This window comes from Cygnus atratus, chromosome 11 (genome assembly GCF_013377495.2).
Source record: "Cygnus atratus isolate AKBS03 ecotype Queensland, Australia chromosome 11, CAtr_DNAZoo_HiC_assembly, whole genome shotgun sequence".
NCBI classification, from domain to species: Eukaryota; Metazoa; Chordata; class Aves; order Anseriformes; family Anatidae; genus Cygnus; species Cygnus atratus.
Genome location: NC_066372.1, coordinates 9778490 through 10066847, shown reverse-complemented (window position 1 = coordinate 10066847; position 288358 = coordinate 9778490). Strand labels below are relative to the sequence as shown.

The 288358-nt window shown below is 43.3% G+C and overlaps 1 protein-coding gene across 2 annotated transcripts; it reads left to right on the top strand.

The window, feature by feature from the left end:
• Window positions 1–87533: 87533 nt before the first annotated feature.
• On the top strand, window positions 87534–278055 carry NEO1 (neogenin 1). Of its 2 annotated transcripts, none has more exons than XM_050712986.1 (29): window positions 87534–87656; window positions 143069–143386; window positions 160825–161100; window positions 164930–165083; window positions 171114–171250; window positions 203489–203643; window positions 204479–204599; window positions 226708–226927; window positions 233543–233697; window positions 234217–234365; window positions 235444–235582; window positions 239626–239675; window positions 240590–240734; window positions 241159–241269; window positions 244638–244832; window positions 245651–245746; window positions 246885–247108; window positions 250959–251097; window positions 253797–253904; window positions 256980–257174; window positions 257888–257920; window positions 261888–261956; window positions 262796–262943; window positions 265061–265299; window positions 266000–266092; window positions 270324–270482; window positions 272055–272309; window positions 272626–272762; window positions 275198–278055. In XM_050712986.1, exons 2-29 carry the CDS (start codon window positions 143116–143118, stop codon window positions 275279–275281), a joined length of 4257 nt encoding a protein of 1418 aa, XP_050568943.1. In that variant the 5' UTR covers window positions 87534–87656; window positions 143069–143115; the 3' UTR covers window positions 275282–278055. The 2 variants fall into 2 exon arrangements, with proteins under 2 accessions (XP_050568943.1, XP_050568944.1); XM_050712987.1 differs by having other exon boundaries at window positions 226768–226927; window positions 275198–278025.
• Window positions 278056–288358: the final 10303 nt, after the last annotated feature.

Genomic DNA, 288358 nt, shown 5'->3' with positions numbered 1-288358 from the left:
TCCCGAATGCTTCCATGCGAGGAAGGGCCCTCAGAGAGCCCGGCTGCCCAGCAGGAGGAACGTCTGCAGCGTGCTGGGTGAGCAGGTGAGGGACGTGCAGGGCAGGCTCCGGCTCCTGTCCTGCGTCGCAGGGGGCTCTGATCCCCACCCGAATAAAGAGCAAATAGTGGCAGTGAGCTGAGCCTCTGAGCTGTGATTAGAAGCCCTTTGCTGCTCTGTGCCAGTCCCCTCTCTGTGCAAAGGCCGAGAGGGGAATGCCCAAGCTCCAGAGGTGCCAGAGGGGGCTAAAAGGATAGGGCTGGGCTAGGTAGCTCTCTGCGACAGCGTTACAGCAGCTGGTTTTGGGGCATCGCCAAACATATGGGACTGGATTTTTGTGCTGAGAAAGTTTGTGTTTTAATTCATGGCCATCTTGGCAGTGTGTTCATGATTCGTAGCAATAAAAGCCCTGGGAACAGGAAGGGAAGAGATGCTTAACCGATGTCAGGGAGACCTTTGCCATCAACAGGACTCGCATGCTTTCTGATGGGCTTTTCACACCAGCCTAAGTGAATTTGCAGTACACGAACTTGCTGTACTCTCTCTCCGCCTTTGCCTGAGGGATCTTTTGGGCAAGTTGATTGCACCAGGGATTTTACGTAAAGGAATGTCTTCCCACTTCCCGTGCTCTGAAAGACCACTAACTCTAGGGCAGAACCTGGCAGCTGATCGTACGAAAAGAAGTGATCATCAGCACCAACAATTAAAATTGAAGTGGAAAATGCGTGAGGTGTTTGGGCTAGCATCTGGAGTTCCTTTTAGAAAGCCCTTGCAAGCAAACACGAATGCTCAGGGCTGTTTTACATCCATCAGAGCCCTGCTGCATACCAAAGAAAAGATTCGTTTTTGACAATGGTTGTCAGCAGTAAGAGCTGCAGAACTGGTGCTAACACAGCCTCACTCCAAGCACAAACTGTTCAGCATCATTTCAGGAAACAAGGTCTTCATCGGGCTGGCCCAAGCAGGTTTTATGAGCCTCCCTCACATAACAAACCCATGTGGGTGCAATGGGGGAGCATAAGTGCTTTTGGGAGAGTTGCTTCACTTCACAGTTTCTGAAGGCTTCTGTTAAATCATAGCCTGAACACTCAAAACTAGCAGCTCGATGGCTTTGCCTCTCATCTCGTAGTGAAATGATGGGTGCTGAGGTGAGAAGGTACCGCTGGGAGAGACCTGGGTAGGCACCGGTGTACACGGAAGGAAACAGAAAGACTCTAGCTTGGATTAGCAGTGTCTGCCTGCCTCCAAAGTGGGTTTCTCAAGGCTGAGAGCACTGGGGTATCCCTACAGGCTGATGCTTCTCTGGAAGGCCTTGAATCTGAAGGTGCTTTGTCACTGGAACTGCGCCATGTGTGGGCTAAGCAAAGCTATTTGCAAAACTCTAGTCAAATGCAGGTAATTCCAGCTGGGTAAAACACCCAGCACTTGTGGGAATAGATCTTCAGTCATTTCTGACTTCCTGAAAACAGATTTTTTCAAGTTTTTTTTTTTTTTTTCTGAAGCACTGTTTTGTTCAGACATTTTGCTGGATGACATTTTTTTAACTGCAAAATCTTCTGGAACCAAAACTAAAAAAAACCAAAATGATCTGTTGGGTTGGGCAGTCTTGTGGTTGATCATGAAAAAGGGTTTTGGATATAAATTTTTTTGCTTTGGCAAAAGAACCTGACAATATCTGTAGTTATGGATTGTCCCGAGAGTGTTTTTTCCCTGTTTCTTTGTTGTTGTTCGGTCTTCAAGGAGCCCTCCGGATCCCTCCGACATTCCTGCCAGCTGAGATGTTGGGGATTTGTCACGCAGAGGGGGACACACCTGGGCCCAGCAAGACCGACTGGGTGCAGAATGAGGGCAGGACTGGCTCTGACAGCAGATTCCTGGTGACACAGTTGAGAGCAGACGAGGATGGACATCGTTTACCCCCTGTTTATGTGAGCAAAGAGATTTCCGTGCCTCTCTCTGCCTGGCCTTCAGCACCAAATGGGTGAGTGTGCTCACTCTTTTTGCCTTGTTAATCATCGTACCTGCATTCCTTTCCAACTACTGGGTCAGCGTTGCCATATCATGTGTACGGAATACATTTTCACATCCTTGCTGTTCCAGCTAGCTGCCCATCCCCACATACACGTACCCCCCCCCCTCCCCATGCTATTTCTGGCCTCGGAGCACTTACCACCTTCCTTGAGAGATGCCCATATTTTCTCACGTCCTTTTCAGCTGTTCAAGTAGTGTAACAAACACTTTCTTCCGTGCAAGGGTCTGCGAGTGCGAGGCACGTTGAGTGCGAGGCACGTTGTGAGGGCACTGGGAAAGGCTGGTTGACTTTTAACCCTCCCGTCTCTTCCACCAAAGCCTTTCTTGTCCTGGATTCAGCCCCCAGACGGGCTTGGGCAGTCGCGTGGCTTCCCCACGGTTGTCCTGGGATCGCAGGCAGGCTGCGCTGCGCTGACGCGTTGCTGTTCACAGACACTTCGAAGGGGCTCCATGGACAGGAAGCAGGGCAGATTAGAGGCACACTGAGGCTTTTATTTTATGCCAGGGCTTGAAAATGTTCTTGTTGGTATTTCTGAGGCCCCGTTTTCAACCACTCTTTATACATGTATATAATACAGCAGGAGGCCAGCTTCCCTGACTCCTGTGAGCCACGCAGTGAGTTTCCATGGGATGAGAGTCACAAGACACTTCACATGCCTCCGAGAGCCAAGGGGCTCCACGGGAGGTGCAGCACCGGCTCCTTCAGGTCTGCTTCCCTTAGCAGCTGGAGGCAGCTCGCCCAGCAGCCCCTGACCAGCCTCGCACCCCACGCACTGCTCTGCAGCCTGAGGCTGGCTCTTCCTGGGGCGTGCGGCTCTTCCAGCTGACACAGCCACCCTGCTTCGTGCCCTAGGGCCACGCCAGCTCCCCCCAGTGAGCTCAGGGAGGCAGTGTGTGCGCACAGAGGTCCTGGCAGGCTGGGGGAGTGGGTGGCGCAGGGATTTTGCTGCCTCTTCTTTCCCTCATATGTTTGCACCCATTCCAGACATGCGTCAGCTCCACTCCCACAGGAGCACTGGGAAGAACATGCTCCAGCTGCTGTTCCTCCATGGTTTCTCCCCAGCAATGTAAACAGTTTACAGGGGACTTTGTAAACAGCAGATTTGTTTAGGATATTGTCTGCATTCCCGCCCCAGCCTTCCCTTGTTTTGCGGCATGGGGGGAATGCTGAGCTGCTGGCTGGAGGTCCGCAGCTTGCATCATCAGAGGGGGAAGGTGGTGGTGACCGAGGGGAAGGCATTGTGTATGCTCCTGCAGTCTCTGTGAGCCTGGTGGATTTGGGGGATCACACCAGGGTTGCACGCACGTGTTTCTGCATCCAGCAGAGGAAAGCTGGCATGGGATGCGGCTGCTGCTGAGCCTTTTGCAGGACACAGTTGCATGAGAGAACAGAGTGTATGTGAACAGAGACCTTGCTTATGCAGTGCCCAGGGCACAGGGAGAGATGAGAAATCTTCCAAGATAGGATCTTCATTTCAGGAAAGCTCTGCCTATTTGAGGAGTTTCAGAAACTTGCTGACTCCCTGGGGAAGCTGATTTTCTACCCAGGGAAATAAAGCTGTTAAATCAACTTGGCCTTCATCTTGTGGGATTAACATATGAAGATGTCTGCTCTCCTTTCACAGCTGTCCGCACAAGGATTCGGCTTGTGCTCATCAGTAGATCAGCTTCTCTCTGCCGCCCCTTGACCTTTGTAAAGAAGCAGAGAAGGGAGAGAGCAATTCTACCTGAGCTTCTGCATCTGCCACAGGAGCTTTGACAAACTTGAGCTGTATTACTCACAGGTAACCATTAAACCTAAGATGCACACACTGAACATAAACAGTTGCAGAGGTGAATGAGGGAAGCTTCAGATAGAGATTGACGTGCCAAGAAAAGGGTGTAGGGCTGGGGTAAGAAGAAAACATATTTAGAAGCAGTCAGTGGCAGTTGGGTCAGTGAGAGATAACCTCCAAGGCCCCCAGTTTCTGTTGGGTGAGTCCAGCCTTCCTTCCGCTGGTAAAACATCGCTTCTGCAACGTGGCTGTGAGAGGTGGGTACCAAACAGGAGAGCATATGAGAGGCTGACTTTCAGGAGGCATCTGAGGACAATCAACAGACCTCATAGAGGAGGGAACATGGCCTGAATGTTACAATACGCTTCCTGTCTGTTGTTTTTTGATTTTCTGTTGTTGTGCTTAAACCTGAGCAGTTTAAACTTGTGACAGGCCCTTGAGCTGCTACCTCAGCCATTCCCCACTGACAGCAGGGTTAGCTGTTGGCCAGCCTGGCTGCCCTGCACCGGGCTGTCAGGAGCTGACAGCTGATCATTCTGCTGTTTGTTTGCCCCGCTCCCTGCCAACCACAAGTTCGAGTTTTGAATTTAAATATCCTGAATAGAAAGGACGAGATCTCTAAATGGCACCTCCAGTTCGTTGCCAGGGAGGTCTTGCATCCAGAAGACACAAACAGCTCAACAAAGCCAAACCTAAGGAGAAGCAATCAGACCACATTTTCCACAGCATTGGCTTCCTAAGTATATGTCTGCTGGTTGTGGCTCAGAGACTTTCTCCTCTGTTAGCATGGCTGTGCGAGGGACTGGCTGACCCACTGTGGCCACGTCCTCATGTTCACCATTAGTAGGAAGAAAAGGGCAGGCAGTTCTTCCAGCTGACTGCTTCTGCTTCCCTCAGAGGCGTGGATGTATAGTACAGACTCAGCTTGGCCCAGGAACAATCGTGAAGGTTGAATTTTGGTTGCCTCTGGATTTTTTAAATACCATGTTAAAGCCCTGTTTTCCTTTGGGGGATGTGGATAGTTGAGTGTTGTCCAGCAGAATCTTGTTGACTTTCTGGTGAGCTTTAACTGTAAATATTTGAACAAAAAATTTTCTTGTCTTAGCCGTAGCAAAATTTAATCCTTCTGTACATAATGAAATCTGGCTTAAGTCACAAGTGAAAATAAGAGTGGTAGTTTCAGGTGATTCCCCAGTGGGTGTCTGTCCCCATCAGCACGCTGCCCATCCTGGGTGGCAGCCTGCTCATCAGGAAGGGCTGGGAGGGCAGCTGGGATGGCTGGGCAGGACAGAGGTGCATTGGCTGAGTTTAGTATGCTCCTGAACAGGAAAGCAGGAGGGCTACGGGTCATGTTGGGTGAAATGAGACAGAAATGAGACGGAGCTGTCAGGGGAGTTGCCAGTTCTCACCTCTTCCCTTACAGGGTCCGTGATGTGCCTGTAGCTTGGGACCAGGCTTGCTATAAACCCCAGTGCTTAAACAGATTGTCAGCCCAGCTTTAGGTGAAATCCCCCTGTGCTCAGCTTGCTCATCTGCTTTACTCCCTCTTCTTCTTCCTTTGATCGCTCACCTTTGTCATGCAGAAGGATGGTGAAGAGGAGGCAAGAAGCTCTCCAGGTACCTCTTCCTTCCCTCCCACCTCCTGTCTGCCTAATTCGTTCCTGGAGAACTCTGCTATTGCATGGGACAGGGATGCTGAGCTCCCAGAGGGCAGGCTGAGTCCGAGGGGTGGAAGAGGAGCACAAATTACTGAGGCAATGTGTGCATTACCAAAGCAGAAGTGGGAAGAACAAAAATGTCCAAGGGGGCTGTGAGGCAGGTGGGCATGATGAGAACGCTCCCACAGCCCCAAAGGACCACCCAGGACTTGTATGCACTGGGGCTGGGAGGAGGCAGAAAGATTCAGTACTACCAAGCTGACCCAAATGTGCAACGTGATCCTCATAAAAACAAATTCCTTAAGTAAGAAGTCTGAGAGGGCTGGGCTTCCTCAGAGCCAGCAGCGTTAGTGGTGCTGGGGGTGAGTGGAACAACAGGTCAGGAGCAAGGGGCAGAGCCATCTGCTGGGGCACTGGGTCAGGATCAGGGCACTGGCAGAAGGGCTCTGCAGTTCTGCACAGAAAATAGATTTAAAGCGTTGATGTTTCCAATGATCAAGGAACTGACAGCTACCTCCTGCAGCCCTCAAGTGCCTTGAAATCCCACCTTCCTTTACGATAAACAGGTGCCTCACTTAGTTAGATAGATGTCTTGAGTGGAAACATCTGGAAGCCCCCAGTCTTCACCCCAAATTCACCCTGCTCAAGACACCCAAGCAGGCAGGACTGTTCCTCTTGTATGCAGACCCTCTGCCAAGGGGGGTGAGCGCAGGATGCTTTTAAGGCTGTGCTCCCGTGCTTTGACCTGGGCTGAACTGTGTCTGGGAACCCGTCAGGGAGGGAGGTGCATGTCTGTGGTCCAGCCATGCCCCACTGCCTGTTTCAGGCTTTGGATTTGGTGTAGGGACCAACTCCTGCTGTGCCTTGTGCTCCTGCCATTCCTTCTGGGGGAGGAGAGCTCTGCTGCGCTGCTTTTGGCCCCTTAAAGCAGCAGAGTGCCCTTAGCAGCAAGGCTCAGGCCTTAGAATAAAGCTCTGCACGAATGTCTTCAGGCTTCTGGGCACGTGCTCTGCCTCCCCGTGTGCTGGATGGGCTCAGCCGATCTTATGGCCGCCTTCTGGGAACGGGAGGGCAGCAGGGTCTGTGGTACTTTTGTGTTGCTGCCTGAGCTCAGCGGTATCACAGACCCCGCACTGACTGCAGTGCAGCTTTTGCTGAGGGCTGTGCCAGAACACCCCTAGAAAGTGGCGTGAAGGGGAAGGATGCGCAGCCCCGCTCCTGGCATTTGGAGTGGCTTTTTTACAAATGGATACGGGGAGGAGGCAGGTGAAAGAGGATGGCAACACCTTTGGGGATCCAGGTGCCTGCCACCACAATCGCGGAGCTGCGGCGGCAGAAGGTTCCCGGCTTTGGAACCGCACGTAGGGCAGCCAGAGTTTGCAGGGTCAGGCCAAGTAGGTCCTGCCTTTGCAGGTAGGGCCCTGTGGGTTTCGTTTCCAGGCCCCGTGACTTTGGCAAGACGAGAGGTTGTGAAGGTAGGGCTGAGAGCGTGCTTGCAAGATGGCAAGTGCTATCAAATTAAGCAGGGAAGATGATTGCTAATAAACTGGGCGTGATGATACTTGGCAGGGGTGGGAAGGGCTGATGAACGTTTGCAGAGCCACTCGAAGACCTGCAAGCACCCGGAGCGCTGTAACCTGCAGGAGTGTTCCCAGGGCCGGGCGCACGAGGGCCTGGGGAGCGCATCGCGTGTGTGCGGGCGGGGGCCCCGGCAAGCTGTAACAATTCCCATTTAGGTTTGACCTTTTGCTGGGTATTAAAGCCTGGCTGTGGCTCAGTGAGATGAACGCTGCTGCAAACCCAATTCCTCAAGATGAAATATCTCTCCGGTGGGTAATTCCAGCCTCATTTGAGGGTTGTTGTATTATTTTTTTTTCTTTCCCGCTGAATCATTTATTCCTGGTGTCAGGAAGGTGCAGAATGACTTTCCCCACTGGCTTTCAGAGCCTCATTGATTCAACTCCCACTCCTGCAAATCTGCTAGACCAGCAGCCCTTGGCCTCTCTGATTTTCCCGGGAGGGGGTTGGAGAAACAGAGGGTCTCAGGACGGGGGGAGCTCTGCAAGTGAGCCCATTCACAGCCTGGGTGAGATGTGATCATATTTTAAGCTCTGTAGTCCAGAATCTATGTCTTGATTTGCAGGTTTGTCGCCTTAAGTGCCTTCTCAGCACTCAGCTGTCGGCATGGGGAAGGGGGAAATACGGCCCCTTAAAACTGCAGGTGAAAGCAGGTTTTGTGCTGGAAGGATCGGGGGGGGGGCAAGGCTTGGGTCACCCCAAACACCTTCAGACACTGACACGGGTCACAAAAGGCAGCACAGGCCCTTGCCTGGCCGATCAGTCCTCAGGAAGACAAGGGACAGGATTCATTGCAGCTGCTCCCCTGGAGCAGGGAGGTAATGACAGATCAATGGTAGATGGAGGAGCGGTGAGCAGGAGCATCTGCTGCAGCTGGCGTGTGTGCAGTGCCTGTGGGAATGCCTGAGACTGCACAGAGCACCAGAGACCTTTGGCCCTCCCTCCTTTCTGGTTCACTGTTGCAGCTTAACTCCTTTGCTCATGGTGGGTAGGAATCCGGTCCGTCCCCTTCGGCAAAGGAAAGCAATCTACTCCCCAAAATGTGTCCTGAACAAATCCAATCACTGGTGTGTCTGCCAGGCAGCAGTGAGCGAGCCCAGGCCTCCGCCTGTCATCATCAATCCGTTTGCAGTCCTGTCTCCGGGTTCCACTTCGCAGAGCATCCTGAAGCATGCGCCGGGTCAGCAGCAGAGGCCGTGACTCCAGCCTTGTTAGGGCCCTTTCTGTCTGGTTTGCAGCCTGTTGTCCAACAATTCAGGGCTGTTTTCCCGTGGCTGTGGCACCAAATGCTGCCTGCGTGCCATCTTTCCAATGCATCTGCAGGGAGGAGAGCTGTGATAAGAGGATGAGTGGCAGGGAAGGGCTGCCAGCTCTCCCTGGGGAGTGAGTCTGGAGCTGTGAATCCCAGAGGAAGAGAAGTGTCTCCCTGCAATAAGGTGCATAACCCCCGGACAGCAGCAAGATGTCTCCTGCCTTTTCCTGGGAGCTGACATAGGTGATGTCCACCTCGGTGCACGGCACTGGTCACTGTGGTCCCCACCCTGAAGCACATCGCTCTCCCCACGTGCTGCAGCAGATGTTTGGCATCCTGGGTCTGAAACAATTCATGGTTTCGCATCGAAGGCTGCAGTCAGCTGGAGAAAGAAGGCACCATCCTAAATAGCTCCCGTCCCCTCCTCTTGCACCCCCAGCAGGTTATAACCCCCTCAGACCTGGCAGCAGTCATTCCTCAGTCAGGTGAGCCATCACGTGTTGGCTTTGGAGCTTTGATTTTGAATTTTTTGCTCTGTGTTTTGTTTCAAAGGTTGTTTTTGTTTCTCTGCTGGCTGTTCAGATGCTGTTGTCTCTTGATGGCGCTGGGTTGCCTCACAGACCCCTGTACCCTGCTCAGGGAAACCCTCTGCAGTCCCCATCAGAGCAGCAGTCACAGTGAACACACACCAGGCTTTTCTCTTCCCAAATCTCGTGACTGCTTCCGTGATGGCTCACTCCCAGCCTGCTGTCATGCACTGTCACTGCCTGGTGATGCACCGAGACCTGCTGTTACTCCAGAAGGGGGCTTTTTACTGGCGAAAAAACGAGGCTGAACTGAGCTGTCTCCTGGCCAGGGAACCACCCAGGTACCATTTGTGAGTCCTGTGACTTCTCACCACTTCACCTTCTGTGAGTGCTGCTGTGAACACGGATGGGGTTGCCTTCAGCCAGGATCTCTCCCTCTGGCTCTGCAGTCCTGGAGGCAGAGGTGAAATCTGAGCTACTTCTGCCTCGCACAGCTCTACAGAGTTTTGCTTTGCACTGTGATGTGTTGTTTTTTTTTTTCCATCTCCTGAGGCTATTTCACCCCAGACCCTTTGGAGATGACACTCTCTTTATCTGTGAGCCTTTCACTTATGGGATCAGGCCTGAGTCACTGCTGCTTTGCGCTTTGGTATGGCACTGAGTGAGGTGAGGCAGCCAAGTGGGTGTGAAACACTGCTTGACCCCTCTCCAGCAGAGAAGTAAATAGAGCGGGACAGCCGCGACGTGGACCCAGGGCTTGAAGCAGGGCTGAATGGATGCCTCGTATCCAGCAAAGCTTGCAGCCAGGCGCTTGCTTACTAAGCTCCAAGCGTTGATTTAAGGAGTTTCAAGTTGTCTGACCATGCCTATTAGTGCTTACACGATTCTCTTGCCAAGTGATTGCAAATGTTTCCATTCGTTCTGCGCTTGGCCCAGTTTCTCGTGTTTGTTATCCTAGATGTGCCCAGGACATGACCCTCCCACCCTCCTCAGCACTCATTCCAATTTCATTTAATTTCTACTTCTTCCTATGAACCACTGTAGCATAAGCACTGTTTAAAGGACAGATAAATAAAGGGAGATGGGGCTTTGCAGCACTCTGACCTCTGTGGGATCAGGTGTGGTGCTCTCAGATCAGGTGGGCCCAGGCAAATGTAAGAACACCCAAAAATGCAAAAGGTGCTGGTGGGGACTGCAGGGGAGCTGGGCGTGTGGGAGAGCTGGAGGCTGCAAAGCAAGGAGGATGCTTGGTCCTAGTGGATTTTTAAGTCACAGTTTATTGCAGTGCTACACAGGAACAAAAAAGATCAATATTTATTAGTCGTAGAAAGCATAATTTTGCATGAAAAGCATCGATCAGCGTGTCAGCCGAGACAATGTCATTACATCTTCTTTATGATTTGGTCAACATCCCTATATGAGTAAGGACATCATTGCCCTAGACAGACAGAGCCGGGGCGCAGGGGGGTGAAGTTTAGCATGGCGCTGCATTTGAGGGGAGCAGAGCAGGGGCTGCAGGGGCTGTGAGGCACAGAAGATAGGATTTTGAAATCCCATCCAGGAGGAATAACCTTGAGTTCAGCCTGCCCGTGGCTGCTTCAGTCAGGTCCTAATTTTTGAGTCTTTTTCCCAGTGAAATAAGCAGCTTGCCAGCTGGGGTCAGGGTGAAATCTCCCCCCAGAGGGTAGTATTGCATGGTTATGGGCAATATGGGGTGTTGCTGCCATCCTTTAAGGCAACACAGCGTATGTGGGGAGGATGCCTGTCAGTCCCAGTTCTCCTGCAGACGTACTTGTGCACGTGGACTGACCCCAGAATAATCTGACAAGTGAGTAGAGGTGTCCAGTGTCGGGCATGGGCCATGTGCAGCCACCAAAGCCATTTGTTTGACCCGAGCAGCGAGTTCAGCAGCTGGGCAGCCAGTCTGCGTGGGCAGGCTGCTGGGGCACTCGTGGCGTGGGGAGCTGCAGTGTAGCAGCTGGACGCAGAGCCGAAGGGAAGAGGCTTCTGGGCTGCTACCGAAAGCTCTCCTTGCTGTGGGTGCAGTGCTGGTGCAGCAAGATCCCCTTGTGCCTCTGCACAAGAGGTTCAAACCTTGCCGTTAACTGGAGCTCCACAATGGGCATGGAAACAGCAGACCCTGTGGTTTCGCAGAAAGCCTGAGTCAGGGCTCCTGGGTCAGGGTTCCCAGCAGTGCCGTTGGCTCCCTCAGGGCAAGCCACAAGTCAACCGCACGCGCTGCAATTGCAGAACTTGGCTTCCACTTAGACACCAAAATAATCGGCTCACCAAGCTGGGGGCATGGTTGGCTTTTCGGAAAAGTCCTGCTGCAGAAGTCAGGCTGGGAGCAAGCAGTTCTTCGCGATCCAGCCCCACGCCGGATCTGAGCCAGGAAAGTGTGCCCCTGGCTTGGTAAAAAGATCCTGACCAGTTCACAGACTGGTTGTGAGACTTAATCTAGGTGTTTGTAGATAAAAGGTGTCGTCAAATGAAGATGAGTGGCCCTGCCTGGCTGTCTGGATGATGGATGAGGTGCAGTTCCATACAAGCAGAAGGGACCTCCATGTGGATCCTCAGATACAGTTCTTAAGACGGTTGTTCCTGCTTCCACAGCCTGCCTGACCTGGCAGGCGGCCCTTTGTTGGCATGAGAGGCTCTTGAAGAGAGAACAGCCCAGAAGGCTGGGCCCTGTGCAGGACTTGAGGGCACAGATTCACCTGCCAATGCTGGGCACCCGCTGGCAGGGAGCTTGGGGGTAAGGCAGGAGCATCAGCGCAGGTAAAACCAAGCCGAGATGTGCACAAGGAAGGGAAGTCACGTCCAGGCGGCTTTCCACGCTAGCCTGGCCATGCAGCTCCGTGGGCTCCCCCAGGCAAAGGAAACGTGCCGGTAACTCTGCTCAGCAGGGAGGCCAAAACGGGTCAGTTGGGGCTTGTGGGCAAGGATGTGCGGGCAGGTCAAGGCAAATCGACCGGTGTGCACAGGTTGTTGCAGTTCCATCCCTGCTCCCGGCCAAGCAGAGCCTTTCCTTGTTGGGTTGAAAGAGTGAATTTCATGGATTCGTAGAATATCCGAGTTGGAAGGGATGCACAAGGATCACATCTCAGTCCTGCTTTCGCCTTGCCAGCTGCGGCACTCAGAGCAGGCAGCTTTACTGCATGGTATCTGAGCGAAAGAACCATTAATTTTGTATTAGGACATAAAAACTGTTTGAGCTGAACAGACCGATGGTCCTTCCAGCCCGGTATCCTGTCTCCACCAGAAGCCAAGGCCGGATGCCTTAAAAGAAGGCATAAAAATCCCATAATGCCCATAATTGTGCAATACTACCCTATGGGGGGAGATTTCCCCCTGACCCCAGCTGGCAAGCAGCTTATACCCTGAAGCAGGAGAATCAATAGCTGTTATGATTTTCATTTGAGCTACTGTCGCTGCGGATGCTGTTCTTATTCACATAAATGTCTGATCCTGTTGTGAAACTCTCTAATGCTGTTTGTTATACTGCTTTTTTGCTATCCTGGCGGGGAGCTGATGTTCTCAGGTCTGGCATTCATGGTATGTCCTCGGTGGCCTGCTGCAGACAGGGGATCCAGAAGCTTAGCCCCTTGGCCACCACCCCAGCATGTTCATTTCCCCTCCCTCCTGCTCTTTATTTTGTACTGATGCTCCCCATGGCCCAGCCATAGAGTGACCATGATGGGGAGAAGAATTACTGGCCAGTCCCATGTCTGTGTTGATTTTTGGCTGAGGCACTGCCCTACAAGTATGGTGTACCAAAGGTAAATCTCTTTGCCTCTGGAATATTTGCAGGATATTTCTTAGAGAGGGATTGTGGGGCTAATTGCGGATGGGTTGATCTTTAGTGGGCTGTAACTTCCTCACAGCTACTGCAGGGGATGGAAGCACTTTCTTGTCTGGCAGTGCGCTGTCACTTCTTTTCTCCTTGCACATTCCTGCCAAGTCTCCTGCTGCTAATGCTGGGCGAAGCCTGCTGAGAAGCTCGGTGTATTGTCAGCAGCTGGCCACCAGGACCGAGGCTCACTGCAATGTGTGGGAGAAGACCTTGACGTGACTTCAACTCTAAATGAGAACTTCTGGTTACGTTTTCACTAAGTAAGTAAGTTCACTACGCCAACTAGCCACCTTTAGGGTGAGATGTCCAGCCCAGAGACTGCTCTTCCGCTTGCCTGCCTTCTCCCAGCCCCTGCCAGGCCTGAGCATGGGAGAAGCTAAAAAGAAGGGTACCCAGGAAGGAGCGGCAGAGGTGTGTTTGCCTGCTAGCAAAATAGGAGAGGGGAATGAAGGCAGGAGAGCAGGTCTCGTCATGTAGAACGGGGAGGAGGTGACACAGCCCGTGATAATTGGACCATTAAATCTAGCAAAGGCACCGACACTTACACAATGTGGCTCAGGGAAACAAGTGTTCTGTAGTAACAATAACTCTTCAATAGCAAGCAATAATAAGTAGCTGCAGTCATTTTTCTGCTGATCCAGTGCTTAATCCTGTTGTTCACACTCCGGGTCAAATTGTCCTCGAAGCACAGTGCAAGGGCCGGGTAGGTTTGCAGAGATGTTCAGGCAGGACTCAGAAGAAGCTGTGGCTCAGGGATCAGTTGCACTTTGCAAATGCCTCTCAAATGTCCGCTTTTGCGTCCTGTGCCTCCTCTCTTCCACCTCCAGAAATCTCTTCATCGGAGAGAACCATTCCAGTCCCCGAGGTCAAACCCCCCGTATGCAGTGAGTTACCAGCTACAAAGAATAGCCAGGACTGCCTGAGACAGTTGGCTGTCAAAATTGGTTTAAAAAACCTTGGAGGTTAAAAATCTGGCTTTAACCCTTATTTTCTTGTAGGTCTGGGGAGCAGGGCTTTCATCCTTTGTCTGCTTTCTCAGATTTTCATCTGTGAGAGCTGAGTGCCATTTTTGCACTAACAAAAGTGGAATTTTGGCTGTTGAGGCAGGGCCCCAGGAGCTGGGGACTGGAAAACACCACCCTGAAAACACCACCCAGTAAACACCACCCTGTTTCTGAAAGCTTCACAGTAAAGTGCAAGCTGTTGGCAGTCTGGGGCTTCCAGGGCTGGTACCCATCTGGACAGTGTCTTTTTTTCATTACTAATCCACCAGCTCTAGTCCCAGAGTTTATCAGACCCCGCTGGACTGTTACATGTACTGTAAGGTACGGGTGCAAAGTTGACCAGGGCTGCTTAGATCTGCTGCTGAGCTCGTGGTGCTGGGTGGGGAGGGCCCTGGAGCTTGAGGCAGTCTCAAGCTGGGATTAAGAGCAAAAACAGAGAGAATTTACCTCGCCACTTGGGTTTTTCAGCTCTTTTCCTACTAGACAGAGGACAGAAAGGGAAGACCCATTTTCAATCCCATGTCTGGCCAGACCTAATGCTGCCAGTATTCTGGCTGTACTGCTGAACTGCAGACAACTTTGCTGTGCGTTGTTTCTGTCTTGGCTCGGTTTGGGCCACCGGGTTGCTGTAGAAAAACAACTTGCAAGTGTTGGCCATGTATTTTATCGGCCTGACAGTTCATTGTGGTAGGAGAGGAGTGCAGCCCTTTGCTGGGCAGGGGCTGAATTGGGACAGAAGGAGATGTCAGGTCGTGTGACAGGGGTGTTGTGGGACGCCTGGCATGTGGCTGGAGTCTCCTTGATACACGGTGAGCTGGTCACGAAAGGTTCGTGGCTCCCCATACCTCATTCCCTCCCTGGGGCCATCTGAGCTGGTTATGATTTTCAGAGATGTCTAGAAAGGGGAGATGTCTGGGATATGTTTGTTTTCCTCTTCTTTCTCTTTGATGTCTCCCTAATAATGGGAGACTTCTGCAGCTTGGGGTTGACCTTCCCTGCTCGGTCTGGACCGGTGCTCTCCTGGTGAGTAGGGAGTGATGGCAGGGGAGGGCAGGACCTGTGATAACTCAGTCTGGCAGCCCCAGTCCTGTCAGCACCGATATGATGGAATGGTCTTGATTGCCCCAGAGCCCCAAGGGAGTTGATTGCTTCAGTCAGCTCTTCTTTCTGAAAAGGGTTGTCATAAAAAAAAAAAAAAGATAGAAAAAGGTAAGGGAATGTAACTGTACGTAGCCCTGGAAACCTGGAGGAGAGGACAGAAACTGCGATCTAAAAAGGTGTAAGGCAATTTAAGAAAAAAAGGTTGAGGTGATGCAGTCCCTGCAATCAGTGCTGGTGTTAGTGAGTCTGGGCTTGATCCTGTGCTTCCTACTGATGAAAGTTCTGCTCGTGTCTGCGTCTGAAGGTGTTATGCCATGTGGAATGGGAGCAGGGAGGCCCCAGACATCGCTGAGCCGCGTGCTCAGCCCTGCTGAGGAAGCCCTGAGGAGGAAAGGGGCACGGGCTGCAGGGCAGTGCAGATGGCAGTGTCGTTTGGGCTCACTGCCCTGGGACACCAGCCTGGACTCGGAGCTTGTCCCTACAGCTGCAGGCAAGTGCTGTCCTCTCCCCCCACAAAGCTCCAGGGACTCGTCGCTCTTCCTTTGGGAGGCTCTGACAGGGCAGAGGCTTGCTAGCAGCCGTGTGGTTTCTTCTTAACAAAGAAATAAAAGAGGGGAAATGGATTTTCCCTCTGCCAAAGATTTACACACGTCTGTCTCATCCCGCCCCTTCCCCGAGCGCCCTGCAGCTTCGGGCTCTGCGACTTAGCAGCTCCATGGGCTTTGGGCTCCCCGAGTTCAGACCCTGTGGCCCAAGCACAGCACGGAGCGTGTTCTGCGGTGGCACCGTGTGAGTTCAGGAAGCCGTTCCTTGTTCTTTCGGCGGTGGTGGTGGTGTCAAGGTACTGTCCTCTTCTCTGCATATGGTTTTCATCAACCTCCTATTAAGTCACGGCAGCTTGGTAGCAGAGAACACATCCCAGGACACATCAGCTGCTCTTCTGCAACGTGCAGTGGCAAGGAGCAGTGGTGTGTTGCAAAAGGATTATTTCCTCATTATCTCCACATCAGCCTGACGTGATGGCAGGACGCTTTAAGGGGTAGGGAGCACCTTTAGTTGGTGAGCACAGCTCTGTTTCTCTATTTCCTTCCCCAGTGAAGGGGCAGCTTGGTGCTGGAGTTGGCTCCGGCCAAGTGTTTTCTGCCACTGGTTCTTACCAGTCCTGTGGCATCCCCAAATGAGGCTCAGGGGATTACAAAGCAGTCAGCTTTTGTTTTAAGCCTGACCTTGGCATCAGGCTGTTAGCATGGCAAGGCAGAGAGATGAGCTAGCTGGCATCCTGCCTGTGTGTGTGGCAAGGGCTCTTTAAAGCCTCAAAGGACGCATTAGTTTGATGTCAGAGGCTTTGTTTGTGGCATTCCCCGGCACAGTTATCCTCCCTCTGTGTGCGTGTGCATGTGTACACACATCTCCTCCCTGGCTGAACCTCTGATGCTCCCCCATCCCGTGTCCGAAGAGTGCAGCGAGGCGGCGTGGATAACTCCAGTGAGACAGATGGAGCTGGATCCAGGCCTCTGTGGGGACAGCTGCGGCCCTGACAGTCCCCTCTGGTCATGCACCTGTTAGGAACTATACTTAGCACGGGAAGGCTTTCCAGAAAAGAGGACGCAGGGGAGAAGTGGGGAGGCAGAAGGGCTGGGAATTTGGCCTCCGTCTCTCCAGCAGGTCTTGAAGCTCCGAAATGCCTTTCAGTAACAGCAACCGAAAATGACAATCAGGTGAAAAGCAGGCAGCATCCCGAGGCGTGCTGGCTCTGTTTGGAGACAGCCTGAGCACGTGATGGCTTCATAGGTCCTGGCCGAAGCGCCGGGAAGCCTGGCGTGCTGGTCCAGCCAGGCCCAGCAGGTCACTCGGTGACTGCCACGTGGGAATCGCGGTCGGTGCCGAGTGAAGCACATGCTGGGGCCACAGGTGGAGCCTTCGCTGGTGCAAGACTGCACAGACTCCCATGTTCATCACATATCACCCAGGACTGTTGCAGTCCCTCCAGAAGTTGAAGCAGCTCCCGTTCCTGGAGCACCCAGCACGCTGCCCGCGTGCCCGGGCTGCAGCCTGGCTGCGGTGCCATTGTCCCTGCACGTGTCCACCTACCCATATGGCTTGCAGACCCGTGTGGCATGAGCAGGGGGGGAAATCCTCCTCCTCTTGGCACCGAGCAAGGTTCTCTGTGATGGGATGGGAGGCATTTCAGCTCTTCTGTTTATAAATGAAGAGCCTGGAGCTAGGTGCCTGTGTTCTGATGCTGACTGAATGTGCAATAAGCTTGCCTGCTCCTTGCAGCAGGAGCCGTGCAAGGAGGCAGGCTGAGCTGTGGTATCTCGCCTGAGCAGAGGCAGCAGATCCAGGTAGGCTCAGAGCCCATGTTTTCTTTCATCTTCCCCTTTACTGGGTACCGAGCTGCGTTTTCACCACCCAGCCTCCCTTAGGCACAGGAGGTGCCTGGTGGCCATCTCTGCCACGTCGCTCGCGGAGCGCAGCAGCGGCTGACGCAGAGCGAAACTCCAGCAGCACTTCCGACCCGCGGGAGGCTTGGGATGAATGGGAATCCTGCAGCTCTCAAATGCCTCCCGAGCCGTCCCGCGGCAGGCCCAGCTCCTGACAGGTGGCACTGCCTCCCTGGAAGGACCCCGTGTCGCCTTCAGCTGCTCTCCCGCTACGCCTACCCGCACGCCCTCCCTAATGCCCGCACGCTGCACAGGCAGTTAGCGTTGCAGCATTTGTGGCCACCTGGGCTGCTGCTCGATGTGGGGGATTTGCTGTACTTAGTGGAAAAATGCATCAGGAACTTTAAACTGCTCTGTGGCTAAATGGGGCTCACTTTTCCGGTCTCTGCAGCTCTCAGCTATCCTCCTCTGCCCTGTTGCTGTGTCCTCTTAGCAAGAAGTTCTCTTTAAAGAGAAAAACTATTGCATTGCTCATAGGAGCCACCAAACACTACAGGTTTCACTCGGCATCTTTCCTGGATGATGTTCTTAGTGTTTTCCCAGCCTCGGGGAAGATCTGAGTGTGAAACCAAGAAAGGAAGAGGGAATCCAGCATATTTTGAGGATAGCCACAGCATCTCCAACTGATAGGATAAATCTGTACAATTCCTGGCTGCCTAATCTGGCTCTCAGTGGCGTTGGAACAATGTGCATTAACATCGTTAGCGTGACAGTGCTGCAGTGAGGCAGGGGAGAGCTAACATCCCCGTTTCACTGGTGGGGAGGTGAACCCCAGACAGGCTATGGAGCCTCTGCCAGGTGACACAAGGAATCCTTGGGGCGTAGCATCCTCCTCTGGGCATGTGCCAGGGGAGCTGAGCTTCTCTTTCCGGCACGGGCAGGCTCCCATGGGCTGCAGGCTGGCTCTGGGCAGCAGACAGCATGGGGACACCTTACCACCTCCACCCCGAGCACCCTGCCACTGTCTTTTCTCAGCAGAGGTGTGGGGTCCTCAGGGAACTCCTACATCTTCTTCATTTGGTATCTCCAACCACACAAGTACCTTCGGAGCCAGTGGGAAGGCAGCACTTATCTGCAGGGCTGGCCCATCTGGCATAGATTCCTCTTAGCTTGGCTTTCTACATCACTTTAGGTGCCTAACCTTACAAGTAAGGGAGCTACAGGCCACTGAAACAAGGGAGAGAGACGAGGGGCTCCATGAGCAGCTCCCGAGTGGTCCTGAGCCCTGGCAGCAGGGGTTGCACCCTACCGGTACTGGTGCCTGCTGTGCCAGCTCCAGCTGTTCCTCATCTCAGTTGTTGAGGTGGATTGAACGGAGGTGGTAAGGTTGGGATAACCACCGGGTAACCTGTACGTTGCTTTACCTCTCTTCATATATGCTATGGAGGCTTTCCTGGAACTAGAGGCACTAGGCAACATAAATTGCTTCTGTCGATGTGCTTTATTGGACTACATCAAAGTAGAATCGATAAAGAGTTAAAAAAAAAAAAAAAGCCCCCAAAACAGGCTTGCTAAGCCAGACCAAGTCATAAACAGATTAGAGTGCTGCGGAGGTCAGGTTTCAGCTGGCATTCGTGAAAATAGGGGGGTTCTGGCATTGTCGGAGGGTGATTCATTGCACTGGAATATTTCAGGGGAGGAGAGCCGTACAGGAGCTGCGAACACAATGCTGCAAAGAGAGGGGCTCATTGTGTGCTGGGTTTCTGCCTCCAAGTTCACTCTCGCAGATTTATGCTGATACCACGTATATCAGGAGAAGTTATCTGTTTCTGTTTAACTCGGATGAAAGCCCATGTGTGGTTATTGCATTCTAAGTTTGCTAGAACTTGTTAATAATTTAGAATAATAAAGTCAGTCAAATTAATTCACTTCAAAAATTGAGCTTATTTGCATTGGCTTGTCTTTTTTGTAACAGATCTCTCTGCGGGCATATGTTTGTATAAGCTTTTGTATGTGCTTGTGAGTGTTTGTGTGCGTACGTAATTTCCTTCACCATCTTACAACCCAAAGAGGCTGAGCTGGATTTAAACATTGTACAAGAAAAATAGTTTTCTCCCTGCCTGTGAATATATTCAATGAAGGTTCACCCCAAAGTGAAGCCAAATAGCTAAGAAATAAATCCGCAGGAAAAAAATGGGATTTGTAATGGAAATGCTCCCTTGTCTTAAATTATAGCTAGGCATATGTGAAGCTGAAATGCATGCTGCAGCATCCAGACGGTGCCTCAAGCTGGCCGTGCATTCCCAGAAATAAAGAAAAATACCCCAGCCTACCTGCAAAGTGACCTTTCTCCTAGCACCGACTTGCAGCTCAGAAGCTTTTGTGCTGGAAGAGGCAGGGTAAGATACATGAAGTGACAGATTGCTACTGACAGTGAAAGGCTCTTTCAGCTGCATTTCTCTACAGCCACAGTGATATATCCAGGGGCTTGTTAGAGAACAGCAGCACCAGCCAATAACCGGTTGGTCTAAGCCCTAGAGATAGACCGTATGTCCCACACTCTGTCTCCTAATCACCGAATGTAGAGTGAATTCAGCTGCAGCATCGCCTCTCTCCCTGCATGTTATATAGGAAAGAAACGCGCCCGTGTATTTATCTGTCTGTGGCAATGCCTGTGTCTATAAATAACAGTGTTTGTGTCTATGCATGCGTGTGTGTGTGCATATTTATGCATGTGTGTGTTCATTGTGGGTGCGGCTGGTTGTAGAGCAGCCTGGAAAATGGAAATCCTTTTGTGCAAATCACGCGTTTTTGGAGGAAAGGAGAGCCAGGAGACCGCGGGTGATGAATTGGCCTTGAACTGTGATGAAATTTTTTTTTTTTGAGGCAAAACAATTTCAGGGAAAGGGTCTCCAAAAAAGTCCAGTTTCGGGAGGTAACTCAATTGAATTTCTGGTTCCTGGCTGCCTGCCTGGAGGGCCTCTTGTCACTTCTACTTTCTTCCAACAAGGCAGAAGGCGGAATTGACAGCAGCCTTCCCGCCAGGCTGTTAGAGAAGCAGGGAAGCCAGATGCTTTGCCTCCCTCTTCCCTCCCCCTTGTGCGGCCCAAGAGCCAGAGAGTTCAGCTGCTTAACTTTTCCATCTTCGTTCTCCAGTGTTCCTGGTCTGACCCAGCGGGGATCCTGTGGAACGAAATAACGCCTGGTAGTCAGCAGAGTCGGCGTGTGCGCACAGAGGGGTTCGTAGCTGCTGAGGGATAGGGGTGTGGGCGTGTCATACAGCCAAGTGTCATCATACTTCTGTATACAAAAGTAAAATTATACTTTCATATACAATGGTTATGCACAGAGACGCGTTGATGAAGATGAGCTGATCTACGAGCCCCTCCCCTGGAGCAAAACCATGGCAAATGGTTGTGTAATGCAATTTCAGAGCTTCCATTGCTGTACTTCTAAACCCAATCTCAACCCATGCTATTTGTGTAACTGCGAAGAGGTTATGTTATAGGCAATATCTAAAATATTGTTATGATTTCTCCTGCAAGGACAGAATGCTCAGCCCCTCACTTTTCTTCTTCATATAGGGTTATTGCCTTCAGATGGTAAGAAATTTAAGAAGGTTTCAGTTGCTGTTGAATTAACATTTCTATACGCATCATTTAACTAGATAATTTGCTGACTCTAAAATTTCTGTGTAATCAAATTGATTGGCTGTTTGAACATTCCTAAGTGCTAGTTGAAATGATGCGGAGAATGGGCCCCTTTCTTTAGATTCAGGGCAGCAGCAGGGTGAGGTTATCTCGTGCAGCGTCCTGAGGCCTGACCTGCTGCAAGGCAGGGCTCGTGCATTTCCCAGCACACACGACCTGCAGCGCTCTTGCCCTCCCTCATCTCTGGAGACTGCTGGCTCTGCTGAGGGGCATCCAGACATCTCAGAAGCAGTGACATCATAGGGTTTTGTTAAAGTACATACAGCCCTCTTCTCCTTCCAGAGTTTTATTGTCTCTTCGATGCTCAGAAGTTGTACCCGGTGAGTGCTTGTGCACTCCTTCCTTCCAGCTCTGGTCTCTTGTTCTCTCTGCCACCTGCCCTGGGAGGGGAGAATTGTGATGGAGGCAGCTTTCCTCCTTGTTTGGCGCGCGTTGCCGCTTGTGCCAGCTCAGGCAGGAATGAACATTGGCCTAGGGCAAACCATGAACATTTGTAGCCTGCAGCAAGGCAAAAAAGATTGCCCAGAACAGCCTTTGGAAATATTTTAATTACCCTTGGTGAACTGGCAATCAACTAGCTTGAGGTAAAGATCACAAGTGGAGACAAAATCTAAGGGGAATTTTTATGCTTGGAGTCAAATTTCAGCAGCATTTTTGAAGCAATTCTAATTGGTATGGTTTAACAGCCATCACCAAACATCCCCAAATCTAAACAGTTCTGATGTATGTGGAAACCAAATCACAGTCCTGCAGCTCTACTACAGTATTGTGAGGTGGATGAACACAGGGCTTATAAAAGAGTCTGGGTAGCAGCCTAACCACAGAGGTCTTTCTGAACAGCTTTATAGTCAGAAGACTTTTTTAATGGACTGTTTTAATGGAGTGAATCAAAAATCAGGTTTCATGTTTTGTTTCTGCAGACTTGCCAGTGAAAGAAAAGCTCGGTGGCTTTCAGATCAAATCATCTTTGCCAGCCAAAGCAGTGTCTTCTTCCCTGCTTCTAAGAGGCATGAACTTAAACAATGAGTCTCAGAGTGGGGTGTATCTACAGTCGTAGCTGTGAAGAGAGGTGATTATTCCTCCCTAATAATTCAGTTTCGCATAAGGAAATTATCACACACACAGGGGCGTGCACCTTCCTCTGTTCTGCCAACATGCACTGCTAGAAAGATTTATTCCAGTAATAAGGTCTTTGCAGTGAAACTTAACAAAAATGAGGGGCCAAGTTTATTAATTATATATTTTACAGTTAATGAAACATAATATTTAACAGAAATAATTGCAGGCATCTGCCTCAATGGCACAACTCATTTTCAGTAATAAACGGTTTGTGTTTCCCTTTGTTGGACTGATCAGTTACAGAGACAAATCCTGCCTTGTGCTAAGCCCTTCTTATCTCTTTTCATTTGCAGGAGATGAAATGTTCTCCTGTTCAATGTACGCGGAAGAGACCAGAGCTGAGCTGCTATCATCGTAACAGTAAAACTACAGCGAGATCTGAATTCTTTGTTCATGTTTCATTGCCTGCTTTGAGGAAAACAGTGATCATGAGATCAGACATCAGCCTTAGGGTGAGTGTAGATACCACCCATGCCAGCTCTACCAACAGACTGCAATCTATATCTGGTTCACTCCATTCCCGTCTGTCCCTCGCAGCCCCTCTGTGGGCTCTGGTAGACAAGGCTCCCTTGTTGTACAGGGCTCAGTTATTTCACCCCACAGCCTCTTCCATGTCTGCTGAAACATCATGTAGGAGCACTCGGCACGCTCAGCTCAGCTTGCATTCAGGACTTTTAAAAACCTGCTCATGGATATACATTAGCTGTCCATGTAGTAACTTGACAGGTTGTCAGAGCATATGCTCCTTTGGTATCTGCTATAAAGGGTGGCTGGGTGTCGTCTTGTGTGCCCTGACATTTGTAGAGCAGGGAGGTTTATTTTGCAGTATCACTGATAATTTCTCTACGCTCCTAACAACTTTCAAGCAGGTTGGCAGATTCTACCTCATCTAGGTGTCCATCTCCCATTATCTTCTGCTACCTGAGGTACCTCAGAGCCTGTGACATGCAGTTGAGTGATTTTTATTCCCTCCACTTGAGGGAAGTATCTTACAAGATTTTACACTGGTCCACTGCAGTTGACTCATGCCACCTATTTTTGAAATGCAGCCAACAAGGTAAGAGAAGATTGAAAAAAAAAATTAACAACATGCAGATAAAATTAGGACAGAAATCAGAAACAGCAGTCAGGTAAAACATTGTAAACAGACAAACCTGGCGTGCCCACTAAACACAGAGCCATCCTGGGTCACAATGTGGTGTTCCTTCTTTTATTTTTTTCTTTACAAACTGTTGATGCGGTTGGTGGGTTCTCCCTGTGGGGTTCACTGCAAATAAGCTGTGACAAGTGAAGTCATTAGCTCTAATAGCTATGCACACCTCAGGACAACAGTCCTTCATACATAAGAGGTTGATGGGAACTCTTCAAGGAGGTGTTTATCTAATGGCATGCCACAGGGATCAGGGTTAGGTCCAGTCTTCTTTAGTGTCTTCATTAATGAGCTGGAGGAGGGGAAAAACAGCAGGTTAATGACATCTGTGGATGAAACAGAGAGGGAACGATGCAGGGGCCAGGGGAGGTCACTGGCACCAGCCCATCAGAACTGAGGAGAGCTGGGTTGTATCTGCCGTAGGCTTTCAGTCTGGCTTCACGTTTGCTGATTTTGTAAGTGAAATGTGGTGTCTGGGCAAGCAGGGAGGTGGGTTGGGTATTTGTAAGGGCATCTGTTCAGCCAGAGCGTTGGCTACTCTGCTCTGAAACACAGGTTTTCTGCAGATCCATCTTGTAAATATTTAAATGCATGAGTAGCGGATGCAGCAAGTCTGGGTAGAGACTTGTGAGCGTGGAGGGAAATAAAGTGTGTGTGAGATGCATGTCTCCTTCTCACGTGTCAGCACTCGCATGTGCACGTCTTCCAATACCTTCCAGACAGATTGTCATCCAAAGAGTTCTGCCAGTCTTTCAGGCATCAATCACACGAGCTCTGCAATAACCCTGCAAGGTCAGGAAGCACTGTCAGGTGGGGAAAAGCCCGCGTCTCTGTGATCCTCAGAGGAGCAATTTGCACCTGAGCAAGGAGAGGTGAACAGAGGGCAGCAGTGACTCCTGCGAGAGCGCACATTTGCTGCAGTCAAAGCTTCCCTGATTTGCCTAGAGCCAGGGATGGGAGCCAGGTCTGCTGAACCCCTGTTCCCTGCCTTGACCACTAGAAACACTTCCTCCCCACAGAAACCTCACCATGAAACCACCCACAGGAGAACGGCTTTGTTATTTGGCAAGGAGAGCACAGGCTCTGCTCTACCCAATCCGCAGGCACATTTTTGGGGTTGCGTGTTTACTGAAATCTTGGCTTTGCTGGTCTGGAGAGGATAAAAGTTGATTGTTCACCAGCCAGGGGTTGGCGTCTCCCTGCCTGTATGTGTAAATATCTCTGTGCAGCCATACCAGGCCATAGGGAATGTTTGTGGTGCAGCAGCCTGCTAGTGTTAGAAGCCTTGTCTCTCTTCTGCGGTAAACACGTCTCTTGTTACCTGTTCTCACTGAAGCTTTTCTAGCTTCTCCTATCCTTGGCCACTTTGGCTTCAGGGCCTCGTGATCACTGGATTGATTTATTTATCTAATAAGAAAACTTAAAGAACTCCTTGTTTTCCAGAGTGCTCTGTCCCTGGCACTGGCTGCCTCGGAGGAGCCAGGTCATGCTGGAGGGAAACAGGGCTGCCGGGTGTGAGCATCAGCTCTGCCAGCGTTGCTGTTCCTTCTGCCTCTCAGCCTTCTCCCAATACCGCCCTTCTCCTGGATTAACAGGAAAGATTATGTTGCTCTTCAGGATGCCCAGACCTTGCCAGTTCTGTCCCTCAGCATGTGGAACAGATCGTATAAAAGGGAGTTCACCCCCCAGCTCTACGAACAGGACCATATGAGAGTACAGAGAAGACAACAGAAGACCAGGGAGTGGGCCTGCCATCCGTTGCTTCCCCTGTGCAGGTCCTGCTCGGTGTCACAGCGCGTGTTTGCTGCTCCATGGACCCACGTCCAAGTGTGGCTGCTCAACACGTGGCAGATCTCCCAGGGTTGGCTGAGCAGATCTGGGCTCATGGGGCAGAGCAGAGCCTCCCTGCACCGCGCTGCTGGTGTGTCAGGTCCCAGTTTTGGTTCAAAACAGAAGTTGGAGATCGGTGCTCTGGATTCCACCTGCTGCTGCAAATCTGAAGGCAGTTGGCTCCTGGCTGGTGCAGGAAAGTGTTGTCCCACCCCACAGCTTCACACATGGTAGTAACAGGTCTGATGGGACATTTTGCTGCTTCAGGAGACTCGATGTTATTCAGCTTCCTAAAATGCTGCATTCTGTGATACCTGTGTGACACCACTGCTTTGAGCAGAAGTCAGCCTAACTGGTTCATCGCTGATGTTTTCCTGTCTGTTGGTTTTACAGGCAAATAATGAAACCCACTTCCCATCACTCTCTGACCTTGGTTTTGCAGAGTGCTCAGGTGCATCTTAAAGACTTTGTGTTTCAGGAAGCAGGAGGCTGGCACAGCTGCAGCTCAGTGCCTTGAACAGTTCGTTGCATTGTTCATTTCCCTGAACACGTGGCCCTTCCTTCAGGAGGAAGGCTGTCTCTTCACAGTGTTTTTGTCCATAGAACTGACAACGTTGGGGCTGTTTTACACATCAGCAACAGAATGAAGAAAGCAGAGGCAATCAGGACCCAAAATAATTATGTTTATCATCTGTAATCATCACACAGGGTCTAACTGCACATAAGCACTTCTAGCTGGCTGCCTGCAAGAACACAGAATGCAGGGAGTATTATTAGAGGATACACTGGCTATTGAAAAGGATACTAGCCAGCTGCTGAACAGGGCAGCAGGGGATTCTCTGGACTGCAAGCACTCCCATTTATTATTACATCTGTAGAAAACGAGGGCATATCCAGTGCTGAACCCTCCTCTGTGTGCATGTGTTAGTGGGTGTTGTTTCCAGAGTCAGGCTGCTGGGGAAATAACAACCCAGCCCCTTTCTGGCTGACCCTGGGGGTTCAGAAGGTATAATCTGGAAGAGCCTACAGCTGCTCAAGCCTTTCTCCACGAAGGGGATTATTCCAAGGGAGCTCTCTGATGTTTCCCCTTGTGGCTCTGTCTACTCCTCCCTAGTTTCATGCCATTCCGGAAACACATAACCCCAAGCAAGGTCTTCAGGGCTGAGTTTCCCGCTAGCAGAACTCTTCTCCATCACACTGCTGCACCGGCTGAGGCTGCCGAGCAGAACTGTCCAAGCAACTTCAAGTGATCTCAGTACAGAAAACACCCCTGAAAACATTTGCTGCATTCCCAAAGGAGAGCAACAAAAAGCAGCATTCTCCCACCCATATCCCTGCAGCTCGGTCCAATCTCTCCTAGTGCTGCACTGAGAAAGGGCTAAAGAATGTCTTGGCTGAAATGAGCACAGAGAATTGCTGCACTTGGCCGTTTCGTGGAAGGTCTTACTGAAAATCTGCTTGAACGTAAAAACCTTAAGGCTGATAGCACAGGAAGAGTTAAAGCCAGATTTTGTATCCGTAGTGGAATTAGTTGGAATCCCATCAAAAGCCTGTGACAGTTCATCTGTTGAGCAAAGCATGTGAGATGCTGCACGTTTACTTATTCTGATGCTCAGGGTTATAAAGTGGCTTTCTAAAACCCTTCTTTTCCATGATGATCTCCAGATGACGATGTAAAATCTGTCCTTGCAGGAGGCCAATCCCGAGGTGTCTGTGTGTGTACAGGAGGGCTATTTCTCATCCTGAGTATCTGTCAATGGGAACTGGTGTTTCTCTTGCAGACACCCCCCCTCTGCCAAGAACTCTTCTTTAGCAAGGCTCTTATGAACCTGGAACTTTTTTAAAGAGTCAAACATTGATATAAGTGCACTTCTACTAAAATTCAAATGCAAACCAATTAACATTTCACAGCAGCACTTTAGTTTTCCTGCGGATTACTTTTCCAGGGGCACCCTCTACTTCTGGCTTACCTACAAGACTCTGGGAATGCTGTCAAGACAGGAGCCGTTCTGCATCTAAAGGGCAACAAGCACAGGGACTGAGCCACATTCTTCTGTTGTGTGGGCACCTCGTGCCAGTGAGCCGGGGAGGAGAGCTGAGCTCTGTGGGGTGCTCTGTGCCTGGAGGAGAGTCCTGCTGTTAACGAGGCAAGTGAGATTCTTCATGCTGTTTCAGGGCCATATACTCCTACAATCACGGGATAATGTTGGGTGAAAGGAGCCCGAGGGAGTCTTCAGTCCGTGCCCCTGCTCAAAGGCAGCTTCAAAGTTAGGTCCAGGTGATCTGGGCCTCCAGAGAGGTTTTGTTATATCTTCAAGGACCCCTATCCAGTGCTTAGCCACCCCCAGTGTGAAAAATGGCTGCATGGATGTTATCCTGGAGCTGTGTGTGAAATCTTTTCTAAAATCTCTGTCTTTTTCAGTGATATGGTGTCTTTTAGTGATATGGTTTAGTGGAGGTCTTGTTAGTGTTAGGACAGAGGTTGGACTAGATGATCTTGGAGGTCTCTTCCAACCTAGACGATTCTGTGATTCTGTGATTCTGTGTCTTTAATGCCCAGGAGTTGGAAGGAGGCCAGAACACATCTTGTCGTTTAACTTGACAGTATTCATCCAAACTGATTGGCTGTTGGGAGGGCAGGGCAAGCAATGCATGGTTTTCTAGGTCTTGCTTCCCTCTAATCCCAAGCCACCCTTTTACTCATAGCATCTGCACAAAGGAGGAGATTCTTTCCTGACTGTGGCCAAAGAGGACTTGTTCCTTGTGGAACCTCCGTGTGGAGTTGAACAGAGGAGCAGTGAAGTGATACTGACTGTGATCTTGGTGCTACGCCGTGCTAATGGCTGTCAAACTTCCTGCACAAATCACAGTGAAAGATTTTGAAGAAGACAAGTAATCAGCTTTGTGGGTGTTCCTCCCTTCCAGAAGTATGAATAAGGAAACGCACGACAGCACTTCCTTGAAAATCTGGTGGGTGGACTGTTGCTGTGAGCTGATAGAAGAAGATGGGGGCTGCTTTCTTCATAATGAATGAAAGATGACAGATGGGGGAAGGCAAGGAAAGGCCTTCAGCAGTAATATAATTAACTTACTTCTGAGAACATTGGGATGGTTTTTTTTCCCGATGTGAAGGAAGAGAGGATTTTTGGCTGAGAGTCTTGGGGAAATGGGAACTACAGAGGTAAATATGGTTGGTCCTCAGTCCAACCCAAAGCAAAGACCTTATACCAGCTTCAAAAGCAGTGAGGGAGGGTGGCTTCCCTAGTCTTAGAGAAGGTAGGGTGCGTGGGGCTGGTCCTCCCTCCTCTTAGCTTCATCGCTGGCCTGGAGTTCTCGTTTTGGAAGAGAAGGTGAAGAGCCAGTCCCCCTTCAGACCAGTAATGACTTCACACCCTGACTTTTTCCCCGCAAGCCTTTCCTCTTACACGCTAACAAGTCTGAGCCTACTTCATTGTGCCTTTGGTAATTGTGCTTTTAATTATGCTCTGTGTCTTTGACCATCTGTTGTGCTTTTTTCAGAATCTGTTTCAGTTCTGCTATCCCCTTTGAGATGAAGGGACCATGAGTGCACACATTATCCAAGGTGTGGATGAATCATAGATTTTTCTGTTCTGATCTTTTTTTTTCTTTCCAAATGATTCATACCAGTTGATCTGTTTCTTGATGGTTAAGTTGACATTTTCATGGTACCAACAGCTTTATGTATGTGGAAAAATGAGGGCCTACAAAGAGAAGTGAAAACGATGTCCGTTGGACAGGAAAAGACAAGATTTTTTGGGAACACTGCAGGAGTCTGAAGGGAGAGGTTACAGTACCTGCCAGCAAGGAGCCCACTTGCAAGAGCAGCCAGCACACAGCTGCTGGTGTCAGGAAGATGCTGTAACTTGCCGACAGACATAAGAGCAAGCACAGCAGACCTCTGCTTTGAGCAAGAGTCCAAGGGATACAAAATTCAAGTCAGGAGAGGGAGCTTGAAAGGCTCCAGCTTGAACAGAGGAAGAGAAGCAAAATGAAAGGTTAATGAGCCAGAGAGCTTGTTAGGAAGATGGAGCAACTGCAAGCTTGGGCTTGAGAGCTGAGGTAACTGCAGAGAAGGCAGAGCTTTCGGTGGGTGAGAGGGACAGGCAAGAGGAACACGGCTGGACCAGAGGGCTGAAGACTGCAGGACCAGAGTGGCTGGAGCTGGAGGAAAACCAGAAGGTGACACTTGCAAAAATTTAGGATATGGGAATGAAACTATGGTCTGAGGCAACTGTTTATGTGCTTCTAGCACCTTTTTAGTGTGTGTGAGGCATATTTTCCCTTCACAGGGAGAGCACAAGTGCACATGGCTTCCTCTTTATCATGTCAGCACTAGTTCTGGCTTCTTTCTGCGGGTGTGCGGGGCTGTTCTAGCCTGTCCTCTGCTGTCAGTGCGATATTGTGCTATCTTGGGCTCTGATACCCAGGAATATCGTGTTCTCAGCAGGATGCCCTCTTTGTCTGTACTCTTTTCCAGCCAGAGCAACCCTCAGTAACCTTAGAGAAGTCTTATTCCAGGATCATCCATTGACCTCTGGCAGCTGCTCCTCATCTCGTCTTCTGAGCATCCTTTACCTTCGACTGCCTTGATGTGATTTCCTCATGCCCTTTTTGACCTCCCTCTGCCCCCTGGGTCTGACAACTTGATGCTTAGACATCACCCATCATCACTGCTCCCTACACGAGCAATGAGAACCACCTGATCTTCTTCTGGCTGTCTCCTTTCCAGCTCTCTGAGGCCTTTCACCTCCAGCTTCCAAGCATGGGAAGGAGTCATGGTATTTGGCCTCACAGTTATCAGCCCAGCAAAACTGTCCCTTCCTGACCCCTCCAGACAGGATGTCCTGATGCCCATTTCATGACATGTTCTGTTTTAGTGGGGTTTTCTTGCTCTTTTGGCAGAGATGAGCTGCCAGGAGTCTCCAGGAGTGCTGTAAGCTATACACTGATGTGCAAGACCTGCCTCTGTTACCCTTCTGCTCTTGCTGTTTTCTTATGCATGGAGGATGGTGAACAGAGATAGCTCACCAAATTACCTAAGAGGCTTTCTCTCTTATTCCAGTATTCTGCAGGCAGGTTTCTTTCCGATACATCCCCGTGCCTGCAGGGTTAGGTGCTAAGCATCAGTCATGTGAGAGGACTATAAATGAGGTTCCTTCAAAAACTAGTTCTGTTTTGCTTTAGGCCATAATGGGAAAACTGCTGTGTTTCCATTAAATCCCCTTTGTATCAATCTGGAGAGCTCGGCTGTGGGTGAGAGGTGCTGGGATCCCAATAGGCTACTAATTAATTACCAACCCCACATTCTTTATTGGCAATGCGGGGGCCTTCCAGCATCGCCTCCTGATAGTTAATTAGGGTGGAAGCCAAGCAGAGGCTTCGTTTCAGTGGTGATCAGTTAACGTTCCCTCTGGCTTTATCCCTTGCAGACATGCCTTGGCACTGTGAGGGGAAGCCAAGACTGAGCATATGGCTTATTGCAGTGCTCTGACCTTCCCAGAGTGCCAGCGATCTGGGGCAAAGCCAAGCGGCTGGATTTTCGTCAAGTGCTGCTCAAAAGCCTACCTGATGCCATGGAAAGCCTCCGTGCCATTTCTGGGAAAACAAACCCACGGGGGAAGCACCAGCAGTTGCTGTTCTCTCATGTTATTCCTTCCTGTACGATACGGGCAGCTAAGAAATGTCTTCTGGTGGTGCAGGAGTAGGAGGAGACTGACTAAATCTCCTTTACAGGGCTCAGTGCTTACAGGTGGAAAAGAGGAGCATAGCTCCATGGATGCTTTCTGATGGGCACCTGCTGGTGCCCCTTCCATGGCTCTGTGAATCCAGGGGACCATCAGATAACGGATTGGGATGCCTGAGGGCACACTTCTACAACCCCACACGCAGTCTGTTGGGATCCTGTCATCAAAGGACAAAGCACATTTGGGATGAGTTCAGAAAATCTCCAGCCATTCCAAGTGTGAAATCTGCAGCTGGCCGGCCTGGAAGAGACTTTGGATAAGCAAAACATAACTGCTCGCAGTGGCTTGCCAAGATCTGGGTGGGAAAAGCCTTCCTTTGAAGAGGATTTCCCGTCATCTCCCAAGGACTCCCCAGCTGCTGAGCCTTTTTTGTTGCTGTGGCCTCGTGTCTGGGATTTGCTTTCCTCAAGACCTTGAAGCCCATTCCCCTCCCCGATTTCTTGTGGAGTTCGCTGCAGCCTGTCTCCGGTAATGCAGCTGTTCTCTCCTTCGCTGGAATCTGCTTTGAACAGAAACGATTTCTACTTTATTTTCCTTTTGCTGTGCAGCGACCTAATTAGTTAACTCTATATTGCAGCCTCTTACTACAGCACTTGCCAAAGAGCTCATCAAAGCCTCCCTGCCCTGGCGCTGGGGGAGGTGGATTATTAGTCCCTCTGTGCTCAGCCTTGGAGGAGATGTTTCCTTCTCTTGTGGACTAGTGACTCTTTAGCCTCGCCATTCGAGATCAAAACCACAGACAGCTGGGAGCGCGCTGGAGTAACGTGCTCTCAAAGGCAGCGCTTTGTTTCCTTGAAGTGCCTATCAGCTGCGCCTCTGATGTGCTGAAGACAGGCTGGCTTCACCCCGCAGAGGAGAGCAGCCTGTCTGGGAAGTGGCTGTGGTCACTGGTGACATGTGGCCTTGTCCTGGCATCCCCGGGGCACCCTCCTTGCTCCTCTGCTCCCCAGCATGCGCTGCTCTCAGCCTGGCTGATGGCCTCTGCTGGGTCATCTCTGCCCGTGCCAGCCAGGACGAGGGCAGCTCGCAGTTCTTCCAGATGGTGTGCTTGTGGCTAGCACAAGTCTCAGCCTTGACCAAGAACTGATGTCTTTACGGGGGATAAGCCTCAAAAGGAAAAGGCTTCGGCAGCTGAGGTGGGTTTGTTACTTTGGAAACTCCCTGGGCTGTGAGCTCACCTCCTGGGAAGTGTCGGCACCATGAGCTGGGATGTGCTGGACCAGCAGAGGCTGAGCATGTGCCGTGGCACGATAATGCTGATCTGGTGTCTTGTGCTTTTACCCTGGTGTCTGCTGCCGTGACGGTGTCTAGGTGATGTCAGCGAGTGTTTCCATAGAGAAACTTCACAGATCTGAGATTCCTCCAGGCCCTTGAGGCTGCACTGGAATATCACAATATTAATTCTTGGTGTAACTGGATCCACTTGGTCTTGGGGTGATGAGAGGAATATCTGGTCTTCCTCCTGCCTTGACAAAATAAGGCTCTAAAATTGCCATGTTTCTCTTCTCTATATACATACCACGTGACAAAGACTGATGTAGACAAAATATATCAATGCTGGCTGTGATTTCCCCAATATGTGATGTCCTAGAGATGCAGTAGTGTGCTGGACAGGAAGGGATATGTGAGCGAGCAAGAGAGCCTGGTTAAATACCCCTGTCCTGCACTCAGGTTTTACATGCATGTGCCTGAGCTGCGTGCAGAAAACAGCTGCACAGGCCTGACTTTGCCAGTGTCCAGGGCTGCACATAACACTGCAACACCGGGAGGGGAAGCCAGGGCGGGATTTCCAGTGGTGAGTAAGGAGAAGGAGCCAGAAATGGAGCAGGAAGTGCTGGAGGGGCAGTGGTCAAAGTCAAGGGAGCCAGACCTGACTTGTGCTCGTAGAGGCATCCCAGTCATTCCTTACGTGAGCAGCTCTGCCCACAGCCTCAACACAGCTGTGTTCCCTCAGCAACACAATCCCAGGACCTGCAGGGATGTCCTCCCCTGCCCCAGAGCTCAGGTACTGCTGCAGTCCTTGGGCAGGCGCAGGGCACTCCGCTCCCTCCAGCACAAGTGGCGCTCGCAGGGCTGTGCGCAGGCGGCTGTTGGTGCCAGCATGTGCCTCTGCTCCTGGGCAGCAGCTGGTAAATCCATTGGCTCAGCAGGTATGTTCGTGCTTTCTCAGGAAGGATTGGCTTTTCAGAAGAGAGGGGAAAGAGAACAGAGGAAAAACTGGAAGGGGAGCAGGAGGAAATAAAAGGAAATAGAAGACAGAGGGAAAAGGCAGCAAATGGCTGGAAGAATTAGAGATGGAGTGTAGAAAGGACTGCATGTCCCCAGTTGCTTTGAGCACTCAGCAGATCCTGTGGTGTGTCTGCTTTATTACTGACAGAGTTCTCCCTTCTGTCGGCTTGTTTCTTAATTGCTGGTCTTGTAACTGCTTGATTTATGGCTCTGTTCATCGGTTCTGGCCCTCGGGTATAACATGCTTTTCCTTCCAGGCTGGGAAGTGAATAACGAATTAACAGCCCGCCTTAGGTTCAATGAGAAGCTGAGCATTCAGGGATCTTTATTGTGATGCACGTGCCAAATCTAACTGCTTAATTTTTTACTTCTCATTCACGGAGGCTATTCAACATCTCCTTCCCCAGGGCAGCAGCTGTGTTGTGGATGCTTGGTGCCTTTGAAGTGTCCCACAAGAGAAGCCACCAAGGAATGGATTCGCAGTTGGTTTGCACAGAGAACTCAATCTGTTTCCTTGCAGCTTGTTCTGAAGCTGACATTGTGTGCCATACACGCTTGTCTCGGGCAAACGTCCTTTCAATACAGCCGAGGGATGAAGATCAAGGCAGAGAACAAACAGTCCCGCTGAGCTGGAGCTGTGACCCCCCGGTGTGCGAGCAGCCATCATGCCAACCCCTGGCTGTCATCCCCATGTTGAGAGGTTTGTCCTAGACAAACCCTGGAGTAGATTGCCTTGAGTCAGGGCAACTTTAATCTTCTATTGAGTGAACCAAGTTCCTCTGCTTGCACAGTCCTTGGTGCCCATCCTGTGCCTTCCGCGCAGCTCTGATCCACGCGGCTGCGTAATCGCACCACGATGCACTGGGGTTACAGAACGGTACATCCTGGCCTTGCCGTGTTAAGGTTTGTCCACCCCTGGAGGATCATGGGGTGGGAGCTCCCCTGGGTTCAGAGCATGTGGATGTTCTCCTTAACCAGGTCCCAGGGCCAGGAAGTAATGTGGTGTTCATAAAACACCTCTGCAGCACCACAGACACACTGCAGTGGAGACCTGTGCACCTGGCAGCGTGGCAGAGACTTCACGAGAACAAAATGTCTGTGAAACAAAACCTTGTGAAGGAGGAAAGCTCATGCACGGAATGGAGGAACTACTGTCGAAGTGTGGGAGCTGTTCTGTGAGCATAACGCTCTGCAAGGACTACCTCAGGACTTGCAGGCCTCAAGCAGATAAAGTTTAAGCTGACAAGTCCCCTCAGGACTTAGCAGCTTTCTACCTTCCTGCCCTTGATCAGCCTGTTAGGATGCTGTTGCTGTCTGCGAGCTGCTTTGTGGCTGCAGCAGGTAAATCTCATCGGCCTGAAAGGGGGGGTCAAGAGAATAGGTTTGTGCCCTCTGCATGCTGCTGTAGGAACAGGGGGCTCAACTCTGCATCACAAGAGGCCACGAGTGAAGGGCAGAGAGCTCAGAAAGTCATGTGGAGCATTAACAGAAAGGCCTACAGCCCCTCAGGTGCTGTACAAACCATTAGAGGGAAAGTTGTAATACATCTGCTCAGTCCTGATCCAGTCCTCATGTGTCTGCAGGAGCTCAGCACGCAGGAGCTCTGCTGGATGGAGCATTTTCTCTTCTGAGAGTCCTGTGGCAGTGAGAGAGATTTGCTGGTGTCTGGTTTTTCTCCTAGGGCACATGCAGTAAAGCAAAGCAGAAATAAACCACACAGTCCAGCATTTCTTTCCTAGGAGCATTAGCAGTACAGCTTGATCAGATTGTCGTGGCCATCCCGCGTGCTTTGTCTCTTGCTCTTCCTTCCCCTGATGGGTCTGCAGGTCCATGCCCACAGACCTGAAGAACACCTGCTGGGCAGCCGGGCCAGTGTCTTTGGGCACCGAGTGCTGGAGGTGTTTGACTGGGCCAAGCCTGTCACAGTGGTGCATCTGTCCCAGGCAGCCTAACGCCACCGTGGTGTATTCTTCACCTTCTCACAAGGCTCAGGAACCTGTCCATGCCTTGGAGCACACTGGGCCCCCACCTGTGCATGTGCCATATCCAACAGGATCCCTGATGTGACCGTAGTTTTGATTAAAATCCACGAGGCCACCCCCGGCTGCCTCCTTCCAAGTAACCTCGCAGGCCTGTCAGGAGGCAGCAGGTCTCGGAGTGCAAGGATCTGGAGATGGGGTGGCAGCGCTCCTCACGGACACGAGCAGCTGCTTACCATGGCTGTAGTCAGCTGCTTCGTCCTGCCAAGGAGTCCAGGATCCAAGAGCACTCGGAGAGGAGACCAAAAACCCCTCTTGCTTGCAGTTCACACGTCCTATCACTGAGAATATTAACTACTAATTGCTAAATAATCTGAATATACGCTCAAAGTCCAGGTGTTATCGCTTACTGATAAAAAGGCTTCAAACTGCCTTTGGTTCTGCGTGTGAGCGTGCTCACTCCCATGCAGAATATTGGTTCTATTTCCTAACCTGCGTGACAGGCAAGATGGTTCAGATACAATAACCGCAAGAGGTTCAAGGTCCTGGCCATATCTTGCATCTGGCTGATCAGCCATCCGAGGCTGCATGCCAGCAAGCAGAGATCAAAGGAGCAGAAGTGTGGGATCTGTGCTCGGGGTGGGTAGAGTTGATGCCTGCACCCTTCTTCCCCTCTGGTGCAAAGGTTGGGGCAGTTTCTAAGCCTGGGACCAAGGCACTTCTTTTCTGGATGCTGCTGTGGGTGGCATCACGGCACAGACAGCTTCTCTGTGGACATGTTCCTACTGCTCACATCGCACGTGGGGCTTTAAATGGGATCAGAGTGAAATATTTCTCTTTAAACTCTATATTCACATGGCAAGATCCTCTCTGTCACCTCTGACCTGCTCCCGCCTGGCTGCTGGTATGGATCTAAGTGCTACAGCGTTCAATCACCTTCCAGACAATTGAGCAGGAGCTGTTCCAAACGCCAGCGCTTTCCCTCTCCCCTGCCCTGGAGTAGGAATTACCTTGAGCAGGTCGTAGCGGTGTGTGCAATAATGACTGTAGCAGTGAGCCTTGTTCCCGTTGCCTGGATGCAGGTAAAAGAAACTGCTAGGAGAAAGGGGAAATTTTGTAGCTGAAGATGTGATCAGATGAGCGTCTGATCCATCTTTAGACCCCCTTTTTTCTAAAGTTCCTGTATTTCAGCTAAAGCTAATGCCTCTCTGCTCTCAGGTCCCTTCCTGCAGCGCAGGCAAGTAGCTGTTCGTGCCTCTGTTCTGCACAGCACAAAGTAAAAGAGGCTTGTGTGAAGACCCTGCTGGCATGCTCTTCTTGCTCTGAATGTGATGAGGTCGGGGACCTGACCTTTTGCAGGAGGTGGCCTCAACGTGCATGTCCTGAGGTCGCGGAAGGCAGCCCCGTGCCGCTCCCAGCCCCAGCGGGCACTTCTGTCCGCCCAGCCATGTAGCAGCCACGAAGGGATGGAGCTGGGTTTTGGGGGGTGAGCTCAGGGGCTCCTGCATAAACCACTGGAAGAGTTTTGAGTTTTAGGTCATAGATTGACCTAAAAATTGCAACCAGGAGAGTGCAGTGGACAGCAAAGGCTTGTGGACCTCGTGCCAGCTGGGTGAGGAGGCTCTCTTGTAGCTGAGTGCCGTAACAAAGGGCTGGGGTCAGAGCTCTGGGGCTGATCCATGCCCCTAGCACAGAGAGCAGGCTGCACACGTCATTTTGGTGGCTGCTGGGCAGTGAAGACCTGGGAGCCGGGTCAGTGGAGCTGGTTCTTGCCCAGGCACTGCTAGTGTTGCTTGCCCGGGCTCTCCCTCACTTAGGTTCACGCTGAGTCTCGTGGATCACCCCTAAACATCCATCCCTCACAGCAGGGCACGGAGGCAGAAGCAAAGCATCGGTGTACACTTAAAGCATGGAAAACGACAGCCCTTTCTGACGGGACTGGCTCGGGGAGCATTCACAAGCAGATCACTGCAGCGGGTCTGAGCAAGGCGGCTCTCAGGAGTGGGATGGTGACAAGGCGTGAGCAGCAGGCTCAGCTCAAGCTGGCGCAGCTGCAGCTGAGCTGGGGGTTTTCTGCTCGCTTGCCCCGCCGTGCACTCTTCCCTTGGCAGCGGCTTGGAGCCTGCATCCCTTCTCCCTACCCACAGGACTGATTGCAAGCTGGAGGGAGAATCTGGTGGCAGCCCCCACAAGCAGTTGGGTGTTTTCCAGATCTCTCCTACTCTCTGTTGCAGCTCTCAACTTGCTTAGAGTCAAGGACACACATTAACTCCCTGCCTGTCTTTCTCTCCCCCACGCAGCGCATTAGCTATGCTCTGGCTTTGCTGTCTGACAAAGATGTGCTCTGCTTAGTGAGCGAAGGTTACCTGCAGAGTGACGGGAGCCTTCCCTGGCCTTTGTGGTGATTGAAATACTCATCTGCTTTTGGTTTGTAGAGCTGGCTGGGGACGCTGCACAGCTGAGCATTGTGCCTCCAGATCCTTGGATCACCCCTGCTGCTGGGAAGGGAGAGCTTCCCTCACTTCCCATGTGCTCTGCATGGATCACTTGCGCTCTCCTTTCTTTCCAGCTGGACCACAAAGAAAGTTGATAATGTGAAGACCTGTAAATCGTAGCTGACCCTCTCTCTGGCAGCCCAGATTCCTGCTTTTTTAGAACCAAGGCTCAGCCACTGAAGACAACCACCCCAGCAGTGGGGTTTTTGCTTGCACAGAAGCAAATGCAGAAGCTGTAGAGCCCAGGATGAGACCAGAGCTCCTAGGCTGCCAAGAGCTCTGCTGTGCAGAGGGACTCTTAGGACCATGCCACCTCTTCTTCCTAGTCTGCAAGGAGACACAAGGCAGGGAGTGATCCGTAAAGATCCCTTTGCCCTGGCTGTAGCACCAGGTCCCCAAGTACGTCCCCAGGAGCACACCGCCCCGAGGAAGGCAGAGCCCCGCGCGCTGCACGAGGCGAGGAGACGCTGCCCTCCCCGACAGGCATCGCTAGCGCAGAGACGTCGGGTTCTGGCAAGGCAGGCACGGGGAAAGGGAGTTGACTTTTTCCTCTTGGTTGCTTTGTTCATTGTTTAGGTAGCGGGTGAAAGGAAGCCTTTGCTGCCTGGGTTAAGGAAATTACTGTTTAGCTGAGAGCTTATGTGTTCTTTGGGGGAAGAAGATTGTGTTTGCCTTTGGCAGGGAGGGGTTATTGTGTAATGGCAGTTCATTTTAATTAGTTGCTTTTCTTTACCTTGGCTTTATTTAACCAGAGAAGGAATTTCTGAAAGGAGACTTTTTAAAAGAGAGGGAGAAAAACAACAAAACAAAGCCCAGATTTGGGCTGGGATTTAGGATCTATGCTTCCAGATTGTCCCTGGTGTGGACCCATTTACCAAAAAAAGCTTTTCCCAGAGAGGCAGAGGAGGTGCCTCATCTCTTTCCCTACACTCTACATTCACTTTAGGGAATGAACAAGGGAAGTGTCTGTATCTCTGTGGTGGGATTAATGGCAATATGGAGATGAGCTGAATGTATAATGGCCAATTTTCATAGAAGAAGGGGCTTGTACCAGCAGCAGTTTAGCCCGTATGTCTGTGAGGGCTGTATCATTTTCTTTCTTATGAAAGCACCAAATAATCTTTCAGGTCTTCTGGGATATGCCATGTAACTGGTGCTGCTGTGAGGGTGTTTAGGCTCCTGGTTATGTGACTTTCGTGAAAACTGGGCATTAAACGGGAGTTCAGTCTGGGACAGAGGATCCCTTCATATCCATGCTCTTTAACACCTGTTTTTTTTTCTTGCAGTCTCATGGCGAGGGGGCAGGAGCAGGATTCTCCTCCTTGTCCCCTGGCCCTGTCTCCAGGTGCAGCTGTCCGTGAGGCTGGGGCAGCGCTGGGGGCAGCGGCTCCCCCCAACATCGACATTGCTGCCGCGTCCTTCCCTCCGAGCTGGAAGGTGACAGTCGCGACAACAGCCGGGGAGCAGGGACAAGCAGCTGGGCTTTGGCAAGTGGCAGGGCAGAGCAGGGGTTGCTTTCATGCAGGCCATAAGGAAAGGAGCTCTCCCAGTACAAAGGGAGTTTAAAATGTCTCCACTAAAGTGCTCCCGGCGGCCCAGAGATCTCCAGCCCGTACCTCCGGGCTGGCAGCACTTGCTGGCAGCCTGTTGCCCTCGGAGCGGAGCTAGGTGCCTTCTGTCCCCTCTATTCTCTCTGAGGGCACCTCCCCGCTGCTCGGGTCTGAGTGAGCCTGGGGTCACTCCCACCTCAGGCCTCTTTTCCCTTCCCTTTCCAGCTCCTTAAACAACAGAGGTGCTGAGGGAATTTATACCTCTGCCTGGTAACAAGACAGATCAGTGAGACGCTGTCACAGTTTTGTGAGGGCTCCATAGATTTTTATGGCTTTTCAGTCCTTGGGTTCCCAACCTTCCTTTGGCTTGTAAATTGCCCACAAAATGCAGACACAGCTCCTATTCTGTGAGCTCCTTTGATGATTTTATTTATATCTCTTGCTTTGTCTTGTCTTTTATTACAGGGAGACTGCAATTAATTATTATCCCATCAGCTTCTATTTAGGCTGACAGTACAATGCAACACAGTGTCCAACCTTCCCCTGCCTCTGTGTGCACAAGTGGGCAGCTATTCTCGAGAAGAACAAAGGCGCTGGCAGTTTTAGAAAGGGACATGCTGCTAAAGGGCAGCTTAAGGGAGTTCAATAGCACCAGCAGAGCATAGTTGTGACCAGGCGTCCCAAGTTAGTTGTGATGCTCCTGATTTTACCTTCTCATCCAAAGATTGTCACTCGTTGAGCAGGTGTAGGCTCATGATGGTAATTTCAGGACCCCTTTCCTATCCAGCCTTTGACACTGGATTCTGTATGGGGAATATCAATTTTCTCTCCTGGCTGTTCTGCCACTAGAAAACCTGCAAAACTGTTTTCACTCTTTCCTTTTTTTTCGGGTCTTGCAAAAAGGTTTATTTGTCCTACAGGCCCATGGATGGCATGACACTGTTGCTGAGCAGTGCTGGTGATAAGCTAAAGATGTTTTGACAAGATTCAGTGCCAGGTGAGTGGAAGCTGCTGTTAAACCAAATGTTTGTTCACTTCATTCCTTCTTATTTCTCTCACTGTCTCATTTGTTCATTTACACCTGCTCTTGGCAGTTTTTGGCAGTGTAGCTCTGACTCCGACCTCCTCAGACCAGCTAATGACAACGAAGCAAAGCCTCTGTGCCAACATTCTGGTGAAAATGTCAATGTAATGCTTCTACAGCGGTGTCCTCTCCGCTTCTCCCCAGCAGAGTCCACTCCCAGATCCTTTGGAAGAAGCTGCAAGATAAACCCCATGTGGGCTGTGGTGCCATAAGTTCAGAGAGACATTTCTCGCTCCTGTCCTCCACAAATGACATGTGCTTACTAGCCCATGCCGCTACCAGCAGTTAGCTGGTTTAAGTTTTGGAGTCCAAGCTAATGTAGCTGTGGGGCTCTGTGGGAAACGAAGGGCATGTCTGGGCGGGGAGGCCAGGCAGACTGAGCTGGCTCTGCCATTGCTAATGCCAGAATGGAAGTGCCGGGAACTGCGGGGCTGAGATGCTGAGTTGGCTCAAGCTTAGGACTGTCTATGTTCACCCCACTTAATTAGCCTTCCTGAGAGAGCACATTCACTGGCTTGGGTGCAGTTCTGCTCAGGTGTTCTAATCTCCTCCTCAAAGTGAGCGTGGATGATCTTGCAACCCTGTTCTGTGTTGTGAGAACTTAGCTCTGCTCTGCATTGCTTCAGGTCTCTTTCTCCCGTGCTTAGAAGATGAAGCCAAAGGTAAGAGCAGTAACTCTGTGACTGATTCCACATCACCCATTTAGAAACCTTGACTAGGTGGTCAAGTGAGCTGTTCTTCCCTCCTCCACCCCAGCTGCATCCCAGATACAGTCCTACTGACTGTGATTACTGTGATAAAATTGCAACTAAACCCTGTCAGCTCTGAAGCAGGAATGATGAGGGTTGGTCTTTACATCAGACATGTAATTACCTGTCTACAAAACCATGAAAATGTGCAAGGGAAAAAAGAGGGAAAAGCAAGATCTCTGTCAAATGAGAGAAAACCTATCATTTGCCCCTTTTTTTCTGTTTTGTTTTTGTTTTCCTCCATTCACAGTAATACATAGCTGGGCTTAATCCAGCTAGGAACCTGCTCAGAGGTCACACTGCCTGGTAAGCTACCTTGTGGCTGCTGGCCCTCCAACCTGCTCAGAACATAGGGCTTCTTGTTTGAAAACCCTGGAGAAACTCAAGTTTGCAAGATTTTAAAATCAGAAAAATCCCATTTCCTGCATAAGATCTTTTTTATGGTAAATGAATACTGAATTGCAATCAGAATGCCACTACTATTTGTTAAATGCAAGTTGCTTAAATAGTTCATTTTTCTTACTAATTATACAGTACGTGGTTAGCTTCAATGATCACATGTAATTAAAGGGGAACGGTTTCTGCAGCATTGTCATGACTTTGACAGTGCTGATAGAGAAGAGGCCAATATTTCCTGGTAGTCTACAGATTATGTGCTAATTAGGGGGTTTACATGGAGTGGTATGTTTATCCTGTGCTTGGAGCCAGACCCTGAACATGCGCAGGATCTGATTTCCTGGAGGTCCTTAGCTTTGACTAAGGTCCCAAGTTATCAAAGCTTCTGCTTAATTTTAAATATGTGCTTAAAACCGTTTGAAGTCAATGATGCTTAAGTATGTGCTTCAGCTTTAGTCACACACTTGAGACTTCTGCTGAATCGAGGCTGCTGGCTAGTTAGGGATAAAGCCTGGCTGGCACCTGTTCTTCCCCAAGGACACATCTTATCCACTCGATTAACTGATCCAACGTAGCAGGCTTCGAGCACCCTGGTGACTGTCACGGTTAACTTTATTTCATTTAAAACACAATAAGCAAATCCCTAAGAGTTTAAAAAGTTTTTTTTCCCCTAGAAACTAAATGAGAGTGTATGTAGGGGGAAAAAAATATCATCTCTGGCTATATTATTTTACCATGCCAAACAGTGGGGGAAGCCTTACAGAGGGTTGCTGTATGGTGGAAAAGGGTTGGTTTTCTGTGCTCGCTTTAATGCCTGGACCTTTGTTCTACCTTTTAGCTGTGACCATTTAGTAACCACTTGACTCACTTTGCCCTCAGCAGGATGTTGCATGTAGCTTCACTGTGTTGAAGAACAGTTGAAATTAAAAGTATAATTTAATGATTCAGTTGGTAACAGACAGATTTCCTGATAGCCTGCCTGTGGAGTGGACCTTTGTAAGCACCCTTCTGTACAGGAGCGCTTCCTTAGACAAAAACTAGCTCGGAGGCAGGACGCAGTAAATTCCCAAGTCATCTTGTCTGCAGTCTTTAAATCCTGTGTGTTGAATCTCTACTGAGTATTCAGCCAACAGCAAACTGAAAGAAAACTCTTTTAATGCAGAGTGGTTTGTACCTTTACTAGGGAAGCAGATTTAGATATCTTTGGACAGAGGGCCCTGGAAAATACCTGAGCTGGTCTCTTCTCGGAAGAGTTCAGGATTTAAACATGCAGAGCAGACTCGAGGTGGAGAGGAGGCTGGCTCCCATAGGAAGGTGACATGCTTGAAGGAGGCACAAGGGGCCACTAGCACAGCTGGGATTACACCCCTGGCCCCTGTGCAGCGCCTGTGCACTGCAACAGTAGAAATCCTTGCTGGCTTTGCTTGTTGTGGTTTGATGACTGCATTCAGATGTGGAGGCACATTATTATCTACAAGCTGTCGTGATGGGTAAAGAAAGTGTAACAACCAATTCTGTGTACCCAGAAGAACTGAAAAAGCCTCCCGAGCTTCCCTTCAGCTCAGGAGAAGGAGGTGCCTTGGGGGGGAGGCAGGCAGCTGAAGCCATGGGCTGGGGCAGAAAAAGAAGAGAAAGCGTGTTGTGGCTGAATGTGTCGGTGGAGTTTATTTCTCTGGACTTCAGCTCTGTTCCTGCAAGGAAATTTTTCCTACCAAAAACCCAAGCAATTCCCCTGAAAGCCCTGTTTCGGCAGACAGAGATCTCTCAACATGATTGCAGTGTCCAGCTACAGGTCCCAACCAGACAGTGGAGCAAGGGAAGTGGAGGTTTCAGTTTGAGAGAAAATTCTCTGTTGCCCTGGGGAAAGAGCAACAGGTCTTTCTGCTTGGTCTACAAAAACAGATTCATTGGACCTGACTCTCCTGTTAGGCAGGGATAGGATAAGAAATGATGGATTTGAATTGTGGTGGGAAAAGATGTAGGTTACATGTCAGGAAATTCTTCCTGCAGTGAGGATGGTTTATGGAAAAGCTTTTTTTTTTTTTTTTAATAGTTTTGTTTGATGTAGAAGGTGATGCAGTGGTTGGGAGCTACTGAGGTAGACCTTACTGGTGCTCCTGCTTCATCAGAGTCTGTAGAAAATCAGATCAGATGAAATCCTGTTTTGAGTGTCTCATACCAGGCTTAATTCTTTCTGCTGAGGCTCTCTGTGAAAGAAGTCAAGTGTCCTTGACTATAGCAGCCCTCTCTGGAGAGATAATTCTTTTGTACGTCCAATTGTAACTGTACCCTCTGGCTCTCTGAATCTGGCCCATTCCCAAAATGATGCAAAAATGTGTACACTCCACCACAACAGAAATAATAACAGGAGGCAAAGATTCAAGAAGAACATTGTTCTTAGGAAAGCCTTTTGGTAGCCTTCATTTACAGCTAGTTTGCAGCTGTTTTTTTAGAAAGAATAAATGTACTGTAATGGGAGTGAGTCAGCATGGATATATTGCAGGTAAATCATGTCAGACTAATTTGATCGCTTATGCTAATGAAATAACTATCAGTCTAGATAGCATAAATCTATCTGGTTTTCCAGAAGGTTTTAACAAAATTTTGCATGATGGATTATGGTACAAACCCCCTAAATGTAGGTTAAAATAATCCATTATTGAAAAGGATAAAATAGTGGCAGGAAGACAGAGCCGCGGCTTGGAGTGAAAGGTGGGCGTCAGTGGGGAGGTGGCAGAGGCATTGAGTCCTGCAAGATCTTCTGCTGAGGTGTTTTAATATTTTTATTAAAGATGAATGCAACACCACAACAAGTAGGGTCATTAAATTTCAGATGACACAAAGCTGAAGGGATCAGGCAAGCCTCAACGGTCTTTCTTTGCAGAGAAATTGCTTTTTGGCAGTGTTATCTTGCTAAATTATGTAAGTGGGCTCAAAATTGCAATACGATTTTGACTGGTCCAAGATCTTTCCATGACAATTACAGTACCTTTGACAGAGAACTGGAGGTGTGACCTGGACTGCAGTCTTGTCAGTGGAGATGGGCAGTTTATATCACAAGGTCTGCTGGAGGTATGGGGGTGAGGAATGACCGGCAGGAGGAGTGAGAGAGATTTTTCCTTCATTTCTGGATTTTTTGAGTCCTTTATGCACTCTTGGTGTAAACATTTGCACAGCAGCATTTGATAGAAAGTTCTGTAACAAATAATACATTTGATGGAATGTATTATTGTTGTATATAAAATATATATTGTGTTTGGCCATGCTTTATTATAGTATATAAAATATGTATTCCGTTTGTAGCTGATGTAGCAATTATATCAGAGAATTTATATTTGTGTGTGAGCAAGGACTAACGTAAGCATGCAGCTGTTCCTGATTACCTGCAGATAAAGGAGGGGGAACTGGATAGGAACAAAACATTGCTGTTCTCATGCAGGCACGTTCACATGCTGAAGAGTTAACCAGAAAGAGATGCTACACTTCTAGTCCCTAGCCTGTTATAGTACACAGCGATGTGGAAGTGTAGCTGTGTCTATGTGTATGGTTAGCTCTTATCACTTTTATTCCTGTCACAGCCCTCATCCAAGCCACTGACCGCCATGCTCATCTGGGTCTCTGCTTTTAGGTGCTCTTCATTACACGACATCTCGGCAGCACTGTGCCGGTCTGGGCAAGAAAGGCTCTTCCTCCGCTTCAGCCTGCTGCATCGCTCCCACCGAGCGTGAGACAGCTGAGCTGTCCAGCAGACAACGCTCAGCGCTTTCCAGCAGCTTTCCGACCAGTTTTTGAGGGTAATGCGATGCCTCTGCTGCTCTGCTGATGGTGCTACTCGCACTCATCTTTCTGCCACTCTGTGGAAAAAACGTCCAGTCTTTGGAAGACGTACGATAACCAGCAGCTGATTTGTTGCATGAGGTTCTGAGGAAGGTAAGAGTGAAAATACAGGAGAGTGGTTTTTCCTCTATTTTGGTCTCTGATTTAAATCAGCTTCTGAGGCAGCATTCAGAAAAGTGATGGTTTTAGATTGAGATTCCTGCAGTAGGAGCAATCTTTTGGGGGTAGCCACCACCTGCATTTCTGAGTTGGCGTAGTTGTTAAAAGGTGACCAGTTACACTGACAGTACACCCAGGTGCCATGTTCCTGATTTCTCCGCCACTAAGAAGATGAGTCACAAATCTCCAGACATCTGTTATCATTAACAGAAGGGCAAAAATATTAAAATGTAAACCATAAAATAAATCTGTTGAATAAATCAAAGATAGAACCGAAGGAGAAATATGAAATCCCTGTGTAGCAGGCATAACTCATTCTCGCCGACAGTTCAAAATCAACTGTAGCAGGAGAATTTAATGATACCATTGTTTAGTGAAATTAGACATGACACTAGCCAGTTACCTTTTATTTTGGTTGGTTAGGATTTGCTATTGTTTGACACTCATTAGAAATCACAGTAACCTGTTTTTAGGGCAGTCAAATTAAGATTCCCTCTCTCTGTACAAGATTACTCATCATACCACAGCTACATGGTAATTGGAAAATAACTAGTGAATGAGTATGCCTTATACAACCTGTCATCTGAGCATGTCAGGTAACGTACTAGAGGTGATCCTGCAAAGAAATTGGTTGTACACACAACAGCTAAGAAAAAAACTGTTGCAAGAGATTAACGCTACAATCACTTATCAGATGCAAAAATAATTATTAATCCTTAATGACACTGGTAATTTCTTTATGGAAATTCACCTGCCCTTCTGTTTCCTTCAGTGCCTCCAGCATGAGAACACGCTTTTCAACCTGAACCTCAGCCCTGGCTTTTCTTTACTCTAGAAATTACTGTGAGTGAGTTTAAGAAGCCCTAGGGTTTGCTGTGCCAAGCCAGACTTTGATGGAGAAGACCTGTGAACTTGCTACACTTGCAAGCAAACAGGGTGAGCTGCTAGCTCCAGGTGTATTGCCTTCTGTCTCCTGCCAGAGGAAACCTTGCTTAGCTAAACCATGTAGCGTGGGGGAAAAATTGAGCTAATTCTTACAAAGGGGCCATGTACTGCAAAGCATCATGAAGTCTTGCAGGGAGATGAGCAAATGCAGGGAGAGGTTTAATAGTGGTTGTGCTTGCATTAGCAAGCAGCAAGGTGCAGTAAGAGCAGCTTTGGGGAGTGAAACGTTTGGTGCTGGTCCACTATGTGCATCCTGGGTGATTTGTTTGGGATAGTTCTAATCTGGCCCAGTGGCTTGGAATACCCAGTAGCACTGGGACATGCTAGGTGAGTTTCTGGAGCACACTTTGCCATTTAGTTGTGGCTGAAAGGAATCTAATTCTGCAGTGTGGACCAAAGTGCAGTAAGGTCACCTCAAAGGGGCTGCCCTAGTCCAAAATAAGACAAATGCCAATACAGCTGTAGAAGAGTCTTCAGGAAGCCACTCAAACCAGCCTCCTGTTCCTGGAAGTGCCTAAGGAAAGATAATCTGAACATGCACAGCCTGTTTTGTTGTTTTTATACCATGTTCACTCTGAAATGCTTTTGTTCTAGGGAAGCAATACTTTGCAATCAGGAAGTTGCTTGTTTTGTGATTAGCATTGCTGCTTCACCAGAGGGAAGGGACGGCACTGTCTGGACAGACTGCGGATCTGCTGAGGGCATTTGCTTCTGGTACTCCACCCAAGATCCAGTCTACAACTAGAAAAGTTGGCTGATTCCCATGGGTGACTTTGGATTTAGGAGCCGAGAGATGTGTGGGGCACTGTGTCAGGTGAGGCTGGTCCAAAGCGTAGTTCACCCAGTAGCTGTGACAAGAGTTTCCAGTCTCAGTTTGGCAGGAAGATGTGCAGGTAAGATTAGCATTATCAGTTTATTCTCTACAATGCATTCATTTGTTTCAAACTGGAAAACACACTCCTTGCATCACCATGCTCAGCTCTACGTGTTGCCTGCATATTCAAACAGAAGATGGACTTTCACTTTTGATAGTTCAGCTTACAAAACTAAGAGAGAGAGGAATAAAGACCCTTCTGCATCAGTGTGATTATTGATCACTTTTTATTTTTGTTCAGATGCCAGGTCTGGATTTGAAATAGAAAAGTAATACACTGTTTCACGAAAGTTACTTCAGGATGGGGCCCTGAAGGAGGAATGCAGAGTGCTGTAAGACGGGGCTGGAGAGATCAGACAGGAACCAGGAGAACAAAAGCCGCCACTGTTAGAGATCTGGGAGCTGGTGCTGGATGAAGCGGGGCCTCCCGCTGTTCGCTGCTCACTGTTGCTGTGGCCAGGCTGGCATCACTGTGCAAGGGGAAATGCAGGCAAAGAGCTAATCTATTGAAACAGAAGGACAGACTTAGCTTGAGAAGATGAGCATGCTGAGCTGGTTTCTGCTCTGTTACACCCTGAAACCTCGCTGATATCTGTAGAGCTCCCCAGCTGTAACAAGGAGCGGACGGGGGTTCTTTATGCATTTTCTCCAGAGCCAGACTGGTGAGGATTTGGTGAGGACTGGAGAAACTGATACTGAGATTTGCAGCTCTGCAGGAGGGAATCTGTGTTTGCTTAATTTGGGAAGAGACAGTCATATAACTTACAGTATGTAAAGCTTAAGCAGTGGAAGTATCCCCCAGAGCACAGTGCGGAGTTCGAGGCAGCTAGGAAAAGTCTTTCAGGCTGCCTGAGTCTTTCCACAATGCTTTCTCCAAGTAGTCACAGAGAAATGCCTGCTCTGAACAGCTTGAGCAAGAACTCGGCTCTGGGACCAGCTGGGCTTACAACAGTCTTGTTTTGTCTTACAGCCAGTGTAATTTCTCCCAGAAGGTGAATCAAAGAGTGGCTTCTGAAACACAGCTAATCCCATAATTTCACCTAGTTCCCTGGCAAATGCTTCCAGTACTGAATGGCCTCTGCTGCTGTTTGTGTCTTGTTTCAAGGTTAAATTTCTAATTTCCAGCTTTTGCTGTTGTCTTAGAAGAAGCACCATGGTATCCCAAAGCCCTCTCCCACAATTGCCTTCCCCTATATCGGTGCCAGGAGCAGAAATGAGATCCCTTCTTAGCCACATCTTCGGTAAGCCAGCAGGCCTGGGCTCCTTTGGAAGCATGCAGGACCCAGCTGCTGGGTCTTTTTGTGTTGCTTTGCCTGAATTGCTTCTGTGTTTTCTCTTTCTCCTTGAAGGGAAGAGCACAGATTGGGCACAGCTTTCCAGCAGATTGTCACTGGTGCCACAAACGAGAAGGATCACCCCCTGCTGGGGTCTGTGATTGCCCTTTCTGAACACGGAGGGATCGGAGATGTCCCTTATAGCAGCTTGCACCGCAGCTGGGGCTAAAGCAGAGCTCTGGGATGTCCTCTAAGTCCTTTTCAAGGCAACTGCTTTCCGAGGCAGCATCCTGTAAGTGTAACCTGCATTTCTGGTTTCAGATGCCTTACCTTGCATTTGACTTTTTAAATCATGTTTCACTGGAGTGTGGCCAACTCCCAGTTACTTCAGATCGCTGTGTATTGATAGTCCAGTCTTGCTTGTTGTTTCCCTACCGCCGGTCTTGTTGGCATCTGCAAACTTTGCCACATCAAGGATTTTTATAGCGTCATTTAGATCACTGATAAAAATATCGAATAAAAAACGGTAATAGGAGTTTCACTCTTCTTTTATCCCAAATATTTTTGCCCAGCGTAATATTGCTGTACATTTATTGAATTGTGGTTATTGGAACATCCAGTAAATAAGCCTTTGAAGAACAGCCAGTTTCCAGAAATGCTTTCCACCTTAAATGTGTATTCCCAGTCCATTATGCCGACAAGTGAGGTTAAGGCTTGGGAAAACAGAAATGTTAAATGCAAAGGTGTGTGCGTCACTGCCTGGTGCCAGATTGTTTGCACAAGTGTAACCAGATCGTGCCCTGTGGTATCTAGGCAACTTGCTGGGTTTTAGATCAGCAATTAACTCTTCTTTGGCTTTCAGAGGTCCAGTAGAAGGTTTTCCCATGTGGACTGCAGCAGTTTCAGAGCTGAAGGCATTATTGTTTCTGAAGAACAGTGGTTCGTGGCTTTGTGAGAGGTCTGGGAGCTAGCTGCTGGGTTGAAACCCACCCCAGTAATGCAGCTTTGCTTCCTGCCCTCCTGGAGAGGAGGAAAGAGTGACAGCCATGCTGGACCTTCTCCTTGTGGTGGTGCCCTCCTTGTCAAACAGTGCTCATACACATTTTGAATGTTTCTTTTCCTGTAGAGAGGCCATTGTGGAGCCAGTGCCAGTTATCAACCTGGATCTTGGTGGGGAACAGGGCTGCTCTGATTGCTGTGGAGTGAGCTGGATCTACAAGCTTATCCAGAGCCAGGCGAGGTAGGTGCCAGTGTTCCCAGCAGTACAGGACCTGTTGAAGGCTGGCTCTGAAACTAAGGGAGTTTCAGGCTGTGTAAGAGTTGTTAATGGGGAAAGCACTGACATGGCATAAAGGTACCCTTGCCTGAGCGCTTCAGGTTTTCAGGACCTCTGGGGGATGCAGCCCAGGAGCTTGTTTAGATCCCAGGTTATGAGGGTTTCAAACCAATGAATTTGTTTCTATCTATCTCTTTTCACCTCCTAAACCAAATTCAAAGCAGCTACCACCTGACTGTGGGAGGTGTTGGCGTGGTAGGAGTTTGTACCTTCTGCAGAGCTTCCTAAGAGAAGGGTCACTGCTGCAAGAGGGGACAAAGGCAGCTCTTCTGACAGGGGCTGTGTAGCAAAGCTCTTTACACAAATGACATCTCAAAGTCTCAGAACTGCTCAGAGTGCCCCAGCCAAATATCCCCAGGCTGGTACAGCAGAGCACAAAGGAAATCATTGATATTCAGAACTCGATCTTTAGCTACACAGGACCTGAAAGCACAGGCACGTTTGTACCTCTGGGGAGAGGTACCAGGAAGTGGGGCAGCCTTTGACATGGTAACAGGAGCTCTCACTTGCAGAGCTGGAGGCAGAATAGTTGTCATTAAAAGAAGGTGATGTGGCCTTCATGGAGACATTTGAGCTGGTCTGGTTCACAGACCCCTGGGTCTTGAGCCCTGAACCAGTGGGGCTGGCTTGGCACAATGCATTCTGAAGGAGGGCTGCGGCTGGGGAGCTCAGGCACTGCCAGTGGGAGAAGGTCATGCAAAATGAATGAAAGGTCCTCCCTTTGACAGGAATCAAGGAATACTTCTGACTGTACACCAGTACCATCCAACTGCTTGATTTACAACCGATTGCTCGTGGCATGCAGGCAGGAGAAATTGTGAAGGGAAAGCTCCCTCTCCATTCAGCTCAGTGCCACCTGGGAAAGCTTTGTGCAGCCTACTCCCCCACCTGGGTCTGCTTTTCATTATTATTTTTTATAGCCAGAAATAAGAACCTTATTGACTTTATTCATCTCCTGTCAGATGCCCAATCAACATCTGGCAACACAGCAATTCCCAGAAAGTGCTGACCTAGTGGAGCAGGACCTAAGGGAAGGTCCTTAATCCCCCCTCCCATCCCTGGCTGCCCTTTTAATTATCTTCCCAAGCCAAGGTAGGTTGTGTACCTCCACCTCACTCCTGCTGCCTGCTTGTGTTTCAGAGCACCAGGGTCATGGGAGCTCTGGATGTGATGCTCTCATTGGGCTTGGAGTCCCTGGCAGGCTCACGGGAGGTACCAGCACTGGGGGGAAGCTGCCTTTCTCTGGTGGTCCTGAGAACAGACTTCTTGTGGGTTTGTTTCTTCCTTTAAAAAAAAAAAAAAGGAAAATGAATCTCAGTGCTGATTTCTAGCCAGGTGTTCCTAGTTGTGCTGGCTCCCTTGTCCAGGGAACATTTAAGCTTTTGCTGTTCTAACAGCCCACAGGCAGCCTACTGTGAGTGTCCCTGGGGAGCTGTAGTATACCACTCCCACAGTTTATATCCATCCCTGAGCTTCCCCCAGCTTGCTTTTCCATGCAGGTTAGCTGTCAGTCCTGTAGAAGCACTAATGAATGGGGAACAAAACAGATCAGAGGCCACGCAGGCAGCCGAAACTGTAGCAAAGGAGGGTGACTGGGGAAGCAGCCTTGGGCACCCCCTTGAAGAGGTGCTGCGAATCTCAGCAGTGTGATCTGATCATAGCCGTGGTTGCAAGGCTCCTGAGAAAGCATCTAGGGCACGGAGGACAGGGACAGGAGGAGCTGCGTGGGAGGTGGGCTGTCCTGACAACTCCTGCTGGGTCCCGTAGAGCTGACAGGGAGGGACTGCATCCTCTGTCAGGGAGGAGAGGAGACAAAGGGATCAGAAAGTTGCAGTGGGCCGTGAGCGGTGCCTGGCCAGTGTAACGGGGGTGCACGGGGCAGGGCAGAGAGGAGCTCAGCTTTCCCTCCTCCCATGCGCTTTTGTTTGGCTTTGCAGAGGACCCAGAACCTCTGCATAAAAGTGCAGGGATCCTTCCTGAAGGGTTTCTGATAGAATTTCCTGCAGGTTAGAGGATTTTAAGGTCTAGCAGCAGATTGACTGGAGAGGAACACATTTTTATTTACTGTGGCGTGTTGGGCTCGTAATAAAATTCAGGTGTAACAAGCCAGAGGCAAGTTGTGTTCTATTCGGAGCTGAGCCCACGCGCAGCTGCTCCAGCAGGTCCAGCAGGTTCCCTGCCCGATCGCTGGGCTCCCACAGCAGATCTCTCGAGCCCCCTTTTCCCACACGGTCCCGCCCTGACTTCTCCCTCAGGTGTGGGTGGCTTGCTTTGCTTTGCTGCATTGTGGTACCGGCCTTTCCACGTCTTGGCTTTTCTTCACTCCCTATCTCCTAGATTCAAGCTCCATCCAGTCGCTTGAGATGGTTCCTCCCTCTTCTCTGCTTGGGTCTTCTCCCCATGTTTTGGTCTTTTTCCTTCTTCCACCTCCATGGGAAGTTCCCTCCCGTTGCTGTGGGTTCCCAATTTCTCCGAACTGTAAGTGGAGCTTTTGGGGGAGAAAGTAGCCAGGACAGACAGGGGAATAGTTTTTCCCTCCTAATGCCAGAGCCCAGCTGGGCCAGCTCCTTGGCTACTCTCCTTGGAGTAGGAAACCTTGCTGAGAAACCAGGACACAAACCCCTGTGGCCTTCATCCACATCGAGTGCCTGCAGCCTGCTCCCTTCCTGGCCAGTTTTGGAGCATGCCGTCCTATCAAGCCCCCTGTCAGGTCCCTGCAGCTGGGTAGCTTTGGTTGTCCTTGGCTCCAAGAGAGACGGATCCTTTAGAGAAGGGGTCCCAGCCGTACTGCGTGATCAGGTGCCCACTCATGTGAGCAAATGCCACCAGTGGGAGCCGAGGCATCGTAATCCAGCCCACAATGCTCCTTTTGCTCCTTTAAAAACATTTCAGCAGCTCAATTAACTTTCCACTTGGGTGTTTTCTTTTCCCCCCCTTTGCTTTCATGGTCATTTAAAACAAATAAAGTGAGCAGAACATGGCAGCGTGATAACCACCATTTAATTCCCTTCCCACGGGTCTCCAGATTATTTGGTGATTCAGCGGCAGCAGGGGGAACATTTACGGAAAGGGAGGAGGGAGCTTCCCACAGGGACAACAGCTCACAGAACAGGGCCCCTGAGCATCTCAGAGGAAAAACGTGCCTCTGGTTTCCTTTTAAATGCCATGGATATGGTGAATGCAGCGCGAGAGCCCGGGCCTTGGAACAGAAGCAGCCACCCGCTCCCCCACTTTTGTGGCATTCCCGTTCTCATTCCATGTCTCACTGCCCTCGTTGTTCTCGCATTGTGAAGTGTGGGTGACGACCAATGTTCAGGATACATTTCACGCTTCTGTGCAAACACAATATGAGATGAAGAATTCATACCCTTAGACAAGGAGACGAGAGTGTATTTTCTCATAATAAGGAAAAGCAGCCAGATTGGAGCCTGCCAATTTCTCTTCAGTGCTCCCGACTTCCCTAGGAAGTTCAAACAAGCCTATGCTTTTAAGCTGGCAGAGGGAAGTAAATTATATTTAAAAAAAAAAAAAAAAGAGACCAACAAAAATAAGCAACACAAATCCTTTTGGATCTTTTTTACATTATTCTCCAAGCCTCTGCCTTGGTAGGTGACTTTTCCAGCTCCTCCATTTGATCTGCTGGGACCGCAGCGGTGGGGAAGGAGAATGCTGTGTGCTTTATGTGCATGTGAGCAATTAATAGTGGTGCGGCGTTTCACTGGAGCCGCATGTAAAGCGCACCCCAGGAGGGGAAAAAGTAACAACTAACCAGACTCTTAAGCAGGCCAGAGCATTTGCTGTCCTGTAGGAAAACACAGTGTGGGGGTTTGCTTATTCATCAGCAGCTGTAAATAACGGGTGCTCACCTTGAGTTCTCATTCAGCTATTTCTTTATCTCCCCAGCCTCTGTGCTAGCAAAGAAAGGAAATATTTACTGTAGTTTGGTTGACAAACTGTGTTTTTATAGCTGTTCAAATTTTAGCTTTTGTTTTCTCCCTAAAAAGCAGTGTTTTCCCAGCTTTGGTTTCATCTCCCCCACCCTCAAGAGCCTCTGTCTGGAGCACCTTCTGCCAGTCTGACACTGAAAATTAGTCCTGAACCATTTGCCTGAACCTGTCAACCCCACATCATAGCCACACATTGTGTATGCAGGTGGTTTGGCCTGGGAAGGAAGCATAATGCACGTTAGTCATTTAATACATTTAAAATCTAATCTCTCAGCACAGCATAGTCAGCAGCTTTTCTGCTTTTTACCCCTTATGCAGTACGCTGAGATGTGTTTCCATCCCTGTGTTGTCCTGTGCCCGTGCCAGGGAAGACATCAGCTCGCCCAGCACCGGGCTGGAAGGCTCCAAATTCCCTGCAGCAAAGGCCACGGTGGCCTCAGCTCCCCTGTGCTCCCCTCTGCCTGCCCTGTGTCTGTCCTGTGAGCCCCTGGAGCCCCTGGTTTCTTCATGGGCACAAGGAGGTCAGGCACCAGAGCGTCTGCTGACAGCTCCAGCGGTACCGGGGGTCTCTGGGCACGTGCCTGGCTTCGAAGGTTCACAACATCCCTTCCTTTCATCCGCACGTCAGGGCTTTGGGTCGATCTCGCTCAAGCTGAATCTGAGCCTGGAGACCCCGAGGTTACCGAGCATTTCCCTCCTGCCATCTGCTCTTGAGAGCACTCCCATCTTCTGTAATTTCCCAGGGAGGTCGAGGCAGGCTGGGCAGCGGGATTTGGAGACCGCCGTGCACCTTGGCAGTCCCAACAAGCCGTGAGCGGCCAAGACCTGCTGCAGCGCGTTGACCAGGAGAGCTGCAGATGCTGGATTCCCAAAACCTGTGCTTTACCTAACGTCCTCAGACCATTCCTGAATTAAAATGATCCAGGAAATGCATTTTCAGACTGTCAGTGAAATGCATTCATCACCCCCCGAATATGCACCACATTGTTAATGCTTGAGGCCAAATACCATGTCTTTTTTAATGCCTACAAATGTAGTGCATGTTGCTGGCTCTATATTTATAATAATTATAAAAGTAACGGGAGTAGCAGTATTCCTATAGGCTAGAAACGGCCAGGCACAGACAAAAAAAAAAGAGTGATTCATTGTTGCAATTAATGCTTATGCTTGCACCTGTGATTAATTAGCCTGGCGATAGTGCTATGCAAAAGATCAGGGTGAGAATTAATAAGGAGACAAGTGCCGACTTTTAAGGTGGTTAAGACTACCGTTTAGTGCTCCTTCCCTGGGATGCCCATTCCTGTTTAATTACAGGCACTGGCACAGCCTTGCTGTGCACCAATAGACCCTCAGGCGGGGTGTGCAGAATATTTATATATCAGTGTTCTGTAGCAAACTTCAAAATTAAATTCACATGCAGGTCTCTAAATATAATTCTGAAATGTCAGAGATGCTCAGAAGAATGCTGGCACCGATGAGATTGCTGTCAGGAGCAGACAGCAGCGTGCCAGATTTATACTGGTCTCAATACGCAGGTGACTTTTCAGCTTTTGTGTCTGGTGGAGCCTAGAATACTCTGATGGACATACTAAATCTGGCGGAAGGCAGAGAGACAAAGAGGAACGTGTGCTGGACATTCCTACTCCTGCAGGTGCCTGTTGCTCACCTCCGCATCCAGCGCGTGCTTTGATTAATGCTGTTTTAATTGCAGGGCTCGCTGATGCTCGGTGTCACTGCACAATTGGGAGGATAAAGCTGCAAGGCTGGCCCAAAGCGTGCACCCTGTTAGCACAACGCCGTGCCCAGGGAGGGTATGGAGAGGAGCGTTGACAACTGGAGCCCAATCAGACGCCAGTGGGGAGCAGAAGGACAGAGGGTGTTCTGGAGATCTGCCCAGGGAAAAGCTCTCTGCAGAAGGCACCGTAGCACCTTGCCCGGAGCGTGAAGTCAGCTGCAGTTTATCTTAAATGACCTTTTGCTGACTTCCATCTTGCAAGGTATTTCTCCCTTTTCCTCCCATCCTCCTTTCCCTTCCTGCATAGCCCTCTGAGAGAAAACAGCTTTTCTCCTTTTTAATAGGTGGCTTTGGTGGGTGAGATGGAGCAGGGGCAAATCCTGTGAGCCTGCGAGTTCCCATGAAGCACAAGCTGCTCTGAAGAACCTGCTCTTTAAGGTGAGCTACGCTGGCAAAGTTTCTTCTGCAGGTTTTATCCATCACTCCTACTGGCTCATTATCTTTCCCGTTGGCGTATTTGCGCCTCCCACCACCCCAATTCATTTTTCCCAGTTGCAGCAGCTATTGACTGGTTTATATAGGTGGGGTTTAACCGGTCCTCCCTCCGGCTGCTCCTGAATCGCTGACGAGGCCGCTTTTGTCTGTTCACACATCAATCTGAAAGCACATGCAAAGTTATATCTTGGCTGACTTAATTGTTAGGAGCTGCAACCCCAATGTCTTTGTAAATAAAATGGTTTAATCTCATGGGGCATGCCTAGTGGAGAGAGCCGAATAAATACATCAATATGTAAATAGATCCACAAGAGGAGGATGAACTGGGACTTTGCAAAACTGATAAAGCATCTTAGGAGACGTGTTGTCACTGCACTTCTTGCATATTCTGATTAAGCAGACAGGAATGCTGGATCTCAGCCCTGGGTTGCAGGAGAGGAAGGGAGGGGGGAGGGAGGAAGTGTGGGCACGAGCACACCGTGACTGAAATTCTTGTATGGATTGAGTTGACTTGAATATATTCCGGGGCTGGTCTAATTGCTAGTTTAGTCTCAGGCTTTGATTTTCCTGTTCCTTTCACATCGCTGCTGCGGAGTCTTCCCTGCATCTCATGCAGCCGTGTTGGGGGCAGCATCCAGACCAAATCCAACCTCTGTTAGAACAGAACAGCAAACACCTGTCCTTTCTCAATCCTTCCTCAAAACGTTTGCAGGAAAGTGTGGCATGAAGGTCGGACTTCTGCTGCGTGGGTGTGTGCCTGCGTAACGGCAGTCAGGGCTTATTCTGAAAAACAAAACCTGAAGCTATTGGGACACAGTGTTCATGATTGGCCCTGCTGGCCTGTCCCTCAGCAGGGATCTTCTTAGTGAGAATTCAACGAAACACAAACGGGAGAAGGTGCCGTGGCCAACTCATTCACGTTGACACGCGGCCTGCAGGATCCTGCCTGCTGCAGGACTCTCTCTGTGAGGCCAGCCCGACGTTTCTGCTGCTTTGCATCACCCTTGCACTCCCACCGCACGGGTGGGAATAGAGGCACGAGGCAGGGAGCCCCACCAGGCGCTTGGTTCACGAGCAGCAGCCGTGGGTCAGGCAGAAATGTGTCGCACATCTTGGGCACTCGGGCACTTCTGGACCGATTTCCAGGGAGAGAAGGGGAGGAGAAACTCCCGCCACATAGTCTGGGGCTGCCTCCCCTTCTGCGGGCTGAGCTCCAGCCCTTGTTTTGCAGCGCGCCACGTGGAATTTTATCACCTTCAACAATGAAATCTGTCACCTTCAAGCTGCTTTATTGTAATCTGGGGACTTGCGCCCTGCCCGCTGGAAGCCCGTGCTGGGCTCCCACTGCAGTGCTCCACATCGCTCCCCACGCCATCGCCAACATCGATCGATCGGCTCCTCGCTGCAACCAACGGCGTTAACTTTAGGGACCACATTTGTACTTGTTTTCTCACCGGGATCGGATCGTTAATTGATCTTCTTCTTTGCCTCCCTTCTCTCATGTGTGTATCTCAATCCTCTTCTTCTGGCGGCTGCTTCACCCCCCTCCCTGCCCCCTTCCCATTTGGAGAACAGAAGCCAATCAGACGTGCGGTATAGGCAGCATTCAGGAGGTTTCCTGACCTGATATTTTAAAGAATGTGATGTACAAACGCATCCTTTAAATGATGATACCTCCATGTTGCATCGGTTATAAAAATACACCCGTCGGAGTCAGATTAACCAGCATATTTTATCTTTCAGAAAGCAATTTAACAATCATCTCAGGGCATGGTACTTCAGCAGCAGATACAGCTTGTGGATCACAGCTCCTGAACTGTGTTGTGGGTGGCTTTTTTCTGGACAGTTTGGGAGCCCTGGTCAGGCAGGGGGGAGATAAATTGACCCTATTCGTCTGCTTAACAGACATATTAACATGTATGTTAGGATCAGAATATTTCTATTTGCTGTTTTTCTGTAGCTTTTATTGTAGAAGCATTTCTGTTTTAGGGAGTGAGTTGTTTTCCTTTGAAATGCAGTTATGTACATTTGCATGCACATTTATATGGGCTAATTAAAAACTTACTGTCAGAGTTGCTTTTCTGCTAATGATCACTACAGCAAAATGGTTGTTGCTGTCTGCTTTGATGCAGAAATCTGAACTTTTTAAGAAATCACTTGGTCAAAGCTTTGGGATTTATGTTTTCAATGAATAATCAATTTTGCAACAAAAGATTTAAACAAAAAAGGGTGTTCATTGAAGTTTTTCTGCAGGAAAAAATCGATAGCATGTATTATTAAATCTAAAGAGGCTCATGTCCTGAGTTTTATTGTGCCACATCTTATAATAGCCCTTCAGAAGCTTGAAATGGGATTTTTTTTTTTCATTGAACAAAACGTTGCATTCCCCCTGCCACATTTATTGCAGGCAGCATATTGAAAGGTGCCTGCACCCAGCAGTTCGGGCCTGGAGGGCTGCTCTCATCAGTCTCCGTCAGTGACATGAGTTATTTCATGAGCCATGGAAGTAATTATTTCAAAAGTGGATGTGCAGGGGATGACAGCAACAGCAGAGGTGTGAGCACCAGCCAAGGGGGCAGCATGCTTTCTCAGTGGCCTACAAGGATTTCCAGAGCCACCAGCAAGGAGACAAGGAAAAAAATCCCATCGCTCTGCTTCCTTTGAGTTGCTGGATTTGCCAGAAGTGGGACTCACAGGCCAGTGCCCCAAAGCATTGCTTTGGCCGCCAGGCAGGGTGGGGATAAAGCAGTCGTGCTTCAGTCATGTTTTCATTCCCCGTGGCCAAGTTCCAGTATCCAAAATGGGATTATTAGAACTGAAATGCAGTTGGGTCTTGCCTCTGCTGACCTTCAGCAGCTGCTGAGCTGTTGAGCTCTGGGGTACCGAAGTGTCGGTCTGATACTCCTGTCCTGAGCCCATCCAAAGCAGAGACTGCCAGCTGACGTACCCAGACGTGGAGATGTTGTGACAAGCCAAAGGGAACCTTTCTCCAAGCACATACAAATAAGTTTTGCAATGCAAAAATAAGCAGCGATGCAGACAATGTACTCCTTTTTTTCCTCTTTGCTTTAGGAGAACTGGAAGAGGCAAGGAAGGAGTGGCTCTTTATCCCACCAAGGGTGTTCTCCACGATTCCTGCTGGGACCACTCGCTGTACGTTCTTTAGGTAGCAGCTCTTTTGATTTTCTGTCCGCCTTGCAAGTCACACTGAGGTGCCTGGAGAAGGATTTGGTGATTGCTTATGAAATCCATTCTCCCTTGAGGATCTGCTCTTTCCACTTTGATAAACTTTTAATTCTTGCTTTCTAATAACACTGAGGGACTGTTTTGTGGGCCTGCCTTTATGAAGGACTTGTGATTGATGTTCATCTGTGCTTGCAGTAGACCAGTAACCTCATTTTATTTTTGACAGAACATCAGGACAAGCACTCTGTATCCTTCTCCCTTCTTGGTTACTTCTAAATGAAAGAGAAAGTAAAGCAGCTATTATCTGTCCAGGTCTGTCAGTTTGGCTCACTTGTACTCTCTCACCATATCACTAAACTTCTGACACTGTTTCTGTCCAGCATGGCACACAGGCATGTGTTTAAAGGACACGGTCAGCTTATTTTTGATATTGCTCTGTTATCTTGTTTTTATTCTCGGTTCTGTACACTCGTGCCTGGGATGTTTGGAAGTAACTGCTGTAACTTCGTGTGGGAGTAGGTTGCTTAGATATTACCTCACAGTCAATGTAAATTTAGAGCAGATAAGGCTTGGACCCCAAATGCCTTTTTTAACCCATTGCTCTCTTTTTCCAATTCCATTCCCTCTGCCCTCTCTGATCTATTTCTAGCAGTTTTGAGATAAACATGACTCCTGTTTTATGCTTCAACTGACCTTACCTGTAACACCATGGCAGTTTGTAGATGGCCAATAGAGAGATCTTGCACTTACGCAGATGCATATATGTCCCCCAACACGTATCCACCACTGGTGACGGATTTGTTGGTATAAGAAATCCTGGAGGAAAATGCCCACAGTGATGAATTCACAGAAAATACAGAAAATACTATACCCAGATAGCCAGGTGATATCATTCACCAAACTGTGACACTGTTCTCAGAGAGGAAATGTAATTTCCCTTAAAAAATCCATTTTTTTTCCTTAGAAAAAAGGACATTCAGAGCACCTTTACTGAAGGAGAGAAAGTAGAAGAGCCTTTGTGCATGCCCTGCTTCTTGTACTCTTAAGCTGATTCTAAACACAGGTTTGGTTATTTCTTATATCTATATCTATATTTTCTCTCTGCTTTCTTGCTTTGAAATGTCTGTTTGAGTTCTCAGTGAAGAACAGCTGAAAGATCAGGAAAATGGCTTAAGAATTCAGCAGGCTGTAAGCTATTTGGATTTAAAACAATGCCTGGGAGAGAGCTTTTTACGCTGCCTTGCTAAGCAATCCTCCTTCTGTCACCGACTGAGGTTACCATCCTTTGTTCGTCATGTCGCCTTCCCTCTAACTCTCCGGTGAGCTGTGGAGCCTTCAAGGGAAGGAGAAGAAGGATGAGCGAGGCTTCTGTCTTGTTTCTTTTTCAAATCCCGCAAGGTCCTTCTTAAAAAAAGAAACAGAACAACACAAAGCTCGTGGGCCATATGCCGTTGTTTTAGTTGTGCTTCTTGGCTTTGTTTCTTCATCATTTCCTCCTCCTCTCCCCTTCACAGGGCACTGTTAGGCACTCAGGGAGAGCTGTGCCAAGGCAGATGAGCATCCCCAGTCTCGGCCACAACACTTGTAGCATCAGAACCTACTCGCTTGACTACATCCAGAATCATCTCCAGCACACGCAGAGGCTTCTTCCTTCTCCCTCCCAGGCTCTGCAAAGGCAAAGCAGTTGCTGGCGTGCTGGGCCGTGATACAGCAAGCTGGGTGCCCTCGCGGCACGGGTGGGCAGGCGGTGGCAGGAGGGCCCCATCACGCTCGGGTTCCTGCTTGTTCCCCCTGCAGATGCAGAGACAGGCGGGAGGGAGCACGGGGTGCCCCATGGCGCAGGCAGTGGCTCGTCTTTTTGCCGTTGGTTTGCAGCAAACCGAGGAGGGAGCTATGTCAAACACACAGCACTCCCAGACAGCTCAGCACCACACACGCCGGGAGCAGGTGAGGCAGCCAAGGGGCTTGGACAACTTTTTGTCACGAAGCCCTGATCCAGGGGCATTGGGAGCAGGACCCTTAGCTGCAGTTCACCCTTCACCTCCTGCTCCTGCGTGGCTTTGCCTGCAAGGAGAGTGCCCTCAGGACATGCAGGCACCACTTCAGGAGTGTTTCTGAAGCCGTTTTTGTTCAGAAATTCCTGTTGTTGTTGTTTTTGCTGACCTAAGCAGGCTGTATCTTTTCCAAACATTTCTGACGTTTCTCACAGAGTAATCTATTAATGTCGCAGACAAGGATTCTGCTGACTTCAGTTTGGCTTCTGTTTCCCATTGGGCAGGCTCGTCTCTTTATGGGGAAATGCCTCAAGCCAAAAAGAGAGGAAAAAAACCAGCCCCTGAGCTAACTGAAAACAGGCCCAAAGGGAAGCGCTTTCCAGCCGCATTGCCTCTCGCTGGCTGGCTTCTGTTCTGTGCTTGGGGACGTGCCAGACTTCAGTGCCTCCGTGCTTTTGATTCCTGTTTATCCCCAGCAACATGATTGTCTATAATTATATATAATCTCTCCCTTGTTTACTCTTCTTCCTCCAGGTCTGAACACAGCTCGATGGCAGTTCTCTGTTCGGCCTGCCAAGGCTCCGGCTCCAAACTGCTTCTCGGCATCCTCCACCTTCTTTTTGAAAAGTAACAAAGACATCTGATTTCCTCCCACCCCTTTTCCGTGCGCCCCTCTGCTCCCTCCCTCCCCCTCCCTGGCACTGGGGTTATTTATACAGAATGTGGAAACAATTTGCAGGAAAGCGAACAATGTAACCCAGAGTGAGGGAAGGGAGACAAGTTTAGTGTGCACACTGAGGGGCCTAGAAGCGAGGCGCTGTGCTTTTGGGGTGAGAGGGAGCAGACTGTTTTCCTTTCTTTCTGCTCCCCTCTTTCAGTGTCTCACTGCGTCACTTTGTCTTGCCAGAGCCAGGTCCAAACCAGAGCAACCAGATCTGACTGCGTGATTTGGAGGAAGTTCAGGTTGGATCCCCTCCCTGCACCAGAGCTTGTGCTTAATCCTCTCGGAGGTTTTGCTCTCGGATCATTTCTGCTCCCGGGTTAGCATTAATGAAGAGCATGTGTGCTGAGAGGTCCTGATCCAGGCCCTGAGAGCTACAGCACTGCTGCAGGCACTGTTTTATGCTGGGGTGTTGCACCTAGCTGTTCAGCTAGTTAGGCTGAATGAGAAGATTCCCCAAGAGTGAACAAGGCAGAAGCTTTGTGCAGAGTGTGATTTCACTCCTCCTCCCCTCACCCACTAAGGGTGAAGTTTTCAGAGCAGCCCAGCACCTTGTTAGCACAGATGTGAAAGCATCTTTGTAAATCTAGCAGTTTGCTTTGGTGCCCACCACAGAGCTGAGCTCTGCTGGAACTTGGGAACAAAGCACGTGCGCTTCTCAGAGGTGCGGGTGCCCTTTGTCCATGGGTGTAAGCTGAGCCAGCATTTCATCCAGTAGCCTTGAGCAGCTCTGAGGTCTTCAGATCTCCCTCTGCACGGGGCCCAGTTACCATAAAGTGCTTAGAAAGAAGCCCACTCATCTGTTGAAAAGGGCATGCTAGTGTTGCAGAGGGAAGGAGATGTTCTCCACAGGTTGCACACCTGAGCAGAGCAGCTGCCTTGGCAAGCTCCTCCCTTCCCGGGAGCTCACAGCTTCTTTTCTCAATAGCCTCAAGACTTGGGACGTGATCTGTGCAAGTCGTGCTGAGCTGAGCTGGTGGGGCAGAGTCAGGAAGCTGCCAACTGGGGCATCGTGCTCCTCCCTAAACCAGGCAAATTTCTGACCCTGGACTGGTGGAGTTTGGTGACCCGACGGCACAGGAGGGAGCCATGCACAGAGGGACAATTAGAAGGAACCTGCAGTGGGTTCTTCCTCCGTGAGATCTCACCCTCTCCACCTCCAGTATTTCCTTCTCCTTCTCAGTCTTTGTCCATACACAGTGTGAACTTCCAGTGTGTGTGTCCTGTAAAATTCGCATCTGCTCTGCCACACAGAGTGGCAAATGTCTCTGTGGGCAAGCTGACCCTTCTAAAACTAGGGACACAGCATGGATACCATCCCAAATGCTGTAGTTGATCCCTTCCTTTAGCCAGTTCTTGGCCCAAATTAGCAAATTTTGGTGAAAAACACAGCACGAGGCAGGAGTGAGGTTATTCTGGTCACCTTTGTTTTCTGATGTGACCTCATCAGGGGCAGTTCAGCTCGTCTCTTTGGGGTCTGCTGGTTTTCCTTAACTCTCAAAAGGGCCAGAAGCAGCAACGGTTTCTGTTTTCTCTTCCAAGCCAGGCACCAACATCGTGAAGCCCACATCTGGGAGCAAAGAGTGACTGCCACCTTCTGCTGCTCGCCATCGGCCAAGGCAGTGCCCAGACATCGCAGCGCAGCCCCTCTCCACCATGCGAGCCAGGCGCAGAGGCTGTGGCACAAAGAAACACAGGGTTTGGAGGCATTCACTCTATCTGCACCCGCCTCTGTTAGCACAGCGTGCTCCCCGACCCGTCTGCCTCCCATCCATGCAGCTGCCTCTCACAGAGCATGTGGATGTCTGCAGCAGCCTGCCCAGGCTTGTCACACGGTGTGCTTAGCTGACTAGCAGCGTGCTGGGCTATGGAGAGCGTTTCAGTGCCTTAAGACTCTGAAGAGCCCCCTCTGGTCCCTCCTGCAGCTGTGCTTAGCTCAGGCTCTTAGGAAAGCAGCTCTGTTTTTTAGTGTTGTCTCTGGGCGCTCCACTGAAGGCGATATGGGCAGACAGGTTTCCAGTCTCTTTGACTCCCAAGGTCCCCCTTTTATCCCTGGAAATGTGGCCTTGAGTTAAACTGCATGGAGAACTGTGAACTAAGCAGCTCACAGCAGCTGTACAGGTTTGGGCAAAGTAGAGTCTTGTACCTCTACCTTGAGAGACTTGAAAATGCAGAGAGCAGCAGTGTAAGTTCAGGAGAACAGTCACTGGAGCACGTGTTTTTCCCTTTCTGGTTTGATTCTAAATGTTTAAATTCTCGTAATTTGGGTCTCTCCTTGGAACGATTGTGGTGCTGAAGCCATCCTTAGCTTTTTGGAATTTCCTTTGTCATCTTGTTCTTGTTTATATTATTTTTAGGACTATTTAGAGGAAAACATATTTGTATTCTTCGTTTCATGCTGCTTGCTTACCACCTGAAATCCTCATCTGCTCTTCGCAGTTCCCAACACAACTGTGAGCAATATCCCGAACAGAGCATTCCAACTTCAGGTGGAGAAAAGCAACAGAAGCAGATGGGCTTGTAAACAGCAGAGAGCCGGCTGTCCCACAGAGGTCCTTGCAGAACAGAGAGGAGCAGAAGGGTTAGTAAACACTGAGCAACTTTCATTTTCTGGGCAATGTCAATAGCTGAAATGTGATAATCTGGGGAGGGGAGGACAGCGTAGGAACAGCAACTATCATATTTTGGCACAGTCAGCTATTCCCAGCAGAAGCTGTTCATGTCAGAACTTGTAGCAAACTGGAGAATATGGGAAGGGGGGGGGGTATGTTTTCCAGCATCAAGGAATTTGTGGGTGAAGGAAGCGATTTCTATCAGCCCTTTTACACTAGCATTTTTATCTTGGTTTCTAAAGAAATATCCTACTGTTATGCTGTCATTCTTCCCTTCCCTTGAATTACTTTTGAACGTGTCAGTCAATCAGAGTGATACGAAATTCCCATGAGTTACCTGAAGGTTTGCAGCTGAGTGGAGGAAAAAAAAAAACAAATTGCCATCCCCACTAGTGGAAGAAGCCCCACATCTGCTGGGAGAAGCAGCAGCAGCCAGCTGGCCGGGCAGCACACGTGTTGCTCCAATCTAGCATGTGCTGCCAGTTGTCCAGCCAAGCACATGGAAGTGAGCTGGAAGCGAGCTGGAACGCTGTAGGGAAGGGCAGGGGGGAAGATGATCTGTGGGATCTGGTTCCCTAATAACTGGGCTTGCGTATTTCTGCTTCTCAGGGAGCCGCGTGTGGCTGCACATGTTCCATTAGCGGAGTGCCGGTGAAGAGAAGCAGGGTGCATCAGCCCCGTGTGGAGGTGTGGGGAGCAGCTCTGTCGGTCCTGCTGCCTCTGCTCTCGCAGGTGTGCCACGGGGATGGTCGCAGGGGAGCTGGGAAGAAAAGCCCGGCGCTGACACAGCCTGTCAGGGCCTCCAGCCCAGGTGATGACAAACCTCCGAGTGCTTCTAGCTGCCCCTGAGAAGCAGCACATGAACTGTTTCCTGAAGGAGTACAGATCCCTGGCTGCATAAAGGCTGGTTTTCCTTGTCCTTCGCTCACCCTGTGTGTAATAGCGCGTAGGAGTGATGCAATCAGGCATACTTCTTCCCTGTTAGAGGGCTGGGGACTCCTTCTGTCTTTACTTTTCTTTCATGCTTGGGCAGGACCCTCTTTCCTGTCATTTCTGGCTGCTCTTTGCTTACTGATGAACCCTGGGGGGTTCAGTTGCTTAGTTTAGAGCCAGGAAATGAATGAAGAAGGGCAGGAGAAGAAAGAAAACAGAATAAGGAGGCTTACTTCCATAGTTTATTGGGCCCAGAGAGATTTCTGTAAACCACATGGTATCAGGTGTAAAAGAAATGAAAGATGATAACCAACGTGGAAGAATGGAGCAGCCCAAACCTCCCACAACCCGGTGAGTCTCCAGAAATGTTGGCAGGGCTTAAACAGCAATTTACTCTAGCTGCAGGCAAAGAGCATCCCTTCCACCTTGTTCGTGTCAAGAAGAGGTCCTGATTCATGGGATCTGTTTTTATTTCCTCTGACAGGGAGACTACTGTGGATCCTGAGGAGTCTAGCAGTCACCAAGATAAGAGACCTGTGAAACATGGTTCCAGGTGAGGATTTTAGAGAGATCTGTGTTTGATTTAAGGTTGAAGAGTTGATATTTCTATTGTTGGTGGGGATTAGGAGGGGAGATTACCAAGTCCCCAAGTCTTAATGTAAAATGCTTAGAATCTGGAACAGATTGCCAAAAAGACACTTAGGGATGACTAAATGCACAAAGCAGCTTGAATACCCCTACCACCAGATATCATCCAGTCCAGGATAAAACCTCTGAAATGGGCAGCACTTATATAAAGTACATGTCTGGGGACTCAAAATACAAGAAAACAGTATCTGAGGAGGAGGAGATAACACTTTCTTCTCTGTTTCCTAGGAAGGAAGGAGAAAATGCCAAGTTACTTTTTTTTTTTTTTTTTTTTTACTGACAATGGACAGGAGTGGACAGCTCAGGATTTTTTTTCTGAGCTGGACAAGAACCACTGCAGGTTAAGGTGATCCCCGTAACCCGACACAGTGGGCTCACTTCATCCTGCCACAAGTGGTTCTGGCATTTCTAGCGAGATTTGCAATTCTAAGAAGTAACCTCAGAGGTTAATTGAAGTCTGAAAATAAGTTTGTTTGGTAGATAGGCTAGAGGGGTTTAATTACATGTTTAGATCTGTGTTACTTTAACCATATATTTTACCTGGGAAAGGAAACTGTGGTATTGGGAACAACAGCTTCAAGCAGTTTGTATTTGGAGATGGAAAATCATGGGGACTGGCAGATGGAAATGAGCTCTGAATTAAAGGAATCTCTTTGTTTGTTTTGGGCCCAAAATAACTGGACTATGTGTAAGGCCTGCTTTTCTGAGGATGGGTGCTCAGCAGTTTGGTGACAGGCTGTCAGAAGGAAGCTATCTGAAATGCAGGCTATACACGTCTGGATTCTTTTTGCCTTCTTTCTCTTTTCTGCCTGGTATGTCATATTCTCCATGCAGTTTTCCAGATCAGAGTTACTCTTCCACTTGTTCCCCTTTGCCTCCTACTGAGTCAGTTCCTTTATTTTCTACCATTATTTGTACTGTAGTCACTCCCAGAATCTGGGCAATCTTCCTCAGAAGTCTCCTTGTCTCCCAAGCTCACCGCCAACTCTCCCACTAAAGCTTTTCTTTCTTTGTTCTGCAGAAGACGAAAAGGCCAGGAAAGTGTGCCGTGACACCCATTCAGGTGCCATTGCCCTGTAATTCTTTACAAACTCGATACGAACGTATAGTCACTGGGAAGTGCTACAGTGAGATGTGTAAAGGCTGAATTGGTTTTAGCACATGAAAGGGAAGCAAGTGCTGTGGCCTGGTATCAGGCACCGAGTTCTGGTTTTGGTTTGGACACTGACTCACTCCCTGAGCTCGGGGAAATCGTTTCCCTTCTCTGTGCACCTGTTTCCACTCCCCACCTCTAATTGTCTGTCTGGTTAGGCTGTGAGCTCTTCAGGACACAGCCCATCTCTCGTTATGTGCAAGCACAACGCCTTGGCACAATGGAGCCTTGTCTTGGTTGGGGCCTTAGGTGTTAAAGTAGTACAAACAAGAATAAAAGGTATGCCCAGACGAGACGGCACGGCAAGCTTCCCAGACATGCTGCCCTGCAAGCATGTTTGAAACCCGATGTGCTGGGAGCTGTCTCTGTTCCCAGCTCTCGGCTTCTCTCAGCCAGCCAACAAGGCATTAACCAGTTCCAGTTACAATGGGGAGGTGAACAGGCATGGTCCCTGTTCCCCTGGGAGCCATGGGTGAAATCACTAAGCCCATTTTGCAAACTCAAGCAGCGTCTGATAGGAACCCGCATCCCATGCAGCCACGGACCTGCCTGAAGCTTCGCCACCTCCCTGCAGGTGAAAAGCTCCGCATGCCAGCCCGAGCTCATCTCGCCCCATTCGCAGCCTGAGTCAGCTCCAATTTGCCAGCGGAGAAGTGAGCAGGAACATTTTCTCCTTTCCTTCCTCGTCTGAGGAGCTGCGTGCATGTCTCAGGCTTTTCTTCTTGCCTTTCTGCTTCTGCATAGCCCCTTCCTCCAGTGGCTTGTTCGTTCCCAGTGCTCCACCCCATCTTTTGCTTTCCTCCCTGGTTTGAGACAGCATCTCGCTGGTCCTGCCTCACACTCGGCGAAGGGGTATTAGATGGATTCCCCACAGAGTATAAATTGAATGGAGAGAAGTGGCTGGTTTCCCAGCAATAATTTATCTGATTAAAAAAACACTCCCCAAACTCCCCCCTCCTCTGCTGGCCCTACACCCCCTCCAAAAAGAAGACTGGCACTCAGGCTAGTGTTACAACTGCATTATTCAAATCGCTGGAAGGGGGATTTAGATGGGAAAATGACTGTCAAAAGATGGCTCTCTGGGGAAAAAAGCGGGAGCTCTGAAATTTGGATCATGGGTCGGTGTATGGAGGAGGCAGAGAGAGTAAATAATTCTGAGTCAAGTACCTCTGTGCTTTATAGTTCTGCCCTCATCTAACAAATATTTTACAGATAGGCACAGATGCATCTGCTCACACACGTGTCCCTGCACACACCTCTCATAGAAGAAGCCATCAGCAGCAATTCCGGGGCAAAGCAAGCTGCTCCTCCTGGTCCATTTTTTGCCTTGATTCAGGGCTCATTCCAAATAAAAGAAGAAATCCACTTCACAAAATGTGCGTCTCCTTGTTTGTTACCTGTGCAGGTTTTATTCCTTTCAAATCAGCGTTATCCAAGGCTGATAATTTTCGCCTCCTGCTGAAGCCAGTGTTCCTTTCCTCACATAGGTGGTTGTAACTGGGGAGCAGAGGAGTCACCCTGCCACCCCTTTTCAGCACAGAACCACAGTGTAGCTGACCTCAACTACATCTTCCCAGCCTGTCTGCATTTCGCTGTTGCCTTTTTCTTTGAGGGAGAGAGGCAGGTATTTTACATTTCGTACTGCTTCCACAGTACGGAGTGATTTATAACAGGAGCTACCTTATTAATGTCAAGGGCAGAATTGCTACCGACATTCAAGCTGCAAGAGCGTATGAAAATCATTTAGTTAGCTGTGGCACGATCCCAGCACCGAGGGCTGTTAGCTGATGTACATTCCTCTCTGTGCTCGCGGCCTTGGCCGAGCCTGCCTGATGGTTTCAGGGCAGTGGGTGAAACATGAACGGGCCCATTCTGAGCTGCAGCTTTGCAACCATGGAGCAACCTTAAGCCAGTCACCAGGGCTCAGGTTTCCTTGATTTTTGACAGGAGTACTACTCAGACAAAACCTCTCTGCTCCTTCTGGAGGATTTACACTGCAACAAGTCTTCATTTTTTCCAGATGTTTTACCTAATAAATCAAGGAGTCTCATCAGAGGATTCGAATCCAAAAGCTGTTACCATGACTTCAAAGGCGTAGACTGGAGTGGAAAGAAGCAGTACAGACATTTTATACCAGGCTGTAGTCACCGATCATGAATATACACTTTGGTTCCAGGATTCTTCTATGGATACCAAAACTCCACTGTGATTAAATATAATGGTACTGCTCTCCTTCAGCCAGCCTTTGCTGAAAAGGAATTCAGCTGAGGCACCCGCAGGCTGCGTGGCTGGCAGATGTGGTGCGCAGTGACACAGGGTGCGGCTGGTCCAGGTGAGCTCTGCCAGCCCCCATCCAAGATCAGGGACAGTTCACTCGTGTTTGAACTCTCTCTGGCCTCTCAGGTCAATATATGGCTGCGTGTTTTCTGTCAATGCTAATTTAAACTATTTTCATGTAAAGGGTTCAGACTTCATATTCTTCAGATGTTTGGGAGAGAAGAAGATAAAAAGATTGCATGGCTGCAAAACACGACTGTGATTATTCATGCCAGTTTGTTTCTTGAGCAAGAATGTAACTATTTTTTTTAATATAGCGAACCCTTCCTTTTTACAATGGTGTCTTTTTACATAGTGTCATTTTCTTTCACTGTTACATTTCTAAAGATACATGCTCCAGCATTTGAGAAACTGTAGCATTTGTGTTTCTAATTACTTGATAGCACAGTGTACTGCAGGATAGTGTAACGGAGAAAAGCAACTGAAAAAAGAAGGAATGTTCCTGCAGTAGGTCAACTGAAGACCTAAGAGACTGCAGTTTGGTTCCCTGCTTTCTCAGAAAGCTCTGGCATAACTCCAGCGGGTACTTGCTGCAGGTGACATGAGCAGAGCACTTGGGTTGTGGTACCTGAGGATTCTGTTACTTGAATAAGTTGTCACCAAGGGGCTACACTAATCCCTGTCTTGTGCTGGTAGTGTGTTAAAAGCATGCAGAGGGCTCTTAGTGCAAACCAGATGTGTGGTAAACTGCTTGTGGGTCAAATCTCTAAGGGAATCAGGGACTGTAGTACCTAGAGTGCTATGAAAAGACTGTGCAGCCCCCAGTAAACACTATAATTATGTAAAACTGACTTGGGACCTGAATTTACTCCAGTTAGACCTTCTTTTATGTGTCCCAGGCAGCAGTGAGCAAGAGGGCGTTTGGTCGTTCAATATCCTTAAACCAGATCTTTAAAAGATCCCCTGTGGTTGCCCAGCAGGTTTTCATAGAGGATGTTTCAGTGAAGGGGATGTTCTGCTGCATTCTGGTGGAGGGCTGTCAGAGCAGGCAGAGCCAGGTACGTATCTCCTAAAAGCAAGTTCAGATTAAAAAAACAAAAATAAAAACCCCAAAAAAACAACTCATCTAAATGTTAATAATAAAATTACATTTATCCTGATACAGTTTGTTCCTGCCACAGACTTCAGAAAAATTGCTGCTTATCTTCCCTCCCCCAGGATGCTGAAGCCCAGCACCACAAACTGACATGACTGCCTGGGATTGGTGACATCTAGAGTGATACGTGTTGGATCATCAGAAGAGAGTGGGAGCAGCACAGCTTGGCTTCGGGAACCTAAAAATAGGTACTATCATTTCTGAGCTGAAGCCTCCCTCCTCTTTCCCCACCCAGCCCTGCCTGTTTGGCACATGCAACACATAATCGCAGTGTTCACTGTGTACCAAAGAAAAGCCACATTCCTAAAACAAGCAGTACGTTAAGTAGTGGACACACTTTGGTGGCAGGGTATGTTACAGCATGGCTCCTAAGTTAGTATCAGTGACAATGGTTTGCAGATTTTCTGTTGGCAATGGGTCTAGGAAAGGATACAGCTCATCTGCTGCATTTCCATGTGGAAAAGCATCAGCAATGTTCAGAGATAGGGAGCTTGAATTTCTTTCACTGGACAGCTGCTCAGATACTTGTAATTGAGTGATTGAGTGATGAATGTGGCACATTTGATTTTCCTCTGGATCTTTTCTCTCTTTATTGTGCAGCTCTGTGAATCTCAGTCATGCTTTCACCTTTTTTTTTTTTAAAGTCTACTCTCTGGAGTAGGTATTTGTCAGCTTCTGCCAAACCCCAATAAGCTATTTCATTTCAAACAAACAGTTATTCAGGAAGGGTGAAGTTTGATTCACAAAGATAACTCTCTTTGAAGATGTCTGCTCCTTTGGTAGTGACTGATTTAAATGGGTTCCATTTCAGTATGCCTGTTATGCTGTTCTCAAGGCCACACAAAGGAGGAGGAATGGTGTGAGGCCATATAAATCAGGGTTTGTTATAGTGAAGTCAAACACAACTGCACCATGGGGTGTTAATAGTGAGCAGGCAAGAAGTCAAAAGCAAGTCAGAACCAACTAACAAAAGCCACAAAGCTAATCTGTCTGGTTCTTGATGCTTCCCAAAAGTGCAGCGTCTGCATGCTCACGTTCTGTTCTAGAAGGAGCTTGGGGTGTTAGACTGATCCATATCACCTTTTCAAAGTGCTCCAGTAATTGGGTGAGTATGTTTGGTGTAACATCTTTGGCTCTCAATTTCTCCCATCGGGGAAGATCTAAAAATGAAGCTACGTGAGCACATTGCTAGGCCAAGTCTTCTCATACTTACTAGCACCAGGCTCACTCCACTGAATGAGCTCAGCTGAAACGTTGGTGAGGACGAGCAGGCCGCTAAACACATGGTAAGGGACCTGCTGGACTGCACTTCCTTTGAATAGTGCATTGTTGTGTGGAGGAAGAAATCTGCCAGTCTTTGCGCATGCAAATAAGAGTTTCCTCCTTTCCGAGCAGTGCTTTGTGGGCAGAGTGGAGGGCAACCAAGAAAATTTAACTAGATGGAGAGGTATAAAAAACCTTCTAGCGCACAGCTGAAGTGAAGGCTCTCAAGCAGTGTTTCCTGTATGCTTGAGGACAGAGATATCACACGCACCAGCCCCTTTCTTTAGAAAGCTTTGTCTTTGACACGGCTGCTGCCATAGGCCCAGTGTTGCATCTCATAGTCAGGTCCTCACAGAATGGGATTTCTGCCCTGGGCCTTACTCTCCAGAGCAATGGTCCTGGTGACCTCTCCTTACATGCAGATCATTTATGTGTAGGTTCATTGTGGGTTAAATCCTGAGGCTTTTACTCCACTGAGTTCCTCTTGAAGCCCATGAGAAGTGCTGGAATAAGAAGTGGATGAGGATCTTGGTGCACAGCCTTTGGCGAAAGTGCCAGTGCATGTGTGTTTCCCTCTTCCTCAGTCCCATAGTATAGGAGCACTTCAGGTGTTTGGAAGTCTCCCTTCACTCTTTCCTTCACCTGCTCTTGCTAAGACTCAGGGCTGCGTGCTGGACCACGAAGCTGGAAGGCAGGTGTGGAGCTCACTTGGCACCGCCACACATGGAGCGTATGTGGGGGCACATCTTTCTCTTCCAGAATGGCTGCGCCATCTCTGCAGCGTCCCAAATACCTCGTAGCCCAGAAGAGAAACTGTGCCCCAACCTCCTGAAAAGTACTGAGCTGTCAAGCCAAAAAGGAGCTGTTAGTGCTTTAAAATGGGCCACGAGGCTTCCTTCTTACAGACCGAATTCAAGACAGTGGAAAGTTTGAGGGATTGAATGTAGCTTGTTGGCCGGGATCGTGTATGATCGCATGAGTCCATTGGACAGACTGCAGACACGTGCATGCACATGTGCCTGCAAGCACATACCACTGTGGTTTCTGTATTAGTTTTTGTTATTTCTCAATATTCCCTTTAATATTTAATGTATTTATACTGGTTGCTGGCAATTACAGCAGTGAGAGTGCTGACTCCGGTGTCCCTCTGGGACATGACATTGGCTTGGGACAGCACAATGCTTTCCTGTGGGTCTGCGAAAAATGTTCTGTCCTCTACCCACCAACCCCGAGAACATTCCTGGCTCCTCTGATAATGTCCTTAACTGCAGCACTGACATAAAGAATTTCATGTAGAGGAGCGACCTGACACTTGCAAACTTTCTTTATTTTCCAGGAGTTCTGGGTCTCTAGAGCCTATTTGTTGTAGCTCTTCCAAGCAAGAAGGACTTCAGCTGTCTCAGTCCCGTACCTACAGTGTCCCTCCATTCCACAGATCATTTTTTTGGGAAAAAAATGCATTTGGCAAGACTAGCAAGGAGGGAACGAGAGTGCAGACCAGGACAGTCTGGCATAACTGTGGTGCCCTGACACAGTTCTTTTGGAAGACAGAAACTGAAACAGGAAAGGGAGAGTCCTGGTAGGGAGCAAGAGCTGGGTGAAGTCCAGGAAGGAACAACATAGGGTGCTGCAGGTCACAGCTGAGCGGAGCTGACAGATCTGGAAAGGGTGACACAGGAACGTGCTTTGGCTAAGGTGCAAGGGTGCAGTATGGATCCGTGGAGGTGGTGCGTTGGTGACTGCAACGGCCATGGGGAAACGATGGGTCAGGAAGGGCTGAAGTCCTTCAGCTGGAGAGTGCCAGGTATTGGCCAGCGGTGTTCACGTCTCCCTTTAAAATCAGGTCAAGCAGAGTCCAGATTTCTCCTGCTAAGCAGAACAGCTGTATTTAGGAAGCCGCGGCTCTCACACAGCCAGTCTGTCTGTGGAAGCTGGGAGCGCTGGAGGGCAGAGGAGGGGACGCACTCAGACACAATCCGTGTGCACACAGGTACCCTCCAGCTTGATGCACAAAGCTGGATTTTGCCTTTGTGAACATTTGCCAATTATAACATATCATGTGCGTCAATAGTGCCTCTAACTTGCCTTAATACCTTTTTATGAGAATAAAATTTGTTCTTATATGGTGCTTTTCATGCTTGAGGCAGTTCAAAGCACTTCGCTAAGCACAGTAATGAGTTAGATCTGGGGAGCGCAGTGATTGTGTAGGCAAATACAGGGACTATTATGTGCTCTGCAATAATTCACAGAGCCGCCTATGCTAGAAACTGTTTTATTTATTGTAGGGAGGAATGTTGGCTGGATCTCATGGTTGTCCTCTGGAAGATTTTAATGATCTTTAGCTTCCATACAGAAAGGCACCTCTGAGAAACTGGAGCCAAGAGACCTGGCTTGAGGAATGACACATCCAGTGCTGCAGCTCCTGTGTCAGCTGAGGTGAGGGGCCCAAGTTCAGTTGCAGCCTTTGAACCTGAGATATACCTTTCTCAAGCATATTACATCTCTCTGAATCCTAGCAGTACCCTCAGGCTGTCTCTGTTACTTGATGTCCTCTTTTAGCTTACATTTAGTTATAAAATAAATGTTTTTTTTTTGAGCAGGACCTTCCACCCCTAGGTCCTGAAGAAGGATTGCTGAGTTTAACAAAGACCTTGTGAAACACCATGGAAGTATTGTAGTTCTCCACAGAAATAAAGGGAGATTTAAAGCTAGATCCAAACATCTGAAGTGAAATTTGCACAGAATTTAGGCACATAAGTCCAAAGTCATGATCCTGAAAAACCTGCTCTCAGCGCTGCATGCTACAGGGGCTGTCTATACATGGTAGACTCTTCATTTTCAGCATTTTAACTTCTTCCCCTGCACCAGACAGACCTTTCCTGGTGACTTACTGGCCAAACTGTTTATAGGATTTCTCCCTAAAGTGTTTGGGTCAAAATGAAGTGGTCTGATGGAGGAGGGCAGTAGCTGCTTCCACTGTCCTGGCTGTTTGTGCTGGTAGTCGTTACAGGTCCAGGGGGCTCTGGATGTGTCTCGCAGGTACTGTTATATTTTTTCTGCACTGTATGGGTGATGATGCAGCACATGTTCTCAGTGCCCATGCTGGGGGAAGGACAACAGGTCTTCGTGACTGCGTTCTACAGGGGAAGAGACGGCATGGGGTATGGAGGCTGCTCCCTCTGCTCCCTCTCCCTGGAGAGGTTTGCCATAGGGTGGCTTGGAGGAGAGCTTTATCCCAGAAACCCTGTGCACGACTGCAGAAGACCACATGGAATCCAATCCTCAAAGTAAATTCATGTATTTTTACATTTTCTAGAAGGAAGCCCCAGGAACCCTACCTAGCACATTGCCCTGAGCTTTTGTGGGCGTATGCTGATGGCTGGGGAGCCCTTTCTGCTAGGTGGGCCTTGATGTTGGAAAATGTGCATTACCCGCTTCTGCAGTGTTTCTCCAAAGGGAGCCAGCTTTTTCTTACTGCTGTATGATTACAGAAGCCTAATTAAGAGAGCAAGTGAAGTCAAACAGGAAGATGCTTCCCTCTAGGTGCTGTCTCAGCATACACATCTTCAGAGGCTCATTGCTTACACAACGAACTGGCCTGTGCAGCTTCGTGCTTTTGGGCTGTTTGAGTGTATTCAGCCTACCAGAGCGTTTGCCATCATGGTGTTTGGTGTCTCCTTTGTACACTGCCTCAGTATTACACCGCAGAACAGTTTAAGACAGTTTCTTCGGCCTTTGTGATACCAGGAAGCATCCTGTGTTCAAGGACAGCCTTGAGACTCCTCCTGAAGCTCCTATGAGGCCACTTACACTGCACCTCCTGTGAACAAAGAGGATTTGCATGACTTTTCACATCTCCCGCCTGCCCAGTGATTTGTGGGTTAACTGTGAATAACAGTCATTACCTCTCTGGAGCTCAGGGCACCAAGGGTTTCAGACTGCACTGCAGACAGGGCAACCCTGCTGACATGAATAGAGCTGGTCAATTGGGAATGTAAACAGTCTGACTTATTATTGAATTAACTTCCTAGCAATCGTAGGGTTAGGATAGAAAGGTATCACTTCAGGCTACTCTGGAATGGGACGAGGGCTAGTAGCTTGAATTGTCCAGAGCAAAACTACACCCGGCTCAGACTGTAAGTAAAGACTAATAATATCTCTAATTGAAACCAGACAAAACATTCGAGCAGTCAGCCTACAAGTGCTTCACAAAAAGTGGAAAGCAAATGCTTTTTGTATAAGCATTAATCTTTATGCCTCACTGAGGTCATAAGCGCTAGTAAGAGTGCAAGGAGAGAATTCAGCTTGGTCAGCACTGGTCTGTAAAGATCTATGTCCAGTTTTGCACTTAGTTCTGTTTATCTGGGGCTATTAATTAGCTGCTTTCAGTTTCCCTGTGAGGATCTGTATGTTAGATCTAGGGAATGCTCTTGCACATAAAGATGTGTCATTGATTGCTTGGGCAGCTAAATTGGGTAGACAGTTCACTGCTCAAAGGTATCTTAACTTTGCATCCTTTTCTGCTAGGGCAGGAATACTGGGGATGACTTCAATCTTTTTGTAATCTCCTTGTACACATTGCTTTTCTAATTTCATGCCTAGGTATGGCATTTCCATTACAAAGGAGTTTTGTTGGTTGAGCTCTGCTGGTCTGGGTCTTTCAAAAGCTGATCAGAGCCTTTGGTCATGTGCTTCTACTCTTTTGCCGCAGAACAAAACATCATCTACACAGATCCTAGGCTATCAAAGCCCATGAAACAGTTCAAGTGCCAAACACAACCCAAATGGCTGCCTGACAAAATTATGTCTCCCATAGGGGCTGTTGAATATGCACAAACGTATGCTCTGTTTTCCTAACGTGTCTGTCAGAACCCTGCTGATGCCTCCAGCAGAGAAAAATATTTGGCAGAGTCCATTTCCCCCCAAACTTTACTCCTTGCAGGAAACAGAAAATGATTTTTTTTCCAATGTATTTATTTGTGCTTAACCATAATCACAAAAGGTTATATTTTTCCCCTTTCTCTGGTGACCCACGAGTGTCCACTTGCTGTCAGTTCTGCATTTCCTCTTATCTTTCACAGAGCTGTGAGCCTTTTCACCCTTTCCTCTAATGTCTGCTGTATTCCACATGAGAATTTTACGTAGGATGTGAGCTTTATGATGGGTGGGCTCTATTTAGGTTTATTCAGCATCCCGTGCAGGCTTCCCTGTTTAAAAAAACCAAACTCACTATTGTTCAGGTGCTCTGATGAAGGTGTTTTTCTAATGTAAACAAGGCTTCTCAACACAGCTATATATACTAATTTTTCAGGCTATCTCTTCTGGTGTCTGTTGGTTCCCCATACATTTAACATTGGATTCATTTAGTTAAAAGATCTCTTCTGTAAGTGCTGACTTTGAGCAGTTTCACTCACTTCTGACCATTTTCAGGAGTCTGCTTGTAGCTTTTCTTTTAGAGCTAATTACCGCTGTTCCTAGCACTGCGTAAGTTGGTGCACAACTTATAATTAATTAATATCCCTTTATCTTTCAGGCTGTGGATTCCTCACCTGTGTCACCCTATCCACTCTGGGACCATGAAGTACTCCAAATGGGGATTTTGTTCACGCTGACTGCTGAATTGGCATTCACATGTTCTTGGTGTTATCACTTGAGTTCCCCTTTCTTTTTCCAAAGGTGGGGACTGGTTTCTGTTGCTCACCCCACTGCCCTGTTCCATTGCCTGTGTTTTTTTGCAAACTGCTTCTGAATGCTGCAGACCTTTATCCTACTCCGCTCTGTTGCAGACTTTCAGATTATTGGACCTGCCTTCTCTCAGTCAGCATTAGAGTAGACACAGAGACTTTCCAGTGCTGTTTTAACAGATTGGTTCACTAACCTCAGACCCATGGTTTGAAAGGTGGTCTCCAAGTCAGCTGCTGGCAGTGCAATAGATCCAGTACTGGACTCACTGTTGCTCATGGTAATTGTGAGTCAAAAATCTACTTTGGAGTGGTTTGTTCCAAAACCCAGTCAGGATCTGGTCTATTATTTGAGTTCAGTTTGTCATTCAACAGTGTAAATACATTATCCACGTTAGAGAATCATAGAGCTTTCTGTGCTCAGTCCTTCTTTATATACATCAAATCTGTTATTTTTAGGTGAAGTGCAAGATTTCTTACATATGTCACATCTAAAACAGTCCGTATTGTTCACCTGCATCAGATGAAAATCAGAAAAGCCTTTCCTGCGTCCCAGCTGGCTGGAGCCAGGAACAAGACTAACTTCTTCATCTGCCTGGTTTGGAAATTGCTCACAGTGAGGAATTTGCCTCACACAGTGTTGGAGTTCTCACTGCTCGCTTCCTGCAGCAGGAGCCTGGGCACAGCATGTGCTTCTTCAGGAGTCTTCTGGGGGCACTGTATCCCCATGGGGTATTACATTTGTCAGAAACTGTATGCAACACTTTAAAAAAAAAAAAAAGAGAGAGGGAGAGAATAAGAGACTGGGAGTTCTATGTGAGTCTTTTTTTTTCCTGATATTTTTCTTCGGTATATTTTTGCAGCTTTATTTTTAAGCTAAGGATTACACATGAGCTCTGCTCTTTAGTAAAGACACACATTAACACTAGTAGTAGCAGTAAACATCAAAAGTGTGTCAGTAATACTGTGTCTTCTCCTACGCTGTCTTCTCCAAAAGTAACACTTCCTAGAATGACCTGGCAGCAGGAGAAGTATTGGCTCATGGCAGATATCGTGACGACAACCCCAGAATGCCCAGGTGACTGTTACCTGCTATCTGGTGAGTGGCTCGAGGTCAGAAGGAAAAAGCTGGACTACCATTTGATAGGGTGGCTTAGACAAAACTAACAGATCGTGAAGCAAGCAGCAGCCTGAAAGAAGGCTTTGGAGGCAGATTGCAGCCATTTGGGGCTAGAAAAACATTAGATTCGTGAGAAAGCTTTTCTTCCTCTGTCAAATATATCTTATTTGTTACCTGCCTCAGAGGGCTCACATCTGAAAAATGCCATTTCTTTTCTTCCTGGAATGTAAATGTTCATTCTAGATGGTATAGGCATAAACCTCAATTTCTCTTCAGCCCTCAATGGAGGTTTTTGAATGTGGAATGAGAGTCTTTTTGAGAAATGGATTTCTTGGTGAATAAAGCACTTCTGTACTTTCAGAAATGAAGGGTGCTTCTGATAGCCTTCACCTCTTTCTCTACTGTTTCTCCTTTTTTAGCAATGTGAGTTTGTTCCAAACATCTGAGTTCTCACTGATCTTTGGTAGTGATCCTTTTTAGCTGAATGCCTTTGTGAGTGTGAAGGCATTTTGCTTTTACACAAAATGTATGCCACCTGCATAGCGTAAGAATATTTTCCTCTGAGGCTACCTTGCCAACACGTACCTCACACTACCCTGAAGGAGGACATGCCATTTCAACCCTTGGTCCTTCTCAGAGCATCCTCCCTCCCAAAAATGTCCGTCTGTGGAGGGGGAAGTAGGTGGTGCAACAGCCTAGGCAACATTTTCTTACAGTGTGGTGCTACCTGCTTGCTAGGAAGTGGCTTAGCACCTTCACCTCTTCTGGGGCAAGGCATGTGACTGCCAATGGGCAGTGGTTTTCCAAAACCACTGATCTCTGTTGGTATGAACTAGTAACCTCATTTAGTTTTCTGCAGTTCCCACTGCTCCCTTTAAGTGTTTCTGAATGTCTTTGTGTCTCTCTTGGACACAAAGTCACATTCTGACCTCTTTGAAACTCATTTCATATTTCTTAGAATCAATAGACTTCAAATGCAGTAGCAGAAATACCAACTAGTCAATAAGTGCAGTCAAGTTATGTTAGAAGTAAAAGCAATGTGTTGTAAAGGCAACATTTTCCTAAGGAACTGCTATTCGGGCATATTTGTTGTTTCAATTAGTCTGATTTAGTGGCTCAGTCAGGGGGCTGCAGCCTGTAGCACTCAGACTGTAATTTGATTTCTAAAGCTGCCGTTCAGGTACTAAGGAAATAAAAGTGTGTGGTAAAACCACATTGTGACAGCAGACGTACAGCCCCTGATGTGCTTAACGTGCTGCGGATCTGTCAGGAAGATACAAGGGTTCATGGCACGATCACCCGCATTTCGTACCCCGTCAGAGTTGCATGTTTTGCTCTCCTGGCTTTGATCACTGGTCCCCTGGGAGGAGCATGGAGCGGTGGCAGAATGGTGGTGTTTTTCCAGAACTGTTGCCCTGAAGGGATATTTAAACGAAAAAAGAAAGTAAAATTAACGTGTGTGAAAAGTGCCAGATTGACAGCCTTAGCAAGTAAAACACTTTACCTATTTGAAGGCTACCCACGTTTTATCTGCTCGAGCTGTCAATGCAGTACCACTCCTTAGCGTGAAATGTATTCTTTTCTTTTTTTTTTTAAGCTGTCCCTTTTTTCTCCAAATTGCTCAGTCCTGCATCTGAGAAAGATTCAGGCAGCACTAATGGGGGTAAGAAGCCGGACTTCTGAAATCTAGGAAGAAACACTGGCAAATTTGCCCTGCTTTTGGAGATCCTTGAAATTTGCAGGAGGCTAGAAATGATTTTACAATAAAATTTATGCAGAATGTTTCAAGGCGTAGCTCTGCTTTCAAACTAGAAACTGCTGGGAACAGGAGCTTGTTTCTTAGCAAATCAGGGCTGTATCACTGCTGTTACCCTGCAAAGGGACTTGCTTGCTCTCCTCTATGAGCTGCGTAACCGAGCTCGTCTGGACTTTTGCAGCATGCTCAGATGCTGCAGCATGACTCCCTGCCTTTCTTGGCAGGAAGGTGCAACATTTGATTCTTGCTTATAGAAGTAACACGAAGTTTGAATCTGAACACCTGAAATATTCCAGCCGAGTCCAGTTAAAGCTACCATCGTCATATCCAGAAACTGAGCTCCATCCTAAAGGTGGGCATGTGTCCCCTGTGGGGTCACCACGTTCAGCTTCTCACAGATCCTGGGGCAGGAGGTCACTGACAAAAGATAAGTCCTCCAGGGGAAATAAAGAAGTCCAATACAATATCTCTTCCATAAAATGTCCATAACATTTTTAGGAAATTCCTTCACAGAATTTGAAAGAGTGATGAGATTTTGAGTAGCATTCTAACAGAAGGGAGGAGATCCCAAACTTTAAGGGGATACCTTTAGTGTATGAACAAGATAGTTGCTCATTACAAACAGGACTGTGTCCCAGTCCAGATCTGTGGTCTGGATGTCAGTATTCTTACCTGTTTCTGCACATCATTGTCCCTGTCTTCACTATATCCTACTAATGGTGTGTGCCATTGTTCCTGAACTGTTAAATTCGTGGGCTGAGGTAATTTTGTTTGTATTTACTGTATTGTCACAAGGCTCTACTAACTGCTATTCTTCAGTTTCTGTGGTTTAAGATGGGGATACCTCAGTCAGTATTTTCCAACAGGGGCTCCTGGAACCTTTATATCTATATCTTACCTTCAGTTTTAAAGATCTACAGCAGTAGTGTGAGATACAACCCAGCCATGACTGACCTATAGCAGCACCGGACGCTTACGGGAGCTGCAGGTATTGATGCAGCAGTGAAATCTGTCTAGTTTCAAGTTTTATCATAGAATCACAGAATGGTTTGGGTTGGAAGGGATCTTAAAGATCATCTAATTCCAACCCCCCCATCATGGGCAGGGACACCTCCCACTAGGCCAGCTTGCTCAAAGCTCTATCCAACCTGGCCTTAAACACTTCCAGGGATGGGGCACCCACAGCTTCTTTGGGCAAAATGCTTGAGACTTGCTCATCTAACTCCTGCTGAGCCATTTGCTTCTCATGCAGGTAACGTGGCTGCTTCTCCATTTCCTGGACTTCACAAACCAAAGGCAGCTGATCAGCCCCTGGGCAGTGGATGGGTCCCAGAGCTGGAGAGCTTCTCTTCCTTTTGTTTTTGGCCTTTCTACTTTTTTTCTCTCTGTTTTGAATTGCTCTCAGACCACTGCAGTCTCACTTCCCCACCTTTCCTGGCACAGAGACCAGGAGAAAATGTAGTAGGATTTACATGGCATTGAAAGACTAGGACTCAAGAGATGTGAAATTTGTCTTTGTGGTGGACTTGCTGCGCTACCTTCAGTGATTCATAACACCTTCCCTTGGTTTGGTTTTCCTCCTAACTTCTGTGAGGAAAGGACCTGCTTTTATTGTGTGATCGTATTGTGTCTAATACAATAGGACCAACCTCAGGTAAGACCTTTAGGCACTCCCATTATACGAATGAGAACAAGATTGTTGGTGTCAGTAATTAACATTCTTGTGGGATTGTTGGAAATGCTTTGGGATAAACACCACCTGGAATTCTTGCCTGGCTTATGTGGTTTTTAAGCTGCAGAGGAGGCTGATCCCGTTCACAGGAGAGGGCATGGATTGTCTGTCTCTTCTCTTTCTGAGTGTGGAAAAAGTCTTTCAGTCCAAAGATGCATTACAGCACCTCAGTGAGAAGTGGGATGCTGGAAAAGCAAGGGCATTGTCAGTGGGGAAGAAGAATGGAGGCTCAGTTATGAGCGTGGCTCCCCAGATGATCTCACCTGAGGACAAAGACTATATGACAACCACCAAAACAGAGAGAAAAACACCAAACTAAGTGTCGCTGATAACATTGTGAATGCCTGTGGCACAGTGTCATCCCATGACAAGCTTCCAGAGATGAAATCTGGCTCTGGTTAAATGGATGGCAAAACTCCCACTGACTGCAGTAACATCAGGCTTTCCCCTTGGGGTTGCCTGCATTTCTCTGCTTTTGAATGCCCAGACAGCCGCATCCCACATCATTATGCACGTTCTGATAACAAATAAATTATTCTTTAAAGCATGGATTGGATTCAGTAAGCCCTGCATTTTGGATTCTAGGTTCCCTCTATCTGCACCTGAAATCCCCGAATAAACAAACACCGGATTAGATCTGAACAGCAACTCTGCTCACTAAATGAAGCCATTAAAAGCATTTCACACCAACTGCTCTGCTCCTATTTCAGACTCTGTTAAACACAGAGTCCAGCTAAGGAGCTCAGTCATCCTTCTCAAACTTCCCAGGAGACTAACCGTAGTTATTGGAAGGTCTGCCTCCATTTGCCACCCTCTCTAGCTCCAAGTGAGGAGTCAGAATTGTCCAGCTGTTGACATCAGGAAGGACATAAATATGTGCTGGGGTTAGAGGCTTTCTGGCAAATGGCCTGCTAACCTAGAATTTGCTCTGCAAAGTTGGGAGGATGATTTTTAACCTCCGAGCAGTTTGCAAAACCACATCGGTGACCAATAAATATGAAAAATTAAAAAAAAGATCTAGTCCCTACTGAATGATGAAAGAGAACGTACCTCACTGGGCTCTGTGGTGCTGCGATCAGTATGAAGACCAATGTAGGCATAAGCAAACTGGTTGCCAGAAGAAGTTTGTGGTTGTTGCTCATACCTCATACACTAGGGAGGCAGCACTGTAGATTAAATTTAAGGTGAGTACCTCATAGATGTAAATCTTAATGAGTCACGTCTTTGTGCTGCAGCTCCTTCTTATCCCAAAATTGCCTTAACCAGCTGTTTGAGGATGCCCAATAATGGGAAATTCTCTAGATAACAATAAATTGGTATAACAGTTCTGTGCCACCTGACGTCCTGCTAAACACTAGAGAAATCATGATCAGAAAAACGGACACAACTAGAGCACCACTGACCAGTCCAATCCTAATTTCATCACTCTTCTTGTTGGCAACAGATAACCCAGTGCAATTTACAGCAGCCCTGGAGTGTACAGTAGTCCTCTATGCAAGCCTCATGACTGGGAGTCACAAAAGGTCAGTGAAATTGTCTTTGTTCCATAACCTTGCTTCTGTGCCGAAAAGCAGTAGATTGGTTTGCAGTAGGAAGTACCTCAAGCAAGAGAAAAAAAATTAATCACTGAAATTAAGGTCCTCCCCTGGATCTCCCCTCTGGAGAGTATTCTCTGCCTCCATTGATCATACTCAGACTCCCAAATAAGGTAGAATTTTGAATTAAAAAAGGTACAGTGTGAACATTTGAGTGACAGCATTAAATCTTGGCTGTAAGGCTTAGGTATCTCCAAGAGGAGAAAAACTTTTCTTACTCAATCATTTAGAAGTGGCTGAGGCAGATGAGGTAAATATAGTCTCCAGTTATTATAGAGCAATGCAGTCATTTATATGTGCATATTAGACATTTGCACCCTAAAGGTGTGTTTTTTTTTAATTCAAGAGTTTCAAAGTTAAGAGATGCTAACATTAAGGTGGCCTGTGCAACTGTAATTTGTCCCCTTTTGTGCATTTGCATTATGATGCGCTATTTAATTGTAATTAGAGCACATGCTGTTCTTTCGACAGGTTCCCGGCCTTGCTCATTGTACAGAATAGCCTGTGCTCACTAAGTAATAATTTTATTTTCTCCTCGCTGTTCACTATGTGGCCCATGCTTTATTTACTGCACACTATTCAAATATTGTTCTGAAGACAGATTTATTCATTTCCTCCTGGGCTTTTGCATGGTACTCATCACTATGGTATCCAAGTGCTTCGCAAACTCTAATTCATTTTCTCAACACTGTGTGAGAACTGGTATTACCCTTATTTTACAGATGAGGAATCTAGGCACACAGATGGAATAGTAAAAAATATCTTTTAATTTTAGATACCCAATCAGAAATACTCATGGCCTGATTTTGTCAGAAAATATAACATGTTAAAGCATCTAATTTAGTCAAAGTTGAATAAATTCTCATTTACTGTGGTTCTATCTGTAAGAGCTCTTCACTTCTGCAAATCAGACTTCAAAATGTCAAATCAGGCACCTAGGAAATGCGGGCTGCACAATTAATGTGAAGCCTCTGTTTTAAGTGCTGTGCTTTGCTCTGCGCAGGAGTTTTGATGCTGAAGCCCCTTCCTTGAGCTGCAGTTGCCCATCTGAGCCACAGCGCTTTCTTTTCCTGCAGCTCCTTGCAAGGTACATAACATACCTACATCTAATTTTTGTAGTAAATGAAGTGGAAGTTATTTAGGCACTTAATATTGTTCCTTGACCTTGCTTCAGCATCAGAGCCAGGCATATCTGCTTGCATTGACAACCTTTATTCTGGTATTTCATAACTTGGGAGTGTTTTACTTTGCAGCCCAACTGTTGTTTTAATGTAGTTTTCCATGTGCAATTCTCTCCCATGTAGAGATATCCTAAAAAAAACAGCAATTTTATCCTGCGTTGTTGTATTGATATCTATGTAGGCCATCAGCAATGTGGAAACTTATCCTAAATGAGGAAAGAAATAGTTTGGCTCTCCTGCATGTGGTCCAGTGCTGCAAGAGGATGCGGTACGTTCTCGGTGCGTTTCAGACACTTGCTGCCAGTAGACATGACAGTTTCTCTGACGGTCTTCACTCCCATTCCCATTTTTCTCCGATTTCTAGTCTCTTTTCAAGTCTTCTCCCAGCAGGCTGGCTTCCAGACTCTTGCTCCTGAGCTTTGCTTTATCCCTCCTTCCAGGCAGACCCGGTTTCCTCTTCCAAGACCCATTCCCTTTCATCGCCCTGGAGAACCTGTCTTTCTCCAGACCCTTTGTGCCTGCCAACTTCCCCGACCCAGTTCTTGGCCCCACGGAGGAGCTTCCTGCTCACGTTGCCTGAGAAGCAGCGAGAGGACTGGAAGGACAGGTTCCCCGCTCGCCCTGGGTACGTTCAGACTTGGCATGGTCCAGGGCAGCGGAGAACTGGAACTGCAGGTCCAGCTGTGCTCCCACAGCCTTGGGCTGCGACCGGCTCAGTGAGCATGAAACAGCTGGGGAATGGCACTGCCAAGCTCCGGCAAACCCCCGCGGAGTGCAAATGGCATTTTTGGTAGGTTTTTACATGGAGGTTTTTGAGGAAGCATCTCTGACAAGGTGACTGTTCTCCTTTTCAGGCCCAAAGATATTTTTCAAAGGACATTTACCTCTGACCTGACAGAAGGAATGACAGAAGACCTTTTTGAAGTTTGACCTGAGGTATGAATTTCAGATGCTTTCATTTCAGTACAGTAGTTACTCTGGCATTATTAAAGGTGACCGAAGATGGGATTTTATGACAGGAATTGCTAACCAGCTTCGATAATAGTTACACTTCCAGTGCCACCTTTTAATCAGGGCTTCTTTTTTCAGTATAAACCATCACAGTTCATTGATGGTAATCCTTCTGGTGTATCAACCATCAGCTTAACGTGGCAAGCGTTAACGTGGAGAAAACCAAACATCCTTCTGAGGAGGTAATTATTCACCACTGTGAGAACGCTCCAGGATATTTTCAGTGGAGGACAAGCCTCCCGCTTCCTGACAGAAACACTAGACAAAATTATAAAATAATGAAGCAGGTTTCACAAAGAAAAACACTTTGGTATTAGCTGACGCTTTGTAGTCATGCTGGTGTTCAAGTAATCATGCACATCTCTGCATCTGTAGGTGCAGAAAGATTCACACGTGCACAGGTGTGCTGTGTCAGGCTTCTGCCTTGCAGAAAAGCCTTTAAATGCACAAATCTGCAAATTCCACTGCCCCATCGCTCATTTCAGTGGAGCATCACTGGTGCCTGCATGGAGAGGGACACCCTTGCCAAATGGTAATCAAGGCAAACGACAAACTTTCCTGTAATTAGTCCTCAGCTCCTCAGCAGCTGTGTTAGGATGAGTGTTAAATCTGAACAAACAATTTTAAACATGGGTTGTTTTTTGTGATAGAAGTGTACTTTTTAGGGAGATATACCCAATTAGCTGTGTTTTGCTCTTGCAGTGCCCCAGGGGCATGGTTATAGCAGGGTTTCTGCACCACTTCTTGAGCCTCAGTGCTACGTAATTATGCACTGAAAGAGACGATTCAATTAGTCAATAATAAAACGAGGTGCAAAGATAGTGTACAGAGCGTAAAAATGTCATTTAGTGGGCAGCAGGCCATGATGGAAAATATATAAGGATACACTTCAGATGATTAATGGAGGAGGAATGTATATTTATAGCTCTCATTGTGTCCTTTGTAAGGATACGCAGTGCAACAGTCGGAATAAAACCGGCTGGTGACGATGCACTATCCAAAACGATTTCGGTTTGAATGGCAAATGCTGCCTAAGACGAATTGCCCCGGGAGGGCGAAAAGACGCATCGCCCGCCTTTACAAAGTTTAGCCTCTGCGTTTATTAATCCTTTGATTCGTTGAGAAACACGCTGGTCATGAAACACCGAGCCGCGTTCCCTGAGAGGACACAAGTTACTGGGGGTTGCTGTGAGGAGGGGAAGGAGGAGACATTTTGGGGTGCTCTCGGGCTCTCCCCTCACGGCGCTGAGGGTGCCGCCGGCCCTGAGGCGGGAGGCGCGCGCACACCTGGCGCGCGATGGCGGGAAGGGGCGCGTGCGCCGCCGCCGCCTCCCGGGAGCGCGCGGGCGCATGCGCGCGGTGTTTGTGCGGGGGGGCGGGGCCGCGAGGGGCGGGGCGGGGCGGGGCGGGGCGGGCGCCGCTGGGCTCCGTGCGCGGCAGCGGCCGGGAGCGGCCCCGGTCCGGGTTCGGGTCCGGCCCCGCCATGGAGTGAGCGCCGCGCTGCCGCCGCTGCCGCCCGCCTCCCGCCTCCCTCAGCCCGGCTCTGCCCGGCTCGGCTCGCCCCGGCTCGGCCCGGCCCCGCTCGGCGGGAGGTGCGGCCCCGCCGCCTCCTCGGGGCGCCGCGGCCCGGCGGGGAGCGGAGCGATGGCGGCGGGGAGAGCCCGGCGGCCCCTCGGCCCCCTGTGGCTCCTCGGCCCGCTGCGGCTCGGCCTCCTGCTGCTCGGCCAGCCCGGGCCGGCCGCCGCCTCCCGCAGCGGCTCCCCGAGCCCCCGCACAGGTACGGGGAGACACGGGGAGGGGGGGCGGTCGTTGAGGGGGGGGGCGGCTCCTTCCCCGCCTCCGCCGCGGCTCTGGTTTGGTTATTTAATTTATCGCCGCTTCGTTCGGTTTGATTTTTTACCGTTTTGTTTTATTTCGTGCCCCGCCGCACTTGTCCGAGCGGGACGGGCTGAGGCGTGCGCCGGTAGAGGCCACTGCGCGCCTCGGCAAAGCGGCTCCTGTCCGCCTGCCCCTCCGTCCCTCTGTCCTCCTGCCCGCCCTCCTGCTCCTCTGCCCGTCCCTCTGTCCGTCCGTCTGTCCGCCTGTCCGGCCCTGCCCGCAGCCCGGCTCCTGCGGGGGGAGCCCCACTCTCTGGGCGCTGCTCGCACCTTTCCCCATTGTTGCTTTTCCCGATCCGCTAGCGAAGCGGGCGGCTTCGCTGCCTCCAGAAAAAAACCACAAAATGAATAAACCCGAGGAAAGGCAGCCCCGTAATACCATCCAGATGAAGCGTGGCGTGCGTGCGAGGCTGCCCTGCGGAAAGGCCTCCGCGACAGGGAGATCTGGGCACGCCGCGGAGGGCTCGGCGGTCTGGCGGGGGGATCTGCGGCTTGCAAAATGACGGCGTGAAAAAACTTTCCCTTTCCCCCCCCCGCTCTTGTCAGCATCGGAGCGGTAGAAAGCTGGAAAAAATCTTGCATGTTGAACGCTGGGATTTTTAAAAAATGTTTCCCTGTGGATTGAACGCCGGTATTTGAAAGGAAAGCCCTGCGTACGTGGGCCCTGGACAAAACCCAACTGGTGGTTAAATGAGCGGCTCTCGGCAACTTGGCGCGAGCGTGGCCGAGCCGTGCTGCTGGCGGTGTGGTGTGGCTGTCCTGCTTCACATCACGCCAGGCAGAACCGCGCGTGCTAGTTCTCAGCTCAGGCACTACTGATGTAATCGCGTATGCTGACTCCTGTTGACAGGGAATGTATTTATTTAACCTCTTACATAGCGCGAGCTTTGCCGATTCCAACTCTGAAGACTTTTATTCATTTTCCTTTTCAAAAAGAAAAAACACCAACAACATTATACTTAGGTTCCAAGACTTCTGTGTAATAGATAAGTTACTGTTTTGATGTGTAAAATCTTACCATGTGACAATTCCGTTTTAGTATTTACTGCTCTGCTGACAGCTCGCTGCAGTTACAGTTCTGTTGGGTGCTTTTTGCTACTTATAAAAAAAATCCTTTCTGTTTTGAGAACATCAAATTGATAGGTGAAGCTTTATCTGTTGAAGCTAAATAGGTGAGTTAAGTCAGCCAAGGGGGAGTAGCGCGCAGAAACACAAAATAAAGCATTCATTGAAGCTGACTGTTTCTCAGAGTAGCAATTTGGAAGCATCAGTGTGGAAATGCTGGAAGTTCAGCGCACCCCTGCTGCCTCCTCTCTCTCTCTTTTGTGGAATGTGCTTTTATGCCCTGTTGATGCGCTGCCCCGTTCCACCCGCGGTAAGGACCAGAAGGCAGGGTTTGCCTGACCCTGAGCCCTTCAGAGCGAGTCACTGGAGGGGGAGAGCCTTTCTTGGTTCTTTGTCTCAATGAAGATGTGAGACGCTTTGTGCACAGCGGATGAACTCCATCCTAATTTGCACTAGCTCCCACCTGATAATTAGTATTTTTTTTCTTAAATGCGGGGTGTTCAACGTATGCTCCTGTTTGGCAGGTGGGAGAGGCGCATTCGAGTCCCTCCCTGCTGGTGGAAGAGGGAATCGGACACAGATGTTCCACGTCACGCACAAAGCGCTCCCTTTGTGCTGTGGGTGCAGGGGTGACAGTGCTGTTGGGGGGCCTGGCGTGGGGCGCGAGCTCTGAGCAGTTGCGGTGCAGGTGTGCAGGGCTGGAGAGGATGCGTGGCCTCTCGAGGCAGGTGAGATTGTGGCGCTCATCTCAAAACTCCAGTGGCTTTTGCTGTGTCCCGAAGGAATAGATTCCTCTTTCTAAGCTTTTTGGTATTGATAATAATGACACAAAAGAGCAGAAGTTGGAGGTTTGGAAGCCTGCGTTCTTTGTATAGAGCCCCTAATGTTTGAATGACATTTGAGCCCATCTGTAAATAGGCAGTTGTTGCTCTCTGAAGAAGGAAAGAGTGTAGCTGAATTATTTAAGGAAAAAACCACCTGTGTAACTGCAAGCATTTGTTTGCCTGTCTAGGAACTTGAGTCTGTTTCCCAGTCTGTCTGGTTGCTTTGTATATAAGATGAAATGAGCTCCTTATTTCAGAATTAGGACAGTTAGTCACTTACAGAGTAAACCCCCCCAAAAATCCGTATTAAGGAACAAGCATCAACTAGCTAAATCCTGCCTCTCGTAACTGACTGAAACTGACTTGAGATGAATGTGACAACTTTGATCTATACAGGATTACATTATTAAGAATGAAATTGAAGTTGGTGTCGATTTTAATTTTTAATGGAGAAGCTATGATAAAACGTATGCCCTATTAAGATTGCAGATGAGATTATTCTGAAGCAGGAAATTCGTTCCTTCTCTCCCTGGTATTGTCAAAATCCTTGGAATCGGTGTGTATTGTGCTGGTAAAGGACAAACTGGCAGTTTAGGAAGTCCATAATGAAATACAGTTTGGAGTTGGTAAGGATCGAGGATGCACAGGGCTCCCTGAACTTAACGGGTGCTCAGGCATGTGTTGGTGGCAGGCTCTGGAACGGGCACCGCGAGCGCTGCTGCAGGACGTGGGAGCAGCAGAAGGAAAACCGGAGGAAGTGGGAGCATAGGTGTTTGGGGTTCCTGAGAAACAGGAGTCCTAACTTGTTCCTGTTCTGCGTGCATTTCTTGATTATCTCTAAATATATCCTGAGCTAAGAATAGAGACAAATATTCAGGTCTCCATTACGCCCCGTCGGCACAGGTCCCCAGCTGATATCCCCGCTGGATGTAAATGCAGTGTGTGTCAGCCTTGCTTGTCCTGGCTGCTGGGTGCGATTGAATATGAGCAATTTGATTGCTCATAGCTGCCGGGATGTGCGCATGCCAACACTGCTGATTACACGCAGGTGTGAACAGGCTGGGGTAAGGGGCTCTGCTGGTGCTGGATGGGGCCTGTTTCTTAGGACCGTGAGCTATCGTCCCGCTAACTTACTTCTTACAAGTGAGGTAAGGTAATTACACGCTGTAGGCTTCTCTTCATGTACATAAGTGTTTGTTTCTTCCTGATGATAGTGTCCTTCTCATTTGTAAGACTTCAGACCTTCAAGAGGAGATCCTCGGAGAGATGTGAGAACTACATGGGCATGTTTTTAAATAACTGGCCGCCCTTCTGGGCAGTATTCCGGCCTACAGTTTCCACTCACCTCCCTTGTGTTTGTTTTAATTCGAAGGAGAGGAGGGTGGTAAGGAGCGAGCGTGGAAATGGAGTGGGCGTTTAAGAAAACTGCACAAAAAGCAAGATGATATGTTTGTTAACCTTTACTTTCAAGCCATAAAAGCATATGACTTGTGCAGCATCAGCCTGAGCGTCATAAAGGGGTGAAAGCAGATCGGTGCACCATCTCTAGCTTGGCATGGCAGTAATTTTCTGTATAAAACAGATGCCAATGTGTTTGTAGCTCATTTTTATTAGGAAGCAATAGGACCCTTAAAGTTTCACTTCGCCTGGTCTAGGAGGAGGAATGCCTGGAGTTCTGGTTAATAGCTGGTGCCACTTGTTTCCCGTGAGGAACCTGCCGTAGCTTCCAGAAGTCAGCGAGTGGAAGAGAGGCCTTGCACAACTTCCATTTCCAGTTGAACCCTGGAGAAGTCACAAACCGTGAGGCAGTGGTGGCTTGCCAGAAGCTGCTCCAGGCTGTCTCGACGAATCTGGGCTCTGTTCCTGGAACGGGGAAACGTCATGCTCCAGGGATATTGATCTTCAGGAAGGGCACGCCGGTTCTTAATAGAGAAAATGTCTTGGCACTGTGGAAACAACAGTAATATTTTACTGATTGGGTGCTATTGATTTAGTTCTCCAGTTAAATTGCTAAGATGAAAGTGGTAATCCTGATTAATTCCATATAAATAACTAAGCCCAATTTGTACGTGTATCGTTGCAGACTTCTGTAGGAAATTGTTAGGTGCTCTTAATTCCAAGTGTTTTTTCCTATGTAGTATTCAAGCTAAGGAGCCTATCTTAATTTTACAAAATAAACAGACTATCGATTTATAAGCCTTTTTTTTTTTGGCATCAGTTTAAAAAAAAGTCTTTAAAAAAAAATACAAACCCCAAAACTCTAAAGCTGCCCCTACCAAAGGGAGAGAAGGAATTAGCAGCCTTGTGCTAATAAATTTCCTGGGAGTTTGGGCAATTCCCTGGAGCGTGTGACAACCATGAGATGTTTGAGTTGTGTAGAAAGTGGAGAGATTTAATATCTAATTTTAATGAAAATGACTCAATGTCTCTTTAGCAATCCAAGTAAGAATTAAATACTACAAAGCAAGATAAGTTTTCCGTACACTGTGAATAAACATCACTCTACTCATTGCTTCTGGACGTTTGGGACACTGGAAGTGGTTGGAGCTGAACATGGTTGGTCTGACTGGGGGTCATGCTCAGTGCAAGCGTTCCTTGATTTTATTACCATTAGAGAAAGCTCATGGTCAGAAAACAGCTCCTTTATTACGAGAACAGCCTGCGTTCACTCTCTGGTTGGTTTCTCTTGTGAGGCTTGTGTGGAACAGGGGCTCGTATCAGGAGGAGATGTCTGCGAGCTTCTCGCTGTGCCTGGGGCTTGCATTGTACATCCTCGTGTCTGCAGTGACCTCCCCATCTAAACATACCTGGGTTTTCTGTTGGTCTCTGATTCTCATGGTCCATCTTTGAGCTTTCCTGGTTCAGCCTCGGCTTTCTGTTGTGAAGTTAGCAAGACTGAGTGTGGCGTTTTTAGGGAAGAGCGTACTGTTAATTTATGATGTGACTGTTTTATTCCTCCTGTTCCGTGGGTGTTCTGGTTCTCACAGCTAGTGAGATTTTCTCTTGAGTTGTTAAGTTGATCTAGAGATAGTGAATTGCATGTTAGAGAGAGCTTTTCTCTTTAAAATGCACTCTTCTGCATATATTAGCAGTGAATTTTCTTTGCCATGAAGTAGTTTGAGCAGCTGACTTGATACTGGATACCATTGAAGAAATTCACGTGCTCTGCTTTGGCTGAATTTCTTCATTTGCGAATTTTCATCTGTTGATCTTGGTGCACTGGGTAAGTGTTAGCTCATATGAATGACTTCTTTCTAATCAGCATGAGTTTTGATGAATCAAGCGTAGTAGCTTGATAATTCTAATTAATAAGCATCCTCTAGTCATACAGTTTTGTCCAGAGGTCTTTTAAACATGAAAAAACTCCTGTGTGACTAAATTACCCCCTGCTTCATCTGTTCACAGAACTTGAGATGCAGCTGCCCTTCCTAGTTTGGTTAGATGAGATTTCAATTTGCTTGTTACCCCATACAGCAGTGAATCCTATTGGGTTTTGTTAATGTTTTTCTGCTATTGCCTTCAAAAAAAACCCAAACCAAAACAACAACAACAACAGCATGAAGCCCCTGAGCATTAGCTATTTTATCATTTATCTGCTACAGAAGCTTAGAAAATGTGCTAGTTTGTGAAGATGGCTGAGTCACTTTCTCCAGGTCCACCAGATGTTTCAGCCCTTCCGATTGTGTGATGTACTTTTATTTTGTGCTGATGGGAGAGCCATGCTAAAGAAATCCCTTGCGTATGCTTTACTGTCACTGAAGGCCTGAATTTCATTTTGTTTAATGTGACTAGTAATTTGTACATTTCTGTACTTCTACCGCCTGCTCCCATAAAACTCCATTTCTCCTGATTTTCTTCTTGCCTGTAATACTTCATATCCTTCTGATGGGTTTCACTGGGCTTGGATTTCCACTTGGTGGGTGTCTCTCTGTTGAACTTTCCCACCTATTCATGTATTTTTCTCTTTTGCTTACAAGTATGGACAACTTCTGAGTTTTGCTTCTAGCTTTGTGCCCTTATGTGTGTGGGGGGGTCTCAGTATTTTACCTTCATGTTTTTATTTGATGTCTTTCTTACATGTCTTGAAGCTGTCACATTCCGTGACAGTTGGTCGAAGGGCATGTCAGTAGCCAGCTTGGTTGTCTTCCATTATCGTTACACTTAGATAAATTTATCCTGTTTGATGTGCTTTTAACATTTTTTGACATGTGTCTAATGTTGCTGTTGACCTAGGGATGAATAATGCAATGCTGCTAGCATGGGCATGGCGTGCTGCAGTTGGAGGTTTGTACCGACGGAGGTGTAACTGGTGATTCTTGCCAATTAAAACATTTAATTTAGACTTACAATTTTGAAGAGATAATCTGCTTTGCTGCAGCTTCATTGCATTTAATGTTCTGTGTGTAGTTTACAGCCAGGTCATGATGAGTGCTGCTTTTCTACAAAATTCGGCTTTATTTGCATCTATGAATACGTGCTGTATTATGTCTGTGATATAGCACTGCCCAGTACATTGGCTTGGGTGTAGAAGCTGCATCTCATCATTTTGACCATGCTGATTTCATTGCCCTTCCTTGCGGCAGAGGCACCTTCGTGTTACTGACACCACTGCCAGCTGCTTCTGGCTTCAGGCTTGGGGCAACTTCCAGCTCCTTCTCAGCTCACAGCTTTTTGTTTAATGGCCCAGCAGCTTGATCCCACTTGGGCTAAGGTGCAGTCAGGTCCTGCTGTGCAAGCTTCATCTTTCTCAGTTTTTTTCTGTAGTTAATGAATCTGAACATCTCTTAATGCTGCTCTGGGGCTCAGGCATTGAAACCTTATAACATAACTGTAGGGAGAGCCACAAATAGAGGCGTTTGGGTATGTTTTCTAAAAGTAGAACAGGCTGCCAAAAGCCATTTAAGTCATTAGACCTGTCATGACTTCTAAAACATCTTGTGCGTATTGAGAAGCAGAGTGTAAGTTGCTTTCTAACTGCTAAGGGGTTGCAGTCAGACTGATTTAAAAAAAAAAAAGAGTAGTTGTTTGAAACCAATGGTTGTTGCAGTATTGTACACAGCAGACATGAAAGCATGGGTATTAATGAGAAAATGAAATATTTCCAACAGCAATTTATAAAGCCAAATGTTCCTGTTTTCAAACAGGCAAGGAAGGCAGTGTAAGAGAGCTGGAAATGAAGTAGAACTGCATCCAGAAACGGTCCGTGTGATGTGGTCGGACACCCCAGCAGCTGGTGCTAGGCTCCTGTGCCGCTGGAGGTGGCGTTTCCAGGTTGGGCTCTCGGTGCTCATCTTGCAGAAAATGCAGTATTTTGTTACCCATTTGTCAATTTTTTATTAGAAATCTGGGTGAAAACGAAGCGCAGCAGATAGGAAGTCACTGCCAAGCGTTAATCCTATTTTCATGTGTTTAGCTTCAACGTTTCTCGCACACCCTGCCCTTCCATTCGCTTCCACAAGCGTTTGTGGAGGCTGTAGCGGTCTGGATGGGTTCCCATATCTGCCGTGCCATGTGGCTGCATGACGGCCTGCCGTCGGAGAGAGGGTGACAGGAGCACATGGGAGCTGCGCTGCGGGGAGGTGACACCGCTGCTGCTGCTGGTGTTTCAACACGAAAAGCGCTGTGAACAAAATATAGCACATCTTCTGTCACTGTGCTGGTCCTTAATGTTCTGATGTATCATATCACATCAATTCCAGATCTATAGGCTAAAGTTTTGTCAGAAAATGTATGTTATTTTAAATTGGATTTTCCAGTAAAATGTTTCTTAAATGTTAAAGTCGTTAAATCGGAAGGAATCGTCAGTTTGGCTCTAGTGTCCTCCCTCCCCCATGGAAATCTCATCTGTTTGGTCCCGAAGTGGGAACTAAGCTCTAAGTCTAATCTTAAAATACTTTGCCTTGAGGAAAAACAAAAAAAAACAAACAAAAAAAACACATGAAACTACCAGAGGGGGGCTTCTATTTTCAGCAGTGGGTAGCGGCCTGGTAGCTCTCTGGATGGACTAGCCACGGGTTTAAAGTCCAGAGGAAACCGATGGTGATCGCCTTGCGTAGCATTTCAGTGCACGTGTTGCTTTCAATCCATCGTGTGCTGGCGGCTGTGCTGTGGTTTTGTGGAACCAGGACTTTTAAATCATCTCTGTACCAATGATTAAACCCTTGAAGAAGAACACTGAACCGAAGTCCAGTCGGGATTGTAAGAAGAGCTTACACAGGAGGTGAAGTGACAGAAGCAGCCTTGGCAGCCACAGCAACTGCTGATGTGTGGAGACTTCCAGCCAATTTAATGGCTAATGATGACATTGCTCCGTGGTTCTCAGGAAAAATTCATGTTGAAATCAAGTGTCAGGAAGTTGCGAGTACTGGGAGACTGGTGTGGAGGTGAGGTGTATGCCGGGGGAGAGCTGCTCTTGCTCCACGGTGCCCTGCTGGGGCATACTGTTGGTGCCCTTTCCTGTGTGGTTTAGGGGAGGTTTTTCATTAATCCAGTTACGTATATGCTGATAAGGGCCATGCTGTGTGGGTACATATTGCCTTTGAAATGATTTAATCCGTTTTGCTGAAGGAGTTTGATATTATTGCAGAGCTGGAAATCATTTTTACACTGCTACCCCATCTCTACTACCCATGGTAGTTTTGCAATGCATCTTGACCCATATAGATGCTGGTAACGGGACGATTTTGGGAGCTACATCCAAAATTAGAGGAGTATGTTCCTATTTTGCTCATTTGCACGGACAAGTTTAAATAATAATAAAAAAGAGACACTGTTTTAATTAGCATTAAGAGCTATTAGAGTGTGTACTGCAAATTTGGGGTGTGACAGCCCTACTTCGTAATTTTCCCAGGTTGCTTCCTTTTCTAGAATTTGAAATGGCTTGTCTTCTGTTTGAAGTGTAAAATAGCTTATTTATCCTAATCTTCCCATGCTGTTGTTTATACCTAGTGCAGGTCTTTGGAGCCTTAATTTTAGGTTCTGTAGCTCTTCTCTTCTTGTTATGGATTCTTTTTCCTTCTTGTCCCCGTATTTGAAGTTGTGTTTTTTTGTTGTTTTTGTTTTGAGAAATTTCTAAATGCTTAAAAAAAAGAGGTCAAACAGCTCAGATATCTGCGGTGGTTTGGTAACCACTTCAGCAACTGGATTTTTCATGCAACTTTTTTGTGATGCAGATGAAATTCATGGTACGCAAAGCATAGCTACAGGAGAAATATGACCACATTGGGACTACTTCCCCGCCCCCCCAGTTGTGCTGTTGAGTGTAAATGAGTGTTCTGCATTGTTGAATCTGTTGTCCTTGAGAACAAGCGAATGCTCTTCCTTGGAGCTGATGCAAATGCTGTGGCTCTAGTCTGGCAATAGCTAAAAATCAGGTGGCAGAATCTGGAAGGTAACACCACAGCATACGAATAGAGGTTTTCGTAGTTGAAATTCGAGGCTTTTGGAGGGGGACAGTCGATATCTGGCTGTGGGAGGAAGAGTCATCAGGTGCGTGCAGAGCAGGATCCGATGTATGCTGACTTTGTGGCTTGACGTGAAGTATCTTGTGCTCATGGTAACGGCATTATCAGCTGAAAATGTGCAGTGCTGTTTTTTGAAGTAGTGTTTTCCAGTTCTCTTTATTTACTGTTGTTGCCGAGCTTTTCTTTTTACTTGGGAAATCAATAATCTAGAGGAGGAAATAAAGCTTTTCTAGTAGCTGAAAACACCTGTCTGAGCTAGATCTGATCTGTCTCCATTTTAATCTGTCCTACTTCTTGCTCTCCAGAGCTACTGGTCGTGACTCCAGAGCAGAGTGAGCCTGTGCTTTGTACTTTTATCTTCGTTTGCATTCAGTTTGTCAAGTAGAGGCTTTACTGCTTTAGCATTTTCAGGCATGCCCTTTGATAATTTATTAAAACTAAAAAGGATCTGCAAGAAATGGACTTCTGACTTATTTTTATCATGTGTGTTGATAATTTTTTTTCCCAATTTAGCGGTCATCCCTGTCTCTGCAGGAGGCTTTGGAGGGTTATCACCTGATGGTTTCTGTTATAATTACATGTTAATAGGTGGAGCATATTGATTGCTTAAATCTAGTGCAGCTCCTGTGCTATGAGTTACTTTGTCCCTGAACTTGCATGCTGTTGGTTGTTGGAAGTGCACGGAGTGAGAAGAGGCTGCGTTGGGTGTTACTTCTTTTACAAAATAGAAATAACTATATCTCGTCCATTCTGCCTCACGGCTGCTGGTGGATTCAAGTGCCTCGTTCTCTTGTTGCCCATCGCAAAGCCAGTTTCACCAGCCCGACTCAATTGTGATTCCTGTGGGGTACAAAGCAACTGGGTTGAACTGGTGAACTGAACCTCAAATCACAACGCCTTCAGTGACCTACCTCTGTCACCCGCATCTGATTTTTTGGAACTTGGGCAGTCTTACTGCATTTTAAAAAAGGGAAGTGAGTTGTAGGTTGAGTTGAAGACTTATCATTAACCCCAAGGTTGAAAACTTATGTGTCTTTAAAAAAAAAAAAAAAGTGACTTTTGCCATGCAGTGAAACCAACAAATGGTTTTAAGATGCAGGAACGCCTTCAAGTTGCTCAGACAGATTTAGCTTTGTCCTGTGGTCTCAGAAAAAGGTAGAGTTTGGTTTCAGCTTTAGTGATTGCGTGCAGGTGTTGTCACTTCTGTCTCATAGTCATATGGTTATTGTCAGGGGTTGCCAGCCAACGCACATCTTTGGAAAACTAAAGGCTGGAGGTTGTGTCTTGCAGATCTGCTGTAACATTCTTAGCTGTGGCTTCAGAAACGTGACTTCACTTTTCTCCGCTGCCAAAGGTGCTGCGTGGGTGGGGGATTGTTACCTATACTTACTGCTATGCTGGTGGTTTGGTTTTTTAAATTCTGGAAGCTTTTACAGCCTTTTGGGTAGCACTTGGGAGCTGTAGCAAAGAGGACACCTTTTGCTTCATTGTTTGGAAAATTTCTCTTCAGGCAGTTTTCCGAGAGTTTGATAGAAAGGCTTCAGATGTTGACCAACTGATACCTGGGTGTCTTTGTAGTAGTAGATGTACATTTGATTAGTTCTGCCATCTTTTACGATAATAACTGTTGAGATTTATGCAGTCCCTTATGGCAGTTTGAAACAGAAGCATCCATTCTTGTTCCTTAATTGCTCGTGCACTTTCCTGAGGCTATAATGCAGACTTCAGTGGTGTCACCGTAGAAGTAGTTTTTTGAGTCACCATTTTGTGAATCAAAAAATCATCTAGGTTGGAAGAGACCTCAAAGATCACCTAGTCCAACCTCTGACCAAACACTCACAAGTCCTCCACTAAACCATATCACTAAGCTAAATGTTTTTAGAACATAAAAATGTAATAGACACGCTTGTTTTCAAGTCCTTCGGTTTGCACGTATGGGGGGAAAATGGCTTGAAGAAGGTAGCTGAGATGTGCCCTGCAGGTTCCTTACTCCTTGCTATAAATGAGGCCAAAATGCAAGCGTGAGCAAGACCCCTTGAATAGACCATTGGGCAAAAAGCAGCTGTACAAAATTCAGAGCAATTTTTTGTATTGTAACTGATCTGCGTTGCAGTATACCAAAGAACATATATACGACAAAACCAAATCAAGGCGCTCTTAATAGTTGGAAGAAAGCAAGGTGTCACCGAGAAGCACCAAGGGTTTGTGAGCATGGTCTCTGAGCGCTCCTTTCCTTCACAGCCTTTCGATGCAGGGGAAGAGCACTGAGACAACTGTGCTTTTACAAGTCAACCTACCAGAAGGTAACATTTCAATTCCCTAATTTTTTCTTGAGCAACATGGTGACTTTGCTTGTGCAAACAGTTTGGCTCACCAGAAAGCAGCACTCAAATTCAGTAACTTAGGTAAGTGATGCTCAATGCTTTGTGGTATCGTGCAAGGCTAAGCTTCCACGCTGGAGTTTTTGCTTCAATAAACTCCTTGGGGGGAGGTGGTTGCTGTTTTTTTGGACTAGCTCCTCCCATCCCCTCCCTTTGTGTAAACTCTGCAGTGCCTTTTGCAGCATTTTCCTGTGGAGTTAGTGCTGTGCTGCGTTTCACAACTCTGTTATAAAAGCAGCAGCATAGTTCTGGGATAAGTGCTTCATCGCTGTGCCTTTGCCATCCTTATGTCTGATTTTGTGTCTTTATAAAGCTAGAGCTGGGCCTGATTTAATTCCTCTCCTTTACATATGTTTTTGCGCTTGTACACTTTATTTTACAGAAAACGATCAATAAAATCGTTTATAGTGAAAATCTGTTTAAAAGTGTGACATCTGGCAATGTTGTTTGCTTTACTGCTATTGACTCAAAGGAAATCTGGTGATCAGAAGTGTCACAGAAATTCTGAACAGCTCTGGTTAATGGGACGGCCATTTGAAATTAAACTTGTAAGATTTCAAGAAACTCTTCTGATAACCTGGAAATACTTCTGAGTGCATTGTTTTAAATATAGTGGAAGATCTTTCTGAAGTTGTACAAGATGGCTTTAGTGTACGAAAATAAGTTTTTTATGTTATGGTCCTGGAATACAGACAAGGCTAAATTTAAATAAAAAGTGGGAAATTGTATATTAATATCGTATTTAAAATTCCTGCTAGAATTTCCATCAAAAGTTCTCTGTGTAAATAAATGTCCTGATGAACTTGTCAACCCTGAGAAGATACCGGGCTCCCTTCAGCATCCCCCGACTCTGCCCCGCAGCGCTTTTGGGAAGTTGGTGAGATGATGGATAACGTCTGCACAAATCTAGGTAAGGGAGGAACACACACAAAGTACAAGGAAAACTGACAGGATTGGATGCAATCTGGATGTGGAGCATAAGGGGAAGCAGGGAGGAGGTGAGCTCAGCTATAAAGTGCCACAGCTGCTTGTTAGGCAACAGCGCCGGCATGCATAATGTATCGGATGCTGGTGGGGAAGGAGTCTGACGGATCTCCTAGTGTCCTCCTCCTACTGTGCAAATCCACCTTGGGGTGAGATGAGCAATGTGCCATGCTGAGCTTCAGTCTGATGCGCATGAGCAATGTGTTTGTGCACAAGTCCCTTGTACCATAACTCCTGCAGATATCCACCTTTTTAAAAACTGGAAGTTTGTGTATCTATAGTGCTGATGTAATGCATAAACGTGCATGTGCTTTGTAGCATTTGTAGCATTTAACTTGCTAAAGCTACAGAACCTCCGTTTGTTTTCTTAGGGAGACGGTTCCTTTTACACTGTGATTTGCTATAAAGCTGTGAGGCTCTGCAAGGACGTGGAGCAGAGCTACGAGGTGAATGAGGCTCCTGAGAATTGGGGTGGAGAGGGGGAGAGTATGCTGCTCCCCACCAAAATTGGAACAGAGCATTTTCACTGTTTCTAGCTGTCAGTCATTAGCTCTTGAAGTAAACATTGAAAGGATTTTTCCCATCTGTAAAGGGGAGTATAGTTGTGAGGATCTCAGTAGCTCAGTGTGGTCAGGAAGGTGGGATGGAATGGTTTTATTCAGATACATTTACTTGGCTGAGGAGGCGACCGTGAAAAGCAAACCGGAATGCTGCAGTGAGGTCCTGCTTCTACAGGATCGTTTTCTTTCAATTTGTGTGGGGCTCGGAGCCTTTCTCAAGTGCTCCTCTTGTTCCTCAGTGCAGAAAAAATATTTTTCCTTTCTTAATGCTTTTCTTAAATGTTTTAACCCTTGACCACTCTGGTATGAAGTTGAATAGAAGAATAAAGTTGCTGGCTGTGCCTGCTCTGAAATTTGAAAAGTAAGAGAAGTCTTGCTTCTTTTTTAGCTTATTCTTTTTTTTCTAGCATGTATTAGTGCAAGAGCAGAAGTCTGCCATGCCTAATGAACACTTAGAAACTTCGGCTGCATCTTGCAGGAATGCGAGGCCTTTTAATGATGCAGGAATATCACCGAATTCAAGGCCTTCAGTTGTTTGAAGCTCAAAAAAATACAAGCAGTAATGGCAATTTAGAGTGATTACCAGCATTGTGAACCCCAGAAGACGTCCGTGTTCTTTCCTAGGCTTTGGATGTTAAGCAAGCTAGTCTTTCTTTCAGAGGCTCACTCTAATCCTGTTGCTGATATTTTCATTGCTTGACAGAGCAGAGGAATGTCTGAGGCCGCAGCGGGGGGCTGGAGAAAGCTGTGAGCCATCGCTCAGCCAGGACGGAGCTGGGCTCGGGGAGAGGCTGCAGCGCTCCCTGCATTCGAAAAGAAGAGGTTAGAGCCGAGCAGATTGTTCCTCCTAGGATAAGAAGTAATTTACACGCGATGCAAAACACTTGGCTTGTGGTGTTAGGTGAGGTGAAGGCTGAATTTGTGCAGTTTTGTTTGCCCGAGACATTTCCTTTCCTGGAACACCGAGGACCAGGATTACAACTAATTGCGTTATACCTGCAGTGACTCTTGCTGTGCCATGCTGCTCTGATAGCAGCTTTGGCTAGCAGTTGCATCAAAACGATGTAAATTCTTAGTGGTGACAAATCCTAGAAAGCCTAAGAACTTAAGCTGTTATTTCTGTTGTGGATATCAAAGGCAAAGCTTTCCAGAATCTGTTGTGGCCGTCTGTGTAGGTGCTTCATTGATTTTTAATTCACATTTGCACTGGAAATGTGTTCATGGTGAAGAGCTACCTTGTGGATTTATACAGAGATAGAAATAAATCCCAACTTGTATTTCTTGGCAAGAAAAATACCTATGCTATGAAAATGAAGTGAGTTTCATTACCAAAGACAAATGCAGAACAGTCTCCAAAAAGTAAATGCGTTCAAATGATATTTCTGTCAACACAATTGATTTCACACATGACTTAAACGTTAAAATTTACTTTTCTGATGTCTGGGTTAAACAGCTAAAATATTCTGCTGGAACACTTGAAAAATACTGAGGTGTGGAGAAATGATGTGGAGATGTAGCTCTGTGCTCTTGTTCAGTCGGTGGTGTAGCCCTTTGTGCTCTTTGCTTGAGCAGCACTATGAATCTTGCCATTAGATGTTAATGATGCCAATATTAAATCAATATTTTCTGTGAAAACTGAGCAGCTAATCAATATACAGATTTTTTTTGGTGTGTCACAAATTGATTTTAATACTACTACTTATCTATATTTAGCTTTTCTGGGTTCTTGGGATGTTATTTTAGCAAACAGGTAGAGAAATCTCTGTGATGTGGGTATCAGTTTTGTGGCATAGTAGGCTTCTGACCAAGGGAGTGAACTTATTAAATGTATGCAGTCATTGCAGGGATTTTCCATGTAGGCTAAACAATTCAGGTTTTAATACATTAAAACCGATCGGTTTGTGAGAAGGCAGCACAGCTAGCTGCCTTATGTCTGGGAGGCTCCAAAGAAAGCAATGCAATTATGCTCACTTCACTGGCTCAGAAGAATGCAACCTGTGAATTTGACTCGACAGCTCTTATCAGACACATCATGAAAACATAAGAACTTGTTTTGGTGGATTTGCTCGATGTGTAGGACCTATCCAAACCTATATGTTGCATGCAAACTTTAGGATACATTGTTAATTTGCATCTGTCAGAGATAAAGGGTGATGTGAAGGCAGACTTAGGCTGCTACGTTCATACATAAAGCACAATCCTTAGCACTGAGGGGATGCCCCCAATCTGCAAGGCGTTTCTCCAAATGGAGCAGAGGTGTACTGGAACAACATGGGTGTTAGGGCCAGGGAAAAACAGGACTGTGACTGGTGGTGGAGTCGTGTTGAGATGTCGTACGCAGACGGAGTTGGTTTTGCTCTGCTTCTGCCCTGAGGTGAGCAGACATGAGGCTGCTCCAAGTGGGGAACCTTGCTGGAGGGTTGGTGGCTCTGATGGCCAAAGCGTAAGGAACAGCAGGGCACAATGTAAATTGATGAAAATACGATTGTTGTGCTGAAGAACGCAGAACAGGGTAGGTAAAAAGGCACTCACCTGTCTCTTTAGTCATGTCATTTTATACACCTGTGAACCATCAGCATGTTGTGCGCTGGTAATAGCAACAGCGTTTCACTGCTAGGGACAAAGCTCTCTGAAATGCAGGCTTTTTTTTAGGTCTGACTTGGTTCTCTGAATTTTGTGGCAAGGCGTAGCTGTTGGGTGCTGGGTGTGGGTGCCTGGCACTGCTCATGTCTGGAAGCAGAGGCTGCCCTTGGTTTTGGTACTGCATCAGGGAACCTCACCTCACTAATAATGACTGCCTGATGATGTTAAAGTATGGCTTAGCCTCATCCCCAGCTCTTAATTGCCTTAGTCATATGCACATCTTGCTTTCTTTAGCAGTTTTTGCTACATTTTACAGCGTATTTTTCTTGTAGATCTTTGCATCTCTTGGCTGCTGCGTACCTCAAAGGTGGTGACAAGGCACCAGCATCCAGTGGGGTACAGCTGTGCCAGGCACCTGTCCCAGGGGGCTGCCAGTGGCACGGGGTGCTCTGCATGCTCCCTGCTTGCTTTGAAGGCAGCTAGAAATTAAAATGAAACTTGCAAGTTGATTCACCACAGTTTTCATATGGAAATAAATGCGCTCGACTTGTTACTCTGCCGGGTGGATTTTATTGTAGTGTGTTGTTTCATTGTTGTTTTGTGCAGATTACACCATTCTTATGCATATACTCCGATGGTCACACAATAGTTTATTCATATGACTAAAACCGGCATTAATTTGGGGAAGAAATGTAGAGCCACAAGCACTTGTCACTTTCCTCAGTCATTGTGAAGGGCTTGGAATCACTGTGAACTCTTGCACTGTCTTTTCTTGTTCCTCAGAATATTATCCTTATTGCTTGAGCGATGCGTGCAACTTGCATGCGCGGAATCCCCGATATTTCAGTCTTTCAAGCTCCACTTTTACTTTATAAGGAAATCAAAATACCAAATTCCCAAACGTGAATATTCTCACGTGACCGCAGGGTGTAAGGTGACCTCTTTGGCTCCGATCCCAGCCCAGGAATGTATCGTTTCTTTGAGTTAGACTTTGAAACAGGTATTACTTTACAATTTAATTGGCTGGATACATCTCGAAAAGGATATAAACCAGTGGGTTTTTCCACTATGGAGACAGAAAGGCTTGTTTCACAGTAGAGAAGGCATAAACAGGCTGGTACAAGGAACCCTGTGTGAACTGAGCTATACTGTATACTCCAGGGAAAAAAAAAAGTAATTTTTTTTTTTGCCTTGTAGGTTTTGGCAGCGTCAAACAAAACAGCCAATGTTCTCCTAGGAAAGCGAAGGAATTCTCTATCTTGAAAACACATTTGAAGACCACCCCCCCGCCTTTGTGCGGGGCTGTGAATGTTGCCTGGTGCTGCTTTGGCTGCAGGTCCCCCTGCGGATGCTCGCCGAAACATCGCGCTGCTCGGGTGCAGACTCGCTGCTGGGGCATTGGCCACCAGCTGCTTTCGAACCAAAGGCTGCTGACAGTTAGAGGAAAGCAACTCCAGATGTTTTGAGTGTAAACCCTTTGTTTTGGGGCTCTTTTCTCTCTTCCCTTGTTTTTAATAACTGCAAGTGATCTAATTAGTGTCCATAGCTGGATCCAAAACCCTTTGCTGACCTATATTCAGACGCCTTTCATCTGCTCCTGCGTGGTTAAGACCTTCATAGTATTATTTAGAAGTAAGGAGCCAGACAGTGCAAGGAGGGTGGATAAACCTCTTAGTTCCTTGCATTTTGTTTTGCTAGTTGTTTTTTTCATTCCATATTGTAGGATTTGTGGCTTATCTTCAATTTTAATCTTGCTTCACTGTTTTTGTCCTTTCTTCTTTGTAATCTGTGGCTTTTAATGTCTAAAAGGTCCTAAATATTTGATCAAAATAAGGCCTAATTCCCATTCTGAAGAGAATAAATCACTTTAAAAGTGGCAGAAAGAGAACCCATATGCAGGCAAAATGTAGTTTGAGGGAAAGATGCAGCATACAAGCATACACAATCAATTACTGAAACGTGGCACTAATGTTCCCTCTGCTCCCTCCTTAGCCACTTTCAGGCTTCTTCTGCAACTTCGGTAGTTTCCATTAATCTCTTTAACGTTAAGAGCTTTGGGCGCAGAACTTTTGTGTGTGCGGTCTCTTAATATCTCATTTTTGTCCTGGTGTCTCCAGTTTTCTGTTAAAGTAGACCTGGAGTATTGTGTGACCAAGCTGGATCAAGACAAATTTCTTAATTATTTTGACTAGAGAACAACAATTCAAATTAGTGTCTCTTTGCTGTTTCATGACTGCAAGCAGGATGTAATAGTAACGTGTATACTTCCTAACACTGTTCTAGCAGTGTATTTCTGCTGTCCAAGCTTACAGTAAATTGTCTTCCATGAAAAGCTAAGGGTGAAACTTGGACACGAGGATAATCTTGTCCTGCGAACTGGTGAGCATTGTTATGGAGCTTTGGAGATGTCGAGTGCTGCAGAAGTGATGAGCAGCCTTCATCCTGTGGCAGCGTTAATCACACTGATGAATGCTCGAAGGAGATGACTGATACGGGCACCATCTATGGCAAAGTAGTCTAAATTCCTAGTTATTTGCAGAAATATTTGTAGTCGTGATGGTTTTTGCTTGTGAATTTGGTTATTAATAACAAGTTTGAAGGGGGGAAAAAAGTAGGAATCATCCCTGCTTTCTTTCCCTCTTTTCTAAATTTGAGATCTCATTTTCAGGCAATTCCTGACTCATTAGCTCCTGTTAATTTTGTTTGATTTCTCTGAATATTTTCTGGCAAAAAGGTTAAAAAATATTCTGACAGTAGATATCTCTTAAAGCTGTTTTTCGTAAGGGAAAAAAAGCTAAGTATTGAAAGTCTTGCCTACTTTAAAAACAAGTTTTCTATTAATGCGTAACTAAACATTCTGGGAGTGCGAGCCTCATATTTAATAGGAATTCTTATGAGCAGGAGGGGATGTCGCTAGATAAGCCCTGGAGGTGGAGTTGAAGCGATCAGCTGGATTCTGACAGGTGTATCAGGCTTTATGCAAGTGCAAGAAACAGTCATTTCAAGGAAAATGCAGGAGATACTTCACACAACCTTAAAATATTAATAAGGAACAGAAAAATCAGGACAACAGTGTCTTCTGTTCCAGTCTGTAAATTAAAAAGTGTGTGCATGAAGCAGAGATCATAGGACCTTGTGATCAAAGCTTTTTTGTTCTATAGAGTGTTTTGTTCAACAGAGAAATCTTAAATGTGCAGAATACGGTAAACTTGTAAGTCAACAGTATTTAATGTCTCTTTTTCAAAAAAGACAAACAACTTTTCCATGTTTATTTACAGCATTGAAGTTAATTCTCTAGAAGAGCAGCTTGACATGGAACTTAAGTAATTTTAAGTAATACTATCAGTTACTTCTACGTTATTAAATTAAAAATAAAGGCAGATGGGTTTTAAGCACTATGATTACCTAATGATATATGTAAACTATCTTTCTCGGTCCAGCAGTTAAGGTTTGGTATTATGATTTCAAGATCATCTGGAAAACAACCAGCCCTGCTTTGGGGGAAGATGGCTACTAAGAATAAAATCAGTGGTTTTGGAACAGGAAGGGAACACAAGTAAACTATTTCCTTGTTCTTTGGAACTAATAGTTGGTACTTCTTTCTTTTCCATTTCATCTAAGCACTGCAAGGCTACCACCTGACAAGATTCTGTGTTAAAAGTTCCGGCAACCTAATTTTTTTAATGTGAAGTACAGCACTGAAAGTACAAAAATAGATGGAAAATGAGGCTGAGTAATTTTTAGTAAGTAGCTAGTAGTGTATTGTGTAAGATCAGTTGCAGATAAAAATTTAATGATGGACAAAGTGGAAGAAGGGTGATCAAAAAAGATTTGTTGCATGTGCAGACATATTTTACTGTTTTGGAAGGAATTAATACCTTAAAACTGGGAAAATGGAGTTTGGGAGCAAGAAGCAGCATCAGGTTAAACATAACCTGAAAAAATCCTTTTCTTCCCCTCCTGTGTTGGTGATACACTGCATACTACTGTTCTTTCAGACTTGTCTCCGCCCCCCCCCCTCCCCCCCCGAGACCACACTGCCTGGAGATGGAATAAGAGAGGAATTGGGAGGCACTGGGCATCGTCCCATTGGGTCATTCTGCTTCCTTAGCGGTGCTGATGCAGCCAAAAGAAAAACCTGTTGTTAGTGAGCCATAGCCAGGTCCGTGTCTGCACGTTAGGAATGCGCTTTTGATATTCTTGGACAGCTTACCTCTCCCCAAGAATTGTTGGTGTTGGAGCTGCGAAGACTGAGCAAACTTCCTGAGAGGAAGCAATTGTAAAATATCCAGGAAGTTATTAGGAAACGCAGCCTTCTGCTCCTGTCCGCGAGCTGTGCGAAGTGCTCGGGCTCTTTCCGTAGCACAGCCTGAAGAATGGGTTTGTTTTTTTATAACAGGAAGCCTACTTCAGGGGCTGGATGTAAGAAATGTGGCGTTGAGGGCTGTTAGAGCTTGGGCTTTTAAGCACTGTGAGGAGCAAGGCCCGGTGGCTCTTGGCAGTGCGCTGCTCTCCGCTGCTGGCAGAAAAAATGGATCTGATTTTCATTATTTTTCTTGTTGCTCCCATTTTAGATTTGCATACCAGCTTGTCAGCTTCTGTGTGCTCCTGTCTGGGGAAAGAGGGCAGGAACAGAAAGGACGCAGGGAAAGTGTGGAGGCCTGAACAGGGAGACATAGGAGAGTTCAGCTTGAATCTGTGTGCTGCCATCAAGCATTGCAGGGATCCCCTGGTTTTTCATATTCAAATTTTTCTGTGTCTGAAAACCGTCTCGCAGTTGGTGCTTGCACTGTGCTCTCTAGGAACACTCGCTTTATTAGCAGCAGTGATGTAATGTGGTTTTTGTTGGCTTTTTGTCTTGCTGCTCCCCTGCCCTGCCTCTCACCTGCCAGCCAGACCAGGTTAGTCAGAGGCAGGGGGGCACTGCCGTCCCCATCTGCGTGTTATCCTCGTTAGGTTTGATTTGTTCTAAAAGACAGGAGTCTTTTCCATCTGATTAAACATGCTTTTATGTTTTTTGTGGAGAGCCAAACTCTACGATAACAAAGAAAATTTTAGATGATTAAGTGTGTTCTGGGGTTGCTGTTAGAGAAACAATTTCTTGTTTTTGTCTTATTAATGTAAATCAGAACTGTCAGCTCCAAGTATGGAGTGTCAGGTGGAGCTGGTTCATAACTGAGTTACTAGTGTGAAAGCATAAACTCGGTCTGTCCTCCGTCTTTATGATGATGCTGATGAGGGATAGCTTTTTTATTTGGATGTGGCCATTTGGAAATTTGAAGCGTGAGTTCAGACTCCTACATCTGGTAACATACAAATATCAGGGTGCTTCTTGAGCTTGAGGTTGTTTGTGAGGACAGGTGACAAATAAATGAAGTTTCTCTGGTGTTGAAGGTGTGAAGAAAAGGTGAACCCAGAACAGCCCAGGTGGTACAGAAGCTGTCCGTCCCCCTCTTCTCCCCTGCCCCTTTGCTGGGAGTCTTCCCTGGAGTGATGGTGAGTTGCCAGGTTTCAAAGGAAGGGAGAGGCCAGTCACAGCACCCACGTGAAGTTAGAGGGACTGACCGAGCTCCTTTAAACGTGCTTTGAGTTGGCAGACTCTCCTGGCAGCAATTCCATAACTACTCAGAGAGGGCATGGTGTCTCCGGTTCGCTCGTGCTGGGAGTTGTTGTCCCCAAGGAACGTAGCTGTAATGATGCTTCACGAATTGCAGTTCTGTCTCCAGCATAGCCAGGGCTTTACTCCTTGAAAATTAGCACCCGTTCATTGACTGGTGCTGGTGTTGACTGAGCAGGGAAAGCTGCTGCACTTCTTGGCCAGCTTCAGCCTTGGGAGGGAGCAGACAGCTGTGCTTTGGGTGCTCATTAAAGGCTTTCTTCAAGCTGAGCTGCAGATGCAGCAAGCTGAAGGCTGCAGCTTAAAGAAGAATATGGGAGGGTGCTGTGGCTAAGCCCTCGCTGGAAGGATAGGGAAGAAGTCATCTGAGCTGGCAGCAGGCAGCACGCTGGGTGTCTGCCTGGTCAGGAAACAAGATGCTTGAATCTGCCCTGGGGATCTGTCTCCGTGCACCCCATGCTTGTTGTTGGTGCTGCCCTGTGGACTACAGGCTTATTTGCACTGTTTCACAAAGTGACATTCAGCATTTCTGCTGCTTTATTTCTGCAACAACCCTGGGAAGAAGGAGAGCGGTAGCAGTTCTGTGAGCAATGCAATAAATCTTGGAATTGAAGACTCTTATATTGAATTCTTTCGATATATTATTGGTTTTAAAATATCATGTGGATTTTTTTCATGGCTTTAAAAATTGGAGTTTGATGCAGCCTTTTCCCCCAGAGAGCAGTAATTCTTCCTCCTTGATTTGACTGCCTTCCTGTTAATTTCATGGGAACTCTTTGAATTTATTTCTACTGTCAAATGCATTTAAAATTCACAAATATATACTCAAGAATCTTTGCAAGTAGGGACTGTGCCCACCTATGTACGTACACGTGTGCAGCATTAGCCCTGTTTACTTAAAATCAGCTAGAAAGAGCGACACGAGTGGCTGAGGGCTGGCACATAGAAGGGTTTTGGACCTGCTTGCTACTTTCATCTTTTACATGCAGATTGTTTTCACTGCTCAGCTGAATTACAGCTTGTGGATAGTTTTTTGGGTGCTTTTTCAGCTGTTTTTTTAATCTGTTCTTACGTGCGGTGTCATAGTTGTCCATGTCCTCCTGGACTGAGCTAGTTGGGATGTGATTAAACTGGTTTACTTCTGAAGGGAACAGAAAGCTAAGTACATAGTAATGAACTCTAGAAGGCCATTTAACTTGTTTCTTTTCCCTCTTCCTGCACATACTCCAGTATAAACTGGAAATTTCGCAGGGCTTGCAGTGAAGTGTGTTTGGATGGCACTTATGATACCCAAACCTCAGAGACCTTCAGGCACAGGCAGTGTGAGCAGCGCTAAAACGTGAACGTGCAGGTTTTGTCTTGTCCCTCCTGGCCCCTCTCCTGGGTTTGGAAAGTAATTTGATAGAGTAAAAGAACTTTGAAAGCTATTTTATTCTAGATTAATAATGTAAAAAGTGGTGCTAGAATTTGATCCAATATCTATAGATTTCTGCTGTGTAAGAGTTAGAACAGCCTCTTGAGGACAGTTTAAAATTCACATTTTTAATACTCTCTTGAAGCTGAAAGAATTGCGGAGTCCTCAAAAAGAGTTTTGAAAAGAATTCAATTAGGAATAATTCTGAATGTTCCTGTAGTGTACGTTTCTTCTCATTTCTGTGATTGTTAGAAATGCTTGTCATCTTCAGAACTGCACTGTTTATCCTTGGTGAGTGTAATTGTGGCGTTACAGGAGAGGTGAGACTGTAGCCAAGAGCTCTTGCATTTATAGTGCAGATGGAGTGATCAAGCCCCCTTTCAGCTGAAGTATGGATTTGTCCTTGAATGGGTCTGTTTTGGGTGAGGTTTTGCTACTGTGAGCACCCTCACTGAATCCCAACGAGGTGCCTGGGAGGTGGGGATGCTGTCTGGATTGTAACGTGCTGAGTGTTTTTCACTTGGCTCTCTGAAATGTCATTTCTTTCCCTAAAATGTAGCATATTTGCTTACAAAGCTGTTGCAATGTGTAGTCCAGTGATGTTCTATGCACAGCTGAAATTTCTTGTGTTCATGGACATAGGTCTGTGAAACCTCAAAGAGGAGGAGAGAGGTGCAGGGGCAGAAGACAATTCTGCTGTTGGTGCTTCAGCTCTCCTGAGCTCTCCTGAGATATCAGCAGGTCTGGGGATGTGAGATGGTTTTTAATCCAGTTTCCTTTGGGTTACCCAGCATCAGAGAACTTGCCTTCCTTCTGTTGTAACAGAGCTTGCAATGTGTTGAGTTCAGGGCTGTGAAAGTCAAGAACTGATACCCACATCTACAGATTAGGAATGGAAAGGTAAGCCCTGTGTCCACAAGTACCCGGACAGTTAGGAAGTTGAGAGAGGCCAGCTTGTGCTAGCCAAGATGATCACTCAGGCACTTGAGGAATTGCTGAATCACAGCAAGGACTCCCTAGGATGTGCTCATCTTGATGTCAGCCAGGCTTTGTGAAAACACTGCTGCTCTCATCCCTGGCGATGCAAGCTGCTGGTCCACACTGGTTCTAGTGTCCTTACGTGGCTCCTATCTTGGCTGTGTTACAGGCACCAAATGCGTCGGGTGCTGTAATGACGGAGCTCAGGCTAGTCGGGCTCTAAGGAAATGGGCAGCAAACTTTTTAAGGACTATTTTTGGTAATTTTTAAGTAGAGAATGCCTGAACGTAAATAGACTTCCCCATCCACTAATGAAAGGATTGGGGTTTAATTTGACTTGGTGTGTTTTCTGGTTATGCTAAATTACTTTGATGTGGCCCTTGAGGTTATGTATTGGAGCTTTTTGCAGCATACTGGCTCCTCGAGCTTCAAGCCTGCACGGACAAACGTTGCAGAAGGTTTTGTTGGGAAAATGTCTGCATGTGTAGGCAAATGGACAAGAAAAGATTTTGATTTATTAAACTGCATGTTAGTCTGGTAAATATTAACTAAATGTACTTTGGGGCAGGGGTCAGGCTTTTGAATAAAAAGACAAATTTCAGCGTAAAGCAAACTTTTAAATGTGGGATCTAGCTGTATTTAAAGAAAAAGCATCCGGCAACATACAGATAGGAGTACCTGCTAAGCGTGATTTATCACAAATCACTATTTTGCTTAAGGTTTGCTGTGTGTTAAGCTCCCAACAGTGCTAGCATTGGTGATTTTATGGGAGATTTTCCGTGAGGGTGAAGTAAACTGTGGAAAGTTGCCAACATTTTTTACCCAAATAGCTTTGGATTTCTACCTGTTTGTGTGAACTGCCCACAGGTAATGCTGCTTCGACAGGCTCTGTGCCATGCTTCTCCTTGACCTGATGGAAAGCCAGTATTTCATACGTGAATAGGACTTATGCAGAGATACTAATTGTTTTAGTCACTTTTATTTGGAATTAAAGTGCAAACACTTGCTTGAATAGGGAATATGAATTATTTGCCTGTGACACTTCAACAATTTACCATCCTCCTCGCTGTGTGAGTCCAGTTCAGGTGAGACTAACACAAAGAATGGCTTCATCCTTGCTCTTGTAGGGGTTGCGAAGGGGAAGAGACCTCTTGCTCAGAGCGTGATGATGGAGTGGGCAGTGAAGGAAAGGATAACATAGCTAGAAGAGCAGCTGGAGCTAAGTAATCTCTCTTCACAGCTTTAGGGATTATAACATAAATATGTTTAAACTGGTATTTGTTTAAATGGGTGAGTCGAGTCATAAAGTTGATACTTCTGTTGCCCAACCACAAGTACCAGAACTTTATCTTTGTTCCACCCTTGACAAAAGAAAGACCTTATTTGTGTAGTAAAATAAAATCAAACACTCTGAACACCTGCTTTGGAAAAAAAAAAAAAAAGAAAAATAGACTTCTATCTTTTTGCAACAAATCTTTTTGGAAAGGTGCAACTGTCTCAAGATCAGCCTGTGGACATTGACCACCTGCATCTGTTTTCCACACTGCACAAATTGAGTGATATGTCACAGTATGAAATGTGTGGCAAAATGAAGTGTCAGATTAGAAAAAAGTACTTAGATTCGGTGCTTTCTTGAATTTCAAGGTAGATGCTCAGAGTGTTCAAACTCTACCCAATACCCTTGAGGAAATCGGGTCACATCCTTAAATACCAGTGGCCTCGCTGAGGTTGCGTGATAAACAATGCAGCTAAAACTCAGGGTTATCTGGGAGAGGCTATTTATTTGAACAAAATGTTCTTACAAATAAATTAATTTAGACTGCGGCCAATTAGGTTTCTGTATTCTATTTCATGCAGTTTGATACTTGGGATTGTTAAAACAATTTTTTATGATCTGCTAATTTGAAAACTTGTTTTTTTCCCTTCCAAGCCATTTGCAAATTTAATAAGGTCAGTACTTTTTTGCTGTTAGAGTAGTATAAAAATACAGAGAGGACAGTGTGCTTATACATAAATGCTGTCTGTGACTTGCATATCTAATGTTATGAATCACAGTTCCAACTTTAATGCAAGTTTTGTAATTCATAACCATTTCAGTGGAAGGTGAAGTCTGTCTGCAGAGAGATGACTGGGTAAAGCTTGTAAGAGCTTATATATGGAGGGTGTGTGATGGCTTCATTTGTTGTTTTCTAGAATGATGAATCACAGTGCCCGAGTTGATGGAATAGCATTGCTGCTGTCTGTGTTGGTTGCTTTTTATTTGTTACATTAGGAATCTGCAATCCCCAGGGTTTGAAAAGAGCTCACTTGATGAAGATTTTGGCTTATTTTTTGAAGCCAGTTTAAAGACAATAATATTTGCTCTGATTTCAATTTATTGACTTGTTCTAATAAAAATGTTTATTTTATAAAGCATTTCTTTAAATGGAAGAAAAAAACTGCTGGCACTTAAAACTCTTACATCAAGGTCCTGAAGAATCTTGTCCTTTTTTAGCAGCGCTGTGTATGCATATTGAAAAGGGGGAGAAGCTGGTGTCATAGCAGAAGGGATTTTGGTTCATCTAGCTTGTTGCTATGCCTCTGTGCTACAGAGCTGTATTAATTATTGACAAGACTAGCCTAATCCAAAGTCACTGCAGTCTGAGGCATTAATTTACCGTATAGCATCGTGTGAAGAGAAAAAATAATTTGGTTCTTGTTATACATCTGAACAGTATTTTAGAAGGCAGAAGTGTTTGCTGGATGAAATGTTTTCTATAAAACAGGTTAGGGTGGTTGACTTCCCCCCTCTCCCTAAAAGAAGAACTCTAGACTCATTACTATTTTAAATCCAAATTTACCCACCAGTACAGGATCCCAAATAAATTGGTTAGTCATTTCATATCTTCATAAGAGTCGGTTCAGAAGTGTTTCACCTGTTATTTTTGACTAGCAGCAGGATATTCCTGTTTTATATATGGATTTCAGAGTTTCCTTGTTTGAATTATAGTACTTCTTAGCATCCCTATCTGGGATCCCTTAATCCCTACCTGGTAAAAGCTTTTACAAAGGCTATAATAAAAGCATGTTTCAGGTTTTTAATCGGAAATTCATAAAGGATAAGGACAAATATCAGTTAGGGGAAACTGATTTTGGTCTTGGTGACACTTCCATCATGTTCTTTGTAAAATTAGCCTTGTAACATAAAACCAGTAGGTGCTGTAAAGAAGAGAGCTGTGGGTGAGGATTGCAGATGCCCATGGAGATTTAATCCTCAGCCCCCAGCCTTGGAAGAGATGGGGTGTGGAGGAGAGGCAGAATGGCTAGGGATGGTGATGTGATGGGACGAGAAGCAATTTCTGGCAGGGGGATTAAAGAGGAGATGAATAGGAGTCAGGAAATGCTGCCGCCTCTCCTCATCCTTGTGATTAGGTGCTGTTCTGTGATCCTGCTTGAGGGTTGGTGAGGCGTTCCTTAAGGCAGGAGGTGGATGTGGCAGGAGGGTGGTTAAAGGGGAGGTGGAAAACGGTTCAGAATTATAATGTCGTCTTGTAATACCTGCTGTGCATAAAGGATCACGGTCCTACTTATCAACAGTTGGAAAGATGCTGGCTTTCTTTGTATCAGCTCATTGATCGTTGTCTTCCTCCCACCCTGAAAAATCTGGATTTCAGCATTGTACAATGTGATCAGAGAAACATCCCATGACACCTGCATACCTTAAATATCGTTCTGCAGAGGTGATAACGTTATCCTACAGTTTCTTTGCACATCTTTAACTTCTTGGTGTCCTGGGGGACTTCATAAATATCACTTCCTCCAGCAAAGCTGCTGACATGAAGCAAAAGCCATCAATAAATTATTCATATGCTGTTCATTTTCTATGTTTAGGAATTAATGCAGCTTCACTTAAAAATTCTCTTCCATGGCTAAAGTCAAGTAAAATTGCTAGAATTAAAGCTGCATACTAAGTAACATTTTAATTTTCTCTAAATTATTTTATGTTTTAGAACTAGTGGCTTGAAAAGCAATTAGAAGTTGCAAAAACACTCCCACTTTAATGTTAAATGCTGTAGGTAGGTCCTGTTTAAAAGGTTTCGTGATGTACACAACTGTGTAGGCTGTTTTTTAGAAAGTCAGTTAAAGTGCAGTTGTGTACTGTATGTGAGATACAATTAGTGAAACTTCAATGTGTTTGTGAAACAGTATTGTCAAAACAGGTAATTGTGAAGTTACAAGATGTTGGTTTCATTAAAGAAAAAACAAACCACGCAAGCTGAACGTCAAAACCTCTCTAAAATCCCAAGATTGTGGTTTGATTACTTCTGTCACATTTATGTCATGGTATTTTTGAGAATGTTTTCTTTGTAATTTAGAAAAAAAAAGTGTGAAATGATATTCCTTTGCTCATTTTATTAATTACCTGAGAGGCAAAGGCATGTATATATATTTTTAATAGGTTAGTAGTTGAGATGTTACTCTTCACGTTGTCTTTGTAGGTTTTGTTTTTTTTGTTTTTGTTTTAATCTTGGACCGTATTTTTGGACTTGTTATGGGAAATAAGTGCTTTTCTTTAGGTTGTACAGATTCAGTTCATGACAATGTCCAACATTATTCCCCATACGCTTCATTTCCAGCCCTGGAATGCTGAGAACACACTGTGAAAGCAGAGAATTCAGGTCTTTGAAAAGCTAGAGAAGCTGTTTAAAAGCATCCACCCTTTTGCAAGGACAACTGATGAGAAGCAGTGTTAGTCTTGCTTATGGGAAGGAATAATGAAGTGTTGAGGTTTCCTTTTCAGTTACTAAATAAGCACTTTGCGACATCTCAATCATCTCAATATCACTTTTATTTTTCAGTGTTACTACGACTTGTCATTGTAGTTTGCTTTAAATTATACAAAAGAAAACAGCATCAATATTTAATTGCTGTGAGGGTCCTAAACTGCAGTTGCTATGGCTCTAAAGTATTTTTCCTGTTAGTTTGCCTTGATGTATTTTGCCTTGGGAGCAACATGTAATTCAGTGTAGCTTTTTAAAAACTCTTTCCTTAGTGATTGAGTGTCAGAAAACACAGTCCAAGTGGGTATCAGCGTTTCTTAACTGCATACATTTGTTGGGGTACATAATAGAGCAGAATGTCTTAAGTAGAACTCTGAATTTTTGTGTTTTTTCAACTGTACAGAGTCCAGTAAGCTAGTGTCAGCATTTTGAGACGGATATATTTAGCTGCTGTAAAAATGAAATGCAGTCAAGTGTTTTCTTCCGCTGTGCAGTTTTGTAGTGAGATGTGTCAGATCGCGGACCAGGGTAATCACAGGCGGTGCTGACGGCGAGGAGCTCCATCCAGAAGGACCTCACAGCATCCAGCATGCCAGCGAAAGGCAGCAGGTGAATGTCAGTGTGTGTACTGCTTTGAGGAGAGCTCAGTGCTGGCACGCAGAGCCACGGGTGCCAGTTCTTTCTTGCCATTAGCGCAGTGTGCAGTGGCAGCCAAAAAAGTCGATCAAGTGCAGTGCCTCATTCAGCAGGGAGAGGTACTGAGAATGTTATCAGCTACTCCACAAAACACTGGTGTGGGCAGCTCTAGTCTCTGCATCTCGGGAAGGAAGTAAGAAACGGGAAAAGCTCTGAGTAGTTTGTTTGGGGAGGAGGAGGCTGAGGCTGGAGAAGGCAGCTGGTGAGTACATGATACTCTTCATCAGACCTTGAAGTGTTACAACTACAATTCACTTGGGAAAACTCACAGGTTGGTTAAAAATGGATTATAGGAGGAACTGTATTGTACAATGGGGATTTAAATTGTGGAACTTGCTGCCCCAGAATGCGAGGCAGACATCACATGCAGACAAGGTTAGACTTGTTGATGAGCAACGGGTCAGTGAAGGGACAGCAGAAGTCTGAGCAGCCATTTACCCCCTACAATTCCCATATAACAGCTGTAGGTGCTGGAGGAGAACAAGGAGAATGGACTGTAGAAATGACCAGGCTTATGTGTATTCATTAAAAAACATTCTGCTGTTGCCCTTGGTATCTGGGCTGTAGATCTCACATAGTGTGGTATTATGTTTTCTTAACTAATGTGGAGACAGCTCTAGGAAAAGCATCCTTCTTTAACAAAAACTAAACTTCCAGTTGAATGTTGTGTGCATTTTTCTGCTTTCTATTCTGCTGTTGCTCCTATGTCTCTCCATTCAGGAAGCTTTGTACCTTGCGAGTTCTGAACTGTTGTGACACGAGGTGCAAGATCTCTGCTGTAAGGAAAGGTTTGTTTTTGGGGAGTATACTGCTATGTGCTAACAGAAAGAGCAGGAGTATCCCTCCCTCAGCGTCATGACTAGGAACGTGAGCTGTTGATGTGCTACCAAATCTGCAGTCTTTTTACATTCTGTAGCTGTGAACTAACAGTTACAGGATTTATATATGACTATTTCCTAGCAAACCTGAAACAGCTGTGCCTGTACAGTGCAGGGTGTTCTGCGATGGCAAATGCATCTTGAGAATCTTGCAGGTTTGAGCAGAAGACCACCCTGCTTGGCCAGCCAGTCAAGTGGATAATTACTCATCTCAAAATGTGAAATCCAGAATTGAAGCTTGTGGACAAAGGTAACAAGGAATTGAAATACGCTCTAACATTTTATGGCGTCATTCTGTAATAACTGTGGTTGAGTTGCTTTTTAATTTCCTCAATAAACGTTAGGTCCTAGGAGGTCTTCTGGAGAGGTTTTCTATATTGCTTATTTTTGTAGCTTTCTGCTCAAGTCTTCTTGTTTTACGTTTGGCCTGTGCTGTAGCTGATGGATCTGAATACAGATTTATAGTAAGTTTTTACCCATATCATTGGCAGAATTCATGGTTCCTGTTGTATTTGTGTGACAGTCTGACTGTAGAGGGAGATATGGCCCATGCTCATCCACTTGTCCTGGCAGCACTGGAGTGTTGCTCAGGGTGTGAGTTTCCTTAAGTGTTGGCAGAATAACTCCAGTGTCTGAAAGCTAACGTTATAGGGAAGACATGGAACTTCTTTGTTGTGTTTTCATTTAAAATTTTTGAAACCTCTGCTATTTGCAAATAAAACATACTTTCTGCTCTTCTCAAGGTGTCTAAGCTCAGTGCAAAATGGATTAGTGATAACTTCCATCTACAAGAAACGCAAATTTGCTCAGTAAAAGATATATGAGTGAGGTTATTGACAGAAGCAAGCGGAGGAGCTGGTGTTGGAGTATGGGATGGCCTGATTGCCAGATACTTGTGTTGAACACCTCTTGCAGGGGACTGACGTGGGTCTGAAATGAAGCTATTTCATCTGAACCTTTCAGGCTTTGAGCTCCGCTTGGTATACAGTGTCTTTAAAAGGATGAGATAAATATCAAGTGATTGGTAGTAATAGTATGGTGGGTTTGAAATAGGGCTTTTAAATTGAGACAGGAGTCAAAAGAAACTTGCTTTCTGGAAGTACCTCGTGTTTGTTAGGCTCCATGCGCTAATGCCTTACAAATTAACTGATTGCTGGGCAGTGCGTTACTGCTCGTGCATGTTTCGGCTGTAAATCACCTGAAGCTTAGGCTGGGCTATTTTCTGAGGAAGAAAACGTCAGTTTGAATGTCAGAGTTACCCATTGCCTAACCTGAGTGAAATACTGCCTCCGTAATGTTTGTGAGGTGTCCTTCATGTCATCTTCAGATAAACCAAGTAATGTGGTAGTAGTGTAATAATGCGTAGGAGTTGCACTTAGAGGTTCGATTGTATCCAACAGACCTCTTGTTCAATGCTAACCGTGAGCTCTTTGGCAGAGTTAGGCATAAAGAGGGTAGGACATGCGAAAGGCACTCAAGTTGTAGAGTTTTAGCGTGGGCTTGTCCTTATTCAGATTTTGCAGAGCTACACCCAAAAATCATGTCCACTTACATGCAAAAATGCTGATGTTTTTCTGGGATAAGTAAACACATCTGGATAGTCTGTCTTTGCTACTGCTGCTTCATAGTTCTCACATTTGTTGCTTTCATTTAAATTTTCTTTAAAGTACTAATTGAAATAAAAAAAACAGACTTTGAACAGTTTTTGTGCTGCATATTGCTGTGCTGTGCTGCTGTTGAAGAGCTAGTTATTAGGCTTTGGCAAGTTCTTTTCCTGCAAGAACAAAAGAAGGGGAAAGATTTTTTTTTTTTGGGGACTGTAGTGCAAGCCCATCTTTCAGGTGTGCAGTTAGCCGAGTTTAGAGGATGGCTCCTCTTCTATGGAAAGAAAGCTTTGTTTTAGAAAAAACTGAAGTCACCGTCATCTAAAATGGATATCTCTGCAAGGGTACCTGGTAAAAGCAGTGCATGATTCCTGAGGACCTTGTGCAAAGCAAGAAGGAACCGGGTCTGGGGCTGCTCCTGCTGGAGTGGGAGGCTGAGGCTGCTGAGCCGGCCGCCCCTGAGAGCTGCCAGGGTTGTCAGTAAGCAGAGCTGCAGAAGATGAAAGGGTGAAGGGATTGGTTTTATTGCATTTGTTTTTCCCTGCTAAATCTCTTTTGCACAACCTCCCCAAAGACTATTGGCATTAATAAACTGGCCCTTGCTTTTTATCCCAGTTCTTCGGAGAATTTCATGTTTCCAAGTCTCTCATTTGGTGAGAGAAACTGGCTGTGCACGGACAGAGGATACGTGTTCTCGCTTTCCCTGCCTGCCATTACAAAAGTATTAAACATTTATCTTCTATAGGTAAATGGTCGAAAAGAAATTGCAGGGTTTCCACACTGCAACAGTTACAATACCGTGCAGTGATCCAGGTTTGTTGAACTAGAAACCTTTTTTCTTCTGATACATAGCAACTAAATTTCTACCTCATTTTTTTTCCAGTGTGGCTTATTGTTCATACTGATGTAATATGACATAGTGTTATGAACAATAAGATTCATTTAAAGATGACGGAGTTCATACCTGTGTGATTTCCAAGGCATTGATCACAAATGCACAGGTTGTACTAAAACAAATTCCAGTGAAAAATGTGAACGTCGGCTTGTTGTACATCTGATTTGCGTGGGTTTATTCTAAAGCTTTATGTAAGCATTTATGTTTTCCTTTTAGTTTGGGCAGTTCTCGCATTGATAACTGCTTCTTGAGACTTTAAACCTAGTCATGGCACTGCAACATGATTTGCAGCTTCTGGGGAGCTAAACTATACGTACATTTTTAACGACACCGTTTGCTACTTCTCTTGCTGACAAATTTCTGCAGAGGCAGGAAAACATAATTGTTTCATTATTCGTACTTTTGAAACCACGAAGAACAAAAAAACAAAACATAAAACACGTATGGATATGCATGTATGTGGCTGGTTCATCGTCTTCCTGAACTAAAGCCTGGATTTTTATTTAAAGTCTTTTTCCAGCTGTAATGAATGAGTCACTTCTGTTTATAAGGATTTGGTTGTTTACTCTGACAAACCCTTGATAGGAGACACTCGACAAGATCTCAGTAAATCAATTTGTTCAGGATCTATAAGCATCTCATTAGCATTTATTTGCAATGTTCATTCTAAGCTCAGCTGCAGCTGTTTAACACACTAAATCTCTCAAAGATTTCCAGGATTGTAAGCATATGTTTTGAGATTGTGCTTTAAGTGGAGGAATTCTGTGGGCTTTTTTCTCCTTTTCACTGCTGCCTTTAACAAAGATCTTCCAAGCTGAATTGCAGGCTCTGTGTATACAGTCTCTCGCATTTTAATGGCTGAAAATGGGAGAAAATGTTACCGTTGGAATTGCATGGCTGAAACTGTGCTTCATCACGTGAATGTGCTTCTTGGTTGCTGCGAGGACGGCATCAGCATTTGAGCTGTGCTTTCTGAAATAATAGTGGGAAGGAATCCTGGTGCTTTACCTCCAGCAGATCCCACATGGGGACGGGTGATGTCATTGTCTTTGGGACTTGCAGCACAACGCATCCAGGATTTGCATGGTGTGGGCTGCAAGTCAGACAATGACGCTTTATTTCAGATTGACTGATGTGCCTTGCAACACAAAAGGAGGCCAAGACTACCTGCAGCTCTTAGTGATTGATTTTCAATACAAATCTCATAATAGTCTATTTTAAAGAAGTGTAGCAGAAAACTAGTCGGATAGTGGCATTTTGAAAGGTAACTAATAGCAAAAGACACGACTCCAGGATTTTTACTAGGGTGAGTTATTCCAGTTTTGATTAAAAACTAGACTGTAGGGCAATGAGAAATGAAAAAAGGAAGCTTTCTCAGAGAGCAACGGGGTAATTCAAGTCTAAAGCACCACAGAGCAGCGCCCGAGAATGTTCTTTAAACGGCAGTTAGTGCACGTATGTTCTTTATTAAAACTTCATTGTGACTTTTGTGAATAGCAGCGTTTGGGAAAGTACAAGCATGTACAAAATGGTTCTTTCTCCACTCCCGCCATGGCAAATGAAAGCGCCTTCCTGGCAAAGTCAAAGCTGCTATTTGACACTCGCCCTTAGTATTCAGATTCTCCTCACTTCTTCTGTGATTCCTGCCATGCTCCCTGGCTCACCTGAATTGAGACAACCCACCTCGCTTTGCAGCATATGAGGGTAACAAAAAGCAGCTCACGAGGCTCGCGGCTCGTTCAGCCCGAGCAGGGGCTGCCGTGCCCCTCTCCGACCCACCCGTGCATGTGGTCCCCTTTGGCGAGGGACCACGGAGGGTTGGTGGCCTGGCTGCTGTAGGATGTGCTGTAGGATGCTCCTTGCTCTGCCGGTGTAGCCATGGAGACAGACAGATGGGAATCCCGGCGTGCCGTGGGGACCAGACTGACTGTCGGCGCGTGCGTCGGGATGGAGAGCGTTGCTGGACAGGTGTGCCTGTGCGGGACTGGCTGGGCCCACAGGAGCTAGGGGAAGCAGCCAGCTTCTCATCAAATTGCTTTCAAGAAATCCTCTGTTATTTTCTGCAAAATGGGGATCACAGCCTTCCCCTGTAATCAGTCCATGAGCTGCCGAAGCCCCTCCTGCAAGTAGTCTGCAATCCAGCAAGCTGTTCAACTATGATTTTATAAGGAAAGGAATTTGTGTGCTTGGAAGTACCATAACTCATTCCAGCTGTGCACTCGTACGTTTTTAGTACCCCGAATATCTTGCTGGAACTGACCTCGCTCAATCAATACTTGAGTGTAAAATCAGTGGTGTATTTTCATCCCAGATCAATAACAGATCAATGTCTTGGGGGGGAGGATTCAAAGTGCCATCTCTGCAAAATATTTCTCTTGGAAAAATTACATTTATGGCTTTATAACCAATTATGCTGAAATAAAAGGTCTAATAAAAAACTTGTGATCTAGAGGCATAATTGCAGGACAAGATCATTAAAGCTGCATCTTAACGTACAGTTCTGGAGTCATAAGGGAAACGCTGCCAATGTACTGAGACTTTGCTAATAGTCCTTTTCCTGCAGAGCAACACTAGAATGCATCTCTGTGTGCACCCAGAGCCTGCCCATGGTCCTCGGTGCCCTCTGGCATAGCCTGGTGCTAGCCGAGGTCCTGTTTTGTCCATTAGGAAAACCCAGCTCTGGATCCTGACCCTATGCAAAGCTCTCTTCCAAATCTGCGTTCAAGTACCGGTATTCAGTCTTTGCCCTAGTGAGTTCCAGTGCTGCTTCTACTCTTGTCCCAACTGTCTGTAAAGCTGCATCAGGCACCTAAACCTTTTCCTCAAAATGTTTTACCAGTGTTGTCTTTTGCATCTTAAATTACCAATTTTCTTTTTAAGTCTGGTTCTAACTATGAAATATTAAGAAGTAGAGTTCCAGCTTGCACACAGAGTGACCAAATATAGCTGTAATACTAAGTTGTTAGGAAGGCTAGGAATTTTTTTTTGTCTTGACACTGATACTGCAAAGATGAAATGACAAGAATGTGGCTGAAAGGACAGCTTGCTTTGTTCTGAGCTAATTTAAATTAAAACTTGAACATAGTGTAGTGAATGCGGTGATACTTTAATTGTAGCTGGAGATAATTTCCTTTTTCTTAAGTCCCTTTGACTGTATTGAAAAATCTATCTTCATTTAGCAGCTCCACCTCTCCCATTTTCTCAAGGTTACGGGTGAGCTGGAAGGAGGAGCGGGTGGATTTGGGATGACAAAACCAGCCCCTTTCTGGGGCTCTGGAAGGTGAGGGGTCTGTGCCGGTTCTTAATAATCCTGTGTGAGCTGCAGTTTAACCTTGAGTTGTGTAGTGGGGAGAGAGCTCCCGTTTCCCATCTGATCACTTAATGAAGACTCAATTATATTTTTGGCATAGCATTTAGAGAATGATCTATGAGTTGCATTCAAAATTAATGATATTTAATTTAATCGATGAGATACCCAGGCACCTTAGTCTAATAGTAGTTTTGACCATGTTAATAGAATTTTTTTCTACCAGGAACTAAAAGCAAGTTATGCAAACTTAATGAGCTTTTGTTGAAATGTTCTCAGGTTGCTGTTTGGATGTGGATGTCGCATCTGATGTGTTCATAGTTTGGGGACTAAGAACCATCCCACTAGCCTTTAGGCATTCAGTTTTGGTACAGCCTCTGCAAGAAGGAGCTTGTGATAGTGAGCGCTTCGTACCGCGAGTTTGGGAAGCAGTGCTGCAGGCTTCCTCAGCCATCACACCTCTGGACTCCCAGCCAGGTGGTAAACCTTCAGATGAACTGGGCCTTTCGAGTTTTCTATATGCACTTGTTGGAGATCTGACTCAGGTCTGTGCAGAAGAAATGCTCAACGCTCACCAGAAGATGTTGTCCTTCCTGTGTCGTGTTTTTGTTGTGCTTTTATGGCCATTGGACATACTTTGTCTTGCTTTTTTCATTCGCCTACCCCAGAGAGGGCTTTCGTTAGACAGTGTCCAGTTATGTTTTGTCATCTTTTTTACATCATACTTTCTATGTAGCCCCAGATTTCCTAAAATCTCCAGATAGTTATAGCTCCCAATGAGATTTTTTTTGATGAAATTCTGTTAACTGATAATTTAGGAGAATTATTTAAAAAAAAAAAAAAAAAGTAATAGCACTGGTATCCAGGATTGCCTTTTTCTCTGTATAGTTGAACCCAGTTAAACTGGTGAGAAGCCCGAGCTGATTTCCCAGGATGGCATGAGACTGACAATGCACAAGGAAGTGACACCTTATGGAAGAGGTGCCCTCGGCACTGAATGCGCGGGTGTTTGAGATGTCTGCGGTATGTGCAAATGGTAACGCAAGGGTGACCTAGCTTTGGGCACCTGGATTGTTAGGTATTGGTGTATAACATCCTATTTCATAGCTTCCATGACAAATTTTTAGCCTGTGGCCTATCTGGCTGCCCTGGTTGCGATTGCTCCCAGCAGCTGAGTCACACTGGGCAGGCTCGTAGGCTTCTGGGGTTGCTTAAATGCCTGGAGCTCAAATGTTGTAGAAACGGTCCTGGCTTTGGTGTTGGCTTCACAGGCTTGCAGTGTATCCCCAGAGCTCACAAGCTCTTGTCCCAGAGATTTAACGCCCCCAATTTTTCCATCGTTTTCAGCCGAAGCAGGGAGGAAAGCTTTGCTGGATTGCTGTGGCTGGATGTACTGGTCTGGGCAGGAGATAGTGTTCAACCTGAAACTGGTAAGGGTGCAGATGTGAATAACTTGCCCCTCCCTTTTTGTCCTCCATGTTTACGAGGATGAAAACCACTCTTAATATATGCAAGCCGTATTTAAAAAAAAAAAACAAAAACAAAAAACAAAAACAACACAACAACAAAACAAAAAAGAAAACAAAAAAAAAGCTTTGGGAGACAATGTAATAACACTTTAATCTTGGCAGTAAGAAGAGTGCTGCAAAGAAATCCCATTGAAATAAGGGCACAGCTTCTTTCTGGACTTAATATTCTGTCATTTATATCCCCTCTCGTGCAAGTAAGGTAACAGTACGGTCCTGGGAAGGAGGAACTGTGTAGCATGTGTGCTGGGTGATTCAAACCCAGGCACTGTGACAAACAACATTTTGCAGAAACAGCACAGGTTTTGATTTAAAAAAAAACAAAACCACAAGAGCAAGTTAACATATTCATATGCTTGAGAACATATTTGTATATGCAGATTGATGCTGTTGTTGAAGTGCATCACCCTGCAGATCCCTCTTCCATAAATGCTTTGTTTTGTAATGGGACCTGTAGCAGCGGATGTTTGTTACAGACCTGATGTAGTGCTTTTACACGCTCTTGTCTGGGCATCCTTCACAGGTAAAGGTGACATGAGTGCTTGGCTTTCTTGGAAAGCTATGCTTCGTCCTTTTTATAACCAAAAGGAGGTGTTCAGTAGTTCTGTTTTTTGTTTGTAGGTCTTTTTAAGAGCCACTGCACACATTAATAGACAATTTTCTCATGGAAATATTTCTTTGAAAAAGGGAAGTTAGTCTGCAAGAAAAGATTCCCATTTGTGATAGCTATAATGTACTCTGAATTGATTGAAACGGGGAAAAAAATCTTTTATTTTTTAAACTTAAACATAACTTTTGAGTGTTAATAGTAGACTTGCCAGGGACTGTGATCTAATTATTTGATTATACTGTGATTAAGGTGTGTTTGAGTTAGAAAGTTTCTCAGGAGAAGGTTGTGCAGGCTGTTTACATAAAACCCAGAATGGACGCGGAGAATGAGACCAAAGGAATTTTTAGCTTTATAATAGTGTCTGACAGTGGTCAGTGGTGGATGCCTAGGCGGGGTAGGTCTGCCCTTCAGCTGAAAATGTCTGTGGTTTTATCTCAGAGGTAGTATTTTGGTGACTGGGAGACTTTACAGCAGAAATTCTTAAAGAATCTGGGAAAAGCTTTGCTTGTAGTATCTTTTGAAACTTGTTTTGTGCTGCGATGCATGAGCTAACTTATTTCTGCAAGTTGCTTTGTATTTTAATGCTGTTCTATCAGCATGTATTATTTAAAATAGAAAGCTTGTTGCAGCAGGCAGCGACTGTGATGCAAATGTGAAAGATATGCTAAAAACCTTACCTTAATGCTAGCTGGAGTCCTAATGCAGAGGAGAAAACTATGCCTGGTAACACATAGCAGGTCACAGCAGAAAGGGAAAGAGAGACTTGGGTTGAAGGGTGGTGGTTGAGATCCTCGTGTTCCCTGTGTCCTGTGGTGCTGGATTTGGAGTGAATTCGCAGTTGTAGGGTGGTGATGGCTCACCCTGTGCTTGGGTTGTACTAAGTGGCTGTAGCTGGTGGGTAAGTGGCCACAAACACCCAACCCGGTTTACACAGCAGAGGAACGGGTTAACTTCTGCAGTGTGGAGCTCAGCTGGAGTCAGGAACTGATGTAAAGAGGCGCTTGGGGACACTGAAGGTGGTTAGCACCTCTGCGTTGAGGTTGAAGCCTTCGCTGACTCCCCTGGTCGTTGAACTTGTGTCCTTTGGTCTCAGTGGCAAAGCAGTGTGCTCAACAGCATTGTCAGCCTAAGCAAAACCGTAATTACCATCAGCGAGCTCAGCAGTCAAGGAAGGGTCTTGTGATTCGGTGAGGTTATGGTACAGCGATCATTTTCCACCAGGAAAGCGTAACTTTTTTCCAAGAGGTTTTACAGAATCCTACATTGTGGGATGAGTGGAAGGCGCACTCTGGAGAGTGGCGTGCTGCTAGGAGGCAGGTCTGCTCCTCCTGTTGCCCATCTGAACACGTTCCAGCTCTGATTTTCAGAGCATGTTGGTGTATTGCATCTTCCTCCTTGCTTCTAAGTATGGTCACAAATGGGTCAGGCACACTGCATAGCTTCCATTACTGGATTCCTCAGAAAACATCTTTCCTAATGCTGCCATTGCTGTGGCTTTGTTTGTGTTGCTGCTTGGGATTTCTGTGGTTTCAATGTGAAGGTATTTAACCGTTTTGTGGTGTGTCAGAAACAACGTAGCGGAAACCAAGGTTGGGGGCATCTCTCTCACAACGCTTTCCTGCTTTCGATGCAGGTACCCTTCTTGCTTGTTTGCCTTCTGTTGATGCTTATCCTTGGAGGTGCATCCAGCTTGGCTGGCCAGATCTGTGCACAGCCTGATCTAAACTGACCTGCTTGGAACAGGTGTCTGGCTGAGATGATCTCCAGAGGTCTCCATCAAAATTATTCCATCGTTCTGAGATGTGACTCCTTCAGCTGCAGCATATGAAAAGAAGTTTGGAGCTGCACCCAAACTGTGTTTGGGGAAATGTTATCAGCTGAAGCTTTATTTCAGACAGTAAGTAGTCAGCTAGTTGGATTCCCCTGTCCAGGCAGGTTGAAGAGCTTGTTGTCATATGAAGGTAAATGTTTGTATTGTGAGAGCACTTGAAACCTGGCTGCAGTCCATGAATCGGAAGAAATGTTAAGTATAAATACTTGGTGTGTCTGTCTTTGCTTAAAAGTTCTGTTCAGCAGCTCATACTTGAGCTCGCCCTAGTCAGGTGAGCTTTTGCATCCCCAAATCAAGAAGGCAGAGCCAAAGCAAAAGGGTGCTATCAACACAGTCTGCGCAGGTTTTTCTTAGCCATCTGTTACACATCTGAAACGTGCAGTTGTCAGTGCTGGAAATGGGTATTGCTCTGCTTCTGTGGAGTTGTTCCTTCTGGGGTTTTGTTGCCATAATTGATCAAATTAAACGGAGTCAGGCCTGTTTATTTAACAACTTAAACGTAAAGCCATGTCAGTCGAGTACTGTCCTCCAATGTGATATGCAGAGGTCAGATCTGAGTCTTGTTTTGATTTTATTTGAGCTGAAAATTCTGCTTCGTGTTGAGCATCCTGACCTGGAGCATGAGCCAGGCAGGTAGCTGTCAGAGCATGGCGTGCAGTCTGCGTGCCAATTCAACGCAGAGAGGGATATCGGGACCGGAGCCCAGTTTGTCAACGTGAAAGACTTGATTAAGCTGGAATGGGCTTGCTTGGAGCTTTCTTGTTTAGCCCAAAGCAGTCCAGGGGGGGCCTGAACAGGAGCTTGTAGTACCTGCATGCGGCTCCCTGATCCTGCCCGCAGTCTGGGGGTCTTTGCTGACAGGTCGTCTGTGTTGCGTCTGCTGGTTTTCTTCTTCTTTTTTTTTTTTTTTTAATGGACCAGAAGGAGTACAGCTAAAATGAGCCATCTCTCAGGTGAACTGAAGGGAGAAGTTGTGCGCTAACCCCCTCTGGCACTCTTTAGTCAAATTATTGTTTAGGAGGTTTTAAATATTTAGAGGGAAAGTTGAGAACTTTCACTGTTAGGGGGAAATTGGGGGAGGAAAAAAGGAATATAAGCCAATTCCTTCTAATGGTGACCTAGGAATTTGTTTTTCTTAAACATTTCTGACTAAGTAATCAGGTCACGTCCGTATGTGTAATTTGGTATGGTAATTTGTTTAATATATGCAATATTAGTATTTCCATTTTTATGTAAGTTTTTTAACATATTTGCTTTCCCACTTTGATGGAATAATCTTTATTATAAATGAACAGAACCATTTTTCCTTACATATCTATCTAACATTTGCAAAGCTAATACTTGCAAATATTTTTGCAAATATTTTTGCTAATATGTTTGCAAAGCTACAGTTAGGCTTTTTATTTTACTCTGACAAAAACTGTGCCAATCAAAGCTACAGTGCTTCATGGGAATTTAGGAGGTTAAGTGAGTAAACAAGCTAGATGAAAGCTTTTGTTTGTCTTTAGAAAATGAAACAGGAAGCTGTTTCATTAATACACTTTCAGAAGAGACAAGAATCTGTGCAAAGCTTTTAAAACTGGCCTTTCACTTCATTTTACTGTACTTTCAACTGAGATCAAATAAGGAAAATGACGGCAGTTAGACATGCTCCATTAGCATCACATGCTTTCTGTTCTCAAGTAAAGCTCTGCGTACAACTCCGCTGCTTTTCGGGAAGGTGCAAGAATGCTGCTGTTTGCCCGTGTGCTTTGTGTCTCCCCTTTCCTTGGCAGATAAGTGCGGTTAACGCTACACCAGACACTCCTCTGAGAAAGAAGTCAAGAATTGGGAGTGAAAATGAGGCCTTGGGCTATTTGTCTTGTAGGTTTTTTTCACTTCTAAAGTGCTCGGTAACGGCTTAGTAGGAATCCGTTATGGAAAAATATCATTTGGATAAAATAACACAGCTGCAAAGTTGTAATAAAGGATTTGTGCAATTAGGTTTGTTCAGGGATCTTGTTTGAATACAATACGTCATTAAAAGACTGCATTTGCCTTTGTGACGTATAGCTGTTTGATTTCATATATGAAAAAGCAATAAACAATGATCTAGTAATTTCCTCTACTCTTTGTATGTTCATTGCACTTGCAATTATTAAGTAGCAGTCAATAAGACTTGTGGACTTTTTTTTTTTTTTTTTTTAAGATTCCAGACCACGTTTGTGCATTTCGTGGCAAAAGGTCAGTAAGGCTTGCAAATATGTGTTAGGTTCTGGCTGAAGAGGTCTGAAGCGAGGTTAGTTTGCAGTGGTGAAGCTTCTGCTGCTCCTGGGCCAGCAAGTTTGATGTGTGGATGTGGTCCAGAGGCACTGGTGCAAAGCTGAACCCGAGTGTGCTGCAGAATTGTGCTGTGGGCGGGTGTTCCCTGCTGCCAGGGCAGTGCTGGCCTGGCCAAAGCCTTCTGCCGGTCTTCAAGCACAATGAAATTTTCTAACTGCTATTGATCCTGACCCAGCCAAATTGTCTAAAAGGCATTGAATATTTCCAGGATCAATGTGCACAACTCACAGCAGAGAGGGAAGAAAAAAAGTTGGAAAGTTGTAAAGCTGATATATTGTTCAGGTGACACACAAGGAGGGTTTTGTCCGCTGCTTGGAGTTAACAACTCCTCAAAGCTACATTTTTAACAGTGATGTGTATAAGTTACCAGTTAAACTATTTTTCTGATGGATGCCAGTCTGTGATGTAGGTGAGTCTTGTATTTTCCTGTACTCCTGGCTGTGGTTGAAATGTTGTTCGTTTGTTGCTAGTTATCTTCTGGTTTTAGTAGTGGAGCTGATCTGGATGTTGGGCTTTAATCTCTGCATCTTCATTATCTCTACATTATAACCCGTTCTAGATCTGCTAAGCTTTCCTGAAATGCGGTTCAATCATGTTGTTTTTGTAAGTTATTTCCTATTTTTTTCCATAGGCAATGCATCAGTGGTGCTACTAAGGTGGTTAATGGTTTTGATCAGTTACTTTTAAATGCTTGTCTTGAAAAGCAGAGGTTTGAAAAATAATCATTATGGAGAACAATGGTGGGTACACATCACTGTATATGGTGTGCGTTTATATATGGCTATGTACTGTATGCTCTGTGTGTGTGTAAATATAAATAAAAGATATGGAGTATGTGACTTGATGTCACTTAGAATTCACTGAGGTGGTTTATGCAGGCTTCTAAATGTTTGCTGCTTTATTATCACTGTCAATGTCCAGCTTCAGGAGATCACTGCCAAAGTCCATATCACCAAACAGAAATTCATGTTCAAGCGGTGCTGCAGCAGCACCCCTATAACTGTACAATGACTTCTGTGAAGTATCCGTGTAAGGGGCGGTGTGGCTGTTTTCTTGTCTCACTCCAGTGTTCCTGCTGAGCAGTGAAGTAATACAAAGCCCAAGCAGAATCTCGTATTGAGAAGCACTACAACACCTTACTGCGTGGTCTAGATATAAGTCCTAATGCCATTTTCTCGCTCTCTTCTCCTTGCTGCCGTGTGCTCTGAGTGCTCTTAGGCAGCAGCGTCCCACCTACGTGGCTGCTGCGGGATGTGGCTCCGCACTCACCATGTGGATGGGAGAGACATCGTTAAGAATTAGCGGTTATTTAAATAGTTTCCAAGGGGTCAAAGCCGTGCAAATTTCTGCTCTTGTGTTTGTCTAGCGTAAAGCACCTTGCTTATTCTTCTGTTATCGGTTGGTGTTGAGAGTGCGATTTTTTTTTTTTTTTTTTTCCTCTTGCTAGGGAAATGACTTCAGTTCTAATTACTGCCGCTTTTCCTCGGTGACTGTCAGATGCTCTACCCCAAGGCATTTGTCTGCCTCAGTTATTAAAATGCTGGTAGGGTCTCCAAATATGAGCAGGCTAACCCTCAATGTAAAAACAAACACGAAGAGATGGATGGGGATGTAAAAACACAGGACTGGAGAGTGCACAGCGTGTGCTGAGTGCTTGCCTGACGTTCAGTCTGGGTGGTGCTCTGATCCTGTCCATGTACTGATTATTTGGGGCTTTTTGTCTTAACATTGATATTTTTCTGTTGCTAAAATGACTTTAAAACGTTAAGCATTCAGAGGTATGTGCAGAGCATAAATTATTCTCTAAGTGTACATATCTGGGCTGAAAGACAGATACTTCTGTCCCACTGGGACATCTTTGCAGGGTCTGGAGAAGCCAACTCATGGACCCTGCATTTCAGAGGAGCTGCCCGTACTTGTATTGTGCTGCCAGTTTGGGGCTATTTTTTTTTACCCTGGTTGGTTGGTCGGACCCTTCTCCACGTTTCATCTGGCTGCCCGGGTCAGTTTGGAGGTGCCAGCAGTGCTTGCTGGTGGTTTCTTATTTTCTGAGGGCTGTTGAGCTGAAGAGCAAAACCCGCTTCTGACTGCCAAAGTCCCTTGCTCACGAGTGTGAGATGCTCAAAGGGTAAATTGGGGACGCTTTGATATGTTTACTCTGTTCTGAGGTGCTGCCTGGCATCTGTCTCAACTGTGCTGTGACAAGGCGCTGTGTGAAAGGGATTCTTTTTGCTCAGATCGGATGTGACTGTTCCTCTGTTTCCAGGTCCCCTTAGATAATTCTTGCTTGATCTAACATTAAAGGTATTTGTTAAGGGTTTTTTTCCTCTCATGAAGTGTGCCAGAGGTCTTTCTTTCTAAAGAGACACTGGAAATGATGTTCAGCAGCTTTCAATTTGGTTCTTGCTTGCATCTTTATTGTTCAACCCTTTTTTGACTTTAAACTTCCCACAGAAATCAGGCTGTCTTTTCTTCCTCATACATCTTCCTGTGTGCTGTTTTTGACCGTTGTCTGTCATGGGAGGGCTCCTGACTTCGTAGCAGCGTTCCCCTTTGCCCTTCACTCCTCTGCACACGTGCTTTGTGATCGCGTAATCGCTCTGAAGCGGTGAATTGGATAGGTGGGCTGGAGGACGTCCACGGCACGCAGGAATATCATTCACTGAAGTGCAACTCTTGTGCATCTTTAAATGTATTTGCTGCATCGAATATGATCTCTTGGGTGACCCATAGCCTCGTTGGCTTCTGAGAAACAACTATTACTTTACCCTTCATGCAGCATTCTTGGATGCTGCAGCGTGTTTACTGCTCAGAAAATATTTAAGTAATTGGTTTCAGCAAATCTCTTGTGATGTGTGGGGGATTTTTTCCAGTATTTACATTCTAAACCAGTTTTGAAGTATCAGTCTGGTGGAAGAAAACAACTGAGGCAGGGAGTCTGCTGCTTGATCAGCTGGGTGTGCTTTGCACACCAGCAGGGTAGTCTGCGGTGGCGGGCAGGTCTGAGGCTGCTGGGGGTTTCACCAAAGCGAGGTGGTAAGGAGGGTAAGATGGAGGAATTAATGCTAATTTTTAGCATCTTGCCTGTATTGAGAGCAGTTTGTATTTGGAGTCTTTCAAGACTTCATTTTCTATTTTTAACCTCTTGAAAGGGCCGCTGTTTGCTTTCAGTATGGCATGTATCTGAAGAGAGGAATAGTGTCCCTGAGTGCCCAAAGACTGGAACTCAAGGCAGGGAAATCCATTTCTCCAGCAGGAAAAATGGAAATTCCTCCTCACCTGCTGTAACAAATGTGGCATTGTCGATAGCTAACATGTGGTAGCTATTTCTGTGGAAAAGTCAAAATACTATTGTTCTCAATGATGAACAGAAATAAATGTTCTCTTTGTAGGTGTCTTTACAGTGCCCTCTAGTAAGTTTTTCTAGAAATGCTAGAAAGATCTCAGACCAGTTTGGTGAAGTAATGAAAATGCGTTGCTGGAAGAGTTGAGGTAGGAGGAAGAAAATTGCAGGGGAATAAAAGCCCCACAAAGCATTCCAAAATGGGCTGGAATGGGGGAAAAAATTCTGGCATATTGTTAATTTCGTAGGAAAGGTAATCAGTCTGGCTTACTTTGACAGATGAGAATAAAGAGAAATTTGACAATGGGTGAAGGCCTTGTTGGGGGGAGAGTGCATGTGGTGTTTCATGCTGTGTGCTGCACTGATGGCAGTCATTGCCCTGAAAGTGTTTTAGTCTGCTGTGAGATCACGCCTTGAGCAGCTAATCCCAGGGGCTGCGATTGAGGTAACTTCTGTCCCTGGTGTTGAAGTCAAAAGGATTTTTACCTGATTGTCGTGCTAGCTTATTTCTGTCACTATAACAATAGAAAGGGGATATCTTATGTCTTTTGTATCAAGTAAAACACAGTACCATTTTAATGTCCTGTGCAAGCCTAGAAGGGATGTGTCAGGTGAGGGGATAAGCTATTGGAATGAAGACTGGTAGTTTTCTGAAATGAGAGAAATGGCTTTGGTAATTCCATCTAAAAAAAAAATTAAATCATCTAAACTCTGCCTGTGAAATGATTATGAAAATGAAATTCTACTCTTAGGATATTCAGAGTAGTTCTTTCACTGGCTTGAAGAAAAAAATGGATGTATGGCATTAAATGGTCTGACTTGCTTTTCCTTGGGTGATTATAAAAGCAAAATCTCTTTGAAAGGACGCTCCTTTCACAACAGGAGGGATGTGTGGGACACAGGTCCTAGATGTGAATCCTAGCAAACCCAAGGATTGTTTTTAAGCAGCCTGGAAGAAACCCAGATTTCTGTTCTGAGCAGTTGTAAAGCGTTCTTTCTCATTGCACACCAGGAATAATAAGTGCAGCAGAGATTGCTTCTGAAGCAGGGCTGGCTGACGCTTTTCTGGCTCTGAGGGTAGGTTTAGGTCAGATTAGCAGACCCTTGCCAGGAGGTAACTTGCTGGCAGCACAACCATGGACTGGAGATCTCCTTGGTTGTTTTTTTTCTTTTTTTTTCTGGACATCCCGATAGAGCTGCAGCACCCCAGTAAAGGGGCATAAGGCTTCTGAACAAGCGCTGCCACGCTGAGCCACTGGCTGTTTGAGGGAGCTGGGGTCACTGGACTTGGGGCAACTAAACCCAGCAACACTCTAGGTAGGAAAGTTGCTTCCGTGTGTTCAAAATTTGGTTAAATAACAATTTCTGACTCCCTTGAGGTGGTAGAAAGGCCAGGCAAATGGCCCCAGCCATAAATACGTCTCCTAAGACGTTTGCTATTTGAAATTAGAATCTGTGTTTGCATTTTGCTGTTGATCATTATCTTGTTTTCCTTCCCATTATTTAATAATATATGAGGAGATGGTATCACTTACAGTAGGAGTGGTTAGACTAAATGCATGGCCGCGTACTTTGCAATGCTTTACTGCAGGCACACTGTTTGGACGCTTTGTTCTCAATGCTATTTCCGCATACGTTTTTTAATGGGCTGTATTTATTTATTTTTTGCTGTGTTTTATAATTTCCTGCTTAAGATCTTTAAGGAAGGTCGATTAAGATTAAACCAATAATTTGTTATTGAGAGAAAGGTAACTGGAAGTATAGACAAAGCTGGAAAAGCATCTTTGCATAGTGTAGTATGCTTTTCTTGAATTAATTCTTTGTTTATTGACAGCGCTTCCTGAAGGGCGAGTACACTTCTGCCTATGCTGAAGACAAAGCCTTGAAACAAGTTATTTCTTTTTCCGTTGTACAGATTTGTGTTACGATGATGAGTACCTTGACTTTTGTGTTCTTATTAGTACGTGGTGTCGAAAACCTGCTCAGCTCTACAGCTGAAGCCATTATAGAATGACATGCAGAAATGTGTAGCTTTTTCTCCATGTTGTATTTCTAGATGGATGCCTTTTGAAAAACATGGGAGCTAGCAGCAGAGCAGAGTTCTGTCTAACCGAAAGCAAATACCTCTCCACATTGGTGGCAGCCTTTTGGTATGCAGACAGGCATTGTTTGCGATGACCTGTAATTTCTCAAAACTTAATATTTTATTGAGAAGATGGGCTGAGAATACAATTTTTGTTACAGTAGCCCAGGCAGTTAGTGTTCACTCAGTATTGTCTGCTCGGTGTGTATTACGAGAAGGCACCTGTGTGCAGCACGGACAACCAAGAAAAGGAGGACAAGGGTCCTCCTGAAGAGGGAAAGGGTTTTTGTACATGCTGTTTCTTGTATCCCGCAGAAAAGGATCTGTCTACCTTACAGACCTGGGAACGTAGCCCCTTCCCATGCAGGCTGCGGCAAATCCAAGCCACCACGTCGTTCTTCAGTCATCGTTGTTAGCCCGCAGCGCTTAATGATGTTGGGGCGCTGATGAGTTACTCGCTTTGATGAATATCTTTGTTATAGTGTATTAAATCATTAAAAGAGGAAATCTGCTTGTACTGAAGGAGAAAGGAATCTAGTAAGTCTGGGGAAGTCTGGATTTATACGTGGCATTATTTATTTTATGATGTTACATCATTTGCTCTTCTAGGTTCCACTGTCAGCCTTCCTTTGAAATTATTAAAGCACCAGCACGATTTATATTGTTCATCTGCCATCATGGCTAGCTCTTGTACTTTTCAGTTTTTTCTTGACGCTTAAGTGCAATATCACTTTTGTCTCATAATTTATGGATTGCAGAGTCTTTGCAAAGAAAGCAATGAAATGGAGTTTAGAGAATGCAGTTTGGAGAACTTGTTCTTGGTTTTTCAGTAGGAGTGAACTTCTGAACCGCTGTGCATGTGATTGGGGGTTGGAGGTACCATAAAAAGATAATCACAAGAAGTCATTGGTTGGCTGATGTATATTGGCACTGCATGCGATTTAATTTGGTCAGGTGGTCTATATTCTTCCAAAAGGGAAAAATATGGTATTAAGAGGAAAATCTATCTTTACCTATGCATTAGTTCTGCTGTGGTATATCATAATACCATATATAAATATTGCTTATTGGGCAGTGCAGAATGTGTCTGTTGTCAAAGGAAAAAAAATTTACCAACCTGCTGGTAATAACGTACTTTTATTGCTAATACGTACATTTATGTAGAGATTAATGCATGTAGCAATTTATCCATACAGTTAATGTGCTTCGTAGCAGTGAATATTTTAACAAAACCACAAAACAAGTTCCTTGTGAGCTCTTGCTGGCAGTTTGCAAAGAACAACGTTTGTAGCATCTTCAATTAAAATACATTCGTCTAACTCTTGAAGATGACGTTTTCAATGATCTAGGTTAGGAAGGGCATGACATACAGTTTTTAGGATTACAAGGGCTAGTGGGAATGTTAATTAAATACTGCTGAAAAGCCTTTTAAAAGTTCAGTCCTGCAGCAAGATAGCTTGGATCTTTTATCTCTGACTTGCAATATGTAAGGGCTCTATAATAGTTCCTGCCAGTCTGATTAGGACTCTGTCAAATAGTTCTGTTTTGAACATCAGTTTTCAAGGGCATTATATATTTACTCTCAAATTGCTTCAGAGCCTTAATTCAGAAGGACAAGTATCATGTCTCCCAACTGAGAGGTCTTTCCTCAACGCATAAATGCAAGAAATCTTTCTTTATCAAAGCCCTGAATGACTCCTTCCAACAAGTGAATCCCTGCATATCACTGGAGTCCCATACTTTTGATGAAAGATGTTTTGTTGCCCTAATTTCTCATTGTTTGGCCAAAGTGCTTCTGAAATTATACCTGTGTTTCACCTTTTATTTTTCAGGAAGGTTGTTGCGTTTGGTCCCTGTGAACTGGAGTTCTGTCCTGTTCCCGTACTTGCATGAAAACTGGGATCCATTGTCAGGAATAGGTCAACCCCTGCTAGTTCTGGTGGCTACGCTGGGTTTGAGTTGAGTCTAGAGCATTGCAGCAGGGAAGCATTCTGCCACGTACTGCTATGTGCTGGTAGGAGGTGATGAACTAAGGAGAGCTGTGAGATCAGGACATTTGTTGAACTCCTTGTCCTGAACCCTGTCATTTCTGCAGAGCTTGTGTCAGGCTCGCGTCTTTCAGAGAGGAGACGGATCCTGGAAGGATGCTGCTTTCCACATGAACATTCCCTGTTGCAGGGGTTTCCTCACCTGCAGCTTTGTTCAAGATGTACCACTGCTGGTATTGCCAGCCTTGGAAAATGCAGCATTTGTAAAGAGCAATTGATGAGCTCTGCCTGCCTTACCTAGCTGCTTTTGGGTCCCGAAACTGGCAAGAAGTATATTAAAACTGCCTTTTGAGTTTAAAAGCCTTGTCATGGTCTTTGGGGATTAATGATCTAAGGAGAGGTTTGTGCAGCTTCATCTTAATCTTGTTTAATCGGTGTCATGTCTCGAATGCTTTTTCTTTGGTGTTTTTTCAGTGAGAAGAGCAGCATGCTTTGGGCTCTTACCTGAGAGATGCCCTAGGCCAAGGGCAGCTTAAAAGTTCTTTGTTAAATACCTTTGAATTGTTTGTGTGTGCTGAACTTGGTCTTGGCCAAAACTATTTCAGAACTGTTGGTTAACTTTGGGAAACTGAGGAGTGGTGAGCTACAAGGACGACTATAAAAACCCAAAGTATTTTAAAAGTTGGAAAGAGAAGGAGCTAGGGATGTGTAAAGAAGTCCTCTTAGCTTCAATTCCTGGAAACATTCACAAGTGAGTGAGCAAACAAACACTTTTTTTCTAACATCTAAGTAGCATGGGTATGAGAGTTAATTGGTGTGGAATTGTTAAGGAAATACTTTCAGACCATTCTAGTTTCCTCATGCGGTTTAAAAAATTTCGTGGAAGAAGTCATTGTTATTGTTTCTCCTCCTGCCACCATTCAAGAACACTTTCCTAACGAAGGAGGGAAAGCTGCTCTTCTTCCCTGTCATGAGATGTCTGTGGAAAGGGCTGGGTAAGAGAAGCAGTGATGGTGATGAAAGCTGCTTTGTGTGGGGTTTTGCACTCACGTGTTCTGGGTGAATTTCTATTAGACTCCTTCCATTTGCAGCCTGCATGACAGAGGAAGTGATGTTTGTTAAATTTTCATGACATAAAGCTGAAAGGGAGGGGACAAATGTTAGATTTTGGAATTGGTAAACTTTTTTAGGGATGAGGGAAATTTTGAGGAGCCAAAAGGAAGTTAATACAGTTATGCAGGACTGATCAGCCAGTCAGACGTGAAATGGCAAAGAGCCAGCTTCATGGCAGTTTCTGAGGACAGGATTGAGAAGCTAGGAATGTAAGGGCTAAAGAAAAGACCAGAGTTCTTTAATTTAGGCTTTTTGGGCCAACATTAACACAAATCAAGCAGCTGATAAAAGATAAGCTCATGGAAAAGAGGAGTGACTCCCTCCACAAAATCCCCCAGTCCAGTCTTCAGTAAAGCGATGTCGTTAACTGAATAATCAATAGGGTGATGGAGTGGGAGAAATGGCTGGTTGACAGCAGAAGTTGATTAAGCTCTTGTGTGCACAAAGCCTTTCTGTGCTGAATCAAGGGTTAAATGAGCTCTGAACTGCCTTGGCTGGAGCATGGCAGCTCCACCAGTGCTTCTCTGCTGAGTGCCACAAACTTCAAACTGCAAAACCTTTCTTAAGAGTACGAGCTAGGAAATTCTCAATATGATTTTAACTTTCTTTTAACGTGGGGCATATGTATTTACTAACCCTTTTATTTTTCATCCACTGCTTTGTGCACAGGAGTTGAAGCAGCCTGTGCAGTCCTCACAGGGTTCTTGGCAAGAGCTCTTTAATGCTACCTCTGAAACCTGGCTGAGAATCTGCTTTCTTCTGGAAAGTCTCTAATCCCTTCTGTGCTCTTCCTTCTTGGCGTGCTCTCTCTTGACATCCTCTGCTCCATACTCTGCAGCTTTATTTCTGTGGGCACCTCATTTCTTCAGGGTAATTGTAGCCCATCAGTGGACTTGATCTGCTCCAACCTGCAATGAAGATGAGACAAGGCAAACTACTTTCTTCATCTTGATTAAAAAATCTTAAGAGTAGAAATAGGGTTCAGTTTAAGCTGGTTGCTCTGCCTGTGCTGACCTGCAGAATAAAAAAAGTGAGGTTGCAATTTTGAGGTGTTTGGGCAGAACTGACTTTTCTAGAAGGCAAGAGGAGCCATAGTTAGAACCAAGATATATAGTGCTTAGTGTGCTTGGTCACAGAAACAGTGAAAATGAAGAATGACAGCTCAGATCTAGCGATGGATCTAAGCTAATGCATTGAGCCTGGGAAAAAATGGGTACACTGATGCTGAAGGGGCTCCTCCCAAGTGAACTTAAGCTTACCTCAATGTAGACATGGCTAAAATTGGCTTCTGTCACTTCCTAGTGATTCCCACCCACCACTTTTGTGGCTTTTTTTTTTTTAGGTTTTATTTGAAAACTCAAAAAAGGCAGAGAAAAACAAAACTGTGTGTGGTTGTGTTTGTTCTGGTAGGGATCTGAACCTCTATTGGAAAAAACAGAGCTTGTAAGTGAGGAAGAAAGGCTGATAGCTTGGCTTACATAGAAGGCTTCCTATTGGAAGACCCATGACAGTAAGGCTGAATCTTTAATTTAGAGAAAATCTTTAGGTTTGTGGAATGGTGGATGAGATTATACTGATAAGCATTTAGAATTATTTTCATGCTTCTGTGACCTTTCTGCCACATCTGGTAGATTAGAGCCAAAACTCGGAACTCTGCACACAGAATCAAGCAGGTGCTCATGTAGGTGGGTGTGTGCAAATCAAAGTTACAAAAGCACGTACAAATTTTATAATTGTTCTGTTTTTGTTTTTTGCTTCTCTATCACCAGGAAAGACAAAATCTCAAGGATTTGGATAGTGACATCTAATCTTGTCTAGGACCAGTACTGTCACTAGGGAAGCCCGTCTTTCTCTCTTCATCTTTGAATTCTTAAAGGTAGAAGAATATCTGAATGATATAACCTACAAAAGCATAATTTATCGGTTGTTTCTTTCACACTGCCCCTCCTGCCTTATCTTCAAGTTTCTGTGAATCATGAGGAGGAAGACAATAGGCTTTGTGCAGAAGGCTGAGCCCCTCTCCAAGGGGAGCTGAAGTCTGTTTGGAGAGGAGGGACTTTCTGTGCGCTTCGGTGATAGCGAGAATTGCATCAATTTGTTAATTAAGGCTATTTGAGAAAGTAAATCTCTTAAAACCCCCAAGTGACTGAGGAAGCTAAAATGCTTACACGACAGTCTGCCTTTACAAGTAAAGGCTTCCCACGTATTTATACTTTTTCTAAAAACACATGCATGGTAATTATTCTACCACTTACTGAAACAAACCTAGTTATTAAATGCATATTCCTGATAACATTTTAAAGCATATCAGTATTGACCTTATTGTGAAAAGTGAAATTATTTTAGCAAGTATTTTTATGCCCCTTCCTGATGGGTTTATTGTGTGTACCATAAGCTTAAATTTGCGTCTCTGCTCATCAGTTTGTGATATCTGTCCATCTGCATTTAGACCCTTTTTTATGATGCCTTTCGCAAGTGTTACAGGTTACCTTTAAGTTCTTGGGAGAATTGCCTACAAGGAAAAACACGTCCTTAATGTGTTTGGTGTTGCTTGCTGCCAGGTTGGTGGGTAAACTGGTAACTGATGGTAAACTGGTTGATGGGTAGCTCTGCTACACAAATACCAGATAAAAATAATGCTGTTGCTTCCTATGCAGGAAAACAAAACAGGTTTTTATTCACTGTGATATTGTCTAAATATTCAACTTAAAGGCTGTATAGAATTAAGAAGCAATACCCTCACTTCATGTTCAAGATTTTCTTTTTCCTTTTAAGAGTTATAAAGAGACTTGAAAGCCAGACCAATTTTTCACTTGTTTCCTTTAGGGCACCTACTAACAAATAGCTTAATGATGAACAACACTTGCACTATTTTTTAAAAGATAAAAGAAATAAGAAAAGAAGTGATAGCCGTGTCATTGCCTTTCCAGTCTCTAAACAGCCTAGTGAAAAAAAAAAAAAAAACTTTGCAAAACTATAAGGTTTTTGTTAGCTAAAAGCTATTTTTTTGTTTTCTCAGTGATTGTAAGTAGCTCTGTAAAGGGGAATGTCACACATCCATTTCTATGTAAAGTCAAACTTCCTTTCTGTAGTTGTTAAAGAACATCCTTGTGCAATATGTTTTCAGCATGTGACTTCAATTTATTAAAATTTTTAAACAAGGGTAGTCAGAGTGTGTCACTTCATGCTGAGAGTACTGTAGTAGACACTGTGCTTGTAGAAGACGCTTTAAATCATTAGGATCCTAAAGCATAATTCATTGATGCTTTCATTCATTAGGACCATTCTTTAGTTGTTGCGTCCACTGAAAATAGTTAATTTCCAGCTCTTGCAAAGAGATCTTGTCTAAGTTTATTTTTTTTCAGCTAGTGTTTTTGTTTCATGCGTTCCCTTTTTACAGCTTTCCTTCCTTATATACAGATAGGAGGAATTGGTGCAGCTCTGCAATGAAGTTGAGGCCTGCCTCAAAATTTTGGAATTTTTAGAATGGATCTTTTAGCCCAATTTAACCTTTTATTCCATGCACTTTCAGTTTGGTTTGTTGGCAGGCAGCTCATAAATGCTCCCATTTATATCACCATGATGTTTTGTACACATGTCCACCCTTAGTCCCCAAATGGAGGAGAGGTGGAGCTTGCCAGCATATGAGTGGGGAGCCTTGATGTTATTTTGGAAGGTTGGCTTTAAAAAAACAAAGACCCCCTTTCCCCCTTCTCTCAAATCAACGTTATGCTGTTCTTCCCTGAAAGAAACTTTCCTCCTTCTGTTTTCCATGGATGATTAAGTTAAAACAAGTCCAAGTGATACTAACACGCAATCTTTCTGCTTGACCAAATACACTAGAAAGACAGTAATTAAAATTCACTTCTTAATGGAAAGTAGACACTAATTATAGATGTCTTTTGGGAATACTTAAACTAGAGAAGTAATCGTGTTTATCCTGAACTAGAATAAAAGTAAAAGCTGTTTTATGGCTCTTGCATGATGTGTTAAGCTCAGAATTGGAGACTTTTTCTCTCGAGGGCTGAATTATTCTTAATGTTTCTTAATCTTCGTTACACAAAACAAATTCGTGCACTGCTGTTACTGGCACCCATACCACAGAAGGCCAAGAAGAGAGTCCTCAGAGTACATGCTGTTTGTATAAATGTGTTATTCAGGCACATAAATTAACAGCATAAGTTTTGATGAGGCAGATTTCTGTGTAATGGGTTGCTCGGGACTGTTGACCACATCGATTTCAGCATGAACAAACCAGTATGTCTTAGGCGTGAAAGATTTGACTTCAGTTTCAAGAGTTCATTGGTATATGTAGTTAGCAGAAAATACTGTTGTACAGACCAAGCTGTTTCTAGGGAGACGATACTGCAAGAACTGAGAGTTTCCATGTACAGTTGAATATTTTAAAATGATGTGCTTTATGTTTTAAAAAAAAGAAAGGCAGAAGGCTAACCCCCAAATTGTTTCGTGTGCTCTGTATTTTCCAGGATCTGTTGTGAGGACGTTCACTCCGTTTCACTTTTTGGTGGAGCCAATGGACATTCTGTCAGTTCGCGGAGCATCTGTTATAATGAACTGTTCAGCTTACTGTGAAACCTCCCCAAAAATTGAGTGGAAAAAAGATGGGACTTTGCTAAACTTGGTGTCAGATGACCGTCGCCAGTTGCTGCCAGATGGGTCTTTATTAATAAACAGTGTGGTGCATTCCAAGCATAATAAACCTGATGAAGGATATTATCAGTGTGTGGCAACTGTGGAAAGCCTGGGGACCATCGTAAGCAGAACAGCAAAGCTCACGGTAGCAGGTAAGGGTTTCTTTGCTTAGTTTTTTGTTTGTTTTAATCTATAACTAACAGCATGATAATGTAGAATGTATGCTCTTTCTCCCAAAAAAGAGAAGAAGCTTTCCACAAAAGCAAAAGATAGTTTCATTGCTTATCAATGAAATTGGGACTCTGTGTTCCTTTTTCCTTTTTTTTGTTTTAACTAGGTGAAATTTGTCATACATTCTGTTCATGTAAGTGGCTTAATGTGTGGGTATTTCTCAAGAAATGCTGAAGATGAGGAAAATTAAAATGAATGGATTAAGAAAAACGTCAGGTACATCTAATCACTACAAAGATTTCCCACAGCTTAGAGTGAGCCAAAAATAAAATGTGGGCATTTACTTTCTTTATGTGTAAATACTCTTAAAGATAAGTTTCTTTGGCTTGTATGTTGAAATTAATCTGCCCTCTGTGTCATGAAACATTTGGGAAGCTTCTAAAAGCTAGTGACGTGAAGAATCCCCAAAGAACTAGAAGACTGGTGGAAAAAACATGAATGCTTGGGCTTTGCCTTTTTGTTTGTTTGTTTCTTGAGTGTCAGGTGTGAACAAGGAAGTTTCAGAAATTTGAAAAGCAGGTGAATTTTGCAGGCAAGCGCGAAGAATTTGACTGGGAAAGTGATGACGTTTCCAGAATGACATTTGCTTATTTTTGCTTAAATCAGGGCTCGGGGCTGTCAGGTTATGTAACTGTTTTGTCAAGTACAGCTGCAAGAGACTTAGAATTACCTTCTAAGAGCGAGAGTTCAAAAACCAACAAAAAAAGGTAAAGCAAAGCAATGTGACTAGAAAAAAAAAAAAGCCTGTGAAGCAGTTTTCTTTTGTTTCTCTAACGAGGTTTACCAGCCTTTCAAACAGTTTTTTTCTTTGCTTAATAAATGTCTCCAGGTAATGAATTCTTCCTGACTAGTGGTACAGCATCTCCCAGAGCCGCTGCTCATTGTCATTTATATTCAGATGTTGTTTCTGTTAAGTTAGCCTGTAGCATTGTGAAACATCAGAAATGCGGCAAATAAACAAACCTGCATTTTTTTATACTTTAAGTGACTTTCAGAATCTCTATTGAATGAGAAATACGTTTCTAAGTTTCCTGGCAATGAGGACAATAAAAGCAGATCTAACGGTGATCTCAGACCATTACCACCTTCTTGCTGTTACCATGTTCTTGCATTGCTGTTTGTGTTCAGTTCTGCTGCTTTCCAAGAGATCACTCAGTGTCATGCTTATGTTATTGTTCTGGTCCATATGATCATTACATAAGGTTAATGGGGTTAAAAAAAAGATATTCCAAAATGCCTTTAAAAGTTTATAGTTTTCCTGTATCAATGCAAAATGTATTGCTCTAATTGATAGTTTTAAAAAGGATAGTCTTCAAGACCCTTCTACTAATGAAAAATAAGTTCTAGTGAGTTTCGTTTTCAAAAAACGTATACTGGAAAACCTTAAAACATTGTCTAACTGAAGCTAATGCAGATGTTTACTACATGAAGTTTCTTCTCTGATACTGGCCTACCAGCTGCATTAGCAGAATATTGGTCAATCACAGGGAATAAAAATGGTAACCTTTTTGTTCAGGACTGGACAAAATGCTGTTGATGCTTGTTCTTCACTGCCTTACAACCTCCTGCTAAGTTTGAAACCTGCACAAGAGCATCCTCTGGCTGCAGTGTGCTTAAGTTGTTTTTCTGCTCCAAAATGTGAAATGCAGGTGTGTGAAAGCCCATTTGAAAAATGAGTGCAGTACTAGGAGCTGTGCAAGCCCGTACACAGCGTTAAATCCTTTGAGGGCAGGGGAAAGGGTAGCTTTGGTTGCCAGAGGGTTTGCGATATTCCCTTCTAACTGTGCCATATTGTTTTTATTGACCTCATTTGGATTCCACAGCTTTATCAGGTATGTTCTTAATGTTTCTTTTCCCCCATCTTTGTTGTAATTGGAAGCTTTCGAGATGCATTAGCTGTGGGGATAGTTAGTGTGGTAAAGTCTCTCGCTGGTATCAGATAACAGTGGGAGGCAGCTCATTTTCCTCTTAATTGTGCACTGTTATGTTGAATTCCTATGGTATGTGTGAATGTTGCACTGTGATGCACTTAATTTCTTTATCAGAGAATGTTATGCACATTTTAACTGCTACTTAATCATTAAATAACTTCATTACCTGAAAATGACAAACTCTGGTTGGTTAGGGAGGCCAGGGCATAGAAACAGGCAGTAAAACCAAGCCGTGTTACATCATTTTATATATAAATATATGTAAATATATATAAATGTAGGGCTTGAGCTTTTAGTCTTACAATTGTGCTATTCTCCCTGACAGCTGATGGATAATGCTGAACAGTCTACCTGCTGTGAATCTTGTGCAAAGGTTTAACAGATTTTAAAATTGTGATTAGTTTTTGGAATAATTTGGAATAACTGGACTGGTCTAAATCTTGAATGTCAGAAGAAGCAGCTCTTGCCAATATGACAACAGATACTGATAACGCAAGGTGTTGCAAGGTGACAGAGGTGCTTAGTCAACCATTGCATGAAAAATCAAACCCAAACACACTCACTACCTGTGTCGAGTGTGTCAGACAGTGAGCTAATACTTTTTGTTAGAGAACTACTTTCTTGGCTTCTTCCTTCAATTTATGTTTTTGACACAGCACTATGAACTTGTCATGGCATGGGAAAATTGATGTTTGTAGTGCATTTGACAATGTGCTTTTAAAGAACCTTTTCCATACCTGATAGTAGATGAGAAGCCTTTACTCTTCAGGCTTCTTCAGGTTGCAAGAATCGAAGTTTCTGTGGCAACTCTGTCTCCAAAAGAAGTTGCTCTTTCCCTTTTCAAAACTGGTTTCTCATGTGACTCTAAAAAAAAAACAAAACAAAACAAAACAAAAAAAAAAAACACCAAACCAACCAACACCAAAACCTAAACTTTCAGAAGCTGTGATTTAAAAAAAAAATATGAAAAACACTTTAAATCAGGATCATTTGTCTAATTTGAAATTGTATGCTGTTAGAACTTGATAGTAAGTTATTTCCCATTCTTCAGTAGGTCTGGTAGCTTTGATTTCTTTTTTTAAAATTCAAATGTCATGAAATTTGTTAGTTATCTTTAATGATCAGTTGTTTCAGGAAATATTTGTCTTTTTTCTATGAAACGTGTTCTTCTATATTTGTTTTTTTTAGCAAAATCAGGTTGACATTGTCACTGCCAGTATTTCTTTCCTTCTTTGTTTCTCATCCTCCTGCTGTGCAAACCCAACCACTATCATGCTCTAAACTGGATTTTTGAAAAGATTTATTTCTTTTTAAAGGCATTTTTGTTTGATTTCTTTCAAATCAGAATATGACTGCACCAACATCAGAGCAAGGGAGGGATTTTAAAGTGTGGCAGTTGCATTGCCCATCTAATTTATGGGTATTGCCATTATTATGATGGATTTAACTAGGGAAAGTCAAAGGAAATTGCTAATATATGTAAAGCCACAACATTTTTTATCAGTGTCTTACTACAGTATGTTTTCTAATTGCTTTTTGAAATGCAAATCTGGCTTTGATACTTAAGTACCAGTTATGCCTAAAGAAGGGTAAAGAGTTGCAATAGCTTTTACAAAACAGATTAAAAAATATATACAAATTTTGGGAACTGTATAAGTAATTCATCTTGGAAAAACAAATTTATATGTATTTTAGTAAAAAGTATGATGATGATAACTTAAAATGCCCCTGAGGTAATCTTTTTTCCCAGTCACTGTTTACTACTCGTTAGTTAAAGCTTTCATAAATCTTTTATTAAGAGAATGGGCATACAAAGAGCTAGAAGGTGTGAAGTGACAGTGGCAGTGAGCTTCATCATAAGGATTTATTGGTTTTACACAGCCATTTATAGACTGTTCACTAAAACATTTATTTCATCCATTGTCTTTTTTTTTCCCAAGTGAATCCATCTGTTTTTTTCTTAGTCTTCCATTTGTCTGCATTTGCTAATACTTGGCTTTGAGCTTTGTATTTAATTTCCTTGGCTGTAACAAGTTGCTCATATAAAAGGCAGTTGCTGCCTTACTATTAATTACAGGTATGGCTGAGTTTCCTTCAAAAAGCTCTTAATTTTAAATTACTGACCTTTTTTCTTCTTCCTCAATTAAATAATCTCCCTTTAATTAAGTAATATCTAAATAGCTCACTTAGATATTCACAGAAATTGTGTTTTGAAACCTTCATTTTGGAATTACTGTTAGAAAAAGGACAGGCTCGTTAGTGAGCATGAGACTTGAAGACCAGAGGAAGAAGGCTGTTAACTATCTTCTCCAGCTTGCTGCATGATGGTACACAGAACCCCTCAAAAATGGGGACATCGGGCTCTTGACCTCTGTTTGACCAATGTGATTTACTTGATGTCAGTATGTCATATAGAGAAAGAAATTCACTTGAGAAATTGTTCCCGTTTTCAGTCTCCTGGTTGCCTTTTTAAGCTTTATTTGTGTCTTGAATTTGTCAAGCTTTGGGTTTCCAAGCTGATGGCTAGAAGAGCTCTTTGTGTAACTGCCACTGAAATTACAGGAGGCCTCGATGAACAACTGCTGCCACATTTAATGTAACGTCGTCTGGAGGAATTAATTGAATTAGGAGTCAGGAGATGGCTAATGCATAATCCTGCTTCTCTCGCTGGTTCATTACGACTTCAAGGAGATCTCACTGATCTGACTTCTCCTCGATGGGTTACAAAAGAATGTCTTCAATAAATTTAAGGTATTATATTTTGTAATGTACCAGGATGCTTTAAATGAGTACCCTAGAAGAAAGACCACGGAGAAAATTCTGTATCTGTTACGTTTTTGGGATGGTATGCGGTAGGTGAAGCTGTGGCCAAGAAATGAAGATCAAGGACCTGCAGTGAGCACAGCTGGTGGAGGGGAGGGAGACCTGGGTGGATGTGTGCTTGCAATTAAAGCCAGGGCTCTGCCAGGAACATCATTAAAGAGGTGTGTTGTGGTTGTGAGAACTTGTCGCGTTTTCTAGTGTTTGGGTACTAAACATAAATAATCATTTTATCATTTTATCTGTAAGTAATGGTGAGAGGAGAAGGGTTTTGCTCAAATGTTAATTTGGATTGAAATTCTATGTTTATCTTTGCTATAATTACCAAGAACTGCATAAAAATAGGCAGGTTATATAGCTCTGGATTTGCACGAGTTTCTTAAAGTTTGCCTAACTTTGAAGATGATATCTTAAGAGAACTTTGTATCTTACTGTATGTGTGATGTTCCTGAAGGATAAAAGAGAAGCTTAGTGCAGTGGCTGAGCAGAACAAACTGTGTGCTTCTTCCAGCTCCTTGGAGATGTAGTCAGAAACTACAGTACTTTGGATTGAATACTCAATATTACTTATTTCCCTTAAGAGGGGGGAGAAGAAAAACTTGTTCTTCATGAATAAAGAACTTTCTATACCTTTTGAATTGGCAAAAATGTGAGAGCATAGACACTTCAGTGACTGGTACTTAAGAACACTTAACCAATAAAAGTAAATGACATGGGTGATAAATTTTCCTCACAGAAGTATGTCTTTATGAAAAAAATCATCGGCATTTTCCATTTCATTCTATCACAAATTATCTCTGAAAATAAATGCTTTTTTATCCATGAGTATGGGAAAGGTTGTTTTTACAAAACTGCAGTTTCTGTCAGCTGTTTGTAGAAACTGCAGTGTTTAGAGAGGGCAAGAAATGTTCTAGGTTATATGTAGTTCTGAATTCTTACAATCCAGTTTGTCCAGTTAAAGTAGAAAAAAGATATTTATTAGGACTGGGACTGAAAGCAAAGATCCAGATTCAGACCTGTTATACATATTTTCAATGTAAGACTAGAAAAAACGATGTCACTTCTGATCCAGGATCTGTTCCCTCTTAGGAAGCAATTGGTCTGTCCCCCTTATTTTTGCATGCACTTTCAAGATCTTGTGTATCCAGTTAACTAAGTCATCTTCGTTTTAGAGTCCTGAGGGGGCACAAGTAGATCTGCAACACCCATGTCTGAAGTTTCTGCTTTTATAACAATTTAATATTACTGATCAGGAAAAAGCAAACTAGTATGTATTTTCTAGAAGTGGAGGTAATGTTTTGTGCAGTGAAATGAAGCCTGGTGAGAGAGGAAGAGGGATTATGGATCTCTTTCTCAGATGGGTAGGTGCAGGGGAAAAAAAGCTGAACTAGTGAAATCTCACATCTCCATTACCAGCTAACGTACACGTAGTGGAAGTCTTCCTTCTTGTTGAAGATGGTTGTGGTAGCTAGTCTTTTTGATTCCCAGACATGCAGCACTGAAACCTCTAAAGCCTCTGGTCATTCATTAAGACTAAGATTATTTTCTTAATGAGGCATTATCTTAAATACAACATTCCATTTCATTATAAACTAGGATGATTAGTTTTATCGGTTTACCAGTTTGGAACTTGCACTGTTAAGGATTAGCCTTGTAATTAGCAAAGACAGTATCCTTTGTGTGTGCTGGCTAGTGGACAAAGTTGGCTTTATATTATAACTGATATCAAGATATGTTTTTTTTTTTAAAAAAAAAAAAGCTCTTTGCAGTATACGTTCAAATCTTGACCTTTTGCCTTTTGGTTTTGAAAATACCACGGCAGTAAGGCTTATCTCAGGAGAAGCATGAATTCTGTAAAAGGGAGCTTCACTCCCAAATTTCATTTTTCTAAAGTCACTTGGGTTTCTAGTAGACGATCTGTTGATGGATGGCTCTACATGCTTTTTCAGAAGTGAGAAATTGAGAGTTTATTGATGATTCATCAGCACCCCTGAACAATAAAGTTGGATGAATGTTGTTTAGAATGGCTTTCCCGTTTTGTTAATATTTTCACTCAAATGTATATTTTTTTAATTATTTATGTTCTGCATGTCAGCACCAGAAATCCCTTTTGTTATTTTGTTTGACAAGTTTTGCAGAGATTGCTCACTCTAAATCCTAAACTGTCAGGCAAATGATAGTTACATACGCTGCCTGTATTCTTTTCTAACTGTGTCTTAGAGTGTGGGATTCAAAAAGATATTTCAGCTTTAGTATGACAGGCTAAAAGTGATGGATCTCCACAATGGCATTGTTCAGACTTAAGATCAACTGAGTATTACATTTTGAAAATTATAAGAAGCTGTGCTATCACACCTACCCAAATGAAAGATGACACAACAGCAGTTAAGGCTAGGAGGGATCATGGGAGGGGTGTATGTGATAAATCGTGTTTTTCAGAATAGAAATTCCAAGAGGTAGTTCAGTAACACTGAAAAGGAAACAAAATGGAGGAAAATGATATTTAATAAGGAAAAATAATTTATGAGGCTTGCTATGGCTTACTTCAGTGAGGTTGAGGTCTTGGCAATATCCCTACAAATGTCTCATCATTCATATACTTACACTAGAAATAAAAATAAAAAACAAACAAAACCCTTCTTATTTGCATATAAACCCCCCTGTTTTGAGGGACACTGGGGAGAAAAAATCTTAATTTATAGGTTTCTGCAAAGGTGCTGCTCTTCTTTCGTTAATAGCAGCTGAAGTCAGAGGCCTGGATTAGATGCACCATCAGTCTGCTCTTCTGTGAGTGTTCGTAGTCTGCACACACAAAGCCAAGAAAGGCTTCATTACTGAGAGACCTTTTAAAAAAAAAAGATATATATATATGTGTGTGTGTGTGTATATATATATATATATATATGAACTTAATTTCTAGCAAGTGTCCATGATTCTAGGGCCAGTGGTGTGATAATCCAGATCTTTGTTGTTTTAATCCTCATCCCTGTGACTGATCCACAGCTCTGGCAAATAATCTAGTTAAGATAATCTTTTTCAGCTAAATGCTTCTACTGAAGTTCGTTCTTCTGCTTTTTTTTTTTTTTTTTTTTTTTGCCTCTCGATATGTCAGTCTTCAGGTACTTTATTTTTGGGGAGTGTTCTTTGCTATTTGTCAGCTCTCTCTGTTTTTCTGTGAAATTGCTTAGGTTACTTCCCATCTTTAAATGTCTGTCTTCAGGTACCAGCTGTCTCTGTCTACAGAGTTGCTTGCAAAAGTTTTTCTGATCTTTCCTCCAGTTTCATGATAAATTTATCCTGGCAGTCCTTTCTGTGCATTAATCTTCTTTGAATAGTTTGTTCACATGAGCTTTCGTAATTGATAGCCTCGCTTGGATCTAAAATTATTTAACCTGTCAAGCTCTTTTCTTTCACCAGAATACTCAGATCTTATTCTTCTTTTGTTATGGCTATTGATTTTGTTTTAGAAAGGGTAATTGTGAGCCTGTACTTTTTTTGTAAGGCTTTCTATTGATCAAGACCTGAGGTTTCTTAAATGCTGTGGCAATCTGCATGTTATCTTAAGGTTTTCCCTTAAAACCCTGCAGTGCTTTCTTCATTGCCCTGTTAGAGTGATCTTCAACAGTATCAAATAAATTATTCCATTGGTTTCTCCCCCTCTCTTCATTTATATGTGCTGTTAGAAATGCCTACTTACCACGTTTCTCAGCATCTAAATAGATGAATTTTGTTGTGGATACTACAGTTTTTCCTGCTGCCTTGGAGTGCTATTGGTCCTGGCACTTCTCCGTTCTTTTCCCCTTTAATTACAAGCCCTGTCTCTGATTTTAGTTTAATTTAATCCTATTATTTCACCTACACCATAGCGGAGTCACTTTCTGTATTCCTACACTATTTCTTGCAGCACTCTGAGCCTGACCTCCCAGTGTACAGTGGACACCCCAGCCCCATCTTCCTTCCTTGTAGTTTATGGTCATCATCAACGACCTCTGCACTTCTGAAGATCGTGCTTGAATCACCTTTTTTGCTCCCATTTAGTTCTTGGAATTAATGTATTGATCTCTTCTAGATGTCACCTGGTTGGATTTGGATTTCTGTTTAGCCATGGTCTATTCTCTAGTCTTGTCCTTGCACTGAAAAACACTTTCAATACCTTCCCAAGATGAATTCTTAACTTCAGATTTTTATTTTATTTTTCCTCCAAAGACTTTCCAAGCTACTTTTTTTTTTCAGGGAAGGTTGGTTTAGCTTCCCACGTAACATTGCTTCCTTCCCAATTATTATTATTATTATAATTTTTAAATATAGCTGAACCTTACCATGTCAGGGCTTTCTGTAGCTGCTTCACTCCCAGTTTGAACACCTCTGCACACTCAGTTGCCTTCATAGAAGTTCTGCCAGGACGCGTTCTGCAATTGCAGAGCAATCTTGTTAAGATGGTGAGGTTATCTGCTTTTCATCCCTGTTGGTGGCCTGCTGTCAAAATGCATTTCCATTGCTCAGAAAGGGCAAATATGTTTGAGCAATGATAAATGAGTTTTCAATGTGAAATTCTTCATGCTGGTAGCCTGCTCGACTTTTTTCTTCCAACTCAAACAGTATTTAATCAACCAATTTCTTTATTCTCCCTGTCTTTTGTTTTGAAGTTACAGGCACCAGAAGTTCATCCCTTCTCAGAGCCAGCCTCACTTGTTCATGACACTGCTTTACGGCTGCTCCCAGAGCTGCAGCCTATCGGGCTGCGAGCCTGGATCCTTACAGCAGATTTGTGATGGCACAGAGCAAACGCACTCAGGTGTTACAGTTTTTTGAGTTGGGAACTGGTACCCCAGTTAATACAGTATCAAGATGTACATCATGTCTGTTTTTTTCTTGGTCCATTTTAATATTTTGTTATCCCTAGGACTTCCATCAAAGGTAGTGTTTGGCAAAATAGCATCATAAAGTCATTTCTGGAAATGTGACCTGTCTCATGCTCAATATTGTGCTGTCAGTCACAAGTCCAGTGGTTTCACCAGGATTATCTTCTGTATCATTTCTTTTCATCAAGCATCCACGAGAGGAGTCGGCAGCTGACACACCGTATAAAGAGCTGTTTCAGTTCCTTAGGAAGTCAGGATCTTATTTGTTTCCAGTGTTGGGCTGAGGTCAGAAGATGCTCTGAGATGTGTGTTCTGCTTGAAAATCAAAATTGAGCTGTAATACTATAGTGCATGTTGACATTAATGCAATGTGGAAAGAAGTTTCTTCTACAGTCTGCGTGACTGTATTATGCTGTTGTATTTCAGTTTGGGCTTCCAGGATATTAAACTTCGCAAAGTAATATCACTAGTACATAAAGGACAACTATAAAAATCTGTTTTGTTTCAAATAAATTCTATGAAAAACTATTTTTTTGGCCAGGTAAAACCTAATAATATTCTGATGTATTTTACTAGTCAAAGCACCCTCTTAAATTTTTGTATATGTGTTTTTTTTTGTTTTTTAATTTGTGTTTCTGTGGCAATGCTCAGATCCAAGTCCGAGGGGCTTGATGGCAACCTGAGAATTCCTGTAATCCAACCTTGTGCTCCAGGGCATGATCAGTTTTGCTTGAACTTTCCCTGTTGGAAGTCTGTTTTGGCAGATGTAATTCTGTTCCTCCGTACGCAGCGTTGTGAAATGTTTTTGAGACTGTTCCTTTATCTCTATTTAGTTTTTTCTGTACAGTTTCCCCAAGTCATAGCACCATAGGATAATTGAGCTCAGAAGGGACCTCAGGAGATCTCTAGTTCAAGTTCTTCTTTCAAAGATCAGGCATCACACCAGGTTAGTGTATGTATGCACATCACATGCACATAGCTATATACGTTAGTGTTTGTTCTTACTGATATGTACAGTGACATCCTCTCCTTCTTCCCCTGCTGATTCAGTTCTGGTCATGGCATATCTTAGTAAATCACTACCGTATGAAGTCAGTATGTGCCATGTTAAGTATCTCACCAAGGCTGTGTTTGAGAGTCAGAATTCTGAGTATGCACTGAAATTTTTCATGCTTCTTTGTATTCCACATGCTTCTTGCTTTAGCTTAGCCAACGAGACCTTTAAGTTTTTTTTTCAAGTTGTAATTCTAAGAATATTCCATATAAGAAGCATCTGATCTTATCTTAATTCAGGTAATGGAATTCTGGACTTCTGTTCTCCATGAATGTTTTGCAATTATGAAGCTTAATCTGTTTGGTAGTGAGATTGAAGAAGTATGTCTTACTAACAAAATTGTATTTTAAAACATGTTTCACACCTCTGCCACTCAGACAAATGATGCTGAATAATGTTCAAGCAAAGGAAAAGAAGAGGAGCTGTGATAATTTAATGAAGTGTCCACAGATGGCTGGACTTAATTTTTTAACAGGGTTCGGGTGCGAAGCTGATGCGCTAACAAAATATGCGGCATCTTTGAGATCCGCTGCTTCACTAGAGGATAACAGATGTTGTAGCAATTTTAACAATAGGGCATCATGTTTCTATACACTTTCACCTATGTATGTTGCTAAAATCTTCATGTTTCCCAAGAGGCTATTTTAATAAACAAAGTAGTAATAGAGCTATTAATTTGTTTCAGTTCAGATTTGATTAGGAAAAAGAATTGGGGGAAAATGAAAAATTTCTGAACGCTATCAGTGGTTTGTTTAATCATTCTCATTCTCTTTGTGTCTGAACAGAACAGGTTAATGTGTAAGGATCGTAAGGTGCAAGCTGTTAGCTGTAAGGTGGCAATATTTGTAGATGATACCGTTAAAGCTTGGTAAGTTATGAGAAGCTTGAGTGAGATTGGGCAACAGTGTTTTTGTGGTAGGCATTTGGGAAGCAGTAGTTTGGAAAAACTTGCAGCTACTCCAGCATTTTGCTTTTTCCCTACTGCAATAGAAATAATCAGGGAAAAATGGGAGGAAATATTTGCTGAGTACATTGGGATATCATAAAAAAGCCTGAAACCAGCTTTGGGAAACAGTTAATTGTGTAAACATGTACAGTAGGGTGTTTCAGAACTGTTTAATTCTAAAATATTGTGTTAAATTCTGCTATGTAGAGTAGCAATGGAGGAGACTTGAGCACACGACAAAAAATATTTGTGAAAATTTGATCCAGCAGGCTTGTAACTGTGTAGTAAGGGTATACAAGCCTGTCATAGACAGGGAAAAAGTGAATTCCTGTGCAGCCATCTGTTGCCCTTGAGAAGAGCAAGTTACTCTTTTTTTCCCTACTTTTGTTTTACAGTCTTGCTTCAGCAAGATTGATGCCAAAAGGTTAGTAGGATTCTAAAGAGGATTAAACGTGTATGGTAATAGCATCCACATTAAATAAAAATTGAACATTTACAGTGACTGCTGACGGTATTCAGAGCAGGAGGTAAGCAGTTCCTCTGAAGTCAGGAGGAACATTGTCACAGGAGTGAGTAGTTTAGTAATTGTTGATTATGGAATATTTTTTCTTCTTCCAGCCTTCTTGGAAATGATTGGCACTGTCCGTGGCTGCAGAGAGACTGCTGAACTAGATTAGCATCTGGCTCAGTGTAATGAATTCCTCTTCTCCTGGAAAGTACAGGAGATGAAGTACTGGGCATGAGATGAAGGCAGCAGACTACAGCCAGAATTTTTACCATCTGTGTTTTCCAGGAGCATGGGAATTACTGCTCTTTTAGGCACGTCATTGCTTTTTCAGAAGTCAAGACAATGGGCCACACATCTCAGCAATGCTTAGACTGGGAATACAATTTGAATGGAACAAATTTGCATTAAGTAGATTGTTCATTCACATTCCTACCATTGCTCTGGTCTTTTGTTGGGGGGAGAGACAAAAGGGAAGGAGAAAATAGGGACAGGGTTGTTTTCACACCCCTGCATTTGCATTGTCCAAGAAGAAAATTTAAAGTTTGTGGTGCATCTGATTTCTATTGTACACATGTGAGAATCATGCTATTGCTTATGTGTTCTTCTGCCAGTTTTTAGTGAACATTCCAAATGGAAAATCATCCTCCCAAATTGAGTTTATTAACCCACGTTCTTGCTAGGTCAGGAGTATTTTCCTTCAGTGTCCTAAAATCGATACATAATATATTTGTGCTGCCATGGAATGATTAATGTACGTACAAACATGAAAAAATTATCTTTAATATCAGAACCCCAAAGTATCATTTATCATTATGTTCATTTAGTAAATGATGGGGTAATATCTTCAACTGAATGCTTTGCAACATGTGGGTGAAGAGTGGGTGCTGCTTTCTCATTAGATATCTAACTAATTTTCATTATAATAGATCATCTTGCTTTGATGTGTTGATTGAAGTGACTGGGAAAGAGAAACCATTATGAGAAAAATGTATCATTTTTTTTCAAAAATTTAATTTAATTAAGCTCGAAAAATGTGTTCACAATTTAAATGAACTGAATTAGCTGGCATGGTTTTGAAAACTATGTTAAAAAGTTAGGGAAATGCAGGAACTCTACTGATACTTTGAAGCGGAAAAGAAAAGCTCTTTAACTGAAAGACTCTAGGCTGATGGATGGCAGGGTATTTTCTAGTAGTATACTGCTGTGGGGATGTATGCCAGTGCTCTGGACCTGTTACTGTATTTATAAACAAGTCTGAGAGTTAATTTTAATTAAAGTTTATATTTTGAATACTTTTTGTAATACGTCGTCACTGTTTTGTGGTTGTCTGTTGGTTAAAGCAAAAGGGTCCTCCTACACAATGGAGACTTTTGAGCAGTGCAAATTGCAAGTAATCCTAGAATAAAAGAAAAATGCTCTTAAGACAAAATTATGACCTGGGTTAAAATTATATATCATAAAACCATACAAAAGTATGATCAAATAAAGATTTTACTGGCATTTAAGATGGCCTGAAAAAGGAACTGTAATTTCATTGCTAGCGAGTAATGAAACCATCTTAAATAAAGGTTATTTAACCTTAATGGAGGGCCTGCCCACAACAGAGTATACAATGCCTTTCTGCCCCTAAAAGTGAATAGTACTTACAACCGATTTAAAATAAAGTGTAATTGAACTGTATATTAGAAATTGCAGGGCTTTAGTCCTCCGGTAACATTCTCACGTGCTATAGGTTGCTAATGCAATGATTGTACAGGGTGAAAAAAAAAATTTCAACAGTTGAGATGAAACCAGAAGTCCCAATGTTCATCTCACAAAATGAGGAGGTCCAGATCTCCTGTCCAGGCTGCTGAAAGAACTGGCTTAATTTGCAGGTCTGTTAGTAAAGATTCTTAATGAATTGTGAATGCAGGGCTAGTACATTCTTCTTGAAGAATAACTGATGCAGAATGTGTGCCCAAAAAGGGAAAGGGTGATCCTAGACCAATTAGTCTGATCCCAACAGTATGTCCTTGTTAGAAGGATTTTGAAGGTGAGGGTAATTGAGACGAAGGAAGATGGACAGAAGGCTAAACTGTAACGTGACTTCTGTCTGTGGTTTGCATTTGGGTTTCTTGATGAAGCAATTGATGTCTTAGAGCAGCACGGGCATGCCACAACACAGCCTTTTGTTATGCTCTCCTGTTAGAAATTATTAAAGGTCAAAATGATGGAAATTTAAATGAGAATATTGAGATTGATAAGAATCTGAGGTAATTATGAAAACTTAATGGCTTATATTGAGAGGGAAATTTTCAGAATGGAAAGAGGCCTCAGAGACTAGGTTTTGGAAAGATAATGTTTAACATCTTCATCAGCCATTTATTTTGGTGTAAGAATGAGATGCTTGCAAAATAGCAAGTGTGGCAAATTTGGAAGACCTTGTTACTCTTGCTAAAGCCTTGCTGGTCTCATAGGAACAATTAAATGAGGCTATAGACTGAATAATGGTGAAACTTAGCACAGTGTGCAAAGTCATGCAGATACAGCAATATCCTTGGTATTGTATTAAGTTGGGATGGAGGGACTGGTGATTTTATAGGTAAGTCTAGTTATATTGGTTGATTACAAGATTGACTATCATCTGCAGATGTACAGAGAGTTAATGTGATTCTTAAATCTATTGGGAAGATATTTTCAGTAGACACGAGGAAGCAATTTTGTGATACTAACCTGGACATCTGTAATCAAATGTTAAATGACAATGGGCATATCAAATTGTTGGGTCTCTGTTTAGCCAGTGGTGAGGTGCTGGGTACCAGTTGAATCAAAGGATAAAGGAGGTTTTGACTGGATTTGAGGAGAAAGTTTTTCCCTGTGAAGGCATGCAGTTCCACAATAGGTTGTGCATTGGGGTTTTCAGTATCTGACTGGACAAATCCCTGAATAACCCACTCTGACCTCGTAGCTGACCATGTTCTATCTAGGTCCCTTCCTACGCAAATGATTCTGTCATTTTGAATCTTTGAAGGAAGATAACTAGGATGGTTAGAGGAATGAGGAAAAGAAACTAAAGATTGTGGCTTCATTAACTAAGCAGAAGGAAAGTTGAAAGAAGATTTTTATTCATGTGAATACCTTAGAGGGAGGGAGTAATGGTTAATATCAAAGATGCAAAATAATTAATACCAAAACAAGGTCAAGATCAAAGGACTAGAAGTTGGTTGGAAATACAGTAGGAGTGGAAACTAGAAACTTACGTTCCTCTCAGAGGAGTGAAGTTGTGGAAGGAGCCTCCAGATAGTTCTCCAAGAGGGGGGGAAGTATGTAATGTGTAGAGGTGAACCTGTACGAGGAAGGAATTACTTGTCGAAACAGAAGCGATCTAGATGTTGGAGGTGTAGTGTATTAGAAGTCTGCTCAGATGTTCTAAAGGATTGGGAAGATCTCTGGTTTTGTATTTTATTTTCTTGGAAATTGGGGCACAAAAGGTAGGTAACTCGTCCTTTCTTCCCCTTCATGTTGAAGAGCCAGGCAATATTTTGCCATGCACATATGCTCTAACGTTAGCTTCCATGGTCTGAATGGTTGTTTGCTCTCCCTTTTGAAACAACAAAAGAATTGTAAAGCACCTCACATTTCTGATGAAGTCAAAGTTCTGGCAGCTATGCATAAAGGACTTCAGCGTTCGGCTCGCTGGAGGAAGCAAAGAAGGTGAGAGCTGAGCCATGCCTGCAAGATGGTGGTGTTGGTGCTTTCAGCGCTGGGGTCCTGGCTGTGGGCAGCAGCCCTGAACTAGAGGTTACCAGAGCCAGCTGGTTCTGCTCCTGTGCCAGAATAATTGTGCTCGGATGGTTTCCTTTGTGTAACCCAGTCCTGCTTTCCATCTTCTGCATTGAAGGCACACAGTGTAGTGACTTGAAAGGAAAAAGCTTAAAATCTACTTGAAGCAGGAAGGGAGAAGGGAAGGCAAGATGTCAAGAGTGCCAACAGGCTGTTTCTATGACAATATTAATTTTAAGTATGAGCATAAAGAAGACCAGAAATCCTTCTTGGAGACTGTTGCTGCGGTTGGGCTGCTGAGGGGCTTGGCTGTGGCGGGGTCGCCTGGAACCGTCTGCAACCACCTCATGGCGCCCGCCTCACCTCATGGCAGCCGCCTCACTGCCAGCACCAGGCACCCAAACAACCATGAAGCCGTTCGTAGGCCTTGGGTCTTCCTGTCAGAGGCTCTGTCACGTATCCTGTGCAGGAGGTTGTTGTGGAAAACCTTTTTATTCGGGAGATGAATGTGTTCTGTGCATAGAGCTGCTGGTTTGGTGTTGCAGCTGTAGCTTTATCTTGTGACGAGACTTCATTCTCAAAGGTACTAATGTGAGAAAGATAAAGATTTTCTTATGGACAAATGCAATTTTTACCTTATGGTGCTATGCTTAAGGCTTTGGGGAGCTGAGAGCTTCAAAGGGATATCCCTTTTCCATTGAATTTCAGTCAGATTTGGTCCTTTAATGCCCTCAGGCTCCTTTCCGTGGCCTGGTTAAAATTTCAGTGAAGCTAAACCTTTACTTGCTGTGAGTTAAACCTTTACTTATATGTGGTTGTAGAAAATATTTCTAAACTTTTTTTTTGTTTAAATTCTTCATTGCTAATCTTCTAGTTTTAATATTAGAAATATAAAAATAAAGGGGGAAAAAACCCTCCTTATAAGTAGTTCTGTAGGTGGTAAATTAAGATGTCGCCTGGATTGTAAACTTCAGAGTGGAAAGTACACAAAGCCTTCTCTTGTGCTGCATGATCTGTTCAGTGTCGCAGTGTCCCAGTGTATACTCGGGGGCATCTGCGTTAGTGCTGTATGAGAATCCATGGCTTTTACAAAATATGGTTCAAACTGTATTTATTATGCTGTACAAGGCAGAGATACTGTCTTGATGTTTGTGTTCTGTGCTATATATTCCTTAAGCAGCAATTCTGGAGAAGTGAGTGGAGGTTACTGGCATGTCTGCTCTTGTTTTTGAGGACTCCTAAGACTTTTTTTTTCTGTTTTCCAATATTTGCTTATTTCTAAAACAACTGATTTATTTGCCTTTATACTATCACTTTGCTATCAAGCTCTAAGATTTCTAAAGAGTTGGAGAACGTTGTACTTCTTATTTTAAAGAAGATTCATGAATCTTGACCTGTACTTCAAAGCTTTGGTGTCACCTTCAGAATACCTCTAATTTTTGTCACTTTACTAAGTTTTGTATTTCCTATTTGCAGGTCTTCCCAGGTTCACCAGTCAGCCAGAATCATCATCTGTCTACAAAGGAAACAGTGCAATCCTTAACTGTGAAGTCAATGTTGACCTTGCACCATTTGTGAGGTGGGAGCAGGATCGTCAGCCAGTGTTTCTGGATGATCGTGTATTTAAATTGCCAAGTGGAGCTCTTATTATTAGTAATGCTACTGATACAGATGGAGGACTCTATCGCTGCATCACTGAAAGTGGTGGTACCCCCAAATACAGTGATGAAGCAGAGCTCAAAATTCTTCCAGGTATGAATCTGTTTTTCTTCAAAAAGGAAGTAAAAATTACTCCACTGATAGGGAAAACAAAACAACCAAACATAAGAATGGTTGTAAGGGCAACAAGTGAGAATTCCCCTATGTTGCATTTTTGTATGTTTAAAGTTGGACTAAGTCTAATATGCATTGTGGAAGCTGTTTTTCAAAGTAGCTTAAAATGAGTGCAGGCACTTAAACTATAAAGTATTTTGGCTCTTGGAAAGACTAACCTGTATTTTGCATCTGGAAAACAGAAAAGCAAAATCAGTTATCAGTGTATCAGCTCATTGCAGTGGTTGGAAATAGGTTAGACGTGCAAATAGTCTTTTGCCATATTTGATGGTTTGGCTTTCAGGGTAAAATTTCTCTTAAAAAGTTGTGAGCGATACGGTTCCATTGCAACAAGGTACAAAGAGAGAATTGACTCTGAGTGTAAATGTGGGGATGTGTAAGTTCCTCAGACTTGAGTCCCTTGTTTAAAATATTGTTGAAGTTTCCAAAATAAATGGTTGCTTTGTTCCTTGCTCTTGGGATGCTGAAGCACTTCTTAATGATTCCAGTATTGAGGAACTTCTGATTCTTAAATGCTAGACCCTTTGGGGAAGTTTCCAGATCCCAAAAAGGGGATGACCATGAATCCCATTATTTTGTAAGGTTTAGCTTTGCATATTGTTTTGAAATATGTAGATTTTTTAAAATGAGAACAAAAGTCCAATTCTCACTTACTGAATGTTGAAACAGTGTTTTTTTCTAAAACAGTATTATGCTGTTGAACAGAACTGTGTCTTACCAGATGTTCTAACACGGAGTTTTGAAAATTGACCAAGAATAAGACAGGAATGGGAATCGCTCTTTCCCAAACTAGGAAAACATGGGTCCTGTTTTGTAAGGGTCATCTTAATGATATCCAGAGCTTCGTGTTGTCTCTTCTGATTTAGTCTTCATGTTGGAATTCTGATTCAATTTTTACTGCTTGGAGGACTGCCAGAGAGGGTTGCTAAATCTCCATCTTTGGAGGTTTTCAGGGCTAGGCTGGGCAATATCATGATTCACCTGACCTACTGTTGGCAACAGCGGGACTTGAAGCAGGTGGCTGCATCAAACAACTTCAGAGGTCCCTTTTAATGAATATCTCCATTTCTCATGGCTATGTCACTTCTTTGTTTAAAATACCCCAATTTTACTATTGCAACTGTCTCCATTTTAAAGTAGAGGCGTCTGCTAGGTTTAGGTAATAAATTATGCTTAAACTAGGCATTAGTTTCATTAACTTTCCTCACCCCGGGGGGGGGGCGGGGAGAAAAAAAAGATTCATCTTCCTTCAATGAAGGAGATAATTTTTGAAGAAGAGCGCTTTTTTGAAAGACACGTAATTGAATTATTTTAGTTTTTTTGGTCTTGGTGTTTCTACAGACTCCCAAAAGAATATTAAGATCTTTCTGATTTTTGGCAATTAAAGACTTTCTAATATGCTTCAGTACTGTGTTGATCTTTTTGAATTCTTGATTCCCGATACAGCCAGAATCTCTGCAATGTGTTATTAAAGGTGACTTAAGACCGTTATTCGCAGGTACAAATAATGCTCATTCCTTTCTTGGTAGTGAGTCTAAAAGTGTCAATAGTGAAGTTTTGTGAAGTCCCCCAGCAGGCACATTTTTTTTTAAAGTGGGATTAAACTGTTGCACAGAAAGCTGTCTTAATCCTGAGTAGCCACATAATTGATTGTTAGGTTTGAGATGCACTTGATTGAAGGATTTGAATTAATCTGCTCTTCACTGGCTTTATTCCAATTTTAAATCGTTGTCATGCACATATCAGATAGGCACTCTAATGTTCTGCATCTAAATCTTTGAAATAAGCCCAACACACACTTGCATAATACAGATTTTCATCCATGGACAGTGCAGTACGTTTCCTCATAGCAAGCTTCCTTAGAGCATTCAGTTCGCCTTTCATCTGCCACAATGCAGGAGGACACACTTCTGAGCTCTGCTCCTTAATTAGCAAGTAGTTTCAAGTGTAGGAACGCAAGAAAAATAACCATGTAATTCTTGAATCCTACTTCCACAAACCTGAGAACTCAACTCCTTTTTGTGAGCTTGGAGGGTAAGCAAGTTCTGTCTCCAGTGAATGAGACCAGCTCCCCTCCCCAGTGTAGCGATTACTCGCTGGCAATCTGTTACATCCATTTTTTTACAACTTGATTTGCTCCATATGTTGCTCTGGGTCACTCTCACTACGTTCATGCCTGTTCACACATGGTATTATTTCTGGAGCAAGCAGACTAGTTCCCTCTAATAGCGAATGAGGGTGGAGCTGCTGTGTGGGCCTGGGACAGATGGTGTAATCCAGAATCACTCGGAGTTTGGCTCCCTCAGCTTGGGACAATCCTGAAACATAACTTCCATCAGGCCTGGTTCTCGTGAATACTTTGGCAGCCTCTTCTTGTTACACCTCGAAGGACATGCATGCCCTTGGTGTAGGGCTGTAAATGCTCAGTTAATATTCGGAGAACACCAAAACCAACAACTTGGAGAAGTTCCGGCAAGTATTGTGTAGGTCCCAGGTGAGACGGGCCAAATACCATGCTTGATGGACATGGATGCTTCAGGGAGGAAAAGTGGTGTGGGCACAGAGTAGTTTGCCTCCATTTAGGTGGTCAAAGATAATTTTTTGATAAAAGGTTGAGGGTTTGTCCAGTTCTAGAACTTACTTGGTGCCAAACCAGTAAGCACGCATCTGAATATTGAGAGTACAGCAATCAATGTAACACAAACAAAGGAGTTTTTTGAGCTGTTAGTAGGAAGACTTATGATAACTAATGTAGCAGAAATGCTGCATCTGGTATGTAGGAATTCATGTAGTTCAAATCATGGTGCAAGGCATGGATTACTGGACAGTACTTACTAGTGGGTCCGTTTTCAGTTCTTACAGCCCAGGTGGCCTTTTCTGATAGTTACAGGCTGAGTAAATACGTTCTTCGCTTTTGCTTGTTCTTAAAGGGGGGGAGGAGAGAAGAAAAAAGGAGCAAAGCCCTCTCCAGTCCAAATCAAAGCAAAGCCCAAACTAGTTGAGAGGATTCACCATTATAGGGATGGAAAACTGGTATATTCTTGTTTTAGGACAAAGGTTGCATTACTTCAGTGTGCAAATTGTCTAGTTTATTGTTGCTTTTGCTTACGGTTTGCTTTCTGCTTTGGTAACTTCATTTTCATGTGCATAACGGCAGTTTCTCAAGCAGCCACATGATAAAGTCAAGTATGATATAATGGGGATGGCTGAGTCCAGTGCATTCTGTAGAATGTATTCCTGGGCTGGATGGGCAGAGTAAGGTGAAGGCAATCCATGAAAATGATCCTGGATTTGTATAACGATGTTCTTTCCCCATAGCTTTCAGCCCCAGCGTAGGAAGTAAGTTTGTTAGATGTAGGTTCTTACTAGCCAGCCTTGGGGTGATGGCCAGAGGTAGGCTGGACAAAGTCAAACCTTTATTTTTTTTTCTTTTGTAAATCTTGACTAGCTGATGGAAGTGTCTGTTCCAGGGCTGTAGCTTTTAGCTGAAATTGTTTCCCAGGCAGTTCGAGGGGTCAGAATCCCAACAATGTTGAGTCAGTTTGCACGTCTGGAGGAAATGGTAAAGAGCTTTTCTTGTGGGAGGCTGAGAGAGTATTTTGCAGAAAGCTTTTGTAGGTAGCATGAGGATTCAGTCCTGTGAAGAGGCAGGAAAGGAATTAGACATTTCATTTTTTTTTTTTATTGGTACGATCACCTCCTGATTCTGCATCTGGTAACTTCGTTGTCATTTACAAAATATTTGCAGATCCAGAGGAGCCACAGAACTTGGTCTTTGCAAGGCAGCCATCGTCGCTTACAAAAGTTACTGGGCAAAGCGCGGTTTTCCCATGTGTTGCTGTAGGATTTCCAACTCCATATGTCAGGTGGACGAGAAATGAAGAAGAGCTTACTACAGAAGGGTGAGTTAATACATATTACTTATATAAGAGTAAGAATCTATAAATGCAGCTAGAGTTACAATTTTAGATACATGCACAACTTGCTTCCTACTCTTTTTATGGTTTTTAAACCGGTAAAATAGATGGTGGCTTTCAAATGGTGGAGGGTTTCTAGACTGAGCACTATGACAGGGTAGTTATGAGACTTGTAGAACAGTCACATATAGTACCTTTTTTACAGACATCTGAAACCAAGAAATCTTATTTGAAGCAGGAAAGTTATTAAGAATAGGTTACTTTTAGATTGCCACTGGAGTAAAAGAAGCGACTAAGGGGATGAGGACATGGCAGAAAAGCCAAGGTTGTCTTCATGCTAGCATATTATCTCTGGAGATTCCTGTGCTCACATTACTCTTCCTGTGATGAAGATGTCCAATATGCATTTATGTGTCCCTTAAAAATTTAAGAATAAGTGTTTAAAGAAGAATTTCATAATTTCTCATTAAAGCAGAATATTAAAATGCTAGGCATGATTTAAAAAAAAAAGTGTAGGCTTCCAAGAATGTGTTAAGTGAAAACTATTATGCATTACGACTGGTGTATTCATTCAAAACAATGTGGTCCAAAAAAATATACATATTTAAAAAGCAGAACAAATCCTATGAAGAACAAGAAAATTATAACCAGATAGTTGGATGTTCTATATCATTCCAAGCTGGTGAGATTCATGTAGAAACAGGTTAGTTGTGAAACAGTGAGAGGTGAAGTTGTTGCAGGCTACAGCATGGCTACCACCCGGTGCAGCTAAAGGAATACACAAGTCATTTTACAGCAATAGCAATATGTCTTTTTTTGTCAACTCTTGTATTAAAAAGTCTATGGGCTTGTAGTGTAAATTGTCTTTATCAGGAAAATGCAAGCTTCTGTAGTTAATGACTAACGGTTCTAATACCTCTGAGAAATTGTGTTGATGTCAATCTGATGGCCCATGATTTTATTTGATTCATTTTTTGTAAATATAAGAAATCATTCTCATAGAAAGGATGGTACAGTCTCATTAGAATTGCACAATTGAATATGATGAAATGTCAAAATGAATGTGCCTGGTAAGATCTTAATTTGTTTTTCTTATGACATAACATCATTTGACATATATTTTTACAAATGTTTGCTGCCTCACCCCTCTGTTACGCCATCTTTCTCCAAGCTATGTCACATTCAGTGCACAAGGAAGGTGAAGCTCACATCCTGGAGAGCTCTCATTTTATTTTCTTCTCACTTTTTTGATTTAAAGCTCAAATCATCAATTCTTCCTCTGGATACAGTGCTGCTAAGTCCGTTATGAGCTTTTCTGTGCACGTTGTCTGAGGGCTTCCCAAATATTCTATTGCTTTTCAAAATTTGGTGAGAAATTTTACAACTGGCGAGCTGAGGTATAACATTAGTAAGCATATTTGATCTTAATATGTGCACAATTTGAGCCAAGCATGACATGATTTTTCAGAATATGTAGCATTAAATTTAGCATTGTTTCACTTTGGTTACAAGTATAGTTTCCAGTTGAATTATGCTGCAGTACAAATCCCTCTATAGACTGTATGTCAGGTATGTCAGGTTCTTGGTATGGGCAGTCAGAACAGCACTTGTCTGTGCTCAGACCATCTCACTTTTAAAGCATGGTTTTGTCTTTCCATCACCACATGGACCCTGGTAAGGCAAGAACAAGAGCCACAGGATGGTCAGTTTTCCCAAACATTTCTTTACTAAGCACCTGTCTACTTGACAATTGAGCTGTTCAGGTTCTCTGCCAGGCCCCAGTCAGCAGTCACAGACCTGCAGTATTGCACCTTTTTTTTCCTGTATGAACGAGTTAATGCATCTTCTCAGGAAAGCCTCTCACCAAACTGCAGGTGCCTGTGTATTTTTGGAATCTGTTGGTTGCCACATCCTCTGCATGTGTACTCACTGAGGAAGGTAAAGTTGAAATGACAAAGAAGAATTCCCTTCAATTTGAAATAGATGTGTTCTTCTGTTCAAAGATAGAACCAGAAAGGAGTAAAAAAAAAAAAAGGGGGGGGGTTTGAACAGGGAAAACTATTGGGTTTCTCTTAATGTATTACAGAATTAATGTACTACAGAATCTTTCTGTATTTTCTGGTTGAACATGAGTGAATAAAGTTACCTTGCTTTGCTGATGAAATTGATTATTTTTATTTTTAGTTGTTTCAACACATAGCTTTTTTTCTCTCCTTACAGTGAAATGTGTACTCCTTATACAGTTCACTTTTAATGCACGTAAAGGAGAAAATTTGATTATTTTTTCCCACTCTATAGGAAGAAGTTTGCTTCATAGTTCACTTAAGAGTTTCCGCACAGTTTGATCACTTTAAGCCTACTCCTCATGACTAATGGCTTAACAGAGAAGTGATTCAAACAGCAGACAACAAAAAGTTCTTAAACTGTTTGCCTTGACAGCTGTCATATCATTCTCTTGAACAGAGGAACTGAAAAATCTCTAGAACCAAGAATTAAGGTTTTGTTGGAGTAAAGCCTGCAGTTAAACTGCTGTGAAATAGGTACCTTAGCTTGTTAGCGTATTCTGTTAATTTAGTAGCCAAGTTGTATTTAATTTGTATTAAAATCCCCATTTTATATAAAAGTATAACTTCTGTTATTAACAAGGCTTTTCTTTATCCCAAGGGGTGGATCATTTTCCTGTGGACTGCTTTTTCATGTACCTTCTGCCTTTCAAAATCTCGAAGTATTTTTTGTCTACACACAATACAGAGACCTAAATGTACATATATATGCACGTGTAAATATTCAGACGTGTGTGTATCTATGAGGTTAGGAAACAAAACTCAGCATATCCCTGTTTTTTCCCCTTGTAAAGTGGGTTAGGCACATAGTCTTGTATTTTTATTTTTAACTGTGGCAATTAATGTAATATAAAATTAAATGTTTTACTGTGAAATTGTAGTTCTAAGGAGAATCTGTATAGGATCTTGTGTTCTAAAAAACCCACCAGATTATTATTAATACCATATCAGTGCACTACTGATGTACACTGGACCTGCCATACATGCACTTCAGCAATTTGAACGTGCATTCTGCTTTTTCAGATGGATTTCCTGTATAGACTCAGAATGAGTAATATCCGTGCCAGTATCATAGAAGATAGAGAATGGAAGGAAGTGGGAAAAACCACTGAAGTATGAAGCTATCAGTATAAAAATTACTTCATTTTTTCTAAATAAGCTCAGTCTGCCATACGGCCAGCATAATCTGATACAGAAGGATCAAGTGGAAATGTTTTATATGGGTTGAATAGTTTTCTCCAGTTTTGCCAACTTTGTAGCTGTGATGATTTTTATTTTTTTCAGAAACATGTCTGGCTAAGGATCCTACTGTGTGAGGGTCTGTTAGTAAATGCAGGAGTGATTTTGTGCTCTTGATACTGCTGAAGTTGAAAAGTGAGGTTCCACTTGAAGTGGCTGCCAAGATGGATTTTCAGTTTTTGGGAGTTTCAAATATTTGGATATTCTACTTGGAAACCCTTGCACAGCACGCGAATCACCATTCTACTAGTCTGTGTTCAGGCAGCGTGTATTATGCAACTCAATTTATATTTGTACATTCCATATATATATATGGAAGGAAATACAAATGCAAGCATCACAAGAAATTCTTATTCTAAAAAAAAAAAACACAGTAAATGAGATGGCTAATCTGAAAATAAACAGTTGAAAGGACCTGGAGCAATAACGTTGTATTTTTATAAAGGCTGTTGAATTACAGCTAACTCTTCAATGTTATTGGGCTGTTCAGTTTAGCCATGTTTTATATGATTAAGAAGTGCACACAGAAAACTGTAACCTAGTTGTATGGTTAATCATTTTCTAAAGCGAAGCTTTTTGCAAAGCTAAGGTTGCATGTAAGCGTTAATTTTGTGCTGTTGTTGTATGTGTTAAAATAAAGTCTTTAGTTGTTTGAACACATTCTTAATGCAGGGTTTTTTCCTTAATACCTCACATGAATATGTGATCTTTTAATTATTATATATTATTGTTTGCCAGGCACTCTGAGTGATTTGTGTTAAGTGAATTACATTTGCCCAACTCAGTGAAGGTTAAACATAGCAGAGTAATTATGGAGATTTTTCTGGTAGTAGATTCACAAAATAATCTAATTTACTGTCTGATTTTATCTGCTGTGCTTCAGCAAGACTGCAAAGAGATTAGAAGATGTTTTGGGAATGGTATTTTAAAAGGGGAAAAAAAAGCCAAAACCTCAGGCTAGAACTGGCTGCAGCGTTTTAATAAAGATTCACTACATATTATGTGATAATGAAATCCAGGAGAAAAAAAGATGTGAGTTAGGTATCCAAAGTAGCTCAAGCAATTGTGTATTAGGAGAGTGTAACATGGTAACTGAAGGCTGTACGGAATACATACAAAAGGCTTGAATTTGATTTTGCTGTTCCCTGACATTTGAATGATCAATCTCTGTTGTTTTTAATGACACTTTAAATTATGTTATCACTTCTATATTAAGCTGATTCTTTGTCTCCAGTGTCTGAAATCTGATTGCTTCACCCTTTTGTGGAAATGCTTTACTATTCTTGCAAAATTAAGATTTTATTTTTTACTTTATTACAAAAGCAGTTTTGCTTTAAGCCCAGAAGTATTCCACAGTGAAGGCATGTGAATGGAATCACCAAGTAGTCTGACGTGATTTTTTTTCTTCCATGTATTTAACAGTAGTGAACTTGGATCCCATTTTGGTAGACTGGCCTGTCTTTTAAATTTTCTTGAGGGAAATAATCAACTGGAATATTTATTTTTCTTTTAAAAGCATTGGTTTAGATGGCTGAGGACTATATATACTCATTTCTACACAAAGGAGAAACACTGAAGTTTGACAAATCACTTCAATACTGACAATAACCGCAGAAGTTAGTATAGGAGGTGTGTAAGGACATTAAATAGAGCATTTTGCCTGCTCACTTTTCTTACAGCTCAGAATCTCAAAACTTTTTTTCTGGAGTAGAAAGCTGGTCAAATTCAGAATTGATAAATTCACGTAGACAGTACTGCGTGCTTCAAGTAGGTAGATCTTAGAGAATTTTCTGTTGGCTGATGTGACAATGTCTAGTAACTTTGCATTGTTTTAGCCTGCCTCCACGCCATATGTGTGACTTCACTTTTCTGGAGGCTGGCTATGGGGAAAAAAAGCAGTGCAAGGCACTTGCCTAATTCACTTGCTTTTCTTTAGGCACGCTTTTAGTGCAGTGTTAATGTGTCTAACCTACTGTTTGCAGAATGAGCTTTATTGGTATTTTCTGTTCCCCTTAGCAGTGTTTGGAAAGCCCTTACATGTTCCTGGACTGTCAATGTCCATATGCAGAACAGGAACTTCAAGGACTGGACAGAGCATCGTTTTCTTGAAAATTTATCTGGGCAGATGAAATTAAAAATACAAGGAAGGGGAGGGCGGTGGTGCCAGCTTGACAGCTCCTGTTTGGCGCTCTTTTGTACAGCTTTTCCTTGTTCGAGATAGGAAAAGGATTGCCCTTGACTGTCTTTGATTACCACTGAAGTGCAAATTTTTCCTATGTAATAATTTTTCTCTTGCTCAGTGATAGAAGGCTTCTGCTTCTTTCTGGCTATAATGATAATACAATAAGTATGCATCTCTTTAATTTCTGTCCTTGAACAGCTGTCAAGTGGTTCCCAAAATAGTTTCATGACAAACTTCTGTTTTCCTCTTCGTTAGGACATGTTGGCAGGTAATCCTGGAATTGAGGTAGTTATCTTAGTGTAAAATCTGATGCCAAGGCATGGAACGTGACCATCTAGTTAAAAATTCCTCTCTGAGAATGCTCCTTGTAAATGGCACTCAGAAATATTGTGTGAATGCTTAAGTTTATTTAGCCATTTCACACAACTGACTTGTATGTGCTTCTCTGTGAATTTAAATCAATTTTAAAATCATTTTGTCCATTTAAATCCATTTGTCCATCAATTTACCCTGCTGTCCTGTTTTGCACAGCTCTGAAAGGTTTCTGTTTCTTGCGGGAGGCAGTCTGGTGATCAGTGAAGTTACGGAAGAGGATGTGGGGATGTATACCTGCATAGCAGATAATGGGAACGAGACGATTGAAGCTCAAGCAGAACTTGCAGTGCAAGGTAGGAGGAATATTTAATTTTCAGAGAGAACACATCTCTGAATTATTGTTCATAAGTTTTATTTGTGTGCAATCATTTAAAGACCTTGCTGCAAAAGCTCTTGGAGTTTGTCAGCTGTTTTTCTTCATGCCCCAGTTAAAAACAACAAAAAAACACCAATATGAATGTGCTGTGAATATTGCAAGTTATATGTTACTCTGATTTATTATTTGAACTGCATATGATTTCATAAATATTCAAATGAGGAATTTGCTTATATAATACACTTGAGTGTGGTTAAAAGCTGCTGTATAAGCTCATGTAATGTGAAATACTTCTTAGGTTTCTTCTTGAAAAGGACATCATATAAAGTATTTTTCATAGTCCTAAATATACTGCTGTTTTCAAGGAACTTGCCAGAAGATCTGAGCTGAGATAGTTATTTTGTAAGACCAGGTTTTATTTTGTGTGTGCAATTGTTTTGTTTAGTCAGGAAAGCTATTTTAAATAGAAGCAACACTGAAATGTTGATAATGTTGATTTAAAAGCCTTTTATATAACCTGTGCGAATAAGATTTTTTTAATTGGAGCTTTACATTGGTTTAAGATATTTCAGCTGGAATTTAATTGTATGTCACATTGGTGACAGTATGCATTGTCCTTGTAAGACAATTGAGTTGTTTTAAAAGGGATTGTGGTACTGGAAGGTTTGTCTTCACAATAAGTCTTGAAGAGACTAAGAATAAATAATCATGGAGGAACTGCTAAGGAAGGCTTATCTATAGTCAAAACCTTTATGGCAAAAATACTATGTATTTTAGATTCTAATACCATGGAATGTAATGCAAAGGCATGTTATTAGCAGAGTTCTTACTCTGTATACACTTTCAACAGTGTATAAAGGTTTGCCATATTTTAGTAATTGAGGTGTATTTACTTACGTTTTACATGCCTTACCTGGCACTTGGGAAAAGGGCTGTGTTTCTGGTATAGAAGAACTAGAGAAGATTAGCTTGGGAGGAAAAAATAAGGGGGGGGGGGAGGTAATACAAGCTTTCAAGGGGAGTTGACCAATGAGCTGTTCAGAATTGAACAGTTGAAGCCTACCTTGTTAGGAAAGTAGAATATAAAGTAAGGCTTTTATTGATGTCTGCAGCATTTTTACATCATGTCACAGCTATATAACCGTGTCCAGTTCTGTGTAAAACTGACAAAGTGCAACATTTGTTGGTGAGCATAGCAGAGGGAGTACTGTCCTGAGAGCACATGGTCGGTGCTCACTTTTGCACTCTTCCCTACTAGTTACCTCTAATTTAGGCTTCACCTTGTGTTTTACTGCCACCTGCTCTGGGGACTGGTGTTACTATAGCTATTTTGAAAGCAAATATATACTACTTAGAAAGCAAATCCTGGTCATGCAGCAAAAGCCATTTCTCTTATCTTGGTTCTTGGACTGAGGAATGAAGATAGGTGTCTTCATGCTGTGTCTTTTTCAGTACTTACAGGCTTCATGATTCATTGCACTTTATGATGGCTTAATGTATCTCGCTGTGTGCTGTGTTTAATTCAGTTCCAAATTGTCAGTTTTACAGAATTGGCATGATGTTTTCAGTTTTATGGGCAGTGGCAGAAATTAATATTATTAATGGTATCATACAATTAAGCAAAGAAAAAAGATAGGACCAAGATTATAGCCTTAATGTAGGATATACAGCCAGGTCACTTGGGGATAAAAGTGATCTTGAGATCACTCTTTGCTACTTATCTGAACTAATGCAAGTAATTTCTTTTTTCCATTGTAATAATTTAGAATACATTCTGCCAATTCTTTTATGCTGAATTTCTCTTGTACACCCGACAAAAAAAAATTGATTTCTTTTAATGCCTCAGTATTAAAATATATTGAAGATTATACAGATTGCATTTTGGAAGTTGCATTTCTGGTTTTACTACTTGGTTCTAATCTTACTTAATTCTACTTTACTTTGAGAGGTCACTGTAGAGAGTAATTGTATCTTTCCACTACTATAATTTGCTGAAGGGTTGAATAGTTTGAGTAACTGTTACCTGATGATTGTATCATTTTCTTCTAGAACAGAAAAATTGTCATCTCCTACCACCTACTAACTACATGATTTTGCTTAATATAGGCTTCTTCTGTCATTCTTAGGAATTAGTCTGGCAGAAGTTCATACAAGAAATCCAGGACTTTGGTATTTAATTCCCATGTCTCATCTATTTTTCTGCATCTCTTGAAGCACCTGGGTGTGTTTTTTTTTGTTTGGAGATGTCAAAAGCATAGTAGAAGTAGTACTACTGCAGTCAATCTCTTTTTCTTTCCGATTAATATTTCATGATGGCAATTCAGTGAGTCATTTGTAAATCTCTACTTAGGCGTGGGTAAGATGGCATTATTTGACAGTGTTAGGACAGCTAAAGTGAAATGGCGTTCCTTTTGATGACTCTTAACTGAAATTTCCCTGCAGTGCAAGATGCCAGCTGATATTTGCAGGTAGTTAGGAACAACCATTTTATCCAGTTGTAAGCTTAAATTGTGCATGGAATGAAGAGAGTGTTCACTAATGGTTGGTCTTGGAACAAAGCAACTTTTCTATAACTTTTCATACGGATATGAACCCCCGGAAGCTCACATGCGTTCTCCTTGATGCGATACCAGTGGCAGCAACCTGCTGTGCATCCTCTGCTGTGGGGTGAGATGCAAACCTGGCCCTCCCTGGCTGCAGGGATGGAGTTGCTGCCTTTAGTCCCCCAGGGGTGGCATAGCTTCCCCTGCCTCACATCTAAACGCGTGCTGTGCTCCTCTGGTGAGGAACTGGTAAATTCTGCTGTGCTGCTTGTGCTTTTGCACAAGGGAAATGGGAGATAGCTTATTTCTAACTGCACACAAGTACATGAACTGAACAGCCCTGTAATTTCATGCCTTTCTGTTAAATTTGGCATCATTTGAATTCAGATAAATGTTACCTTCAAGTAACGCAGCTTACTCAGTTAGTTTTAATGATACTTAAAGATGCCATCTGTTTCCACATGCTAGGAAGTAGTCCTTTGGACAGGCTAACCTTTGTAATTAAAAAAGTGTTAGCAGAGCCTTATATTGTCCTAATATTTATTTTTAAAAGTACTCGATTTAGTTTCTTTACCTATATTGCAGAAGGACTGAACCTGGAAAAATGGCTTTAACTGGAAATGGTTATACAACTTAGCTATAAAGGTATTTAGGGGTTGAGAAGTATATTCTAAAAAAAAAAAAAAATCCTCTATCCCTTTATCTATTGGAGTTAGAGTTGGGAAAACTTTTTTTTTATTCAAAGGATGATGGAAAATGAATGGAATATTTTGAAGACTGTTTTAAGAATATCCATAAGCCATGCAATACAGGTCCTAAGAATACAGGAAGAAATGGTATTTCACTACTGCTAGAAGTAATGGTGGCACAAAGTGTGTTCAGTTGAGAAATCATGTACATTTTAGGAGGGGTTGGATAGAAGGAAAAACTATGTTTTCTATATAGCCTACACTTTTGAGGAAGCCAAAAGAAAGAATTGCGAAGAAAGACCTGTTTTTCTCATTAGTAATGTTCTTTGTACCTTTACCTGTGGAACATCTTTGAATTTCAGCCCTCTGTTACGTCTGGATAATCTATGCTAGGGTACAAAGATTTGTTTTGAGAAATGCGCAGGAGTTTCATAATGGTGAAAATCTCAAGTTCATCTTGGAAGATGATGGTATTTAGTACAGCTTCTATCAGCTGCAAAGAATTAATTCTATATCTCCTGCTGAGTGACCCAAACTGTTCCACGGGAATAGTGGGCACTGCCTCTCCATTTCTTTCCTCCGGAGGCCTTTCTGTCATCTGCTGGTTCAGCTGCTTTTTGTGAGATAACTTTATTTAACCTCAACAGATGCTTTTAGGCTGGTTTGATTATTTTAGATCTGGAATGGGTTAGGTAGCCATTGCCTGAACAGCTCAAGGATGGCTCTGTGGGAAGCGTGGTTTTCTGACATTTTATTTGAAAAGGGAGAGGCGCACACTGCCCCGAAGCACGGAGGCACGTTGCAGCAAGCTCACCAGACTGCTCTGCACCAAATACTTACAGAAAATACAAGTTTCTGGTTGCATCTGTGCAGTTTGAGATTTCACGTGCCCATGATTCCTGCATCATGTTTTTGACTTGCACATTCAAGAAGTGGTTTGAACCTGGAACAAAACATGAAATGTCCTGGGGGAAGGTCCATGGCTGGGATGATCCTAACCCCTAAAGCTTAATGCTTCTGAATCCCATCCACATCTAAGATGGTCTTCAGGGACAGATATGAAACAGATAAAAGGCATGTGCTGCTGCGTGCTTTTCTTCAAGTACTCTTTGGTACAAAACGCGATGTGTGGGCATGGTCTCGGACCAAGTACCTTGTGGGTACCATTGCCAGGGTAGGGTATTTCGTGGTAGGGTAGGCAACAACTCGATGTCCGAAAACCTTTGGTATGATGTCAGATTTCTGTTAGCTGTGTTGACAGCGTTCTTGCCCTTCCTGTCAGCAGGAGGAACAGTGCTGGGTCCCGGCTTTATTTACAACACGTGTAATGGGTTGAGAGCGCTGGAAAAATCTGTTGTGCTCTCACCAGCAATGAAAGAATCTCTAGTATTTCCGTGAGATAAGAGTTGGAAAGTGGTGAAAGAAAAGTTGGGGAAACAGTAGTAAGAGTATTGAAAATGCTGTTGGCTGGCTTCTGTTCAGTCTGAATCCTGTGGCTTGGAAGAGCCATAGTGGCAGTGAAATACCGGGAAGGTTATAAGTTCATTCTTCATCTGGGAAATATTTCAAATTTATTACCGTGCCCAGAGCCCCTGGGAGTTCTGTAAATACTGTGACGCGAGTTGGATTGCTGTGTGAGCTTCCTGCCGCCTGTCTTGGTACTTATATTGTAGATAATGAGTTTAGGGGGAGTTTTTTCTGTGTTGAAATATTTACTGCAGTTAATTCTGAACTGCAAAATAATAAAACAACAAAACACAATTCCATTTTCATTTTTCCTTAAAACATTGATATGGCAGGTCTGCAGTCTTTAAAATGAATCGCTGGGTACTTCCCGATTGTGTGAGAAGACTTAGTTTTTTTTTTTTTTTTTTTTTTGTTGCCTGTATTATTAACTTTCATTGGTCTTCAGTTGTAGAAAGCTGGCTCTTCAGTCATGTAGGGCAGCAATCAGTGTCTGAATGCATCTTAAATACCGTGCTTTAAATGCCTTACTGTATTGATGTAACAAAATTAAAAGGAAAGTGTTATTTTAGGTATCTTTAGGGATAAAATTCAGGTTGCACTGGCAGTAGTCTGATCACTGTCTCATCTGTGCTGCCGGAGCAAATTGTATGGAGGGGAAAAAAACTAGTATGTAGAAGTGCTTTGATAAAATTATCAATTTTGTGCTTTGGAAAGAAATGCCTTAAATATTTTTAGTGTAGTTTAAAAGCTTTATGCTAATGAAGAATCCTTATTCTAGCAAAAAATAAATAAGTTAGGGTGTTTTTCCTGCCGTGTGACAACACCTTTCTTTGTGCTTTTTGTGCAAGTGCTGGGTACTAATTTAGATAATAAAAGAAATCCAGATAGTCTATCTTTTGTCTAGCCAGTAGGTTTTGAATTGATAGTCAGTGACACAAATCAGATTTGAAAAGATTGTTGTTAGAGCACAGCACAAACTGTAGCTGGTTGGTGGTCGAGGTGATACCAGCAGGAACGTTACGCCATCGGTGCAGCACACCTAATTGCCTTGTCAGGGTCAGAAACATCTGAGATGGTGACATTCAGTTTCTACACTTAGGGCAAGGCTTGGTGTACCCAAAAGAAGACACGCATTTAGTTTTAAGAATGATTCTGCTTCTTAAGATGAATGAAATTGGAGGTCTTGTATCTTCAGGTAATCTCTGCTTTTCTTTTCCTTCTGTGGAGAGCCTGTCCAATATTTTAGTAGGGTATGGGTATCCTGCAGTACTAATCGCATCCTGAGCCAAGTAATCGCAGCTGAGGTTTGCAGATGATTGTGCTTTGGTACTTCTCTGAAGACCAAAATAGCTTCTATCGTTACTGTTCAACCCCACTTATGACAAATAGGGTTGCGATTTAAGTCTAGACTATCTGGTGTGATTGCTTTCCCTTGAACAGCCCACCATACCCTTTTTAACATACCACAAAATGTTGAAAAAATATGCACAACAATTGTGGAGGGAAGAGCCTTAACATCTTAGACAGTGTTAGATTTGTCTTCTTAAAGTACATCTGATGAGATCTCATCTGCAGCAGATACTTTGATAAGAGATGATGCCGTCCTCCTCAGGAAACCGTAGATGTTGGGAAAGTGCATTAAATCGTGTAACAGCAGAATAATACATCGGGGTGACTCTTACTTTTACATTAAGCTTCCATTATTATTGGAAACAAATCTCGGGAAGAAATCCGAACCTACAGTGAAAATTGCTAAAAACCTTTCTCATACCTTGTAGATTATCATTATTGATTTCTGTTTCTAATTAAGCTCTGTGCTGTATCTTGATAATAGGCAGCACTTCAATTACAGGTTCAGAAGATGCTGCATTAAACCTGCTGCTGTCAAAGGCTCATATTTGGGACACAGTATTCTGTCCTGGTTATCTCAAAACTCTGTCTGGGGAAGCTATTAACACTAAAAAGAATACTTACGCTTTGTAGACATTCTTTCCTCCTGCTGAAACTGTAATGTGACTTCCATTAATGATCTTTGCTCCAGTGATACAGAAGAAATACAGTCAGATGAGTCTGATGCCGGGAAGGTGTTGGAGCTAACTCAGTGTAATACTGGTCGGTATTTCTGCACTTCACCACAGTAGCTGAAAAGACTATCTAGTAGTCCTTGCTGCTCTTCTGAAGTATGGTTTCATATCTATGGAATTGTATAATTGTGGATTCAAGGAGATAATGCGAATATAGATGTAGTTTTCAGTCATTTCTGCCTATGTGACTGAAATTCTTGTTCAACTGTCACATTACTAATGAAAAAGTTCTCAAGAAATACTGAGAAACATGCGTGGATTTGGAGGGACAAGATTGTACCATTGTTTTAAGACTACATCACTAGCTCAGGCTTTACCTGGAGACCAAGCATGCCCATCTAGATGTGAGAAATCATTTTTAATACTACACGTAAACTTTCACAAGACTAACGTGTTCCTTACATCCTGCAAAACATCACACTTCTGTGATACTTAAAGGTACCGTGGTCTAACTTCTGCTGCCCACCAGTATTTCGCAGGCTGAGCAGAACCCCTGTCCTAGCTCGCAGCTGCTCCTCTGCAAAATCTTACTCTGTAGCTGGTGAACTGTTGTAATTTTTTGTATGATCTCTAAGACCAGGAGGGCTGTTTGCCATGTTCTCATACAATGGGGGAGGTGGCTGCCCTCGGTGCTCGTGGTGTGCATTCGAGCAGAGCCTGACTCCTGGGGTTGGGGGCGAGAGCTGCAGCCCACAGGGCAGTCTCTGAGACAGGGCACGAAGACGAGGGCTGTGTCGGTGTCCTGCAGAGAGGTGCAGCCTTCTGGCACCAGCCACCTGCAGGCCCATCAGCTGGCCTGGAGGCTTTGCAGACCAGGCGGTCGTTTCAGTAGCAGCGTGGGTTTGGTTTAAGCTGTTGTGCAGCAGAGGTGTGAGCGTGGCATGTTCAGCTATCAGAGCATGATATCCCCCTGCTGACAGACTGGGGAGAGGAACTGGAAACGGGTGTAGTGTCTCTGCAAAGCTGCCGGCACCAGGCAACGTGTGTAAACCCAAAATGGATCCCGCTCGTTGATTGTCTGGCAATGCCATGCTCCCATCACATCCAGAAGCATCAGGTCCCAGCACGTGCTCCTCCTGGCAGTGGCGACATGCCACCAACAGGTGGGAAGGACCATGCATGTGGCAGCACTGTGCTGTGGACGAGCTCTTGGGAGCAACCCAGACCATTAGAGAGAGGTTCTTCTGCATGGAACATCAGTAACTTGCTAAACAACGGGATTACGTGCAGAGAAATTTTCTTTGTTATGTAGGTGCAGTATAGTTTACAAACAGATTTTTGTGGCACCAAAAGAAGCAATTGCAAAGCAGCCCCGATTGGTGAGGTGTTAGGGGGACAAAGATGAGATCCATCTGGCAAAGTGTCCGTAACTGAATTACAGTTGGGAGGTTATGCCTCAGAAGTGCACATGCAATGAAGATGAGGTTCACCGTGAACTTAAATAATAAAAAAGCTTTGTGATTAATTTTTATATATATCAAATATATGTAGAGAGAGAATACCATTAAGAAAGCCCAAACCAAATTATCAGTAAGCCATACAATTCACACAAATGGTTTTCCTTGTAAATGTTCTTGAGTAATCCTTGGGGATAATGAAAATGTTACTAAATTAAGCAGCAGTGGCTTAAATATCTACAGTGTAGAAACTGATATTGAACTAAGGGAATTGTAAAAGCTGGTTTCTCTTTCAGCTAGAATTTCTAATAAATTAAGATCATATTAATGGGGGTTTAAACCAGCTGCTGCCTTATGGAAAGAAAGACATTCTACCACAGAATGGCTTTTAAAAAACTATAAGCTAAGGTTTCTATCAATAACTTTGTTGGCCTGGACCACTGGTTAGAAAGATGCACAATTTTGCTTGAATTTCATATTTAGATTTATTTCCTAGTTCAAAATGTATTTCAGTAAAAGATTGCTAAATCAGGCATCTGTTTTCTGAAGACCATTTTTCATGGGAGCTTTGAGACGAGGCTGCAGGACAGGGGGTGGAACAACAACAAACCACTAAATCTGACAGATGCTCATTGCATCCAAATTTAGGCCTGTGTGAGATCAGAGGCTTTCAACACAGTCCTCGATACTTTCAGCCCTTTTTGGGGCAATGAGGCACTATTTAGCTAACAAACACACAGGACAGATGGCTAGAGCAGTATGGATGTTCTTGCATTGAACATACTGTCCTATTTGTCATTTCTCCCCGTTATCTCCATCAAAGGCACCCCAACTTACCATTAACTTGTTGTCTGTGGGTTGAGTAGGTGTCCTTGTTGCTTATCTGTTGCAGAAAAGGATGTTTGTTAGGTCAGGTGCTATGCTTACATAATGTAAAATTCTTAAGTCTAAGATGTGGACTAGTTGCAGGTCTCCAATATTCTGAATGTGTGCTGTAACCAGGGTTCTCATGAGGTGCTGACCTACTGCAAACTCTGAAAAGTGTGCTGCTCTGGGTAGAAAACTCTGCTCTGTATCCATGCCGATCGAGTTTTAGGGAAAGGAATTGGCTAGGACCAGATTAAGAATGCCTGTAATTATGAGTGCAGACATATTTCACAAATACAGATGTAATTTTGAAATCATGTTTGTTTTGAGTGTGTTGGGAAGCAGAAGTTGTATTAGGTGAAGATGTAAGCATGCACGAGATTGGCAGGGGTTCCAGAATCGTGCTGTTGGATTTAAATCTGAAGACTCTGATCCTTTCTGTCTGTAGGCTCTGGCTGCCTGCAGTGCAAAAAGGAATCTGGGCAGGGGCACAGTGACCTACAGCTTAGAAATTCTAGGTATGAAGCTGAGGAAGCATGGGACCCTGCCTCCTTTCCAACTAGTCCTGAATGGGGATGGTGTTATGATCAACTCAGAGACACGTTCAGTTGTTACTCTATCCACTCTATCCATCCTTTTCTCAGCTTTGCTTTAACCTAAGTGTTTTTTCAAGCTGTTGGTAATAACTCATGGCAGTTATTTTGGAACTGACTTACTCCTTCCCTCTTGTTCTTGAATCAGCCATGGCTGGTTGAGTAAACTCAACAAAATACCGTTACATTTAGTTCTTGTTACAAAAGGCTGTGTCTGCATGAGTAGTGATTTACTACTGGAGGAGTACTGCTTACACTAAGCAAGCCAAATGTGCCTTATGTGTGGTGTCTGCTGTACTAGCAAAGCTGTTTTTTTCAGACCCCAGAAGGAAGAAAAGCTAAGAGAAGTACAATTGTGTCGAAAATCTACAGCCAGGGCTTCTACCCTACAGGAACCATACCTCTGAGGCAGCATAAATAAATGCTGACAAAATCTGTAGTGTTGGTCTTACCTTAAATAAAAGTGGGATTTACCTGGTGTAAGATTTACTACTTTGACTCTGAAGTCAGTTATGCATTGATGAAGTGTGTACTGCTGTGAATTAGGGAAGAGAGGAGCTTGGTGCAGCACAGGCAGGCAGTCCTGCATAAGTCAGCCTTCCTCTCCCTTTCCCTAGCTTTCATCAACTACATTGTGACTGCTTCCTTGCACTAAAATGCCTGTTTAAAATAACACAGATTTTTTTTCCAATTTTGAGAAAACATAGAGTGAAACCTGCCACCTCTATTATACCTAGTTTCAGCTTGTTTCTGAGCAATGTGCTTTCCTTCAGATTGTTTAACAAAAAGATTGAATTCCCTGAATTGCCATATACTGCAGGACATGCATGGATACATGTGGCACGCTATGTGGAGCACACTACTAGTTCCCCTGTGACTTTGGCAGGAGGAATAATTAACATTGGGTGGGAAGTTCACCCTCTGCACAACTGACCTGGGGCTATAACTCATAGGTTAATGTGGGAAAGGTAAGCCAGTTGATAGCTCAGCTTTTGTTCTAAGTGCATTTGAATACTTGCTAAGGATTGTAGGATATAGTAGATACAAAATAGAGTATACTTTTTTATTATTATTTTTATTCCCTATCAAAAGACATGACACTTAAAATTGCAATTAAAAATAAAAACTGAAGGATTCAGTAATAATTTTGAAATTGCGTATGCCAAAGACTTCCAAGAAATTTAAATGTGTGAACTAAGAAGCTCATTAAAATGCCTTCTTCCTCTAAGTGAGAACTCTTTTTATAGAAATCGTGCCCTAAATGGCAAGTATTTTCCTCTGTATATCAGGGTCATCCTTCTGTGTTTAATTGGTTGAATCAAGCTGTAAGTTTGATTCTTGGATTTATAGGTTATTGTAAGGTTTTTTTCCATTTCAACAGACACTTGTGCATTGTTTTTGTACCCCCAAAATGTGAGATGGAATCTGAGGGTGAGTAAAATGGAAATGCTGAAGAACACCATGCATTACTTAGATAGTCTCTAGGGAGAGACAATAACATAAAGTAAAGGCATACTTTCTTTCAAGTTAATTTTTGTGGTAGTTAAGCTGACTCTCATAGTACAAGATAATTTATCTCTCTAATGGGAGGTAGATTATTGCAGTTACTGGATGTCATCTTATAAAAACCAGAGTCCTTGGAAGGGAAGTTTATCCCAAAGTTACAAAGATGAAACAATTCTGTAATTTGTTGTAAGGAGATAGGTTATCTGTGGTGACTTGTTCCCTAAACAGTCCTGCAGTTAATTAGTTTCTCTTCGTGATAAGAATAATTTAAAAGAAAGCACCATGGAGTTCTTATTCCACAGTAAACACAACTTCTTTAGTTACAGTGTCAAGTTAAATTAAGCATAGTATTTTGCATTAGACGTGAAGACCTTTGAGACAGGTGTGATTTCTGTAATAAAGTTGTTGCATGCTCTTCAGTGACACGGCTGAGGCTTCCCTGCAGAAGGATGCTGGAAGGATGTTGAGCATCCTGCCTGTAAGATGATGTGAGCAGGATGCACAATAATATGTGGAAGGAAACCAGGTGTGCAGCAAACCACGTGGTGGTTAGGTAATGGCAGGAGGATATTTTCATATTGACTCTTTTTTTCTAACCAGTCCTGATTTCCAGCAGCCCTGCTAGTTGTCTTTGTTTTCAAGTGATGACTCCAAGATTTCTTTTCCTATGGCCTGTTGTCCTTGCATCCTTAGGAGGTTGGGCGTCGCTGCAGTGTATTGAAGACTTGAGAGGCCAAACACGACCCCTTAGGGCTGCTAGTGTCATTCTTACTGCCATTGGTGAGCCAATAGCCAGAACGTAGGCTTCGTAAAGAGGTCTCCCTATGAAAGAGTAACTGTATTGACTGCAGCGGTGATAGGCATGCAGGTTACATCTTCCAGAAAAGTACTTCTTACAAGAAAGACCTGGATCTAGGTACTCAGGGAGCAGTTCAATTAGGTAAGGCAAGGTAGCTTTTCGTAGTGATGTTGCAGAATAGAATTGTAGGGCATGTGAAAGTGTTAGCAACCTTTGAAAACAGTCACGCTTCATGCTCTGTAATGCATCTGGCTCAAGAATATTTTGGGCCTCCAACTTCAAATTGATTTTCTTTGTTTATTCCAATAGGTTATCTTTTAAGAAATGAGTGATGCAGTTCATATTTGCAAGTCTGCCTGCTGTCTTCTGAGAAACTGAGGGCAGCAATGAAGCAAAAAGGCTAAAGTGCAATTTAAAATGTCAGCCTTCTGTAATAAAAATCTCTTCTGAGATGAGTTCAGCAGCTCATAGCTTCTGAGGGTTGAGTAAAGCTGTTAAGGATACGTTTTTAGTAAATTCAAATGTTTTGCTACACATTGTGTGCAATGCTTTGGGGAGAATGTTTAAAATATCATTTTGCCATTTCAGTCCCCTTCTGGGAAACAATTTTTCTTTGCCTTTTCAGTACATGTAAAATTAATAACTTTTTTTATTGACAGTGTCACCGACAACATAGCTCTGAATTAGAGCATTTATCTGTTGCCCTCTTGCTTCCTTTAGTACATCCTGAAATGCCACGTGAACCGTTTTTTTAGGAAGCCATTCTGGTGAGAAAATAATGGAAAACTAGAACGCATGAGTAACATCCTGCTGCGTTCCCTTTGATGTAGAAAACACATAAGGCCCAAATAATTGTACATTAAATAATTAGCTGAAAGTTTTGTTTTGGACACCTGTCAAAGAATTTATGTGGAGTGGGAAGGAAGGAAAACCCAACAACACTGGAGGCTTTGTGAAGATGAAAAAAGTGTTGTTGTTGTATGAGATCAGGCTAGAGAGGTTGAAATGTAGTGTGTCTGTCCTGGGCATCGATCATAGATATCCTTCCAATCATAAACTCAATCTGAACATTGCAGGGTTTTTGTTCTCCTAATTCACTTAAGTTATCATTAGTGTGTTTAACCATTATAGGACTGATTTTCAGAGCTGCTAATCTCCCTGCTACTACTTTTGATTGTGACTGGAATAGCATTGGCATCGATTTGGAAGATTACAAGCAGAGAACTGAGGATTTCAACAATTAACCTACTAACTTCTGTAAAATTTAGCTGGATTGTAAGCAAGTGCAATAGCATAGAAGTAAAGATTTTATGATGCCTCTTAGGTGGATTCCACTGACTGTTTTATTCCTGTAGTACTGTTCACAAAACTCTGCATCATATTAATGATACATTAATGTTAAATCAGTAATTTAAGTACTTGGGGAAAAACAATGTGACTTCAAATCTTAGGCTACTTCTTCTCTTTGCAGAACTCGAGCTTGGTTTCCTCAGTTTGAGATTGGATTATAATTGTTGGTTATTGTTTTCCATAGCTACCGTTTTTCTGCACTTCTATTTGAAGTTGAATAGTTGAATATTTTCCTGTTTGCCTAGAATAGCTCAGAGATGTGTAAAAACTTTCTTTGAAAGAGTGCCCTTCCATTTCACTGAAATAGTGATTCTTTATTGGACCACTTAGAGAAAAAAATACTAAAGGATATAACATACTCTGGTAGCTTGATTCTAGGCAAGTACTGCTGCTTTATGTTAAGATGGTCTCTGTTTAATTTAAGAAATTGAAATGTGAATAATCCAGATTTTTAATCACTTCTTCCTAAATTATTAGTGATTACTGGTTTGTATCAGTATTATGAATGCTCCACAGTCTGTTTCTGGTCGCTAGGAAGGATTATTTTCTAAAACACTGAACTTAGAAGATTTGTTTGATGGATAAGGAGCATATCTCAAATTCATAATGTCTTCCTCGACTTCTTAATAAGCCCATAAATTCCAACATAAATAAAGCTAGAAATCTGAAAGGTTAATTAGAAGATGTGCTTTTGTGCAACTGATCATACAGTTTACAGCTAGATTGCCATATTAGTTGTTCTTTTTGTATCTTGACACAGCTAAATTGTTAGGAACTGATGTTTTGCCACAAAACGAAATGTGGTACAGCGCAGGGTTGTAGTGGCGTGGTGTTTCTGTTCAGTCATTGAAAGATACTCCAGGTCAGTCCCTCCTCTAACTCAACCCACATCTAAATTTGTAAGATTTTTATCTTTCAGTGCTGCAAAATGCTTTTTTCTTCTTAGGGTTTGCCATATGGGCTGAAATAGACTGCAAGATGCAAACAGCCAGTTCCCCTCAGGCAGGGCAGCCTGTGCTTTGGGACCGCGCTTGCTGTAATGCAATTTGAAGAGCTCTGCTTGCGCGCTCCCTTGGCAAAGACCGGCTGGTGGAGGGCCTGTGGCCTTCTCCTTACCCTGCTAAGCAGCGTGTCAGCGTTACGCCTCCTGCTGCATGGCTTTTGGGAAAGACATGAGCACAGAAATACAGAAGTGGCTGTGCTAGACCAAGTGACAGGCTCTTGTATTTGGTGTCTTGTTCCGACTGGCGTCCACAAGCAGATGGCTGAGAGAATTTATCTAAAGGGTAGAAATACATGTTGCTTCCCTTGAGTATACAGTCGCACTCATCACTGGGGATGAGACTGATCTGGGATCTCAGACTGGGGATTTTCTGAACCACATGCGGTTTCTCCATTATTTAGCAATCCCCAGTAGATTTCTTTCCTATTAATCACTCTGTCCCCCCCAAACCCATTTAGACATCTCGTATCCACAGCATCTCATGACACTGTGAGGACCAGCACCATCTTGTTGTTTTGCACCAGTCACTGTTAATGTAGATTTATTTAGTAATTTTCTTAGCTTGCATGGGAAAAGGTTGAAGGAATTTGTTCTTATTCCCCCCACCAGACCATGCATCATTTTGTAGGCCTTTGTTGTATCCCTTTAGTTGTTTCCTTCAGACTGCAGCCCTAAATGTTTACTTGTTCCTTTGTATGGAAGCTATTATTGAGGTGGATTGTAATTAAGGTTATTTTGGGGATTTGTAAATTAGAAGAGACTTTGATGTGAAGATAGGCCCGCATGCATTGATCTGGAAATGAAGCGATTGGATAACTCTTGATGTGTAGAGCAAGCCTGCAGAATTTGTCTTTGCAAGCTAAAAAAGGGAAAGCACAAATGCACCAGCTCTTCTTTGGTCTTGATCAGAAAAAAGTTCTTTCCTGGTGGGTGATTGCTGGGGAAATGCCTAGTTCACAGTAGTGTGCTGTTGGAAGTTCGCATCGCACTTCTGTAGAGATGAGAGGGACCTGCTGAAGCAGTGGATCCAATCAATTATTTTTACCATTTGCAGACCTAGGTTTTTTTTTTTCCCAAGTGAACTGCACCAGTCTGTATTCAGTAAGTAAACAGTTTAATATTGGATATTATCTTAAAATCATGCTCCTTCTGGCCTCTGCCAGCTACTGAGTCTCCTGCACACAAACTTACTGCCCCATTGTGGAGGCTCCACAGGCAAATATTCAAAAATAAGGAATTTCAAGGCTAGGATTGTTAGCTGTCTTTAGTCTGTCATCTCCTCCTTCCCACTTGTTATGGGACGAAGTTTTGAAAATCTTGAACTAAGTGTTCTCGTACTGTTTCTTGACAGGATCTTACCGCTTTGTGCAGCGCATAAACTTCATAGTACTAATTTACTGAGAAAATATTCAATATTTGATTTTTCTTCTTATTTGGGGGATAGTACCATGATTTATTTATTGTGCTCAGCTCAAATCCATATTTATTTCTGTTTTGGTATTCAGCATCGTGGAATCTGAATCATTCATAACCACTAATGAATGTATTTTTGCACTCTGCTGAAATGAAGTGGTATGGAATCCATTTTAAAAATTGACTGAGACGTAGAAAAATTAAGATGAAATGTATCCAGCTGTTTCAGTGCCCAGTTTGAGATGCTTAAACATTGATTTTTCAGAATATGCATCCCTTAATACATCCCTTTAGAGCTGAGATTGGCGGCACGAGCTCAAGACCGTTCAGCAGCTTCCTTCCCTCTCTGTCTGGCGGAGACCCAGGTGACAGGGCTGTCACCTGTCAAAAACTGTATTTGCTTGATCTCTGCCACTTAGGCAGGGAGGATAACCAAGGACACCCCATCTTCTGCGTGCCAAACAGTGGGGGGCTCTTTGGGTTGGGGGAGCAGGTGGAAATGGGAGACTTAAGTCCATTTTCTGAGGATACCTGAGGAGGACGCTGGCCTTGCTGGGCACCTCTCACCGAATTTCTTCCAGTGTTGCTCTGATGTCCCAGCCTGTCCCCAAGCTTTCTCACCTGCCACGTTCATCACTGCCACTCACCAGTCTCCTCTTCTCTCTCCTGGCATCCCCCTTCTCTCATGCGTCTCTGACGAAAACAAAAAAAAATTCAAAATAAATCCATTTTTTCCTTCACTGATCAAAGAGATTTGAACCCTTGTACACTTTGAATTTGAGGTTTTGAAAAATGCAGTTCAAGGAAGAAAATGCCTGAGGAACTTTTGCCAGGTTCACGTTTTGGCAAGTCGTAAAGTTGTTATTACCAAGGCACTCGGTTGTCATTTGGTGTAGGTAGAGGCACCAGCCATGTCTCTAACAGTAATTCAGAAAACAGTCAGACCTTTGTTCTACATCTGGTAGAAAGGCTGGTCTCTAGCTGTCACAGAATGGCATGATGGTGACATCGTAGTGTTTACCACTGTGTTAATTGTGGTAATCATCTTTAAAAAGTCCATGCTACAGTAATAAATGAGTAGGGATAAATACTGTGATAGAGGAAACACTTCACTGAAGACCAAAACCTTTGGGTCAGTAAGTTTGAACTAGTGTGTCATGACACATCTGCTTTAAACAATTGCTTTAAACTTACCTTTCAGGTAAGAAAATATCCCTGTATCTAGAACAAGTATTCGTATATGCCAGAAGTAATGTTTTTTTCATTTTCCACAGCGATCGAAGCGGTGCTGCAGATCCTTTCATTAAATAGTCTGAATGGGGGATGCGCGTTCGTGGCTTTTAGTCGGAGGTGTTTTAGCAAGCTGGGGGGAAATCTGAGCAGAATCATCATCTCCTGTGGTTCTCCTGCAGCTTGGCTTATGGGAGCTGGGGTGGTAGAAACCCGGAAGTAGAAACTGTGAAGGTTCAGTGGTTCGGCTTTGTGCTGAAAAATTGGGAACTGAGGGCCCAGAGGCTACAGGCCTTCATCTTGCGGAGGGCTGTGCCTGCTGCCTCTTCACCGTGTGTTCTTTGCGTAGAGAATTAGGGCTGTGGAATTCAATAAAATTTTCATTGCCTTTGGTACTGCTGTAAGAAATTTAAATTTTGATGAGCATTCTTGTTGTTCAGATGTTTCCATGGTACTTGGAGTAGATTCAGGGTCAAACAAGCTGGGTTTCCCCTACAAGGACTGTAGAACGAAGGCTTAGTTAAACACAAAAATAATGAACGTGATATATTTTGCATTCCTGATGATTAAACCAATTTTTCTTAAAAAAATAAAATAAAATAAAATAAAAAAAAATAAAAAAACAAAATCCTGGAAATTACCTGAGGTTTGCTTTGAATGATAATCTATAATAGCTACTGCTAAGTACTGTGGGGGAGTTGTATTCTAATTTTTTTACAATAGACAAGCTTTTACAATATGATCTGCTTATCTTAATACAGAAATGTCATCTCTTCTGTTTGTCCTGAGCTCTTCCTTAATTGTAAAGTTCACCACTCATAACAGCATACTAATTCCAGAGTGTGTGTTCGGAAATTTTTTCAGTGTGTCCATACACAAAGGCTGGGCTCCATGTTAACAAAAGGAAATAAATGTTTGGTATTTAAAATTAAATATTGGGTTTTACTACACGGACGGGAGGAGAGATGAGAAGTGCAGATGGTATTGAGGCATCATCTACTGAAAGTAACAAACTCCTCACATGAAAGGAAACATAATTCAGATAAGCTCAAGGGGGAAGTGTGTGTGCGGGGAGTCTAAATCAAAAAAAATGCTTAAAGAAAAATCATCAGTGTCAGACTGAAACAGGAGGCGCAGAATTGGAAGCAAGTTTTCCCTTGGAAGAAAGGACACTGAACAACGTGCCATTGCTCGTCTGGATTCATTAGGGGCTCAGCTGTGGGGGAAAGCTGCCTCCCCTCAACCCCGACAGCTGGGGGCTGGTACTGCCCTGCAGGGTCTTCTAGTCAGGGCCCCTGTATCAGGTGCCACCTTCCGCCTCTCCTGCTGCTTCTGGTGCAGTGATCGTGTCATTGCTGATCTGTGACCCGTGCCAGGGCTCACTGCACTTCGTTCCTGCTTGCTGTGTCCTCTTGGCTGTGGTTCATCGCATTCAGCCTCTGCTCAGCTCTTGGGCAGCGCCAAGCTCTGCTAGTCGTGTGTCACTCCCCTCCCTGGTCCTGCTGACACCTCCCAAGTACAGGTTTTGTCACACATTCACTTGTATTTCACAGGCTGAGGCTACAATTAGGGCTGGGGAGCTTCTGCCAAGTTCTGCTCCCTAGCTCGAATGGTTTAGGAATTGTTGTCACATTCCATCCCCTCATCCACTGACAGGCCCTTTACACCCTTATTTTGCTACTGCTTGTAACAGCTGCTATAATGGGACGTTCCCAGGCACTGACCCTTTCTAGAAGTGTCCCCACACAGGGTAGCCTCTATGTTTTTAGGGGTTTTGTCTCCACTGGCTTGCCAATAGTAGCGGCCTCCAATTTTTTAAGGGAAATTACAGAATACAGAAAGTTCATGTAAAACAAAAACCACATCTACTCTTATTTATCCTTTTGGTTAATATTTGCAAATTTTACATGTAATTTTCTTTCATATTGATCTGCACTACCTTGCAAACAGGCTGCCAGGCAGCACAGCGTGCCCATGCACTGCTTTTCTGCTGTCCCAAAGGAAACCTTTGTCAGCTGTGCTGCTTTCCCAGTTGCATTGCTTCACATGTTTGTATGCAGCTTGACCAACCATGGTGACCAACGATGGAGCCATGCACTCCCAGGACCCCAGCTGGGCATCTCAGGTGGGATGGGGCTCCTTGAGGGTGGTTTCTTTCTGTATGAGCAAGGTGCATCATACTGCTCCCAGGACAAGGCAGCACACTTAAATGCATGCACATGAGCTGTCCCCAAAGCTATCAGAACCTGTCTGACACCTCAGGAGCTATCTGAGGCTGGTCTGTGTTCTTCACCCGTTTGTGTCACGGGAGAGCGGGGAAGTCACATCACACACCATGGCACTGAAAAGCTCAGTTTCTTAAGTGAGCCAAGTGAGGGATGGGCTGTGCTGGGGGAAGAGTTTCATCTGCACTTTCATGCATGTCTCATCAACCCCGAATACCAATCTAGTATGGTTGAGCATGGGAAGAAACAACGTGGGAGCAGCGTTCCCCAAGAGGAAGCGTTCTGTGCTGGAGCTGAGCTGCTGCTGGAGAGCCCACAGCAGACTGGTTAGAAGGAGAGGTGGTTTGGTGGTACGCACGTATACGAATATAGAAGTTTCCTGGCCAAAGCCGCTTTCTTCCTTGGTCTGCTTCAGAAGTTGAGCCCAGCAGCATCGTGATGCTGGGTGTTTGTTCCTCAGTCATGATCTGATCAACCTCTGTCCAAATGCCAGAAGTTCACAGAGAGAAGAGGAGGTGATTTCACATCCTTGCTTTCATGAATTGGGTGCCACAGTGGATCTGTTTTCTGAGGATGCCCCATCCCTGGAAGTGCTCAGGGCCAGGCTGGGTGGGGCTTTGGGCAACCTGCCCTAGTGGAAGGAGTCCCTGCCCGTGGCAGGGGGTTGGAACTGGGTGGGCTTCAAGTCCCTCCCAACCCAAACCTTTTGGTGATCATCCATTTGAAATTTGCTGGAATGAAAACAAGAGGTGAAGTCTAATAGCAGAATATAATTTAGAAAGGCAGAAAAAATGGAGTAGAGTGGGCCAGTAGAAGAGTAGTAACATTGTAAGGAAAGCTCTGGGCTAGATGTTATAAACTAACATGTCAACAAATAACACAATCTATTTAAATTGAGATTCCAGATTAAATTTGAAAACCCCGCTATTAGGACTGTACAACCCATTGTTTCTCCAAGGTTGTGACATTGATCATCACCTGCTAAAGTAGAGCAGCTGCAGGGCAGAAACCTGTGGTGAAGAGAGACTTGGATGACCAAAGTGGTGGTAAGGTGCGGGACCATCCCACGCTGGGGGCTGTAGCTGGCTGCTTTGAAGAGCAATTGATTTGGAAACTCCGGAGTAGGTTTTGTTCTTGATTCCAAGCAGTGCACGTGACTTGATTAAAAAGTTTACTGTCTATTTTCCTGTAACTGTGTTCATAACGGACTTTATTATGTTTACAGGACCAATAGAAACCATAAATCCTCTAAAGAAGCACTGAATTGTAAAAATAAAATAAAAGGAAAGGAGGGAGGATAAGTGCTGTAAGAGGAAGCTGACTGAAAACAAAATCCAAAGGCACAGTCAAAAAGGTGAAGCATGGAAAGCGGCATGGCAGTTGTTTAAGGAGCTGTGCGAGGCTTGCAGTGAATGCCTTACAACTGTCAGAAATGATACTGGAAAGACAAAAACCAAAAAACCACCGACCCTGAAATCTGTTAACAGCATGGTAAAGAAAAACATTTTTCTCACATCTACATGCAAGTAAAATAATACAAAGCTTTTGAGGAACCATTTGTTAATTACACAGAAATCTCTCATACCTTATTGTGAAGCCTGTCAGAGATGGGAAGCCTGCCAGTGAATGTGCAGGGTCAGCAGATGACTGAACATGAAGGGAAAGGGGTGAGAAGATGGCCTGAAGCGGAGAAGTGAATTCTTGAATTCTTTGTGGAGTTGGAAGCTGCTTCTTTTTTTTCTTTTCTCCCTCTTAGAACAAGCGTGCTTGTTGGAGGACCTACCTGCAACTGCCGAGCTAGCAAAATGTATTTCAAAGCAAATCCACAAAGTGAACAGTAGCGAATCATCCAGACCAGATGGCATTCACTCCACATTTCTCAAGGAGTTTAAGTGTGAAATCCTGAGTGTGGTGTGTAACCTATCACTTAAGTTGGCTAGGCAGTCTGAAAAAATCAGACTAAAGATATTTGGTCAACATGACATCAGTTTTTTAAGAGTCCGTTGGGGAATCTCTGGGAAACTGTGGCCAAGGTAATCTGGCATCCAGACTGTTTAAATTGATGGAAATAGAAATAACGTATAGTGTTGTTAGACACGTGGAGGTATGGTGTATTGGAACTGTGTATGTTTTTGGGAGAAAAGCCTCACCTGACTTGAGATCTGCTGAGAAGTTGGGGATATTCAGACTGATGGATGTGAGCTCCTCTATTTGCAGCTCTTCTGTCAGTCTTGCTGAGAGTCTCAAATGACGGTGCTGTGGAGGAAGAGGGAATGACCTCGTGTAGATGAAAGAAAATCAGTAAGGTTGTTGAACAGACAGAAAATCCGAGTGGGACTGAGGGCTTCTGTTCACCAGTGGGGCCGGGTTTGCACCGTTCAGCATTTTTGTAAGCGATCTGGAGAAGAGGACTGTAAGGTGACAAACGTTGCTGTTGGCTCTGAGTGGACTGAGGTTGTAGGAATGAGTGCTGACTGTGGGGTCAGCTGCAGAAATGCCTTGTTGTGCAAGAAACAATGAAGCAGTAAAACAGCAGGTGAAGTTCAATGCGCTATAAAGCAGCACGTTCAGTTAAATGCGGTTCAAACTCTGCTTGTATGGCACTGGTCTCTGACCTGCCTGGTTTTGCGCAGGCATCAAATATTGAGGTGGTAATATGTAGGTCTTTGGAAAAAGTAAGCTTTTAAAAAACAAATTAAATGTTCGGACTTACTAAGAAAGGAATAGGCATCTAAACAGAAAAATCCTTGTGGCACTGACTAAATCTGTGATGGTCTTATATATTGAATGCTGCGAGCAGTTCTGGTTCCCTTGATGCTCGAAAGTAGTAAAGCTGTTAGATGCGGTAAAGCTGAAGAAGGTATAGGGAATGTAACAAGGATGATCAAAGACACATGCAGTGTCAAAAACTTCTTTTCCGTAAAATCCTGAGTGCCGTGGGGAAAGCAAATAGGGAATGAATGCTTGGTTCCCTTTGGTTGCATGAACCACGAGACATCGCACGGCTGATTAACTCAAAGACATGCAAAAAACTGTGAATTTTCTTAGGGAGTGTTGATGAAGTTCGCAACTTAATGCTGTGAGCACTGGGGCTGCTGAAAGCTTACCTGGGTCCAGAAAGAAACAAGGGCAGGCAAGGGACCAGCAAATGAAAAGGTTTCTCTTCTTTCTCAGGAACTCCCTCATCCAGGGATTGCTAGACACTGGGAGAATGAATGGAGATGTATTTATTGCTTGTATGCTTTCACTCCTCTCACAATTCTTTCCTTGATGCCTGCAGTTGGCTGCCGCTTGGCGCTGTGCAACCTTCGCTGTGTTTCTTTGTTGCTGGATGCGTCCTGCTGATAAGCAACCTTTGTTCGCAGGTTATCAGGGTAGGGTGACTTTGAAAGCCCTGCGAAGCAGATGCTGTATCTGCAGATACTGCTTAGATAAGGGAGTTGTATTTTTTAAACACTTCCTGCTCTTGCCGAACAGATCAGCTGACAATTACGGCCAATTATTATGCTTATCTTTGTATAGATAGGATTAAGAGAGGTGTGGATGATGTTGCAATCTTGCCACGGCTTTAATGCCAGCATGCAATTAGGGTACTGAATTGGTCTGCAACTGCTAAGGCACCCCACAAGTCAAAACCATAATAAAACTACTGCTAGTGTATAGGGCACGCTCAGAGCACTCGCCGTATGTTTCTGCACCTGGAAAACTTCCCAGACAATTCTATTTGTGGGTATGTATATACATAACCTCTAATTGTCTGCTCTCCAAATTCATGCGCTGAGCTAACATCTCACAGCCTTTAATGATAGTTTCTCTGTAGTCCTGTATACGCACAAGTTCAGAACAGAACAGTTATATGTAAAGATAGTTTTAGATTTTACTATAGCTCATACTGAGAAGACCCCCTTTCCATATCAGATTGGAGACTGAGCAATTAATTGTTTTGAGTTCTATCATTTTTAGAATAGGGCAAGAACGTAGGTGTTAACTCCTGCATAGGAGTTTTTCCTTTGGGAGAATGACACGCACATCTGATTTTTCCTTTTTTTTTTTTTTTTTTTTTTTTCAGGGAGTATTTATGTATTAAGCTCTCTTACCTATTTGAGGTCTCCAATTATATTACTGCTTAATCTTGCCTTTGCTCGAATAACCAAAACCGGGGCTTCCATTTTTCTTTTGGAGCCAATTTTCTGAGTCATTGATCATTCACAGAGTTTTCTTATAAATCAGAGTCCGTGTTTTCCTTGAAATGTGGTGCTCAAATAACATGGCCAGCTGAGGATTACTGGGTGTTGAATGGAAAAGGAATCTCAGGAGGTGTAAGCAGCAGCTTCTTCTATGATCGCTTCTTTTCATACCAGTAGGATACTGGGAGTAGTGTTCAGGTCATGGTCATATTTATGATCTCTGGCAAAATCCTTATTTCTAAGACCTTTTTCTGCCGTTGCTATCATGTCCTATTCCGTAAATGTCCGGTTTAATATTTCTCCCTGAAGGAGAAATACATATTTATTGATTTTTATCCTGATATTTTTATTTTCCTTTTCTAGTTGATTAGGATATTTTTTTATTATAATTGTACTATCTTTCATTATAATCTGTACTCTTCACCCTCATCTGATTTCTTGGTGGTTGTAATATTGTTTAGTTTCTGCTCCCAAAATGTTTATGTAGGGACTGGCCTCTGAAGAGTATTTAATAGGTTAATGATTTCTGAAGAAAAGCTCTTCACTTTAAATGTAAAATATTTGTTTTCAAATCAATTCAAATGCAGTCAGGCCACCCCCTGCCATCCCCCAGCCAGGTCGTGGGTGCTTCGGTGGTTGTAGACAAAGCCATAAAAGCACCAGCCCCATCTGCATGAGCAAGAGCTTGGAAAATATTGAGCACTCAGCCTTGCCGTTTCAGCTGGCGAGCAGAATCTCACTAGTTTAGGGTAGGTTCCCAGAGACTGCACTTACAGAAAAATGCTGCCTCTTTCTCTGCTTCATCTGTTAAAGGAGCAGCAGAGAACTCACACTGGTAAGCATCCCACAGACAGCGAACTGTTGATCTACTGGTATGTTAGCTTTAATTGTCTAAAACGTAATAAAACCATCAGTGGTTTACTTGTTAAACGCAGACATGTGAAGTCATTATCTTACAAGGTAAGAGGAAGTAACACTGTGTCACTGCTACAGAAACTTCCATCCTCTGACTGCGGTTTCTGTGCATAAACTGGAACTTTGGGTTTTGTGCAATAGAAAATGCTGTGCTTGTACTAGTTTACATTTTTATAATCTTTTTTTGTCTTGGTACACTGATTTTTTTTATATTCATTTGACAGTTTTCTATTCTGTGCCTATTTCTCTAAAAAGTTCCATTTTGTCAGCTTTTGTTTGCTGTGCAAATTTCCAGCTGCATATTAAGTGTGTTTTAAGGACATGACAGTCCTGCTCAGAGGTTGGGATGACTTCTGACTTTCCTGAGGCATTGTTTTGGTTTTAAATCTTTTTTTTTTTATATATATATAAAGTACTTATCTGTATACCTTTGTTGTTTTTAAGAAAGAAAATTGTAATTCCCCAGTTCTCTTTAAAGTGTAATTTCCTTTTATTCTATGATGTACGTGAAGGAAACCAGCTAATTTGTACAACTAGAAGGTATAATTAAAAGCTAATTGAAACTTCTCCTCTGTATTGGTAATAATGGCAGGAGCTGGAGGATGTCATGTCGTTTTGGGGCAGAATCAGAATTTTAGAAAAAGACGTATTTAGAAGGCCAATAGGCTTCCAAAGTGATTACAGTTTGATACCACAAAGCACAAGATGTATTCATAGACTTAAGTGAATATAAGACATAACTGAGTGGACTGCTCTCTCCTTAATGGTTTAATGTTATAATTTATCTTTAATTTCTTTAATTTCATTGTTTACATTGTGGTACTTAAATAGTTTGCTTTTGTTTTTAACATAATGGCTCTGCTCTGTGGGTGCTCCTAAGCACTATGATAATGCAAATAATGTAAAACATTCTCATCTAAGTCTGCCCACTGTGTCATGGCAACTGGCTGACAGAAATTAGTTGGTTTCAGCTAAATGACCAAGGAAATTGGTATTAGTTTAAATAAAATGTACTCTGTATGTAATGCAGACATTTCTCTGTGGTTAGCATTGAAAAGCTAAGCTATCCCAGGCAGTGAAATGGGTCCTGCGGTCTGAGCTGGAGGTGGACCTGTCCCCTAAAGCAGCCTCTGCTTGGGGAATTTAAAACCAAAAAAATCAAAGATTTTAAAATCCTGTACAGTGTCTCATTAAAACGGAAGGCTGCCGTCTGCAGAAGCATGAGCTGCTTTGCCATTTGGCAGGTAGATTTGGAGAAAATGTTCTGTATTGCAGTGATACAGTGAGCATGTTAATATTGATTCAAGGCATCATTGAATGGATTAACAGTGTGATCATCATGCTCCAGAGTTATACCCTACTCATAAACAAACCTTCGGTTGTTAAAATTAAGTTTAACTTTGTAAGGATTCTAAAGAAGGATTTGTAACATAGCCTAATAGAGTATTTGTCCTCCCAGGAGCAGGAGATAAAACTCCTCTGGGCTTATCATTTGAAATGCTGATTGAAAGGCTGTTTATAATAATGATAAAAATGCCCAGTTTATATAATAATGGTAATCCCGGTTGTTTACTGAAATACAAGATTGGGTTTCTACCCACAGTGTAGTTATGAAATGGAAGCAGTAGCTATAAAATGAAAGTCATTTGAGCAGGAATGCTTAAGGAGTGGTTAATCAGAGGTGCACTACAAGAAATTATCTAGTCTGCTTAGTTTTTATATCAATATTGGGAGTATGCAAGAACTTGTGAGTTTGGAAGATGCTTTTGTATTTGATGATTGGCATTGATTGATAAGGAAAATCCTCAGGTCATCCAGAGAAGTGTGTACAGAGGAGAGAGTGAAGTTTCTGCGAAGAGACATGGACAAGAATTAAGATTTAATGGTGTGATTTCAGGGAACACACTTGTAATTTTTGTGGAATGAGAGCATTTGTAGGTGGCTGAGGAAGCGGAAATGGCTACTTCAGCCTGGTCCTTGACCACTCTGGAAATGCAGCTGTTGCATTTCAGTCCCTTGGCTGCCGTAGCGTGTTGAAGCAGGGAGGTGACAGAGGACTGGAGGAGACAGCAAAACGCTGTGACAGATTCCTTCTACCTCTTGCAGTTGATCATGTGTAAGTTGTTTTTTGTCTGATGCTATGCTTGGCCCAACAGCTGTGCTAATGCTTTTTTAAAAAGAGAGCGAGTCTTTCTAAAGTATGGCTTGCAATCTGTGTTTCTGTTGCATCAAAATGAGACTATTCTTACACACTTTGAGTATGACTTTTACACCTATTCAGAAGGGAGATAATGGCGCAGCTGCAGCTGCCTGTTCTTTGAGGAATACTGGATATATAATGCCTAGTTCAGCTTTGGATTTTTTTTAAGGAGATTATACATTCAGATGATTTTTGTCTTACATTGAAGACCTAAATGACCTGCTTGCTTGCACTTCTGCCTCTGCAAGGTTTTCTTTGTTTCTCAAGTCTGACTATCAGAAAACACTACTTTGCCACCTTCCTTTTCTTTCTGGGGAGCAATGTGGAGGGGATTCAGTTTTGGTGAAAGGGTAAGGCACGCAAAAATTAGATATTAGCTAGAATAGCAGCATTTTGGTCTGAATATTTTAGGACAAGGTTCACTGTGCTTGTAACTAAGCAAGCAGAAAGTTCTGCTTTTTTAATTGTGCAGAACTTGAATTTTTCCTTTCCTTGTTTAGTTATAGCTTTCACATTTATAGTTTCACGTTTGAAATGAGATTGTGAAACCAGGAACCTTTGTTCTTCCATCCGTGATTGTAAAACTGAAAGGAAAGCTCTTCAAGAGCTGGAGAGGACTGAATGTAATTAATTTCTCTCTCATTTGAAGCAGTACAGATGGCTGAATTGAAAATAGATTCTTTTGGCTACGGCCCTGAAGGCCACCAAATTGTTCCCTTTCTGTCTTAATGAGAGAGAACAGGCAAGAGCTGCTGACCACTGAAAAGACACTTGAAGAAGCAGTCGTTCTGTAAGGCTCAGAATAAATGATGCTGCTTTAATGTTCTTCACATAGTTATTCAAAGGTTTTTAATACTTCGCCATTTAAAAATTAACCTGTAGACAGTGTGGATCCTAAGCCAGCGTTTTTCTTTGTTGGCCCCTGCTGGCACACAAGCACAAATCAGGTAAGTGTCAGTCCTGTACGTTGCCTTTCGCTGCTCACTTGGTTTTCTGCTCTTTCTGGTCACCTGCGTTTGCAAAATGGCATCTGTGCCCAGCAGCTGTTCCCGTCTCCACTTGGACTTACGTACTTCCTTAGCTCTTCCCATCATTTTACAACCGTGGGCTTAAAAAACATATTATTTTTAGAGTATTTCACTTTTACAGGGATCCAGCTTATAAGTTTGAGTCACCTGCTGATGTAGGTTGCCTTCCTTCTTTTCTCTGATCACTGTCAGGATCAAAATGCTTTGTCTTTTATATCTGCAGAGGGGTGGAAGATGCTGTTGTGTAAAGACTCTCTTAGGGTGCTACAGTGCATGTGAAATTCTGTGCGAGCATCTTGCAGTTGCAATAGTTGTTTGCATGCTGCCATTCAGAGGGATAGAAGAGTAGGGTGAGCTGCCAAGTTTTCTTTGAAGTTTAATTGTCTGTTTGGTAACGGAACACATAATCCTCCATTACAAATCTTATTTTATATGGTAATTGGCTCATTTGCTCTCTGGTTATCAATTTAACTTCTCTACCACAAACATCTGCACTTAGATTGTGTTAATCGGTGCGAATGCTAACCATTGACATAGTTAAACTATAAAAGTGTGTTTTAAAAGCATTTTTAATTCATTAACTGGAAAGTAAAGGATAATAAAGTGAGCACTTCTCATATTACTTTCCCTTTGTAAATAGTGTGGCATTTCCTCCAAAAGCCAGAAAAGCAAAGTCACTTTGAAAAATGAAGTGTTTCAAATTCTTAATCTCCTAAGTGAAAAATATTTGAGAGCAGGTAATAGGATATCTAGTTCTACTTTCATTTTCGTGACAAATCTTATAATTCTATATTAGTGCCTGCTAGTGGATGATGCCCCGAGTTAAAGCAATGCCAGTCGCTATAGATATCTGAGGGGGTTCCAAGGGTCTTCATTACAAAGGAAACACCAGTGGTGAGAGCAGGAACAATCCTGAACTTTCCGATGCTCTCATTTGCTGGTTCACGAGTGAAGGGTCACCGGTGCCCATCTGGTGCTTGTCCTTCCTCCTCACCTCCACTCGCCACTCGGCCCTTCCAGTTCTTCATGGCCATTCCCATACTATTGCTTCGTTTCTTCTCTGGTTCCATTTTGACTTTGGTTTTATAACCAGCTGGTTATCATGGAAGTCTCTTACCCAAAAGCTGGATATGGAGGGAAGTCTCATCTGCTGTCAGCATGTTCAAAGTGGAATGCCAGGAGAGAGGTGTATCAGCAGGACTTTGTGGTGGTGGCCTCCCCTAATACGTGGTCTATGCCGGACAGTGTCTGTAGAAGGAGGACACGTTTCTTTGTGAGGGAAGGTCTGCTGTCTCCTCTGTGCTGTTTATGCTGGGTGTTTCTGAACTAAAAGGATGGCCAAATATGCTTTGGAAAGAAATAACCAATTGAACACACAGAAGTAAGTGGAAGATCAGATAAAGGAAAACCATGGTTTAATTAAAGGTAACCTGTATCGTAATACTTTTGAGAAACTAACTCACTCTAGCAAAGGCTGTCTTGAACCGAGAGCAGCTGTTTGTTTGTATTAAGTGCCACTCGTTATTTTATTGACCCTCTGTTGTATATCCCTACGTATGAGTTGGACTCGATGATCCTTGTGGGTCCCTTCTGACTTGGGATATCCTGTGATTCTGTGATCCCTCTATCTTGGAGTTTCGTGGCGTAGCTGCTAGGTACAGCGAATTGCTTGTCTTCTGACATCAGCAGATACATTTTTTTATACAAGTTTTATGCTTTTAACAGTGAACATTGCTTGCTTGTGTTTATTAGGATTCCTGTCTTAAGTTTAATAGCTAAGGAATTAATGCCACCCTGTAGAGAACAGTAAGAAAATAAGGGTATTTTACCTTCATGGAAAAGCAACTTTTTGTGTTTCCAATTTTTATGCTCCCTTTTTGCAACCACATGGGTACTTCAACACTTGGTGTGTATGTGTCTGTATCTGTGTATAGAGGAGAGAGATTGAAAGGAAGTGATAAAGCAGCCTGGGACAAAAATACTCATTAGTTAAAAATGATTAAAGATGAGAGAGCAGCTGACTCGGAGATCAGCATGTTGCATCTAGGAAAGGGCAAATACAGTAGCATTGTGAATTGGCAAGGTATTTGCTGTAGTGATAACACTGTATTTATGCTGTTTTTTCAAGTCAGTGGCAAGACACATCTGAAACTGCATGCAAGTAATTGAAGCTCTATGGACCGCAAAGATTAATTCAAAGCAGAGCAAATACAGAGGGTCACTGGGGATGGTGTGGTGGCTTGTCATGCCAGAACAACCTGAGCAAACATGGCTTGTGTGAGCTGTCCTAAACAGAGGCTGGGATACGGGAAGGGAGTAGAGGAAAAGCACAGCTCGTTCGGAGTAGAAATGCCAAGGGATAAACACCTGGGAGGAATACAAATTTAAAATAAGAGGTTACTGCAATTTGGTCAGGAATAAATTCAGATGACAGTTTCCAAATGTAACTTCAGAGGACTGAAGTTACAGTTGTAACAACCATCTGATGCAGATACTAAGTACAAAAATACTTAAATCATTTTCATGTGGAGTTCATGGAGGTTTTAGTAAATTTAAGAAAATGATTATACAAAATGGATCTTGGAAGTCATAGGCAGCAACTGGACTCAGCCCCATACAGATTTTTAATCCTATGTGAAGGAGTTCAAGCAATAAATATGCGTGAGCATCTTTTTGTAGTTTCTGGTGTAGGTTTATATATGTCTGAGAGTTAAGTCATCTTCCTACTCTATAAGTAAATATTTTCATATTTTTATGTTCTCTTATTTCTGATCTGAAACTTGAGAGATCAGAAGAGAGATCAGTTTGTGGAGAGCAGCTTGTGTCCAGCTATCTGTTTTAAAAAAATAAAAATTAAATCCACCTGCAAACCTGTACATGAAGGAAAATGGATCATATCACAGAAAAAAATATAGTCTAGTATTCCTTATTCCCTAGCATGAAATAAATCCCATTGATGAGTGAAGCATGTAAAATGTTTGCCTAAACTCTGTAGCCCTGCCATATTGACTTTCTTTGATAAATATTAAAGGGCAAAAGGCTGCTTTTGACTTTCCTGGAACTTGAACAATCAGACCTGCCACCAGAAGTAAGGAAATTGCCCTTATGTCGGTGAGATTAATAAAAACAAATAGGTGAATGTGCTTCATAATAGATGATACTTGAATTCTGTGTGCCTACAAAGGGCTCTTCTTCTGCCAGTGAGCTGCAGAGGCTTGGAGTTCTCGCCCGCCCCTGGGTGCTTCCTGGGGCCCCAGTGGTGCTCGCAAGGTTTTGGATGCGTGGGGCTTGCGTGGCCAAAGAATTCTCTATCTTTGAGTTTGCCTGGATTTTAAACTTCCTTATTTTAACTAACCTTACTTAGAACATAAAAGACCTTTTAAAAGGCGGTCAAGACCTGGAGATGACAACTTTGGTATGTGCTTTACATTCTTTCAGGAAGAACCTTTGTGTATTACTGTGCTCTGAAATGCACATCTTGGGGCACCCCTGCCTGGAGCACGTTATCGACGTGGTACAAAGCTATGTCTGCAGTTCTGCAGCTAGTGCTTCTTGCAAGGGGATATTTATTTTTAACTTTGGAGGTCTAATTCCTTTAAGATGCCCGAAGATACGAATAGGCATATAAGAGACAAGGATCTATACCTTGCAGTGAAATGTGGCTGTGTCTACACAAAGCAGAGAAGAAAGCCTTCAGATAAATGCAGCGCTATTTGATGTACTGAGTTTCTTCACAGAAACACAAGGGAATGGGTACCCGAGGAAAGTTTCATCTTCGTTTTGCGTCCGTTGACTTCAGAAAGTCTTTTTGATGTAATTTTACCTTTCTGCTACCTTTTGACTTAAATATTAAGTACAAAGAACTCTCTGAAAACCCTCTATTGTATCAACTGCAGAGGTTTGGCTGAATAAATAAGACGTTGCTGATCATGGTGTGCTCGGTGTGATGGAGCCGGACTGCAGTGCCACTGCTCTTTGTTCTGGGGAGCTCCAAGGGGGTGCTTGTCATGCACCTCAAGTGTAAATTGCAAGAAAGTTTTACACAGCAATTTTCATCAAAGCCCATTTAAAAAAAAAATTCAAATCTAACTACAATCTTCCCACTTCATAAAGTAACAAGCTTTGCTGAAGGAAAGGATGAAGGCTTTTCTGTAACCTGGGTTTTGTCTTGCTGGCAGCTTAGCCTGCAAGATTCTTTATTTGTGAAAGGTGCATTAAAATGTTGCACAATTAAGCACTAAATGATTTGCTCAGATGAACTCTTGAGTTAGTGAAGGAAGTGTGAATATTCTCTGAAATCCTCTCTGTACCCGCTGCCCCTGCTGCTCTCTTTAGCGTTCAGCATCGTGCCTATGGCAGGTTTGAGAGCAGCATGGTCTTCAACCACCCAGGTATTCTTTTCCAAATAGTATATATGTCTCTAGATTTTAAAAATACTTTTTTATGTTACACTTTATAGATTTTGGTTCAATTTCTTTTTTCATGTATTCTCAAGAGGTCATTTCAAATTAGACCGGCTGGCTATTTAACTGGCCTAAATGCAATTTTGAAATAATAGAGCTTGTATCAGCTTATATCAAACTTTGATCTGAAAATGTCTGCCAACATTGCTGCTCTTTGTGCTGCCATCCCTGAAGCCATCTTTACGTGTACAAGCACAACTAATTGCTTTTGTGGATGCTAACACCATCTTTTGTCTTTCTTCCTTTTTATTTTAAGTTCCTCCTGAATTTCTGAAGCGGCCAGCGAACATTTATGCTCATGAATCTATGGACATTGTCTTTGAGTGTGAGGTGACTGGAAAGCCTACTCCGACTGTGAAATGGGTCAAGAATGGAGACATGGTGATTCCAAGTGACTACTTCAAAATTGTTGTAAGTATATAGTGAGTTTTGTACACTTTCAACTCCTGACCCGACCCTTAGTCCTGTAACACAAACACACGGAAGCTAGGTTATTCCATAGGACCACCTTCCTATTTTTATACTATTGATGTTTTCAGGGCCTGGAAGAATTAATTGGTATGTTGAATTCTGTAATGCTCTGTAATTCAGTCATTTTACTGAAATTCTAAAACACTTTGCTTATGAGTCTGTTTCTTGGTAGCTTAGATTTTCCATGGGGGAGAGAGGCACACCTAATGGCAAAGCACAAATTGTTGGTTGAACCTGTTGGAGTGCAAGCTCACTGTGAACGTCTGTTTTCTGCAGTCATCTGTGATCGATGAAAATTACAATTTCAAACAGGAATTGAAATATAAATGTAACTGAGTTGTGGATCGTGAGTTTTGGCACACTGGTACTTCTAGTGGGAAATGTTAGATGTAGTAAAAGTCATTACTGAGACATAGCTTAGAACTTAATGGTTGTATAATGGGGTATACCTGAGGTCGTGGGATTGTAACAGTGAGTTATGCGGTTATATTCAGTGCTTAAAATATCATAAAAATGGCTGTGGGAATGTTATGACTTGCCAGTGATATGTGATGCTAGAAAATGATAGCCATTAGTAAGAGCTTCTGCTGCTTTTTGATGCTGTATAATTTGAGGATTCAATGTAAAAGAGATGAAATCTGACGGGAGCTCGAAATACACTTTTGTGTATTACTGTTCAGGAGTTTCTCCTACCATAGTAATGTGTCATAATAACACCATTGTTTTTGCAGTCGCAGCCCATTTTTAAGTATTATGTTTATCCTTCACTCCTCAGAAAGAACATAATCTGCAAGTTCTGGGTCTGGTGAAATCAGATGAAGGATTCTATCAATGCATTGCAGAAAATGATGTTGGAAATGCACAGGCTGCAGCCCAGCTGATAATACTTGACCTTGGTAAGATAAAAAGTGACAGTATAGTGCCAAAGTTGGGGAGGAACAGTTTCAGGGGACCTTTTCCCCATGATATGTGTTACTTATAACTCAGATTGACCAGGATGATTTTTTTAAATCAAATGAGGGGTTCAGTGTCATCTTCTCCCTCTACACTTACAGGTACTTAGGGAGAGGAGAAACTGGGGAGTTCTACAGGATTCACCTTGCATTTTGGAAAATATATTGTGCAATAATAAACCATAGCCGTAAATCTGAAATATTAAGTGTATGCTGAGATTTTGAAGAACAACAGGATATCCAATATGAAAATAGTCACTGCAATTCCAAAACTGAAAAATAAGTTCTTACAGAGCTCACAACAAAGGAAGTATTTTACACCAAAGTCATTCCAGTGTCAGAAGCTTTTTTCTGCCATCAGTTTTAAAAAACAAAGTAGTAGTAAGCTCTGTCATTTCTGCAGACTGTGACTGCAAAAGAATTTGTGGAGTTGCAGCTGCTGCAATTGAAGATAAATATTTATTGTGCTCCAGTCAGTGGTATCACTAACAGTGCTCACCTGTTTGCCATTGAAACACACAATATCCTGCATTGCATATTTTGAATGCCAGAAGAGAATAATTATTGTTAGGATAAAAGAACTACTGTTTTCCAGAAAAAAGGCAGTACAAATATCATTACTAAGGCATCAGCTTGCTTCGATCTTTCAGGTCACACAGCTCTTGAAAATAATTTCTAATAGCATAATGAAGAGAACCAATAGAAAGAAGGATAAGGGAAATAAGTCAGACAAGAAAATACTAACTCCGTACTTTTTTGACTTTAGTGTTGCCTCTCTTTTTTGGGTATTGTTTCAAAATTGCAATTTCTTCTTTTTTTCCCTGTATATAACAAAACTTTTGGATGGAAAGACTTAGAAGGAACACTTACATATGACCAGGGACATGATATAACTTCACACTTGAAATTTTAACGGATGTGAAGCTGCTAGACCTGGTTTTGGCGTTCAGCGTACAGAGAGTAAACGGTTACAAGTGTGCCATGAAGGGAGATATTTCCCATTTCTTTTCTGATTGTTCTGTAGAGTAGTTTGAACTTTTAACTTCTTCTGAATTCTGCTTTGGATGTGGGTATGTTTCCTTGCTGGCTGAAGGGATGCGTGTACTTTCCACAACAATTTTGGGAATGAAAGGTGCCCTCTACTGGATTCAGTAGCTTTAATACTACGCAGCCATGGGATTTCACCTCCGACTGGTGTTAGGCAGCTGGATCCAGCATTGGCCTACTGTCATCATGTTGCCAGAAAAATTAATAAAAGTAATTTTATTTCTGCTATATGCATGAATCACCTGAGTAGTTTCCAAATCTTTCAAATGGAAGCATTATTCCATATTTTCTGTGTTTGAAAAATATTGAATAATTAATGTACTTGGGTTTTGAAGCCCTGCCCAGGTTTGTACTTTCACCCAGTTCCCAGTAGTGGTTTATAAATTACTATTACTGTTATTATTTTAGTTCCTGTGGTCTCACTCTTCTTCCTTTCCCTCCCCGTTGTTTGCCCAGTGGTTTCTCCTTCCTGTTCTACTCTGGCAACCTGTCCTGTTATACTAAAGGACTTTGCCTTATAATGCTGTCCTTTTTCTTTTGCATGCTGCCAAAGGATTATGGATGCAGTTTTGATGGAGTCTTGGGTGTAAAAATACACCCACGAAGTCATGTCGTGCTGTTACCTGGCCTGCAGTGTTTTTAACAATGCACTCCCTGTGTAACACTGATGCATATTAGTTGTTGTTTTCCAGCAGTAGAGATGATCACATGGTACCTCACTGAAAGTACATTTATTTTTTTTGCTATTGAATAGTGGCATAACAAGTAGTGCAATTAGGCATGAATGTGTTGTGTGTTATTCAGTCCTGATGTATGAAAAGTAGTATAATGTACACAGTCAAAGAAAATATAGATATTTGAGATCTTATTTTAACACCTTGTCACAATATATGAAAGGTGAAGAAGGAAGAAATGTTCAGGGAAAGAAAGTGAAGGCATGATGTATGATAGTTCTTTCATGACAGCCATCTTGGTACGAAAACAAAAAACTAAACAAAAAAACCTATTCTGAATACTTTGATCATTAATTCAGAAAGCTATTTTTCTTCAGTTTCACACCTGATGATGAGAAATACCTACCTTGGCAATTGGAAAGTAATTTCAGTGAAAAAATGTTGATTATGTGTTCATCAAAGTTCTCCATCCCAGTTGGCAAGGATGTCTCTTCCTTTTCTGCTCTCTGTTTTCTCCTTCCTGACTAAATGGAATTGGAAAACATCTGGACAAATTACAAGCTATTTCCAGGTAGCCCTTTCAGTTACCATATTAAATTGGTCTTTAATAAAGTAAATTTATACTAGAAAATACAGAAGCCTTTTAGAGTTTGTCAGACAGCCAGATCACATGCATTCTTTATGGGCCAGTGTTGAAGAAGTGGACCATGACTGTTTCGGTCATCTGTACATGGAATACAGCATTGACTATGATACAATTGACAACAAGGAAGGGGATATTTGGCTGCCATAAGGGGTGAGTGTGAGTAGTTGGAAAAGACACTCACTCAGACTGTGAGAGAGATACTCTGAGAAAGGTTGAACAGAAATAAACCCATAAAAGTGCCCTCTATTTGCGCTTTGCATATTAGATCAGATCTTAGTTGTCTCTTTTGTGCATTACCTTGTTTCATTCTGCACCCTTTGCATAGAAATCTTCCTGCATGTTGTTTTTTGCTGCCTGGGGCGCTGCTGCTTCACCTGTAGGTGGACTGCCGTGCGCTGGACAGGTTGCGGAGCGGTCTGAAAGGAAAGCACCACGCCTGTGTTTTCTTCAGTCTTACCTGGTAGCATCATTTTTAAATACAGCAGCCATAACGTACACAACGTGCTTAGCTGCAGGAGGCTTTCTGTATTTGATCACTGGCTTCCCAGGAACCAGATCTGGTTATTCGCCTCATTGTCTTCGGCACCCTGGCTCCTCAGTTGCGCAGGTGCACATGAGCGACCCAGACCGGGGTGCACGCAGACTCAGTTGCTACACTCAGTTTAAAATAATTGTAACTTGTAACACAAGTTTCTCTTGGGTTGGTCTTCTCTGCATTTGTGTTGAATTCTGAAAAGCTTGCAATATATTCGGAAGTGATTTGTGGAAAATAAAGAATTGACTGGCTAAAAATGCCAGGGTAATTGGAAGGCTTACTGGAGCGGCAGCTTTATTTTCAAGTTCTGTAATTCTCTGTTAATAAGTTTAGAAGAGAAGAATTACCTAAAGAAAGGGGATTTTGACCTGAATTACTGCAGTCCTCTGCACTTGTCCTCTGCCAGCCTTTGGCGGTCTCGCTGCTCCTGTCTTTGCCTTGCTGCTGAAGCAGATAGATGGTGTCCCCGTAGTTCCTTCAGATGCCACCACTGAGGACTCAGCATATCCCAGTGATAAGGAAGAACCCTAGCTGTGTGCCTTGGGAATAACTTTATTAGGGACCTCAAAATCTCTCCTCGTACCTTTTTACAAAAAAAAAAAAAAAAAGCTGTTTATTTTTTTTAGCTTACAATTATATCCTGATGAGTCAGCATCTGACCTCAGTTTTCCAATGCACGAATCAGATATGCTTGCTTAATCATAATACAGCTATTTCTCATCGTCATTTTTACAGCATTGTGTTGTGTGAACTTTTTTTCTGTGAAAACCTCAGTAATGGATACATTTGGGTTTTCTTTGTGGAGGTTAAATGCTAGTGACAAGACTGAGAAATTCAGCCAGGACCTGTAACCTGGCCTTTTCCAGTGATTCTGGCATTGCTCAGAACTGCCATTTGGGGACTGAAAAAAGAACAGGTGGCAATGAGTAAGAGGAGGTGCCTTTGGGAGAGGAAGGCAGATGGTTCCCTGTCACCCCTCTGTGATAGGCATTTGACAAGTACTCAGGCACCAAAAAAAGGAGTGATTATTGAATGCTGTATAAAGAAAAATCATTGACTGTAAACAAATATGCCACGTTATTTAGAGAACAATTTCAAAACATGAGTTGAGATGCAGCGCATCACCTTCAAAATTCCAAAGAAAGCATAGTACACTGAGCAAATTTTGTGCTTCTGCGCTACAGAAATTAGTGTTTGCCATCCTTGAGTTGCATAGGAGTGAATGAATTGAGCTGGTATCCAGTAGCATGCTGTGTCACGATTTTTGTGTTGGCTCTCTCCATTTCTTTAAACATTAAATGTTCTTGAAAACTAGTCCAGGAAAGCACGTGTGAATTCATAGTACCAGCATGGGAAACAAGGAGGAGGGATTAGGAGTCTGCGTGTGGCTGCGGAGCACTGGGCTTACACAGGTGTGTTGGGATAGCTCCAAGGGATGGGTGCAGGCTCCTTCGGAGGGGCGGGGAGGAAGCAAGGAAGAGGATCAGGCCATCCATGCATGCAGAGACCAACTGAGGTGCTTACAGCTTTTCCTTGGAGAGGGAAATGAACCATCAAGAGCTTACACATAAGGATCAGAGGATGGAAGGATGATGTTTTTATGCATCTCTGCTAAAGAGCTCTGCTAAATGAAGGGGAAGAGGCAGTTCAAGCCTGCTTTATACAGCTGGAGAAAGCCTTGTGATTGCAGGCCCTGGTACATGTGTGGTTGTCTTTAACCACCCGGTGTGTGCTGGTGTGGCAACCGGGTGGTGGGGCTGGCAGTACGGGAGGATTCTGGGGTGTGCTGAAGATGATTTCTCGATACAGGCTGTCTGTGCCTGGTTGGGTGAGTAGTGCTGGTGGTGTGTCGGACCTGCTGTGCAGGTACAGAAGAGGACTGGTCAGTTACACAGGTCAGAGCAGCCTGGGCAGCAGTGATCGTGAGAAGCCTGAACTGAGGCTTATAAGAGAACTGAGCAAAACAAATAGAATTACAGCCTTGGACTTCAAGACAGGAGATTTTGCCATGGGAGATTGTGGTGATGGGCAAGAGGTGAACCATTTGGAAGACAGTCTTCTTAAAGCACGAGAATGGTTGATTCCAATGCACAAGGATTTGAGCGCGGAGACCAGCAGGGATGAAGAAGGAACTCCTCACTGAGCAGAAACACAAAAACGTTGGTACATGAAGGCGATGAGGAGTGGATAACCCATACACAGTCTCCCATGGTCTCCCTGTGGCTAACCTGGGAAAATCCAACCTGGACGGGGTGGGCAGCAGGGTGTGCAGAGGGCTGGCTGGCCTGGGGGGCTCCCAGCACTGTAGCTGAGTGTGGAGACTAACTGGGCTTTGTGCCTTCATGACATGGATGCTGGGGCAGAGAGCATCCGCAGCAGCGTGTGGGTTGCAGCAGCCTGGGAGGAGCAGCAGGAATGGGGGAAGAGAGAGGGACCCGATGAGCTGGCAGGAAGCTCAGAGGTCATCCCCGAGAACACAGAGCCAGCATTGAAAGGATGGCAGGTAACAGGAAAATGCTGTGAAAGGGATTTCCAATCAGGTAAGAAAAAACAGTTTCACAGAGCAGGTGGTTGCAGTGGGAAGAGGTTGCCCAGGGAGGCTGTGATATCTCTGTTCCTGGAGATACAGGGCACTCGATGTGGCTTGAGCAGCCTGCTCAGAAGTGGCTCTGGTCTGCGTTTATTCATGGACAAACTCCTGAGATCCCTCCCAGCTGGCAGTATTCTAATTCAGAAAGTGTCAGTCTGAGAGGTGTGAATGGATCCCGTTTAGCTCTTTGTTTATAGTCAAATTACGACCGTTCTGTAGTATGTATTTTTCTGCTGATCTCCTTATGAGAAATTTAAATGTCTTGTATTGGAGGCACAGTTTGACATTGCAACCCAAATTTGATTAAAGTATAACGCCACTTGGGCTGCACTGTGTGATTTTAATTCCTCCACTGAATTTCCTTATGTGAATCCTAATTCTGAGAGAGTTTTAAAGACATCATTTATTGACCTGAAATTCGTGCTCTCTTTGTGTAATTGGATGCTGTGCGGGACCACTGCTGCATGAATAATTTCATTTTATGTTGGTGCTTCTCTGCCGGAGTTTGGCAGTCAGCTCTCTCAAGTCTGGTAGCAATGGAGTGAGGTTATAGGACTTCTGGTGGGGCCGGGTCTTCTCCTCCTACACCAAGGTGGAGAACATCAGAACCGTTGTCAGCGTTTTCTGGAGTCAGCACGTTTCAGCTGGGATCGTGCCAAAAATATGGCATTTCGATACTGCAGTGTTGTTTTTTGATTGAGGTTTCCTCAGGCTGATACAGACTCAAGATTTCTATGGGAATGAGCTACCAGCAGGTTCCGTGCTCACAGCCTTGTCTCAGCTTGATACCAGTCAAAAAGAGTTTCTGGCTCTAGCTGGATTTCAGACTTCTCATTAGGCAAACCTTGGATGTAACTTCTTTGTGAAGGAGGATCCTTTCCGTGGGTGGAGCCCGCTGTCTATACAACCATGCCATATAAATAGCACAATTCAGAAAGTTATTTGTTAAGATCTCCCAGTTTTCAAGGAGTGTTTCAGGTACAGAAAAAGCAGGTAACGTTGTAGCAGACTAACCAGCACGTAGTCTCTTAGAGATGTTCCCCAAACCAGGAAACAGTACATCAGAGTGGTTTACTGCTTGAAATAAAGAGCTGTCAGTGTGTTGCTCGAGGCACTGTGGTGGTGTTTTTTCCTGAAAGACAGGATTTCCGTGCACTTGTTAACACAGCAAAAAGCATGGAGAAATAAGTTTGTTAGTGCTTCTCATGGCGAATGTTCTGATCTTGGGAGAGAAAAATTTAATTTAATTGCATCAGATTTACCACTATGGGAATGGATTTTTATTACTGTTGACCATTGCAGTGGTTGAAAGCACGGCCATGTGGAATTCATTGCAAGGGAGACACTACTGCTCCCTGTGCATTTGACTGATGAATAACGATGGGGAAAAAAAGCCCGAAATTTTGGGGCAGACTTCTCAACTGAGTTCTCTATATGTTATCATGGAAAGTAGCAGTGAAAAAGGGAGTTGAGGTTGTCATGCAGACCAGGTAGAGACAATTCAACCTGTGACATTCCTGATAAATGTCTGCATAACTCGATTATTAAAAACCGGAAACAAAAAGCCTCCACTGTCTCTTCCCTTGTGCAGTTTTGCCTACGGAAACTTGAATTTTTTGCTTATCTTGTCCAGGGGTGAACCTTTGCTGTTTTCAGGCTGTTTCTCCACTTTGAGAACATGCTTTGAAATTCTAAATATGTCCTTCAGTGTGCTTGCAGCCCTCCTGACTTTACATTCGTATAAATATTAAGAGTGTTTTCTCTATGCCGTTGTCTGGGTTGGTAAAATCTGTGTGTGTGTGTATATATATATACACACACACACACACACACACACATATATATAAAATCATATGGAAGTCAGCATACCCTCCTTTACATCCTGGTTCAAAATCACCTTTTGTTCTGACACCGAAGCATTGAGAACTGTTCTGAATGTGATTTTTTCCAGCCAGTTATGAATCCACTTCTGTAGTAGCCTCATCTGGAACATATTTGCTTGCTTTTGAAGATGTCCTGGAAGGCAATGGCAAAAGCGTTATGTAAATCAAAATATATGAAATACTCCATGTTTTCCATATCTGTAGGTTCCGTTATTCTGTTGTAGGAGGCAAATACGATTTCTCTTTGACAAATTTTGGCTTCTGCAGAAAGAAATATGAAAGTTGGCATTAACAGGCTCGTGCTCTGATTTGAAAAACTTGATTACACTTTTGGGGATTTTCCATATGTGAGAAGTAAAATAGAATTGACTGCTGGCCTTTGTCTGGTTCAAACTCTGAAGCAGGCAGCTTGCATATCCAGGACCTCTTTTGGATGATTTCACAGATAACAAGTGTAATCTCTCAGGCTCTTTCACATCTTACAGAGGTAATTTTAATTTTTTTTTAAGTATTTTATTTTTTTTAAGTATTTTGTATGCAGCCACATACTGTGAATCAAGAACATTTAGTATTATTTTCAAGGTGATAGTGTAAATATTTTCTGAATCCATGTAGTTACAGGGTTGTCCGAGACTGTAGAAGTACTTGAAAACTATGCAGGGTGTTGTGGATGAAATACCAGAGCAAGATGAAAAAAGCTAGCTGAATCAAAGAGAAGGACTCTGTTGGGTATTCTTCCTGAAAACTGTTCTACATTTTTGCTCGTATAGAAGTGTCTTCGCATTCTTTCTGTCTGGTACAATTTTATGTGTCTTAATGAAAGGAAAATCAGAAGAGGTCCCTGTGGTTATGCAAGTGGCTTTCAGATGTCTTACAGTGTCCACCAGAGAAGAAATGATTTGTGGATTGCAACTGAATAGTAAGGCTGCAAACCCTTGTGGCCAAGCATTCAAATTTTCTGTAAAGAGGAGAAGTACTCGACAGAAATGGATCATGGATCTCAGGGGAGCAGATGATGGTAATGAGCCCCGGCAGCTGCTTGGTGCTACGTGCGCCCACCTCTGCTAGCACCAGAACCTAGTGGGATTTGAGAGACCTGCTCTGGTCTCCTGTGGGGAGATGATGCAAAAAAAAAAAAAAAGGATAGAAAACCCACTAAGACAGGTATCCTCAGAGACAGGGCTAGTAGGGGAATTTCCTCTCCCCTGGAGTAATCTTGCTTTTGTCTGTTGTGTATCAACACGTAGCTGTGGTTTTTTTTGCTCAGCAGACTCACGGCTGCTTAATGTCAATACCCTATTCCATATATTCATACAGGGTTTGTCACAGTTTATGTCAAAAATTGTTTTTCAAATTTAGGAAACAATGCAGAATGTTACAGGACTGTGGTATTTGAGCTAAATACCTTCTATATGGTATGGTGTATGCCATTTAAGATAACTGGACTGTTCAGGGGCTGTTACTGTGTTATAAAATCCAAGCTGTTTCCTCATACACCACTGCACATGCCTGTAAATCCTGTTGTTCTGTGTGCACACATATTTAAGTTTATAAAATTATGTGCATACATAAATACTCATTTTTTAAATGAAAAAAACAAATCTAGGGTACTGTAGATACTGCAGTTCTGTGAAAAACTCCATGAATGCACCAATTACAGCCTCAATACTGATTGGGTAAGAAAATCTTTAAAAATTATGACAGTGCTTGTGTTAAAAGTAGGTGGAAGCTTTTCCAAACTTGCTGTCTCAGTCCCTGTCTGAAAATATCAAAATGGCTTCATCTGAATGATAGATGAACAGCTTGTAAGTCTCATTTTGAAAGTTGTGTTTCAGGAACATAAACAGCATCTGAAAGCTCAAACTGACTTCAGACAGTGTTTTATAAAACCAAAGCCAAACTCTGGGAATATTTTGCTACTAGTTGTGTACACTTCATTGCTAATTTTCTGTAAACATAGCAGTATGTTCTCCTCTTTAACTCTGGAAGACTTTTTTTCATTTTAATTTTGATTTTAATTTATGTTGCTCAGCTAGCCTTCCTCCATGAAATCAGCGTTATTGTTTCTCATGGCTGCACGTGTGTTCAGCATTGCCAGAAAGCTGTTGTAATTCATTCAGTCAGGTTCCTTTCTTGATTCCACCCCTGTTTCAGAAATGGCCATTATTAATTCCCTCTTCAGGGAGCTCACTGAGGACATGGGGGTATCAAGAAGTCCAACTGACTAACCTACACAGCTGTAGATGTCAAACTTCTCGCATTTTAAGTTACTGAAATAGGGACCTAAACGGCTCTCATATTCTGCATTCAATGAACTATTCATGTTTAAAGTTGGCATGTGCTTTAAATAAATTGCTCTAATTTAGATTAAATTAGTAATAGATTACTGTTTGTCAGTGCGCGGTGAATGCAGGAAGGCATAACGGAATTTATAGGAGGCTTTGATTGTGCTTATTAGTTTTCATTTCTTGTTTTATGACTGTATTTACAGTCGACTTGGCAAAGGAATTTGAAGCCCTGTGAAGATGTGCATATCAGATGTTGTGCACCGTGACTTTTAAATTTAAGACTGCTCAGCACAAATATGGGTTCCGCTGGTTGCGACTCACACAGTTATACTCTGAAATACCTGGGCTGTGCGTCAGCTGCTTGATTTTGGTTTTCAAAGGTACCTGTGTTTGAAGAAATTATAGGTCATATTGTAAAGAGGAGTATTGTAATACATGAGGAGTATTAGGTGGAGGCAGGGAAAGAGCTTCACTGTATTTTGTGAAACATCCCTCGGGTATTAATGCATGCTTTCTGCCCTTTCCCTATCGTATATGCATTGTACCGCAGCACAAGTGGGAAGGAGGGGAAGTGGGCTCTGATGCTGGAGCACCGGGATTGTGCTTGGTGTGAGGAGCTCCAGGCGTGGAGCAGTGGCTGGTTGTTTCTCTGCTGCTGCGTGGTCGGAGTTATAAGGTGAAAACAGAAACACCTGGGGTGAAAAACATCAACCGCAGGAGGAGGAAGCAGTCATTGTATAGCGAGGGATTTTTGCTTTTAGGGGGTTTTGTTGGTTCCCTGTTACGGTGAAGAGGATAATAGGAAGGATTAGCTTTAGCATTTCCTCTGCCTTTATAATTCACAAAAAGGGTTGTGAAGATTGACAGAAGTAGCCTTAATTTGTAATTGATCCTAGTCTCGTGTTGTAAAGGAAAATATCAGATTTTGTCAGTTTCGCACCAGAGGGGGCGAACAAACGCGTGGATATGGTCTTAATTGGTTGCTTATATTTCAGAGTTGCTAAATTATACAGTAATATCAGAGACAGATGAATGCCATTTGGAGAAAAAGCAGAAAGGATTGGTATACAGTTTGGTTGCATATGTAATAGGACTCATACGGTCGAATAACTGAATCTAGAAGACTCTTACTTCTGATGTCACGTATTTTCCCAGCAGTGTTGACAAGATAGCCTGAACAGGCTTATAGGTTTTATACCACATGAAAATTAAGCACGTACCTAACAACTCAATCTGACTTTCCTTTTTAATAATAAACATTCAAATTTGCCTAATTTCAGTATTGAAACTCTGCCGATTGTCAGTGTTCTCGCTGCATTAGAAGTATTCTGTGTAGTGTTTTCTTATGATGATTGTTTTCCCTCTCCTTTACCTACTCTCCCCCACAAAAAAAGGAACCTGATAATTGTGGAGGCACTGTCTTTAAAAGACAAATGGATTCTGCATGGTTTCCTGTCGACACGTTGGTACTGAAGGTGCTAAAGGAAAATAATGAGAAAGAAAAAAATCATACCTGGGTTTGCTTTTCTCAGTTATAAGTCACAGACCTAATAGGTGCCACCGTATCTCAGCAATAGGTGTCAGTATCCCAAATTCCCAAAAACATTCTGGTAACTCACTCAGCTGCTGTAAAAACAGTGTGGCAGACATGGCCCGCAAAGGGTAAGCAAGCAGCAGATACATACGGTCTTTAACAGAGAAACCCAGTTGAAATGAATATAAAAATCAAATACCACATATAGTAATATTGCTATAAATATAGTTATGGCTTAAAAGAGGAAAGGTGTGGGTTTTTTGATATCTTCTCTCCCTTTAAAAAATCATGTGCATTGACCTAAATGAAAGAAAGAGAGTGCACTATATACATATAAGAAACAGATATTTAAATACATAGATGTTTGATGAAGAGATTAACAGTAAATTACGAGCAGCTTGTTCAGTCTCATCTGCTGAAACTTCAGCTTGCAGAGGTGTTGCTGCAGCGCTGCTTGAAGTGTCAACAGATCCACGACTGAAGGAAATTATATTTCACTTCCAAGTCTCAGAGAATGCCATATAAGCTAATATTCAGGTAAATCCTGTATGTACTGTTAGTCACCTCTGGATCGACACACATCAACAGGAGAGAAGTACCCAATTATATCCTGAATGGGAAGATGGACATTATATCCAGAGGTAACTTGGAGGAACTCTGTGGTCATGTAAATAAAATACTTCGCTTTAAAATCAGGGGTTATCCAAGTTATCTACAAGAAGTGGGGCGGTATCAGGAATTCCACCTGGCGGATCAGCAACTGCCGCTCTCAGATGGATTAATTTATTTCAGTTTAGGCTGGTACCGAGAAAAGAGAATGGGGGCAATTAACCACTGCTGTTCCAGTGAAAAAGCATCCTTAAATAGTCAGGAAGCATGGTTTGATCATGATACCAGTATATTGGTACTGCTCTCACAACAAAGCAGTTATTGAGTCCTAAAATTGCCTTGTCGAAACTGCTGTGGTTAATCATTTGTAGTGTTTACAGCGTTGACAGCAACTGTGGACCTGTTATGCTGGGTGTGCAAACAGTAAGTGAAAACTGAGAAACTGTGAAAAAACACAAAAGGTGAGGCTGGAAATGAAGGCATGGTGAAGTTGTCCGCTCAAGGTGAGAAAACAAGTTACTTTAGACCAAGGGAGCAATCTTGCCTGACTCTTGAAACATGCAGACGACTCCATGTACTGTGAAAATGACCACTTTCTGAAATATATATATTGTGGTTTTATTAGTTGCTCTTTTATAAAGAGCTTTGCTCGGATGTAGCACATTTGCTCTTGAAATAAAATAATTGCTTTCCTGTTATGAGATATTATAGTCAAATTATGGTATGTTGTTGAAGACCCCACTGTTGTAAACAGATTTTTATTCTGCATAGGAATTCAGTTTATGAGTATTTACATTAAAAAGACAACCTGTACTGTTTTTTTAATTTTTTTGATGTGTTTACTTTCGTTTGTGCTGTTTTGGGTCCTGTATGTGTGTTTTGTTGAGGGTTTTGACTCTATTTTCAAGGAGTAGTTGTTAAAAACAAATAAAAATGAAAACGCTAGACATTTCAAAAACTTAATCTTAAAAGTTCAATAATGAATATGTAAGCCCATCATTCTGAAGTACATAATTATGAGTTGAATTTTTTTCCAATAACAAAATGTGTTAAAAGGTAGTTAGTTTTGAACCCCCAGGCGACAGTTTGAAATATGTTTGGCTTTTTTCCGTCTTTTTTTACAGTGCGAGTCCCATGATCCAAAGGCAGTCAGGGCATTTTTTCTTCACATCCTCCCCTGATCCACTGCTCTCTGATCTGAACGGCGGGGTTCCTGCCTTCCGCTGCAGCCCTGCTGCTGCACGTGCTGCGTCAGGAAGGGCCGTCCTGTGAGACGGGAAAAAATCAGATTGTTTCCTCTACACCAGGGCACTTGGTAATGAAATGAGAAAGGGAGGAGTGTCCTTTATCATAATTGCTTTTATGACTTCCTTTGAAAAATGGGCTCGTTGTTGGAAAGTGTGTTTGTCTGTTTATATAGCCACAATTTATTCAGTGTCCATTTTACATTAGATTATAGGACTAAATGAACACTTAAAAAATCATAATTGCTTGGTATTAGATAGGAATTTGCTTGTATGTCTTTTTGGTGAGCTTTTTGCAAATAGTATGAATTGAGTGAAGAGTAAATAACAGTTCTCGTTCCCAGTCGTAATGTAAATTAATCTAAAGCAATTACAAAAAAAAAATTATGTCTGCATTAGGCAGATGTCAGAATAGAGAAATGACTAAGTATTTCCATTTCATTTTATGAAAATGATGGGTACTTTTTTTAGAAAGTTTTCTGTACTAGTTAAAATGGTACAGAAGTTAAAAGCATTGTCTTTAATGAGACCAATATGGAAGTGGTAGAAGTGCCCAGGGTAGAGAGTTGCTCGCAACCCAGATCCGTCCTTGGACAGGCAGAGAGATGAAAGGAAGACACGCAGATGCTTGTGCCATGTGAAGGTGCTGTGAAAAAAATCATTGCTGGAAAAATACTGCATCAAAGATGCTGTTATTTTCCCATCCTTTTTGTTGCCAAATGTCTTATATATGCAATGGTGAGCGATAGTAATAGATTTTCAGGTAATCATAGCAAATAATGTCTAAACCACTGCAATATAAAACATACAAACTCTGTTTCATTTTTTGAGCCTGTTGTCCCTGGTATACCACTTTGCGTAGTTGTACATGCATGAGGCAGTCTTTATAGGGTCAGTTGTGCTTTTCATTTCCAGATGGCTTGTGCAATTTTAGTTTTAGAAATAATTTCAAGGTTAGTGGGCTGTAGGTCCAACTGGCCACCGTTGGGCTTTCTTGTAGGTGTTGCCTGAAATGTTCTAATGGGTTTTCTTTTTTTGACAAATGTCCTTGTATAGCAAAATCACACAAAAGGTTCAGCTGTTCAGATTACCTCATGAAGCACAACTTTGTATACAACTGTTGGCGTAAGTTTGAATTTTCTGTGAATGATTGAATTCTGCCATCTTTCTATGGTCATGTAGAGCAGACACAGGTTTGTGTCTCACACCAGTTAAATGGAGGTGCTGGTGATGCCCTTATGGAGCCCAGGAGATCCTGAACATGGGTTATCATATCCAGCAGAAATTATTTTAATACACACTCCATTCCATGTCTGCTTCTTCCCTGTTTCAGTTTTCATGAAAGAATATTTCAGAAGAATAGCAGTCTGATCTATTTCTTTTAATTAGTTTTTCCAAGGGAAGGAAGTAATTCAGTTATATAACTGATCTATTGAGACAAAGTACCAACTTCAGCTGTTTGTCCTATACGAACTTATTTGTGCCAGTTAGTATGTTTTTCTTTGGTTACAGTATCATGCAGGGGACTGTTCGGAATAACTATATGATGTCTCTTCTGTTGTAAATTTATGAATTAGGCATATAAAGAGGGACAGCAATTTGATGAATGGGTAAAAACCCAGCAAAAAAAGACGACAGAAAGCAAAATTGTAAAGGATAGTTTCACCACCTGGACTTTCTCATTTTGTTATTTTGTACTTGCTACATTGCAATGAGTCCCTGTTACATTTTTTGAATACTGTGAGGAAAAGTGTTTTTAAAAAAGTCTTTTTTTTTTGAATACGACTCTTTGAAGTATCACAGCCTCCTAATGCTGATCAAAGCTAAATCCTTCTGCTGCTAGGCAGTAGAAATGATACCATGTACTAAAGCTGAAATTTTGGAAAACATCACACTAGATTAAAGTAATAAAAGCATTTGAAATTCTCGATTACCCTTCTGGAATCAGTTAACTAACAATTCTTGTGAAAAATGTTGTTATTTAGTAAACAGCTTAATCTGAGTGCACCAAATCAAAATTTGAATGTGTTGGTGCTTCTCAGGTATTTTTTTCTATCAGCATTTCCAAGGCATTCAGAGATCTGAGTGTCTTAGGTCATGTTGTTCTAGCAGATTTTTTGGCAAAATAGTAATTTGCTATTTTTAGTTGCAGTAGTAAGTCTCTGTTGCCTCAGCCAAAGATTTATTTATACTCAAAAGTTATAAAATCCACTCTGAAGTCCTTACAAAGAGGCCTTTCTTTTCTCCTGCACTGCTGTTACATTAACCACTCTCCAGTGCCCCAAACAGCACAGTTGTCCCCTTAGCAGTTTCTGTTGGCCGGCTCTGTTGTGTTCTCCACTCACCTCACTGTCCGTGCCCTGGGGGTGCAGCCACATGGATGTTTCCATTTGCTCCAGAAGAGTCCATAGGATCTCAGCCCTTACATCCCTGCTGCTCGCCCCTTGAGTTGTGCCTCAGCATAGGCTTGGACCTGGCACAATCTCGCTGTCTTTGGGAGGAAACCGGACTGGAAGTGCTCTGCAGTTGCTGTTGGGCACAAGAGCTAATGCAAAGGGCCAGTGGCTGAGCCCGTGGGTGCTGCTCCCCCTCCAGTTCCTCTCCGGCTGCCTTCTGATGTAGACATAGCTCAACTACGCTTCAGAAATACCCGGTGCTGCGACTTTGCGAGCACTTGAATATGGCCAAGAGTCTAAGTATGGCCACACAGTAGGTTTTAAAGTGTTTCTGCATCTTAGTTTCACAAATGTCAATACTACCTTCATGAGGTAGGCTGTGGGAGTGACGTGTCATTAGCACCAGGTAGCTGGGGCACGGGGTGTTGGACTCGTCCCAGGTCATGCAGTGGCAAAGCTGAAAGCAGATAACATTCCTATTGCACTTTTTCTTTGTGTAGTATGTCCGGTGTTGTAATTGGGATGTTATTGCCCACAGCAGGAGGAAGCCGTGAATATGCCACTGGAGGAAAAGAGGAGGAAAAGGGAAATCTAAACCGGAGGGGCTGGACAACATGGAAAATATTTCTGCTGATTAGCTAACAGATAAAGCATTTCAATTACTGGTTTTCAGGCGTGGTATGTTTGACAGAGTTGTTTTTAAAAGATCTCATCAATATCCTGAAACAATTACGACCGAATAGCATCACAGCCGCGTTTGAATTGTTTGTTATCTGGCCGCGGTGAATTACGCTAATCGCAGCATGGGCCAGTTCTCCTACACGATGAAAAGTCGGTACCGCAGCGGTGCGTCAGGCTGGCAGACACTGCAGACACCTCTGAGACTTTACCAGCATCATGCTGGAAAATTTAAAACCTTGTGATTTCGCCTGTGAGGGTGAGGATTCAGGCTAGAGAAGTCACTGGTGGTTAGTCGTTTGTTTCCGTCTTTAATCCTTGTTGGGTATTTGTGCACGCCACAAAACACTGCAATAAACCTGCAGTAGGTGGTGTCTGGTTAGAAGAAGCCTTCGGAGAGGAATTCCTGCCACAGTAGCTCAACAGGAGGGGCTTGAGCAATTAGCAGTCCAGGTGTGTGTCCCCAGCGTGCTCATTCTGCATTTGTCACACCAAAACTAGCTGGGAACCTCCTGGTCTGCAAGAAGATCTGCTAAGAGAGTGATGAGGAGTCTTCTCTTAGGCTGGACCCTGGGATTTGTGCTGCAGCTGAAGTCTCTGTGTGGTGCCCGGGGTGCCCCAGGCCAGGGCAGCACAAAAGTATAGAGCTACGTGATGGCATCCCTTCTAGCCGATGAGTACTGCAGCTAACAAATGGTTCTGGTGGCCAGTTCGGAAAGCCCTAATTCCTCCTAAGCCTAAAAATCCTAAAAAGTCTAATTTCTCTGCCTACCTCTTCCCGTCGGTGGATTTCTGGATGTACTGTGATGATTGTTGTTTCAATAGTTGAACACTATTTGTGTTTGTTCAGGAATTTAGACATTGTTTTGTTGCCCAGGTTACTGCATAAGCATTAGAAAATACATTGCGCAAAGGAGAAAAAGGACTGTTTGAAATATTTTGCTGTGTTTTTAACTTTTATTTTAGTTAGCTTTTAACTTGGTTAGATGCAGACAGATCAATCAACCTGTTTTCCTTCTCTATTGATCCAGAATTGAAACTGTATTGGGACAGTTTTAATGCATCCTCTTAGCAACACTGAGTTATTTAACCTCGGTCTCCCCCTCTCAGCCCCCAGATGCACTGGAGCCAGTGTTTAGGGAGAGCGGTTCATTTTGTGTCAGCTCGTTTGCTGAATGATTTCTATGAAATGCTGTTGAAGACAATGTGCTATATCTTGACTCTACAGCTTTTGTGTGATGCCAAATCGAGCAAAGATCTTGTCTTGGTCCCTTAGAAAAACACACGTCAGAAAAACTGATTTATCGGCAGTGGTTGAAAAGATAAATCTATTTCATATATACGTCTGGCATGCAACATTCTTTTCCCATGTTTTTAGTATGTCACTTGCTGAATATGCATATTTTACTTTTTTTTTTTAATGAGATTAATGTGAAACTGTGTCGGCATATCTCTGTAAAGACTACCCCAGAGCAGAGTAGCTTTTTGAAAAGTGGTGAAATATATATTGGAAAGAAAAGACTTGTTTTGCGTGTTACTTGTTACACCATGCTTAAAAGCTTGAAGTAATAAAGCTGCTCCCTTACTGGCGTTAAAACTAATTTTAGTGTAATTACTCATTAACACAGCTCTGCACTGCTGAGCATTCTGCTCACACGGCTGTGTACAAATCGGTTTGTAATGGCACTCAAGGCATTTTGAGGAAGAATGGGGGAGAAAGGAAAAGAAATAACCTAGTCTTCTAAATACATTCCACGGCTATCAGCAGTACCAAATTGCTGCCAAGCTGGTATTTAATTGCAGCTTTCAATGGGTGAATTTTCTTGCCTATTCATTGCTTACCTTACTCATATGATTTACAAGCCCTTTGTGCTTTTATTTGGTTCGTGGTTTATTTTTCTGATGCTACTAGTCTTTTGTTGTGTTTGACCGATCTACCTATAATGCTGTCAGAAGGAATATTTCTAGTTGTGAGTTTTGCACAAGGAGAAAACTGAGTTTCTGTTAATCTGGGAAATCTTGGCAGCTCTCCCAGGCTCTTCATCTTGATGCCTGCAGGTTCTTCATGCACTGTGCGCAGATCACTTAAATAAAAGATGGATCTTTTTCATTACATAGGGAGATAAATACGTGAGTATGTGGGAGGTGTTTTAGATTAACCAGATAATTTTTTAAAAAATATCAGGAACACTATTTTGTAGAGAAATTTCAGCATTTTACTTCAGTTTAATTATTCTTAAAATATTTATATTATGTTTGAATTAAAGGCAGTGATATTCAGAGGTAGGTAAGGTGCATTCCTTGCATCAAGAGCACGTAAAATGAAGTAGATCACCTGACAATATTACCAAGACACATAGAGGAAACCAAAGTATTAATGGAAGGTAATGGAAGGTACGTGGCTTCACACATTTCAAGTGTGAACAGGTATCCCAGCTCTAAAAGACAGCTGCTGGACTGAAGAGTGGAAGTCTGATACAGCTCTTCAGCGTTTTGTATGGTCATACAGTAGAGATTAATTTCCTGCAGTCTTTCTAGAGTTAAAGCAAGCTGAAATGGTGGATATAAGAAATTTCTTCACTGAAGTAGCAAGTGCTGGATATTTCTGAAATGTCTTAATTTTCTTTTTAAGAAATGGAGGCATTTCATATGTTAAATAGTTTTAATAAATGTGTGAAGCAGTCAATCAAAGTGTTCACCAGACTGGTTGAGAGGATGCTACTTCAGAAGGCATTTGGCTGATGCAGCTGTACTGCACGAGTTTGTTTTTATAACAGCCTCCTTCAAACTGTTGCATGGTTTTAAATAATATTACTAATGTAATTAGTTAATAAAGGGATAGGAAATTAAAGCTTTCTGAAAGGGGAAGATAGGCAGTTGAACTGTAAAGTGAACAGAAATTGAAAACTTGAAATGAAATGGAAGCCAGTGAAGCAGGCACTCAGGGAAAGATGCAGAAAACTATGGGCACCGTGGAGGTGTTTTGTAGGGCACTGCACCTTGATCCTCAGTGGCAAAAGCTGTGGGGAAGGAATAAAGAAAGGTGCAGTCGTCAAGCCTCCAGTCCATTAACATGGACTCAAATGTAAACACCCCACTGCCCAGCCATCCAGGATGGATTTGGCTTTCCTACTTCCACTTCTGAAAGCCTGGATAGTGTCTCTGTATTTTTCTGGCTAGCTGTTTCAATCTTCATTTCTGCTTCCTTCACACTCTGAGCTTCAGCTTGGCCAGGAGATCCATGCTGAGCCACGCTGGCTTCTCACCGTGCCCACTTGTACCTTGCACTTACAAACAGACCGTTCTCATGCTGTCCATTCCTGAAGATCAACCAGCTGTCCTGGCTGCCCATGGGATTGCACTTGTCCCAGGAACATGCACAAATTTCTTCTCCTGTAGTCCATTTTCTTGGTTATGCCAAGTGCCTTCTTGAGTGTCCTTGGGACCTTAAATCTCACCATCTGAGGGTCACCAGCTGAGGCTGCCGTTGATCACCAGACCTTTGACTGTTGGACTCAGTGGTCTCTGTAGGTCACTTCCAAGTGCAACTGTTCTGTTCTGCTCTAAATCTTCCTTCTTTTTAATAGCGAATCCGGGAGAGCATCTCTTCTGCTGGGCCATCCAGCAATGGGGTCAGAAAATTGTCCACATCTCCCTTCATATAGCTCTGCTCTGAGAAATGGAGGTGACGTAGGTTGGAGGAAGGTTGTAGTGGTAACTCTAAGCACTGGTAACTTCAGCCAGAACCTTTTCTGCCCATGAGATATGGCTTTTGCCCCTTGGTATATCATACTATACCATGGACAAGGGGTGAAGCTGTGTAATTAAGTATCCTGCACCGCATAGTGGGCGATAACATGGTTATCCTTGGGAGATAAAACCTGGTGTGCTCCTGTAAGAAATGTAATTATGGGGACCTAAAAATAGTTTAGATTTTGCAATGAAGGTGATGTGAATGGCGTAGCCCATTGATGGTGAGGAGGGTGTTGGAGAATGCTTAATTGTGATCTGTGGCCGTTGCAGTGTGGAAAGGATAATTAAGAAGATATTCTTGAGTACTTGTCTGTCTGTGAGCTCTATTTCCAATAGCCAAACATGTATGTTGCTGGCTCTGGGAGTCTTGCAGAGTCCTCTAAAATACAGTTACTGAAGTGAAAAGTTCTGCTTTGAGTACCAAAGCAAGAAGAAACACATAATTGAAATGTAACTAGCTTGATGATGGTGTTTATGGCAGTACCTGGGGGAGTGAAACTTCCCAGATGAGAGCATGGGCAGCCTCTGAGAGAGGAGACGAAGCAGGAATGCGAGTTTCGGGAAGGTCCTTGTGGCATTGCATAGAGAAGTGCTTCATAAGAAACACCAAATTGTTTCATAGTTGTGCCCACATGCTTTTATCACGTTGTGCATGTCTGATAAAAGGAGATGTTTTCTTCCACCATCAGCAGCAGTGGTCAAAAAAACAAAAATGAAAAAACGAGTTCTGCAAATTGAAGACTTACGTGTGAGGTGATGCTTTGGTTGGCAGTGGTTTTCTTTAGAGTTTAAATTAAGGTTGTTATTGATGGTAGGCTTCTCTAGGATCTGAGACGTTCTTGGTGCATCTGCCTGGAAGTACTCCGTGGGTTTGGTTGCTTAGGAAGCATTTGCTGTTTTAGTCCTTTTTTCACATGCAGGTTTCTCCTTGGTCTCTCATTACATGAGCCCGTGTGTCCTGGTAGTTCTTTATGTGGAGATGCTGCAGCTCTCACCAAAGCTGTACTCGTCCTGAGCTCCTTTCTTGAGGAAACCTGAGCCATTTTAGTTAGTTTCCGTGATTACCAAGGTAATAAACGTGTTTGGCAGCATAGACTCCAGTGTGGAAAATGCTGTTGGATGGCTTAAGCTTGGTAAATAATTAAGAATCCAGAAAAATTCAGGGTATCCTGAACTCTAGGGTTTTGTTACCAGTTGTGCTTCCTGTAATACCCTGTGGTAATTGGGGTCCAGCTGCTCACAATATTACTGTTAGATTTACTGGATGGATTGCTTTAATAGGATTTGGAGAACAGCTATTTGTACGTTACAACTTCTGCTCTTAACTTGTCAACCTTTTAATGCAATAATCCTGGAGATTTAGCCTAGCTTTAAAGCAGTAACACAGGGAGACGGGCATGACCGACTGCAGAAAGTTCGCAAAGCCTCCGTGTAACAAAACGAGTTGCTTGTGCCTGCTAGTATCTTTGTAAAGTGATGTAATATACTGTGAGAGGGAGGAAGAGCACGGATGGAAAGAAAACGGTTATCTTAGGGAAAGTTAGGAGCAAATGTCTACTCGCCCTGCCCTACCAAGGCTGTCACCACGTTGGCAGTAGTAGGACCCAGCCAGTTCAGAAAGCAGGTCGTATGTGAGCTGACCCCAGCCTTTAATTGCTTGCGCTCCTTGAACGGACTTGGGATATTCCATCTGTCATTTATTTATGACTGAGAATGGTATGAATTAATTGTGCATGTTAATGAAATAAAATAGAAAGTTGGGTTTGAATGTATTTTTGAATAAACAATACAGGCGGGTTTTTTATTTGTAAATGCTTGGTATTACATCTGGTTTACAAAGACATGAAAATACTGTTTGCTGCTGGTATGCCCTCTTATGAGGCCGTATTTTATCCTCAGTTTTCACCTTTCCCTTTCCCTTGCCACTTCCATTACAGTGGAGATTTGGTCTGCTTGCTCTACAGTGACGTGTCCTTTAATATTTCCCATTAGTTTCCAGTAGTTACCTTTGCCTGCATGTCAGCCTTCAGTTTAATGGCCTTTTTTGTGTGTGTTCATTTTGTTTTGTTTCCCATCGTGGTTTTGTTTATTTCTTTTGTTTTTTTTTCTGTTTTCTTTTTTAAAACCGTGGTGATGTTTGCCCTTCATATTCCCCAATGTTTGCACATGACAAGATGTTGCCATCCCAACATTACCTCCCACTTCACTGACCAGTGCCACTAATGACCATCTAGCACCAGCTACAACGGGACCACTGCCTTCAGCCCCTCGGGATGTTGTGGCCACCCTCGTCTCCACTCGCTTCATCAGGCTGACGTGGCGGACACCTGTGTCAGACCCTCAGGGAGACAACCTCACCTACTCAATATTCTACACCAAGGAAGGTATAAACAGGTAAAGATCTCAACGTGTAAAGCGGGTTGTGCTCTTTCATGACACTCCTTCACGCTAGCATTGCTTAGAAGCACCATAAAATGTAAGTCTTCAGAGCTCAAAATCTTACAAGCTGTAGTCTGAGCGGCTGTGTTCCCTTTCCTCCTGCACCCTGATTAGGGGATACGCATTTTTGTCTGCTTCATTGCTGCATAGACATGCTGTTAGGGGTAATGCCTGTGCGTATTTTTGATTGACTGCAAACAGTTGCTACCTGCTTGTAGCAGACTGCTAAACACAGAGACTGTAACACCTCTTCGGGAACGCTGATGGCTGTAAATGCCACCCACTGCAGGCACGCAGACACCCTCCAGGTATTACATGTGCTGCTGAGAGGGGGCAGTCAGCTCAAGCTTTAAAACCCTGTAACTATAGCCTGATTCTAGAGAGGCACACGGTAGGCGTCAGTTAAATGTAGATTCCCATCTAGGAATCCCTGCAAATAGAAATTTCACGAATGTGAAGCATTCATGTATTTTTTACATGCTATCCCAGTGGTCTAGTTCAATCTACACGTTTCTCTTACTGATGGGATCTGCTGCTCAGAATTAGTTTCCAATTGTTGTGATAAGATTGAAGAAGTTAAAGCTAACAGGCGTTTTGAGCTGTGCTTAATTAATTACAAATTAGATTGATTATCAGATTTATTACTCAAAAGAAAATTATCTATTTACTGTCTAGAGAGTGAGGCGCAAAGTTAGGAAAGTCATTTGGAAAAAATCTCAAATGCACTAGTACTTGGAGAATTTCCACTTTTTTCTTAGTTCTGAAGATAGACAAGAGTCTAGGTTCACAGATGATGACTAATTCAGGCAATTAGTAAAATTTTCTGTGACTCAAAAATGGTTTTTTTCTACTTCTTCCTCATTTTGGTAATGTTAATTCTTTTTGGAGATATTTTAAATGAGACAGGAAAAATGGTGCTGTCCTGCGAGCTATCCTTGCTGTCTGCCTTTCCTCCTTCATATTGCTGGTTGTAACTGATCTCCCTGTTGGGTTTTTCAGAATGTAATTTGCTGAAGGTGGTTCATTCCTCTCCTTATACTGGGTCTTGCTTTTGGAGAAAGCAAAATGCATCCCCTTCCACTACATACGGGACTCCAGAAATCTAGAAAATATCCCTGTAGGGTCAGAATCACTGTACAGAGCAAAAGGAGAGAGGCATCTCCTAATCTGTGGGGAGTAATTTAAGAAATTACAGGACAACCTGCAGACACTACCCTGCAAAAAGCAACCTTCCGGGGTTCGAGTGGTGTAGCCCACAGAAAGTTTGCACAGCAGAATACTTGAGCTGGTGCTTACATGTAAGCAGGTGGTTTCATTGACTGCAATGAAATCTTTGTTTGCTTACATGTTCTTCTGGATCAGGGTTCAAGGCAGGCTCTGGAAGCCTTTCACTGGCACATGGTCACGAGTTTCTGGCCTTTGCTGCCTCTCTGCTTTTGGAAGTCTTTTGCTATGCTCATAAGGACGGTTGGTATCACACATTTCACAGGTTAGTGTGAAAGTAGTGTGAAATCCTGTACTGAAACCTGCATTTAGAGAATGAGAACAATAGCATTAAAAAACAACAATGAACCACACTTGAGAACAAATGCATCCTATTTGGACAGCCTTTGTGTCAGCAGGCTCCACCTTTGCACTGAAAGCAAGTACGGATGCTGTTTGCTTCATCTCTGTCAAGTTAGATCTGCCCTGACAGTGCTGACAACTTGCCAGTGTCAATTCATTACGGCATGAATTTTGGAGCTGTTAAGCTGAATTAAGCAAATAATTGAGTGTAATACATTGTTTATGATAGGAGAACAGCTAAACTTGAACTGAGTGTTTCCTTCTACCTGGGAGGTCAGAAATAACTCCTTGGAGAATTTGAGAGGATGTTTAAAGTTATGGCTCAAATTAATTCAAATGTTGAATGTATTTGAAGTGATACTAAAGCCCCTTCCACCCTGAACCCAGTTAGTTTTTGAGGGACAAAAGCTAAGATGACAAACCCAGTAGAGGTTCACCTTGAGAGGTACAGAAAATGGACTGGGGATGTGCAGAGATTTTTGCCTCTCTGCTTCTGTCTGCTGCTGTATTTGCAGACACCTGGGATGAAAGAATGAGAAAAATCCCCCACGATTAGGATGGTAGCATCCACTCCCAGTCCTAAACTGAATTCCGTGCAATCAATAAATTATCTAAACTTTGCACTCAAGAGTCGAAAAAATGCCAATTTGCAGCATTAGCTTGCTAGGGTTTTTTGGTGTGTGCATGGATGGGGGTATTTGATTTATGGCTGGATTTAAATGTTTTATATGGCTTTAAGGAAGAGGCATAAAACCAACAGAAAACAACTGTGTAGAGATTAAACTTTTAAAAGTGGGTAGGATTTTTTGCTTGAAATTTAAAGGCACAGTAAGAAGTATAATTTTTAAAAAGACAAGCAATCATTCATCAAATGTTCTTCCTTTTTTGATGTTACGTGGTACGTTTTGCCTAGTTGTTTGCTTTTTTGTAACTTTGCTTAGTTTATGACTAAAAAAATAGGTGGGAGTGTCCCACATAACGAAGCAGTCAGAAACCAGAAAATTTTGAAGTCAGATTTAGATGCGGAACCCTCTTTTCTCTCTCAGCATTATAAAACACTGCTTAAATGCTTGCTTTGTGGTCCTTGAATTATACATGATCGTACATCTTTGCTGTGGTTTTAAGTGCATATGTACCATCTCCTAAAACTCTCAGATTTGTGCCTACGTGTACCTTTTTCATTGCATGCATTACTGGATCCTTACAGTAAACTACGTGTTGCCTCTTCCTCACTTGGGTTTGAGCAGCGATCAAACTCTGGGTCATTTGATTTATTTGCCTTTTAAATTGGGCTTTTAAAAGATTGTGAAAGTCCATACGATGTGGAACAGCTCAGCGAGATATTCTGACATCTCTAATTCATCACTAAAGGGTTGCAGAGTCAACTTTATATGGTGAACAGTAGCAGCCCTACGTATCTCTGCAGCACACGAGGTGTGTGATTCATGGGGTAGCGGCCCCGGGAGAGACTTCGCCTTGGCTGACTTACATTCCTTTTAGTTTACAGTCTTCCAGTGCAGTGAGATACACACAGAAACACGGTGAGGTGTTCCTTTACTTTGCACCTTGGACTGATTTAGAGGACCTCAATATATTCATGGATGGAATGTAATCACCTGCTTTGCAGCCATTCTGCAGCACTGCAGTATTTCCTTTCCCCTTTTCAACTCAGAGTGTGCTTGCACACCAAATTTGGCCTTTAATTTGGGTGCTGCAGAAGATTGTTAGCAGCAGAAAATGAGGAACTACGGCGAAAATGGCAGTCTTCTAAAATGGTCCTCGCTTCTGAAATGGTTAAAGCTGGGTTTGGTGGCTTTTAGTGTCTGTCAAGGAGGAGTGGGCAAGAATACAGGACCTGGAGGTTGCTCTGTAACAGAAACTGCAAGGAGCTGCAGGAGAGGAGCGTTTATTGAGGGGACCATGTAGGAATGAAGAGGGCGTCATGGCTTTGTTGCTGTACCTCCAGAAGAACTCAAGTAATCTGGTCAGATACAAATTAGTCTTCCCCATAGATTATATAGTTACATTAACATTCCAAATTCAAGACAGTTCCCCTGGAAAGTGTATGAGAATTCAGATGTGTAGGAGGGAAAACAAAGGGAGGTTTATTTCTGTGAAACTTTAGGTGAGCGGCCATGCAGGAGAACTTCAGATTTTCAAGATATGGACAGAAAATTGTGAGAAGGCCAACACATTGCTTGTACAAGATGGTAACTTACACGCGTGATAGATTCAAATAATATTGAACCCGTGGTACAACTTAGTGTGCTACAAACACAAAATGGAATTTAGTTGTGCGTAATGGCACTGTCAAAATGTCCGTCTGAGCTCACTGCCTGGCTTCACAGCTGATGTGGCTGGCATAGATGCTGGTCACTTTTTAATAATTCCCCAAAGGTTTTGTTTTTGTAAGTGTGACTTCAAACTTCACTTTTCCAGATGAACTCTTGCTTCTGGTTTTGAGCTGTAGTCTTTTTTCCCCCCTCTACGTGACAGCTATTTTAAGCCTTAATTCCAGTTTGCAAAGCTCTTTAATTGGGGATTAAACTGGAATGAGTTAGAATAGTCATAATGTTCTGTTGGGTAATATAGTTATTCATATAGACCATCTGTTTTGCTACCTATTATGCCAACCTAAATGCATCAGAGCTCATAAAAGGTGCTCAAGGCTCCCAAAGAAAGGGCATAAAGGAGAGATTCATGTAGCACTTAATTAGATTAATCTCAACATATTTTTAATATACTGTTGTGAGGGAAGGCACAATTCCTACTTATTACTGAAAATTGCATTGCTTTGGCTCATCTATTTATTTTTTGATAAATGTTGTGTTTCCATTGAAAATAATTTAAATTTTTTTTGTAATTTTAAATAATGACCTTGGATTACTGACTTTTTTCTAGACAAAATCAGTGAGTGCATTTAAACTTGAGGCATAAAGTGCAATATATTTTGCATGTCAATGGGAGATGAATGCTATTCCACAGCTGTGAATCAGTTGGCACTTATTCTGGGTTTTCAGATACCTTCATTATAGCTAAGATACATTTTAAAGGAAGCTATCCATTTGAAAATGCATTTTCAAGCAAACATTTTGCTTTAGCTATAACTGGAAAAGTTAGCGAGAGAAAATATTTATCTTTTTTCCTGCCCACCTCTTTCATTCAGCAGTAGGAATTATATTTCTTCAATGTCTCTCTTGCTTCTCTGCCAGCTTCTTTCTTGCAAAAATTACTTTATAAACATTAAAAGAAGAGAAATCCTTTGCAGAGTTCTTAAATTCATATATAATGATGCTGCTCATTCAAAGATGAAAATTAAAAAAAAATCTGAAATAAATTAGGCTGTGTATGCAATGCCATTTTAGCTCAACTGTAATGAAAGAGAATATTCTAGAAAATGTGTTTAAACAGCTTTTCAGTTACATTTAGCATATTGTTTTCCTCTGTATAAATACAGTATAATAGTGCAGAAATGAACAGGGATTTGAAATGTTTTAAACCCAGTTATGCTAAATCAACCTTAGTAGTTGATTTAAAAAGAAATAAATTAAAAAGGGGAATTTTGGCATCAGATTTCCATGGTATAAATTAAATCGTAATGGCTGGGAGGTAGGAAAGAGGAGACTGTGGAATAATTTTGCCCAGGCTTCTGCATTAAAAATGATTTAATAGCAGCTAACCGTTGGGATGAGAATCGTCTGCCCTCTGCTGTAGAGCTAAACAAAGTCTCCCAGACAAAAGGGGAAGGATCGTATTCAAACCATTCACATTTTCCTTGTGTTTATTTCCTCAGTGGGGAAGTTTTTCGCTGCTTCTTTTGTAATGGTGCTGTTATTTTTGTTTCAGGGAGTAGATAGCTTCTTTTCAAGCCAGGACTGGCCGTAGATGTCCTTGCCCAAACGTAGCTGTGTGAAGGTTCAGGTGACAACAGCAATGTGTTGGAAATAAAGGTTGTAGTTAGTTGATAATTAATCTCGTGGTCTTCACCTCAGTCCTGAGCTTGATAAGAAGTGATTGTGTTTCCTGAACTATGATCGCTGCTGGACCAGGCTTTCACACGGGGTGCTTGAGGGCTGTAATTGAAATTCACTAGATGCAGGGCAGTAATCTTTGGGTTTGCGCACCGGGTGGGCTCTCCCAGCTGGCTTCTAGCTTTCAGCTTGCAAAATGCCTGCCTTTTTCCCAAATCGAAGAGAAATGCCCATTACCACTCAGCAGGCAGTTCCTTAGGGCTCTGGCAGGCAAAGCAGGAGGCCCAGAGCTGTCTCCTCCATGTTGCTGGAGCACCTGAGAGAAGCCCGACTCACGTGTCCCGCTGGCAGCCCGCAATAGGAGCATGCACCGCTGCCAAAGGATGGTCTCCAGCAGTGGAGCTGCGGGCAGACGTTGCCTTCTGTTGACTCCACTACTTGTGTGGTAATACCGCAACTGCCACAGCTGTCTGCCGCAGTGTGTGTGAGTCAGAGCCTTTGGATGTTTTTAAAAAATCTAAATATTAGGGAGGAACTAAGTAAAGTTTGGAGATAGAAGAAAATATTAAAGCAGCCTCTTTGAAAAATACACAGAAAGCATCCCCACGATATTAACAAAAATGTCTTTAAATCTCACTAGAGTCTGTGTACAATTCTTAAATATTTTTTCTTGTGGCTTCTGAGTAGTAGGATAAACTGTCACAATGAGTTATGGCATGCTGTTGGGAGAATAACAATGAAGCTACTTAGAATTTTTTGATGTTGAGTATAATTTATTCTTTTAGTTTAGTGTGTATTCTTTTCAAAGACAAGCTACAAAATTAGAAGCTGTTTGTCACCAGCCATTTTGGCATATTACTGTTTTTGTGTAGTCAGGGTGGTATAAATAACCACATCATTAATACACTAGATACATTCAGATGGGATACACGTTAGATTTGTTCCAAGTAGCAGCCATTTCTTTATCTACCTCTCAAAAACCCTCTTGCTAATCAATGATTGTTTCTGTGCCCAAACTTTTTGTTTCCCAAAGGGAACGTGTTGAAAATACGAGTCGTCCTGGAGAGACACAAGTGATGATCCAGAACCTGATGCCAGAAACAGTTTATGTCTTCAGAGTTGTGGCTCAAAACAAGCATGGCCCTGGAGAGAGCTCAGCACCGCTGAAGGTGGCCACTCAGCCTGAGGGTAAGCTATAAATACTTAGAGCCTCTTGACTTTGTGATCGCCGTTTTTTTCCATTCGTGGCCTTTCCCAGAATGAGGTGATCCTCTTAAAAGTTGCATTTGCAGACCTGAGTTTCAAAATAATTTTCCACGCTACCACGTTGGTATGCTTTATTCTCACTCTTAAGAAGAACTGATAAAGCATTCCTTGTTGAATTTTCTAAACTTCGTTATAAAAGAATACTTTTCAATTGTCATAAACTGACAGAGAATAAAGGAAAACTAAGAAAATGCAAAGGCTGTGATTTGTTAGAGTTGCTCAGGACACACTGGGAGTCTGATGCAAGGAGGAGAAGCTCCTTCAGAAATTTGGTGCTGCCTTTACCCCCTACCAGTGAATTCATGTGAAATGCTTAAATGCAGAAAAATACCCATCGTTGAATGGAGTTTATTACTTGTGAAGTTGATGCCAAAATATTTACCTCCTGAAAATCTATTGGTTAGGCTTGGTGACGAGCGGAGTTTCATGCTTACATTGCAGTTCAGCTTCCTGGTCCAGCACCCAATATCCGAGCATACGCCAATTCACCCACCTCCGTTACTGTCATGTGGGAAACGCCGTTGTCTGGCAATGGAGAAATCCAGAACTACAAGCTGTATTACATGGAGAAGGGACAGGACAGTGAGCAGGTACAGAGCATGGCTCTTCCTTTGTGATGTACAATGCCAGTAACAGTATTGTTTCTTTTATGTTTTTACCTTAAATTTCTAGAAGCACCTTACCAAGAGTTCATTTTTCTGACAGACAGAAGCCTTTAGCCTAAAATACAGAAATATTTAAAATTAAACACCTGGTTTGTTAGAAAATGGTTTAATTCATTATTCAGCATGAAATGTATTTGTATCAGAATTAAAACAGTTTTTATGTGATGGCTTACTTAGGTATTCAGCATCAAGTAGCATTTGGGGATGTCCTTCCTATCACAACAGGAAAAAACTGAATACCTATTTCATCATGTAATGGTCCCGGTTCAGATGGTGTGAAGGATGTTTGCATAGGTTTTATAGGTTGGCTGTTTTTACACTTACTGCTGATTTTAGCACGTTCCTGAATCCAAACTATTCTCGCTTCTTGAGTCTGTTGATCTGGTGATTAATATTTTGATATTGGTGAGTGTCTAATTAAATTTGCTTAGGATTCTACTGGAAGAATCCAGCATGTTCTATGCAAGTACAGGTTGTCACCTGAAAAATAATCACAGCTTTGGGAGAATTAAGCCCAGTCATTTAATTTCCCACATGATGGTTTGTAACTACGATTCCAGCTTTAAAAGAATCTTAAGGGAAGAATATTTTTGTTTGTTAGTTAGCATTTAAAATATTTTGATGTCAGTTTTTTTAATAGGAATGAGTATTCCTCAGATAAAATTACCTCTTCTACTTTTGTGTCCCACTGTTAAAAAATATCATAATAGTTTTTACTAATAGACAAATTTTCTAGATCCCTTTTCGTTTGTAGAACCTGTGTCCATGTTGTGACTTAAATTGAATAGGTAGAACTTCCTCTTGCAAGCTGACTGATAGATAGCATCTTTACAAGTCCTGGCTGCATATGACTGGGGGTTTGACTTGCACGTGCTACAGAGTGCATGCAAGTGGTGTCCTTCCTGCTTTAGACTTTGAGTATTACTGAACTGAAAGTCTGAGAGGTTTATAATTGCAGACCTGATTCTGACCTTGACTCATATGTATATTTGCTTATGAACAGGATGTTGATGTAGCAGGACTCTCCTATACCATTAATGGATTGAAGAAATACACAGAGTATAGTTTCCGAGTGGTAGCTTACAATAAACATGGCCCTGGTGTCTCTACGCAAGATGTTGTTGTACGTACGCTGTCAGATGGTAAGCTGCTTTATTCCAAGGCTTTTTGCAGGAATTATGTGGTAATTTCCTTTAAGTGGATTTCAAACCAGAAAGACTTCTCAGGTTGTTGTTCAGTGCTGCACTGTTTTATTAATAATGTGGTTTCTGCATATGGCCATGCATGCCAAAAGTTCCCCTGGGGCATTCCTAATTGGGCGAAGGAAAATTAATATACCTACAAAAGTATCCAGTATTCCAATTACAAAACAACAGTGTCCTTAATTTCAACATCAGAGGTTCATTTCATGGGTTATTGGGTCTACAAAGTATTAAGAGTGGACAGAAACGTAATTATATTGAACCCAACCACTCCAAATTGTTTTTTAGCTTCTATAATATTTTTTACCTATGAGCAGACTTCTGCTTTTGGAGTGTTTTTATTTTAATTGTGGTCATGTGGAAAAATGTTGCATGTCTTTGTTTGGACTCCAGCACAGATATTATTAAATCAATCATTTGTAATCCTGAAAGCAGGAGATGGTAACAGCATTTCCTGTAAGGCAAATAAAAAAGTAATGTGAGCAAATCTGATATATGAACAATTGTAGAATGATCACAGTTAATGTTCGCTTTTTTTTTTCTACAGAAGTTTAATTATACATAAGAACTGTCAGACCCAAAATGAGCCTAGCCTGGAATCCTCTCTCCAGGACTGAGCCAAAGCAGAATGATTATTGTCCCAAATTGTGCGTCCAGAAGTTTGTTTCTATGGGACTTCTTGGCCCTGCAGTGGTTTCTATGTATTCACTAACTCAGTTGCTCTTCCATGAAGCCTCTAATCATCCTCTTTAAACCCATGTCAACTCTTATCATCCACAACATCAAGTGGAGGATCCCACAACTAAACTTTCTGTGAAAAATCCCTCCCTTCTAGTCTGTTTTGATCCCTCTTAGTCTGTGTTAGTGTTACTCGTTGCCAACAGCTGTGCCGCCTGAAAGAGGAAATAATCAGTCTCCATCGGCCTTCTCTGTCCCACTCCTCATTTTATAGACCTCTGCTGTATTCTCCCTCATTCATCTCTTTTCCAGATTTAAGACAGAAATGGTTACTCATTTCTTCTGTGGAGGCTGTTTCAAGCGTCAGTGTCCTTTTCTGAACTTTTTTCTAGGTTTCTTGTCTCTTATGCGCTGAGGAGGTAGGGAAGACCAAAATTGTATTAAAGATGTAAGTGTGTAATTACCAGCATTTTTTGGCTCATTCTGAGCACTGAAGCGACATTTTTGGGCTAGAGTGATCTTGCTCCTTAGTGGAATTGGTTTGCTTAGAGCCATCGCTTTGCATGTGGAGTTAGGATCGTTTTTCCCGTGTATGAATTTAATTTGTCACATGAATATCTAGGCACAGAATAGCCTCAGGTCTTTCTGCAGTTCTTTACCATCAGATCTTGTCTGTACTGATATTTTTCACATTGCTGCTCATCCCCCTTTCATCCCTTACAAATGTGGGTAGTGACAGGGGTGTCAGCATGTGCCATGCCAGAGCTCCACAGGTCATCACCCACCATGTACGTTCCCACCTTCTCTTGCTTTTAGCCAGTTGTGTACTCAGGCAAGGACTTCCCTCCTATCCCATGATTGCTTTGTTTCTTAAGAGCTCTCCAGCAGGTTTGTGATGCAAGATTTCCCTTTAAAAAGTGACATATGTCATATTTCTCCATGTATCTATGAATTTCACACTTCATTATAGTTTCATTTTTTTTGCTAATACAGATTTTTGATTTCTTACCTGAGGTGTCCAATAGTTGCTCCAGCAGAACCCCTTCTAAATACTGGCATCTCCCAGTATCATGGTAACTTTAAGTGACCGGTTACAGCCTGCCATAAGTAATGCAACCGTTTCATTCCCAAGTTCCCTTAGAAATTCTGGATGAATACCATCTAACCCTGCCAATGTGCTGCAGCTTATGCCTGACACTTCTGTAACCCTGCCTATTGACATTTCAGTTGGAGAGTTGCTCTAAGTACCTTGTAAAGGATGTCATGGAAACCTCTCTGCTGCCTTCCATTCAGTACAAATGCAAAGCAGGTAGTTCATCTGGCCTTACCTTTTCTTTTCCTTTGATACCTTGGTCATCTGTAACTCTGCTTACTCTGAAGGGCTTCCAGCTCCTTACTTGTTGAGGAAGAATGCATTATTAGTTTTAATGTCATTTTCAAGCTTTCCTGAACTTGTCACCTCGACTTAAGTTTCCACATTTAACATGTTGAAATTTATTTTCTACAGCTTTCTGAAGGATGTCCTTTTGCTTCTAACGGTTGTGTAGCTCTGCTGCTTAACCATGCTGTTCTCCCCCTTCACCCTCTTGAATCTTTCTAGATGAACAATGCACATTTTCTTCCTGGGTTTTCCTATTGTGGTGTCAGTACGCCCTCTCCATGCCTCCTGCAAATATTTCATTCTTAGCTACCTTTTTTAGCAAGCAACCTAAGTCTGTTACAGCGGTTTGTTGCAGAATAATTAGCTCTTCAGGTACAGCAATTTGAACCAGGGTTTATGTGCTGCTGGTAAGGATTCCATCTCTTGTCATAAGTGTTCCTGATTTGTAGGAAACAGCGTTGTATCACAACTAGAAATACCATCAGCGCATCACACCCTGATAGAGGGCATGTCCCTTACCAGCTCGTCCTTGCGGCCTCTCTGAACCAGCAGCATGTCAGGTCCTTCTGCTGCACAGCCTACCAAAACGGGCTGAGCCTTTCTTATCTGAGCGTGGAATATCAGCCCATAGGAAATATATTTTATTTGTTGATCTGGTTAATTTGGTAATCTGGTCTGAGTTTAGGCGTACTTTGACATAAAATGAGCTGTGCATTCAGTAAGGTACATGTATATGTATTTACATGCATAAATCCTTTCCTGCGTCCTGCCGATCTTCTGTCTCTTGCCAAGTTTGCGTTAATACGCGTTAATTATTAATCAAGCTTTGTGAAACCCAGGACATTTTAGGTTGTCTTGAAAGCAGGCACCAACTGCATAAAACAAGAACAGCAAGAACTGGCTTAACTTTATTTCATTTCCTCCTCTTACCTGGTGGTCTTGCTTTTTAAAGGATGTAGCCCCTAGTCCCTAGGTCTGGTGATCTCAGACTCAGTTCAGTTGGCAAGAGGGGAGGAAAAATAAACCGTCGTTATCTCCGTTTCGGTAATGGGAGAGGGGTATTAAACCACACCCAGGGGTACCTTTCACTTAGCACTTTCACTCATTTATGCACTCAGGATTGTTTTCTTAGGCATTGTTCTGCCTGGTGTGTATTATCTGGAAAACAGATTATTGTGGCCGGAACAATCTCTAGTCCTGTTGTACTTCTAGTTCCCTGTCCTTGTGCTTTGTTGGAGCCTCAGCTTCCTGTCAGGGAACCCTTATCTATGCCTTTGAGATAACACTTGCGAGTCTTTCACCTCTGGAGAGCTGCAGAGACTTCCTTGCTTTCAGTTTCTCTCGTATGTAACCTGTTTGTGTAATGGACTTCAACTATCCTGACCAGTGAGTTGCTACAGCAAGTAAAGAACTAACAAAGAGTGGAGATTCAGGAGCAGAAACTGTCTTTGCAGTGCACTTCACCTCTGTGCTTTTCAGTAGCACAGACACATCTTGACTGAGGTTTTCCTGTTACAGCAAGTTGTGAAACAAAAACCAGGGCTAGAATTTTAACTGTGGATTCCCAGAATCAAGCATCTAAATGGAAGTCTTGATTTGGAAAAGTACTGAACATGATCTCTTAGAGTTAACGGGAAGTACCTTTAAATATAAGGCTTTTTATTTAAATACCTATGATAAGTAAAGGCCTGAATAAAAAGTGAGTTAATTTTTTGTGATGAAAGTAAATAAATCTCCTAAGCCAACCAGTCACTGTGTGTCAGAAAGCATGTGTAGAATTTTGTAGTCACTTTAGATTGTGTCTTAAACCTGAATGGTTCGTACTTCCATAATGAATGACATCAGAGAGTAGTTGTACATGGAAATACAGTATGGGATACATTATCTGGAAATGTTTCAGTTGTAATTGCTTTAATGTTTCTAGTCCCCAGTGCTCCACCACAGAATCTAACGCTGGAGGTGCGGAATTCCAAGGTAAGATGCTGAGAATTTGTTTTCTGTTATGGGTAAATAGAAGGTTGGGTCTTAAATCAGCCAGAATTTGGAGTTGCTTTTGGGTCTTCTACCATGCTGCTTTTCAGCTGTTTGTTTATGAGTTGCCCAACAGGGAAATATCTGAATGTGGGACTCAAGGCATTAGAAACTCCAATCCAGTTGTGGGCTGCGCACAGCAGAATGCCGTGGAGGCAGTGACAGTACTCCAAAGCATGGAGACTAGTTATGAAAGAGGTTTAATCAGGCACAAAAGCCTGAAGCAGCAGAGCTTGAATATGTTCCTGGTGATAAACTATTGTTTACAGAGTGTATACATACATATGTCTGTTTACAAGGTCCTGGGCCCTTTGAAAAAGAAAACTATGTACTTAACCGTTATTACTTTAGTGATTATGATTGGAGATTTTAAAAACAAAATCCTTTTCTAACCCCTTTTTCCAATGTTGTCTTCTACTGCATATATGGTAAACCCCAGCAGCTTCGTGCACATAAACTACGGTTCAGATAACTTGTACCCTTTGAAGAAAATACCACTTCTTAAGGACAGCCCCTCGAGTAAACCATATCTTAATATAACCCAAAGAAGATGGAAAGGGAAACCCAAGAGGCCATTTGTGAAATTGGAATCAGGAGGCCTGATAGGATTGAAGCACTTTGAGGCAAACTTATAGGCACTTGTATGACCTGTGCTGCTGCTGAATCACAGTTCTTTTTACTTTTTACAGATAGCATTTTTCTCTTTTTAGACAGCACGTGTTTTACACATATGAAAATGCAGTGTATTCTGTCTGCATGTTTTCCCACTTTGTCTTTCTTAAGTATTAGCACTAGAGTATTTTTTTTCAGGCTGTGTGGGAGGCGATGACTTTGTAATTATCTTCTGCCTTCCACAGAGCATCATGCTACACTGGCAGCCTCCTCCTGCAGGGACACACAGTGGGCAAATCACAGGCTACAAAATTCGCTACCGTAAAGTGTCCCGTAAGAGTGATGTAACTGAGAGCATCGGTGGGACACAGCTTTTTCAGCTAATTGAAGGTGAGCTGTTATTTGCAAGCATTTGTTATCATAGGGGTTTCTTAGGTGCTTTCAGTGTGCTGAGGCACAGAGACTTATATCTACATGCTTATGTAGTGTTCTTACATTTAAATGTAGAATGAAAACACTTAAAAGGAGTGATGATAACTTCTGAGGTAGTCTGGGCTGGCTATCGGTAACTGAAGCCTGTTCTTTAGCCCTAGTTTTGCCTTTGACTTGCTAAGTGGACTGGACAAGCCCTTTTAAAACCTTTATATAAAGGCATAGGGGTTGCATGGAGAAGATGGTCCTGAGCTCATTGTGTTGACTGAATGGCAGAAAGAAAAGTATGGAGAAAATTCCTCTATTTTAATTAAGAATTGTGATTCCTGTGTTTGCGGTTGGAATTGCTGTTTTGATATCTTGGATGCTCTTTGTCTCCCAGGTCTTGAACGAGGTACAGAATACAGCTTCCGAGTAGCTGCCTTGACTGTTAACGGTACTGGACCAGCTACTGACTGGATATCAGCAGAAACATTTGAGAGCGATCTAGATGGTAAGATAATAAGTGTGAAGTTATCTGTGACACCAAAGACAGGGCACAGTAAAGTTTGATTGCTTTTTAAAAGGCAGAGATGATTTTGTTGAGTTGTTTTTAATGTATTCTAATGTTGCAACTTGTTATATTTATGATGAAGTGAAATTGATTTCTATTTTATTATGAAATTCTTACCAAGTCAATAAAATAGCTTAAAATTAAATCCTGCTTCTACACTTTCTAGTACTGTATGTTAGCACTATGTTTTTCCTACTAAGAAATACTCGATTTTTGAATGACAGTGCCAGTGATTCAATATTTAAATAATAATACATGATAAGATTTATGTAATAATAATGGCTTGATTTTTATACTGCAATAAAATTCATCTTGTTAATCATGCAGTTGTTTACAGGCTATAAAGTGGAGGTAGGAGGACTGTTTTCCTTGAGGAAGTAAAATAGTGATTATGTATTTATGGCACACCTAAATTATGCTAATGAAACCATTGAAGCATTGCTCAGAGAGCTTAGCGTAGTGATTTGATATTCAGAGATACAATGAGTGACTACTCATACTGTTGACTGCAGTACGGAGTATTGGTGTCTGCATGGTGGTTGCAGCGTTGGGGTGTAAGTGTAAACTTTGCTGAATGCAGGAGAGATGCCGTGGTAGGAAAGGAGCAGTGGAGAACGCCGCTGCTGTCCGTACGTCTTTGAATCTTACCACTGTGTTTTATTGCTACTATGCTTTGTTAAAAGCTTTTTCCTCTATTTTTTTTCTTTCTTGTGCTTGAAGAGGACATTTGGCCTATAGTAACTGTTACTTTTTGCCACTTCAAAAAAAAAAAAAAAAAAGATTGATTATATTTCCAGTGCTGGTAGGCTACCGTAGACCAGGTTTTCCACCAGAAATGAAGACTTGTCTACCAAAGCCATAGATTCATGATGTGTGGCATACAGAACCACGCTAACATCTTGTTTTTTCAGCGCAGAGGTTAACAATGAAAGTAGAAAAAGTTCTGTGAAAATTTTCGACCTTTGTCAATTGGCCCAAAGGTTTGGTATTTACTACACTAGGATGATTTGCAAGCGGGAACCTGACTCTTGCAGAATTCCAATAAGCAAATTTGTGAGTATCTCCCAGAATTTGACTATAAGCAATTGAAATTGCAGCAGAGAAGTGCCATTTCTAACAGGCTGGCAATGGCAGATCGCTTGGGAACTGCCTAGATGTTGCTGATGATTCTGGGCAGCGTATTTCTGGCAGTTCCTATTTCAAAAAAGAATGTGATCAGTTCTTTTGCACACAAGTTCCTTATGTTTCTTGCAGGTCATTCTCCCTCCTCCCTGTGTTACAAAGTAGCTCGAGGGTCATTCTAGCTGAATTAATATTGCAGGTTGCCAGTAATGTCTTTCACATCTGTGTGACTGGAGATTTAGTTATGCTGGCAGCTGGAAGACAGAATTACAAAAGAGATCCAATATTTGTTCTACACTGTTGGAAGATTGCTTCAACAGTCAGCTGATTAAACCCCTTGAGAGCCCATTTTTCAATCTGTGTTATGCAAAGCTGATGCTCAACTTAATATTTGTCCTCTTATTTCTTACTTTCCATTGCTTAATCGAGAGCAGCAGAAAAACTAATGTTAACAGTAGAGTTCAGTTTTGTAGCTATTTAAAATTTGCTTTTTAGAGCTGAAATGACTTGCATGTGTGTGTCTGTCTTCCTTTATCTGGATATGACACAACCTTGCAGCTTGAAATACCACTAATTCCTCCAGCTGAAGATGTATTTTTTTTGCATTTCTTTCCTTAGTAATCTCACGTGGATGTTTTTAATACATTAATTTTAACACATTCATGTTTTAAATAGTGTATTTACAACTAATCTTTAATTTCTCAAGTTCAGTGTGCATCTATACATGTAATTTCTTTCCATTCCGTGGCTGCTTTTGAATTTAAATAGAGTATAATTATCGTGTCATCAATGCAAATGGGAGCCAGACGGTTACAAGTCTGTGTTAGTAGGGCTGTGTAATTTTGCAGAGTTGGTGCAAGTCCCACAAGGAGTTCGTATGCAAAAGGTGTTAAACAGTTGTACAAAGTTTATCCCCAGCACAGTGACTTCTGTGCAGTTTAAAATGTCATCTCTTATATTGCAATTTTGTAGCTTTTCTGTATTTAATAGTTGTGAACTTTAATTGATCAGCTGTGTCAGCTGGAGGCAATAAACTCCCTCGGCAAGCAGGCCAATGGCATATTATGATCCAAATAATACTGTTGTGGTGTTTTATTAAATGTTTTTAGATAAATGCAGCATGTTTCATTAAAAGGCAATCCCTGCAGGAAGCAGAACTCTCTGAACAGATTTTATTTTAGAGTGGGGAACTCAGTTTACTATTGCACAAAATATTTAATATCTGTCACCATATGGCGGGCTCCAGTGACCTGACAAAAGCAATTATTCTTTTCTGAGAAGTTAAGTCAAAGGTACGGATGTTAGTACATGCAGTTTTGCTTTCAGATTGCTTTTATTTTTTTTTCAGCACTGAGGAAAAGTCATTTTAGTAAAAATATTAGGGGACTGCAGTTAGATACCGTGGAAGTAAGTCCTTCTGGTTTTAGGGATCTACATTCCATCTCACTGCTGGATTGTGATTAGATTTGTGTTGCTTGTGGGAGCAGGGTTTGAGCATTTAACATGGACTCTGAGTATTTTTCATTCTTGCGGTATGAACATGTAGTCCCTGCATACATTTTGTGAGTTATGTAAAAGGGACTTAAGGATTTAAGCAGTGACAAGAAAGGTGGCATCAGGTACAGGACAAATCACAACAAACCTTTGCCACAAATGCAATATCCACTTTACTGACAGTTATTAGAGCTTTGGAATATTCTATCTAATCCTACAGTGAGCTCAGGAATGTTCATTTCATCATGAGTGTGTTTTCAAGGTAGTTGTTTAATGCCCACAGTAAGTAATACAATGGAACTAAAAGCAGATTGTGGTGAAGAAGAATGTGATAATTGAATGAATATTTTGAAAAATTACAAATTGGAAAGAACATGCACAAATATATATAAAAAAAAAAAAATGTGCCTTGAAGCAGATCTGGTATTTTCTTCAGCATGACTGTCTTTTCTTTTAAAAAGAGTATCTATTAAAATCTACTAGTGGACAAAACAATGTTAATTTTCATCTGCTTATTAGAGACATCTCTGCTCTCTCTTGTACAATAAAACTCCCTCCTTTGGACCATACTCTTTTTGATACAGGAGAGTACAGAGTACAAGTGCTACATTTGACCATACCAGCTCATGGTTCTTCATGTAATTACCTTTATGTAAGAGCAATCCTTTAAATCCGTCATTTTTCTTTAACAGAAACTCGTGTTCCTGAAGTTCCAAGCTCCTTACATGTCCGTCCCCTTGTCACCAGTATCGTAGTGAGCTGGACTCCACCTGAAAACCAGAACATCGTGGTAAGAGGCTATGCTATAGGGTATGGCATTGGCAGTCCTCATGCGCAGACCATCAAGGTGGACTATAAACAGAGATACTACACCATTGAAAACTTAGGTAAGGAAAACAAATCAACACCAGGGCCAATGTTTCACTTCTAATTTATGTTCCTGCTTTCTAATCATGATATGACAAAGATATAAGACTATCAGCATGTCTTCTAAGAGGATCTTTATCATTATGAAGACAATACATTGGGATGCCAGACGGTTGATAAATTTGAAACAAATTCATTTTTCTGTTGATGTCAAAGAGGCAGAGGAACTAAAAAAAAAAAATTAAAAAAAATGCTAAATTCACTGAGCTTGAAGCATAGTGCATTTTGATTTGATGCATTCCCTTCCAGAACTATTACAAAAACTTTCACGCTGAGCAGCACTTCCTTATTCTCCTTCTGGAGCTGCAAAGCAGTTTGCTTCAGGCAGAAAAATAAACTAAACTGTCACCAAGTTACTGTGGCATTTACTTTAAACTACAGGATAGACCCTCCACAGAATTGCCTGTGGTAGGTAAGATATCCTGATAGCAAAATAAATGTTAGTATTGGGAACTGTTGGGAAATTCCTTAAAATTGGAGTATTAGATAATGTTTAGTAGAGCAACCTAAAATGGTCATTTTAAAATGTTCTTCCTCATTACTAGCTTGACTGTACTTAAGGTGGATGTGCTCTGACTACAGGTTTCTGCTGTATGAGAGCTGTTGTAGACTAAAAGAAGGTCTGTGTGGAGACATTCACAGTGGAAACTTCTTATTTCATATATTTTACTTAAAAAACAAAATACTGAACAAAGCAGAGAAAACATAGAGGGTAAAAAAACAAACAGGATTCACAAACAGGTTGCGCTGAAAATATACTACTATTTTTTTCCTTTAGACCCGAGCTCCCACTATGTTATAACTCTGAAAGCGTTCAACAATGTTGGTGAAGGAATTCCTCTCTATGAGAGCGCGGTGACCAGGCCTCATTCAGGTAAAGGCAAGGGGCTGCTTTTAAGTTGTGCATTGCTAAAAATCAGTAACATGCCTTCTGCATGGCAGCTGAAAATGTGGTTATATGTCATGTAAACGTGTGGTTTTTCAGTGTCATCAAGTACTCTCCATTTCTTTAACTGATTGGCCTTACTGTTTCAGTGATTGCCTTGCATGGTTCATCCATTTATTTAACTGCCTAAAATTGATTTGATTTTTAAATTACAAAATTTATCTTTTAACAACTTACAGATGTTCTTATTTTAAAAGTTACCATTACATTAGCAAAAATTGTATGGGTACAATTCTAAAGGTGTTGTTCTTGTTTTGTTTATAGGGACGAGTATAGGTTTTTTTTGTCTTTACACTGAGCTTTTGAATATGATGCCTTCACTTTCTTTGTCTAAGTCTCAGTCTGCCATTACTTACGTTAAACAAGTTATTTGCTTAATTGTTTTTCGTCTTGTAACACATTAATACAAAGAGAAATTTGTTTGCAAGTGAGCTACTACTAACGTATGGCTCGCTGTGCTCCCTGCTAGACTGTTGACATTATTTAGTTATTTTATACAAATGTTTAACACTTCTGTTTATTTTACTCTCCTGAAAAGTAAGAATTCTGATAGATTTTATAGGGGACATTGGAATTCCATTTTTTTCAGTCACTGCAAATTTGCATGATACATGGGATTTGCCTGCCATGAGCATTCTTTAAAAGATGATGGGAGTTACTTTTATGAAGTGGTATTTATCCATCCAGAAGTCCCACTCTTTTTCCTCCTCATTGTTTTCTGGAGGAGGAATCAGTGGATGTTCTGAGGCAAACAAAGTCAAAATTAAAACTATTGGATGTTTAGGGTTCTTAGGCCATGATTGCATGCACTCAATGCTACTGGCTAGGTGGCAAACTATAGCATAGATATGTCGTCATTGTCTTACGGGAACACAATGCAACAGTAATTGTATTAGCCAGTCTTATGTCACCTATTAACTCTGGCTTTTCTCTCTTTTTCTCCATTTCTCACCTTCATTTCATTGTATTACCCTGCATTTCCCCTTTTTTGTTTTTGTTTACATTAAAATGCCACCTTCTCCCTTTTTAATTATAATACACTACTTTTTACCCATCAATTCCCTAGACACTTCCGAAGTTGATTTGTTTGTTATTAATGCTCCATACACTCCAGTGCCAGATCCGTCTCCCATGATGCCACCGGTGGGAGTTCAGGCTTCCATTCTGAGTCATGACACCATAAGGATCACTTGGGCAGACAACTCTCTGCCAAAGAACCAGAAGATCACTGATGCTCGCTACTACACAGTTCGCTGGAAAACCAATATTCCTGCAAATACAAAGTACAAGGTATTGGAGTTTCAGCTACGCTAGCACAGCTGGGATATTCTAATGACAAGTTTCATGTTTGAGTTATGGTTAAGCAAAAGCTGAGAGTCAAGAGAAGTGCTTAGAAAGCAGTATAGATGTGTATCCAGTTTTATTTGTGTTCACACATCAGTAGTACTCAGTTAAATCATTGCTTCAAAAGTTCTTCTGGGTTTGGTGGAATAGGTGTTTGTGGTCTCTGGTATATGTGTGAGAGGTTGAGATGGCGTGTTGTTTATGAGTGAATGGAAGAGTTGACTTGGGCAAGGAAGGAAGACACTTCCAGAATGACTTTCTGCTGGGGAGCTGTGGACACAGTGACAGTTTCCTACTTTCTTCTTCACCTTGACATGATGGCTTTCTGTGACACGTGGGCTTACATTAGAGGGGCCAATAATGCATTAATAAGGTATGTGTTACTAATGGCTTCTCTCCAGTTAGCAGAGGACTCTGAATTTGTGTGGTGAGCCATGCACTGGGAAATATTTACTCTCATAATTTGAAGTCTTTTTTTTTTTTTCCTTTTTACAACCCTTTATGTTCATACCAAGTTGATAGTGAAACTTCCCTTTGGGAACTGATGGGCACAAAATACATAACGATAACTTTATGATATTGTTGCCTGCCTTGATTTGGAGATCTAATTTGGGGTTGGATTTTTCAGTTTGGATCTTTTGAGTCGGTTGGTTGCATTTTTTAATTTCCAGAGCTGTTTGGAGGCCTGAAAAATGCTGACTGCAAATTTCACATTTGAAATGAGACTCAGAGGAAATGATTGTTAAAATATCCAGCTAGTGGAGCTCCCTTTATGCTCTTAGAGAGCAATCTTGTTACAAACCAGATATTTTTTTTTGATTGAAATGAAAAGATGTATGTATGTGTGTTCCTTCTCTAAAGGCAAGTTATTTATGAATCCACATTCCTGAGTCATGTGCAGAGGATGTCTCGGGAGTGATTTATATAATGCTGCAGTTTCATTAGTTAAGAGCTTAAAAAAAACACTCTCAGTGGTAAATGAAATACTCCCACTGTTCTCAGTGCTGGCAGCCAGTGGTCAAGAAGTTTTACTCTGAACCAAAAATAATATGTAATGATGGAATATAGTTCAAAATTACTCATTTAAAAAAGCATTTGCCTCAGAGGACTTAAGTAAGAAACATTTGCCCTAAATCATCATTTTTAAACCATGACGTCTGGAGAACTTGTTTCTGGCTTTTCTTTCTTTGTTTCAGTGATAAAATCCGTACTGCTCAGTTGAACAAAAACAAATGGCAATTTTAAGACAGGCAAAACCTCTTTTTCAGCAGTGCTGTTGAATAAGCTGCTGTATTTCAGTCAGGTCTTTGGTTACTTTATTAAGTACGGACTAGTGTATTGCTCATCATGGCCATCTCTCTAGAAGCTTTGCTACCTATTGCACGTTTTGAGGCTGTTCACCGAGTTGCATCAGAGCTTCTCTGTTACACAGCCTCGCACACAGAAATCTTATCTTCAGGACAGTTCTCTGGTATCCAGAGCTACATCTGTTCAACCTGGTGTTGTTTCATCCACCACTCCCTTCAATAAATGGGATGTTGATACAGTTTGTTTCATAATTTTCCACTTTCTATGCTTACATTCAAAAAATACTTATTCAAGAAGAGGGAGCATGCTTCAAATGCAAGTACAAACCTCAAGGAGCCTTATTTTCTTAAGTTTGTATAGGAGTTGTGTCCATGCAGAGCATATAAACACAGGAACAGATGTAATATAGTTCCCGAAGCTGAAATACTCCACTGTGCTTTGAACCGTGTAGCTTCACTAATGTGGATCAGAGAGCATTTTTCAAAGAATCTTTGTTGGTGGTGAGGGGTTGTCCTATGCACAGGCTCCCTGTGATTTATATCAGTGGTGCTCTCAAGCATAAGCTAAAATATTAAATCTTAACTTAGATCTCATAGGACTGTATAAAAAGAAAATGTATTTTACAAGGTAATATGAATGATGTTTATTTCTAGTAGGTGAGGAGGGTTTAGTATAATGGGATATGTTGTGATCTTAAAAACAGTAAATGGCTTAAAAATAGAGAAGGAAGCAGAGAAGTCTTGCACTCCAGTTTGGCCTTTCATGTGTCATTTACATTCAGGAAGATGTGTACTGAAACTAAAAGATACCAAGCTTCAAAGTCATAGATGAAAATATAACTTTAACCTTTAAAAAGGATTCCAACTGCCATGTATGGCTGAAGCTAGGAGCTAAAAAGTGCTGTAAACAGAATTGAGTGCTTAAATGGTGTTAGGGTTTTCCAGAGATTGTGGAGAGGAAGAAATGTGTGCACTTTGCAGGGGTAAGTCCAGCTCGTAATGCAAGACATTAAGAAAAGACTTCTCTGTTGGACTTGACATTACATTATTGTCTAGGCCAAAGGTTTTTGCAGTTTCTACTGTAACATCACTGTTTTCCTTATGTCCCTGAGCTGCACTGCAAAGAGCCTGGAGAAGATGTTGCTTGGCACTCCCGAGAGCTGATGAAAAGCTCTTCTGAGCTCATGGTTTCATGTTTGTACTAGGGAGGTTGTGTTCAGTCAAGCTTTGCCACTGAACAAATACAGGAACTGTTCTACTCTACACTTAAATATTTGAACCATTCAGCCACAATCACATTTACTTTGAAACTACACTGAATTTTTGTACAAGTTAAGGTTTAAAGGTAATGGAAGATTTGATTTTGATTAGTTTTATGATGTCTTTATGGTCTGTCAAATCCTATGATGTCTTAACTGGCAAAATGCTCCTCTGTGAACAAGCAAAGTACTCTGTACAAATTTAAGTATCACTTGGCTGACAGCTTTTTGAACTTTCACCTGGTGTAGCAAAAATCTGTCATTATATACTTGAGAAATAAGGGTTTTCTCTGCAGAATTTGGCCATATTATTAGTCGAGTCTTCAAGGAATATGCATTTATAGGTGGTCTTTTCCTTGAAAAAGAAATCACTGAAAACAGTTGTTTTCTGAAGACAATAGTTATTTATTAATACAGGTGTTGTATGACCCTGCCATATTTGGAAGCAACTAACTATTGAATTCTACATTTAGATTTGTGTAGGTCAAGGTAAGGAATACAGATAGATGTAGAAACCTCTTTCTTTTTTCCATATGCCTCAAGTACGTGCTATTTATGTTTAGCTCATGTATAACAACCATCAGACAGTTTGATTTAAAGGTCGAAAATTCTAGGTAAATGGCTGAGTTACAAATCACAGTGTAAACCATGTGTGGTTCAGTGTTTGGTCCTAGATAACAATCCTTTCCGATAAAACCTAAGTGTTAATAAAGCTTCGGCATCTTCGAGTCTCTCAGCACCTGTACCTTCACTTGATTTTTTGAGTCTCTCAGCACCTGTACCTTCACTTGATTTTTTTTTTTAAAGTATGTTAAAAATTCACTGAAAATGTTAACAGGAATTTGGAAGGAAGATGCGGATTTCATGAAGGACTTCTATTGTTAGCTGTGCTTCATTGCTTTCCCTAGTTAGATCAGTTAATGAAATGCTGTAAATTAACCCCCTGCCAAGTAGTCAGTGATTCAGCCTGCTGCATAAGCATGCCCTGGACCTCGTATTGCTTTTTTTTTTTAATCTATAATTGATATTAAATGTTTTTGCTCTTTGCAGAAGGAATTTCTAGCTCAGGATAAAGCAATGACACCTTAATAGTTGATTAATGAATTGCATGACAGAGCAAAAATGTTAGAGAATTGATGACTGTGGTTATATTACCTGAGACGGGTGTCTGAGAGCTGGTGATGGATGGTTCTCAGTTCAGAAGTTACTGACGCTTTGTTTTTCTTTCAGACTGCAAATGCAACCACTTTGAGCTATTTAGTGACTGGGTTAAAACCAAATACCTTGTATGAATTCTCTGTGATGGTGACTAAAGGTCGAAGATCAAGTACTTGGAGTATGACAGCACATGGAACAACTTTTGAATTAGGTAATCATCTGTGCCTTTCTGGAAGGGTTGACATCCATGATGAGATCAATAAAGTCTTGTCTGCCAGAATCCTGGAGGAGGGAAAGCATGTATTTAAAATGATCATGCTGAGGAGTACTTGCTGAGGGTTTTTTTTCTTTCTAGTTTGGTCAGAAATTCTGATCAAAAAAGAAAAACATACCCCAAAATTCAAAGGGATGATTGCATGCAAAAGAATTTACATCAAATTACAGAGAAGTAATGAATAATGTACCACAGTTCACAGACAGGAGAGAATAAAAAAGCATACAAAGAAAATAATTTAGCAAGTAATAATTTAAATTCAGTATCATGATGATGATTATTATTACAGTGAGGAAGTGCATGAGGCAAATGAATCAAAACCAAAATCCCAGTAAAAATTAAGACATCCAAATGAACCCTAAATTATTCTTCTTCAACGTGAATAGGCATTGCACTTCCCAGAGCTGCGGAAGTGATGCACTCTCCAAGTAGAGAGCAGGAGAGGGTTTGTAGCCGCTGGGGGGAACTCGGCCCCAGTGAGTAGCTGTGATCTCCAGAACCTCTCCTGACCTGTCCCTCATTAGCCCCCATCACCCCACAGTGTGAAATGATCTTTGTGCAGTTGAATTTACTGTTTATTATGCTGGTGTTTCTGTTTATTTGAAGAGTAGGGACAAAAAAGAGCCTATTCAAATTACCCTGCAGTTCTCAGACTAGATTAAAGTACAGCAAAAAGTCAAGTATGTAAAGAATTGGTCAGGTCATCCAAGTATTCTAAAACAAGGATTAAGAAAAAGATGAAATCAGAAAGCTCCTAACTTATTCTGAAGTCCCATAACCCTTAGTGAGCGTCAGTTGCTTTTGAAAACATTGTCTTAGTTTTTGGTGAGAGTGATGTGTTTGTCCAGAGATAGATGGCTTTGTCAGAATGCATTCCCCCAAAAACAGAGAACGTCAGAGCAGTGGAACTAGCCCAGGTTTGCATGGAGGCTTGCTTCCCCTTCTGATTGCTATGCACATCCAGTGTTTGAACTGTATTTGGTACACACACACTGTTCTCATCTCATCTCATAACTCTGTGCAGGGATTGTAAAAGTTGCACAGATAAAGTTCTTTGAAGAGAATTTGAAACTCAAAGTGCAGGAGCGAGGGTGAGATAGAGGCAGTTTCATTTCTTCCATTTAAATAGCATCAATTTCTAGTTGGGGCACTTGTAAGGAATATTTGTAAATATGACCTAAAAGCTTGGAACTAAGAGGCAAATGAAAAAAAGCAAAAGCTACATGTATTTTCTCATAACAGATCTTGTGATTTATATTACTCGCCAAATTCCTGAGTGTATGACTCATTATTTTTGAATACTCATGACTTGCAGTGTTGTACAGGACTTGCTCCTCAACTAAGACTGAAGAAAAATACAGGATAACTGGTTTCAGTGTTGTTCTCTGCATTACTAATCTCTTGAGGGCTAGTCCTGAGGTTTATTTTTTCTTTGAAGCTTACTCTAGGGCCTTGAGTAGTGCTTTACATCATTTCTGTGGAGCAGCATGTTTTTAAGTGTCTAGGATAATGATTACAGTAACTTTTGAATCTCTTTTGCCATCCCTGGTTTCCACCTATTATTCTGCATTGGGATAATAGGTAGCCACCTCAGAGGATGTGCAAATTAATTTCTAATAGGTAATATACATAAAGCTCTTTAAACGTGGAAAGCACTGTGTAAGCACTAAATGTTACTATTACAGTATTAAATATCCAAGGCAAATATACTTTGCTAAGAGTTACCTAATTAAAAGTCTCATGTTTTCCATAATGTGGCATTCCACACTGTAGCTGGTTAATGCACCTTTGGAGAGTGGGCTCTGTGCATTTGAAAGCCATTAATCCAAGCCCCAGCTGGATATTTGAGTTTGCAGGGAGAAAGGTCTCAGGTTTCAATCTTTCGCTGGAGTGGTTTGTGCCATTTCCTGAGTTTTAGGCAGGAGGGGCTGATGGGAGCAGAAAGCTCTCCCTCTCTCCTGCTCTCAGTTTTGCTCTCTGGAAACTCAAGGGACAAGGTTGGACAGTTGTGTTCTGCCAGTATTTCTGGATTGCACATGCTTCTGTGGTGCAGGTTTCCTTGCAAATCACAAATAAATGTTCAGTAAAGTACGTTAAGAATTACCGGTTCCAATTCTAAACCTCTGGTGGATTTACTTTGCTGATTCAGATTTGAGTGGCAAATTGGCATTCCTGGGTCTTGGTCCCACCATAAACCTGAAAATATGGAGATATTTCATATGCCTGTGCCTATAAAATGTGTTTATTCCAGAAGTTCATGCAGTTTTTCTGATGAGCAAACAAATTCATGTCAGAAGTCACTAACCCCAACTACTAGAGTTCTCTGAAGATGATACGGTTTTGAAGATAGATGAGCTCAATCATGAATCACAGCGTCTGGTGACAGAAAGGCTTTAGAAACAGGTAACTTGCCATGGAAAGGAAATACTGCACACCAGATGGCATTTGCCAGTTTAATGGAGTAAATCAGTAAGACCCCTGCACTGGTATAGTGGATTTATCTGAAGACTGAATGTTCAGGGTTTTTATTGTTGTACGTGCCTGTCTTTTAATAAAAAGTGAAGGTGCTGAGATTACTTACATCCAGTGAAATTGGGCAAACTGTTTCTGATAACCTGTTTTTTGTTTCTTTGCAGTTCCTACTTCTCCTCCCAAAGATGTGACTGTGGTGAGCAAAGAGGGAAAACCTCGGACAATAATTGTTAACTGGCAGCCTCCATCTGAAGCCAATGGCAAAATTACAGGTGCAGTTTGCGTGAGCTACAAAGGCAGATACAAGATAGCTTGTTAACAGCAGAATGTAATCTACATAACTATGTGAACATGTTCCATATTTAGCCTGGAGCTATCCACAGGTTCTATATCTTCTTTGCCAATCTTTTTAGTAGCTTGGATTAATTATTTACTTTTGTACCCAGTAAAATATATATCAAGATATAAACTGTAACTGCAGTATGAAATGGGAGTCTAACCACAAATATAATTGAAAGTTTAAATATCTCAATAACTTTTGCTGTCATCAGTTTGTGCTATTCTAATAGCAAGCCTCCAGAAATACATCTGTTTAATGCATCCGGCCTGTCAGTATTTTATTTAGAAGTCTCTGTCCCGGTGATCCTTGCCATCTTCCTGCCATTGCTGTGGCGCAGAACAGACTTAAAGCCTGTTTATTAATCCCCTGACATAATCATTAGGAGCAAACTGTTATTTGACTTGGTAACTGCATCACTTTCATGTAGGGTAAATCATTTACAGAAAACAATAATTACTGTTTCCTTTCTGTAAGCGTTCTGTTTGTTTGGATTCCCATTTCTAAAGGCTTTTTGAAATAATTCACTTCAGTTTTCCCTTTTTTTTTTTCCCCCCAGGCTTTAAGCTTAAAGCAGATTTTATCAGCATACAGTTTGCACTGTATGATTTTGCTTTTGTTATCAGAATTAACTGTGGTACAAGAATCAAACCTTTGAAACCTGTCACCAAGGCAAGAGTATGATTATACAGTGCTCAGGGCTGTAGCCCGTGTTCTAGACAGGAGACAAAAATGAGTCTGATTCCTTTGAAAAGGCAGAATATTGGAGACTGCCTTTAGTAAAAGCAATACACTTTCTTATAAGTATTCTTAAGTATTTAATTACAGTAATTTAAGGATTAATGTAAGAAAGACCCCTAAAAAGCAAAGTGGCACTGAGCTTGCAGCCCAGAGCCTGCAGGTAAGATGCTGTGGCTGTGCCAGGTGCACTTGCTGTCTTCCTGGTGTCAGTGCTAAAACAACAGTGCGGGAGGGTTGTGCAAACACACCAGCACACTGTTCTTCTGTGTGATCGGGTGCCATGTGTCTCATGGTGCAGCCGTGGGGATGCAACTCCTGCAGAGCAGCAGCTCACGCTGCGCCAGAATGCCCGAGCCATTTCTGTCTGTGCATACAGATAGCTGTTTGTACCTTTCTCTGTTTTCATTTGTCTCTGTAAAGCCAGTTCTGCGTTTCTTTATTATCAGCAAGATGTTTCCTCCATATAGGAAGGAAAACTTGACTGGAGGAGCGGGAGCCTTTATCTTTACTGCAGGTTAAAGGACTTGGTTGCTAGCTGTCAGTGAGGGTCATTGACAGGTGTGAAATGCAAGGCACAAATAACCCCAGTGTATATGTGCTCTTAAAAAGATAAGCCTGTCACCTTACATCACATGTGTATGTCAGGAAGGGAAGGCGATAATACAATCAGATCAGCATTCACTTACACAGTGCAATTAGCAAAATTAGCATACGCGTTTTCCAGGTAACAAATCTCCTTGCAATGTCTATACTGTGAGGGAGAACCTTGCATTTTTTTCATAGGTGTGGGATGGAAACACACAGTATTTATTAGTATTTGCATAAGAGCTAAATTCTAAAATATTATGTGTCTATAGGGGTACGAGTCCACCAAACATCAGATTGGGTTTGCCAAGGGAGCCAGACAGGGATTTTTGGGGATGTGGCAGCTGAGTGCCCTCTGCTGGACAGAGCCATTGCCAGCGAGAGAAGCAGAGACGAATAATTAATTACTGATTAACCCTGCTCAATTCATTCTGTGCAGTCATAGCAGAAATGCTGTGCAATGAAGTAATTCCGTGCTCTGGATAGCATGTCTGTGGAATACTTACTTGTCTTTGCAGTTCCTATTTTCCTTTGATGTGGCTGAGATGGATGTGAAATTCTGAAATGTGCTAATCTGGATTCCAGATGCTTTTGCATCATAATAATTGCTGACTAATTAGTACAGTCATGAGGAAACTCAGTTATCTGGTGCCACTACGCTGTATATAATGCTTTCAGCTGTCACTGTGTGCATGTGTCGTCCCTTCCTAGACAAGTTACAGATAGGTTGCTTTGTGACCTGTACAAGTAGCAAATTATTAAATCCAACCCACAGAGGTTAACGCGCCACCAAGGGCAGAAATTAAGCCTACCAGACCTACAAATGGTGTTTTAGGCATCATCCTCCATGCCATACTGGCTACTGGGAATTATATGAATGTGAGGTACCAGCAAGATTTTTCATTGTTCTAAAGAACTGGAAGCTGCTCCAGAGAACCTGCCTCCCTCTTCCTACCGAACCCCACAGACAGGTGGGCAGTGGGACAAGAGCAGTAGCAATTTGTGCATGAAGCCTCTGACCTATTTGGGCAAATTAATGCCAGGGGCTCTATGTTCTTTGTGACAGAAATCACAATGCTTTTACTTCATATTACTTTGTATGTGCAGTATATTTAACACCAGATCACATACTCCTCCTGTACTGTTTTCCTAGGACCTGCAAGATCGCATCAGTTCTCTTCAGATTGTTTCTTTGTTAATAAACTGAAAAAGTAATAAACCAATTAGATTTAATATGAACTCATAAACACAGGTTCTTTTGCTATGCATGAGAATGTTTTGTTGTTTCAAGGTTAGCAATTTTCCCTAAACATTAATACTTTGAGGATGTATTTATAAGAGTAGTTTTATGTTATTTTACATTACTTGGTCCATGAACAGATAAAGAGGTGGAAGCGAGGAATTCATTCATACTTAATGAACAGTGATGAAAAATAATTTTGATACTTTAAATAGATTTTTTTCTTTCAACATACTTTTGAATAGCTTAAAATTTTAGATGGGAAGGCTGTCTAATACATGAATACATTCCTAGTCTTTGAAAATGTAAGAATACACTTTCAAAAACCCATAATCATTTAGCTGTGCAAATATCATTAAAAGTCGATGGAACTCTTGCTGTTAGATCTTATGACTATCCTGTTCTTTTATGTATAAAGTTCTTTTGTTTCTTTCCTTTGAATAGGGTACATCATTTACTACAGTACGGATGTGAATGCTGAAATACATGACTGGGTTATTGAACCCGTTGTGGGAAACAGACTGACCCATCAGATACAAGAATTGACCCTCGATACACCATATTATTTCAAAATTCAGGCCCGCAACTCCAAGGGCATGGGGCCTATGTCTGAGGCAGTTCAGTTCAGAACCCCAAAAGGTAAAGTATCACACGTAGCTAAATATCTTCCTTGTTTTCTGAATGCCATCCCTGTAGGAATAAGTCACCAAATAGCATGAATTTTATATTTAAACTGGAAAAGACAGGGAGATGATGAAGTTGGATTACAATAAAATTTTCCCTCTGGTTGCTCTTGCATGTGGTTAATACATATGCAGATTTTGCTCAACTGTTTGCTTATTTGTGTTATTTCAAAATTAGTGGTGGGCCTTTAGGACATCTAGTTATTAATGCTGAGGGTCTGTGTCCCACATGTGTGTTTTAGAAAACTACTTTCTAGTTGCTTTAAGATTCGGGGTCTTGTGTGTTTTGTCTGCTCATGATAAAATGGTCCAAGGCAGCAGGGATCTGGAGCTGGTAGCCAGTGAAATACTGCTCGCTGCTGGCTTGGTTGATGTAATGGGAACTAGTGTGATGCAGCGGGCTCTTTAATCACGAAGTGCTTGCTGAGGGCTACCTAGTGAAATAGTACAAACATAATACCTTGAAAAAAAAGTACTTTAAGGAGAGGTGAAGAATAAAAAGTTATGAATCTAACAGTGCTCTTTCCATGTTAGTATTCATGGTTAAAATTGAAAGCTTTACTCTAGCCAGTCTGTTTATGCTATGTGAAACTTGAAATTCTGTCTCTCACTCCTTCAAGCCTTATGATCTTTCTCTTGTTTTTTCCTTCCCTGTGCTTGTCCCACTAGCTGAATCCTCAGATAAAATGCCTAATGATCAAGGTAAATGAAGAGCCATGCTTTCTCTTTTACTCCATCCTTTCCATGTGTTGTTTTTTCCTTTCCATGTGCTGTTGCATTTCCTAAATGAAACAAGTATCTGCTGCTCTAAATATAAATGAGCAAGTTCCTGTTGTGCTTTTAATAGTGGAATAACTGGAAGCTCTATTTGTGGTTTGGGTGTTTGGAATATAAAGTGATCTCTGTAGTCAGATGTCACATGAAGGGACGAGTGGGTTGTGCCAGAGGTGAATCATTCTGTCAAAATGAATTTGGATTAAGTGATATTCCAGCCAGCCTCTGACCATTGATGCAAGATCTCAGTATATACAGGAGGAAGATCAGACAGTTATCTAATTAGCACAAGTACTGTTTTGCAAGCTCTACGTCTATAATTATTTTTATAATAAGGGAAAATATATCTGCTCTAGAAAGCTTTTCTGCAAGAGAGATTCTGTTTGTCAGCTTGTTTAGACTCCAGACTCTCCTGAAGAGCACAGCATTAGCTACTAAAAGCCTTAAGGCTTTAAAATGTTTGCTTGAAAAATGGTAGCTTTGAGTTTACTACATTGCATTATATGGGGAATGTCCCAGGGCTATTTTTGCTTGCTTCCAAATAAGCTGCAAGCCTAATAAAAAGGGGAAGAATTAGTCTAAAGGGATGAGTTTAAAAGGACATTGGCAAGCAGCTTAGACATACAATTAAATAGATCCTAAAGGGGTTGAGAATGATCTTTTTTTTTTTAACTTGCTTTTCAACCTGTTATTTGGAAGTAATTTTTTAAATATGCTTTACTAGGCAATTACAGAGTAAATTCTTACTCAGACTAGAATAACAGAGATGCTAGCTGAGAGTCAGGCTTGTCTGTGAGGAAGCAGAGGCTCTCCATGTTGTCGTTAGTCCTCTCTTGCAGGTAGAATGGAATAAGGAAAGATTAAATGGTTTTATTTAAAAGTTGCTGTTTACTCTTGCTCTAGTCTTCTAACTTCATTTCAGCAGATAACTAAATCTTCTCATCCAACATTATCTCATACTAAAATAATCTTTTCTTCTACTAATGATTTGATTAACATTTATAAATTTATACATCTATAACTCATAAAGCCTACGTAAAAGCCAAGAGAGTTTTGTTTCAGAATTCCTATACGAGAATGTGGAGATCAGAAATCATGGCAATAGGTTAAATGTAGAAAAGGAGAACACAAGCTGAACAGCAGAAGAGCTTGCTCTGTGACAAAGTCCTATAATTGCAGAATTGTGTCCTTGAAGAATACTGAACAGGTTATTTGAGACTGGAAGGAACAAAGTCCAGTGGGACCGAGTCTCTGGTCACAGTGCTTCTGGCCTCCTTCTCCCCCGTGTCAGAGCTTTTCCTGTATTCAGGAGCGAGCTCCCCAGCGTGTACAGGCTGTGCTGCTTTCTGGAATTAGATGCTGAGAAGTGATGTGGTCAGTTAGGTACCTGAATTTCACTATGTTTTGAAAACTCGTGTTCGTGCCTTGTAGATACCTTTGCTTGGCTGGAAGTGTGCACGTTGCTTGCTGCACGGAGGCCACGCGGTTGGTGCCAGCGCCTGGTGTCCCTGAGCTGCCCCCTCTACGAGGGTAGCGTGCAGGTGGTTGTTCCAAGGATGTCCACAGCTGGAATATTGTTTCCTCCATATCTCTGACTTCCAGCGTTTTTATCATCTAAATGTGATTTACACTCTTGTCACATATGCACACATCAAGGGGCGGTATGGTAGTGAGTGCAGGCCCATGATAAACTGCCCTGACTCAGGGTCTTACACCCACATTTACATGTCATCCCTGCTGCTCCGTGCAGGTGACTTTGCATATCTTATTATCTATTCCATCATTTTATGCCATCTGTGAACTTTAGTAGCAATTATTTTAATTTTCTTTCACAGTGTTATTAAGGATATTGAATTATACTTGGCCAAGCTCAGGTCTTTGCAGAACCTCATTAGAAATATCCCTTGTGAATAATGATTCTGCAATTATAATTCTTATTCTTATCAGTTAATTAGTTGTTAATCTTGTTAATATGTGCCACATTGCTTTTTTATTATGCTATTTTTAACAAAGCTCAGTGAAATGTTTTATGGAAGTCTAAATATAGTATGTCTGCATAGTTTCTGTTCCCAACTAAATTTATTGTCTGACATTGTTTGTTTGAAAAGACCTGTTTTCAGTAAAACAGAAAGATGGACATGAAGTATGCCCCCATCTCCTGTCTGTCAGTTTTTCCATGATCTTGCCTATTATAAGGATCCAGCACCTGCATTAAAAATGCATAGGGCTGTCTATTTCTCTTTTTAAAATATTGCCAGTTATTTTTATTGCCTCCTCCTCTGCCCCCCTCCAAGCTTCTCTGGTGCTCCGCTGTGTCTTCAGTGCCAGGTTTGATTCAGAGAATTCACCCTTTTTTTTCCCACATCTCTTGGTGCAAGTTATATGGTCATATGGATCTAAATATATTAAATACCAGCTGATTAAAATTCTGTTTAATTTATTTCATCGATGCTGCAAAATTACCAGTCCAGTACTTCAAAGAGAAAACTCGTTTTAACTGAATGCTATGGCCTCTCTGGGCTGGCAGGTGCAATATATCTTGTTCATTATAGATTTGTCCTGCAATATGCCTTTCCCATTATTATAGACTACACGTAATTCCTCACTGTATACGTGTAACATTCCTTCTTATTGTCCTCCCTGGGGTTTATTCAGTAGTCTTGCTGGTGCCTTTGCTGTTCTTATCAGTTGTCTTTATTTCACAGTTACTAATTTACAGACTTTTGACTTCAGATTAATAATTACCATTCATGGCACATACTTTTACACTTACTAGTTCTTGATTAGTGTGGATTGTTAACTGAGAAAACCCTTCTTCCAGATGTAAGCTGCTGTATCTGGGGACTTGTTTTTTGTGTTTTTGAATTTTGTGCCTACCTCTGTAAAAATGTGTCAAGTATAAAAAATTCCAGTAAGAGGAACATTGTTCTTTGCATGTTGCATTACGTTTCCCCCCTTTACAGTGTTTTTATCATTCGTGGTCATTTTGCATTAGTATATTCTAATGAAAACACAAAAGTGAGGAAAAAAACAGGGCTTTTGTGCACCTTTTCTTCTGGAAGTCTTCTGCTAACTCAGGAGAGATCTTGGTATTAGAAGTGAACTTGTGACTTCATGCCTCTTGCTGTGGCAGCAAGCGATCTGAGTTAGACCTGACTTACATGAGGGGAAGTGCTTGGTAGAGGAGCAGGAGGACGGCGTTTCTGTGGGTAGGTTGGCTCTTGCATCTAGCACCCAGGAGATTCTGCTAAGAGAGGCTGTGCCTTGTGCCTTGGTTTGTAATAATTAGCATATAGATACATTTAATTCTGTTGCCAGCCTATAAACATAATGCTTTGAAACTAATTAATTTGTTTTCCCTGGGTTTTGCCAAAAACACTTCTGTGATACTTCATTGTCACTTGTGGCAAAGGCAAAACAAACAGGAAAGAATGGGGAGAATTTTAAAGCAAGCTTTTAAGGTTAGGAAGGGACTTAATATTATATTTACTGTGCTTTTTCTTCCTCACCGTAATTAGGGATTAGGAAAAGAAACCTGTATAACTACTGTTTCAGGATGATTAACTGTGTGTATAAGTGTGGCAAAACCATTTGCCTCAATATATACCTGTGTATTACTGCAAATATTTTTTGTTATATTGTTTAAAATGAATACTAGCACTGGAAGCTAATAGCTCTTTTGAAGTGGTTCTCTTCCTGGAGAAACATAGTTGCCATATCTTTATGTAGGGGGAGAAAAGGATTAAGAAATGCTCACAATTGTTCAGAGAGAAATTCCAAAGGAGCTGCCTTGTAGTGCTAGAGTGGGTGTTGATGTGTACGTAGGTGTACGTGTGTCTGTATATATATGTGTATAGATGTATATATAGAATTACCATATATGTGACTTTTCCAGCTTCAGGATCTGCAGGAAAGGGAAGCCGCCCAGTGGACATAGGGCCAGATTACAAACCACCACTCGGTGGTAAGTGTTGTTACAAAGCTTTTCAATTCAAATGCAGCAACTTGTGGTATTTCAGAGTGATGAGACAGCCCACCAAAAATACTAAACTGTTTACAACCCAGACCAAATCTGTTTCCGTAACTTTTTTCTCTTATGATGGTAGCTGTGCCCATTCGAGAAACTGTTATCAGACTTCTGTCATAGCACTCTTGCCTACTGTGTAGGGTATTTGGAAAAAATACCTTCCCCTTCCTTTTCATTTCAGTCTTGACAGTAGATCTTGTTCTCGGTTTAGTTTTAAATGCCTGCTCTAGTGCACAAGTGTAAAATTTATTCAGTGAGAACATATTAGGACGGAAAAAAATCATCTTAACCTCTTCTCCGTATTAGCACTGGGCATTGTGGAGCCTTGCCCTAAGGTAACACTCATTAGTGTTACATAAAACGTGTTTTCTTTCAGAGGAAAGTGACCACTGTCGAATATTGATATGATTCGTGTGATTATTGGGTCCAGGGGAATGCCCATCGTGCTGTAGTTCTAGCAGGGTCCCAGGTTAACTCTCCTCAGACTCAACTATTGAATTTTTTTATGATAGCTATTAGATTAGGGTGAACTTATAGACTGATAGTTGGAACTGGATCTATAAAGTACCTTACAGATTACACAGTTGTACAGAAACATGATTGGCGAATGACAGAAAAATAAGTAAGCATTTCATGTGAAATCCTAGCAGATAAACTATCATTCTTATTCTACTAATCTTTTTCCCAGTCTGGGATCGGCACTCCTTGCTTTTGTTGGGGATCTTTTCCAAGTAAAGTCTTAATAAAAATTAACCCTTTTCTCCCTACTCTTACAGGCAGTAACAGTCCCCATGGAAGCCCTACTTCTCCCTTGGATAGCAACATGCTTCTTGTGATCATTGTATCCGTTGGAGTCATCACCATTGTGATCGTGGTGATAGTTGCTGTCTTCTGCACTCGTCGTACCACTTCTCACCAGAAAAAGTAAGGGCACTTAGCCCTGTCCTACCTTTCTCAATGAATTCTTTTATTTTTCTCACTTAATCTGTTCTTTATGATGTATAGATCTTTATGATGCATGGTTCTTTATGATGTATGGATCTTTATGATATATATATCTTTATGATGAAGAGTTTATTACTTTTAAGCCTTGTGAGCTGTAGAAGCTCTGTCCTGACACCAAAGTGTAGTAATGCAGTGCTGTGACATGAGTTTGAACTCCAGTGTTTGGCAGATAACTCAGCTGTATTGATGGATATTACCATGAAGTTGGTGATGATGTTCTTTGGCTTTTCATCAGTATTTCAGAGTTTACAAAACATCAAAGGTTTACAGACAAAATGCTATAACAGTGCTTTCATATAGACCTACACTTCTCCCTGTCTGAGGAGAAAGTACTGTTTAAAATACTGGGATTATCTTGCATTCTTGTCTGAACAACAGCTTTGTGTGCTTGCAGTAATCACACCAATCTCTGGTGAATGTCTTGCTGGAAGCTCAGATGGTCGTCTGAGAGCTGACATCTCATTATGCAGCTTCCGTTACTGCTTGCGCCAGGATCAGAGGCAGAATTAATTCAGGCAGAGCAGCATGCAGGCCTGGCTCTTCTGTTTCCAACCCTGTGCTGATACATCTGTGTAGAGCTGTGTGAGCTCAACAGCTCAGGCAGATTCTCGCTTCTGTTCTTAGTATGTCCTCCACTGTGCACAGCAGGCTTCCAAGCTGTGCATGATAATAGCTAATTCTTAGATAGATTACTGGAGTGGAATCTGGACCTGGAGCTGGACTCCTTAGAAAAGTGCTCCAGAATCCTGAATAGAACTGTGTGTCTGACTTCTACCCTCACTTAGAGCACAGACATCTGAATTAAGATGACAGCAGTGATGCTGCCATTCATTCGGCTACTGGAAGTTGTTCCTGCATGTTCTTTTAAAGAACTGAACAGAGCTGAAAGCTTTTTATTGTTTTTAAGTTTGAAGAGACTGTTTTATGCAAAACAGTGTTTTAAGGAAGTCACTAAAAGCATGGCTTAGAAGGTAATTCCACTTTTTTTCTGAAGCCGAACCATCCTGCAAGAATGCAAATTCGTAGGAGAAGAGAATGTGGATATGTGAGAGAGAGTCTAGCAGCTGGGGGATGTGATTGGGAGAGGAGAAAGTTCAGGGTCTTGTGCCCAAGAGAGGTTATTTATTTCTCAAACAGCAAAAATAACCCTGTGAAATCTTGCCTTTGCTTTCCCAGTTTCTAAATGCCACCTCCCACATGCAGCAACCCGCAACCTTCTGATCTGCTTCATTTGTTCAACTACAGAGCTCACAGCCAGATGCTGGGAGCGTGTCTGGCCACGTATCACCTACGTGAGAGGCTCTGTTTGCCAATACTTTCAAAATTGTATGTAGGCAGATATCTTAGCCATTTCTAGCAAATGTGCTACCCAGAAGGGACACCTTCCTCCAGCACTGCCAGGGCCCAAAAGGAGGAGTGAGTGGGGAGGGCAGTGCTGGAACTCTGAATTTCATTTTTCCCAAATTCCTTCTTGTCAAATGTCTTCCTCACAAGCACTCTCCCCAGTTTGCTGCTGATGCTGTTCAACAGCAATGAAAAAGCACATTAGTTAGATGTATCTAACCTGAGCAGTGGTAAAATGAATGTTCTTGTCATTAGTCTTTACTGTTAACCATCCTGTTGGGATAATTGGCTATTTCCACACTCCTTCTGCAGCTATTGTTTGAGGTTGTTTGTAAACCCTGGAGTACAGCACAGCATGGTGTACATACACTTTGTGTTTAGAATATTCTTTAATAACCATAAGCACTGGAAACTTAATTTTTGTTAATGAAAGCGTAGTCTGTGGAGCACAGTTCTGCAGCATGTGGTACCATTTGAGACAAAATTCATGGCATCAGAGTTGCAGAATATGCAGGGGTATGCTTTGAGATGTCAGATGTGCTTATATGTAAAATTCAAAGCTTCCTGCCCAGTGGGTAGCTTTCGCTCAGCTGGATTCAAGATCAGAAAGAAATCTCGATGAAAATTTGCCTTTTTCAACAAGTGAAAGGAAGCATACATCTAAGAACATTTCATTTGTTTTCCTTCCCAAGGAAACGAGCTGCCTGCAAATCAGTGAACGGGTCCCACAAGTACAAAGGAAACTCCAAAGATGTCAAGCCTCCTGACCTTTGGATCCATCATGAAAGACTGGAGCTAAAACCCATTGATAAATCTCCAGATCCCAATCCAATCATGACAGATACCCCAATCCCTCGCAACTCCCAAGACATCACCCCAGTTGATAATTCCATGGACAGCAATATCCATCAAAGGCGGAATTCCTACAGAGGTGAGCTATCAGCAAATACTTTGATCCCGATGCTTAAAACTATATATATTTTACTTTATCTGTCAAAATCACTTTACTGGCATGTTATTTGGTTACCATGTTTCTTTGTTCTTACTTTATGAGTACTGAATTTGTCTTGTGCCTGGTTTATAAGGCTCTATGAAAAGGAAGGATCACATTTTTTAGTGAGGAAAGTGAATGCACAAGAGTTAAATCATGAATTTCCCGTAGTAAATACTGATCGGTAGTCAGAAGATCATGTAACAAGTGTGTGACACATTTCTTTCAGCAAACACACAATCAGGTTTCGGCACCTTAGCCAGCTAGTGCTCATCTCTGAGGCTTGGCTGAGTTTCCACGTGGTGAGTGGTTCACGTGGTAATCCAGCACGTCTTACCCACACGCATGACTCTGTTCTACCACTCATTTCCCAGAGCTGCATCGCCAGAGGTTTGTGTTAGCCTGATGGCCTGGCGAGTTCTGGAGAGTGACCAGTGATCTTTAACACTCCTCCTCCTCCCCACTTCGTGGTGAAGGATGAAAGAGCTGTTTCTGTCAGTTGTGAGTCACAAAACTGCTTACAGACAGGAGAGCCCTCTTTTGCACTCAGAAATAACGAGAGGAGGATTGAAATTATCGTGGTATGGTATCACAGAAGTCTCGCTGCCATAGTAAATAACCTTCAGTATTCTTCCTTCAGGACATGAGTCAGAGGATAGCATGTCCACGCTGGCAGGAAGAAGGGGAATGAGGCCCAAGATGATGATGCCTTTTGATTCTCAGCCACCTCAGCGTAAGTCAGCAGCCCACCTACCAGCTGTCCTGGACTTGGGTGCACCCAAACAAACCATGCTGATGCTGTACGCACAGGCACACACGTTCACTTACAGTCTTCCTGCTTACATCTCCTAAGTAATTCTGTCATATCCGCAGTGGAAACAGTTCAAAGAAGGCATCCTGAATTCCTTATTGTGAAGGCAGAGTTAGATCGAGTTAGAAGGAATAGTTGTACTGGGCGGCATGCTGCAAAACGGGGAAGAGTTAGAATGTGTCCAGCAGTCTGTCTGTCCCAGTCTCCAGCAGTGACAATTGTAGGTGCCTTTTAGGGAGAGCCTAGGAGCCTGGCTGCTTTTTATAGTCCATTCCCTTTGTATTCTGCCAGTATCCAGCTGTTAGGCAGGAACTGCAGAGGGTACATCGCTGCTGAGACTTCTGTGCTCTATTTACCGACCTGCTGAACAGGTCTTGACCCCTTTCTGAAATTTCTATTTGCCTCTAGTCTCCTGTGGTAGCAAGTTCGAGAAGTTCAAAACCTGCTGTGTAATATACTTCTTTCTATAGTCTGTTTTTAACCAGTCTCCTGGTTTCATCAAGAGATTTGTGGTTCTAGTATGGTAGGACCTGGTAGCGCATTCTGTGTTCACCTTACCCTCTGCCTTCCTGGGTTGGTGAATCTCAGTCAGGCTCTTCTCCACCATTAGTTGTCTTCTTTTTTGGAAAAGGTAACAAAAGCCTCTGCAGTAGTATGTACAGTAGTTTTGCTCCACAATGTGTCTATTGTACTAATTTATTGAAATGTGGATGCATCGCTGCTAGAGGCTGAGGTTTTGTGAGTCTGGCAGAGCAGACTTTTAAATGAGGAGGATGTCTGGTTTGTTATTTCTTGTTTGTGTATTTACTGCTAATTAATGACAATTTGAGCAAGCGTGCTGACTTAGAAATTTTGTTGACGTAATAGAAATACAATTATTATTATGAAATATTTTCAGAATTAAAACATACCTGTGGTTTTCAAATGATAAAATTCTGAGATGAAAAGGGACTTTGCCAAACCTCTGAACAACTAGACTGAAACTTTGACTTCAGCACAAGTAAAACTGCAAAAGTTTACAAAAGTTTACCTGCACCGACAGAACTGTGAGGCAAAATTACACAACGCTTATTTGGTATGAGCTTTAGACATGTCTTGTTCAGGGACATGTCTTGTTCATGAACATAAAGTTCATGTTTAACCTAGGTAATTGCTACTGATGTTATCTGCTGTCCAGTATGGATGTCTAATGATGGACACGGCAGCTATTGGATTCTGATGATTTCCTGTCCCATGTCAGGTGCTGGAACATGATAAATTCAGACTTGTGTGACCCCACAAAAAAATCAGACTGCAGTGAGACTTCCTTTGCACTTTTCTGATAATGACAAGTGTGTCTTCCTGTAAATGGGATGCAGCATTGGATAAACACAACATAATACAAACGAGTACAGGAGCCAGTGCTGAAACATGCTGAGTACTGCACAGAAAGAGCATAGCAATGCGCGTTTCATGCTACGACATTCAGTGAGAAAGATCTGGCAACTTTACATGATCAGTCCCACGTAGGATGGGAAGATGTGCAGCTGACAAGAGTGATAGATACGGCGGTGGTACATATTTTATGGAGGTAGCATATTCCAGTTCCACTTTATAATGGTATTCAAACTGATGTGATTATGCTGGCGGATACAGTTGTGGATATGATTTTTCTTTGCAGCACCAAACCTAGCTTTGATTTTTTTTTTTTTAATGCCAGTCCTGCTGTGTTTGCTTGAAAAGCATATGTTTCCCCTCCATCCTGCAATAGATACTGCCTTGCCCAGAAAGAAAGAACCAGCTGCAGACGCAGCTGGCTTGGTGCGACAGGCTAGCACGATGCACTAAGTGTCAGGAAGGATAAGTAAGGTCCTCTGGTGCCTTAGGGCTTGAGATTGTTTTTGTGACTTTCTTTTGAGTTTTTGTCCTGTTTGCAAAAGCTCCAAGGAATTACAACTGTAGGTTTCTTTTTACAGTCAATGAAAACATTAAGGTGATGTCTTTAGATACCTTTTTGCAGAATCTCCACAGAAAATGGACGTTCTGGTACATGAGGCTCTGTTCAATAAGCAGCATAGGCAGAACCATTTAGTGTGTTTAAGCCTGTGGCTTCAGATACCTTCCTGTTGCTTTGTTTCCCCGTACTGTAGTGTTCAAATCTAGTTACTTTCCTCTTAAGTACTAAATTAGGATAACTTAGTATGTTCAATTTCAGTATAATTTACAGCAGTGCAACAGGAATGGTGCGTGCCTGGTTAGTCCCTACCTTTTGACAACTGGAAAACAAAACTTCTGGAAGGATATTAGGAAGCAAAGACCTATTTATTTCTTAATGCACATTTTTCTTTGTCTGGTTCTTCCTATGAATTTTTTGCCTCCTTGAGATTAAATAGCACATTGTGATCTGGTGTTACAGCGTACTGATTTTTGAACTGTAAAGCTTTGTGTGATCTAGGTACCCAGAAAATTAATTGCAGAGTTGCCCTAGCTGGATGGCTAGGTGGGAAGGTGCACGTACCGAGGACCTGGCTTTTCACTGGATCAGGTTTTTCCAACTTGCTCACTGGATTCTGCTTTGGATGGTGTTTCAGAACTGCTGTGGTCTTGTTTTTTTCTCCATCCCCAAGCTTTTAAGAAGTGTCTTCTGAGGCACAGAGTTATGTGCAAAATTTTTTATTGCAGTTGCAGAAATGTCTAGGCAGTCTTTTGTACTGACATTCATTGTATTTGATAATGACCAAATTGATAGAGCAGTGGTTTTTACAAGTAGAAGTAATTAAAATGTTTATGCTTATAAAATTTTATGCTTTACAGTCTACGTGCTTCCTACCTTGCTGACATGTGAGAGAACTCCCAGTGTCTCTGATGACTGTCATCTCTGCCACGGTTTCTGATCACCCAGTTCTAGTGGTTTATTCCTTGATTTGCCAGTTCCCTGTGAGACACAGTGACATTGTAATCTTCCTTGAGGCTCTTAGTGAGAATAGCTGATATTTTACTGTGACTGTATCCCTGGACATGTTTCCCTAGGATTTAAATCTAGAACCGAATGCTCAGTATTAGAGTGTAGTTACTCTTCATTTATAGGAGGCTGATAATGGGGTTGGCTTTCTGTGGGTCTAACCTAATGGTTATTACCAATAGCTGAAAATCTGTACACATATTGCCTCCTCTGATCAATTCCCATATTCTGTCCTGCTGACAGGCTATTTTGTAGGCAATGAAGAAGTCAGAGGGTTCACGTTTGTTTAGTCAGCCTTTGAGTTCAAACAGCATGCATCAAGAAGTCTTAACTGGATTACCATTATAATGATAGATTTGTGCATTGTCAGTCCTAGAAAGTAACTTTGAAAGGCACCACGTGTGGAGAATTTCCAGAAAAGGTTCAAACCAACCAACTACAACCATGTTTTTCTTTATGGTACTAATGCTAGCACTGACCTTTGGCCTTTCCCTTCTGTTTTCTGTGTTGAGATTTCTTTTGGATGATTTTAAGCAACTCAGTATTTTAGTCTCTCCTAAGAGCTAAACTGTATGCTTTTCCTCCCATTTGGGGAGTAGTGGGACTTTGTTTTGCTGTTATCACAAGAGGGTGAGGACAAAGGATGATTTACAATAAGTATAAAATTTGTGTGTCTCAAGCAGGAATGAATGCAATAAAGACAGCAAGATAAAAAATGGGAAAAAAAAGAAAAAGCTGTTTTCAGTTTTAAGCGTATAGGAGCAGAGCTTTACTACTTCTGCACAGAGGGAGTGAATAGAGCTTTTGGTGTCATGTCCTACACTTACTTGTCGTACATTAATTAATTAACCAAAGATGCCACATTCCATTACAATGTTGAGAAATTCAATGGCAGTCACAAATATTGTGGAATTTGAGCTCAGATGTCTCCCATATTAGGTCTGACATTTATAGCACAGCATGAAATACGTAGAAGTTCTAAAGGGAGTGTAACAGAGCTCTTGGAAGACACAGCCAAGAGAAGTGCACTTGCTGCGCAGGAAAATAGAGGATTCTGCTTCTTTGTGGGATTTGTGTCTTGTCACAGAGGGAGCTTGTCATGGCTCCCCTGCTCAGAGGCTTTGTGGGAGAAGGGAGGGATATGGTGCATTTCAGTACGTGTGCATGCTTGTCTGTATGTTAAGCATTTTTCTGTCTTATATTCATTCACAGCTGTGATTAGTGCTCATCCCATCCATTCACTCGATAACCCTCACCATCATTTCCACTCCGGCAGCCTCGCTTCTCCAACTCGCAGCTATCTCCATCACCAGGTCAACCCGTGGCCGATTGGCACATCCATGTCCCATTCAGACAGGGCCAATTCCACAGGTGAGATATAAATGCGCAGGTAGATTTTGATTGTACTGGAACAATGAGTGAAATGTGGAATCAACAGCTGAAACTTAACTTGGTCAGTCACCATTTTGGTCTTAGGCCATGGAATGTGAACTGTCCCAAGATAACCTTCTTCCTTTCCTTGAGTCTCTTTGTGCTGAATGAAAATAAAATTAATTTTTGAGGTTTTTAGATAACAGCAGACAGCAACTAGCACTGTGTGTATGTGCTTCGGTAGGTGACCCATAGCATTTCCTGGTTTGTTGCCAATAAAAGACTGTGAGGAAGAATGGGAAAAAATACTTCCCTAAGAGGCAGAGGGATGAGTTTAAGTACAGACAATATTCTTGACAATTAGATTGAGTTTTCTGTAGACTGCTTCTCGTGTAGCTCAGATACTGAAACCTTTCAATAGGTGATAATGCCCTTGGAAAATGAGGCTTAATGTTTTATATACATACAACTTCAAATAGGAAGACTCCTTATTATAAAACCTTCAGCCCTGGAGTCTGAAACATCAGTTTACATCTAATTGGACTATTTAATGCGACAATAACTTTCCTAATTAGTTGTGTTTAAAAGTGAGACAGAACAAAAGTCCAGACTTTGTTACTGAGAGCTATTAGTTAATCCTCCTGAAGCACAAAGAAAATTGTGGTGTTTCCTGTGCGGCGTTTTTCAGGCTTGATGCACAATTTCTTGCGATAGTTTTTGTAATGTCTCCAGTTTTCTTAAAAATTCTGAAGCAACGGTATTGCTAAATTGCAAGTGGATAACATCCTGAGATGAAGTGAATTCTGAGTTTCTGTAGCTTAAGGTCTAAATTTTAGTTAAGTTGCCAGAGCCAACAGTGTTGTTTCCTGTTTCCTTCTGAAAACAATTCACAAGGGCACAAACACACAGACGATACGTTAGAGGCAGAGGTTTCTCTTGCTGTGTTTATGCTGCTGACGTGTCAGCTCTTGTCATCCAAATCTTTTCCTGCACGTGGTCTGATCAGGATCACAATGCCCTAAATTCAAGGCACCATCTTGTTCTCTGAGATGTGGGTGCAGCTGCTGCAATCAGCCAAATGAAGCCTGGGATTTCATTTCAGTTTTCAGCAAGTAAATCTACCTCAGAAAACAGAAAAAAAAGGGCTCTTCTGTATGCACTTTAGTGATATACGCAGAACATATACCTATATAAGAATTCCTGTGTTGTGAAATACTGAAGTGTAAAATGAGACTGAAGATTTGTGTTCCGTGCTGTTCGTCTGAGGGCCAGGCTGCTGTCTTCTTACACGTAGCTGTTCCCATACAAAGCTGTTGATTTGGTATTATACCTGTGGACTCATTCAGTTCTCCAGCTTATTTTGTTATTGAATAGCTGTTGCCGTTCACTCTACAACTGGACAGTTACATGGAACTGGTGTTATTTGCTACACAGCTGACTTGTGAATTCGCTTCTTAGCTTATAGCAGCAATCTTGGGAATGGTGCTTGTAAACACTACTGCTTTGTTCCCATGTGACCACAGAGAAAATTTCTGTAAAAGGAAATAAACCACATCTTTTTGTCTGTTGTAGAATCTGTTCGAAACACACCTAGCACGGACACCATGCCAGCTTCCTCCTCTCAGACATGTGCTGACCATCAGGATCCCGAAAGCACCACGGGAGCTTATCTGGCTAATGCACAAGAGGAGGATTCAGCTCAGAACCTCCCCACGGCACATGTCCGTCCTTCTCACCCGCTGAAGAGTTTTGCAGTGCCAGCAGTCCCACCAGCTGGTTCCACGTATGACCCTGCATTGCCAAGCACCCCGTTACTGACTCAGCAAGGTGAGCACGGGAAAACTTGCCAGAGACACTTGTCAGACAGAGAAAGAAAGGAGATTTTAAGCAGAAAATGATAGGGAGAGTTGGGTGTCAAAGGAAACATGTCAGACGCTGGACTGAATTTTTTTGTTATAATTTTCAAGGCCCTTTTCAGTACATAGATTAACTAGACAAAAATTCAAATTCAGCGTTTCATTATTTGAAGCGTTCATTTTCCTCTATTCTAATAGAATCCTTTTTATTCTCCTACTTCCAAGAGCTTTCTGAATAGGCGAATACTAATTAACTGAGGCATAACTAGATAACAATTTCTTTTAAGCTCCTAACCATCCCGTTCACTCGGTGAAGACTGCGTCAATTGGGACCTTAGGAAGAACTCGACCTCCTATGCCAGTGGTAGTTCCCAGTGCCCCTGACGTGCAGGAGACCACCAGGATGCTCGAGGACTCGGAAAGCGTAGGTACTCTTACACTGCCAGCAGCTTCGTTTGGCAGTGCGTATCAAAACAGTGAATCTCTGTGTGTATGATCGTTGTAAACTTCAGTAATGACTGCACTGAGACTTTCAAAGGCAGAGGATAATGAGGCTTCTGACTTCCACCAAGTGCCATTGCCTGTTAACCCACATAAAAAAAAATCTAGTGCCAAAACCTTCTACACAAGGGTGTGAATTCAGAGAATAAGCACATAAATGCAGGTATTAGTAGTACTTTCTAAATCTGAAAGTTACCTGTGAGCATACCTCTGTTTCTCATTATGTACCACTAAACAGACGCAGTGCTTCCATCTATTCCAGTCCACAAGGCCCACTGAGTCAAAAACTGATAAACATCCAGCAACATTTTGGCTGTCCTGAAGATATTAGCTGAACATAAAGTAATGGTCTCACAACTACAAGAAGGGAGTAAAGCCAGATACCACCTGTAGCAGTAGTCTTCTCATTTTTTACAATACATAGCACCTAATGGAGTTTGAATTTATGACCTGGGCTTCAATACACAAGGTTCTGTATCGGAGCTGTAAAAGTTTCCCTGCACATCTTTTTTTGGCTTATCTTGATGTAAAAAGCATCTTTGTTCACAGAGCTGAAGGCCTCCAATGGTGCCACTTGCTCTTCTGTACAGCTTAACATGTTGTGTTCACACTCACTTTGAGAGGTCATTTTTTTCTATCTGTTTTGCGAGCACACTGTACCTGGATCCTTTTAAAGTCCTGCAGCTGCAGCTTCCTGTGCTGTTCCATAGCCACTAAAGCATCCAGAGTGTCAGTGTGAATGAAAAACTTGGTGTTAAAGCCAAAACATTTAATTAAAGCCATGATCCCAAATATTTAGATTTCACTCTTGTGAAAGTGTTCTGGCTTTCTGGGAAAAATGCAACTATTGAGCTCTTTGTAAATAGACAGCTTTTAAGAGGTGAGGATCTTCCAGGTGTCAGGCAAGAGCTATTTCTTTTGAAATCGCAGGCCAAGAAGTTACTATATTAGCTATTGTATTACTGTTACAGGAAATGCTCATTTTGAATCATTGTTTTTTTCATGTTTCCTTTTTCTCCCATGCCTTTGTCACACTGTTGTTGTCTCTAATTCATCCTCTTGGTTTTACTTCCATATGCGCTGAACTCTAGAGATTATATGCATGCTTGATCTAGTATACTTTCACTCCTCTTTCTATTTGTCACTCCTATCTTACTTGTTTATTTAGGGTTGGTACCAAAATACTTATTAGTTATGCATCAATTAAATTTATAACTTAAATATATTCATGAATAAGTTTATTAATAAAGTAGTACACTACAAAGTCATCATGCACACTTTAAATGCTAGCTAAGTTATGAGTTTTAGGAATTAGTTAGGATTAGAAGGTGATTTGAATTGATTTAGCCCTTATGAGAGGAGTAAGTCTGAATACTTCCAGCTCACTAATATTTATCATTGCCAATAGCTGGCAGATAACGTGTTAGACGCAGGACGGAGAGGACATCTCTGGTACAAAAGAGTCTAGATTTGCTTGGTAAACCAAAAGCGGCTGCAGTGCTCATTTCTGCTTAAATGAAAGAAGAGGTTTGTATCTAAGAGCACGGCAGTGAGATCACACTGCCAGGTTTGAGCACTCCAGTTTAGGGGTACACAGTCAGCGGAGCAGTAGCTTTAATACTAGGCTCTAGCTAGAAGGTCTAATAATGGGCCTCAATTATATAAAGCAGAAATGATCACACAGGAGTTCTGCGGCTCCTGATTTGGCACTAGCAGAGCTGGTACTGGAATACCACGAGCAGCCTGGCTTGCCTTCTATGAAAAAAATGTTGAGAGAGTGAAGAGGGTTTGGAGAAATGCTCCAAGAACATGCGTGGTTGAAAACTACACAATACAGGGAAAGACTTGGCTTCGAAAAAGTTTTGAGATGAACCAGTTCATGGTATCTGTCTATGTACCTGTATAGATTACAGAATTACAATAGCTGAAGCTAAGCAATTGAGGCTAAAAATGGAGTATGATCTTTTTAGCAAGCCTAAGTGTGTTTTAAAACAATTTTACCTGTGTGATTTTTTTCAACGTTTTTTCCAATCAAGCTAGGATGCTTTTTCTAAAATACCTACTTCGGTTCAAAGGCAGCTGTTACCTTGAGGCAGGAACTGACACAGATAAAATAGATAAGATGATCACAGGTTTACAGTCAGTTAAACCATAAATCACTATTGCAAAAAGATGTGCATTTAAAATAGAGCGTTATTCAAAGTATTAGTTCTATAACTCTCAGTAAATCTGCTTCTGCTTATTTGTGTGTCAGAGCCACAAGCTACACTAGAATCACTGACCACTTCTTATTCCTTACTCTGTCCCTCTCCAAAGACTGCATGTCACCTTGTCAGTAACTCTTTCCATCTCCCACAGAATTATGAACCAGATGAGCTGACCAAAGAGATGGCCCACCTGGAAGGACTTATGAAGGACCTTAATGCCATCACTACGGCATGACCACCTTCACCAGGACATGACTCCAAATCGTATCACAAGTCTTGGGACTCAGCCTTGGAATGCAAGGAATTGTACAGAGAACAAAAAATACAGAAAAAGAGGGACAGCACATTGAGAGCATTCACAGATAGCAAATGAACCAACTGGTGCATTTGTGCTACAGCTGGTCGAAGAGAGATGACCTTTCTTGTCATCATCCTGCAATGAAGTCATTGCCAAGTTGAATTCCATTTACCTGCTGAGACCATGCAGGATGGGACGCATCAGGCTGAAATCTAGCATCCAGACAAAAGGAAAAAAAAGTGGACTTCACATTTTTTTTCTGGTCAGGTTTTGTCTCAGTGGTGTGATTGCCCTGCCTTTTCAGTGTTGGACATTTGCATTTATGTACAATTTTGTGTTTTTATTTTATCTTTTTTTTTAATAAAAAGGAAAAAACTAATGTAATCAAAAAAAAAAGGAGAAACTATTGTTTTCCACAGCCTAGACTGACATTTGACTGCTTGTTGTATTGTGTATGAAAATTCATTGCCAGTGTGGGTTGTTCTGTTTGTTTTTTATTCTGCGTATAATTACGTCCCCTTCTGGCAGTTAATCCATGGCCTTTTGGGATGCTGCACTGCTATTTGTAAGCTTTTTTTTATTATTATTTTTATATTATAATTATTAAAAGCCTGACTTTCTCCTCTCATCACTGTGAGATTACCAGTCTGTTTGAATTGAAATGTAATTTGAAAGGCTTGTTTGTCGCTTTTTGTGCAGTTTCAATATTTTGAGTGGGGAAAAGTAGATGGGGAAGGGGAGGGGATCCAGTGGGAGGTTTCATTATTGTTGTTTTCCTGTCTTTCTACATTGACTCGAAAGACTGAAGAAAATGAAAGCATCTTCTGTAACGTCCTTCCTTGTAACTTCAGCATACTGTGTCTCTGGTTACTGAATTGCAGTGAGAGTCATTTAGAAACATTAAAAACAATACTCCTTTAAAGTAGGGTTCCTTATGTTTAGATGACACTACAGCTTATTTTGGCATCAGTGCTCTGTTTTGTTGTTGTTAGGTTAAAGACCGCATCATGAAACTAAAGTGCAGATTAACGCTCATGAAGCACGGAGAACTTGGCACAGGCAGCAGCGCCCAGGTGCAGCACTTCGCTGCTGGTGCTGCAGAGGTTTGAGCGACCTGGCCCTCCTCAAGCAGAGAGCTGTGGACCTCTTCTAAGCATTTTACGCCATGCCTTTGAGAACACATCGTGTCCACAAGATCTTTCAGCAGCACATCCAACCCCAGTGCAATTTCTCTGTCCCAGGCCATTTGAACAAGAATCCTTCTAGGGATTCTTGAGAGACATAAGCAAGGCAAAATGTATTTTTTTACACTTTTAAAACCATTTGAAAAGAAAAACAGTATTAGCAACTCAGGTGCTGTTCACATTATCTGTCTAGAAAGGAAGGAAAGTTAAAAGGGAACTCCTATATGAGGGAAAGGAAAAGCTTTTTTATTTTCTCATTAGTATCATTGCTTGGCTCTGCCATACTCTGTGAGGAGGAATGGCATAAAAGGAGACTATTTCAGTGAGAAAAATAAACAAAACCCATCTGCCCAAGAACCTTGTGTGTATTTTCACTTTTAAGATACAATGAAAGAAAACCCCAAACTTACTGATAATTCATGTCGGGACTCCGTTCCTCCTGAGCAATGGGATTTCTAGCTTGGAAGCTTGGCATTAACGATGGAGGCAGTGCAGGTGGCAGGCGGTTCAGATGCAGGGCACTTCTAATGTTGTCCAGAGCTCCTCAGCTAGACAGCTGCACCTGCTGGAACAGAACAGGAGATACCAGGATCTGTTTTTAAGTTTAAAACAAAAAAATTGATTGCTTCCCACCCCCTCCTTATTGGCTATTTAATGGATATTTTGCTACAGCTAAAGCTCTGGGCCCATTTTCTTAATCCCCGTCACAAAAAGAGAGCCCATGAATCATTCTGGAGAGCAGCAGGGGTTCGGGCTGTAGTTTTACTTCCTTTCTTTTCCTGGACTTTTTGTGTCGTCATTTCTAGCACATTTGCTGGATTTATTTATTATTTGAGGGAAGGGAGGGAATCAATTGGAGCACCGTGGGCCACCTGGAAAATTGATGTTTGGACTTTTAATCAATACAATTCAGGGCAAAATAAGCTACAGAATATGTATTTAAATAATAAAATACACACCTTGTCCTGAAAGGAAGGGTGTATGTTTTCCTTTGCCTATTTTTTACCTATACCCAAAGAAATAGCATCTTACATACACAGTATTCTTAGCTGGTGGGTCTTTGTGAATATTACTTATGTATAACACCATGAATGTTAATATTGTCATTGAATTTGGGGAGGGGAATATTTTTAATGATAAAACAACTGTTCAAAGTTGGTTTTTTAAGGTTAAACTAAAAAAACATTTATTCAATTCAGTGTACAATCTGTATTGCACTTTTTCACATTTTAATGCTACGTTTTCTTACATATCCTGTGATTTTAAATTTGGACATTGTGTATTCTTGTAGTGTCATAGTCGAGCTGTAAAGTGGCAGCTTCCCTCAGAGAGATTTGGGGAAAAAAAAACTGTATATTGTTTTATGATTCTCATGTAGAATAATTTGGAGGACTGCTGTAGACATCTACTTTTCTGTAGAATTTTTTTGCTTTTCTGTAGTATTTGCTGTATACTCTATGGCTTTTTTTAATAACTTCATGTTTATTATTTTGTATTGGACATCCAATACACTTTTTTTAATCCAATCAAGTTCTGGTCTGCTTGGAGAGTTTGTTCTCTTTTCAACTATTCCTCTACCTTGTTTTCTTAATCAAGGTGGTGACCAGGTTTGGGATTTTACTCGCACCTTTTTTGCTGTGGTTTGTCAGGTTGCTTCCTCCAGAGAAAGAAGAGGAATAGGAGGACACCATTAACACCATTATTCCCACCCCTACACAGGTGTGGAGCATGATGTAGTGTCTTCCTGGCTAACTCCTCCCTCCCCTCTGTTTCCAAGCGCAATAGCAAAAGATACCATCTTCTAACAAGCAAGTCTCAGGAAAGTAGGATTTCAAGCCAGTGGAAGTATGTTTCAGAAAGGAACCTTAGTAAGCCAGTAAATCACAGAAAAACAATAATATAAATCCTTGAATATAGCACTCAAAGTGCTGTAAGGGATATCCTTGTTTTTACCTTCACGCTTACTCCACTCTCCAATACTTAAGAGACTCGCTGATCATCAGTCTCTTCCCCACAAGCCAGCCAGTTCCCCTAATTACTGGTGTCTCATGTTCTTGAGGGCATTAGACCCTTCCTCATCCTGACCTCTGCAAATGAGTACAAGCTACTGCATGGCTTTGCACTCCCTTCCCCCAGCTCTATTTTGCTAGGCAGGTTCTAGTGTTCTCTCCAAACTTTTGCAACCATGCTGAGGTCTTGGGTGGGAACTGGGCCCCCACAGTTATGAAGGAAGGCCGTGCCCCTGCAGCTGGGCAGGGGCCTCTCAGCCAGGCAAGAGTTGGTGGGAGGTGTAAAGGACCTGGGAACGAAGGTGTTAGTGATTAAGTTGGGAGTGCCACAAGGCACAGCTGAGATGCAGACACAGAGTTGACACAGCAGAAAAATGTGACCTTTATTTACTAACCTCTGGCTTTGGAAGTGAAAGACCATTTCTTACTTGGCCAGCGCAGCTAATTTGCTCTGGTACTCGCATTGCAGGGCAAGCCAGATGAAAGGTGGCAGTTTTATGAGGGCCACGTAGTCTGTTGTAAGGCAGGTGGAAGTAACACATGCTGTGACTTGTGCCCTTCTGCACGCTGGGCAGTACACGGCAGGGACACTAGATGGCAGCGATGACTTGCTGGTAAGCAAAGCAAAACCACAAATACACCATTTTTGCATCTACCTGGAAGAGACTGTTTCTCTTCAGCCTACATTAATTAAGGAGACTGAAATTAGTGATGCTCTTTTGTTAGCAGCAGCATAGTAATGAGCGCCTGCAGCAAACTAGGTTTCTTCATGCCTCACTGTGTCCTTCCTTGATAGCATTTATGCTTCCAACATAGGCATAAATGTTTGACTTGCAGCAACTCAAACACCTTTGGTAAATTGGTGCAACACTTGCAGACTTCTCCGATTAAAAGCAGCCTCCTGTCTTAAGGCAGGACTTAAGACTGGCTTTAAACTAACAGCAAGTCAACGTTCATCTCAAATGAGATCATTCCTATGAAGGCACGACGTGATTTTAACTAAATTGCCTTGCCCAAAGCCATTAAACCAGCACAACTTTTCTGCAGGGGCTGCTCTCCCCTAACTGAACACAGGGTTTGGTCAGTAATGCCTGCCCTTACTGCACAGAGGATGGTGGCTCCTGGAGCCTGCCTTTTTAACAGGCAAGAAAAGCCTGAGTGTGATAGCTTGCCTGGGAGGTGAACCCAATACAATGAAGGGGAGCAAAAAAAACTTGCTCTAGGGGACAGTGTCCTGAACCAGTCAGCTCAGCCCCCTGATCAGGGCTCCCTACACATGCAGTTGCCAGGCCCATTTCCCCTCTACAGGCACGCCTGGCAGCAGTTGCACTTGAACAAGAACCTATCCCCTCTCCTCCAGGGGAGGGGGATTTAGTGTTTTTTGTTTGTTTTTGTTTTTTTTTTTTCAGTTATTCCCCATTTTCAGCTCCTGTTGCCCCACCTTCTTCCCTCAGTTCCCATCTCTCCCCAGATCCTTCTCTCTTCTGCTGCCATTCCTCCAGACCTCCCTCTCTGTAGGGACAGTGGCCAAGAAAGACAACTCTCAGAGGGCTGCAATTTAGAGCAAATGCTAAGAAATCGCCAAGGAAAATTAGGAGGAAATTCTCTATTCCCCAGCCTGGCTGTCTCAGGACACCCCACCCTCTGTCAGCTGCCAAACAGGAGGGGAGTGCTGCTCTGGTATCTGCAAACCCTGCTCACATGAACCAGGCTCAGCACAGCCATGGTTAAAACTGCCTGCAGCAACCCCACTGCTGCAAAGGCTGGGAGAATTAAACGAGACATGCTAGAGATGTAGCAATAAATTCATCATGTTAACTTAATCCAAACCAGGACTACTCACTCCTAGCATGCTCCAGACAAGGGGAAAGTACCCACTGGACCATGCCTGGTGGTTTTGCGGCATCCCTTTCAGTTTAGGCTGTCAGCACATCCAGCTCCTGTACTTCCATCACTCTGTCAGGGTGGGGTGAGGTCCTCTGTCCTGGGCTTCAGGCCTGAGGGGGAAAGGAGCGACCCCCGTCACTGTCCCTGGCCGGCAGAGCCCTTGCAGGCAGAGCTGGGAGCGGGTTGGAAAGTGCTGGCCCGCCTGTCTCACAGGGAGGGCAAGAGGAAGGAGCTTCCCCAGGGAAACTGGGGGCAGCCACGTGCCTGAAAGCCCCTTCCCACCCTGCATCCTCCCCAAGGCCGACCTCCCAGCCTCCTTGCACACGAGGAACACACCAGGCCACATTTCTCCTCCGTGGGCACCATCACCATGGGAACTGCATCCACTTAACTCAGCCAAGCTCTGTGCTGACGGTGGCTTCCCTCCAGCGCAGGGGTTCCCCTGCAGCTGCTGCGAGGCAGAGCTGGTCACGCACTGCTCTGAGCCACCTCCTGCCTGCCCACAGTGAGGCTTTGGAGCCTTGTGCCCCAAAAATAAAGAAATCTGTGGCTGCCAGGGAAACCAGCACCTCTTCCTGGTCCTGTCTGTCCATCAGCAGCCCTGAGCGTCGAGGGCTGCCACTGTGTTATCAGTGTTGTGGGAGTGTTGCTGCTGGCCCCCAGCAGGGCCACCTCCAAAACGCTCTCAGCCCCAGGCAACAGGACTGCTCTGGCAGTCACGTTTTGCCCTCCTCATCCCAGGTTTCCCCCATATCTGCCTGTCCCTGCTGCAGTATTGCTCCAGCCTTGCGGCCCTCACAAGATCTCCACACCCAAGGGACCCAGCCCCACAATGAGGTGGGGCACAGGGGCTCCTGGGGCTGACTTCCCTGATCCTACAGCATTCGCTGGCCCCCATTACCCCCAGATAAACACGGTGCTTCTTCCCAGCTCAGCCTGCTTCCAGCCACTTAATACCAAGCCTACAGCCTTTCCACAAGCTCCTGGTGCTGCCCCTTCATGAGCTCCAGCAGCCTTGCTCCTACCAGAGCTGAGCAGGGCCACCCACACCCCCAAAAGTGGGCTGCAACTAGGGAGCCACCCCCAAAATCCCCACTGCTGCTCTTACCTAGCCAGGCCTAGAGGAACCCTCCACTCCCTGCAAGAAGAGGAGCCGGCCCCTTGCCCCCAGGTGTTTCCTATCTCCCTCCCCCGGCCCCTTCCCAGGTGCTGAGCATTGATCCAGGTGCCTAACTCAGCACTGGGGGCTGGTTCTGTTTTCCAAGCCAGCCCGGCTTGCTTGCAGGTGGGCCTGGAGAGCTGGGGCTTAGCATCAGAGGATGAAGGTTGGGGTGGGGGCAGCTATTTCCAGCCTGCGGTGATTTAGGAGCTGTGTGAGATGTGCTCCGAGGCACTGACACTGAGGAAAACGCAGCGAGCAAACAACAGCATCACGAATAACGTGATGGATGCTGCGCCCCCGGTGCTTCTGACTCACGGGCTCCCAGGGGATATCCCTGACTCCCCAGGACAGGCAGCTGCTTGTTTTCATACTGCTTGAACCCAAATCCTCTGATTTTGGAGACGGTTTTGCTTGGGGATGAAAACAATGTGTGTCATGTGTCATTGCATAAGTGCCTCCAGGTGCCCCTGCTGGTCCCTGGGGCATCTGCAGCTCCTGTAGGTGCTCTCTGGGGTCTTCTTGGTAGAGCTGATTAAAAGCTGCAGGTTAAGCATCCTCCCAGAGCTAGGTGTGCATCTCGTCCATTGCCACAGCTTCTCCAGGAGCACAAGCCTTATAATGACATGAAATATCAAGTTGTCCTGGCACTCGATTTTTGCCACAAAACATGAGCCGCAAGAGAGGGCTGAGGCAGCAGGGAAAAGGCCAATAATCCATCAGGGGCAGTGCTCCTGCCTGGCAGGAGCTACAGACACAGAGCAGGCCAGCAGCGTGTGTCCCCAGGCACCATGTTCCCCCTCCCCAGGCCGGGGTGCTGTGCCCCTCACAGTGCAGGGGAAGGTGCAGAAATGCTCACAAAGGAGCAGTGCTGAAGCCCTGTCCTCTATGCTTCCTGCCACCCCCCAAGAACAAGAAGTCACTCCGGGGTCCCTCCTACCTCCACTGGGTTTGCTGCAGCAGTGCCAGGCCACTGACAGCACCAGAGATAGCAAAGAGCGGCTCCCATCCCCAGTGAGCCCCTCCAGGGGCCGTGCCGGCCCCCGCAGCGCGGGGAGAGGCTTGTCAGCACCGAGCCTCTGCGGAAAGGAGCTGGCAGTGATGGGTATGCATGGGGACAGAGCTGACAGCAGCCTTTGGCTGCAGCAGGAGGCCAGTGTGAGTGGACAGGGCACCAGAGAGGCAGTGCTGGGCCTGGGGAGGGCAAGTGGCTGTGCCCTCCTGCCAGCCGCCCATGGCACCTCCAATGGAGCTGGAGGGGCAGAGCAAGCGTGCTCATCCTGAAAGCTGTGCGTGGGCAAGCCCCAGCCACGCCCATCACAGCTGAGGAAGGCAGGTGCATAAAAAAATTAAAATAAAGGGAGGTGAGGGGAATAACCCAGAAGAGCTGTCTAATTTGCAGCACAGTCAGGGAGAGCAGCTTCCCAGGGACGGGAAGGTTGAGGCATGCAGAGCTGGAGATGCTGTTAACGCCTTCCTGCCTGGTGCTGCCTGCAGCCTTAGGCAGCTCCCGTTCCCCTCCCAGGAGCCAGGCAGGGTTCCCAAGTCTGGTCCCCTCCACTGGGGGGATTTTGGAGGAGGCGGCTGGCCCTGAGCATGCTGCAGTAGCCACAGCTCATGCTGGGCAAGAGATTGCCCAGGAAGTCCTGTGAAGGGCCTGCTGTTTGCTGGGCTCCCACTATAAGCTATCAAGCTGCTGTTTCTCCTCCATGAACATGAAAGAGCATCTACCTCTTCCCAATGACTTCAGTCAGTGTCTTTTCTAATCAGGTGCCTGCTAAGAGGTGGACTTGAGCAGAGCAGTCATTGCTAGTGATTAGGGTCAGCTGGTAGCTAGAGGCTGAAAGGCAGCTGGTTTGCAATCACTCCTTAAAAAGAGTAAAAAAAAAAATCAATCTACCTTCCTGCAAATTTTAAGTGGCATAATAAAGTTAGGATTTTTTTTTTTTCCTTTAATTTGTCAGGGGTAGACAGTACCATACTCAGCTCCCTGGAAATCACAGCCTAAAGTGAAAGTTTAGGTTCAGTGTGCTGGAATTAGTGAGCAAATGAGTCAGTGGCAAAAGGCAATGTGCATGTGTGAAAATTCACCCCCCTTTTCACCAGCAGGGAAAAAGCCAGCAGGCAGCCAGGGGATTTGTCTGAAGATGCCTTGCCAAGGCCGACAGCAGTCCCTTGGGATCTCTGGGAGCAGAGCACAAGCTCTGGCAGGGAGACCTCCTCTTCCCATCAGGTGCTGACAGCCAAGGCGATGCACTGGCAAGGGGATAGCATTGCTCACCATGTGCCTACAAGGCTTGGCTTATTTTCTGCAGGTTTCTGAGCGTGGGTTTGAGCCCAGAAGCCAAACAGGCAGCGGTCACACCCTGGTGGAGGGGGTCTAAGGCACACACAACACCCGGCATGGCTCCAGGTGGGGCAGGGGGGCAAACAGGGGACACAGTGCTACGGGGCGCACTGCGAGGGCTCTCCCAGCTGCCTCGTGCAGAGGGCCTGTGAGGATGAAGCTCTCTGGGGCTTGGAGAGGTGGCTGCCACCCAGCAGTGCTGGGCGGGAAGAATTACCTGCAAGGGGAAAGGTGCTGCCTGCCTCCTCGGGTGCTGTCTCCGGCTCAGCAGCCGTGAAGCTCTCACACTGCCCTCGCCTACGGGAAGCAGAAAATCCTGGTCAGCTTTTCACCGGGGCTCATGAGGAGCCAGCCCTGGCCCCTCGCCCTTCCCTCCCTGGGCTTCCCCAGCCACTTTGCTCCCTCCCTGTACCCCCCCGAGGCTGTGTTCCTGCTCTGTACCCCTGTCCCAGCGAGGTACATGGCAGAGGTGGGCTGGCCTGGAAAGATTTTTGCCCATCACATCACCTGAGGGTATGAACCTCTTGCCTGGATGCTTTTTCCTCCTGCTTCTGCCTGAAGGTGGCAGGGCAGCAGACGGCAAGGGGGCCTAGAGCAGGCCTAGGCCTGGGGGCCTAGAGCAAAGTTAATTTGGATTTTATCTGCTGTGGGTTGCACTTGGGTGGGAGCGTTGCCTTGTGGCTCGTTTCCCTTCCACATCCCACAGAGCAGCAGGGACGCAGAGCCTGGCCCACGCAGTGTGCAGGTCAGTGGTCCCGTGGGCAGGCAGGTACGTGCTTGGCCCCAGAGGCTATGTGGAGTGACCAAGTGAGTGCTGACATCAGGATGTGGTTTTCTTTACTTTAAATAAAATATACGCTATGATGTACTCATTTATTTAAAGCAGTGGTTCCGACCTTGGTGTCTCCCCCAGCAAGGATAAAGGTGCAACTGCCTTCTCCTTCCCCAGGGCATGCACTAGAGCACCCTGTAGGCACCCTGTGGCCTCCTGCGCTCGCCAGCACCATGCTGCGAGCTCCTGGGGTTTGCAGCGGGGAGAAAAAAAAGGACTCAGCTGTTTGCCTGCACAAACCCAGCCCTTGCCCCTTCTCAGTGCAGCTTTGGCCTCATTTTCCTCCCCCACCACTTTGGGCTAATCTCCCCCCTACCCCAAGATCTCTCCTTGGGAGGTGAGTGGGGCAGGCAGCCAGGCTGGAACCATTTTCTGGGACAAGGGAGAAATCACAAAAGCTGAGATCCTGCCTTCTCCTGCTCCGAGTCCCCACCCCAGCGGACTGGGTCTCCACAGGGCACTGCAGAGAGGTAGTGGAGAAACCACCCTGTTTGATGGGAGGGTGACTTGGCTCTGGTACCTGAACAGTTTCTTCCTGACTGCCGGTGCGTACCACGAAGTCCCAGTTCAGTCTCGAGTCCTTTCAGTAAGATAAGGAGGCAGCAGTGCATATGCTAAACCAGTCAAGCCCTTCCAAGCCCTTCCTTCCTTCATGAAAAGCCTGGAAGTTTCCAAATCTTCTGTGAAGTATAATTAATTTTCTTTTATGTTTTGATAGGGCAGGACTGACTCCCAGCCCATTTCCTCTGTAATGCTAATGGCATGCAAAATAAGACAGCCTGGAACAGGCATTTATTTTGAAAGGTAAACCAAATATTTTACTGCCTGCACTTCTCTCTGTGAAACCCAGGAGAACTGACCTTCCAGGGCAGAGCCATCTGGTTTCCAGGGAATGGCATTTTCTGATGAAAAGGTTTGGTTTGCTCTTTCCTCACCAGCTCTGCTCATTTACAGCCAGACAAGGTCAGAGGATTGTTGGAGGGAGACCATCAGGGTCCCCTATTTTCCTGTACCATCAGAAGCACAAGGAGAGAGCAAAAAGGAGCATCCTGCATGGCTTGTGCTGCACTGTGTTGGTGGAAGTGTGTGCAAGTCCCTGAGCATCCTTCTCTGCAAAATACTGATTTCATTCACAGCCCGTCCTGGTTTCAGGTAGGACAGAGTTAATTTTCCTCCTAGTAGCTGGTAGGGTGCTATGTTTTGGATTAGAATGAGAAGAGCGCTGATAACATGCTGATGTTTTAATTGTTGTAGAGCAGTGCTTACACCAAGCCAAGGACTTTTCAGCTTCTCGCTCTGTCCTGCTAGCGAGCAGGCTGGGGGTGCAGCAGGAGCTGGGAGGGGACAGACCCAGGACAGCTGACCCAAACTGGCCAAAGGGGTATTCCATACCATCTGACGTCATGCTGAACAATATATAGGGGTGGCTAGCCGGGGTGGAGGGGGGGCCGGCTGCTCGGGGATGGGCTGGGCATCGGTCAACGGGTGGTGAGCAATTGCATTGTGCATCACTTATTTCGTACACATTATTACTATTAATACTATTATTATTATTATTATTGTTGTTATTATTTTTCCTGTCTTAATAAACTGTCTTTATCTCAACTCACAGACTTCACTTTCCCGTTTCTCTCCCCCATCCACAGCAAACGGCTGTGTGGTGTTTGGCTGCCAGCCGGGCTAAACCACAACACAGCCTTTGGGCTCCTGTTCATTTATTTACTTTTTTATGCCATCTCTGGCATTGGGAGTCCTGATTAAAGAACATCCAGGACCTTGTTCTCATCCCGCCAGGGAGGACACACTGCTCACGTGCTAGCAATTAAAGCCTTCCAGAGGCTGGGTGAGCTGTAAGGTTAGAGGGCTAAATGCAGTCATGGGATGAGAAGGAACCAAGGCAATGAGATGTCAGAGAAAGAAAACTGAACGTGAGCCGATCAGCAAGGCAGCGGGGAGGCTCCTGGTGCAGGGAGGAGGATGTCCAGCTGCACCTCGCTGCCACAGGCTGCAGGACACGCCAGCAGCTGGGCTGCTTTGCTCCGTGTTCGCCGGGCTCTGAGGAAGGGGCACGAGGCCATACAGCTCCGGTGTGAATTACTGACCCCAGCAATCCATTTTGTGCCCATTTCCTAGACTGGGTTTGGACAAAGACTCAAAAAGGATCTCAGAGGAGTGAAATGAAAGATAAGGCTGTGAAGTGAAAGATAAGGCTTGAGGCTAGTTTTACCTTCCAAAAATACATCAGGTCCTGACTCTGGCATCATCACCCAGCTTAAGTTACGACTTGGAAATGGTGACTTCTTGTCCAGATTTTCATCCTCTTTCTGTGATAGTCCCGATTCCAAGTTGTTAACTTTTGCATCCTGTGGTAAGGCTCCCTGAGCTCTTCTCTGAGGCTCACAAAGTCAGCCAGAGATTCCAGATCTGTCAGTACTGTGAAGGAATCTCGTACACTTTTAGCAAAACAACTGGCAGGTTTCTCCTTTGCACTGCTAAAAATTAACGTGTAGGCAAAAGTGTAGACATTTTACCGTCAGTGGCTTACCATACACTGCCTACAGGCGTGAGTGAGGTGGAGATGTGGCAGCAGGTAAACACGCCACCGAAGTTGTGAAAACAGGAGGAAAATACAGATAGGAAGCAAGACAAAACCTTTCATCGTACCTCTCCAGTAGGGCAGAGAGGGCTGAAATGCCACACGAGTTGTTTTTTTCTTGAAACCTCCTCCCACAGTGCCTAAATTTCAACACTCAAAGCAGACAGCAAGTCAGAGGGCTGGGTTTTTACTTTTTTATTTACTAAGGTTTTTATTGTGTGTTTTATATTGCAAACCCCACCCCTAGAACTCTTCCCTCCCTTCTCCCCAAAATAAAACAAAAAATAACAATAATAATTAATATAGTTCCACCTACTGAGACAAGCCTAGTGTTGACTGGGGTCCAGTCAGAGTAACTCAATATTGGCTACTGCACCGCTAAGAACTGGAAAATCAAACAGCACCCCCATGAAAATCAAAGCAAAGGAACCCAACCGAACGCAGCATGTTCACCGGCCTGGTGGAAGGAACGCACGTCTACCAGAGACAGCCCTCAGGGTGTTTCTGTGCACCTCCATTTGTCTGAGTGTCCACAGGGGTTGTTGAGATTCAAGTACCAATGCAGCAGTCACAGGACAGTCATCCACGAGGGCTTGGCATTGCTGGGCTGAAGACCTTTCCCACCCGCTTGTATCGAATTCCCCAGACCCAAACAGCTTAAATCCCAACCTCTTGAGATGTTCGCTCTAGGGGGCCCTCTAGCATACGGGGAAAAAAGGTTGTTAAAACAAATATAATACTTGAAAGGATATCATGAGTCTTCCTCTAGGAACTCGTACCTTTGAACTTATGAGAGGGTCTGTGACTCTGCTTCAATTCCGTCAACTGGTTCTGTTTCAAGATGAACCTGTACATGTTTTGGAAAAGCGGGATCTATGCGTTACAATTATCACCTGCCAATCAGTCCTACAGGAGGGTCAAAACTGACATGTATTTTAAAACTAGGAGATACATATATATATAAATGTGTGTGTGTGTGTGTGTGTGTGTATGTGTGTGT

Coding starts and splice junctions, on each gene's coding strand:
- NEO1 (XM_050712986.1), top strand. CDS start 143,116: ATGGACATTCTGTCAGTTCGCGGAGCATCTGTTATAATGAACTGTTCA. Junction 143,387..160,824: donor AGCAAAGCTCACGGTAGCAG/GTAAGGGTTTCT, acceptor TCCTATTTGCAG/GTCTTCCCAGGTTCACCAGT. Junction 203,644..204,478: donor GTGACTACTTCAAAATTGTT/GTAAGTATATAG, acceptor TTCACTCCTCAG/AAAGAACATAATCTGCAAGT.